General features: G+C 33.3%; 5 protein-coding genes, 4 long non-coding RNA genes and 1 other non-coding gene across 14 annotated transcripts; 5 read left to right on the top strand and 5 right to left on the bottom strand.

The window, feature by feature from the left end:
• Positions 1–1,058: 1,058 nt before the first annotated feature.
• On the top strand, positions 1,059–36,428 carry LOC135129973 (uncharacterized). The gene is made up of 3 exons (XR_010280656.1): positions 1,059–1,227; positions 1,285–3,218; positions 36,322–36,428. It is a non-coding gene; the product is annotated as an uncharacterized LOC135129973 (long non-coding RNA).
• Positions 36,429–44,399: 7,971 nt separating this feature from the next.
• LOC135121852 (uncharacterized) lies at positions 44,400–51,269 on the bottom strand. Its single transcript, XR_010279146.1, has 2 exons — positions 51,132–51,269; positions 44,400–44,705 (listed from the first exon to the last, which is right to left on the bottom strand). It is a non-coding gene; the product is annotated as an uncharacterized LOC135121852 (long non-coding RNA).
• A 394-nt stretch (positions 51,270–51,663) lies between these two features.
• On the top strand, positions 51,664–138,376 carry LOC135129933 (paired box protein Pax-6). 2 transcript variants are annotated; one of them, XM_064057211.1, is made up of 12 exons: positions 51,664–51,796; positions 67,465–67,607; positions 68,371–68,555; positions 75,706–75,777; positions 78,626–78,854; positions 82,420–82,600; positions 106,297–106,516; positions 114,058–114,207; positions 114,835–114,905; positions 131,350–131,537; positions 134,196–134,410; positions 137,626–138,376. In XM_064057211.1, the coding sequence occupies exons 3-12, from the start codon at positions 68,492–68,494 to the stop codon at positions 137,724–137,726; spliced, it is 1,491 nt and encodes a 496-aa protein (XP_063913281.1). In that variant the 5' UTR covers positions 51,664–51,796; positions 67,465–67,607; positions 68,371–68,491; the 3' UTR covers positions 137,727–138,376. The 2 variants fall into 2 exon arrangements, with proteins under 2 accessions (XP_063913281.1, XP_063913275.1); XM_064057205.1 differs by having other exon boundaries at positions 82,408–82,600; positions 114,835–114,917.
• LOC135128952 (uncharacterized) lies at positions 63,380–68,087 on the bottom strand. The gene is made up of 5 exons (XM_064056066.1): positions 68,081–68,087; positions 67,722–67,854; positions 67,484–67,678; positions 64,370–66,512; positions 63,380–63,502 (listed from the first exon to the last, which is right to left on the bottom strand). The coding sequence occupies exons 1-5, from the start codon at positions 68,085–68,087 to the stop codon at positions 63,380–63,382; spliced, it is 2,601 nt and encodes an 866-aa protein (XP_063912136.1).
• Positions 138,377–138,406: 30 nt separating the features above from the next.
• LOC135129925 (transmembrane 7 superfamily member 3-like) lies at positions 138,407–140,821 on the bottom strand. Its single transcript, XM_064057196.1, has 6 exons — positions 140,666–140,821; positions 140,292–140,615; positions 139,324–139,920; positions 139,023–139,175; positions 138,711–138,971; positions 138,407–138,661 (listed from the first exon to the last, which is right to left on the bottom strand). The coding sequence occupies exons 1-6, from the start codon at positions 140,709–140,711 to the stop codon at positions 138,483–138,485; spliced, it is 1,560 nt and encodes a 519-aa protein (XP_063913266.1). The 5' UTR covers positions 140,712–140,821; the 3' UTR covers positions 138,407–138,482.
• A 25-nt stretch (positions 140,822–140,846) lies between these two features.
• Positions 140,847–190,143, top strand: LOC135129906 (ankyrin repeat and sterile alpha motif domain-containing protein 1B). 4 transcript variants are annotated; one of them, XM_064057187.1, is made up of 15 exons: positions 140,847–141,084; positions 154,977–155,057; positions 155,108–155,261; positions 166,823–167,091; positions 173,039–173,268; positions 177,506–177,758; positions 178,098–178,338; positions 178,418–179,056; positions 179,314–179,473; positions 181,605–182,050; positions 187,858–188,238; positions 188,293–188,523; positions 188,571–188,723; positions 188,895–189,026; positions 189,077–190,143. In XM_064057187.1, exons 1-15 carry the CDS (start codon positions 140,981–140,983, stop codon positions 189,353–189,355), a joined length of 3,753 nt encoding a protein of 1,250 aa, XP_063913257.1. In that variant the 5' UTR covers positions 140,847–140,980; the 3' UTR covers positions 189,356–190,143. The 4 variants fall into 4 exon arrangements, with proteins under 4 accessions (XP_063913257.1, XP_063913251.1, XP_063913245.1 ...); XM_064057181.1 differs by having other exon boundaries at positions 177,891–178,338; positions 179,317–179,473; XM_064057175.1 differs by having other exon boundaries at positions 177,891–178,338.
• On the top strand, positions 146,466–147,573 carry LOC135121788 (uncharacterized). Its single transcript, XR_010279133.1, has 2 exons — positions 146,466–146,799; positions 146,852–147,573. It is a non-coding gene; the product is annotated as an uncharacterized LOC135121788 (long non-coding RNA).
• Positions 147,125–147,739, bottom strand: LOC135121735 (uncharacterized). The gene is made up of 2 exons (XR_010279112.1): positions 147,403–147,739; positions 147,125–147,350 (listed from the first exon to the last, which is right to left on the bottom strand). It is a non-coding gene; the product is annotated as an uncharacterized LOC135121735 (long non-coding RNA).
• Trnas-aga (transfer RNA serine (anticodon AGA)) lies at positions 155,328–155,409 on the top strand. The gene has a single exon. It is a non-coding gene; the product is annotated as a tRNA-Ser (tRNA).
• Positions 190,144–284,802: 94,659 nt separating the features above from the next.
• LOC135128861 (uncharacterized) lies at positions 284,803–285,852 on the bottom strand. Its single transcript, XM_064055969.1, has 2 exons — positions 285,612–285,852; positions 284,803–284,894 (listed from the first exon to the last, which is right to left on the bottom strand). The coding sequence occupies exons 1-2, from the start codon at positions 285,850–285,852 to the stop codon at positions 284,803–284,805; spliced, it is 333 nt and encodes a 110-aa protein (XP_063912039.1).
• Positions 285,853–287,515: the final 1,663 nt, after the last annotated feature.

Here is a 287,515-nt window from a genome sequence, read left to right as displayed (position 1 = left end):
TTGCAATTCTATATTTACGAACAGGTGTATTATGTAGGATTTACGATTCATTTTTCCTCGAGAATGATTGGTAATTAAAAAAAAGACAACGAACATTTTTTTAAGGAGCAGGTAATTAAAATTAGTAACAAACATAAAATTATTATTAAAGTCGATTTATTATTTTTATTACTAAAGTTTAATGATTTATTGGGAAAATAGTTCAAAATCAGTTATGAGTAATTTTTAATTAACAAAGTAACGTGTTTTATTGTATCCGGTTAGTTGTGAATGACTCTAGATTGTAGTGGCATTACGTAATATAACAAAAGACTTTTCTAGTGTGATTAACTTCAATGAAATAGTTGTGATTATTGTAGGTGTTAGTTGGTGTAAATTATCCCACACAGATCGTTAACATTAAGTGAATTTTATAACCACTTTGTCCAAAAATGTTTGCGGTTCATTTTCTGCTGTCGTTGCCACAGTTTCAAAACCATCATAATCGACATTTCATCTTTCTTTACTACTACTAAAAGTTCCGGTTTTGAAACAGTGAATGTTAAAATTATAAGTGGGTTTAATCGTTAAATTAACATAAACTGATCTAACGGGAATTTGGATAGCGCTGGTACCAAATTGACTAAAGAAATGCCAAAATTTCTGAAATGTCTGTAGGTACCTTTTTCAAGGCTACAAATTATGGTGAAACTTGGCATTTCGTTGGCAAATTTAGTGCTTACTCGGTCTAAATTTCCTTTAATAAAATTTATTATAGATGGATTTATGTGGGTGGTGAAGATTATAACAACAAGATTTATTAAATTGGATGAGACACGTACATATTTATGACCAGTCTTGCTTATATAAAGTAAAGATTCTGTGAAGAGATTTATGACGAGTTAGCTACATATTTCGTGATTGCAGTTGACTGTGCTTCAGAGAACGTATGTCAGTCCCTATTTCTCTTTGTCAAAAATTTAAATGTAAACGTTAACACCTTGACAACTTAATGACTTTTTACACAATCGTATCGATCAAGTATAAAAATAGTGGACAGGGACTTTTTTTTTAAGTTTTTTATTTCTGAAAGGCCCCAATAAGCTGCTGAGGATTATAATAGTTAAAATTTAAGACGTTTGCCTGCTTTTGGTTTGCTTGTTCGAAAAGGTTAAGGGTTTTGGGAATCGGGTGTCGTTGACCATTGTAATGTAACCTAAATGGAGTGTTGGTCACTTACATGCCACGGTTAGTTTGCTCCATGTAACAGGTATAAAGGATTATAAGGGTTTTCATTGTCTACAGATACCCAGAATAGGGTACCGCACGCCGAATTAGAGAACAAGCCGACCAGATTGCAGCCATACTGAAGCTAACCGCCTCCAATGGGAAGTCCGAAAAGCACTGTTGGATCTCAGGAACTAACAGTGGGAACAAAAACTCTAGTCCCTTAACACAGAGGACCAATTGACGTGGAAAATGGCCAAAGCCCTGAGAAGCGACAGAGCCCACTACCATTGATTCATAGCACGAACAACGGGATCGTCTTAACCGAAGAGGACAAAGCCGCCGCCTTCACTCACAGTCTGGAGATCCAGGGCCAGATGAACATCGGTCCTGATGCAGACGACGAACACATGGACCTCATCGAAGAAACCGTCGAAGATCTCCGTGAGGAAGAACCCTGACGACACGAAGTGATCAGACCAATTCCGACCAAGGCCGAGCAATCATCCAAAACCTTAAGCCGAGGATTCCGAAAAAAGCACTGAAAAACCTCTCCGACGAGGTCATCATCGCCTTGGTAGGTATTATAAATGTTATGTTCAAATTTCGTTTTTTTTTCCAGGTAGATGGAAACAGGCCAATGTCATCTTCAATCCGAAACCCGGAAAAAATCAATCCTTTCCCCAAAGTCATCGTTCCATCCGTGTTCTATCGTCGCTGGGGAAAATCGCTGGAAGGGTCATAGGGAGACGGCTTGCCGAGATCGTGACCGAAATAGGCATTCTTCCCGACAAGTAAGTAGTTCTCGGCTTTGGACACCACCATTTCACCCCCGACCAACTTCTTCGGGTAGTAGAATTCGCAGCAAAGTCATTTAAATGGAAGCAATTCACAGGCGCAGTGTTTCTTGATGTAGCCAAACCTTTCGACAGTGTCTGGCATGAAGGACTTCTTTACAAGCTCCACCTTGCCCTCACGTTTCGTGCCCACATAGGCCACGCTCTATCAGCAGAAAATCCAATAAGCGCTGGAGTCTGTCAGGGATCAGCACACTCTTTCCTGCTGTATGCGATTTTCACCCCCCGAACTAGTCTCGCGAGCTATACAGACCACACCGCCATCCTTGTGCGCACCAGATCGGCGCACAATGTGACCAACTACTTACAGGTTGTTCTGTTGGCTCATCACAATCAATTCCGATAAAAGCTGTTCAGATAGATCATTTCCTGGGAGGACAAAACAAAATATCTAGATGTCTTCATTCACACAAAGCTCAGCTATATTCCTCAGATTGACTTCATTGTAGCCAAGAGGAACGGAATCAAAGGCGTTCTGGCGCCATTAATCGGCAAAATGTAGATTAAGAACAAAGTGCTTCTCTATCAAATATTCATTGGCCCCACCATGTCTTATGCCTCAGTAGCCTGGAGCTACTAGCCTTCCAAAATTCATTTTCGTCCTCCTGACAAAAATTCTCCAACAAGCTCTCAGGGCTCTCTGGTTAGTTAGGAACAAGCAGATTCTTCTGGAGGCCAACATTCCGAAGTTAAAACAATTTCTGCACGAAACTGCACTTCGCACCTTCAAGAAAGCTGAAGAACACCCCAATCCCTTGGTCTGAGAAGCCGTTGACTACGAGTTCGTCGAGGAAGCCTCCGAAGACGCAAGCGCTACTTGACGACAAAATCGGTGTGTGATCCACCCACTGCTCCCACCAACCGGCCATCCCCGGCTACACCTTAAAGGCAGGTAAGTATATCTAATGTCAGCGCATAGCGCACATTTTTTCAGTTTGAGATCTTTGCACCGACCATCAGAGAAAGATCGTAAGATTATTACCTATGATGGGGGGAAACTTCCTAGGCGAATCAATAGCTCAACTGAACTGCAGTGGCACAGCAGTTCTGTGATCACTCAGAAGTCAGGACCCAGGTGAAGAGGACAACAAAGTTCTGGTACCTGCGCACAAGATGGATACCGAGCTCTTGCATTACAGTTCCATGAGTTTCAGAGTAAGTCTACAGGGATAAAAAAATCAGCAGCTCTATTTTTGTAAAAAGTGTTTATCGCAGATTTTGAAAAAAATAAAACATTTTTCAACAAATTGTTTAGTTTTTAGTAGATGAACCTATTGGTGAAAAATTTAAAAACAGTAAAAATATTTGTCAAGATGTATAGGAGAACCTTAACTCCGGTCCAGGTCAGGTGTTCACTAATTCGACACTTTTGGATTAGGAAGCGATATACCTTAATAGTATATTAAGTATTAAGAACGGTAAGGGGTGTTTACTGATCGAAGACAAAAGTTTGGAGACGGAGCGAAGCGACGTCTCATAAAAAAAATCTTGAATGCGTGATTACTTACCGTTCAGCTGAACAGTAAGTAATTTGCTTACCGTTCTCCTCTTGGTTGTTAGTCGTAGCAACCCGTAAACTGAACTTACTGCTATGGAAACCTGTACGGTAAATGATCGAAAAATCAATGGTCGTACAAAAAATTTATTTTATCTACAACTGCTTTATAAAGGCCTTATTACACAACTCATTCGGAACTGTTTGAGTTGAGTAATAAACCCTCTTATTCCACTAGTGGTGTAATAGAAAGATTACACCACTAGTGGTGTAATGAAGGTCTCCACTTCTTAGTTGAATTTTATTAACATGTAAATTACAACAAATTACATTGATTAATTCTTAACTTATTTGTTATACACGTCGATAATACATTCCTTACGATTACTGATATTAATACCAGATGAAATGAAATTATTTGTATCTTTGTCCATAAAGCTTAGGTTTTGTTAACAAAATGTTTGTTACAGCTCCAGTATTTAAGATTTCTCTTCTAACAATGCTTGAATCTCGGTTGTAGCTACTGGCCGTACTTGTTCTGGCTCCAGGATCACCTCCAAGAATATCAGAAGCGGTCTTTTTCTTGTTTTCAATCGAAGTGTCGATATAACCTTCAGTACCTTCACATACAGCCCAAAGGCTGCTGCATTTATAACTTTTCGACAAATCTTCAAAAAATGGCAACAGCACCTTCTATCTTGCTTCATGATTTATTTTCTTGGATGCACACCAGTCAGTGAACCGTTTTTCGTATTTAGTTTTTGATTTATCAGGGAACAATGAAGACACTAGGTTTGTAGCAGCTTCTTCTGTTTCGAAAGGCAAGCTTTCTGCTTCAGAATCACTCATTTCTCGATTGAACAACATTTTTTTTCTAAAAACTGACGCGTTGTTTACAACAAATTTGAGCGGTTGTCATAACACTGCAAAAATTCTCATGATTCTTGATTTTTAATTAATAAAAAAATTTAATCGGCTTGTTTTCTTTTTCATTTTTGGGCAGTTGTAGATAAAGTTTTGTATTTCATACGTGGGCTAGAGCATATTACAGCAACTCGTGTGATTACAGATGACTCGGTCTAACGACCTCGTCTTCTGCAATCTTCACACTCGTAGTGCTGTAATAATGGCTCTATCCCACTAATAAGATAAATAACTATTAATAGTTGTTTATTTAAACAATATTAAGATTCATGGAGCTAAAAATGCGTTTTTTTTTAATATTGCAACATTTTTTGCTATACAAAATTCTACCGTTGCGTAACTTGTTTATTTACCTACTTATTACATGTATACCCTCTGACTTATTTAGTTTCACGTTTGTTTCTATTTACATGGATTTTAAAACTGAACTTTAAAAAGGCACAGCTAAAATTTATACAAAGTTTACAATAGGTGGTTTCATCAGTTTGGACCGGAGTTAAGGTGAGGGATCAAGGTACTCCAGGTACAGTATAACCAAAGCTCTTGTGCGGAGTCTGCCTCAGGCGTCTATTGACTTTCACAAATTTTTACGACGGCTTAACCACCCACCGTTGTAAACTTGTTTATAGTAAACCAAGAGCTATAAGGTTATATGGCCATCATAAAATCATTCAATTTTATCGAAGTTAAGTTGTTTACAATAGAAAAGGTTTTAGAGTCGTAAATAACGTGTCCACTGCAGCTCGACCGGCTCTTGTGGTTTCGTTCAGGGGCGGCTTTCACTAAATATCAAAATCCACCACACCACTATTTCTTTACTACCTGCAGCCGCTGAGGGTTCCGAAATAACCACTCGTTTTGAAAGCCGGCCCTGTTAAATATGAGCAAGAAATGTTTAGAAGATGATTTATTGCCAACCGGTAAGCTTAGTGCGAACCACACAAAGGGGGTATTTATTTGCGGTCAACTACTTTTATGATGGCCATATAACCTTATAGCTCTTGGTTCACTATACTTACCCCGACTTCTTTTTTGAGTGATACAGGACCGTACTTGAATTTAACAGAAGTGTTAACGTGCAGTGCAATCATTACCCAAACATAAAAAACACACACTTATCATTCAGTCATCTGGACTGCGGCAAGTTTACAAGGGTCTTTAGTTAAGTCCTCATAAAAATGAGTGGAAGTCAATACACGCCTGAGGCAGACCCCGCACAAGAGTGTTGGTTCACCTATACCACTGTAACGAGATACTTGGACTGGAGTTGATGATCGACTGCAAATATGTCAATAACCACTTGCCGACATTACATTTGTTAATTCACGATGTACTTTAATCAAAGTAAAATTGAGATAAAAACTTAGTGTTAGGTATTTCAATAACAAAATGTTCGTAATTATCCGGCGTTTAAAAGAATCCGCACAGGATTCGACAATTATCCGTCAGTTGGCAACTCTGACTAGGACGGGCAACAACTATTTATGGTATTAACCCTTCAAATTATATGCAAGTCTTTCCGACCGCTGCGCCCAATTTTCCTTACCTCTCAGGTAGTTTGAACGCAACGGTCCGGTGGGATTAGGACCATCTGCAAATTTTTCCAATAGGGGGTGCACCTGACCCATCGCAAGTAATCAGGCCTGTAAATTATCATTACCATAATCCAAAGCGGTTTATTGGTGCCTTCCAATAAAACAGAAAGGCAATGTTCACTATTTGGGCGAACCGACTATAAATTATTAGCGCCATAATCTTAAAGGATTAACGGAAGGGTTCGATGAAGATAATTTAATTATCGTGTATGAAACTAACAATGTCCAGAAAGTGTTTCGTCTCCTTCTTAAGTCAATAAAATATGCCAAAATAAGACAAAACGGCGTGTCTAATTTCATCCTTACGCTAACACTTACTATAACGTATTTTGCCGTCTAAAAAAGTGACAATGTAGAGAATATTGTTGCTTTTCCGGGAATAATTATTCTTTTTTAGTTATTGTGGACTAAAACAAAATTAACTAGCGCATTTTTCTAAGTATAGGCAACCCAACATACTCTTTCGTCAATGATCCCCTTGATTTATGAGGGGGAGGTCCACTATTGAGAAATTAATGTATTTTAAAATCGCTGCCCAGAATGTATGCAAATGAGGTGGCCCTTGCTATCGATGTATTATAGTGTTTGTACACATACCGTGGTGGAAAGTGTTTCGTGCCTTCTTTTTCCACGAGGTTTCTATACTATTTTATACACAATTGTTTAACTAGCGAAAATGAAACAAAAATGTCCTAATTTAAAACGTAATACGAGTACTAACTCAGTTTACATTGAAATTAAAGGTTGGAAAGTGAACACGGTTAAAAAATTAATTCGCGAAAAATTGCTCATCGTTGGCCGATTGTGAATAAATAAGCTTTTCTGCGAACGCAAACTGGTTTTTCCTCTTTTGTTTTTGTTATGCAGTGTATTACTTAACACTGTTTATCACTTTAAAGTATTATTATCGTCTTTTTTTTCAATTTTGTATTGTTGCATTGTTGTCTTAGGTAATTGTTGAAGTACACGTTGCCTTTATACGTAATTTTTACTGGAAAAATATAGTCTAGAAGCATGCGATAATAATGCGACAGGACATTACTGTGCATACAATGCACCATAATGTGTGTAATTATTCACCTTTATCAACGTTTGTTGTGCATGTAAGCCATGACAATAAATAAACATTTTAAAGATGCTTACAAACAACTGTTTATATGTACTTTCTGAATAAATATTACATATTTATTATGGTTGGGTCGACGGGCACATAGCTAAAACAGATTTCTGAAAATAAAAGTAGTTTTCTTGGACAGCTAGACAGACTTTCAGTAAGACGATTCTTCCTGATTATGTGTTTATTGAAAACATATTTATCTTATTTTAAAACTCCAACATTTTCTTAGGAGAGGTTAGGAATCTAATAGCTGATTAATTTATTATTATTGTAGTTGAAAATGTTTCTAGGAAGACTGGCACTTTACTTTTATACAGTTGTCACAATTTCTTGTTTTGCTGAATTCTGTTTTCACTTTTTATCTTTTTCGCCCTTTTTTTTAAAAAGTGTATTGCTCTATACCCTTTGCAATGCCAAAGAATTATAATAAAAGCATCTGATACTAGACTTCGTCTTTAAAGATACATTCTAAAACGAACCCTAAAATATTTAAATTTAATAGAAAAGATAAGGGTAGCTTTTACTAATAATAATAATAATATGATATATAATAATGCTAAATAAAAATAATTGTCTCATAAGTACTGCTGGTAATATTAGTTAGCAAAAGTATAAAAATAAAATTAACAATATACTCGTATGTGTTAGAACATGTTCAAGATCTCGTGGTCTCCGAGTTTATGGTGCACGTAAGACCAAACTCTGTCCTGACACAGTTGACACTTTTCATTAGCGACTTTTAACCCGTACTTTGTCCAGTTTTTTCGTGTTATTTTATTTCACCTGCACTTTCTTTCGTTGCTGAATAAAATCTGTTTTTTTGAAGACAACTCTATTCGAAATTATGCTTTAGTAAGTAATTAGAAGCGTTATTAAATTTTTTCTAACTCAGATTTTTGTGGACGTGTTGTGGACGAAAAGTAAAATGAGTAAGAAAATCATTTGTAAAGTAATGTATAAATTTAAAAACATTCAAAAACGAAAACCATCGATGACAACAGTTTTTAAACCTGTGAAGCAAGATAGGTACATTCGACGGAAAAAATGTCACCATGTTGCCGCATTGTGAGAAAAAGGGGGTTTTACTGGCGAAAGAGAAAATACAAAAGGTCCATTTTGATGAAAGAACAGATGTTAGAGCCAAACGAACTTGTTTTTTGCGGCATAATAACAAGTAATCATATCTTCACACTTAACGCAGCAGTCCCTATGAATGATATGATCGATGTCATAATTGTCTAAGGCACCAATAGGAAAAGGACAACGCCTAATCGTGCACTGTGGTGGTGAAAAAGGATTTGTGTCCAATGCGCTGCTTATGTTTAAATTTGGATGCAAATCAGGAAATTATTATGACGACATGAACCACCACAACTACATGAAGTGGGTTGAAGATAAATTACTGTCAAATTCTGTTGTTGTGATCGACAATAATGCATCTGATCACAACGTAGAAATCGATCACGCTCCGAATTCTGCAAGAAGAAAGCAGATATAGGTACAGTGATTGAACCAACGTGGAATATTTTTTGGAGGAGAGCAAACAAAGCCCAAGCTGTATGAGAACAGCAGGCATTCGGATCTTCGTTTACCTCCATACAAGAGTCTTACAATATTTTTAATATCATTTCTTTTGTAAAAAGAAATTTGTTTGAAGGTTGTTTTGACATAACTTGTTCCGCTCCAGAAAAACAAGGAAACATATACACTAGTTTCAAAAAATTATTCGAGTACCAGTTATGTTAATGAAACACTTAAACAATAGCACATGCTTACCAAGTATATCATACAATATGCTATAAAAATGCTCAAAAGCTTGGTTAGATGATGTCATCAATTGTTTGGGGGGACAAACAAATATATTTTTAAAACTTTACCATGCATTTATAGTGCTCCAACTGCTGGTTCGTTTTTATGACCTTATCCTATTGTAAAGAAGTTAAGTGTTCCACAATAGCCCTCTGCCGTAAGTAATCCAGCGGTCATAAACCGTCAAGGGACCAACTGTCTACGGGTACAGGTGAACTCGGCACCAAGCCTAATCCGTCATAAAATAAACACGCCAATTCGGCACCAGGAATTTCAGGTAATTTTAAAAACTACCCTTTGACGATAGGCCAACTCGACACCAACCACCCACTACAGGTAGTTCATGAATGAACCGGTAGTAGCAGCTTATGTATATATATATAGTGAACCAAGAGTTATAAGGTTATATGGCCATCATAAAATCATCCCATTGTGTCGAAGTTAAGTTGTTTGCAATAGAAAAGGCTTTAGGGTCGTAAATAACGTGTCCACTGCAGCTCGACCGGCTCTTGTGTTTCGTTCAGGGGCGGCTTTCACTAAATATGAAAATCCACCACTCCACTATTTCTTTACTACCTGCAGCCGCTGAGGGTTCCGAAATAACCACTCGCTTTGAAAGCCGGCCCTGTTAAATATGAGCAAGAAATGTTTAGAAGATGATTTATTGCCAACCGGTAAGCTTAGTGCGAACCACACAAAGGGGGTATTTATTTGCGGTCAACTACTTTTATGATGGCCATATAACCTTATAGGTCTTGGTTCACTATATATATATATATATATATATATAATTCAATCTATACACATCCCAGCAGTGATAAAAACACGTAGGGTTCGACAAGCCGAATTGTTTTTAGAAGAAAAACTGCATCTTAACAGACTACGAATTCGTCAAACTCGTATCGCATAGATACAAAATTTGTAATTATTAATAATAAAATAAATCATTGTATCTAAGTATTTTGCATTTAATAAAAAGTATTTCCTCTAGTTTTCAATTATTGCACAGGCCTACAACAAAAAACGTGTCTTAACTTTGACAGGCTGTTGGTCTACATTGATAACGGAAAAAAAATTGCAAACAATTCTAGCACGTTTAGATCCCCCCCCCCCCTCCACAAAAAAAGAATAAGTTCAATAAAATTCTAACTCTAAAAAAAGAGATATTGTTTAAATAACATAAAAATATGTTTTTTAACAGGAAATATTAGTACAATTCATTAAATTAAAACAATAGTTCCAAAATATCTTTTATTACTTAAAATCATATATAGGTAAATGAATTTACCTACATATACATAAATATAACAGTGTTTTTTTTTTTTTCAAAAAACTTTACGGAAATGAAACTAGACAATGGTATCACATTATAGAGTTTCAACAAAACAATGTTTATTAACAAGAATCCTCGAGTCATCGCGTAGATTTTTAAACGCTAATCACGAGAATAAGCTATTTAAAACATTTTATCACCTACAAATTTTAAAAAACCAAAAAATTAAGGAAACAAAGTTAAAAATAAAATCGGTCCTGTTAACAGAAAAATCACCTCATCCAATAAATTTTTGTATGCAGATTATGAAAAAAATCTATTACAGTATTTCTATAATATTCTTATACTACTTAAACATTTCAGTTTTAATCTTGTGTTACAAATAAACCTTACGTGAAAGCGACAAACAGATATCATAGACGTAATCAACGCTAAAAGAACTACCCAAGACAGCCATCAGAACAAAAGCAAATTTTTAAAAGTTAAATTTGCAGACTCGTGTTATTTATTTGCGATTTGACTAGAGGGAAGGTCACCCTTGTTATTTATCATACCTGCTGCTGTAGTGCCCAGTTAACCGATCTTTATTTGGGGCTCGGTGCCGAGTTGGCCTATCGTAACTACCCGCAAAATTTACCTGCGATTAGTTGGTGCCCAGTTGGCGTCCGCCCCTGTGTACACTACACAGGGCCGTATGCGCCCGTAAACCTTTAAGATGATTTATGGCACGGCTATTTACATTTTCAATAGAGTTCCTAATACTTGCGGTAATTGAGATTGCAGTGCCATAAAAACGAAGTCAGAGTTGGACCACTATACCACATCTGCAAGATTTCAAAGCATTCGGTTTTGCAAAATGTTGTTGTATAATTTAGATTTTTTTTTTCAAAAATCTGTAAGTTTCGTTTCATAAACTACACGTGCAGGACTATGTTATTTTGTACAATTATTTACAACCCATTCACTATGTGCAATTTTAAGGTGACATCATACTATTGTTGGCGGAGATGATTAGGCGCAGTTTCGTTAGTGTTTTAGCCTCTACATGTTATTCGTACTTAATACACATTCCTACATATAAAATTTGACAACAATCGGTCTGGTAGTTTAGGAGATTATCTGTCTAACAAAACTCCACACAGATGGCGGATAGATAGAAGAACAGACATACAGATAGACGGAAATGGGGACCCATTCTTTCGTACTCTTGGGGCCATTGAAGAAATTTAAAAGCAATTAGTCCCCCGACTGGACTCCCCCAAAAATAAAATTCGCAAAATCAAATCTTATACAATGTCTCGCAAAATCTGTTTGTATTGCATTCTAAGATCACTTTAAATGTGTACTAATAATATTTTATGACATCATTAGGATTATTTGATTAATACTACCGTATCGGATTTTCGCTTTAGGATCTTTGTAAACTTGTAAGCCATGTCGCGTGCCTACAGAATTTCCTGTGTTGCCCCAAGCAGACTGTCTCTGGCTGTCGTCCCTGTATAATTTATTGTTTTAGAATTTTGCGGGTTCCGTTCTTTGACTAAAGTTGTAAAATTTTATTAGTATAGATTTAAAGTGTTCTTACAATAGTGTACTTCATAAAGTTGTAAAATTTTATTAGTATAGATTGAAAGTGTTCTTACAATAGTGTACTTCAGGTGCAAGGGAAGTTCTATCGAAATAACCTCTAACTATTTTTTTTTGACGCCCACAGTGCCACTTCGTGTTAAAAAATATCAGAACTGTATCAGTTGCTAAATTTACACACATATCATTACATTATAATTTTTTTTAATGTTCGGTTTTATATATATTTAAATAATTTTACCATAATTTATTACAGTTAAATTAGGTCCAACATAACATAAGATAGCGACTTTTATCGCCAAATCTACTATATTCAACGCACACAAATGTTGGTTTCGTTGGCCTAGAACATACAGAATATTTTAAGCTGTCACGAAATAGACCTTTAAAATATGAGAATACCTATAGGGAACTGGTTTTTGGGGGAACGACCAAAAATGGAGATGTGCAATAATATATATTTACATCGGTGTCTTTTAAATATTTGGTAACTTTTGGACAGAAGAGGGTTTTGACCTATTTTACTGTATGCGTAATTACTGTTACACGATAAAAGCAGAATTTGGTGGTGTCATTTTTACTTTGTCTGATATATTAGTTACGTTCCTTTCTCTTATTAGAGCAAATGAAGAATTTGCCACACACTGAAAAGTAATATAAATATTACATTAACTAACCTTATCAGAATATCTAGGACAATAACACATGGTGAGACATTTGGTATACTTGTCATTATGTCATTAAATAAATGTTACAGTGAAATTAATAGTTTGAAAAATTATGGGCTAATACAACTTCTTAACAGTTGTCAACTGTATGGATAATCGAGATTTGTAATGTAATTATCAGTGTATGCATCGAAGTTCTCTAAGGCATACAACAGTGTCAAGTCGGTGGTATATATGGGGCAACTACGTTCTAATAAATGAATTGTCAGATTGTCCACTAAAGTCAGTAACGGTAAAAATGGTCCTTTGGAGAAAATTCTTATAGGAAAGTTCTAAATACTAATGTTGTCCTTATTAACCGATGACTGATGTCAGAATATTTAGATACATAGTGGATAAATGGTAGAGAAACATTTTTATACCAATTATAACGTAGTCGAAACTTCCGTGAATGTTAAAGTCCAAGGTTCAAATTTAATAAAAAACACCAATCAGTTTAAAAAAATGTTTGCCTTATTTCGTTTCACTGGGTCGAAAAAAGACAGCCTTTCACGGTGATTTAAAAAGTAACATAGTGTGTTACTGAACATAACAGATCTGTAAGTTAATATAAAAATCATAAAAAATCTTCATTATAAAAGCATTTGAAATTTTGACGTCGCGGAACATTTTTATATTTATACTTGAGGTTAATGTGACTCGAATTAACTATTATACTATAAATTAACTTTATTAGAAAGGTCACGTTTCTTACTGTAATTAAATGCTAAAATGCCTGCGTAGTAAAACTGACGACGCTTTTTATTTATTACGATTATCAGAAAATTAAGGTACTTATAAATTTTTACCAACTTACATCTAGTGTTAGCTACAGCTCACACGTTTGGTTTTTTATTTTCACTAATAAGAGTCAGCCACTTGGTGAAATTATGTGCCATCATAAACACAAAAATGTTTTTATTTACTCTTAAATATCATACGTGCTCTTAAAAAGGGCCACAAGAGACAATGTAGTAAGTACATGTAGCATGGCATATCTGCTCGAAACACATAGACAAATTCCTTGCGACAAAAAAGGAACTTGCGATCATGAAAACAGCAAAAAAATGGACGTCATTCACTAATGACACTTTAATTTATATAATTTCCATAAATAGGTAAAAAACGATGACGGAATTTCTGAAGTATGGCTAAATTGCTAGTGCACTCATTTTTTGATTACACGGTATTCGAGCAAAGGTTAACTACCACCACGTAAAGGTTTGTAGGTTTAGCAAAATAACACAGAGCTATTTAAGCTAGAATTGCTAGATTTGAATTTTTTAAAGCGCAATGTACCATTTTCACACACTTTCTTTAAGCTTTTACAAGCTACTATAAATTTTTTATCTTTTTAATCTTAGGAAGTATTCTGACATATAAAAGTTAAATAAGAATGAGTGGTATGTTTAAAAAAGGTGTGCAATTACATTAAAATAGGAACACCCCAGTGGGGAGGTCTGACAACCCTGTGATAGTTATTTATTATCATTGCTTTGCACGTATTTTTTCACTTGAAGTTTATTTTGAAAGGAAAACATTACTAGGATATGGTTTGCATCAGATGCTTTTTCATCTTCGGGAACTGAACTTAGATGGAGTGATACTAATCAATACTTTGTTCATTAATATTGTATGAAATTATTTTTATCTGGAAGCGCCTGGTATTTCTTTTAAAATTAGCTTGTAAATCTGTAGTAGCATAAAATGCTTCTTGAAAATTTAAACTACCGCTCAGCTTGTTGGTTTACTTGAAAAAAGTAGCCAAAAACAAAAATAAAAATATTGCAAAATTGAAAACAGAGTTTTTTAAAGACATTATCTTTTTTATATTTATTAGTTATTTCAGTATGTTTTTTAGATTTTAAATAAACTGAACATCTACAATAGTTTTGTATTTTTGATATTTTTTATTTGGACATCTGTATTGTAATAGCGTAAGTAATATATAATTTTTTTATAAAGATTCCTGTATATGTTAATTACCTGTTTCACGACCTTCTCTAGAGAAGGTCGTGCCTGTTTACAGAGAAGAAGTTTTATCGGGTTTCAACTGTATGCACTCCTTTTACTATTGGTCCATAGATGGCGCTGCATGTCTCCCACCAGTCCCACTAGCTTGAACACCCAATATTTAGTCATTAACGCATTTTGTTTTATCATAGGTAGAAAATATCATTCTATAATTTCTGTAATGGAAAAAAAAATCTGTATTTCTAACTAGGAGTATGTTTTTAAAAATGTCCGACTAATTTTGAACACATCAATGGGTGGACTTTTTATTATGTGTTTGTAACCTGTGTCGCAATTTTTCCCGTAGAAATTAGCAGCGACTGAATAATTAAATTACTCCGGTTGGTTAGGCATGTCGGTAGCACAATCGAAATTTCCAAATTTATTATCCTGAAAAGCCATGCATTTTTTGTGATTTAACAAGAGCACAGTTATAGTCGGACGCTTTGAAGCTCAACGCCTATGATTTAATCGTGACTAACTAATCAACCCATTGAAGAACAATCGTCATGGTTTTCATTCATCGCCCAACAACAGGTGATGGAGTCATCGAGATTAACTGTTACAATTCCGGGACTGTCGTCTTTGTCCCTGTTTGTTTGTTAATTCGGGTACGTGTGCAGTGATTAAATTCGCCGTCTCTTCTACCATAAAATTACTTTTTCAGTTTGTCCAAATGTAATTCGTTAAAATCGCTTCGTTAGTCTGCATAATTGAAGTTTAGTGTTGCTGTATTTGTTTTTCAAATTGCGATTAATAATTCACTGACAAACAGGAACAAATGACGGTTTCGTTAAATAATACAATTAGTTGGTTGTTATGTTTGCGAAAAATTACACGAACTGTTTTGGTAGACCGCTTCTTTTGCTAATTATGTTGCCTGCGTTAATTAGAGACTTCAGGTTTATGTTAAAAACTGTTCGTACAGCATCAAACTTGTTTATGTTGATTTTCTTTGGTTTTACTTGTTAGTCACATGATAGAGGTCTTTCTTTACACTACATTTAACTTCATCATTCCTTACATGAAGTTATTAAAACGATACGAGGTTTGACATCAGGGCCGCACTCAATTAAAATAAATTCCTTAATGTATTCCTGACTAGATATTACTAGAGATTATGAACTATTTAATAGATACATTACATGATTTGTATTAATTTTGTTTAAAACATAATTGCACATTATATTGCAGCATTGTGGTATCATTTTATTTACAATTTAATTACAGCTTTTTGCAAAACTGTCATAAATGGTGAATAAAAAAATATTACTAAAAAATAATAAGGTTTATTGACAATTTTACTATAAGCCAAAACTAGTGACATACCTAAGTCTTAAAGATCTACAATTTTTATTATTTTAATTAAATAGATGTAAAAACATTATTGCCATTGTTTTTAGATTAAAGGGGAAAGCTTTATTATTTGTTTATTTTTCAAAGCAGATTGGTCCAGATTTTCATTTTCGTAATGTTTTTTATCGAAAAGAGTTTTTCTGTATTTCATTATACTATACTTTTAAATTAAAAAAAAATATACGATTTTAACAATATTAAAAATTAAAATTAAAACTTGTTAATTATTTTTTTTAATTCGTCCACATTCGTCAGCGTTGTTGTGTTACGTTTTAATCTTAAAATACATAGAATAACATGGACAAAGCAAATTCCAAATAGTTTTATGGGTACTCTTAGGCCTTACTTATTAAATTATTGTCACTGCGTCTTTTTAAAATGTCAAGTTAAAATTCGTTATTATTACTAAATAGCTCCTAAACTGCTGGATCCGCCCCTGTCACGTCTGCCAAGAACACGGCATGTCGGCACATCTTAACTTGCTCACACATCCCATTAATTAAGTAATCGAAAAGTATCGGTTAATTTGCGATTTCATCGCATTCCACAGCCGACGTCATTATCATTAAACACGTTTCAAAATTTACCGTCCAAATTCCATCCTAGTTGTCATGGGGCGGTCCCAGGTTTGTGGCTTTTAGGGCTTAAAGACGGATAAATTTCTCTTTTCAGTTGTTATGCTTAAGCACACCCTCTTCACACAACAATTATCGTAGACCTCCTGGCGTTAGGAATATGCACAGCTACCTGTTTGGCCCCCCGGTGAAGGTTTCTAATCAACCATGAGATTGCAGAAGTAAATAACGTCTTGGAAGAAGCTTCTGTTTTAAATGATTTCGACAACATCTGGTTGCAGAAGACGATGCATGAAATCGTTGAGGATATTTATGAAAGTGTCACGGAATTCCTTTACTGTTCTCAACGTGATTTGTAACATGAAAAACTGCAACTGTTTTTTATGTTTTTTTCTTTGATGAGAAGTGTATGTTACGCTACTGGCGGACAGTCAGTTGTCAGATTTTGATGACTGACCATGTTGAACTTATAGTGGATGAGCACTAATAGTGAGCAATTCGACGAATTGCTACTTTCATGTTTTCTCCAGGTTTCTGTCTAACTGTCGTCTGTCGTCTGTGTCGATTTTTGTTAGATAAGATAATCTCCGAAATTTTTGGACCGATTGTCGCAAATTTTATACGTATTTTAGATGTATCGTGTAGATGGTCCAATGTCTAATCATTTCCACCAGCTGTTTAACGACGTCCGCTCATAATATTGTTTAATTAAAGTTATTTAAATTCTATGAAATAATATACTACTCTTGTATTTGGCGTTTATGAATCTACCTTGATTCTGTTTATTATTATTATTATATTTTTTACTGTTTAATCTGTCTTGTTCCTTAGATACATAATACGATCTTCCATTACCACTGTGGTATAATCAACTTCACAGACGGGAATTTTTTGCATCAAAGACCCTATTTTCCACAAAATTTAAGAATTGTTGTGAGTGAGACCTTATTTAGAATTGATTTTTATCCAGAATGACTCAAAAAAATTATGAACGAAGCAATTTATTTTATTGATTAAATAGAGAATGGCTTACCAAACTTTGCAGAAAATTTGAGAATAATTGTAGTACTGTTCATATTTACATTCAACCTGTCCAAACTGATGTGTTTTGATCTTACCAAAATTTACGACCTGTTACACGTTGCTGAACCTCTGCCGCATCGTTTGAACACAAACCACACCTAAGTTGTTATTACCTAATGATTTTTTTTCTGTAAGGGTGCCCAAATAGGGAAAACTGACTTTCTAATCAGGATTATCGTAGTGATGATTTACAGCACTTGCCTGCTTTTGGGTATCTTGTCGGAAAAGATGAAAGATTTTAGGAATCCGGCGTCGTTAACCATTCAGCCTAAAATGTGTTTGTTGGAATTATATTCAATTTCAATGTTTTTCCAAATTCTGTAGTTATCACTTGGTTGTCAGTTAAATCTTAAAGTTTACCCAACTACATTTTTATCTGTCTACAGTATTTTTGATTTTAATAAATAAATCAGTGCACTTGAATTCGTGTTGAGTTTTTACCTTGGACATTCAGATTTTTGGAAAAAAAAGTCAAAATTGTGTAACAACATTTTACAATTTAACTTGTAAAACCGTTAAATTGTAAAACTGAATACTTTGAATTATTGCGTTTTAAAGTTATCGTAAGATTGGTAAATCGTTAATCAAAATGTATCCTTTTACTCCTCTGAAAAAACTGATGATGTGATCTCAAAATTTTGCCTGTTAAATCGTGTCTAAAATATGGAAAATATTATGATTTATCAATGTTTATATTTTTTAGAATTGCTTATACAGGGTGACTCAAAAAATGAGACAGTCAAGTACAGTCCCAAAATACAGGTTTTTACTAAAATATGAATATTTTTTAAACCTTATACGAGTACATTATACCTACTCAATTTTGCCGATGTCACAAAACGCATACTTTTATTTATCTATCCAAAGGATGTTGTCCCACAGATATTAAACATAATCCCACTGTGATTTAATTGTCCAGAATGGCAATGAAGTATACTGAAATAAATCCAGTTTAAAAAAAGTATATAGATAATGCCAATCACAGTGTAAGAAAAAAAGTCCAGCAAAGGGTCGAACACGCTTAATTATCTGAACTAGAAGTGGTTGTTGAATGCCACTCTTATATTACTATTAAACGTTGCTATAGAATTTAAATTTGTTGTGCAAAATCTGGATGCGTTGGGTAAAATCTCAAGGCGAATTCATAAACCATAAATACAAGAGTATGTTATATTACAAAATTTAAATAACATTTAGGTACTACGCAAAATTTTAAGATGACGTTATGAAATTTTACGATTTAGCCTTTACATGGTATTCCCACCATTAAAATAAAATTTGATAATAATCGGTACTGTAGTTCCCGAGATTATCTGTCCAATAAAAATCGGCATAGACGACAGACGACAGGCGATAGACAGAGACGAAAACGGAGACCTCCTTTTTCGTACTCTAGGGATCATGAAACGTCGAGAAAAGACGAAAGTAGCTATTCGTCGGATGAAATCTGTTGTACAATACTTCCTTAGCTTACGCTCGGGAAGTAAAAATATAAAGTAGAACAACTTGGCGATATTGCAACGAAATTTTAAAGTTACAATGTGTTTGTAATTCCCAAGAAAAAAAAAATTTGATTGTAAAAATGAAACCGTATATAAAATATGTAGTTGTGTATCAACGCCATAAAGAAGAACTTTTTCGGCCGATCTGAAGAGGCCGAAAGAGTTCTCTTTGGCTGTGCTACAGACGTTTTTTAGGCGACCATACGAAAAAAAAGCGATAAGTGTGTTAAAAAAAAGTAATTTTGACTTTTCAGTAAGAAAAAGTGATACTTCAGCGACGTGGTTGGAGATGTAAAACTACTAGATTTGTAATGGTTGCTTAAAAACATCTTTTCTTACAGACGAGAAAATACTTTAATTAAAAAAAAAAAAAAAACAATAAAAATATCCAACAAGTGCTAAACGTATGAATCATTTCTAGACATTCTGTAGAGTTATTTATTTTAGAACATTCTCTCAACAACTGTAAAAATAAGAGTCTATTACTAAAACACAAGCAAAGTTTCATCTCAAAGCAGATTTTTAATAAACGATTATTATATAATATTTTTTGAGAAAATCAAATTACATTTTTGAAGAGGATGAATAAAGAAAATTTCGTTAATTTTTGGCAGTCATGGTTAATTAGTGTTCTACCAAGATTTAAAAAGGTGCATTATAAAATGTGATCCCGCAAACGTATTTTTAGGCAGCCGTTACAAATCTAGTCGATTTAGGTCCCAAATCACGTTTATGAAGCGTCACTTTTTTGTACTGAAATGACAGAATTACTGTTTTGGACTGACTTATCAATTTTTTGTACTCACATGTCGAAAATTTACTCTTGCGTCCTTGACTTTGTTTTTATGTCCAATATTTTTTTAAATGAAAAAAAAAAACTCCACATTTACTGAATATCGTTATGAAACACGGCGGGCACCCCAAAATTACAACGTGTACAAACACACTGGACATAGCAAAATAGTAATTTTCAATATTTAAAAAATGATCCGGGAATTTGTGTCATAATTATCAAAACTAACTTTTTTATCTCGTTCCGTTTGTATAAAATGTATCAAAACTTGCATCTAAAGATGTGTCTTGGATATTTGATACGTTGCTGAAGTGCTGATAAAAGCGGAGACCAAATCGTGCCTCATTTAGACGTTTTGTTTACACCGTTGCCATGGAAGCCGTGTGTCTAGTCGCTGTATTCAGCTGGATTCGGTTCTGCTAGAACAGTGACCATTAGCAGTAACTCAGGATTTCATATTCATTCTGCGCGAATGAAATTGTTTGATTTTAAATAAAAACAATTTATTCAGTTGAGTATTTAATAAAAAATCGTCCTCTGTCTTACGACGGTAAAATTTTAGTGAAAAATTTAGGGAGAGCCACCACCGATTTATTAATAAGAAAAAATGTTTATGACAAAACGAGAAACTTTCATAGATATTTTAATAGACGTGACAAGCATGGTAATTTCTTCTGGATGTGGGGTTGTGAAAAAAATAATGAATTGTTTTGTGTGTCTCCTCAGTAATAATTTAAAACCAAAGGTATGTGGACAAGTACTTTTTAACTTTTCTTGAATGCATTTTTGTATTTATTTCCGTCACACAATTTCGTCTATTAATTGGTAATAACAGCCTTTTTTATATCTTCATATTTAACTCATCAATCAAATTGTGCCCCCCCCCCCATTTCAAAAGGTCACGAGCCGCCACTGCAATGTAGCACTTTGACTTTTATCAAAACTTAGGCATTTTTCCTCCAACAATGGAAAACGATTTTTCAATCTTAAAACCACTTACATTACCTTGGCCTGATCTGATGTGTCGGCCGAGGCGTAGCGGAGTCTTCAAACTTATGATCGGCCCAGAAAGTTCTTCTTTATGGCCTTGATAAGTACACAAATAACAATTTTTTTAAGACAACCCCGACGTAAAAATAACATTTAAAATAGCATACCTATTAGGCTGTATATTTTAAATGATATTTACTTAACTGAATTTGTGATGAAGTTATTAGTTATATATTATTAAAACTTTAATTTTGATACGTAATGCTCATTAAAACATTACCGTGTTGCCAGAATTCTCTGAAAATTTAATTTCTAAATCTAATACAGAGTAGGGAAGTCTCACATAACCAATATGAACATGTGCGAAGCGTATGATAACTTCCAACCGCTGATAGAGAGATTTATCAATAGAGACAGAGATGGCAAGCTTTTTTTTTCCTCTACAAAACGTATTCTATATCTTCTTAAACTCCTTATACCTTCGGCAGTCAAAATTAGCGAGGGGGCGTCATTCGAGAAGGGTTCAACTTACTGACATTTCAGCATCCCGACCTGATTTCTAACACAGATAGCGCGACGTATGGAATTACCTGATCCCGTCGCTATAAAAAAGCTTCGGTTTCACCTGTCTTTTGTCGTGGACGTTTGAAGGGTCGCTTTCTGGGCCAACAATGCTGCGTGTACCGTTATCCTAGTTATGTCAGCTAATTAATCGATTTGTCGATAAGCCGAGTTCGCGGTCGAAATGGCAAATACCTGATGCGGATTAATTATTGTGCACTGCTTCCTGGAGCACAAAAGCGGGGCCATAAAAGCGAAATATACAGAGCGGGCTGTTTATACTTTGTCTAATTGAATTTTACATCCGACTGTATCCGTATGAAAGACGGCGGTGTTTTATAATGCTACGAAGAATTCCAACAGTCACTCCGCTTTCTTAAACGATGACCGCCTTTGATGTGGATGGATTCAGCTACTGGCTTCGGAGCTTCTTTTTATTCCTAGTGCATATCTCATTATGGATTATCGTGTGGTGGCCACGATCTGGGATTGCGCCTATTGAAAATTACGCTCTATTCACCATCATCGACGTTTGGGACGATTTTTATTAATTTCACCAGTTCAAAGAATGCCGGCTCAAATTAGATGGTTAATTTTTCAGTAATTTACTTTTGGTGTTGGTACTAAAGCTTCAGATTTATGAGCTCAGAAAACGAAGCCATTCTAAATCTATTGCTTTAGAAAGTCAAATGTTCGTAAATCCTACTACGAATTAGGCAATAAGTGGGTTATTTACCATGCGATTGCAAAAAAACGAGTGGTATCAAATTTGTAGTTAACAATTCTACTTTGTGTATGCCTCATCATGAGGTCTAAATATTTTGACTTTAACGCACGCGTCGCAGACTATATTTGACAACAAATCTTAAGTCCTCTACATACATTTAGGGCAATACACTTGTAAAAGTCAGTCTGTGTAATTAAACTTAAAATATGTAAGAAAACTCTATAAATTTGTTCGTACTTTTCATACACTACCAGCATAGTTCAAAATAAGGGTGGTCGTTCTTCGAAGGTACGTTGACAACTTGATATGTTCAAAGAGAATGGAACTGTTAGCTTTGATCCTTTTTTTCTGTCCCGCAACAATTTCTTCTCTTCTTCTAGTTCCTGCTACTGAATATTGTTATAATGAGACGACTGTTGGAATATAACGACCAAATTCCACACCATGTCATGTAGCGCACCAGCAAGGTCAACTTGCCATTAAGGTCAGGCTGTTGACTTTATGATTCAGTAATGTAATTTCCTACAAGGCAAAACAAATATTCAAGTAGTATAAAAAGGATTAGATATAAATGAAACTAAAATGTTTGCGTGTGTTACTACATCCCTCCACAAATTTCACTTGGAAGTAAAAAAAGATTTTACCACTTTGATATATATTTTTTTTGATGTAGTGACAGGTAAATACCATATGATCGAAAAAAAAGTCGTCTAGACGGCTGTGGAATTAATTAAAACAACCGTGTTGGGAAAATCTGCACTGTCATAGCTGTTCGTTTTTGAAGTTAGATATATGTATATGAAATTAATCTACCGATAACCGGACGTACAACTGTTACAGTGGACGTAAACATTTTGTGCGTTTATGGCTTCACACCAATTTAAATCCCATTATAATTCAATAGGCCGTCACAGCCCGATGTCTTACCGATAACTTACCTGAAAAGAGCTTTTCTGATATATAAAAGCACAGGACAGTACTGTCTCGGCGGTCCCTGACACGTGCCATGGTTTGCATTTGCTAAGTTTTATTAAGGGTCCGCTGAAAAGTACTTTAAACCTCAAAGCCATAGACGCACAATATGTTTACGTGCAGTGTAACAATTTAATTAATGAAAAACGACGTAACATTAAAATAAAAACTCAGTTTATGTTGTTGAAGGCGTTTATTAAGTCTTGAGGAGTGATTCGGTTAGACACATTCTGAATCGCCTCTGTAAGTTTATTTATTGTGTGGGGAAGATAAAAATCGTCAGATAAAGAAAAACAACATACTCGAGAACCGCCAGATTTGGGGATCTTGGAGGAAAATCTTTCAAACGTTCAGTAAAAATTCATGCAATAGGTTCATTGTCTTACGAGTTTTGTGGGCGGTGGCATTATCTTGCTGAAAATAATCCCTGAATTCGTCATCATACCGTCAATGAAGGGTTGTAAACATTGTTTTGGTACTTTTGTGAGTTCACTCTCTCGTTGAAAAATGTTGGAATTTCCCTTCTCGAAACTGGAATCCATAGATCTATCTTTGGGGAATGTACGAGTTGTTCAACCAACGCATGGGCATTCTTAATTTATGGGGGCTGACCGTAGACAGCCGGCACTTAGGCCTCGCCTTTGGGCCCATTGCCCATTCTATAGTGGTCCAACTCTGACTTCGTTTTTATGGCATTGCAATCTCAATTACCGCAAGTATTAGGAACTCTATTGAAAATGTAAATAGCCGTGCCATAAATCTTAAAGGTTTACGGGCGCATACGGTCCTGTGTAGTGTAGACAGTTGGTCCCTTGACGGTTTATGACCGCTGGATTACTTACGGCAGAGGGCTATTGTGGAACACTTAACTCCTTCACAATAGGATAAGGTCATAAAAACGAACCAGCAGTTGGAGCACTATACAACAGTACTACAACAACAGTTTAAAAAAACCTTCTAGTTACTAGTTAATTGTCTTTTCTTTGGGACTGTAGATCCACGAGGACCACCAAATATGCGCAGATTCATTGTGATCTGTCACATCTGTCGTCTGAATTTTCGCTTAGTTCAGTTGTTTGTGTATGTTGTTTTGCTTTTGTTTTGTTAAACTCGGGTAAGTCAAATATATTGCACATTAAAATGTGTATTTTTTCTTGGATTCTATCTCTTTATTTGTTTCTCTTATTACATTTTCGTTCTTTATTTGTTAAATTTTTGTTTACCAAGTTAAGTCTGGAACGAAAAATAGGCAATTTTTACAAGAAATATTCACGTTTACAAAACGTGAATAATTGTCTGTTTATTTTAGTTAAAATACGTAAATTTTTTGTTGAACATATATGTAGGTAGAATAAACTATGTGAAGTTTAATACATTTTTTTGCTGGATATTTTCGAACAATTTTAACAAAAACAAAGTGAATCAATTTTTGTGCTTTTATTACATTACACGTTGTTTTGTTTCACGGTTTTTAAGAAATACTTGTCTCTTTTTTCCTTAATTATAAAAGACTTTGCTCCACTATACTGGAACAACAAATAGTTATATGATCTCGTTTTTTGGTAGAGGAAAATGTATATATCTTAAAATTGTTGTGGTTATGAGTTTACAATATTTCACAAGGAAGTTCTTCAAAATACTGCAAGTTATAGACCCACTTGATTCCATGTAATTTTGAATCAATTATTTAAAAAAAAATATGTAAGTATTTCAATATTATTGTTATATTAGGTATATCCTGTTATTTAAATAGATGAAAGAATACTTTACTTTTTATAGTAATTATGCTCCTCATTAGATGTTTCCTAAATCGGGAGTATCCCAAGATCTAAACTTAGGACCTCCAGTTGTTCTATTATTATCAACGATGTTGTAAAGAATTTACCATGTCAAAAACTACTTTAAAATCATCGCTAAAATATGCTGTTTTAATTTATTTATGTTATCTATACATATATCCAATATTCTGAATCAATCTAGAGACATTTCTTCATTGTAGTATTTTTTTTCAATTTGAAAGTCTGCCACTTACCAAAAAATATTTCAGTTCTGTTCCCTAGAAGAAATGCTAAATACACTTATTGTTTTAATCTCATTCTTTTAAATTCACGTCTCATTCTTGTCAGGTATTATAAAATTCAATTAGATGTCTCTGGGATGAAGAGGACTTTAGAATAATTTTGATTATATTAGACTTGGATGGTAGAATATTTTTTTAAATTTTAGTTGCATATTGTCTACGTATGAGACATTTTTTTAAAATTATTGTTACTATTACTATTATAATATTGAACGGCACGTTTACCGCTTGCCGGGCGGGTTACCACTAGACTACGGAGGAGCTTATCTTTCCTCGCTTACTACTACGTATTATTGTGCCGCCACAGAACAAAAAAACGGTAAAAACACAACTCGGAAGCAGTTTTTAGGCGACCATTATAAATCAAGTCGTTTTACATCCCAATCACGTCTATGAAGTGTCACTTTTTTGGACTCACTTGTCACTTTCTTGGACAGACTTATCACTTTTTTGTATTCATATGGCAAAACTAGATCTTTTACAGCATTGCTTTTTTAACAGTTTTGATATAGGTACTTAGTTTTGTCCAAAATTCTCGTAAAATTTAACATTTTTGATTTAAAACTGTTAACAATTAGTTAGTTAATTAGAAAGGTAAAAATAACCTAAATTGTTCAGAAGTCTTTATGAAATATTTTTTCCCAAATCACTTCAGAATATTATATTTAGGTAGGTACTATAAATACATATTTTTGTATTAATATATGACATCATAAAATGCTTTTTTGCGTTTTCGGTGACGTATTTTAATTCAATTCCAGCATTAACATAGAGATTTTTTTCTCTTTTGTAACTGGTTTAACATCGTATTGCAGTAAGTTATGAAAAGATCAGTGTAAGTTTAAATGCATATGGTTGTTTTTTTATTTTTATAATGTTTTTATTATTGAGAAGAAATTTTAAACAAAAACAAAGAAATATTGTTAAATGGACGAAAAAGTTTAAGAGCCTTCTACTAAAAAAATTTTGTAATTCGGTTGAAACGTTTTGATATTTTTGTCTGTAATGTAGGTACCCTAAGTTTTGACTGACGCTATTCGAAGTATTGTAAGTGGAGCTATAGTGGCTGTTTTGTGACCTAATATCTAACTTTAGCGAATGGACAAAGATTAACAGCCCATTGGAGGTAAGGCATACATTAACAAAAATGCCAAGATTTGAAATCACCCAAAAAGGAGTAACTCTAGGAGAAATTGCTTTGTTTAAATTCTTAAATAATATATTAGGTAATCGTTTCCACAAAAAAAAATCTAATACAATTAGTACTTTCGATATTTGTCCGAACGTAGGCTTTACCTAACTTTTAAAAACGTTATTTTGTTTTTATTCTTTTTATATACGTGTTAAACTTTATTTTTGTAACGGTTATTATTCAATTATTTACGCCACGAATGCAATTATGGTATATACCTAACAACACCAATTTATTTGTTTCCAATGGAAACTAACCACAATTTCGCACGTTAAGCTTAAAAATTGTGTCAACAATGACAAAAAAGTCATGATACAAGACAATCTTTTACCTACTTGAACAAGCCGAAAAATGTTCCTGCTCCGTGAAAACTTTTTGTTCGAATAAGTTGTCAAGTCATGGCTTCATCTATTGTCCCAGTAATTCCACGTCCTTTGTTTTAATGAGACCTTTTAACAAAGTATTTAACTTTCTCTTGGCAAAAATTTCTTCTAAGAATATTCAAGTTGTAACTATTCGACCCGTTCCAACCGCGGACCACCAGCACAAGCCTTGATGTTTGCTCCGGAGCGATATTGCGATAACAACTTGTCATCCATCATAGTTGTGGACGAGGACACTTCTTTAATGAAGCGACAGCCGCCTGGTACTCCAGTCATGTTCAGATAATGAGAGAAATAATATCGAATGCAACATAATTAGCCCATGCCCCGATAAAAAATTCTATTTAATAGATACGTCGGGATGTTATAATAACAATCACTGAAATAATTGACACTGACGAGGGCCTTTGTTGCCCATTTTTTCGGCCGATTTTTACCACGACGAAAGTATATTTTATGCATCGACAACTTGTCCGATTCGGTTGTGTGGATCAAATGTTTCAGGACAGCATCTAAAGGCCCCACACGCTATACATGTTATCTAACATAACCGTCGGCTTCAAAGGAAGAATGCCGTGATGATATTCGAGAACAAATCTCATATTGGTTAGACTGTAATGATGTGTATCTATCCCCACATGTGAATACTATTTTACGAGATTTATAGATATTAGCAGAGCGACGATTGTCCAGATTATCGATTTTCTACTCAATAAGCTCTAGCAAAAGGAAACATAAATTCATTACATATTAATGTCTATCGGTATCGATATAATAAAATCAACATAGCTCTATTAGTTAAGTCGAATCAATCAAAGCGACAGTGACACGATAAATAAACTACCTAGTAATGTACGACCGTAATATAAATAGTTAGTCCGTAATATCGAGCAATCAACATAATTTGTAATCGAGTCATCCTTGGAATTAAATCCGTATGTTTTCACTGAAATTATATTTTTAACGCTGCGTTTAAAGTTACGTTATACAAGTTTTTAATAAAATTAATTTTAATTGTCCATAATTTTGTAAATCTAATTTCAAAAGGACAAAAACTGAAATCTTTACCAACTTTTTAACTTCTTTGTGCTGTGGCTTCGGAATTTTTTGTAAATTAATTTTAATGCAATTTTCTTTTTATCATAGTAGTTAAACATTATGAACTTTTGTATAAGGAAATAATTAATAATTTTCAATTAATCATAGTAGTTATCATCATCCAAGTTTTGTAACACTCTTTATCAGTTGCTCCTTTGTCTTTTATCTAATTTGTAACCCTCATAGAATATGGGCAAAATGTTTTGAAATTCCATCACGACTTCATTAGCCAACCATTTAATCCCTTCTAAACAAGCACAACACTTGTAACCGAAGCAAATTTCAATTTCAAACAATTAATCAAATAAACGTCTATAATGAGCAAAACGAATCCTCGTGAATAGGCATTCAACAAGCTAAAATGATTTACGGTGTGAATGTAGTACCTTACACCTATATCACCTCCTGAAAAGCTACCATTCTTTCGCAACCCAACTACTGCTGTCCTTCTCCCACACGTTCAATAGAACTGTGCGACAGAGATAACTACAGTTTTTTACCACCACGTCTTCAGTAGCTCTGTCTTTTATTAAAGAATTGAGGCCAAAATACGCTGAAGAAAGAACACCACAACAAGGTTACCATCAAACAGTAGCCGGTCATTACAAACCATGAGGCAATAACAACTAAGTAAATACAATGAGAAGCCGACTCAATAGAAGCAGATTTGTAGACACGTTACTCGTTACAAGCGAATAAAAGACTTTTCTTGGCTTTTTTCCTTTCATGAAGCCGACACCTACAGACTTTTTTCTATGAGAACCGTCTTATGAAGATAAAACTAGAAACAGAGAAGAAGATGATGACCAGCGGATTTTTGAAATGTTGTCTACATTTTGATACTGTTAAAGCTATCAATTATTATGATCATTATTAATATTAACATTAGTGTACAGAATTATAAGTAAATAGCATTAAACCTACTGATTTTTGTAGCAATTAAATATACCAACGTCATTCTCTAGATTTATGGAGTTGGAATGCATTTGCATTAATCGAGAATCAACACCGGTAATGTACGTACCGTAGATAAATAAAATGTGTTTTTACTACGTTTGCTGTATATTGTGCAAGATCACAGGATATTCTTGTAATTCTCTCAAGATTTTAAATAACAGTATAATTTAATGTTTTATCCTCCTATTTAATAAGGATATTGTCTTAGAAAGCCCTTATTTCATAAATTTGATAGCGGCATTCGTTTTATTTCCGTTGCGTAAGTTCGTCGTCCTCTTTTCCGAAGTCAGCATCATCATTATTATTTTTATAGTAAAAAAAATCTGTTTATAATTATTGTAGTGGCACTATCAGTATTAGATGCATTTTTTTTTCCATTTGTATACATTTCTTTATACTTTCCGACTATAAACTATTTGTAATATGGTTTGAAAATTTGTTTTAGAAAATACAAAACCCAGCGTATTCAGACATTGCAAACGTTTTATCTCCTTTAAAAACTTAATGACGTCATCTGACAATTTAGATAGATAAATCCTATCTAAAATATGGTAAATGTTATGCAACTACACTTGTGCATTATAAATGTAATATTTTTAACAATGCTTATGCAAATTTTTTGCAATTCATTTAAAATTCTTTGTGAAAAACATTTACAAATGGCTTGAAATTTAGTACATGTTTTGATGTCATCCTCAGATTGATAGCTTGCTAACAAAATTTGTTGCATCAACTTTGTTGTTTAGCCAACGATAATTTCACAATAATTGTTATATAAAGGCTTTTTGCTTTGAGGAAAATGCAACGAATTAATTGTTATTAGGCTAAGAAGACCACAGAGTCTTTGAATGTCCGTAACAGTTGTTAATTTATTTAAATAAACAGATATTATAGATAGTTATGTTAAAACATCCTTTTTTCTTTATATAGATACATGATCGTAATAATTTAAATATTTAATAACATTAAAGTTATTCATTCTGCTAAATATTTTGGACTTGAGTCTTTAATCCATGTTACTAACAACTCTAGATTTTTCCCCATTTGTCACTTTTATTTTGGATTTTAAAAAACTCACAAAAAAATGGGCCATTTTTTCGAATTAAGATATGTAGTGCACTGCAACATGTTTTTTTAGGTATTTAACCAACTAAAACAATATTTTATACATAAACAGAATTTAAATGAAAAATTACAACCAGTTGCAAAGTTCATTAATCTTTTATTAAATTTATTGCTGGTTAAATGTTAAATGTTTATTTGGGATAATACATGTCAAATATATAAAGAAGATTAAAAAATACGTTAATAAAAGATTGCCATAGAACAAGCAATATCTATTTGTAACTATGTATACAGAAAAGAACAAAATATGAAGACAACTGTCACTCATAGTCACTCTTTGTTTTCAGAACGTAAAAAAAGGAAGTGCTGTAATCGAGTCCATCGAGCGACTTGCTACCTCCATGTTTTCTCGACATTTCATGATCCCTAGAGTACGAAAAAACGGGTCTCCGGTTTTCGTCGGTCTGTCGTCTGTATCAATTTTTATACTACAAGAAATAAAATTTCCCGGCTCACCCACCCATCTTTTAACCCGATGTGTACAACAAAGAGGAAAACTCTTTTTCACGAAATTTTTCTAAACAAAAACCCTTTATTTAGCAAAAAAAAATGTAACAATCATTGATTTTTTGTAAAGGTCATCAAATTTTTGAGTTTATCAGATCATACAAAAATTGTTGATAAAAGAGAAAACTAATCTTTTCATTACAAAAAAAAACGATGTATTTTCTTGTTTGTTGAGTTCTTGAGGTTGTCAAAGCTAAAAATAACGCTTCTGGACTTTCTAAACAAGACCAGTGTAAAAAATATGACACAATTAGTTGTTACTTTTTATTTAATTTTTTGAAAAATTCGTCAAAATTTTGTTAATCTTAAAAACTGTTTGTTGTTACGAACAGTAAATGCCATAACGTATTTACCTAAACACTAAAAAATGAAAGTCCTGCTTTGAAATTTGATCTTGATTATCTCAAAAATCGTGAAAATTTTGAGTTGAAGTTCAAGAACTAAAAAAATTCTACATCGTCTCTATCTTCGGAGCAAGCACATTATTTCCAGATCAGTCATTTATAAAACTCAACTTCCATGAAGATATTTCATTATAATAAAAATAAAACTTCCCCGCCCACCCACCCATCTTTTAATCCGATGTCTACAACAAACAGAAAAACTCCTTTCCATGAAATATTTCTAAACAAAAGCTCTTTATTTTTTATGTAACATAATAATTGATTTCTTGTAAAGGTAATCAAATTTCTGACTTCATTAGACATTAAAAACTTGTTGATAAATGGGAAAACTAATCTTCTCATTAAAAAAAAGGAATGTTGTATTTTTTTGTATGTTGAGATCTTGAGGTTGTCAAAGCTAAAAATAACGCTTCTGGATTTTCTAAACAAGATCAGTGTGAAAAAAATGTTCTACAGTTCGGCGTCATTTTTATTTAATTTTTCATAAATTGGCCAAAATTTTGTAAATCTTGAAAACTGTTTTTGTTATGGATCATAAATGACAATGTATTAACCTAAACACTGTTGACACTAAAAAATGAAAGACCTGCTTTGAAATTTGACATTGATTATTTCAAAAATCGTTAACATTTTCAGTTGGAGATCAAGTACAAAAAAAAAATTCTACATCGTCTCTACCTTCGTCGCAAGCAAATTATTTCCAGATCAGTCAAACTCAATTTCTATAAAGATATCTCATTGTAATAAAAATAAAATTTCCCCGCCCACCCACCCATCTTTTAACTCGATGTCCACAACAAAAAGAAAAACTCCTCTCCACGAAAATTTTCTAAACAAATGGCTTTTATTTAGGAAAAAAAAGTAACATTATCATTGATTTCTTGTATAAATAATCGAATTTTTGAATTCATTAGACATTAAAAATTGTTTTGATAAAAGGAAAAACTATTGTTCTCATTACAAGAAAAAGAAATGATGTATTTTCTTGTATATTGAGATCTTGAGGTTGTCAAAGCTAAAAAATAATACTTCTGGACTTTCTAAACCAGATCAATGTGAAAAAATCTGACACAATTAGTTGTCAAGTTTTTATTTAATTATTAAAAAACTAGTCAAAATGTTATTAATCTTAAAAACTGTTTGTTGCTACGAGCCGTAAATGCCATAACGTATTTACCTAAACACTCTTGACACTCAAAAATGAAAGACCTGCTTTGAAATTTGATATTGATTGTCTCAAAAATCGTTAAAATTTTGAAATGGAGATCAAGTACTAAAAAAAATTCTACATCGTCTCTATCTTCGTCGCAAGCAAATTATTTCCAGATCAGTCATTGATAAAACTCAACTTCGAAGAAGATATTTCATTATAATAAAAATAAAAGTTTCTCCTTTCCATGAAATTTTTCTAAAAAAAAGCCCTTTATTATTTATGTAACATAATCATTGATTCCTTGTAAAGGTAATCCAATTTTTGAGTTCATTAGACATTAAAAAAATTTGGTAAAAGAGAAAACTAATCTTCTCATTACAAAAAAAGAAGTGATGTATTTTCTTGTATGTTGAGATCTTGAGGTAGTCAAGGCTAAAAAATAACACTTCTGGACTTTTTAAACCATATCAGTGTGAAAAATGTGAAACATTTAGGCGCCATTTTTATTAAATTTTTCAAAAATTCGCCAAAATTCTGTAAATCTTGAAAACTGTTTTTGTTATGGATCACATATGCCATAATGTATTTACCTAAACACTACTGACACTAAAAAAATTAAAGACCTGCTTTAAAATTTGATCTTGATTATCTCAAAAATCGTCAAAATTTTCAGTTGGAGATAGGTAAAAAAAAAAATTATACATCGTCTCTATCTTCTTCGCAAACAAATTATTTCCAGATCAATTAAAAACATGTTTTTAATTTCTTGTAAAGAAATAAGTATTTTGTAGTTAAGCTCCGCCCCCTTGGCGCACATTGAATAAAAAAATCATCACAATTGAGACAAGGCGGGTGGGCGGGGCTACATTTTGCCTTTTCTTCTTAACAAGTGTAGACTTATTTCGTCAGCAAGAAACTTAAAACATGTCTAAAAAGGTAAATTTTGGTAGTAATCTACTCAAATCCTCCACTTTTCTTCTACAACCTCCAAATGCGGCAAAAGTGGAACATCAATGTTACTAACTACATATAAACAGTAACTTGGCTAAAGAGTTTATAAATGACAATTTTCAGCTGTAAAAGCAACGTCAAATTTTGTGTGTAGGTACGTATATTAGAAATATCATGCTGATGGTAGAACGCTGACCAAAATTTGGCTTTAACGTCTTAACAAAAAATTCTACAATGAAACGTAAATGTAGTGCAATAATATACTCCTGTACTGGTATGTATAAACAGCAGTCTAATTACGTCTTCGTAGCATTGTCCGCCTTCTAACCCTTTTTTTTTAATCTTAGACTTTGACACTTATTATCTATATTTTTATAAGTTAAATCAGGAATGGTTCACTTTGTTCTTTTATTGATCAAATATCAGGAATAATACACCCCAGTGTTTTACTATTGGTTATTACATTGCACATGTCGGAACTGACATACGTGTCCTTTCTGCTATAATCTTGAATGGAATATTTTCAAATGGAAAAATTGCTATAAATACAGGCTTAATGTTGCTGCATTCATATTTTTGAAGCAATTATCTGTTTCCAGGGGCGGCTTGTCGAACTAGGCAGGTTAGGCAATGTTTTAGCAATGAATTTGCGCGGCATAACTGTTTATATTATTTCTGACCGATACATATTTGGCTAATAAATTGTTTTTTTTTCTAATATTTTAAAAATAAATGTGAAAAATGACGTTATTCTTATCTTGTTGGACGGGTATTCGCTTTTCTCATAATTAAACAGTGCGCTTCAATACACCACATAGAGGCAGACCCCATTCTTGTCTCTGTAGTGTAAGTAAAACTGATGCCGTTTAATATGTAGGCTATCCTTAATGCACCCATAAGCGGTATGTATTGAAAAAAGTTAAATAGAGGCTAACCTTATTTTTCCTGCTTGCAACAGCGCGCAGCACGTGTGATTACGGTGGACTTTTAAAAAGTGGAATATTCAAAATTAGGTCGTTTATTATTTTGTGCATCATTTATTCAAAATTTCATAAAAAAGTGTATTAAACGTTTCTACATTGTCAAGTCTATGCTTTGGTAGCCGTCATAATTTGATTTCGGCAATCAGGAATACGAGTTAATTTAAACAAATTAATTTTTGTCTATTTAAGCTTGAGTGAGTATAATGACAAAGTGTATTTTTTCTAGAAACTTTGGCATTAATTTTTCAACAAAGCCTTTTATGTTTTGCAATGTAACTTCCTTCACAGATATTCTAAGAGCTACGAATTTATTGTAAACAACTTTAGGTAAATTACGCAAATTTGAAGACAGTGACTATTTTTTAACAAAATTTATAGAAAACTTGATATTGATCTTTTACTGTCGAAACGTTGTAAACAAAATGAAATGTGAAATGTGAATTCCATGTGAACTGCTGAAAACGCAAACGCGGTATTATGCATTTTTTCGATATTTAGATATTGGAGCAATTTATGATTTGCCTCTTCTAATTCTCAACTCATGAGTGCTCCTATCCTTTTCCTAAAACTAAGTGCACTTTAGACCAAATATATTCTAGTATGTGCGGCGATGATGGGTGACTCATCGTCGGTGACGGCGGCAAGGTCAGGAACGATTATTCAGTCAACAAATCGAGTTGAGCGAAGACAGAGTTCAGTCAAGTTGCGCTGGAATTATTTTGTACATAATCACTGTGTAATCGGTTGTGTAAATTTGAGTTATTGACAAATAAATTGTTGAGTGTTACCCATGCCGATTTTAAATCACCGTTCAACGTAATAATACTTTCACGTGCCCCCAAAAATCTTCAAAATTTTTAGAAAAAAAAATTAAAACAAAACCTATTTATCACAAAAGAACCAAAAAAATTTACAAAAAAATATAACTACTAAAACTACTTACCTAGCTTATGTCGCCGTGGGCGACCACACACACTCTAGGCCTTCCGAAGCTCCGGCACAAGCCCAGTAAAAGACTCTCTCGTGCTGAGCTTGCAAAATCACAGTCCATCAATCTGTGGCAAGCTCAGCACTACGGCCTCCCCGGTCCCGATTTCCCGAAAAGAGGAATGTCGAAATTTTAAAACCCCAAAAAGTCTAATGTGACAATACGTTAATGAATTCAGAAAATCAAGTTCTACAGGAATTCTAAAAAATATATGTATATTTATTACCATAAAAAAAAAGTTCGATGGCGTAGATGAAAGTTAAAAAAAGTTAAAAGTTGCCAAAACACATTTAGCTTCTTACGCTGTTACTGGTATTTCTTATCTAAGTATATTTATTTTAGTGTATAGAGATGATCACAAATAACATTTCGCAAAACAAATTTTTTAATTTTTCAAAAAAACGCGATTTGTTTAAAGGGGTTAGGGAAGTCCTGTCGACCAATTTTTTTCTTACAAATTCCATGTAACATCCGTTCTACTCGTAAGGGAAATAAAGTGTCGAAAACTTGATGATTCGAAGTTGGTTCAGTATTTTTAAGTTAGAGATTGAAAAGAGTGTTAACATCCTTAGAGAAATCAAAGTTTGAAGGAGATGTAAGATTTTCTTGGTGTTTAAACGACTTGAAAAATTTTATTTTTAAATTTTGAAAAAAAAAGTTTGAGCAAAATTTACTAAAAATTAAACAAAAACTGACTGATAATCTTTTTCCGTTTGAACTTGGTTGAACGCTGTCTGTCTGTGTTTAGGTATACGTTAAAATCAAATTATCAATGGATCCTCAAACTAATTTGATGTGGAAAGTGAACTAATATTACTGCAGCTATTTGTTTACCTTATCGATATTATAGGTTTAATATGTCTCCGAAATGTACCTACATCTGTATTATTAATAATAAAGTATGGATTTATGATTATTTTTGTACATGTAAATATTTAGGGCATGTTTACAAAAATTAAACTACTTAAACCTAAATCATATAAGTTAGACCTCTACTCATCATTATGATTACCCGAAATAAATAATTGGAAAGGTATTTGTTTTTTTTAGTGGAAATGAACCTCTATATTATTTATTAAGTAAAATTTTGATTGATGACACACTCCTATATTCCTAAAATAGTGGAAGAAGGAGCAAAAAATATTGAAAAAAAAGAGTCGGTTGTAACTGTCAAAATTTTCAATAGCAAAACTTAATACAACACGAACTTTTACAAAGATCAGTAATGATGAGGTGGACTTACAAAAATTAGCAAAAAATGGCAAATGTCACAATCAAGCCACTGGTTTAAACACATTTGATTGCATGCCTCAGATGATTGCTCACTTATTTTTTTTATAATCCTAATTTATTTTCAGACCATTGTTTCCACGGGACTACGGCGACAATGTTCGCTGACACCGGTACGGATTCGCTTCAAATAAAGACAATGGCCGAAAGTTATATTGATTACTCCATTGACAAGATAGACACAGACTCTACTAATTTCAGAAATACTGGTTTGCTCAGCTTGGTCTTGGTCAGCAAGGACTAACAATCAAAAAATTTTACTACAAATATGTATATACAGGGTGATTTCGAAATATATGCAATTAGAAGTCGAAAGAGGCACAACCCCCATGAACCACCCCCAGATGCGAAGCCACTGATTTACCTTTCAAATAACAACAAAAGTGAGAAAACGTTCGAATAAAACGTAAAAAAGTAAAACCGATTTTTTGTTGGTTATCATTCGTTCATTCATGCATTCATTCATCGTTAAAGGTCAATGCGAAAGATATTATTAGCGCTTCCATTCGTTGTTGAAGCTCTTTGATAATTTCTGGACACTGTTGATTTCAATAAACTAACAGTTTCATTCAACCCCACAGAGAAAAATTACGCGGATTGAGATCGGGTGAACGCGGAGGCCAAGCTACTGGGCCGTTTCTACCGACCCATGGTTAGGAAAATGATGATTTAACCAATCAGTTAATTGCCTAGCAAAATGTGATGGTGCTCCAACATGCAAGTACTACATGAAAAAAGTCGTTCACTTAGACGCACTTCCACATCCATCTGCTTCTCCAATACATTGTTAAAAACTCGAGGTACTGTGCCGCGTTTAGTCTGTTCGGTAAAATAAAAGGTCCAACTAAGCGATCATTTACGATCCCGGCCTACACATTTATGGAAAATCGTCGCTGAAATCGTACTTCTTGACGAGAGTGTGGATTTTGATCGGACCAAATGTGACTGTTGTAGCTGTGAAAACAGCATTGCGTGTGAATGCTGCTTCATTCATAAACAGAATGCAATTTAAAAAGCTAGGGCGTTTATGACATTGCTGTAACAACTATTGCAATAAATTACACAAGGTGGCAAATGAGCAGTCTCCAAAGCTTGCACTTTTTGGGCGTGGTATCGATGTAGGCCTTGTTCTTTTAATGTACGATGCACTACAAATTGTGAAACTCCAACTTCATGGGGAAGTCGGCGAGTGTGTATATTGGGCTCTTCTTCGACGCTTTCCAAATTTGTTCTTCACCTTGCAGTATTCTTTCGGTCCTATCACGGCCACGATTGTGAGTTTGAGGCTTGAAGGTGCCATAATCTCGGAGATGATGTACCACTGATGTAAATGTTCGCACACGCGAAACATCGCGATTTAAAAAGCATTCGACCCACAATTCGAGGGTCAACGTGGCGTTTCCATCAGCCACACCATAAACCATTACCATGTCGACACGCTTCGATTTGGAAGAATTCACCATTGTCAAAGACGTGAACCGAACACACGACGGCAACCAACTGATATATGACTGGCCCTTATCGTGTTTTTGCACATTTCATATCAGTGTGCCGCTTTTATTATTCTCAATCCTAGTCGTTCTGTGCCATTCATTTAATAGTAGTTATGGTAGGTCAAGAAACACTACCGGTGGCCTATTTGTATAACAATTTATTTAATTTCAAATTATTTTTTCTAGATATTGCTACCACTTAGGAACGTGAACTTTACACAGTGCAGTAAATCTTATTCTGAGGTATTCCCCATTTTTATTATTGCAGACATTTTGAAATCACACTGTATAGAAAAATTTCTTAACTCCTTCGTTCGAATTTTTTTCGAAGCTCAGCTTCGCTAATGTTTCATTTTTCAGTGATGTAGTTATCAACTCCGATTATGTTAGCAATGTACAATACTGACTGCAACTGGATAGTTTTTAAAAAATCTTCAAAATTTTAATTGTGACTGTAGTTACGGAGGATTTAATTTTAAAAATCGTACTGAATTGTTCTTATGTGGAAAATGCGCTAGATACATTACATTTCATATTTTACAAGTGTATACCGTTTATCAACGAAACAATAGGTATTTTGTAAGATTTTAGTAGAAAACAGTGTACAAACATGAAAATAAATAAAGACTTAACATCATAATTGGACTGTTTCCGTCATTCCTCATCCTTCCGGACGACATTCAATGGCCATTCAAATATCAAAACATCAGTTGGCAGACGGCAGCAAATTAGGGTAAGCAAAAGACTCAAGTATCTCCGCTGACCGGCGAATTATCAACCCGCAAACAGGAAACAGACACTTGTGGGGAAAATTTGCGTGTCCTTGGGGATGAAAGAAGACGCAGGGGTGGCGACCGAGTTATACCCATTTTCATTAATTGAGGTGGCGATTGTGGGAGAGATTCCCATGCGGTATTGTGCGTACAGAAAATAACAAACAAGCCCGACAACTATCTGAGCTAGAGGGATATAAGTGCTCCTATAAGTCCCAGATAAGCTTCGGCAATCTTTTTAAATCCTGAAGCCGCAATATTGGCGCGGCTCGATACCTGTGTTCCATGTAATCCTTATAATGTAAAATCCTCGTCCTTTCTTTAGCTCAGTAAAGTTTCATCCTTCTACACGATATTTCTAAGGCTCAAAGAGACCGACGATTATTGAGTTCATAAGCCATCGGTCCCGTTTTTTCGATGTTTATCTTGGATATAATTTTTTATGAAGACCAGGGCGGTGGTGACGGTTCACTGATATAATAGGGAATTCAGGATAGGAGCAGTTCAACAACATTTTGTGGTTATTAACAGAAAAACAATTTGTTATTTGTTTCATTAAAATTGTACATATGAATTAGTACACCCCGACTGCAATAATTATACCTAGTAGGTTAATTTATCTTTACAGAAAATTGTACCTAAACTTTGTTTTGAAAAAATAAATAAAATATTTACGTACTTCCTTTAAACTTGTGCTTACTTTTGTATACATATGTTTATGACCAACAGACAAAAAATCTACGAAAGTGTATTATTATTATTCTTTTTTACATACATGTTACTATTGTAAGTTTAAGCGTTGTTGGAAAAAAAATCCATTTGTATAAATGAAATTGAAGTTGAAAGTTTTAGAAAATTTAAAATTGCAAAACATTTTTACTAAAATGTCAGTAAAGTAAGCATTATTTTTCCTGTTTTGGACAAAATCAGTCTATTTTACGCTATATCTTTATTTGACGGTGAATCAAAACTAAATGAGTGTATTTTGGCCTAGAAGCAGAATTTTTATCTCTAGAAAAATGTTCTCTGAAGATCATAATTAATTCATGCTTGAATATCACTTGCGGCCAGTAACTAAATGGTGAATGATATATGAAGCTCGACCCTGTTTTCAGAAATTTCGTGAAAAATTCCCCGGTGTTGCTGTTCTTGAAGCTAATTTTTTAAGAACACTTAGTTTTGCTAAACAGGTATTTCACGAGAGTGGTACCACTAAGAGGAAATCAGGAAGTCGCATATTAACAAAACGAACTCCCATGCCTCTTTAAGAAAGCTTTCGTGGCAATGACTTGTTATATTCAACTTATCAGAAAATTGTTAAAAATGATCTGACAAAATGCAGGTGTTTCAAAAACTTAAATCACCTGATTATGAAAACAAAATGATTTATTCTGACTGGTTTAATCAAAAAATGAACAATGAAGCCTCGTTTCATCGTTCAGGGTATGTAAACGCTATTACACCCACAACAAATAGAGTTTGGTGTACCTACCTATCATTTCTTGAAAACGACTATTTGGGTCCGTTTTCTTTGAGAATTCAGAGATATCAGAACATACTGGGGGAATGTTTGTATCAGCTTGATCTTGAAGAATTATTGCAGAATGAATATTTTCAGCATGATGGTGCAACGGCGCAAACAAGTTTGAATTTTCTAAGGGAGTTTTATGATGAGCGTTTAATTAGCTTCCGCGCAAACCATATCTACCCACCTCAATCACCTCTAATTTGACACTTTTACATTATTTCATGTTTCCGACTTTGAAAAATACTGTTTTTAAACAATCAGTGGATACAAATGAAGTTCTAAAAGGAAGAATCATACAAGAATGTGAAAGAGTTTCGCGGTAAGGTCTTATTCGAGTATTTAAGAATATAAATTGTTGAGTCAAATTGTGTACGAAGCTGGGGACTAACACTTCTATCAATTATTGTAGATTGGATTAAATATATATGTTACTTTTCATAGATAAATCATTTTAACGAGGGTTTAATTCTTGTTGATATAACATAATCTAGCTCCCTAAGTGCTTAAACTTACAGACAATCCATATTCAAGTTTGATATGTGAAATGGCGAATTCATCACAATAGTGCACATTTGTAAGAAAGAATTACGTGAATTTTTAAATTTTACACTACCTATATTTTTTAAAATTTGTCGAATTAATAAACTACGTGTCAAAAGTTAAGGATATTGATGAAAGACATGTTTATTATTAGTTTTTTATAATTTTCCAAACAATTGAGTAGGTTTAAATTAAATTAAATTATGATATCTCTAACTTTTGACGCGCAGTTTATATATTTTTCGGCGGAATTTGTTCTGTCAACAAATTCATGGGTCACTAGATCACAAATACAATATAAGAAATCCAGCTTTTTCGAAAAATTATAAAATTTAATTATACGAATTTTATTTTTTTTTATGACAACCCCGATAAAGTTAAAATAAGGATATGTATGTAGCGCTAAAGTAAATGTAAAGAAGCATGCTGCACGTACGTTTCAAATGAGTTTTTCCTTAATAAAATTTTGTGACGACGTCACTAATATTTTTGCAATGACAAGTATATCACTTTAGATAGGTGCAGTATAGTACTAATAACAGTATTGCATTCTTAAATTTTCGGGAAAAGTGAGTGAGCCCTTCCCGATTTAATCAATAAAATAAATTGACTCATTCATTAATTTTTATGAATCACCCTGTATTAGAAATTTAAAAACTTATAATGCAGTGATAAATCACAAATATGAACTCATCATAATTTTCACATTTTGGATAGGATTTATTTGGCAAAATTTTGCGATGATGTCATCAGTTTTTTGAGGGACTTAAACATATATAATCTGATTAAAAATTTACCATGCTTACGACAAGTTTAAAACATCTACAAGATTTCAAAGCATTCGGTTGTGTAGTTCCTGATTTAATCTATAAAATATATAAATTGACTCTTTCAACGAATAAATTTTGCTTAACGATTTACCATGATTATGATAACCTTAAAATATTTACAAGATTTCAGAGCACTCGGTGTTGCAGTTTCAAAGTTAAACTGTAAAATATTGTTATGCAGTTTTGAAAATTTTTGAAAAATTTTGAATGTTTAGTGTTACAATTCGACACGATAAAATTTAAAAAACTTACTACTATAAATTTTGGAGCTGAAGTTATTCCATTCGCGGTGGGGATGATTAACCAAATTTTAGTTAGTGTTTAACCATCTGCATGATATTCTTAATATACCTAGATACAAAATTTGGCAACAAATGGGGCCTGTAGTTTTAGAGATTACGTGTCTAATAAAAATGGATACAGACACAGACAGATAGACAGACAGATGGAAACTGGAGACCATTTTTTTCGTACTCCAGAGGTGACCCATCGAGAAAATATGAAGGTGCAAATTCGGAAAGTAAAAATCACCCGGTCCGATAATAATTTTTTAGTCAACTTTTATAATGCAGATATTGGACTTGAAATTTAGAGAAAATTTTATGGATAAAATTAATTTGAAGACTTTTTTGTGATGCGGAAAGTCTGCCCTATATTAATATGTAACAGTCGGAAAATCTTTGGGAATCAATAAAATAAATATGTGGGTAGATAATAATTTAAGAAAAAAAATGTTAGCACGATATATCTGTCAACTGTATTTTGGAAGAACTGAAAGGAAAATTTTAGCTTTGGTAAAAGGACATAATCAGCAAAAAAAGAAGTAATTCAACATAATTACAAAAGTGTGTAATCGTAACCTTTGTACTTCTGTATTAAAATTTTATCGTCCTGTGAAGTTACACATGGAAATAACATACCCTAAACGACACTGTATCAGTAACAGGAAGATTTTCTACTTTGAAAATTTCAGTTTGATATTCAATATTTAAAACTCTTACGTCTTTGCAAAAAAAAAAATCAGGAACAAACTGACAACTTAATATGAAGTCTGGGCTTTAAAATTACTTTATAAAGGTGTTGCAAAAATGAGTGTAGTCGACGAAGTTGTTGGGAAATTCTTCTTGGAATTCATTTCAAGCCGCTTGAATCGAGTATTCCCACACACCGTCTACCTTTTGTGCATTTCGAAAATATTACTTATTCATGAACGTTTTGTGTTTAGTGCATGCACTAATACGCAAATAAAGTTCTGAAAAGAACTGTTTTTAATGTAAAGATCATTTCTCCAAGAATTAACAACAAGGAAGAAGACAAAAAAAAGTAAAGTTAGAAGGGACGTTAGAGATTGATTCACTGACGTAAAATTTAAAAATCTGTTTATAATTATCTTAGTTTTTACCTTTTGTGGTCTTTATTTCAAATTTTAGGTTTATAAGATTAATTTCAATCAAAACTAATTTTGTTGAAAACTTTTCTATGACGTAGCTTTAGACGTAGCGTTAAACATAGAGAAAACATACGGATTCAATTCCAAATTCAACCTGAATAGTTTTCTTACCAACGAATCGACTCAAAAAGGTTAAGTTAACAAAAAGCCCTTACCAAGTTATGATTTCGGTAGACAGCGTAAAACAATACATACAATATATTTAAATTTATTCATGAAAACTATGAAAGCAATCCATGCTAGGAAAATTTTATTCGTTCCTTTTCAAAATTACTGTTTGCTACTAATACTTCAAGGATTCGTCAGATAAATCTTAATTTTTAGACGAAAAAATCAGTCTAGAGCAATTTGTTTTTCTGATGGTACCTAATTGGTTAAAAAATTTTACTCTTAATTAAAACTATCTACTTACCTTTTAGTGGTGCTTTATGTCAAATGAAATATTTCACTAGACACTGTTTTAATTATAGTAAGAAAACAATTTTTATCTTATACTATTAACTTTTGTTTATTTTTTAATATTAAAAATTTACTTCTCTAACATTTTTTTATAGAACGATGACGTAAAACATACACTAAATTAAAATGTATTTGGATAAGATTTCAAATAGTGACATTTCCACAATGCTCCAGTCACGTAATAATTTTCACGATTTGTCTTTTGCTAAAGTAAATTTAATAAAATGTTGACGTTTAGTGGATTTTATTGCCATATGTCGATGATAGTGAAAAGTCATATGCAAAACTTTGTGACATGACTTTTGTCTTTATTTTTCATTAAAAGCCTATTTTTACGAAACAAACTACAAAAAGTAGTAAATATTTGTCATTCTTTAACGAAATACTTTATATAGGTATTATATATTTATTCAAATTTACTTTTTTCTGTTTGAGGATTAGGTTTCGCTTCAACTTTATGTATGTATGTAGTTCCGTCAGTTGTTTAAAATACGATGCATCCTCATACCTCGGAAAACACAATACGAAACATTCTCTTCTTTTGTTCCTTGTATAAACAAAATTTTTATTCTGCTATTGAATTTCTCAAACTTCAAAGGCACCGCGTATTATTTTTTTGGTATTTTATATAGGGTATGATATATCCGTGAGCAGAATTTCTCGCAGTAATAAATTAATACAATTATTATAACTGTATTTAGATCCCTCAACAGCCTACAACCAGGATAAAAACACCCTCATTCATCAAAGCAATAGAAATTGAATCGTTACAAATAATGTAAATAGTAGGGAGCCTTACGTAGGGGTGTCGCCCTTCGTACGAGCCTAATTCTTGATTACGCAACTAATAACACGATAAACTTTAGCCCACACTCAACGTCGATTATTATAACTACAAATAAACGTATCAATAACCTCGCCGCAGTCCAATAATAGACCAGACTTATTAATCAGACCGTTCACCTGATCTGCATCCACTCAATATGAGACAAGGTGGACGGACGATAATAACGTATCTTGAGATTGATCGGGTTAATTAATTGGGATAATTGAAACCATCATAAGCGGCTTAGTACGGTCAACTGGATCTTGTTTCACATGTCTACTTGAAATTTGTTGTACACAGAAATATAAAAGGTGGTTTGTTGCAGTTTCGAGAAAAAAGACGTTTCATGACTGGGGTGGTCTCTTGTCTCGTGTCTACTTTTGGACAGTTGGGATGTCGTCGGATTTGGCCCACGGCGGGGACAGGAAAAAAGGAATGGCAAATACTGTAACAAGAAAGTGCTTTGATATGTATTTAATGATGATGATGGGGACAGAGACATGAAGAGGCTTTTGTGTCGTGTAGAAGCTCCATCTGGAAATTTACGATAATCCTGGAACGAAAGAAAAATAGAATTACATATGTGCATATAGCAATAGGGCTATTTTAAGATAACATACATATGAGTAAATTAATACATACATACTAAAGTATGTTTAACTCAAAGTCAATACAGGGAAAATCAAACCCAAAATTAATTAAACATCTAACTTCAATAATAATTAAGTTGACATATCTACTTTATCGGATATTTTATTTGCCAGTGGATGCCTTTTTTAACATATAGCTGCCCAATTTACTCTTTGTATTGAATTTTTTGAGATGAATTAACCATATAATGAAACATTGAATGATATCGACTGAAAAAAGGTCACCACAGGTGTGAAACAACCGGGCGTGAATATTTACGGCGAATAAGTAATTAATTTAAACCACAAAACATCATAATATCAAAAAGCAATATTGTCAGCTGCAGTTTTGTAACCATAACTAAATTTAATTCTTTTTTTCTAGCGTAGTGTAACAAAGACAAATATTTGTATAAAATTTTATGTATAGGTAAATCTAATAAATAAAAAAATTATATTCTTCAATTCTCACTGTTACCATTTATATTAGTATAGTATTAAATATCTCTATTCTTTTTGTGCAACAAAAGTTTGTATTAACTATATATTATCTGAGAATATCGTAAATGACGACCTACAAAAGAACAAAAATTTAAACATTATTCCTACTGACATTTTATCATTTTTTTTATTTACGGATTTTTTTTTCAAAAAAAATATGTTGTATTTTTCAGCTGTTTTCTGAATCATTTTCATTTATTATAATATTCTTCAAAATTTTGCACATATAATGACTACATACATTCTTACAGCTTGTAACAATCATATTAGCTTTAACATTTTTAAACGAATTAGCTTTAGAATAATTTCAAATTTTGTGATTCTGAAGTACGAAATAATCATTGTGGTTGGAGGTTTATATTAAAAATGTTGTGAAATATTTTTTATTTAATTATACATTCATTTTAATAACTTTTTGACTAGGTACACTTAGCATAACGCTCACAAAATTAGTTGCAAGCCTTAAAAATATACAATCATCTGATGAACTAAATTTCGCAAACATTTGTTTGGACAATCAATTCAAAACCTATTTTATCAATTTTCTGTAAGGTAACCAAAAATAAGATTTGTGAAAGGAAGCATTGTCCTGCGAATAAAGCACATTTTTGAAAATTTTTCTATGGAGTTTCTGTGTTTTTTCTTAAAATATAGTCAATAATGTAGAATAAGATTTTCGCATCAGCACCCTATTCTCAGCAGTACAGTATAATTATTTCGTTCTTGTTGCAAAAAAAGTGCGCGAAGACTTTTCCTGTCCATTTTTGGATACGGAATTCATGGTCTTTTAATACTTTTGGTCATTTTTTTGTTTCCAATGACAGATCCTTGTTTCATTTGAGTCGTTTTTGATTAGCATTTCATTAGTCATAAGAAACCATTGGGCAAATAATTTGTTCAAACCCAAACATGATGTTCATTTAAAATATTAGCTACATTAGCACGTTTCAGCCCAATTCGTCAAATTTCCAAAAACATGTCATGTCCAATATAATTTTTTTCAATAGTTAAAGCAAAAAAAGTCTTTTAAGACGGTGCTCATTTCTGATGTTGATTTTTCTTTCTCAAATTCGACAATCCGGATAGATTTTTTTGTCGGGCAACCCTTTTAAAAACAAGAATCTACCTAATCACTGTTCGATACCCAGTTTTATCCAAACTGAGATTTTTATCAAACATGTTTCCTTTAAAAATTCATTGTGTAACATTCTGATCTTTTTATCACAAAACAACTCTTTATTATTGTGTATGGTAAACCTCATTTGTCGGTTATTTATCAATATCCCCTCGTAGATCAGTTATTATCTTCAAAAATCAATTTTGGCCACAGATGGGTGCTTTTAAGAAAAAAAAAACAAAAACAAAAATTTTCCACACAACGAAATATCTCACAATTCAATTTTTTTAATGTGTTTATTATTTAACGTTAAATGTAAATTTGAATTATAAACAGAATGTCACATGTCAGAATGTCATTCGAAGTTACCTATATATCATGCCGATAGTTCGATATGTTCTTCACACCGATAATAAATAACAAGAAAGGAAAAAGTTTAAAAATAAGTGTCAACAATGCTTCAGGCATTTCTTTTATGTAATTGGGGCTCTCTTTGTTCTAAATACTTATAATAACAGGTTTCTCGAAACGGTGGAAGTCCGGGCCACTCGGAAGTTCACACCGCTTACAGGCTCTGGGGGCTCCTTAATTCGGCCCTGCACGCGAGTAATTCAGGAGTAGGAAATGAATTTCCAAATTAGCCTCTAGCGAAGGAACTGTTTAACGTTTTTTGGGTTTCCTCGTTGGTCATCAAAGAAAGACAATTTGTTGTAGACATTTTAAATTTTGCATTCGTTTGTTAGGTATTTCAGACACAATATACCTAATATCATTAGGTTTAAAATTTATACAAATATTCAATAGGTATATAAAATTTATAGAGTTTTTCTCCCGTAGATAATGATCACAATAATGTTGTAAACAATTTGTCAACAGCAAATTATGTAATCTTAAACGAATACCTATAGAGTTTTATATTAAACATGTTAAGGCTAAGAGCGCTGTTGTAATTTATGTTTATAATTTAGGTATTATTTATTATTTATATATATGTAACTGTAGAAGCAATAAAAGTTATGAAGGTGTTCTATTATTATTATTATATTTTATAAAATTCTTCTGAACGCAAAATCTTTTATAAATTTTAATATCAACAAACAAAATTGTTATTTTTGTACAGCGATAAAAAAAATAACATTTTTATGTCAATATGTGTTTTCGCAATAAAACTTTTTATGATAATTTTTTTTTTACCTAAACTTACCTGTCGTTAGTAACTCAATATAATGAATTTTGCACACGTACTTTATTGTTAAATTACAGTTATTATGTAAGTCATTTTCAAAAGTTTTTTGATCTTTCGAATCGTATTTTCGGATATGTTGGTTAAAGTATCATTCCGGGTATGAAACGTAGCGATTTAAATGTAATTTTTCGTTTAAAAACTGGATTAGATGTATATAAAGTAGTACGTATAGAAACATACCCTGTTCGCATATACCTATAGAACTTCACAATGGAACTTTTAGAAGTTTTCTTTTTGTAACAAAAAAATAACAAATCTAGAAGAATGCTTGAATAATTTCAAAAACTTGTTTGTACACAAAAATGTTTTTGGCAAAAATAAAAATTACACACGTGCTTATATGCTTAAATATTTCATTTCGGAACTATACTTTCACATTTTTTTTTATATACCGTACTATGTAAGTATTTCTCGAAAAAATAAAGTTGGTGAAGCCCTTTGCTATGTTAATAAATAGTGTTTGCAATAATGTTGAACAGATTTTAATGACACTGAAGATATTTTTTTTACAAAAAATCACTTAAATCACTTAGATACATAAAAATGCAAAAAAAATAGTTTCTGGCATGACTACCTAGGTATATCTCAACCGAAAAAAAAAAAGTTTTTTTAGGGGAGCATTAAAATCTAGATGTTTTACGTCTTGTTTATGTATTCTTTTTGGATCCACTTGTCACTTTTTTGTACTCAACAAATGTCAAAAACTTACTTTTGCGTCCTTGGATAGGTAGGTATGTGTTTTATCCAACATTTTTGTAAATAAAAAAGCCGAAAGGGCTGGCAAACAGAGTCTTTCTGATATTTGAAGTCCACCTTTAGGGAATATCGTTCTGAAATATGACGGTATCAATTTTTTTAACCTCAAAACTATTTAAATAACCAAGTATCTTTCTGTATAGTCGCCTAAAAAAGTGTGGGGACCTCTGTCAAAAAGATTTTTTTTGGCCTCATCTGATTTGTAAACTTCAGATCGGCCGAAATAGTTATTTATGTACCAAGTCTGTAAAGAGAAATTTTTCGGCCGATCTTAAGTTTGAGGGCGAGGCGTAGCCGAGGCCTACAAATCAGATGAAGCCGAAAAATAATTATGAAACATTATTTTATTGAAAAACAACATACAATTTAAAAATGTAACGATATTGAACAATAATTTAATATTAATACTTAATAAACTTTGTTTTGTAGTTTTGTACATATGCAGATAGTATTTTACCATAGACTTTTGAAATAGGTGCTGTTATTTATGTTTTTTGAAAATTTCCAGTTTTATTATTAGATATAGGTACTGCCGCTGTACATTTCGTAAATTAATATGTAGTTTAACAATTGTATCGACAAACCGGCAAGTTGTCTCAATGCAGGCAATAACATGTAATATCGCAGTTTATTTTATTCATAGTATCTTTATTGCAGATGTATGTGGAGACGCATGTAGCATTTGTTGTGTTTCAAAGGCGGGGGAAGTTCTGTGAAAATAACTAAAAGAATACGAAGAAAAGTATTTTAAAAAGCACTTTCAGTTTTACCAAATATTATTTTAATGAAGCAAAGTTTCGTTATAACGTTTTGCTCAATTAAGGATCTCAAAAGTCAAAGAAATCTTTAACGATTTTTTGCAATATAATATCTTTTGTTCTACAAGATATAGATTGAGCGATTGTGACAAAATTTTGATTTTAATCGGTAAAATTAACATGGAAATGTTACTTTTTTAGTACAGTTATTACATATACCTAAGACAGTTATTAATTATGTAAAAAAATCTGTCTATAAAGGTTATTAACGCTTCAGAATATATGTTTTATTATACAAACACTGTTCATTGCGGACGGCAGCTGTCTTGAAAAATAAACCAACGTTTAAAATATAATACTTAATAATGTCCAGTAATTCTTATTAATAACCATAAAAAAAGATTCACGAATTTGTTACTTAGTTTGATTATTATGATTTTTATAACGGAATGTGGCTGCTATATTTTTGTTTAAAAAAATATCAGTCGATAGTACAGGTATTTTCGGTAAACAATGTTTACCGTATCATGTGGATCCACAGTGAAAAATTTTGAGGAGCAACAACAAATGCTTGCAAATCGTTCCACGCGAAATATAGTTAATAACTCATTTAGTTCTTGTCATCTTAATAGGTTTACCTTTTCGAAATATTAAAGAAATTTGTCTTTATATAAAAATTTGGTTTTCTTTAATGAAGAAAAACGCCATAGGTACTTAGAGATTATGAAAAAAACCTCCCACGAAATTTTACCTAATTCATGGAGAATAAAACGGGGTAGGTGTGATAATATTTCCAGGTAGCGGGCGCAACTCGGAACATTCACCTACAGTAAAATGTGGGCAATTCGGACTTTTTGAACTCGAAAACTCAGGTAGCGGGCGCAACTTGGATACGTTCAGTAAGTTGCGCCTTTGACGAGGCGTTTAGAGATATCTGATTGGCGAAGAATAGGTCACGTGGTAGTTTAATACTACGTTAAAAATTTAACAGTACCTAATCAAATATGTAATTGCATTTTGTTTAATCGGTTCTAAGTTTTGAAATAGGTACTTTAATTTTTTAGCACAACATGCACAGTGAGTGATCACTGATCACTTTCAGGCTAGAGAGAACAAAAACAACAAATTAATGTAAGCACTGTGTATACCTAATTTGTTTATAGTCGTTAGTCTGGTGTTACAATTGCCACTTTTAAGGCAAATATTAGGTACTTTATAAGAAAAAAATCAAAATTAAACATTTCGATTTGCTTTTTGGAAATACTTACCACTGTCTTCTGAGTAGGTACAATAAATAAATAATTAAAAATTTTGTTCCAGGATCAAAAAAAAGAACAAAGTTGATGGGGTAATGTGAACGAACACATGTTATAACTTCCTTCAACAATAATAATTAGTTTAGAGATATAATATTCTTAATGATAGCTACGTATATATACAGTGTGTTTCACTATATTTAGGAAGCTACTGTTTTATTTTTAGTTTATTTAAAAATGAGCATTGTTTGATAAGTTTTATTTAAATATATTTTTTAGTTTCCAAGATTGGACGTGTACCTACATAAAAATGAAAAACCATCTGATGTACTTGTCAAAAGCGGAAGTTAAATTTAATCAACATACCAACATAATGAGATGATTCTTTTGTTTCACTTAAAATACACCATAAATAGAATATAAATCAGGACGTAACACAAATCGCTTAAGTTAACATCAAGGGACACATAAAAAAAACATCACATTAATACATATTAAATTAAGATAAACGCATTACCCTCAACAATAATGTAGTAGGTAGTCGTTGAATAAAAAAATTAGCATCCTATCATCTTAAGTCTAAAATTATCTCACTCAAAACAAACATGTACCCCACCACAAATACATTCAAGCTCAATTAAAGCCATGCACGTGGTCCCTTCATGTAAACCAAATCTAATTAACTAAAAGCTTTGAAATCTTGGAACAAATCTCACCTGTCGGCATCTCAGCCTTGTCGCACACACCCGGGGCCAAAAACTTAATGAACAACAGAACTTGTTCTTTGCAGAATCGCTCGAAGCGTCGTCAAGTTGTCGACGTCGAGACGCTAATGTTCCTCCGACGCCGCTGCGGGCGAGCGTCGCTTTGAAATGCGCCGCCGCGCCCCAATCCGGAAACAATGGCGCCTGTTCTTCCGCCAATCAAAAGGCGCGATCAGCGGGCCACTCGAGCGCACCGAATCGCTGATAACGCCTCTTTCCTCGAAGCAACACCTCGATAACGGCGCTAACCTGACTTAACCTCACTTCGGCCTCATCGCCACGCCGAAACAATCGCGATTTCCGATCGATAGCGATCGTTTCCGGGCGATATCGAAGAAATCGCGGAAGAATCGTGAAGATCTGCCGCGGTCCCCACTCCGCGGGGCGGGGCCAGCGCCGCCACGCCCCGTACGCAGATCAAGTCATCCTTGAACGAGTGACGTGATGCTGAAGCCAGTCTTTTGCTTCGCTCCGCATGGTAAAGCACAGTGGATCTCATCGTATGCAGTTTGAGCACGTGACCAAATTAGACGAAGCAAATCGAGCGCGAGTTGGTGTGGGCTTAGCTTTAGTTCGCGAGTGTTTTTTTGTGACATGTTCAGTAATTTGCCGAAAAGGTAAGGGTCACATGTCGCAATTATGTTGAGGGGTGAGGGCAGATCGAGGGTTGAGAGTGGCATTGAGGCGGCTCGCAATTAAAAATACATTTTTATATTTAACGAAGGCTGAGATGAAAGACTTGCCAGATCAAAGCAAGAGGTTCTGTTAATGCGCCGGTTAAACGTACAAAGATGCTTTCACCGGGAAGGCTTTGATATACGCGGGTTATGCGAAATTGTTGCGATTCAAAGGGGCTAGCAACGTTTGCATTTCTGTAGATTTCGAGGTGAAAAGGTGCACTTGTGCAGGCATTGTGAAAGGCTATGAAAGAACCGACGGATTTCAAGTGATGACTTTGTGTGTCTCAGACTTTATATTAACTTCCTGTGGAAAACGAACAAGAAAACTAGAATAATGTGAACGATTTTTTGGTAAAAAAGTGTCTGTAAAGTTTTTAAGCTATATTGTTTTAACAAAACATAATCTTTAACAATGAAAAACTTCTGTTGTGTTAAAAAAAGATGAAACTGGCGCAGTACAATTAATATCACTTTTGTTTACTCTCATAATAGCATGTGTTTTTTTGCTTGAAAACGAGGATGTTATCTTCTGTATGTGCCAAGTTTTTTGAGTCGTAGATAAAAATGAATACCGGAAAAATAAGAACGTTAATATTTATTTGTCACCACAATATTGTTTCATTTATTGCGACGGACGATCTTATTTTTCATAATAGGACATCTGAAATATTTAATTATAAAAAAATGGTTTGAAGAAATATAAGTTACCATTTGTTTTAAGCCAAACTGTAGGTACTCATTTTAATGTAAGTAGATAAACATCTTATAAAATATATTACCTGTAGCTTTAGCGCATATTTAAAAATAATTTTTTCTTAAAAATGTGTTAAAAAAAATAAAAAAATAACGGAGTTGTCAAAATATTACAATTAACAACTAGCGAAAACACATTTTTTTCTGTAACAGAAAAGAGCCAAATTAACAGCACAATCAATTATAAACAATAAAAGTATGCGATCAGAAAATTACAAAATTAATAACTTATTTTTAAATAAATTTTAAATATAAGTTTATCTACTGAGTTTTGGAGTTACATATTTCACTCCATGGTGCAAATTTTGACTTTTTTTTCTTCAAAATAGATTTGTTTCAGATTCGATTAAAAAAATTGCAAGATGTTGTGAAGAACGTCAACATAATGCTGACATAAATACAGCAAAATTATGTAAACTAATCAAGTTAAATAACTGACATTTAAATTAACAGTGACTAGATTAATCAATTAAGTTACGTCTTTTAAACAAGCTGTCTTTAACGTGGATGTGATTTTTTTTAATATAATATGAAACGAGCACTTAGTGGTTTTGAAATGTTCTTTCCTCTAATAATAGATACATCAGATTTTATTAGTAAAAAAAGAAATACTTACTGTTGATTTCAGTTTCGTTATGGTAAGGAAACTGGGCGGCGGAAGTGATGCGCTCTACTCAATATTCGAACGACCAGACAAAGATTATCTGCTTATAATATTTCTGTCTCTAAAAAAAAAATACTACCTAGAAATTATTTTTTTTTTATCTAATTCTGTAGGGTATTTTTGACGACCAAGTGCATAAAAGTGCGTACACTAGTCTATAAAAGTCATCTCAAAAAAAATAATAAAACTTCTTTGACTTAAAAAAATTTGTGCCGTGCGTGTGAAGGCAGTTAAGTTTATCACACTTTGACTACATTTTCGCATGTCCTTTAACTTAGTTGTTATCGTAAATTACTATCTTAACTAATAAACGAAACAATGTGTGATGTTAAACAAAATCTGAAACGGATAATACCTAATATTTGGAACGTTGCTGCTATTTTTTAACTTTTTAAGTTGAATTTTAAAAACCGTTGAATTTCTTTAGTCTCGGTAATGCCATCTCTAATTAATGTGTTTCAAGTTTAAAAATGACATTTAGGTCGTTTTAAATAACACAAGTGACACATTTTTAAAAAAGTATAATCAATTTAGTGGTTTTAATGTATTAAGGATGATGAATATTAATGTGCAAAATGTGCCCATCTAATACATATACGCTATAGTAAAATAAATGAACATTCCTACTATAAAAAACTACGTTTACAGTAATAAAAAATGCTTTGCATTTAAATAATGTTATTCAGCTTTATATAATTTAGCTACGGGCATTTTAGAGTTGGATGACTGCTTGTTTATTACACGTTTTCTAGAACAATTGTAACAATTTTTGAGGTGTTTTCTACAGTAAAATGTAGTTTGTGTCGTCTTGCAAAAATCCGAATTTAATTTTAATCATGTTGTGATTTTTTTGAACGTTATTGGAAAATTCTAGATTAATCGTCTTACTTCTTTAATACTCCTTGCAGAATTCTTGCCAAATCAGTTTAAAATAAAAATATATCTGCTATATCAACCAGAGTTATTATATTAGATTGTCAATTTTAAGTTTAGTAAGAAAATAAATTCTGTTTTTCAGATTTGCCACTGAGCTAATAATAATAATAATCAATACTCAGAGCGACAAAACTGATGCACATATCTGACTTTTTTGTATAAAGAATATCGAAATGAGTACCTATTTAATACGCAGATGGTCGATCTATTTGTTTTACACTAGAAAATAAGAAAAAAAAAAAAACAACAACAAATAATAACATAAGAATAATTTCAATCGAAGAACCCGAAATTACAGAAATATGTACGAGAATAAGGGCCACTTTATAGAATATTTTAATTGAGATTAAGTTAATCACGCATTTGATGAGGCGTTTAGAGACATCTGATTGGCATAGCATAGGTCACATGGTTTAATGCTGCATTCAAAATTTAATCCCAATCAAATATTTAATTGACCTTTCCTAAATCGGCTCTAAATGAATATAATACAATCTGAAAATGTATGTAAATGTCAGGAGACATATGCCATTAAAAATATTAAATATCAGGTAAAATGATTAAGCTGTTGGAATTATTATTTTAATTTCTAATTGGAATGTTTTTGGTTCTAAAATGTAGCAGAAAAACCATTAACAGAACTTAAAGTTTACACCATGTAGATCTCGATAAGTAAATCTCTGTATAATAACATATGTATTATCATCTTAACATAATGCAAATTATAAACGAGAAAATTATTTATACCTGATGGTTTCAATTTTTTTATTCAGGGTAATAAAAAAAATACCGCCAATTTTTTCGGTCAGAAAATTTGGACGTATACCTATGTGTAATTATACTAATTAGGTTTATATACTGAAAACTTCAAACGTCAGTGGTCGGTATAGATGTTGGTTCATATTTTAAAACATTTTTTACAACGGCTTCTAAATCAATTTCGTTTTTTTGCAAAAATATCTTAGAATTTAATTTGAAGAAACAAAAATAACAATCAGCGTTGGCAAAATTCCTTAGACATTGAAAATACCTAAAAATTTATTAAAAAATTCCTACAAGTTTCAAGCACTACGTGTATTTCTTTGGTAATGATAAATGTATTCTCTGCAAACTGGAACTACGCGCTTGTGCAAATTGCACAAGTACGGACATGTAAAATATATTTAAAATAGATAAACAAAAGAAAAAATGGCCTCTCAGCAATAATAACAAAGTTTAACTTCAAGTATTTGGTCATACATCGGAAGAACGTCACGTCAAAATTTGTTTGATTTGAATGAGCTTGTTGCCTCAAAACAGAGAACTAAAATTATTAAGCCACAGATGAACAGAATGTTGTGAATATTATTATTACAAAAACTTACGCATTTTCACCTTTTTGATAAAATGGGGTGACTCGTTCTTAATTTGGCCAACAAAAAAAGAGAGAAAAACAGAAAAAAAACGGCCAAGTTTGCCATCGAACGTGCGACCGCCGGTCCGCATACTGACGCCTTAACTGTATGGTCACGGCCGGTTATATCCTGAGTTAGTGGTAAAATGTTATTATATTGCGTTAATTTTTAGTTAACATTTGGCTGTTTAGAGAAAAATCTCAAAGCAGAGTCATAGACCACAAGTATAGGAGCTATTACTGTATAACGTCATCAAATTGTTGGTGGGGATGCTTAATCAAATTTTGTTTAGCGTTTTACCATCTACATTCCTAATATACCTACCTACCTATGTACATACCTACATACAAAATTCGACAACAATCGGTCCAGTAGTTACGAAGATTATGTCTGATGGACTCGATTCTTTCTTATAGCTTAAAAATTCTATTAGAAACAAACGATTCATTTTAGAATGAATTTTTCATCAGCATTTATTAAAAAAAAAGTGTGAACACGACGACGGAGAATTTTGAGTAAGCAGGGAGTTGATCGCTGATGTACTGAGTGATTCAGTTGAACTTTAATCAAGTAGATCTTAGATTAACGAGGTGTCATATAGTTTGTGTTATCTACTAGATTAAAGTTTATCTGAATCACTTAGTACATATGCTACACAATAATGCCAGACTAATTTATTATCACAATTAAAAAAAAAATGAAATTTTAGTACAAAAAAAGTTTTATCAGTTCCTTCCTTCGGTTTCCGCGACGTTCTGCTAATTACAAAATAATTTAGCTTCCACACTTTTGCCGCTTGAAGAAAATTTTATGAGTTGTAAAAACTTTTTTCTTAATATTTTTCTCATTTATACTGGATCAATACAATCAAAAAAAGTTAATATTTTAAAACGCTCGTTACCGTTATCCTACGTGTTTTTGGAACGAAAGACGTAAAACTGCTGAAACCGGGTGACGAAAAAGTGATTTTTCGCTCCAATATGTATATCGATGCAAAAATGAAAAAGGCAGCTTTCAGCAATCGCTTCGTCACGTTTGTCTCGTCGCGCAATCAGCGGTCGCGTTCAAAGCTCGAACCAAACCGGGCTTGAATTTGTCTTCATTTAACTGCGGTGGTTACCGACCACCCGTCGCGAACAATGGTCGAAGCTTGTCATAGATCTTTGCTACTCATGTTCATATATCACCCCACTAGCGGCTAAAACATAACCGCGTTTTCTAAACAAACAATGCATGTGATCGCTGAGCAAGATGTTAACCTTTTCAAACTTTGACAACTGAATAATTCGACTCCTGATGGTACCGGTGTCGATGATTTATATTAATGGAGTGTGTGCATATATGATGTGTTGTCGTCGTTGTCTATAACTCGATGAGATAATATGAGAAACTCTCCTAAACAATTTTAGTAGTCGTAGTAGAATCGACGGTTCACTATGTGGCAAGCAAGCATGAACAAAGATATTTTTCATATACATAGATATACATATTTTAATAATTTTTATAATTACCTAGTTTGAAAAATAATATGAGTAGGTTGTAGATCTATGCGTTTAATTTAGATTAAACAGATTAGTGTGTTAATTAACACACACGAACATTGTCTATTCAACATCGTTATTTATCGTAAATAAAGATTTTTTAGTGATTTCAAAAAATTTTCCATACAGTTAAAATTGTGGTGCAGTTATGGTCTAAACTGGAGCAAATGTTTATAATGATTAACAGCATTACTATTATGTAGCAAGTTCTATAACCGTTTTTTTAGTCACGAGTTTTGACGGAAATGAGAACCCTATGTTTTCGTATTCTAGGAGTCATGAAACGCCGAAAAACATGGTTATAAAAAATTAAACACATTAACACAATTTAGCCTTAAGAAACTCTGGTGCTGTACCACCCCCGATGTCAATTAAGGACAGTAATATCAGTCCCGCAATCTATCAAAATTACTTGGATTTGGTCGGCAATAAGTTACTCGTTCTGTTTTAAAGAAAATTCAACTCAGGTCAATACGTTAAAATTTACGAACTGTCAATTTGAGAAGACTCAACTTTAGGCTGTGACTAAAAACAGCGCGTCTAATTTTAACTTAGGTATCTGTTTAGTCACGGCTCATGTTTAGACACGGGAGTAGAAAACTCTTAATAACTCATTACAGTTTTTATTTGTATTTTGTAAATACTATGAGTCGCTTAAAAAGTTACTAGTGGAGTGGAAATACTATGAGAAATACATGTAAACCTTCAAAATTTGTCGCTTAGGTTTTGACCAGTGAACATTGATTTTAATGCTTGTTGGAAGCCCCCAATAAACTGCTCAGGATTGTAATAATAATAATAATAATAATTTACAACGCTTCCCCTGCTTTTGAGTTGCTTGTCCGAAAGGATCTGCGAATTGGACGCCGTCGACCATTTTAATTTGAAATTTTATTGATATACTAGACTCACTTGACATACACCTTGTAACACTTTTATGACTTAAGCGGCTTAAGCTAAAGCACCCTTTAGTCAAACTGGCTGTTGTATAACTTAATTCAGCTCACATATACCTAGTAAAACTTTACAGCTCCATTATGGCAACAATGAACACTAATAATGCTTGCGGTTCACGTTCCTAAAGCTTACAAGAGCCAGTTTGACTTATAAGGGTGGTTTGACTTAAGCCGCTTAAGTCATAAAAATTTTACAAGGTGTCAAGTGAGTTTAGTATACACATCTGATTCATAGAACCTTTGGTTCTTTCTTGGGCATAAATTATCATTACCATAATCTTAAGGGATTTATTGGGGCGAGGAGGATGGAGTAAGAACGGAGGGATAATACGGTGAAATTTGTGGTACCGATCTGTTTGAATCTAAACACCTTTTACGACTAGGGTAAATGTGTACAAGAGTGCGCATATGTATAAGAGTACGCACTGATGATTTCTGCTTATTAGTGCCATCTGGGTAAGATGAAGTTATACCATTCAGAATTTAATGTTAAACCTGAGATAAAGGTGCAAAAGTGACCTGAATATAGTTTATAGTTTGGTCGTACTGACGATTTTATGTTCACACGTTGTGTGGATGTAATTTTTACCGCTCATAGTTTTAGTTTTTTGTAAGGTACGTACCAGTTCTTTTATTTTACAGTAATAATTTTCATTAGTTGTAACTTTTAAGGTGTCGTTATACACTAACAGTTTTACACTTTCTGTCCATCAAAAGCTTTTAACTTTGAAAACATTAGGTTATGTACAAATGTACAAGAGTGCGCAGCGAGGTATTGTATAAGCGTGCGTATTGCTTGCAATATGTAGTCTAATAGTCTTGGAGATACATATCATACGGTAATGAATTATTTAACTCTACTACTTTGTACTGCTTCTCGAGTTGTGGGGTGGTGGTTATGGTGATTTTTTTTTATTTTTACTTCCTGAGCGTGTTGTAATCGAGTCCGTCGACCGACTTTCTATTTTTACGTTTTCTCGTCTTTTCAAGACCCCTAGAGTACGAAGAAATAGGTCTCCCGTTTTATGTGTAGTCTGTAGTCACTTATTCCCATTTATTTTCACCTTAGAAACAAATATTTTTTCATAAAATGTAATGCGTACTCATAAGCGTTCAAATGCGCACTCTTGTGCAATGAACTGTCTAACAGTGCGCATTTACACATCTTGACAAAAATTGAAATTACTCTTAAAATATAGTGGTGTTGAGGCGTACAATTAAATATATCTGATCTCTAAACATGTATATAACGAACCCATATCATAAAATTTGTCTATCCAAAAAAATTAAAAAGTTGTTGACAGTTTTACACTAAGTGCGTACTCTTGTACACATTTACCCTATGTACTCGAGCTAACCACGCGTGGTTAACTTGAAATATTTTTAACTTAAAAGTGCTTGCACCTCTGATTTTTTTGCGCAGTATAGTCTCGTTAAATTGTGTAAACATTTTAGATCCAAAAAGAAAAAAATCGTTAGGACCGTTTTTGAAATATTTCCAAAATATTGTTTTTTTATATCAAAGGTCCAATTTTGAGAATAAATATGTGAATTCGAATGTGATTTAAACGTGTAAATAAAACACAAATTTAAACATGAAACCTATTGTATTCGCAAAGGGCACGTAATAATTTTGTAGGATAATTCGAGTTATTTTTGGGTACTTTATATTTTGTCTACGTCGCATTAAAGTCAAGATAAAACTGATTTTGCCTCTATTAATCTTGTAGAAACTTGTGAAATTTAAGGGTGTTAAAATGCAAAAGTAAAAACTCAACTCAAAAATGCTGAATATGTTTGACTGTAGTTTAGGTGCGAGGGCAGTTCTGTCGAAGCAGCTTTCAATCATTTTTTTTATTATTATTAATTTAGTGTCATAAAATGATTTACGAGTAAACGGTCATTAAATCTACTTAAGTTGTAATTATGATCATTTTCGAGATTTCTGTATGGAGATAAATTATTCTAAAACAAATCAACTTCTAAAAGACGAGCGTAGCGAGCACTTTCAGAATGTTTCAGTTCCACAGATCAGAACAATCTTTGAACAACAACATTTTTCTTAATAATTTAACTTCTCGGACACAGAAAGAAACATTTTTTTAAGTTACACCTAAACGTGCTCGCTACGCTCGCATTCTAGACGTTCTTTTTTTTACATTTTAGTATCATAGAACTTATTAAGAAAGGATCTGATCGAAATTGGTTAGGTGTACTTGAAATAATAAATCTAGAGACTCATTATTTTGAAAAAAGAAAAACCTTTAGAATGCAAACGCAGCGAGCACGTTCAGGTTGCTGGGTTTTCCGGACTTACATAATTTTGAATAATACCTAAATGTGCTCGCTGCACTCGTTTTCTGAATCTTCTTTTATTGGATCAAACTTTTTTTCTATTTTTTTCATGGTCTGTTTGAAACATTTTTGTGTGTGCACCAATGACACTAAACTGTAACAAAGTTTGACATATTTTTGACACACAACAAAACGATTCAAAGCCCAGCCAACTCAACTAAACAGATCTGATTCTGTAGAATTCATTAAAACATGTTTTTTTAAAAAACGGCTCTAGCGATTTTTTTCATTTTTTGTTTAAAAGGTTCACAAAACTTAAAGAAACTATGCTACAAAAAAAAATTAGAAGTGCAAGCACTTTTCAGTTAAAAGTATTTCAAGCTAACCGTGGCACGCCCCTGGGTTCGAAAGAATCGCTAAGTAGTGGCGGAGCAATTTGGTTTATTGTTCGTCATGGGGTTCAAACAAACTGAAACTTATGAAAACCAAGTGTCTTTCCAAGATTGTAAAACGATAGGGTTTTCTCCCCTGATCGCACGTGTGCACAAGATGCAAACCCATCGTAAACGGTGTTTGTTATGTTTGATTTTGTCCCAAAACCGTACCATTGGAAGCATACGACATGTTCCCTTCGTTCTTACGCTAAGCTGTTCGATTAGGGGCTTCCAATAAACATAAAGTTCAGTTTTTCACGGACTATACTACATGCTTGTTTAACAGCATGAACAATGAAACTACAAAAATATGAATACGATAGTTCTCTCCGTCTCTCCCCGATATTCTTTTTTAAACTCTGAAAATTCAACATCATTATTTATTTACTGAATTTCCATTTTAACTTTGCCGTACAGCTGTAAGCTGTGTTATTAATTCTGCATTGTTCTCTTAAAAACTTGAAAAACAGAAAGTCTTATCTGGCGTTTCTATTTTGAATTCCATATGAAGCAATTTTCCTAACGGTAGACTGTAGAATTTTCATCATCCGACATGCTTTTGCGATGTTTCCACATTTTATTTCTCCATTTTTAATAAATAAATAACAAATATCGGGTGACTACTAATGAATCAGCAGATTTTTGAGTTAGCAATTCTGACTTACTGGCCGCAATGTTAGCGTGTCAGTCCATAGTTTTCAATTCTGACATATAGGTAAGCGTATTCCATCATACAATTTTAAATATATTGCCAACCTGTCAAGAAATCACAAACATTAATAGTCACTCCGTATTTAAATTGGTTGTTTCAATTAATTAGATTTTTGTCAAGTTCTTCTGTATTTTGGATTTTCTGGTTCAAAAAGTTGCACTTGCCTGCAGATTTATACGTTTTTTCCTTGTTCATGGAAATGTTGTCCTTTTTTTTTATGTAACATCTTTCACAATAAACGTTTTCCTTGATTAAATTGGCCCCGATTTAATGGTACCAACCATCAAGTGAAAAAAATTGTAACATTTGTCCACACTTAAAGGTTGGCAAAAATGAATTTTTTAAATCAAACACTACGATATCCAACAATCAAATGTGGTTAATTTAGAAGATCCATTGTTTCCAACTTAAATTTGAGTGCGGACAAATATTACCATTTTTTCACTTGATTGGTGCCATTGAATCGGTTATTATCTTAGTCGTGCGAAAGGTCTATTCTTTCGGCTTTTTCGTTATTCTTGTATGTTACTAGGGTTTTAAAACTCTGAAAATTTCTGTGTTTATTACCGCACTTTAATTTGGTAAATGACAGTTCCATGTGTAAAAATTAAAATACCATGGCTATCTACGATACGTAAATGTCAGTTTTACAGTTGTCGAGGCCAAAAATAAATTTGAAATTAATTGTTGATATGATTGTCAAATATCAATGCCTTTAAATAACTTAATAAGTCGATAACATTTTTAGTATTTATTAAAAAACATTCTTGTGTTTACCTATTTGTTTAATAAATATACTGATGTACGAACAAAGTTAAATAAACTAAGCCAAAACGCATGATCGTTATGAGCCGAAATAGGAAGAGCAAACCATCTTTTCAACTAGCAGGTAAATCTAGAGAAGGTATTTAGTACAGAAAAGATGGAGGGTTAAGAATTTCCCCCAACATCATAGAAGCCGACCAGAACCCTCAAACAAATGTTTTAACGGAATATGCTGCTTCATACAATGAGAAAAATTTATGGCTGTAAATATCCATTTTCAATCAGCTAAAAAAAAGTAATTTCAAACGACCGAATATTTTATAACTCTTATTAATGTTTTTCGCGCTACACTTTAAGAATCAATGTGTTCATATTTCTTTTGGTCTAGGTGTATTAAAAAAATAAATAATAAGAGTATTGAACTATTGATGCAAAACCAGAATTATTTTTATTTAAAAATCAAAACCATCCGAAAATGTTACCAGAAAAGAATATATTAAGGAAAAACACAAAAGGAAAATAAAACGCTAGAATCATTTTATTTAAAAGTTAAGTGTTTCTCGTTTTCTTTTTGAAATCAGCGTAAAATTTTGAATTAAGAAAGCTCTCCTGTTATGGCAGTTTTCAAAAACTTTTTTAGAAGTGCTCTATTTTTGATGTTGAAAACATGTGAATGATTTGTGTAAATTCTTTAGAAATTTTAAATGCAAAATTCATATGATTTTGTTTCGGATAAATCATACAAAAAAATAATAAAAAAAAATATATATAGAAATCCAGTAGGTACATTAAACGCAACCATAAAACGTTAAATTTAGTTCACTGATATGTCGTATTATATCTTGAAATAGTATGTTATGTATTTATAGGTAACAAGTTTTATGAACGCCTCTTTAGACACGTGTTCAATTACTCAAGACTAAAGCGATTGTTTAAAAAATAAGTGTCTATAGAAGTTTATAAACCTATTACCTAGGTACCAAGGAAAAACCATTATTATCCAAGCTTCGAAAGTAAGCGAACAAAACGTCTTCTGAGAATAAATAGTTTACCTTACTTACAGGTGCACCTTATGCTGCCTGTTTGATTTCAGGTAGACTGTCTTTGAAAATGTCTTCATTTTCAGTCATTTTTGCATCCACCTGCGTTGACACGTACAAAATAATGCATTTACTTTGAGTGATGCCCGATACCTATTTGAATAAGAATAAATGTGTATCAACCTACAATTCAAAACTAGCTCGATTTCAGACTGTTTTTAACCAAACCGTGGTTAATGAACACAACAGCTACCGAACGCATTCCAGTCGTGACTGATAAACCCGAACGGATCTTCGGCCCGTGTTTAATGAGTCCAAAGCCGAGGCTTAAAACATCATTTAACGATGTGCATTTATGTTCGTTGAACAAGGTTTTATAGACGACGGTAGAGCAAATTATTTTAGGTGTAAAGTTCTGCGAGGATAAAGAAAAATTATTTTTATTGAATTGTTTTCAGCATTTTGTAATTTACCTAATCCTTCATTTGTATTTCTTATATTGTGAGATATTTCTTTTAAAATTTTTTGCTGGGTACGCTGAATCATAGAACTTGTGTTCATTTCAGGCAAACAATGGGGGCTGTAAATTATCAATATCATAACTTCCAATAAAACAAGAAGTGAATGTTCATTATTTAGATGAGGGTTATTATTGCACACACTTAAAGTTTGAACCGTACGTGTTACTGATATTTTACTTTATAATACATCGTGCACATAACGTCGGCTAAAGTAAATAAATAAATAAATAAATAAATAAATAAATAACTTTATTAGTACGTAGTTACAAAATATGTTTCGTACAAGTCATATCATTACCTATAGCTATGAACAACTCAGTCTGTTTATATCTTTATCTGTAAGAAAATCTTCTATGTTAAAATATGCTTTTTTACCTAAATATTCTTTGATTTTTGTTTTAAAGTTTGGCATATTAAGTTCTTTAATAGACATCGGCAATTTATTAAATAGTTTCACACAAAAATAATTTACACTATTTTGATTTTTTTTTAATCTAACCTTACTTAAACATAGCGCACTATTGTTTCTAGTGTCATGACTATGTATTTCGTTGTGTCGTTTATAGTCTGCAGTGTGAGATTTAACATAAATAAGGCAATTGAGAATATAAATACTAGGTAGAGTAAGAATATTTAGTTCGATAAAGTGCTTTTTGCAGTGTTCCCTAAATTTAGCTCCTGCCAAAATGCGTATTGCTCTTCGTTGTAGTTTGAACAACCGCTCGAGAATGCACGAATGACCCCATACAAGAATTCCGTATGTTAAATGAGACTGGCATAGTGCAAAATAGGCCATTCTCATCATACGATCTGAAACCTGTCCCTTCAAATTTCTTAACAAAAAAATACTTTTACAGACTTTCTTGGCGGTTTCTTCACCATGAGCATGCCACTGAAGTTTATTGTCTACATGAATTCCCAAGAATTTTACTGAATGAGCAAAATGGATGGGGTTCTCGAACCTTTTTAATGTAAAAATCATATGTTCCGACTTATCTTGATTAATTTGAAGCCTATTGCTTTTGAACCACTCAAAAGCTTCCGACTGCGCATCCTCGCCCATTGCTATGGCTTCGATAACTGATGTCGCCTTGTTTAACAAAGTCGTGTCGTCAGCATAAAGTACTGCCCTTGTAGAGAGAGAAGAGGGGAGATCATTTATGAATATTAAGAATAAGAGCGGGCCTAGAATCGATCCCTGAGGTACCCCTTTATGAATAATTAAACTTCTTGACAATTTTTCATTTTGTTTAACCACCTGAGATCTATTGTTTAGATAAGAAGAAACCATATTGATACTAGACGGTTTTAAATTATAAATGGCTAATTTTTTCAATAAAATATTATGGGAAACGCAGTCGAACGCCTTCGAAAGGTCCAAAAAAGCTGAAACGCCCACTTGTTTCTCTTCTAAACATGTGGACATAAAATGAACAAGTTCTTGCACAGCATCAATTGTGGAAGACTGTTTCCTACACCCGTACTGGCTCCTTGAGAAAAGGTTATTTGTTTCAAAAAAGCTGTTTAGTTGATTGAACAGTATTTTTTCAAGTACTTTGCCAAATATTGGCAATAACGCTATAGGCCGATAGTTTGACGGGTTATTCGGATCTCCTCGCTTATATATTGGTACAACTACAGCTTTTTTTAAACAGTCCGGAAACGTGGAACCCGCTATGCAAAGATTTATCAGCTTAGTAAGTGGCGATATGATGATATTCTTAATGGACTTTATAATTTTTACATTGATGTTGTATACATCATTAGAGTTCTTACTTTTTATATTCTCAATTGCCTCTCTAACTATTACACAAGATACTGGTTTAAACTCAAAACTGACATGTAAGGCACGACACACATTTAAAAAAGACTTATTAGATAGTGGTAAATCAGGTACATCAATATCACAGACGGAGTTTACATTTTGATCACAGTTAAAATCACAGCTAGTGCCTTTGTCTTCATTATCGTTACATGTGATATTTGATGCAGCATTTACAAAAAAATTATTAAATACATCACATGGGATACTGCACTTATTTGATTCACTATTTGGGACTGCGTATTTACTACGGTGTTGATTAACTATTGCCCACATTGCCTTGATTTTGTTACTTGCTGTAGCAATCGTTTTTTCATTGTATATAAATTTCTTATATTTAATTTTTTCACGATACAGTAATTTAAATTTGTTTTTGGCTTCTTTTGTTTTATCAGTTGGGCATATTTTGTCGATTTCTGTTAAAGCACGCAGTGTACTGCGCATGTCAATTAACTCCTTGTCAAACCATTTAATTGTGTTCATATTGCTAGAGCTGGATACCTTAATTGATTTTGTTGGTAATGCCAAATTTACATTATGTATTACTATGTCTATAAACTTAAGGAATTTGGTATTCAGTTCTAGGTCTTCTGAAAGAATAAAACTCCAGTCAGCTACAGATAGAAAATGAAAAAGATTGTTTTGACCAGACACTGTTATCGGTCGTACTATTTTATATATAGGATTGTTTGTCACATCTGCCGCTAACTGGAGCTCTAGTGCAATTGCCAAATGATCAGATATGCCTGTGTCTACGGGTCTAGTTTTACAATATACTGGATCTAAATTACTGAATATATTGTCTAGACAATTTTGTTTTCTTGTGGGAAAGTTAACCATATGATACAATCCATAGCTGTGCATAAAATCTAATAATTTGTCTTTCTCTGGATTTTTACAATTAAATTTTACTTAAGTAAAGTAGAGTCCGTCAAATAGTGAACGACGCGTAGAACCCATGCACTGTGATGATGTAAATTTTGTCGACAAGAAAGGTTAATCAAAACACAAAGAAAGAACTGCAAAATTCTAATTAATTTAGATCTGCATTGTGGTAATTCTGTAAAAATTTTGTTCGTTAGTAGGTATTTTATAAAAATTAAAAACTATTATACCACCTAACATGATATTTTTGTAACTATTCTGTTATATCCTGACCATTCTTTTAGTCATCGGATAATAAATGGTGTTATTGTTAATTGGTTAAGATTTGCTAAGTATTGTATCTTCACGGCAATAAGAAAAGTTGACCAAAGTTATAAATCATAATAACTCTTTAAAGGGATGGGGTGGATTATTGTCATCGCATGTGTCGTATGTTTGGCCAAAGTTACTTATTGTCGCAAATTACTTAAATCCCACAGTTTTTTATAACGTGAAGATATCATGAAATTAAAATCACAAAAATAATAACTTTGTGAGACACGCATAACTCTTCACGGAAATGAAAAAATGCAGACAGAATAAATATATATTAAATTTTTAATAAGTAGGTACTTACAATATTTCAACAGGTCATTTTGATTCAATATTTCACTGTTAGAATTAGGATATTTATAGTTCTGCAAGTTGTTAATGAGGTGGATAATCGGTGTTTGAGCAAACCACCAACTGTAGTTTTAGTGTCAAACTTATTTGAAAAGTCAACAAATACACCGAAGCGCCTTTTGTTAAGATTTATTTAAGACCCTCTCAAAGCCTTAAACTAAGCCTCTTTTCTCGAAACCATCCAAAGCAAAACGATCTGAGTATCCTAACTATTTGTTCTTCAGGTGCTTCTAAGAGGACAACCTGGGAGCGACGTCCGGACCCGTCCCGACTCCGGGCGGGTTTTCTCCAGTGATCTCAGCGGCAAAGACGCTTTCGCTGAGGGAATCGTCGTGTGCTGAGGCTTTGTGGAAGATGCCCCATAAAGGTGGGTCGATTTTTGCAATTACCCCAGCGCGTGTGTGCGCACCCCTCTTATAATCGCGCCCTCGCTGCGGTCTTTAATCAAGCTGCAATTAACTCGAGTTTTTTTCTCGTTCACCCCGCTTGTAATGATCGAGTTAATATACAGACCGCGTCATCGACTTGCAAATCTCGTGCGGTTTTCGAGTGGACTTTGAATCGATAGCATTTGGTGATCGGATTCGACCCTCGCCTAATCTTTAGGGCTGAATCTTTTATGCACAAATTAAGCAATTAACCCAAACGAACTATTTGAGGATTTGATCTTAGAGTGGGTCTTTCCATTTTCGCGAAACTTTTGTATAACAACAGCAGGTAGGAAACGCAGGGCTAAACATTGGTTTGTACAAGAGAAAAAAGAAAAAAGCCTATCAAATTTAATTTAAAAAAAATTAAGAGAGGTTTTTTATATTCGTACACTGAATTTATTCTTCTCACATTCCATCTCAATTCTGACGTAAGACTGATTTTTGCTCTTGATTTATATTTGTTTGACAACCACGAAATTGTGTAAACGTACACCACACTTATAATTTGATGATTTCATAGTACACTCTTCAAAATTTTCATAATATATTGGTAAAGATTTTTTGACAGACTTCATGATTGCTGAACTAATATTAAATAATATTAAAGGAAAGTGGAGCAGTAGAGCTTTAATGTAAAATTAAACAGAGCATTTAAGGACATTAGTAATAATAGTAATACTCTTTATTTCTGTTTTACAGAAAGAAATGTCTGGAATACGTCACCAGGAAGAAATAATAACAAATTAAAACAAAATGTAACGAAATATATGGCACAACTAACTAATCATGGTGTTCTTGAACAGAATACAGACTTTTCTCGATGATGTACTGTTTTAATTTAAATTTAAATAATATGAGATTTGAAACGGATTTCAGAATTTCAGGTAATTTGTTATATATTTGTAATCATAGTGAACCAATCGACAATAAAATAGAATTCCAATTTAGTCTTTAGGGTAAATGTGTACAAGAGTACGCACTTAGTGTAAAACTGTCAATAACTTTTTAATTTTTTTTAATAGACAAATTTTATGATATGGGTTCGTCATATACATGTTTAGAGATCAGATATATTTAATTGTACGTCCCAAGACCACTATATTTTAAGAGTAATTTCAATTTTTGTCAAGATGTGTAAATGCGCACTCTTAGACAGTCCACTGCACAAGAGTGCGCATTTGAACGCTTATGAGTGCGCATTACATTTTATGAAAAAAATCTTTATTTCTAAGGTGAAAATAAATAGGGACAAGTGACTACAGACTACACATACAACGAGATCCATATTTCTTCGTACTTTAGGGGTCTTGAAATTCGAGAAAACGTAAAAGTAGAGAGTCGGTCGACGGACTCGATTACAATACTTCATTCGCTTACGCTCAGGAAGTAAAAATTAAAAAACAAACATTACCATAACCACCACCACACAACTTGAGAAGCAGTACAAAGTAGTAGAGTTTAAATAATTCATTATAGTATCATATGTATCTACCTTATAAGACTACGTATCGCAAGTATTGCGCACTCTTGTGCATTTGTACATAACCTAATGTTTTCAAAGTTAAAAGCTTTTGATGTATAGAAAGTATAAAACTGCTAGTGTATAACGACACCTTAAAAGTTACAGCTAATGAACATTATTACTGTAAAATAAAAAAACTGCTACGTACCTTACAAAAAACTAAAACTATGAGCGGTAAAAATTACATCCACACAACGCGTAAACATAAAATCGTCAGTACGATCAAACTATAAACTATATACAGGTCACTGTTGCACCTTTATCTCAGGTTTAGCATTGGATTGTGAATGGTATAACTTCATCTTACCCAGATGGCACTAATAAGCAGAAATCATCAGTGCGTACTCTTATACATATGCGCACTCTTGTACACATTTACCCTACATTACGAATTTCGTTGTTTACACGAGATCATTATTTATTTTTTAAAATGTATACACACGTCTCGTATACACATATCTATAGATTTTTAAAAATATGTTTATACGACTCTCGTTGAAAATATTCACACACGAATTATTCTTTTCTGTGCAATAAATAGATCCTGTCCAAACGAAGAGGAACCCAAAAGCAAATTCCGTAGAGCAGTTGTGGCTCAACTTGTCCATAATAAATCATCAACGAATGTTCTGGAGTGATTAAGTGTGTAATATTTTGGAGTAAAACCAAGTTTTCTATAAATTAGAAACAAATTTTTCCTGATACAAACTCCAATTCAGTCGATCGTCCAAAACTAAATTTATATGTAGTTTTTTCCTTATTTAAATAGAGAGCATTTTGACTAAATCAATTGGAGTTCGAGTAACATGAGCATGCTTGTTAAATATTGGGACATAAATCCCTCATATACAATATAAATAATTCGGCGACTTAAATGATCACTGAGTAAATTTGTAATTCCTAAAAACTTGAGTCCATGTTTGAAGCTGACATATTTTGTTCTTTGAGGCAGAAAACATATGAATACAATAAATCCAAAACATAATAAAGTTTATACTCAAAACCCGGAACAGTTGGACTAATCACGTGCCATTCATGTGCCTAGAAAATGAGCGACCAAGTTTACACGATAACATGAAAAGTGCAAAGAAACCCGGCATACTTTTCAAATATTCAAAATGTTTCTTATAAGGAGAGGGCATGGAAAATAAATTCTTCTCTCTTACACGAAAATTGAGACAAACTAAAAACAAGCATGACCACACGAAGGTACATACAAGTAGGGTAAATGTGTACAAGAGTGCGAATATGTATAAGAGTACGCACTGATGATTTCTGCTTATTAGTGCCATCTGGGTAAGATGAAGTTATACCATTCAGAATTTAATGCTAAACCTGAGATAAAGGTGCAAAAGTGACCTGAATATAGTTTATAGTTTGGTCGTACTGACGATTTTATGTTCACACGTTGTGTGGATGTAATTTTTACCGCTCATAGTTTTAGTTTTTTGTAAGGTACGTACCAGTTCTTTTATTTTACAGTAATAATTTTCATTAGTTGTAACTTTTAAGGTGTCGTTATACACTAACAGTTTTACACTTTCTGTCAATCAAAAGCTTTTAACTTTGAAAACATTAGGTTATGTACAAATGTACATGAGTGCGCAGCGAGGTATTGTATAAGAGTGTGCATTGCTTGCAATACGTAGTCTAATAGTCTTGGAGATACATATCATACGATAATGAATTATTTAACTCTACTACTTTGTACTGCCTCTCAAGTTGTGTGGTGGTGGTTATGGTGATTTTTTTTTTATTTTTACTTCCTGAGCGTGTTGTAATCGAGTCCGTCGACCGACTCTCTATTTTTACGTTTTCTCGTCTTTTCAAGACCCCTAGAGTACGAAGAAATAGGTCTCCCGTTTTATGTGTAGTCTGTAGTCACTTATTCCCATTTATTTTCACCTTAGAAACAAATATTTTTTCATAAAATGTAATGCGTACTCATAAGCGTTCAAATGCGCACTCTTGTGCAATGAACTGTCTAAGAGTGCGCATTTACACATCTTGACAAAAATTGAAATTACTCTTAAAATATAGTGGTGTTGGGACGTACAATTAAATATATCTGATCTCTAAACATGTATATAACGAACCTATATTATAAAATTTGTCTATCCAAAAAAATTAAAAAGTTGTTGACAGTTTTCCACTAAGTGCGTACTCTTGTACACATTTACCCTAAGAGTGAAAACTCTAGTTGATCGAAGCAGAAAGGACAGGTACAATTTATTAAGCTGTGTGAAAACGGTTGTGCCCAACATCTCTAGACCAATAACACTAGGATTTTAAATGGTCACGTGAAGATCAAAGTAATCATTATTAACCTATCACAACACAAATTGTATGTTCTAAGAGATGTCCTACGTTATTTGGAAACGCAATATATGGCGAAAACTAGATCACAAATTTAAAAAATCGCCCGGTATCACGTATTAGAAATCCTAGCATAAGTAACAATTCATGGATAAATAATCACCATAGGTTTTCCCAAATTTTGTTAGTCACAACAAACTTGAAGACAGAAAACACCAACACAGTAGAAAGTCAAATTGCCTCCCAGTCGGCAACCCCTAATAAATTCTTCAGTCTATTCGAACACTAGAAATGTCAAATTATGGGTACTGAGCTAATGTCCTAAACCCTCACTGACAGAAGAGACGAGAGTCCTTTAATGCCACCTGCTAAATCTTAACTGTTTAACTTGACGAAAAATTCTCCGTAGACCTTTGTTCTAGAAACAACAGATCAGCCGACAGACGAAGTGAAAGTTTTGCATTTTTGCTGCAGAAACATATTTTCTCTTGATATGTCCGGCATTTGAAATAGTTAATTTGAGGTTAAATGAAAACATAGTACAGCCGGAATTTTTGTCGAAACAACTCATTTCAACCAAGAATCGTTCAATTTAGTCCGATTAAGTACAAGGCAGGAATTAAATTACAATTTTCAAATGTTTGCTTCTATTTTGGGAGTTTACATATTCATGTTAAATGTATTTTTGTGTGGGTTTCGCAGTTTACATTGTCGTTTAGATATTATTCGCTATCAAAGTTTACTGTTGTTTTATTTTCTGTTGACGTTGATTCATTGTTCAATATCTGTGTTAACTGAGTTATTGTGGCTGAATTATTGTCTTCAATAATTCTAAGCTGATTACCTACTTACACACTACGGCAAAGGAGCTTTGTGTACAGCATAAAACTGTTGAAACGTGTTAAAACTGACTTTTAAGAAATCCTCTAAAAGAGTTTTCACTTCCATGGTATTTTCCTTATACCGAATTTTTAATTTTAGCCAAAAGACGTCAGTCAGTTTCTGTGTAATATTAGCGTCTCATTTTATAAAATGTAAATTTCTAGACGATCTTAGAGTATTTTCTATGTTGCTTCTTATGCCACAAATGAATAATACATGTAAAACACGTTGAATAAAAAGTTTAATTCTACGTCGGGAATATCACTTTAATATGTCATAAATCTGTCGACATTTCGTTAGTTGATTCCTTAATTCCTTGTGAATACAATAATGTTTAATATTAAAAGTTATTAAATAAAATATTAAACTCTAAGAGGAATTTTTTTATTTTATAATTATTATACGAGATAAAACGATATCCTAATCTAAACTTTCGAGCTCATACCTAACACATTATTTTGTTTAGATATTTACTTGAATAATTGTTAATTGTAAATTTAAGCTCACGTTTTACATTATATTAGATTCCTATAAGAAATAAAGTGACCATGACGTCATAAGTTAGACAGCTTCGATTAGAAAATATCAAATAAATGTTTAGTCAGCTCCAGTGTTTTTCTGTTTTCCAACCGTTTTGCCAGTTTTTCTTGCTGAATTTTTTATCGTGTTTGTTATCCGTATTTTGTTAACATTCTTTTAGGTATAAATTATTCTTTTGTGAAAAAAAATAATTTTGAAGCTTAGGGCTGGTTTATAGAAATCGAATTAAATACTCCTATTTAATCCTCGATTTATTGAAAAGAGAAATAAAATATGAGCTCGTGATTGATTAAAACATGCACGTTGCCTAGCAACGGATCTCAATTAAAAGTTAAACGCGAACTTGCCATGAAAGCATGGTGTTACAATTGCTATAAAATTATCCTAATATTGAAATTGATCTTTCTTTGAAATAAATATTTCATGCTCCATATTATTTTACACATCTGACTTTGTTCACATGTTGATTAAAACATATACCTGTACTTAGTACCTACGTGAAATTTAAAACAGCAACTATCTTATGATAACTTTTCTTTTGATAATACGTGTACAAAATAACAAACTAAAACAGTGACTTGCTTGTAAAGTTTGTGAAACAGATAGGTATCTGTTATATATCTTGAGATGGCACCTTGAAATTTTACTGACTCGTAAAACACTGAAAGCAGTTTCAAATCTTAATTAAGTTCTAGAAGATAACATTGTTACTAATTTACATTTTTTTGGGGCAAAACTTAATTAATCACATACATAGAAAGTCGTAAAACATTAACCCTAACTATCCAGTGTGCCCGTCGGCGTTGACTTTACAATAAAATTCAGTCTCTTAGAACTTTAAAATAATGCCTTACTTTATGTACATATAAGTATAAGTACAGGTATCGTTTTTTCATTATATTAGTTGTTATTATGTCATAATAATAAAAGAAATATTGTCAAGTAGGTAGCTACCTAGACAACAATAGATTTTAATCTTCTGTAAAAAGATGTGTTTCGTGATAAAACCATTAACACTGGCCGAGTCTTTTACAAATTCACACAAATAATATTGTTCGTGAGAACTCACCAATAACCTTTATTATGTATTTTGTGCTGCATACTTCCGCGCAACGCCATTCGATAAACTGAAATTTCACTAGAACTTTCTATTTGCAAAATAGCACATTTATCCTCCGAAGCCTTCAGTTCCTTAAAGGTTTTCATTTTTTATTTATCGGAAATGCGTAGATCCGCTCCAAACGGCGAAAACAGTTTCCGCAAGACCGGTTAAAATTAGAATAATTCGATCATAAGTTTCTCATGAAGAATATATTTTGTTGATCGTTTTCCCTTTCTGCAAATCGTGGCAGTTTTCGCCTTTTTGCTTTTGAATTATGCAAGGGTCGTGAATTAGTTTTCAGTCATTTCCATTCCTCCATTAATTTATGTCTGGTCGACTTTGCCAGGCTGTCACCATCTTGCCGACTAAAGAGTTTTCCCCACTCTGGAGTTTCACGTCTCGGTACATCCTCAATTCGCCATGTAATGTTAAGGCTAATGCAATTTGAACGCGAGTGTCGCGAACTTCGGGTTACCGAGTCAACAAAGAGACGCCATTTTCACGAGTCCGGGAAGAAGGGGGCGGGCGCCGGAATCCTCCGGGACGGAGCTAAGTGCATGTTGCGAAGGCCGGGTTTTCACCAGCGGCGTAACAATTTGTGGGTGTCGATAAATAAGTTTATTGAGGAAAAACGGAATGATGGTGGATAAAATAATCTACTCCTAAAAACAGAATAATCCGGAAAGGGGAAACACAATTTTGGAAGTCGTTGAATATAAAAAAAAAACCGGGACACTAAAAGTTAAAATTTTAGCGAACTGACAAGAAACCACCATAATTGGGAATTAAACAAATTGTACAAGTTTTTTATTCGTTTTGTTTGTGTCATATGTGTTGTACGAAAAAATTTAATACTATTTGGTCATTTAAACTAATTATATAAGAAATAAATTAGTCGTTTGTAGCAGCGTTACTTGAAGTCTAAACGTTACTGAGAGTGGAAATGTGATTAATTTAACATTTCCAGTTTTGCTGAAAACTAACACCTTGAGTTTTCAAATTAATTAATTCCTTTTAAAAAATTGAAGTGTGCTTGATAGTACGTTCTAAATGACAAACCACTATCCAAATTTTACCAAGGGATTGGTTTATTAACATTCTTTTTCTTGATGTAAACGGTTTTGCTTAAAAAAGAATATAAATTGTAGCAACATTTCACATTTCAAATAAGAAAAAATGGACTTTTTTGAAATTCTGGTAAAACATTAACACAGAGCATCAACACTTTTTTTGTGATCTCCCCACAAGATTGATGACGTCATTAAAAACATTATTTCGTATTTTTTGTATTTGCGTAATATGCCATTAATTTTTAGAACTCATTGTAAAGGTTAACAAAGATTATATTTGCCATTTTACAATCAATACCATGGCTTAAAATTCGCATTTATAAAATATGTGCAATTCTGTTGCCATTTAAATGGTTATATCTAGATGTTTCTATCTAAGCACAATTTTTTCGGTCACTGTTTAAAAACAATTTTCAATTTAAATTTATTTTACTTTGTGATCTGTTTTTCTTGTTATTTGTGGAAGAATTAATGCTTAAAAATGTAGTCTCAATTGAAAACAGTTAAACCGGAACCGAAAATCTTACGTTGTTCTTAAATAGACTTTACGCTTATTTTTTTTTTCCATTGGGTAATATTTTCTATTTGATATTCTTCCACAGAGCACCTTAGCTTACCTTATCACCTCACAGAAGCAAGCAGTGCAAACAGGATGAAGGACGTATGTTGCAGAGGCAAGTGTATTCTTTTATGACTCAAGGTGTGATTCTAGTGTGCTCATAATAGCTCTTTATTCCACGTTTAAGTACTTTTTGTACTCAAGTTATTAATTGTTCTCTAAGCACTGCATAAATTTGTGTAGGTACTAAAGTTAAGGCCAGTCCCCACGTTTTCTCAGCGGAATTTTCGCTCTATTTTCAAAATGTAATATCTCCGTTATTAACAGATCTATAGTTTTCAAATTTTAAATATATGTTGTCCATAACTTTCTTTATATAACGCAAGGGCAATTTTGTTAAAAACAGCTTGTGATCATATTATTTTTTTAATTTTAGTGAAATTTTTGCATAACGTATTTTTAAAAATCAATATCTCAATTATTAAATAAAATTTCAGAACACGGTTTTCAACACTGTTTTCAGCTTACAAAACTCCAGAAATCATACGAGACATATCGTCGATTTTATTTTTTAGAAACGATACACAGTTAAAAAAAGCGTATATCATGGAAATTGCTAACTTTTATTTTCACTATATCTCAGTCCCAACAAATAAAGTCAAAAATCGACCTCATAGAATTTCTCAAGTTTTGCAAGCTGAAAACAGTGGTGACAACCCCGTTCCAAAATTTCCATAAATAACTGAAATATTGATTTTTAAAAATACGTTATGCAAAAATTTCACTAAATTTAAAAAAATAATATGATCACAAGCTGTTTTTAACAAAATTGCCCTTGCGTTATATAAAGAAAGTTATGGACAACATATATTTAAAATTTGAAAACTATAGATCTGTTAATAACGGAGATATTACATTTTGAAAATAGAGCGAAAATTCCGCTGAGAAAACGTGGGGACTGGCCTTAAAATATGACATTTATCTTAACATTAAAGCAGACAAATCTTCTCAAATTTTCCATAAATTTTGCTAGTTTTATCAGTTATTCTTTGCTTACATAAAAAATTAGACATTAATGTGTTCATCACGTCTTACGGTTTGGACATACAAGAATGTCAGTCTTCCGTTTGTTTGTCTGTCGGCGATTTTATCAAAGACATAATCACCAAAACTACTGTATAGGCCATCCACGAAAATTGTGGTTTGACAAGTTTAACTTCTGTCAAGTCATAAATTTAGGACATCACGCCAAACGTAGGTGGCGGCTCTTTGTTTTATTTAGCCGTCATACTTTTAGTAAACAGAACCGGCTTATGTATTTGCAAACAAGAGGTTTGGAAATGTCAGAGTCATAAAACAACTATTTTCTTGGATGGCCTATACCTACCGATTGCTATGAAATTTTGGCTGAGCTTTAAGACCATCATATAGCTAGTTAACCAAAATTTGTTTGCTCATGTTCATTAACAAATCAAATGTTGATAAGTAAAGTCTTTTTAAATTTAAATGTGGAGAAATTAAGTCGACGCCAGGTTTTTATTAAAAAAAGTTGGTTGACAAGTTTCAGTAGTCACTTAGATTACAAAAAGATCGAAAAAGATAAACTCACTCTAGGGAAAACGAAAAACGTTAAAACATTTACATAATTATAAAGATTTGGAGCAGTGAGTTGCTGCTAACAGCAAACACCAACGAGTAATGAGAAAATGGAATGAACTAAACATGTGATCAAACTACTAATGTAAATTAACGCCCTCTATTGGGTACTTGTAGAAATGCGAATTGGAAAACTCTGTGGAATTATTATATTTAAGATTTACTTTATAAAATAATATGCTTATACAATCGTGGTTTGTTAATTTGCGTTATTTTTTTAACTTACATCAGGTTTTTGGAAAAAAAGTCAAAACTTCTTGTGCTTAGGAAATTGTTCTTTATTTGACACCAGAGTTTAGTCAATAATTTTAACTAAGAGACAACATAAAAAACTGCTGCAAAATTTCAGGAAGCAATAAAAATATTAAAAAATTGCCTAATTTAGCGAGGGAACCGTTTACATTTTTGTGTCATTTATGATATTTTATACTTTTATAAGTATGTGGGGAAATTGTGGTGGAAAAATACGTAGGTATCATACAACCTTCTTGTAAGAGTCTAAAAATTGTTCATTGTGCTAAATTTGGAGGAATCGGGTGGTTAATTTTTTCCTCAATAATTTTTTTTTTTTACTAATACTTGCATAATAAGTAATAAACTAATAACATAATGGCTATCACTGTGTCTGTGATTAACGGCAATAGCGGCTGCAGTTTCAAATGAATTTATAAAGGGATAGGAAACAATATTGTTATTAAAGAATAAAATAAAATAATCTTTCCATAACAGTGTTATTTACGGTTGTTGTGAAAATATTTGTTCCGCCACTGGTTTTCACCGCTCTATAAACGACTCTATATCAATCGGCATGTTTTCGGCAGCTCCGGGCAAAGTAGTTAATGGACAAGCAGATGAGCGCATAGATAAAAGGGGTTTAAGTGCGTTATAATCTGGCGTACATTAGTGAATAGAGCTGACTGGAGGTAATTCTGCACAGAGCATAAAGCGGGGGCGGATTGAGAAGTTGCTAAGTTCCTCGACTATTCAATTCACTTATGTGGCCCGGGGCCCGATGCCACATACTCGGGATTAACTCCAGATTTATCCCGAAAAAATCCGAAGCCGCCTCTTGATTACGGGATATTTATTAGTGGGGTTCCAAGGCGAAACAGTTATTTGTCGTGAATACCCAAGAATTTTCCTTGTAATTCAACATTAATCTGCACTCGGCGAATTCAAAGCGAGGAAGGGCATGCTCGAGCGAGCATAAAATAGGACATAGATTAAATCCTATCCTTCACTCGCATTGCGCTCACGCACTCCTTGCGTTATTATCACGAAAACATTCTAAAGATCGATTTTTCCAGAAGAGGACCTCATGCATCACGCTTCCATGGGCCAGAACACGATTTTCAGCTGCTCTACAGCCGGACACAGTGGCATCAATCAGTTGGGAGGCGTTTACGTGAACGGAAGACCTCTGCCCGATTCTACCAGGCAAAAGATCGTCGAATTAGCCCATTCGGGAGCCAGACCGTGCGACATCTCCAGAATTCTCCAGGTCTCGAATGGATGCGTGTCTAAGATTTTGGGGAGGTAATAAAGTTTAAGTTTAAATTATCCACGCAAACCCACACATAAAAAACATCGATAAATCTAGTACCTGCAATACATGTACAGTGTACACCATATGTTTTCAAAAATAACTCAAGACACAGCGAAATTAAAACTTTTTTCTAGTTTACTAAAAAAAAAAATCCTTTTTTATTGCACAACATCTACATTAATGTATAAAATAAATTACATTTTTAGCAATAAGACGAGTAACTATACCTACTAAAGAATGGTTAATGTAATGATGTAGGTATAACTGGAGAAAAATTTTGAAATTCACTACACAAGTAGGTATGATCTTTCATCTGCGCGGTATTAATCATTTTGTTTTCTCTGAGTTTAGCAAAATTTATATTTATAATTATAACTTTACAATGAAGAAAAAATTTATATTACCAAAACACGATTTACCCCTACAAAAAATTAGGTCTAAATTTAGCACGGTTTTTCGTTTAAAATTATGTCTTAACTGATAACGATAATTTATATTAAAATTTCGGAATGAAACAAACCGCTCTTTATTTTTGAATGATTGTTTACGAAGAAAGATTTCTGGTTTTCATAAGGATGTTAGATCTTATCAAAAATAATTTCGAAAAATGATCGAAAATGAAGACTACGAGTAGGACCGTTCGATAACCAAAATTACTTCAATTTATTAAATCTAATTCAACACTAAATACTACCTGTATTAAATAAGACGATTTGGTAGGTACTTATATAAAATTTATCTGAGTAGATACTTCTAAAATAATCTTAGTTTTTTAGAGTCCTTCTAAATTTTTTAAAAAGATTATTGTTTCATTAATACAGAAATGTAACAATAAATTCAGACCAAGTAATATTTTCCAAAAATGTGTGAAATAATCATTATTCCAGAGATATAGTTGAAATTACCGTTTTTTCGTTTAATAATTGTCAACCGATATGGCATAAGAATTTCGAACAAAGTAAATGTCAAATAATTAGTATTTAGTTGAAAATTTGTTATTCTGTTTTTCTCAACTTTGTATTTTTTTTACATTGACGAAACAATAATTTTTCCAAAATCTTTATTTCTGGTGGAACTGAAAGTGTGTCCATAAATATAATCTTTTCGATTCTTGAATTGAATTTGTGTCTTAGTTTGGAAATAATTTTAGGAATGAGTAAATAGTACCCTGTAGATAATGATGATAAACTGTTTTAGTTAAAATTGGTATTTTAAAAAATAGTTACAACAAAAAATTATTAAGTTCAACTAAATTATAGCAAAAATATTAGTTACTGTCCATATAAAAATATTAAAATTGATTTTGATTTTGTTGTGTCTTGTGTTTCGTTAAATACTAATATTATACAAAGTGAGTGAAATTAGTGTATTAACTATAAAGAGAATACTTATTTAGTAATTTTACAAGCTTAAATTAATTTTGTCAATAAAAAAAATTGAATAAAGAATTTTCATCTATTTCGTTGTTTTGATAAAATTTTATTAAAACTGATTTGAAAATTTCGTTTCTCTGCTGCAACAAAATTTTTCTCAGGTTTTTATTCCCTGCGGGTAAGCTAGGGAAGTATTGTAAGTGAATCCATAGGGCGACAGGCCACTTTCATGTGTTCAATGTTTCATGACCCCTAGAGTGCTAAAAAATTGGTTCCCTATTTCCTGCCTGTTTGTCTGCCTGTCCGGATTTTTATTAGACAGATAATCTCAAAACTACCGGACCGATTTTTCTTAAATTTTAGATGTTTACTAGGTATATCGTACAGATGGAATGTTAACCAAAATTTGACTAATCATCTGCACCAACAATAAGATGGCATCATCCCTAAAATTTAAATTGGTAAATGTTAAAATTTTATAAAATACCATATTCGAGCGTGTGCGATTTATGAATTCGTGTTGAGTTTTGATCCTAGAAATCCAAATTTTTGGGAAAAAATTCAAATTTTATAAGTAACATTTTACGATTTAACTTTGAAATTGCAAAACCGAGTGCTGTGAAATTTTGCAAACGTTTTAAGGAAGCAATTTTCATCAAAATTTATCCGTTTATGGCCCCAAAAAACAATGCCGTCATCTTATAAAATGTCCGAATAAATGAATGTTCCCCAAATTCACGAGTGTTTACGCTAAACATCCAGTTTTTTGGGGGAAAAAAACTGAGCGTGCTTAATGAATTAATTAGTCTTATTAATAGATACAAATGCCGCTGCTGATCATGCTAATAGTTCAATTCTTTCAAAGTGCAAACATAAACAGTCGAAGTTAAGCATGAATTGAGAAATTGAAAATGTTGTCCGGTAAAGTCGAAAATATATCTGTACGATTTTTAAAGTTTTGTAAGCTGAAAACAGCAGTGAACCGCGTTCCAAAATTTCCATACATAACTGAAATATTGTTTTTTTTTAAATACGTGATGCAAAAATTTCAACAAAATTTAAAAAATATATGATAATAAGACAAGTTAGATTTAAAATTTCATAACAGTAAGTGCGTTAATAATAGACATATTAAATTCTGAAAATATATTGACAACACCATTTGAGCCCAAACGTGGCGACTCCTCTCAAGTAAAACTTATTTGAAGTTTGTAGTATAATATATTTTTTTATTTGGTGAAATAATAATGTATGATTCCTATAGGAGTTTTAGTACAAAAAAATGTAAAACGAATTTTTGAAATTGTGGTAAAATATAAATATTGATTCAATATTTTAGTTCTAAATACGTAATGATATTATCGCAAAATTTATGAAATAAATGTTTGCTTAAAATGTGCCTCCAAAAGCCACACTGTTTGCGCGTTAGTAATATATTTTTATTTTTTAGAATTATTTATAGAGCACTTTTGAAAAATTAATAAAATAAATTAATTTTATTGATTGAATAAAAATGGTTTATCTAATTTTGTCAAAATTATTGGAACACAGAATTGTTTTTTAATTTAACAGAAAAAATTGAAGAATTAACTTTTATAATTTATCAGAAAAAAAAAACGGACCTGATTATTATGTTTCCAGGATGAGAGAACTTTTGCCTAAATAACTTGAGATCAATTTTGTAAAACAGCATGACAGGAATTACACCATTATTTAAATCTGATTTAGCAATTAATTCAATGATGGGACTATAGGTAGCATCTATTTGTAGAAATTTTTGTCAATAAGAGTCACCTTGCTAAAGTAAGAGTAATACAGAATTAGAGAAAATTAAAAAATATTGTCAAGGATTTGAACCATATTAACTTTATACAGGGTTTCATCAAAATGTTCGTATACTTAGGAAATAAAAACTATATTTACAAGTAATTTTTGTATTACTTTTTGCCTTCCAGCCTAAGAAATCCGTAAATGAAGAATCTTTAATTATCGAACAAATGCTTTCACCGTTTTCCCTCTTTTTACTCTTTGCTGGTTTTTACATTATTTGTGCCAGAAATAAAAAGAAAATGCCTATGCTCTACACATTCCACAATGACTGTAAAACACCCCCTTCATAGCTTTTGCATGACCTTTCCTCTTGCATTAACCAAAGAAGATGACGTTGAAGTATTGCCCCCAGATACTACGAGACCGGCTCCATCAAGCCCCGCGCCATCGGCGGCTCCAAGCCTCGGGTAGCTACCCAGCCCGTGGTCAACAAAATCGCCGAGTTCAAAAGAGAATGCCCTTCGATATTCGCTTGGGAAATCCGGGACCGACTGCTTTCAGAAGGAGTGTGTAACAACGACAACATTCCTAGCGTGAGTAGCTTGCCGATGACTAGTTAATAAGTCGTTAAACACACGGTTCGCCCTGGAGGCAAACACTCGTTGGCTGTATCGCGCTGCCCCGCGCTGTGTACTATGTCGTATGTCAATGCTGTGCAAACTCTATTAGTGACAAGATCTCGCTTTATTTACCCAACGTTGACTGAATCTCAGGTAGAGCTCACTGACAATAGTCACAATATCATCGATCGTATTCTTGCTTGCCTCGTGTACAACACTACTGAACAGGTCTGATTACTTATGTGAAAAAAATGTCTGCAAAGTTATTTGCACTTGTATTCCTTGCTGCAATCGAGATTACTACATATGTTTACACCTAAAAGTCATTCTTCCTCTGTGACTTTTTTTTGTGACTATTTGTGATAAATTGAGAACACCTGTAAGTAGGTAAAATATTGAAAGACGAATTTATACTATTATTAATATATTAATGCAAAAATAAAGCTAAACTCAGAACTGCAACATTCAGTTCGTACATACTTCCTTTAAGGTATTATCTGAGAATTAAGTACAAGTACCTACAATTGTCAGATAAAATGTAGAAAAAATGAGCTTAGCTTAGTTTTTTGAAATATGTACGATGCTTTGACCATAAGAAAACCAATTTTACTTAAAAATTAAGTTATTTCTGAGCTTTATTAAGTTATGTTTATAAATAAAAGGAAATAAGAAAATTCTTAGGTGACACTTTCTGTACATTTGAATTCTAATATTTTGTCTAAATTTCCCATAATTCTATTATTATTTATTATTTCTAGATTTTATGTGTAGGGTACGCAACCAATAATACAATAACATCGGATTCTTTAATAGTTATTATCACTAATATCACTATTTTTTTAAGCAAAACATAAACAACTCAGTGAAAAGCTCAGACTGCGTTTCGACATCCTTAAGCTCTCTTCAGTACAGCAGTGGTTGTCTAATATTCCAAAGTGTTTACTATAATATTTACTACAGTAAATATCTACCTACTAGGTGTATCTCTTCATTCAACTAATTTAATTATTTACATATTTATAAATATTATGTAATTTAGTGATCTATCAAAATCCGTTTAAAAAAATATACGTTACACTTTAAAAATATTTACAGATGATGCTGAGAAATGGCGCACCAATTCAATGCTACATTATTTAGTTCGCAAGTCTAAGTTCAGAAAAAAATCATTAAAACATTCCTTACGTCAATTTGTGGTTCACTTCCAGAAATAAAATATCGATTTAGACCGATAAATAAAAAACTCTAAAAATTAGCCTCCCTTGTCAAATTCATCCTGAACAATTTTTAAGTTGGATACTACGTCCAAACTTATTTTGCATAATGGAAATCTATTTGATTTCATGTATCCAAAACTAAGTGGTGATTTAAAATATGGTGAAATATTGAAAATAAAAGTTAAACTTTCAAGGGCTATATTTTCTACGTTTGGGCCCAAGAATTTTTTAAATTATTTTTTCTCTGTTTTATAAATAGTCCTTAACCACGTGTCATAGAGCTGGTATGCCATTTTTCAGCACCCTGTATATAGTTTTGAGCCGCGTCGCCGAAACCATACGTGCGTTATATTTCCAATGTATTAAATTAAGCTTCCCGTTCAAGCTAAAAATAATGGCGTTAACAAAATTTCAATGTTATCCGTTCTCAAGATGTAAATCCCTAGAAATTTACTCTGTGCACAGACTAATTCAAAACTAGAGCACTAAGTTACCAGTTATTATTAACTTGATTTTAATTTGAAGCTGACTAACGGAAATAAAATATCGATTGGGGTAGATAAATTAAAAGTGGCGAAAAATTACCAACTGTTCATCATGAACAATTTTTATTTTTTTTTTATGTTATAAAATAGAGAAAACTATGAATAGAGATAATACTTCCAAAATTATTTTTATATTGAAAGTTCTACAGTTTCTACATTTGTATACAAGGTTTTTTAAAATTGTTTTTCCTTGCTCAATAGTCAGTCCTTAATAACGTGCCATAGGGTGGGTGCATCATTCTTGAATCACCCTGTATTATTCATATTTCTCTATTAATTTACAGTTACAAATGTTACATTTTCGATCACCAAAATCTAATGACATTAAATAAAACAGAATTTGTTTTTTTAAAGACCGTTTCATTACATTTGGTCGTCATTTACTATCTCAAAGTATGACTGCATGAGAAAAAAAATGTCTACGGTTATTTGGAAAGAACTTCCCTCACCCATAAAGTATAGTCCGACAAATTCTGCTTCTTTAAAAAATTATATATTTTTTTTCTGCAAGGTAAAAACCAGTGCCAGTGGTGTAATTAACACCTCCCTAGCTTCCATAAGTGTGGACAATGTGAAATATATTTAAAACAGATAACTAACGAAAAAAAAAAGTTAATATTTCCAATTTATCAGTGCCTGCTTAACTTCGACTGTTTATGTTTGTTTATGCTTCTAAAGAATGCGACTATTAGCACGTTCAACTCACAAATGTCAGCGGTTAAAAGAAAATGAAATTTGATTGATTTTGTCTCCTCAAGGCAGACGAGAGGATTGATTAATTAATTAACCGGACTCAGCTCTCGTCCCATAAACACTCATAACTTTGAACAAAACTGTAAGATAGCACATTTTGTTTAAGAATTACCACGCTTCCTATAACCCTAAAATATTTACAAGGTTTCACAGCATTTGGTTTTTGCAGTTGAAAGTTGAGTTGTAAAATATTGTTATATATTTTAACTTGTTTCTTAGAAATCTGAATAAGTACCAAGGGTAAAACTCAGCACGGATGCATAAATCACACATGCAGGAGCATATTATTTTATAAAATTAAAAAATATTATTCCACAGAATTGACGTCATCATTTCTTGGAGAGGCCATAATTAAATAAATTTTGATTAACCATTTATCATGTTTCCTATAAACTTTAAGCATTTGCAAAATTTCAGATAATTCGGTTTTGCAATTTCAAAGTTGAATCATAAAATACAATTTTGAATTTTTCCCCAAAAATCTGGATGTATAGGGTAGAAAATAGGGATTCTTAAATCACACATGCAGATATGCGGGAGTATCTTATTTTATAAAATATAAATACTGTTTATTAAATTTTGGAGACGATGTTATCCTATTATTGGTGGGGATGATTAGATTGTATGTAATCTTTTTACCATCTACACGATATTCCTAACACATATACAAAATTTGACAACAATCCGTCCAGTAATTTCGGAGATTATCTGACTCATAAGAAATTCGGACTGACGGCAGGCAAACAAATAGTCAGACAGACGGAAACGGGACCTATTTTGTCGTACTCTAAGGATCATGAAACGTCGACAAAACAAAAATAGCCAGTCGTCCAATGGACTCGATTACAATAATTGTTTAACTTACGCTCAGGAAGTAAAAATAAGTCCAAATTTATGTAGACAGAACTTCCCTCGTCTCTGAAGAACAATCAAAACAAATCTGGTGTCTTAGGTGGCCATAAAACTTTTTTTTTGTGAATTTTAGTTTCTGTTGGCCTCTATAAGTTATTCATTAATTCTTGAGACAACATATATATTTCTAAAAAACATGAACGTATGAAAAACTACATGTACAGAAAAGCAAGCCATTTGATTATTTCAAGTGAAACTGACTTCGCAAAATTTTGAGATGACTTCATCAATTTTTTGGAAGGGACGAACTGATAAATTCTGATTAACGATTCAAAATAAACTTAAAGTTGTGTGGTATCTAATAAGAGACCTAGATCACTAAACCTAGACGTAGAAGTATATCATTGTCTACATTTTGGGTGGGATTATTTTGCAAAATTTTGAAATAACATTATCGCATTTTTGGTGGGGATTAACATAATAGTTCAGGAGATTACTTGCACAGTGAAACTGCCAACAGACAGACCGATGACAGACAGACGACAGAAGGACAAAACTGGGAGACCTACTTTTTCATACTTCAGGAGCTGTGAAACGGCGGACATTTTAAAGACCGTTTAGGAATATGCGAATCATGCCACTGTGGGAGATTCCTAAGGTTCATGCACTTTTTGATATTTAAAAACTCGTTAAATAACTTTTTAATAACTCTTAATCATACCTGAAAGCCAGTTATCCATTATTGTAATAAAACAAACTGATATTAAGTTTATTTTTAAAACACGTGAGCCTTCAAAACTCTGTCCTGTCGACCATTCTCAGGTCGGGATAATTAGTTTGATGATGATCCCTTGCCGAAACTAGCCACTGTTTAAAAAAATAAGGAGTATGGGTTTACAGCAGTTTATTTAAGGTTAATAATAATTTTGTAAATGAAAAATTTTTACTTGTTTAAACGCTTAACACTCTTATAACATAACTTCTCTTGAGCTTCCTAAAACTTAACACTCTTTGAACATACGCACAGTTGGGTTAATGCTTAAAAATTTAAACATACCGCTCGTGTAAAAGAGTTTGACTTTGGTGTGTTTTTTGTCAGATTGCCATTCCATTGTCACACGTCAATACTCTGCAAACTCTATTAGTGACAAGATCTCGCTCTATTTACCCAACGTTGACAGAATCTCAGGTAGAGTTCACTCACAATACCGTGGACCCTATTCATACTCGCATACAAATTCATCAAAACGATACTCGAAACAGTAATAGGTTGGTTTCATGCACGCATTGTACTGCGACAAATGTCCTTGTCGTCACTTTAAGGAGATTTATGTTGTGTACAGAAAGGCACTTTTGTCGCGAAAATTGCGTTCCGCACTCTCAAAGGGACCGATTCGAGGAGAGAATAAAGGCTAAAGGAACGATTCGGTCGGCTCTTGAACGGACCAAACGAATGAAAAAATACACGGTCAATAAAATTGCTACAAACGTGGAACATAGAAGCGATTTTTCCTAAGACTTGACAGATACAAAATATGTGGGTTTGTTTTTTGTTTTTGACGTGACAGGTGTTGAATTTAATCGGAATTGTGCGTTTTATCTATTATTAAATGTGTCTGAATGTGGCCTGTGGGAGGTTATTAGTGCTTGGATTGTAATTGCGAGGGAGTGTTGGGCTTTAATGTGTATAAAGTAATTAACAAAATTCAGTCTCAATCGACTAAAGTTAAGCTGATCACATTATTACCGGACATTTACGGTTTATCTCTGTCGTAGCATTGATTATTGTTTAATATAGCAGGACATGTTTTTTTGACTTGCTTAATTAATGTGTAGGCGCAAAATAAGACATTAACTCTCTTGTCTAAGATGTTAAAATAAGGTACATTCAACCAACAAAAAGTGTCGTCAAGTTGGTATTAGAGACGCAAGCAGTCTTTGTTGTTGTTTTGCTACAGGTAATAGGAAACACGACTCCAACATAAGAACTTTTTGGATCATAGAAGAAGTCAAATACTAAATAATTATGTATTGTTAAAATTTGATGAAACTGTGATTACCTATAGTTAAATTTTGTTATGACATTTAAGGTCAATCAACATAATTTCTTTTATGATTTAATAAGTGTGGTATGTAATACACCATTGAATTAAACAAAATTTTGCTGACTATAAAAAAAAACCTGCTAGCGTTTTCAAATCCCTAGAAATTTAGTAACACTGAATAATAAAATATCGTATGGAGAGTATTGAAAACGAGCACGTATCTAATAAATTATTATTGCTCCCCTTGGTTTCCTCGCTGGTGTGTACTTATTAATGAAGATCTTGATATGTAATGCAACAACGTGTTAAATAACTTCCTTATTAATTTTTATATTGGAAATGCATAATTTTTAACTGCGCGTTGACTTTTGCTAAAGTAATCATCTGATCTAGCAATAAGACAATATAATTTAAAACTGTAAAATCTGCCTCAAAATTAAAATTTTTCTGATATCCGAGCGATGGGCGCTCAGTAAGTTTCATGTTTACAGTTGGCGGTGGATCACTGACGTATGTCGTGGTTCGTGGTCGACCTTCGTTGTCAAATCAATTTGATATTCATTAGTTTAAAATTAACTTGAATGTCAGATTAATTTGAAATCGACCGTGGAATACGATATACCGTCAACGACGCCGAGCTAACTGCTCACCTTTTTGAACACGCGTTACATCATATCGTAAATATAGCAACTTTGCAAACATATGGGTGTAATAATCAAAAAATAACTAGGGTACTAAATGTTGATAATGACCTAAACTGTCCAAAAAACAAAAAATATTAAAAAATATATTACATATATACTTACAAATAGCATTTCAGAGGTAAGTACTTAGGTTAAAATTTCTAACTGATTGATTGAATCGATTTACAATTTTTTTCCTTATTAATAGGGAGAAAATACTTGTAAATAAATTGGGTGCCAAGTTTAAAAGATATCTAAATATTTTCCAATTGCTTATTTTTTTCATTTCTTCATTTTTTTCAGAATGATCCATATAAAGAAAATTATGGTTAAAGGCTATATTTCGTTTACCAAGAACTAAATTTCCCTTCGCTGTTTGCTATGTCCAAAGGTGTCAATAACCCTCTCAGCATAGAATGAAAACTCGGCCAATTACTTTAATTTCCCAGAGCACATCACTAATCTGCAATTACAACAATTTCATTTAAAGGATTAATGTTAGCCTTGCGTTTCATCCACACATTTTGACACCTTGGAGGAATGTTAACATCGGTCTCTAGAGCCCATCCGCTTAATTATAATCACGTTAAACAATTTTCCGTCGTCCTGCTACGCCTCTTTTGGTGTCCTCCAGAACCCAGAGCGAAGCACCTGAACACTTCATCGCTGGTCTATTATCATAAAAACAAACGAGTCCATCTGCCCAATGGCAGACCGGAAATTCCGCCATTTTCTATCCCCCTGTCCGAGCGCATCCCTCTTTTTAATCTATATAAGGCGCTGACAGCAATTCCGACTGGTCCCTTTTGATGCTTTCACGCAATGCGTATCATAGTTACTATCGATGAGCCGACCTACGCACGCGCCAAATTACCACACTTTAACAGATTTATCATCATCTTAAACACGCCTGCACACACTGAAGGTATAGTCATCGAGTATAGGGGTGGTTTGATATTTTCGGGTTAATAAAGGGCTGGGAGTTCTATGTCGCCAAGAAAGGAATGAAAGTCTCATTAATGCTGAGATGGGGGAAAATTATTCTGACACACCTTTGCTTGATATCTAGTATATCTGAGGGGTAGACTTTGTACGTTCAATATCAGTAATAATCTTGAAAGTGGAAAAAAATTGCAATTCCACAACTTAATTAAGTTTTTTTACATTTCATCTACTTCTCTAAAACTAATAAAAGTGACAAAGGGCAACTCCTTTTCATTATTACTTAGATTACTTGAGAGAGGCGCTGATATTTTAATGGTGTCATCAAGAAAGTTTCTAATTGAAGCATTTTTGGATTTGAGTTTGCTCAAAATTGGAACAATACCTGAAAACTATTAATCAACGTAATAAATATATTTTCCGCTAATTAAAGACTTACATATTTTTTGTAAATAAGAAGAAAGATCTACACCTTCTTACATCTAGATAAAAAAGTATACCAAAATTATGTATACTGTAATTCAAACAACGAACAACAGAAGTAGACAAAATTTTGAATTTTATGTTACCGTATGACATGGTTGTACATTATACCAAATAAATGTTTTTTCTAATATCTAAATGTTAAAAATCGTCCTGAATTGTTATAATTATTCTTGAATGAAGTGAGAACCTACACATTTTAAGATACAATATTACAGATATGCGCTTATAAATGAATATGAATTTTGATTATCGAGTTTCCGTATTGGTGAGCCTTAAAGTGTGTGCAAAATTTCAGTAATTCAAAATCATACTGTAAAATTATCTATATTCAACATACGCAGAATTCTTAAAATGCTTTTAAAATTTTATTGCAATCAATTCAGTAGTTTCTGAGGATATCGATCTATCAGATAGACGGAAACGGAGATCAACTTTATCATAATCTAGGAGCTATGAAACGTCAAATTAACATGAAATTGCCAATTTCTTAAATAGACTATTACGAGATAAAGGAAAACTTTATGAACAATTACAATTCAAATTTTATTATAACAATTAAACGAGAAAAAATGAATTTAGCATATAATATTACAGAAGAGAAGATATATTGTTGTCATCATTAGAGCACAATAACGTTATTAATACTTATGTCCACAGAAGTACTGAACTTTTTCGAAAATTGATAAAATTTTATTTTGAGAACTTTGTGTTAAAATAAAGATGTGTGGCTAGTAAAATAAAGATAAAGAAGCATGCTGTTCACATATTTCAAGTGAATTTTTCCATTATAAGATTTTGGCAATGATGTCATCAACATTCTAGCAAGGACACGCATATCAGTTTGGATAAGTGGAGTGTAATACTAACAATAACAGCATTACAAACCGAAAAAATTTGGAAAATCGGATGAGCATTCTTGATAAAATAATAAAATAAATTGCTTCATTAATAAATTTTTGTGGCACTCTGCATAAGTAATCCTAAATAAAGTGTCAACATCGAAATAGGTATGAATGAAAACAATGGATTGTTAACGACTCCCCACCTCTCGAGGTCTCGATTTTGAATTGATACAAACGCATTAGTCCAAGAAACCATAAACTCATAGCAGGAAGAGGAGACGGCCCACCGTTACAATTTAAGATTGTTTTTGTTTTATTTATAACTTGCGTAATTTTTTAAATGCAAACAAAAATAATTTTACCATTTTGTAATTAAAAGAAAAATGAGATTTTCTCATTACAAAAGTACAGCTTCTGAAGTATAATTCAACAAAATCAGTTTCCTCGCAAAATCATAAAATTAAAAAAACTGTTATAATTTAAAGTGGAGATATGAATGGAGTGCTAAAGTACAGGTAAAACCGTTAGATTGCCAGTGTAAGGAAAAAAAATGGACATACCGAGGGTCGAACCCTGGATCGCTCGAGATCCAAAGCCATGGTTGTAGAGTAGATAGCTTAGTACACTAGCGGCCTCAGATGGCCACGTTGTACTACGCAACACATTCTAATTAATTTAGAGATTTTCGTTTACCAGCACTTTGCAAATGATATTAACAAAACTAAACTTTTAGAAGACATTTGATTGCAGTCGAAAGCACAATTTCTTTTATCAGTTATTGTATGGGTTACGAACAGATGTCGATAGAGTCAGCGTTCCCAAAATCAGTCAATGCGTTAACTAACGCGCTTGACACTGACCCATGACCTATGCTATGTACGGTTTGTACTATGCATTTAAAGACCAGTTTTACTTCGAGAAATTTTGAAGTATAGGAGTATGTTATTGCATAAAATTTATATGGCATGTATTAAGCAAAATATTGAGATGACGTTATCAAATTGTTGGTGCGAATGATTATACAAATTTTGCTTAGCGCTTTACCGTCTACACTGTCTTCCTAACATACATCTAAAATTTAACAACAATCGATCTGGTAGTTTTGGAGATTATCTTTCTAATAAGAATCGATACAGACGACAGACAGACGGAAATGCTTGATCTAATTTTTCATATTTTACCGGTCATCAAACGCTAAGAAAATATGAAAGTATCAACTTGTCAGATGGACCCTGTTACAATACCTCCTTAGCTTATGCTCGGAAACTAAAAAGAGAAGTTTAATTAGTTCTTTTTATTAAATTTGTATAAGTACAAAAAATAGCAATTTAACGTCACCAAAAATTAATAGTTGATGAATTTGGTGAGTACTTTATTCATGAAAACTTGTTGCTTTTCCTCAATAATTGTAACTATTAATTTTCGAAGTATTTCGTCAAATATATTGTACCTCCAAAATGTAAGAAACCCTTGTTCGTTACAAATTTGGAACTTTGGACTTACCTTGTCTCCATTTCGAAAATTTTTCAGAAACTGAAATATTATTAAACGGACTGTCCATGTTACTGATTCACGACAACTGTAAATTTGAACAGTAGATTGGTAATTTATCTGTATTATATAGTAATCGAGAATTTTATTCATTTTTGGTACACTGTTAAGTAGGCAGTTCAAGAAAAACCACTTTTACAATAAATAACATAAAAATATCCTCCAAACGAACAAATTACAAATTTTAAATTCATCGTGAATTGCGAATCTGTTTTAAAATTTGACACATTTGTTTAGCTGAGAGTAAAATGTATCTATAAATTATATTTTAGACGGTTTTTAGTACTGATTATTATATGACACGGGCTAATCGATAAGAGAACTATATAAGATCCACAACAGTTTCTCTTAAGTTATTGTTACGATGGTCGGTGAATAAAATCGGCGTGGGTTAAACTCAACAATTTTTAATTCTTAATAACTCCATTTTACACGAGTAACTATACAGCGATTATGTACAGAATAATTCCGACTCGACTGGAATGGATTTGACTAGACTTCTCCCATTGTCTGGAATACACTCCCTCTTCCCGACGGTAGTTCCCATTTAACCAGCCTTCTCGAAGGTCTGTGTGACTACTTCTAGGCTTGTTCTCGAATACCCGTCGAAACATCCGCTTCCAGGCCCTTCTCCGACCGCTGTCCCCGACAATGAGTCATCAAAACCGTGCATACTAGAACCCATAGGCGTTGTACCGGGGCGGCGTATAGGTTTATTTCGTAATAGAATTAAATGATTTTTTTCGAAAAATTATATGTGTCCTGTTCTTTAACGGGCAGTTCAACCATTTACGATTTTTGTATAAAATTGTTTTTCCTTAAAAGTATGGAGTTTTGAAGATATTTCATCTTGTTTCAATAAATTATGGTTGTACATGAACTACTTATATCTATTTTTCGATGTAGTTAAAAATCGTAAATGAAATGCCTAAAAGAAACATCGTCAATTTCGAGTCGTTTTTCGTAAAGATATTTTGTTGCAGACAAATTTTGTCCAGATCATTAACGAAGCATTTTACTACATTTCCCTGGTAACAATTATAGAGAAAAACAGAGCTTTTTGACTAATCAGAAGATTTCCGTTACCTGAGTTTTTTTTCAATTCCCGAACTTCCAAAATTAAATAAGAAAAATCAATCCTCCGTTTTCGCATACCTTTACAAAGCAGGGCGTGCAGCCGAGTGACTGCAGTCAGTATTCAACCTGAGTTAATATTTTAAAGAAAAACTCGATCAGCCCTCGAAGACAAAAATAATTAGGATACCCGAATAAAAGTTGTCTCGTAAAGCAAGTTCGGTAGTAATTCCATCTCCAGCGCTTCGGTGCGCGTCGAAACGGCCCTATTTACAGACATTTTCCTCCTTACAGTGGCGTTTCCTGTTCACGTTCGATTGCCCCCGAATTGTTTGACCTATCATGGCAGTCTCGCCCCCAAAGCTATTTATGTCAATGATGAAACTGCCCTTCAATTCCGGCGGTCGTCCCCACGCATTGATAACCTTCAAGTGTTACACGGAACGGTGGCTAATTCCGAATTCCGTTACATTCACCCCCTGCCCTGCCACCACCGTGTTACAAAATGCGTCGTCCTTGTGGTGCTTCGCAGGGATTCAGCTACGAAGGCAAAATGCAGGTACACAAATCCTGGCAAACACAAAAATAAGTTGAAAAATGGTGGGTCAACAACTAGCTGTAAAACGAACTGGAGGTTCTCAAAAATTAAATTAAACACAAAAAGAAATTATTTTTTAAAATTCACATGACAAAAATACTCTTTGAGTTTTTTTTTTTTCTAAACAAAGCGGTGATAAAACATTTTTCTACATCAGAGTGTAGACACTTGTCTTAAAATTCATTGCTTAAAGATGTGGTTAGCAGCAAAATTTACGTTAACAGCAAACAACATAAAGTTAAAATCAGCATTGTTAATGATAAATTAGGAATTACTGAAAAAATACAGTTGCAACTATTGAAAAACAGTTCAAAAGGTTTATTGGTAGCTAATGCTCTAGATTGATTTTTTAACTCCACTAGCGCCTCGTGATAATCTTCGTGCTCTTTATTAACACTTTAAGCACTAGCTATTCAACTACATAATTATCTTACAACACTAGTTTCTTTGCATACTGTAAACTGTTATTTTATGCCTTCATACACTTTTCCCTTCGCAGGATTAGAAACCGGTGCGCTAAAAAATTTTCACTCCGCCAACATCTCATCCCAGACAGGACCTCCATTTTCTGTAATCTCTATCTATTTTTATAATCCCCGCGTTCCAGCACTCTCCCGCCCTTGTTGCCGTTACCTTGGTTACACCAACCCCAAAATACCGACACACTCCGATTTCCCTCTTTCTTATTTACTTTGATTTTATTTTCGGTAAGCATTTTCGAATACGGATGGCAATTAGTATTGATGCAAACTGAAGTTGGGAAAGCTTTCATCACACGTGATTAATGATAAATGTTAATTAATTACTATGGAAGGAGAAAAATTATTGCGGTTCGTCTTGCTGAAATTGATTGCAGATTACTTTGGGGATGTTTTTAATGGCGGAAGGAGTATTGGTACGTACTGGTGTTTTCATGTCAACTTGATAAATATTTTGATTACATACACGGATGAAAAAATGTGGAACAATAATGGTGATTGGTGCTTTCGCGATGAGCTTATAAACAATTTTAATTAATAATGATTCAGCGGATGCTTAAAGTACCAACAAAATTATATAAATATAAATTGCAGAGAGTCGAAATGAAAATTTTGCATTCAAAGTGTGTCATCACATATGGTATTGATTGCTGACATTCATAATTAGTGATAAATTAATAATGAGTATTTGTATATATAGCAGTTGTATTTTAAAATGTCATGTCATTGCTGATTTTATGTAGGCATACTGAAACGCTACATCGTACATGAAAGTAAACCTGAAAAATATTTCAACGAGTTGATGATTTCTTCTAAATTTTTTCCCAACATTTTTTTTTACAGTTGGGTCGAATTTGACCCAAGGACCCAGAATCTTTAAGACATTAATTTTAATATAATGCTATTTTCAATAGTTTACTACTTTATGTCTTAACGATTTCTCCCAAAGTAACAAGTATCTACTAATAAAAACACGTTATTGTTCCCACAACACCCTTTTTGACTATATAAATTGGGTTTTTAAGGGTAACTACTTATATATTTTTATAATACCTAAGTAAGATAATATACCATCTGTTAATTGCCGCATAACTAGTTGCTGTAATACATAACAGTTTTAAATAAAAATTTATTGTAAGAAAAATCATGAATTTTCGCACCCAGTTATTTATACGATACTTAAGATGACGAATTTTTAGTGATTATCTCAATCTAACAAATAATGTAAATTTAAGTAAAACACTATAGCAAAATGAATAAATTTGTGGTTATTGTCATTTTTATAAGCTATTCATATATTCTTGTGGATCACTGCGCTGACGAAGTTCAAAATCTCCGTTGAAGTTAATATGATGTCTAAGTAAGCAAGTATTAGGCAAGTTAATGAGACTAACTAAGTTAGTCCAGATGATGCAAACTTTCTTGGCGAAACTGTTGGGCCTTCTTATAACGTGTCTTGAACTTTTAGCCACAGGCTACTAAATGACTTTTTGAAACAAAAATGTATTACGTTGTTTGTCCCGGATTTATTGTAACCAATAATAAGAACTTTACAAACTATTGCTATTAAAATATTGTTACGTTTTACTAGGGCGAATAAAAATTGGCGTGGGTAAAACTCAACAATTTATTTCTTAATAACTCGTGTTTACACGACTAACCATTGCAACGATTATGTACAGAAATTATTCCGGCGAATTTCACTGGATACTCTTGACTTAACTAGTTGAATAATCCGTTCCCCAAAGGTGGACTTTATTGAAACAGTACGCGGTCCTTCTCGAAACCCTACGTCACTGCTTCTCGAGTTCTCCGGAACCCCCATTCGCGACTTCGTTTTCAGGCGTTTCTTTAGCGCTCCGTCGTTCAGTCGCATTGAGGATTGATGAATCATCACCATCATAAGACTATATGCGTTTAAAAATCATGTTAAGTTTGAAATCAAAAAATTGATGGTGCTTAATTTTTTAAACAATAAATTCTAAACTTCATAATGAAGAAAGAACATTTTTATGACCTCACGTAGTCTCTGAACAACGAACACAAAGTATGTAATTAGCGGAAAATAAAAGTCCTGATATGGGTGACAGGAACGTTTATCCTTTTCGTCGTTATCATCACACATGGGGATTTTATATTTTTGATTTGTTACTTAACCTACTATGGTTCCATATATTTATTTTTAAATTTGTTGTATTTCCATTTTTTATTTTTTTTTGATATATTTAGTATTTCACAGTCATATAATCTACTGAGTGACTAATGGTTGTGATTTTTTTTTGTCAGGTTGGCACCTATTTAGAATTTTATGATGGCATACCTGATTGCCAAAGTGACATTTATGACAGCTGCCATCGTGTCAAACAATCAACAAGTTATTAGGCGTATTTATGTCAAAGTTGACAACTGTGAACTAACGTACTAGCACGGGTGCCAATAATTCAGAATTGCCAACACAAAAATTTAAAAACAGATTGTGATGATACTTTTTTTTATTTTAGTGACATTTTTGCATAACGTATTTTTCAAAATCAATATCTCCATTATTTAACGAAATTTCTGGAGACGGTTTTCAACACCGTTTTCAGCTTACAAAACTCCAGAAATCGTACCAGATATATCGTCGACTTTTTTTGTTAGAAACGAGATACAGCAAAAAAACTTGTGTCGTAGAAGCTGTTAAAGATTCATTTTTACTATATTTCATTTCCAACAAATCAAGTCGAAAATATATTTGGCATAAATAACTGAAATATTGATTTTTTAAAATGCGTGCTGCAAAAATTTCAACATAATTTAAAAAGTATATGATAATAAACAGTCCCCGCAATTATATGGTGAAAGTTGGGGATAAGTTACATTTAAAATTTCATAACAATAAAATGTGTTAGTAATGGAGATATTATTGACAACACCATAAGAGCCAAACGTAGCGATTCCTTGTAACTACAATATGAGCAATATACTTGCATTTTAATTTTGCATGCTAATTTTAACTTTATATATTCCGGTTCTCTGAAGTATTAAGTTTAGCTCGAATATTATACAACTTTCCAGGCTACAGAAGAATAAATAAAATTAATTCAATTATTTATCCTCTCCAGAAAGTTGATGACGTCGTTTCAGAAAATTACTTAACTATAAATAGGTCCTGAAGACTGATGACATCATATCAAAATATTAAACGAAGTAATTGTAACATCAATATTTCTCTAAAGAATTTTACCCTTTTAAAAGCATATTTCATATGGTAATTTCTTGTCGAGAAATGATGATTTTGCAACTAAACTCTCCCCTTTAACTCACGATGAATAAAGCATTCATCACAATTGAGAAGGGGTGGGTGGGCGGGGTTTATATTTTGACCATTTTTTTCTTAATGTACGAAGTCTTCTTTTGCCAACACGAAACTGAAAATATGTTTGACTATCCTGTTGTTGAAAGAAAATTCTATATATTAAAAAAAAAATTAAGATTAGGCCCCACCCACCCGCCCCAATCTCAATTGTGATGAGTTTTTCATTCCTAATCAGACCGAAGGGCGGAGTTTAATTGTAACATCAATATTTCTCTAAAAAAATTTACCCTTGTAAAAGCATATTTCATATAATTACTTAAAAAAAAATGAGGATTTTGCAACTAAACTTCGCCCTTCAGATCACGATGAATAAACCATTCATCTGTTGTGAGTTTTGTTCTGTTTGGTGAGTTCTATATTACCAACATTGTAAATTTTTTCAGTAAATTTATTTCTTAGGTACATTTTTTCTTTTGGAAAAATTTTACCACTCCAGACAAGATTCAGACATCGGCAAACTTCTATATTTGTATAAGCGGAATTCCTACAAGGTTGTTCGTTAGCCTACCGCCTTCCGACCTTCGCTTGAATGTGGCATGGAATTTTTTTGTTTTTTATATTGTTACTGCTATTATCTATATTTTGTATTCATCCAATCTCAAGAACGTACGTTTTCGGATTTTATTATTAGGATTACACTGCACGTGTCGGAATTGACATACGTGCCCTTGTTGAACTAATGTTAACATTTTCAAACGGAAAAATCCACTAGAAATCCATGCCTTTATCAATGCATTCATATTTTTGAAGAAAATGTTAATCCGTTTTCCATTTTGAGTGGAACAGAAGTATTGTCTACATTTGTTTAAATGTATAGAGGTTACTATAAATAAAAATGGCAAAAATATATTTTTTAATTATTCGAAGTAGCGGGATTTGTTGGACAGTAATTCAGGGGCGACGAAAGTCTTGTCGAAGTAACCTTCGACCATTTTTTTTTAATTAAAGTGAGGACGAAGGGTTGGTATCTTCACCTAGCATTAAATTCATTCTTTGTACATTTATACAGTTGTTCCATCTAAATAAATAATTTCTTCATTCCTATACCGAAGTAATGTTTCCCATAATTTCAATACACTTTTAGGTCTAAATAGTGGATACTAAGCATATAATTTTTATTAAATTTATTTCTAACTCCCTATGATTAAAAAAAAATAATAATAATTTCTGCATGCAACTCATCTAAATGTCAGAAATCGGTTGGTCGACATTCATGATTTCAGAATTGGAACCATGGATATGGAAAAATTTGGCCTTTTTAGCACATAGAAGACGTTCTTGACTTCATGATTTGAAGCACACAACCTAGTAATTTTTTTTTTATTTTCTTAGGTCATAATTTTTTGCTAATTCATTATAGTCATCTACTATCAACTCCCTAAATTAATGTTTCTCTATATTATTTTTTCTCAAGATTCCTACGTTCTAACACCCAAAATTAGGTTTCAGATTTAAAAATGCTGGACTTAAAATTCTATCGACTTAGGTAGACCATAAAAATGTCCAAAACTAGCTCTAGAAAAAAAAAATTGCCAGACTCTGAAGTCACTACTTCTTAATTTTTTTAATTTTTCAAAAAATAACAAGAATTAAGAAATGCTAACTTTTGTTGTCGTATTTTGAGCATTAGAAATTCACGGAACAATTTTTTTCTGGGAAGAAGCAACATTAATGATGGATTTTTATTTTCTTAGGTCATAATTTTTTGCTAATTCATTATAGTCATCTACTATCAACTCCCTAAATTAATGTTTCTCTATATTATTTTTTCTCAAGATTCCTACGTTCTAACACCCAAAATTAGGTTTCAGATTTAAAAATGCTGGACTTAAAATTCTATCGACTTAGGTAGACCATAAAAATGTCCAAAACTAGCTCTAGAAAAAAAAAATTGCCAGACTCTGAAGTCACTACTTCTTAATTTTTTTAATTTTTCAAAAAATAACAAGAATTAAGAAATGCTAACTTTTGTTGTCGTATTTTGAGCATTAGAAATTCACGGAACAATTTTTTTCTGGGAAGAAGCAACATTAATGATGGATTCACCAGTTTTTTCACTATTTTTCGAAAAATTCCAGACACGTTTAGCTCTTGCTGTTGTATTCTTTTGACAATCGCAACATTTTTTTAGAAACTCATCGATATAACTTTCTGTAACACATCTCCATCCACCAACAAAGTAGTGGAGATACGTCATAAATAGGGAATTGTCTACAACTCAGGTTGAGGTAGATCAAAATATGAAGTAATTTTTACTTGGCACTTTTCCCAAAGTGTGAAGTCCAGTGTGTTGAGTTGCACGTTTTTATTTCTTAAGGCTATTTCCTCCTTCTAGTACAACAAACTTTCTTGGTTTATACGTTTTGGTCTGTGTGAGATTTATTACCAAAATTTAATAGCGGTCATCACTCGTCACATTGGCAACCACCGCCTAAGCCAAAATAAGCACTACCTAAAAATAATTTTCAAAATAAGTAGGTAAACAGATATAATCTCAATGGAAATTTACTTTCATTAAAAAACTTCTTTATTTGAGACCTCTTGTAAGAATTTCTCATCACCATTTCTTGTAAATTTTTTTGACTTCTTAAAGTTATTCTTTTTTAGAAAAGCACTTAGTTTAAAGAAATTGCCAATATTTATTATTATCTATTTCTATCAAAAAGGTTGCCTTGAGCATTGAAAAAATACTCCAATCATTGCACTTTTTTAGATTTTTTACCACTCGAAGTAGCTTTTAAACTCTTGATGTGTTTTTTCGCAGTGCCCAAGGGATTTTGTGGTAGCAAGTTTACCACTACAGACGTACTCGCTACTTTGAAGTAAATAACTATTCGACGCAACTGGTTTTTGTTGCTTGATCTCATTTTTCCTGGCTGTTACATTTTATGTCAATGGTAAATATGTTAATTTCGTCCCTGTGTTTTATCGCTAGAATTGACGTAGAAGAACAAAATTGTAGTGTAGATAGGAAAAATCTGTTCGTCTCGTCTGATTTGTATGTTTTGGGCCGCTTGCAGTCGTCGTCGTGTACAAACCTTTTTTAATCATCGCCTCTCTTTGATAGTGGCCCTGCATCTGGCGTGATCAGTCAAGTGTCCGGGCGTCGGGTTCCGGTGCCGTCTGATAAAATCATCAATTAGTCCGTTCCTGCGCAAACACAATGGCTCGTTGCCGCCGCGGCCGATTTCAGTTTTAAATCGGCGGGCTGCCAATTAGGGTAATGAAATTAATGTAAATGTATGTAGACCGCGCATTGTGAAGCCACATGTCATCGAGTGGTCCCCTGTTTTTGACAGAACAGATCGAGAAACCGATATCCGGTGGATTTGCGAAAACCGCTTCATATCATCCGGTTTGCATCGCACGTCATTATGCCGTCCACTATCAAGAAAGGAAAAAAAGGGAAAACGGAGGGCTGAGCAGGGGCGCGAGAGAGGGAAGAATTTTTTTGAATAGGATCAGCTAAGCGTGTTGTACAATTCGTGTTCGGTCATATGTGAAATAGCCCGGCTCGTGGATGAGGGACGGCCACTGCCGGGATGTCTCCTCCCGGTAATAATGCGAATTTCAAAATGAACTTGAAAGAAATTTATCGTAAAATGTAATTGAATTGCGCCGTATTAAATTGTTCAATTTATGAAACCACAGTGATTTCCCTTTCGACAAGCCGCTCCATTCTGCTCCAGGCACTCCCTCGGGACAATGCCTCCTTGATGGTAATAACCGCCTAACTCGGAACGCTTTAAATTATAAAACACACCCGATTGCGGTTGGAGACTACGAGCTTTTATGAGGTGTGCAACCGTTGGATTCGCTCAAAGGGAAAACTTTGACAATTTTTCGTAGGATCGTTAAAAGATGGAAAATCGTGCACAGATTCGGACTGAATCATCCACCAAATAAAACATTAAGTTAAATAGGGGTTACTTGGTTATTTCACCAATACACATCTAATTCTACTACTAAAAACAAATTTGATAAAAAAACCTTGACAAGCAATTTATTTCTCACACGATTTCATCGCTAAAGCAAATTCAGAATTTTTCAGTGGATACAAAAATAACTTTCTGAACATAAATAATAAACATGTCTAACTTCACTTGTTATAGAGTTTAGTACAGGTCTACTAGAGACAATTTGCTCCATTACATTTTCATTTTGAAATAATTTAAAATACATTTTTTTTCTGCAATTTCTGCCCAATTTCAAAATATTTATGTCAACTGTGCTAACTCAAGCTTGTCACCTGAAAACCGAAATCCTATTACGTCGTCATCACATCTGGATTTTAGGATCTGAGGACCTAATTGAGTCGCTTTTCACTGATTTAAAAAAATAGTGAACATATAGTTTTGTATTATGATGTAAATTATGACGGAAATTAATTTAGTAATTTTTATGCATATTTTGCAGCTTTGTCAGAACAAATTTTAAATGTGACTTATACACAGTATTCTATTCAGTTTTTATGTTTATAAGAAATGTTAGTTTCTCACTAGTAACACATAAATATTCGTGATGCTAACAGACGCATTTAATATGTTTTTATCGAAACTTGTTAGTGACTTCGTAACTAATATAACTTTTGTAAAGTCTGACAGAGAAGTTTTCATATAGTTTGAGTTTTCATGTTTGTCGTTTCATTAATAGATACAAAAAATATTTCAAGTAATTACTTTTAAATAATCAAAAACTATATTTCGTTGTAAGTAAATTATTGATAATACTGATTTTTTGCTACTAAGGCTCCCTACAAAAATTTGAATAATATTCATAAGGCACAATTTTTGAAGATTTTCACTGATTTCACCATGTAGAATTATTATTATATCTGTTTTTTATTATATTTTAGAGCCTGATTAAAAACATAGGTAGATTTGTACTTTAAAAATTGGTCGAAGCTTATTACTCCTACGACACAACTTCCCTCGCTCCTGAAGTACCGTATAATAAATCCAGCTTTTTCGAAAAATGGTTTGATTTTGGGAATTTTATTTTCTATTATAATTCTTGTAAAAGTTAAAATCATATAAATGTTTGTTTCAAGTGGTTTTCCTATTATAAAATTTTGTGGTGACGTCATCAACACTTTTGCAAAGACACTGAAATCAATTTGGATAGATGCAGTGTAATACTAATAACCACAGTACTGTATTCCCAAATTTCCTTGATTTAATTAATAAAGTTAGTAAATAGCCCCATTCATTAATTTTTTGAATCACCTGTATAAATAATTCTAAAAACTATATACACAAGTATAGATTTATAGTATTTTGCATATTTCAGAGAGGATTTACTAAGCAAAATTCTGAGATGACGTCATTAATTATTTGAGAGGGGTTGAACAAATACATTTTGATTAACGATTTACCATGATTACTTAAAAACGTTTACAAGATTTCAGAGCAATTGGTTTTGCAGTTTCAAAGTTAAATTGCAAAATATTGTTATACAATTTAATTTTTTTTTTCCAAAAATTTGGATGTCGGGCTATTGTATAACTTAACTCAGTTGACACATACCTAGTAAAATTTCACAACTCCAGTATGACGACAATGGACAGTAATAATCCTTGCGGTTCGGGTCCATAAAGGTTACAATAGCCAATTCGACTACTAAGGGTGGTTTGGCTTAAACCGTTTAAGTAATAAAAGTTCTATTAGGTAGAAGTCAAGTGAGTTAAAAGTAGCCGAAGTCAATTTTATCAGTTTGAGGTTATGATTTTAAAAAACCTCGTGATAACAACGGCGACGGCAAGGTTCCCTTTCATTTACAAACGACATTGATTTTATTATAAAAATTTCTAAAATTTGCAAATTCAAAATGTCGAAGATTGAACCATGTGCTGACACGTGTTTCTACAAAGGCGATGTCAAAAAAATATTTCATAATTTTAAAATTGCTATACTCTTGTACTTATTTAGAGTTTTTTAGAGAGAAAAAAAACTTGTCAAGTGTACTTTGGAATTTATAAAAAAAATATGTTAACAGTATTATTTTTTTGAATGACGTTATTTAAATCTATCAATTTGATTTATGATTTACTTAGAATGCATAACCTCCAAATATAAACGCGACGCTTCTCATGTCAAAGTGACAGAAATCATTAATGCTGTCAATCCAGTTAAAAAAAATACAAAGTACACTTGACAAGTTTTTTTTTCGATCATATATGTATGTATATAAACCAAGCAAAATGCGTGTATCTCAGAAAACTGCAATAAACACGAATTCAAAATTTTAAATATTTCTAAATTTTATTTTTGTCCAACGTATGTACAAAACTAGATCACATAACTTTAAAACTTTAGTATTTAAACATCAGAAGAATATAATTTAAAATTATGTTATTTATTCATGGCCATATCACTGTTCATAAAATTTAAAAGTCGTTAAAGCAAGAAAAGTAAAATACATTTTTGGCCTTTTTACTTCCCGATCGTAAGCTAAGGAAACATTATAGTAGGGTCCATCGGACGATGACTCCTTTCATGTTTTCTCGAAAAATAGGTTTGCCGTTTCAGTCTGTATATTTGTCATAATGAATACCATTTAAATTTTATAAAATAACAAACTCCTGTACTTGTGGTTTATGAATCCGGCTTGAGCGTTTCCCCTAGGTATCCAGATTTTTATAAAAAAATACAAATTCAATAACAATTTTTATACTATCTAATAATGTAAGCAACGCATGGGTCGTGGGGTCGATTACGTTATGTGGCTTTTTTGCTTACACTATGACTGGTATCATCTATATTTTTGAACTTTTAAGTTGTCATAAAAAAATTAAATTTCCCAAAATCAAATTTTATTATTTTCCGAATAAACGGGATTTGTTGGATTGTATTTCAGGGGCGAGGGAAGTTCAGTTTAAATAAACTTAGACCAATTATTAAAGTTTTTTAAAGATACGACTTATTTTATACGGTGTGAAACAAAGGTCGTATGCATGAAGTATATAATCGAACAAAGTAATACAACATATAGACTGCACCCGCGTAAATTACAAGAATGAGCAGAATGTATTATGGAAATGTTTTTAACTGGAATCACAAAAGTAGTCTTACATTCCGGTTTTCTGAAAAAAAAATGAAAAATACATTTAATCGAACCAGTACTTCGTATTCATCAGGAGGTATAAAAAATTCTCAAACTTGAGCTCTTGCAGCTATACCTTACTGAAAGCAGTTGTAGTTATTATTGAACCACTCGCAAAAAACATCGAATCGTAATATTCGTACATACATCTCTTATGGTATACTTAGGTTTTAATATTGTTAACCTGTTTTTATTGACTTTTAATTCAGTACCATCACAGGTCCAATTGAAATGTATTAATTATAACGTTAATTAAAACAGTTTAGGAGAGTTTTTTCACTACAAAAATTCTCCCAGCCTCATGTTTGAGACATCAGTTCGTGGCAACACACGGGACATCATTTTAATATTCTTTCATTGTAAAACGCCAGTTTATAGCACTGTTTGTAAAAATTCAATGGAAATTAATATCTGCTTTATGTCTGCTGAAAATTGTTTGCAATATAAACCCAATCTAAATAATAATTTATGCTTAAGTGTTTCAATCTTCTTGAACTTTTATTTCCATAATTTTCAGATTTTTTAGGAATAATGTTTTCCATTTTTGATAACAAGCTTGTAACAATATTAGGTGTCTAAGAAAACTAGTCAGAAATAATATAAATAATAGAGAAATACATATATGGTTTTTTTCGAGTCAAAATTTAGTACATTTATGCAATTTTTAGGCCTATTGACCGTGGTAACACATAAGGAAGTGAAAAAATTAGTAACAAGTGTAATGTAGCTACAAATATTTTTTTACTAACAAATAAATAACAAGCACAAATCTCAACTTTTTGTTTATCTCTTCCACCCGCCTCAAAACTTTGACTTCGATTTGGTTTGCGTAATGCAATTATCAAGTTTGATAACCTTGCCTTCGTTTCCACAAAAGTGTATTAAACGATTAAACAATTAAATAAACCGGTGGAAAGCCGGCACCGAAGAAAGTCCGCCTGTTGGTGACGTACAGTGACGAGGTGTTGTGCTTCCACTTGGTTAGCCGCGAAGAATGGGCCATAATAACATCCATCCAGGGATAGGGATAAGCCAGTTAGGGTGTTTGTAGTGCCTGAGTTGCACAGTATTGCATCTGGCATCGGCATTGTTTGCATGCGTGCTTTTCCCACAAAATCTACATCGTCCGTACAATGCTTTCAGGTCTCCTCGATCAACCGCGTCCTGCGAAATCTGGCGTCCCAGAAGGAGCAGCAAGCCTCAGCCCAGAACGAGAGCGTCTACGACAAGCTGCGGATGTTCAACGGCCAGACTCCAGGGTGGGCCTGGTACCCGGGCACCCCCACGGCACCCCACCTGGGCCTGCCGCCTGCCCCCGCCGCCCTCACCACCCAGATATCCAGGGACGATCTGCAAAAGCGAGGTGAATTTTTCAGCAAAAACAAACCCTAGTATCAAGAATTTAATAATAATAATAATGATAATGGGTAGAAAAATTTAAATGTTAAAAGTTAACAAAACTCCACAAAGTTACCTCAAATAATTAGCTGAAAATTAAACATTTTTAATGAACCAATGATTATTTTAAGTTTTTTGAGCGATTTGGTGATGTTGGTCAAACGTTCCACATTTAACCACTCAAAAATCTGTAAAGACATATCTAGTGTCTAACTAATTTCAAGAGTACGATTATAAAAAAAACCAAAGCACATAATATTCGGTTGAGTGACCAATCTTAAAATCAAAATTTGGTTCTTCTTCTAAAAATAAGCTGATTTTCACGTAGAAACTAATCTAAAGTAAATGACAAGCACACAAGTTTCTAAAGTTTAGTATTTAACTTCAAATTGAATAACTTAACATCATTTATTGACTTTTGATGTTGTGGTAACCAGTCAAATAATAGACTAATTTCAAAAATTCGTTGTTAATTTGTGCGCTCTGCAATAACTCGTTTTAGTAAATATGTACTCCATCAAGCACCAGTTGATTTTTAAATTTTAATTATCAAGCAATAAAAATTCCAGTTCTGAATGGTAATTATGACATGCTAACAATGCACTGACAATTTCTCGTAAACAAAGTTTAATTATTTCATTTGTAACCTTTCATGTTTAATTTCCTGTAACATCCAAAGTTTTTAAATTTAGTAGCTGTTCCGAACCTGCATGAGGTTAATATGTTTCAAATTTCTCATTTTATTTCACATTTGTTTGAAGACGTCCCAGCAAATTCTGATACAATGATTTTTCATAGTTTTTTTAACCACAATTATAGGAACAGTTTTGTAAAAATCGCCAAATTTTGAGTAAAAATTTCGTAACCTGAGATGAACTTACCCTTAAAAATAAAACTCGGCGTCATACATTGCTAAGTTAACTGTCCAACCCTACCAGCGATGATCTACAAAAGCGAGGTGAATTTTTGAGAAATGTTTAATTAAATTGGCTGCGCTCATATTTGTATAAAACCGTAATTTCAACTGGTGTTTATTTTCGCCGGCCATAAAAGTGAATTCAGTGGAAAACATAGACGGTCCAATTAAAATAAACCGAATTTAATTAATCAAAAACCGTTTCGTTTCATTCATAAATTATCTCAATGTGCAAACAACATGCATTTTGTGTTTACACGGTAACATTTCGAATTAAATTCAATGCGCATTGCAAATTACACGGCACGAACTCTCATTAATATCCTAAATTATTATAACCGGATATTACATCTGAATGCTGGAAAGGGCTGAATCCCTACAGGGTGTTTCGCCTCTGTGAAATGATAGAATATTATATAATGGTGAGTATTTTATTATGCATTCAACGTGTAGGTATGTGGGTTGCGTATGGAAAATTTAACGATAGCATCGGGTTTATTTCAAAGGGACAAATTTTGCTAAATTAATTATTGGAAGTTTACCATCATGTAGGTGTGTAATTTTCACGGGGAAAAGAGTAAAACGGAATACTAAAAATGTTACATTTAAATTAACGATCATTTGTTTAAGAGCAGAATAAACGCATCTGGAAAGTTTTTTAAACTAACCACAATGGCCAGAGGTTACGTTCTAATTTCGTACATTATTTAAAAGTTTTTACATAGTATATTTCCTCGTTACATTTGATACTCTTGAAACAATATATAATAGTATTTGATAAATCAAAAACTTTTTCCTTAACAGCGGTAAGAAAGCTTTTAGTGAAAATATTGGAATATTGGAATATATTGGAATGGATTTATAAGTACTTTTCGACGCATTTTTGAACTTAAGTTTTGGTATGATTACAAATATTGAAAAACGGGAAATTAAATTTTAAGATAAATAGTTTGTCTCAAATGATATTTCACCTTGTAAAACACCATACAAAATCTTCAAAATAAAATGGAACCTTAAAAATTGAAATCGCTCTCATAATATAACTTACTCCACTTGTGGTTTAACGCAATATCACACACATGTGGTTAGATACTTCCGCTAATTCCCCCTAAAGTAACTTCATACTTGGATTACAAAAAAAGTTGTATCCTATTTGTAACTCAGAAACAGTTTTGGTATTTCAGCTTTCATAATATTTTCATAAAACATTTTTTTTATGTAAGTATTTAAAGATTATAAACGCTCAACAAGTTCTCATAGAAAAAATTAATTTTAATTGAAAATTTGGTGGAAATCTTTGAAACGTTTCGAAGTTAATTTTGTACATCAAAGTTAAGTTTAAAAAAAGTTTAACTAAAAAAAAGTAATGCGGGGGGATCAAATTTTAATTTTTATAATTTCTTGCATAATTTCACGGTTTTCTGTAAAAAAACCCTTTGAAGAAATTTTATGTTAAAATATTAAGTTTTAGATCGTTAAGATAATTGGCGTTATTTACAAATGAATAAAAAACTTGTCTAACGGTATTTTTGATCGCCACTGCAAGTAAAGCACCTGTTTTACGATTTAAAATTTGATAAACTGAGATATATTTTCTGATACATTAAAAGTCAGTTATATTTACATTTTATACAGAATCCGAAACATGTGCAAAATGATCAACATCAAGAGACGGTCCCGTTTGTCCCATTTGTTTGCGGAGGACTAGAAAATGTAAGCAAATGTACTAGAAACACATCGGAATTCACTTTCCGTATTACCTGTCATGTTCAATATATCAGTTTGTACCTAATTGTTTCTACATTTTCTTCAATACAAATTTGCTGTTAGCAACTGTCGATTCAGCTTCTTACAAGCTTTGTTTAGCCTTTGCTTGATGCTATATTTCCGAATCAGCACTGCCATCTCGCAAGACCATTAATCTCGAAACGACCAGAATTTTGTAATTGTGGAAATTTTCTCCAGCCTCGCCATAAAATCGTATTTTGTTTGAGGTGAGCGGTCTTTATGGCGATCCCGCGGAGGTCGAGGGAGGCAGGAAAGATAAAATAATTTAGTTTGCAAGGGGCGGTCGTTTCAAAATGAACATAACTTCCGTGCGAGTGAACTTTTGCTGCCCAATCTAAACCGGTAATTGTGTTAGCGGTAAATTTCATCGTAACACTCGACAAGCCAGGGCCGGCTCCATTAAAATTCGCAAAAAACACCCTCTTATACCGAAAGCAAGCCGGCCGGAAAACAATTCCCGACAAGAACCTGATTAAAACCGAAATTTCGCTCCGTCTGTTGACACCCGGTCGCATCCGAATCCATAGCTCAAAAAAGGAACTAATTGTTAACTGGCTCTTGGCCGGGGAGATAATGCCGAAAGATAAAATTATGCTAATTCAGTAGGTCGTCTAGGATTGTTTATAAATCAACATATTCTAGTCCCAAAAAAATTAAATACCCTTAGGTTTAAGCATTTTATTACCTGATATGTATGTGATTTTTTTACAATGAACATTTTCCTTCATGTTCCAGTTTTTTAAATTTTATAATATAAATACATATTACCAGATTATGGATTACTTCAGAGGAGGCTGAAACGCGTTTCTTGTTTCTTTGCGTTCGTGTAATTTCATAACTGGCGTGGGTTGATTTTCCGAAAAAAATAACTCAAATCATTGATAATAACATTTTCCGTTATTGCGGATCTCATCTCCTGTAATTAAATTTCGTTTTCCCATTAATAGAGAAAAAAATAATTTTTCAATACTGATAATGCACAAGCGATCCATGTGCAAAATATCCATCGGTCAAAAACGAAACTAATCGTTAACTCGCTCTCAGGCGGGGAAAAAACGCCGAAATCTAAAATTATGCAAATTCGGCTCGTTGCGAGATTCGTCAGTGGAAAACATAAACAGGAGGGAGAGGGAACAGGATCAGAAGATGAAATAAAACAAGGAGAATGAAATGGCGAGGGTGGATATGAAATGGGGTGGAGTTTACAGAAGCGGAAGTAAATAGGGACGCGCACACAGGGTGGGAAATGCACGGAGAGACGTTAACTTCCCTGGTGCCGGCGCTCCTCGACAGCACACGCGTTCTGTTTTTGGCCAATTTCTCGAATCGCAGCCATGTTTTTAATGAAAACACCGCAACAATAACAACAAACCGACAAAAAATAGAGGGTTTTTATTCTCAGAGCGATAGCTTAGGGAAGTAGTGTAAGGGCATTTTGACGAATGTGTAATTTCATGTTTTTAGGGGGGGTTTAAAGATTGTGGGGTATGAATTTTTCTGGATGTTCTTTGTCTATCTACTGCAGGTTGTTTCCGGAACTGCGTAACCGATTATGATTACTTCGGAATTTAAAGAGTGATTTAGGCCGTGGCTAAGTCGTGAATCTACAAAATCTTAAGTAGAAATGTAAATTATGACGAGAATAGTCGCAAAAATCTCACTTTTAAAGGTCTTAAGCAACGAAATTAATTTCTAAATAAACTTAAAAAGTTAGGGCTGGGACGAATCTTAGTTGCTTCATTACGCAATTAGGAGAGATTTGCTAGGTACATATAACTAATAATATCTGCTGGAATACTTCCATAATTCCAGAACATAATTAATTAATAACCCATAAACTCGGAAGATTTTGATAGGAAAAATTTAAATTGTGGACATACGACATCCCTCTCTAAATTCCTTTTAGTTTTTAAACATTTTTCTACGATAAGTAGTTTATAAGTTCACACGTCAGATTTTTTAAAATTGAAATCTCCAAAAATGGAATATATACAGAGTGAAGTTATTAAGTGCGCATATCTCATTAATTATTATTAGAAATAGAAAAGAAAGTCTAAGATCAACGGTGCACTGTTCTTCGAGGACTACATCGATGATTTTTAACTACACAAAGTGTTCTGTTTTTAAGGCGTAACACACAAGTTAGTTTTTTTTTAATGAAACACCCTATATATTTTAACATATTTTAATTGACCTCTTATTAATTCAAATTTTCTTGAAATTTTTTAGCAATGGAAGGGTTCACAACAAAAGTCACAGTAGAGTTATTTTTAAGACCTGTGTTACAACATTTTGTGGAGAAATAAAGAAAAGTACGGTTTGTTGTAGTGTAAATTCTCATATACTGAGTGTTTATAAAAATGTTTTAATTGTTACAGTTTTCAATTATCGATATATACGCGTTTTTTGACAGAACACCAGTTTTTTATTACTACATCTTATACTATTTTTTGTTCTCTTTCATTCTTGCTATATATTTAAAGTTGATAAAACGGAACAGTTTGTATAGTTAAAAAAAAAAATTAGACTATGGTCTTCAAAGAACCGTACAACTTTGGTCTTCGACTTTTTTCTAATTTTATCAATGAAATCACGAGGATCGCGCGCTTAGATTTTTTTTGATGTCATGATTTTTCGGTTTTTTAATTTTTCAATTTCTAAACTTCAGATTTTCCAATTTTTCATTTTTTCGGTTTTTCAATTTTTCGTTATCACGACTTTTCATTTTTCGGTTTTTCAGTTTCTTAATTTTTAATATTTCGTTTTTTCAATTTTTCGTTTCCTAAATTTTTTAACTTCTTGATTTTTAGTTTTCTTTTCCCGGATTTTTTTTACTTTCATTTTCTCAATTTTATTTCACAATTTTTCGTTTATTTTTCCGATGTTTCTTTCCATTTTATAATTGAATTCAATTCTTCAAATTTTCAATGTTTAATTTTTCAATTCATAGATTTTCCAACTTTCGTATTCCTCAATTTTGAAATTTTTAGATTTCTCAATTACTCGATTTTTCTTTTCTTTAATTTTCAATATTTCGATTTTGCAATTTTTCTATTTTAAAGTTTCACAATTTTTAATTTTTTGATTTCTAAATTTTTTTGAAGTTTTCATTTTATACTTTTTCGTGTTTCCATTTTTTATTTTTCAATTTTACAATTTTGCAATTTTTCCATTTTTTTGATTCGAAAAGTTGAAAAATGGAAATATTGAAAAATCCAAACGTTTAAAATGGAAAAAAACGGAAAAAACGAAAAATTGTAAAATCGAAGAAGTGGAAATTTGAAAAATTGCAAATCAAAGAACTGAAGAAACACTCTACATTAATAATTTGATTTAGTTGTTAAAGCGTGTTATCTTTATTTATTCTTTCACATAATATTGTCAGGCTTTAAAAGTAACTCTACTGCGATTTTTGTTGTGTTGGTCTTTGATTTTTTTCTATTTTTAATTATCAATGAAAGATCGAGGATCGCGCGCTTAGATTTTACAATTTTTTGATAACATGATTTTTCGTGTTTGAAACTTTAATTTTTTTAATTTTTCCAATTTCCAAACTTCCAAATTTTATTCAAATTTTTATTTCTCCCATTTCTCGTTATTGCAATTTTTCGATATTACAACTTATCATTTTTCGGTTTTTCAGTTTCTCAATTTATAATATTTCGATTTTTCAATTTTTCGTTTCCTCAATTTTTCAAATTCTTGATTTTTATTTTCATTTTCCGGAATTTTTTTATTTTTGTTTTCTCGATTTTATTTCACAATTTTTCGTTTTTTCATTTCTTTTGTTTTTTCGATGTTTCTTTCGATTTTATAATTGTATTCAATTCTTCAAATTTTCAATCTTTAAAATTTTCAATTCATCGATTTTCCAATTTTTAAATTCCTCAATTTTGCAATTTTTAGATTTCTCAATTACCGGTTTTTCCGATTTCTTTAATTTTCAATATTTCGATTTTGCAATTTTTCTGTTTTAAAGTGCCTCAATTTTTAGTTTTTTGATTTTTAAATTTTTCAAAATTTTTATTTTATACTTTTTCGTTTTTTCATTTTTGATTTTTCATTTTATAATGGAAACATTAAAATTCGAAAAACTGAGAAAACGAAAAATTGTAAAATCCGAAAAAGTGGATATTTAAAAAATTGCAAATCGAAAGATTGGAAAGAAGAAAAAATGAATCGAATCGAAAAATTGGAAAACCCAAAAATAGTGAAATCGAAAAATTATAGAATCGTCAAAATAGTAAAGTCGAAAAACTGTAACATTGAAATGGAGAAATTGAAAAATTAAAAATCGAAAAATTGAAAAATCGAGTAAATGAAAAAGTTTTAAAAACCAATAATTGCAAAATGGAAGAATTCTAGAATCGTAAATCGTTTAAGTCTTAAAAAGATGTCTAAAATTTCCTTTACATCCCCTGTAAAACTGTGGCGTCATATTCACAAAACAAACACAAGATTTTTTTTTGATATATAAATTACAGGACTTAACCAGGAATTATATACCATATCTCTATTTAGAAATTTTGTAAAAAATTATCATTGATTTGAACAAAAATTAAAAACAATTAAATCAATTTTATTGAAAAAGGTACTTATACATAGGTACTTTAAAATATACCGTAATACGAATTGATTTATTAGTTAGTGTTACATTATAAAAGAAATATATTTACCCTCACCAAAAAAATGATACGTGTTTTGAAAAATGTATTTAGCGGAAAACCGATTGTAAAGGCGAGGTAGTTTTGCATATAAATATCTTTAGATTTTTTTATAAAGGGATTTTTTCCTTATTCTAGCCGACGCAATGCACGAAAACACGTCCGATGGAAATTCAGAACACAACTCTTCGGGCGATGAGGACTCGCAGCTTAGGCTCAGGTTGAAGAGGAAGCTACAGAGAAACAGGACGTCTTTCACCAACGAGCAGATCGATAGTCTGGAGAAAGGTAATGAATAATATTAACTTTTTTTCTGTATTCATTTTGTGTATCAAGGAATTACTACCTTCGTATCTGAAGCAAAGAAATATTTAAAGCCAGACCGACAATTTTACTAATTCTGCAGCTACTTCGTTCCTTTATTTAGTATTCTGTGAAAAAATCGACAAAAAAGCATGGGTTTCAAAATTGATAACGAGCAAATATAAATATCTACTTCTTGAATTAATATTTTCAACTGCACTATGTATTTGTCGAACTTACAGTTTTTATGACAATATTTCTCAATTTTATGCGTTTTTACGGGCAAATACAGCAGGTAGAAAAAATAAAATTGTGAAGCTTAATTTTCAAGTCAAATATCACTTAAAACTCAAATTCTAACATAACTGAATTCTAAATAAAAAACTGTAATTTTGCTTTAGTTCCGTATTTAAACAGCAGAGTTTACTTGCAGTAGTCAAATACAAACAAGTAAAAGTTTCCGTGCGCTTCATCCCTCTAAAATATCTTGCCACGTCCCCTCGGTTTCATTAAAAAAAAATCGGCAGATTATTCCCAAATACCTAATGATAAACAGTAACGAACAATTTCGACGAATTTTTCTCTTCGATCTGAACCCCTTTTTTGTTTCAGAATTCGAGCGCACGCACTACCCCGATGTGTTTGCCAGGGAGCGTCTTGCCGAGAAAATTGGATTACCTGAGGCACGTATCCAGGTAACAATTTTTTTTGCAAAAATCAGTAGGAACTTAGTTTAGGTAAGAGTGCGTTAATTAAATATATCTCCGGAACGAATCAAAGTTCCTGCTGGAGCGGGTCTTTTATAAGTAGAAGAGCGGTGCAATTTGGATAAGTAACGTGGATGCTGAATGAAAAGCGCCACGTAAAATGGCGCAACTCGCATGGATACTTTATCTAAATTACAGGCAGGGTTTTCATCAACTGAAAGCTGTAAAACGTGCCTTTTATGTGAATATAAACACAGCGAGTTTAGAAACATGAAATGATTACGTACTTTTGTGGAGTATCTTTTGATTTCTGACGCAAAATTTCTTATTTGCACACTGTCCTTATTTGGTTGATGCTTTGGAGGGCTGTAGGAAGATTTGCGATTAGGTCAAAAACAGTACAACTGTAGGATTAAGAATAATAAATTAAAATAATAATATAGGTAGGTAAACATTCATGTTAGAATAATTATTTGCTGTTCTGTTGGTATTACATTATTAGATAGGGTAATACAAACATGTTTTCTTTCTCAAAACGACTCAAAAATTAGTACAAAATGTACTAAAAGTCATAGAAAGTGTGCATACAAAAAAATATACAAGCTGATGAACGTCATTTTGGTATTTAACAAAATTATATTGTCTATCGTTTCTTGTGAAGTGAAAGTATACTAGTATACGCTTATCATTTTATTTAAAAACTTTACAAGCAAGATGAGCAGTAGCTCAGTTGACACCAAGCTGAGTATTTATTGATTGTGAACTTTAATAGGCAATTGGCGTTTCTTTGGTTTCCATGTTTACTCTTCACTTTATTAGACTTTCATATCCCTCGATATGTTTTATTTAAACCAACGTACCTTTGTAAGAGCTCAGAAACTTTATCGCTTAAAAAATTGGTTATATAGTGAAAGGTTAACCACAGTAAAAACATAAAGCAAATACATTAGCTGTAATCTAAATAAATTGAATTATTTAATCATCTTCTTAGGGTTTATTTAGGGAGTGAATAATTTCAGATTTTATAGAAGTTTCACAATTATTCCTTTTACGTTTGTCTTGTTGTGGCGGTTTTATCGGACAGACGGTCTTCAAACTAATAGACAATAGTGATATTTTAGGCATATTTTGAGAGTATTGTGTAAATAGTTAAAATGCTCATGAGGTCATTTCAAAATCTTGCTAAGTAAATGCTATTCAAAATGTAGAAAGATTTACTAATCCACCTTTTTTTAATCTTGGAAATGTAGATTTACAAAACCATTTTATGATTTAACTCAGAAAAACAAAACTGATTCCTTCTAAATTTTACATATGTTCTAAAGTTCTCGTGAACGCTGTAAATCGCTGTCAGTACTAATGTGTTCTCTTGCAAAAACTTAATGACGTCATCTTAAAATTTTGTTAAGTAAATCTTGCTTGCAATTTATAGTGTGATTGCTCCATTATTTGTAGTTTAATGAACTATACACATTTTTCATAACAATAATAAAAAATAATTTTCGTCCAACTCATTATAATAAACACAACACATTTTTTTTTAGAATAATAACTATAACAATTAGTAGTCATTAATTCTTCTACATTATTATTAATAAAACAAGCTGTTATTTTTCATTAATAAATAAACCAAAAAAAACATTTATTAAGACATTTATAAATTATAAACAAAAACAAAACCAACAAAAGAAAAATCCATCAAAGCATAACCAACTAAACACTAGAGAAGATGTTCAAAATTCCTGCCTTCCAAACTTTGATCATTTTTTGTAAAAGTTACTTATCAGTACTTGCTAAGATAAAACTGATTTTGGAAAATGAGATACCCTCCAAGAAAAGACAGGGTGGGTGGGCGGGGCAAGTAACTACCAAGATAAAACTGATTTTGGCAAATGAGATACCCTCTAAGAAAAGAAAGGGTGGATGGGCGGGGCTAGTACCTGCCAAATTGAGACCGATTTTGGTAAATGAAATAGCCTCTAAAAAAAGAGAGGGTGGGTGGGCGGGGCTAGTACCTGCTAAGCTAAGACTGATTTTGGCAAATGAGGTCCCTCTAAGAAAAAGAGGGCGGGTGGGCGGGGTTAGTACCTGCTAAAATGAAATCGATTTTGAAAAATGACATACCCTCTAAGAAAAGAGAGGGTAAGTGGGCGGGACTAGTACGTGCCAAAAAAATACTGATTTTGGCAAATGAGATCCCTCTAAGAAAATAGAGGGCGGGTGGGCGGGGCTAGTACCTGCTAAAATAAGAACGATTTTGGCAAATGCACTATAAGAAAAGAGAGGGTAGGTGGGTGGGGCTAGTACCTGTTAAGACTGATTTTGGCAAATTCAATAAAATAAAATAAAAAAAAAACGTATCCTGTAAGAAATGTAATTACATTATTATAAGAAAAGACACTGGAGGCTCCAAAGCACTTTCAAATTCTTTCCAAACGGGAATACCCAGAACCTCAAGATTGTTTTAAATTAAAAAAAAAGCGGAGTCTCAAAATTAACTGAAAAACAGGTCAGGGCAAAATTTTCCAAAAACAGAACACTAAAGTCCCCCAAAATTGTTTTAAATAATTTGCAAAAAAAATCTCCATGGGCTCTCAAAATAATACACCATGAGTACCCAAGAGTCTCCCGAATTAAAAAAAAAGCACTGCGGCACTCAAGACTTTTTCAAATTCATAAAAATATTTTTTTTTACTATTTTTCCCAGACTCAGCAGTTGATTGTTAAGAGCGCAGCGGAGAGTTAATCCGGAATTTTCCAGATACCCGGTATAGCAAAAGTTTTAAAAGGTACAAACAAACAAACAAATCTCAGAAAAAATCGTAAGACTTTTTTTTAAATGGAAAATTATTCTATCGAAATTTTCTTAATTAACTGGTAGACTTCCAAGTTCACAGGATCTAACAACTTTCTGGTCAAACTTTGGTCTCAATAATGTGAATTTAATAAATCTGCCCAATGGATTTCTCACATCCAATAAACTATCTACAGTTACACCAATAAACGATAATCAAATAACACTTGACAAACTGATACATGCCATCAATAGAACACAAAACTGGAAATCATCAGTACAAGACAAGATACATAATTTTTGTGTCAAAAACTTTAATAGTGTGTTATGTGTGTCCATCCACATTTACAGCATTTTTATCTCATGGTGAAACGTATCTAAAACCTAGAGATGATGAAACAATAAGTTCATCAAAATACAGGGCTAAAACATGTTTACATACAATTTAGAAAATACTAACCTCATTCATAACACAAAAAATCTATCAACACTGTTTTAAATCCGACATAATCAACGAAGATCAGAAAGGGTGCATTAAAGGACCCTTGGGTTGCAAAGAGCAATTGATCATAGATTCCATCATCTGTGAACTAACTAAGAAAGAAAACAGAAACAAATGTACTGCTTTTATGGACTATAAGAAAGCTAATGATTCAGTGCCGCGTTCATGGCTTGATCTTAAAATACGTACTTTTCTCAAATATTCAGTGAAATTTTGGAAAACCACGCTTCAAATAATCTTAAATGATCAAATACTTCAAGACAATCCAATAATAATAATAATCAGAAGAGGAGTGTTTCAAGGCTATCCCTATGGTTCTGTTTGGTAATAAATCCTCTTTCCGACCTCTTGAACAGGTGCAATTATGGTTTCGATATAAGAATTGACACCAAAACAGAAAATAGGTTAAGTCACTTGCTATACATGGATGATATAAAAATACTCACATGCAAGTGCGAAAAATCAATTGACAAATTTAATTAACTTAACAGAACAGTTTTTGGGTGACATTGGGACGAGCTTCGGTGTTGACAAATGTAAGACTCAAGCTATCAGAAAAGGCGTTCAACAACAAATACCATATATAATCCAGAATAACGAAGTAATCGAAGCCCAAGAACGAAACGAAACATACAAATATCTTTTCATATAGATAATACCAACACTAATACAAAACTCAAAGAAGCATATCTGGCAAGATTAAAATTAATTTTAAAGACACAGTTAAATGGAAAGAATGGAAAAACTGATTTGGAAAATTTAAATATCACAACAAGAAAATGATTCACACAATGTAGAACACACCACTGAAGACATCAATTGAGAGACTTTCATGACCAAAACAAAACGGGGGAAGGGGATTCCAGAACTTGAAAAATTTATACAAGAGACAAATTTCGGAATTGAAGAAATATTTATTTTCTGAGACGCGCAGAAAGAAACGAATTATTTCGCGCCATATCAAGGGCAGACTTGAACCACACACCCTTAAATCTATCCGAAAAATCCCCACACCGCACAATCTAGACAACATAATAAGTGGGCTGAAACAAAAACAACTACATGGAAAATTCTTCAAAGATCTACACAAAACTCATAAGAAAATGCCATTGACTTGGCTCAAAACATTAAGTTTATGTGCCTAAACAGAAGCGTTTTTATTTGCTATTCAAGACCAAGTAATTAATATCAAGAATTACAGAAAATATATAATCAAAAGATCCAAATATAAGAGACGATTGTTGTCGACTTGGCAAAGAAAAACCCGAAACGATTCAGCACATAACTTCACCTTGTAGCACCCTGGCACAAACTGATTACAAAGCTAGACACAACAACGCAAAATCCTTCACAAAGACTTAGCAACAAATCTAAACTTACTCCAAGATAGTACACACTATTACACTTACATTCCATCTCCATTCCTTGAAAACGCCGAATACAAGCTGTAATACTTCAGACAGAGACAGTACAGCCAAGAGACCAAATATTGTACCTATAAAGAAACATACCAATGAAGCCATTCTCATTCTTCCTAATACACACAACATAATACAAACATACCACACCAAAATTTCAAAATATCTACAGTTATCAATAGAAATGCAGGCAATGCTAAACATTGAGAAAATTTCAATTCTGCGTTTAATTATCTCCAATGTAGGTGTAGTACCAAATAGGTTAGTTGAAAATTTGAAATATTTACGCTTAAATGATTCAGTAATTGTCAAAATGCAAAAAGCTGTTTGGTTAGGAACATGTCATAGTGATCATAAGTTTCTCGAACAGTCTGATCATGTTAGTCAGAATACGTTAACACCAGTAGGTCAGAGAGTAGGTTAGGTCACTTTTCAAGACGAATTTGTATGCTTAATTGTAGGATCTCAAAAGTTTTGATAGGAGTCTTACTTGAATGCCGGTCATTTCCAGGTCAGTGGTGGGTCCTAACATAAAATTTATGGAAGCAAATTTTACACTTTGTCGTAGAATTTACGAAACGATTTTTTTCCTAAATTTTGGCACGATATTATCATTGAGTTAATAATTAAAGAGTAACCCTTAAAATTCATTTATCCATCCCCTGGAAAGTTCATGTGATCCCAAAAATATTTATCAAAAATGTGCTTCCAAACTTGCAACGTTTTAGTAATATTTTTATTTTTCATAAGTATTAAGCAGACTTGATTGTGCTTCAGGTGCTAGGGAATATGTGTACGCCTTTTTGTTTTAATGCTTACTCTACGGCTCCATAATTGAGAATTAGTACAGAACATGGGTGGAATGGGAAAAAACGGGATATGTAATTTATATTTCGTGCGTTAAATTTTTTCCCCTCGAGAAATATTTGCGGTCCTGCTCACTTTGGCGTAACGACATCCTTAATCAGAAATTTTTAACTCAAGTCTATTCTTTTTTGTGTGTAATAACGGTAGATTAAAGGAAGTGCAATTTATTTCTTAAACAATGTTGCAAATTTATTAGCATTATTTTTTATACAACTAACGTAAATACGTAATGTTGAATGAAAAGCGCGCCGTGAAATGGCGCAGCTCGCATGGATACTTTATCTAAATTACAGGCAGGGTTTTCATCAACTGAGAGCTGTAAAACGTGCCTTTTATGTGAATATAAACACAGCGAGTTTAGAAACATGAAATGATTACGTACTTTTGTGGAGTATCTTTTGATTCCTGACGCAAAATTCGTTATTTGCACATTGCCCTTATTTGGTTTCTTTTGAGGGGTTCCAATAAGACTGTCGGCAAATAGGAGCGCACATATACCATTTAATAATGTGCTTCGCTTTCAATATGACGTTTAAGTGCCGCTTCGAGGGCGCTCTTCTAATCTTTTACATCATAATATTTATCATTGCATGTAAATAGTGTGTACCCAGCGGGATGATGGGTTTGGGTTCTCTCTCCCCGGCAAATAGACGTGGCTGCTCTGCCGAATTCGGTGTTGACGCATGTTTTCAAGCTTCGTTGGTTGCTGGTATTGATCACGCTGAGTGCCAAACCTGAATCGGATGTGTTTACGCTCGTATTTTTGCACAACGTTACGCCAAATCCGCACCGATCGCTCTCTGCTCATTTTCATCACATATTTTCGCGTTTCACTCGAAACCGAACTGCACAAAACACACACGACGAATCAGCCAAAAAAAAAAAAAAAAACAACCGCGAAATTGCGATCAAACCAATTCCGATATCGCTACAACGAGAGTTCTGGAATGGTTTATTCAAGATCACAAAAATGCAATGAAAAGTTAGGAAGTTAGATTCGGTATTGTAGTTCAGGTCACTAACTTGCGACTTTCAAAAAGATTAAGATTAATTATATAAGTAATGAAGACACGTTGGCCCTACACTTGAGTAGGTATTATTTAAGTATTATTATTAGGGTAGTGAAAGGACGTTTAGCTTATTTCTCAATTACTTATCGTATTATAAGGAAATAAACACGTTTGAAGAAAGAAAATTAAGATCAACTTTTCCAATAATAATCAAAAAGTTTCCAAACTGTTTTGTAAACCGCAGAAGTATTGGAATCAAATGTGGGAAATCCAGTTCGGGGAATAAAAACACTTACAACTACACTTTACTCATTTACTAGAGGGTTGTTAAAACTTGTTTTTGCAAACTTTTAAATTCATTGTAACACCGATGAATGATCTACGACTATCTGGATAACATTTATGACATTTGTGGATTTTTTCTATCCTTTAATGTACATTTTGATTATATTTATGTATCCAGGAACAATATAAGTTGGCGGGCTACAACTTTTTGATAATTGATATAAACCTTTCTAAAACAAAGTTAGAAGTAAAAAATACCACAATGAACTTTTAATTTACTGTTTATTAGATTTGAAATTATATAGACATAAAAAAATCTGTTTTTGTCTTACATCAGTAAAATTATCTGCACTTTGTTTTAAATATCCATTTTTAGAAAACTGTTCAAAATTTTATCCTAGCGTGTATGAATGATAGGTATACTCTTCAAAATAAATGGCAACACGATTTTTATTTCAAAAATTCTGTTAGATACGTTTTTTTTTGTGTGAATATTGGCCGCTTTTTCTGAACATTTAGACGAAGGATCATATTTATTTGTAATTCTGGAGTCTTACCCAATTTCATGCGAATCAGATTACTCAAATCCAAATTGATCCGAATTTTTTGAAAATTAATAATTGGGTTCCAAATCTACATTCAGATCTTTGGAGTAAAAAGTCTAGGACCGGATATGAATCAGAATCTTAACCCGATTGTAAATTATTTACAGTTTACAAAAGTTTTAAAATTCACATTTTATGCGGAAATTGTTTGAAAAACCACAAAATCACATGAGTTTCTTGAAGTCGCCGATTTTTAAATAAATTTGGAAAATAGTAATAAAATTAGGTCTCATTCGGATACATATTTCTAGTAAAGTGAAGTCTCTATTTTTGGGCATAGGTTAATTATTTGTGGAAATTTCGGAATGCGGTTTTCACCACTATTTTCAGCGTACAAAACTCTATAAGTTACCTAGAAAACACTGTCGAATTTTTTGTCAGAAATAAGATACAAGAAAATTAAACTTGTGCCAAAGAAACCTATTTTACTGTATTTCATTTTCGATAAAAAATCGACAATGTTTCCCAGGTAACTCACAGACTCGCCTTACGATTTGCGTGTATGATCGACATAAACAGAACAAATTGCATACCTGGTACTTATAAGTAAAAATGTAAAGTCGTTGAATTTACAAAGTTTGGAAGATTTTTAGGGCATGGATGTGCCGTGAATTTTGTTATACATATCAAAAATACTTATGATATAGAAAAAAATTGGTCGAAGGTTATTTCGATAGAAAAAAATATGAAATTTTACTTTTGCGATATTTTATTTATAAAATTATATATAAAATATTAAAACAATTTTGAAGGGACCTCATAAATTAATGCTGGAAAGGATTAGTCGAATTTTTGTTAGTGTTTTACCATCTACACGATATTCTTAATATACTTATAAAATTTGACAACAATCGGTCCAGTAGTTTCAAAGATTATCTATCTAATAAATATCGACACAGACGACAGACAGACAGACGGAAACGGAAGATTTATTTTTTGGTACTCTAGCGCCATGAGACCTCAAGGAAACATAAAAATAGCCAGTCGCCCGATGGACCCTATTACAATACTTTCTTAACTTATGCTCGGGAAGTAATAAACCTAAACTTTTACTAAAGTATGGTAAAGCAGTTATATCATAATATCTCCACTATCTTGCATCGACCAATCTGCTATTAAACTTCAATTTTACAGTATTTTTCAGTCATAATAGAGTTATAGTATTTATTTTGAATATGGAAGAGTAAGTCTCTGTTTACAACAGACTCTGATAGGTCTTCTTTTGAAAAATGATAAAATTTGATTTTGAAAATTTTTTTGTGATAACCTCTGTACATTAAAAAATATGTAGCCAATACCAATAACAGTGTACCTACGATATTAAATAACACCCTATATATTTTTTAACACCTGATAAATGTGTTTGGATACCCTATAAATTATTTTTTGTTTGTTTGTGTTTATCTGAATTTATTCATGTACCACCCTTTAATCATTCGTACTCCGCTATTGCCTTTGATTCGAACGTGTTATGTTACTAAAACACACGGTGTCAACTTGTTTATATCTGGTGTGGCGCAAAGTGCATTTCGCACCTATAGTAGGAAAAGGAAACTAGATTAACAAATGTTCCAAAAATACGGTGACATTAATAAAGCGCAAGGCTATGCCTGTGTTTTTAGTGAGTTTTCTCTGTGAAAATGTTCCTATCAAGATTCAGTAAAGACACGACTGTCAATTTCGACACGTGCAGTATAATACTAATAATAAAATAATGAGGTGTAATGTTCCTGATCTGATTGATAAAAATTATATAGATAATTTCCATCACATGGTAAAAAAACAAAAAAGCCCCATAAGTGGTTCGAACGCGTATAAAAGGTTTTATACATTTTTAGACTTATTTTTGCGAAAGTTTGGATGCGTAGGTTAAAATCTCAAAGTGGACTCATAAACCACAAATACCAGAGTAGATATGTTATTTTATACAATTTAAATGGCGTTTACTACAAACTTTTTTAGGGGACGTTATGAAATTGTTGGTGGGGATGATTAACCAAATTTTGGTTAACGTTTTATACACGACATATACTCGTATACATGTAAAATTTGACACCAATAAGTCAGGAAGTTTCGAATATTATTGTTTAATAAAAAGCGACACAGACAGACGGCAGACAAATGGTGAACCTATTTCTTCGTACTCTAGGCGTCATGAAACGTTGAGAAAACATGAAAGTGATCATTCGTCCGATGAACCATATTACAAAATTCTGGAAGTAAAAAGTAAAATAATGAGATTCTATACCTGTAGTTTATTAATGCAGTCTTCTTTTTCATTAAAGAAAAAATAATAAAATCTGCATAAATCATAAATCTTACAAATTACAAAATCGATTGCTTTGAAGCTTATAAGTTTAAAAATGTTATCGTGAACATGATCAACCGCTAATCATAATTTATCTGTTGACGCTGCTTTATAAACACTTGAATGTACTATTGTAAAAATTTCATAGCTTGTTAGATCACTTTTTTTCTGTCATACTTAAAATTTTCACTGTAGTTATCCAAACTGATGATTTTTCTCTATTAAAAATTATCACAAAATTTGATTACAAAAATCTCAGTTGAAATCTATGCACAACATGCTCCTTTACCTGTAATTTAATTATTCATCTTCATTTTAATAATTTATAAGTTATATAGCAAGCTAGACTGGTTTAATTGGTTGTTCTTTAGGAGCAAGGAAGGTTGTGTCTAAGCAACTTCAGACTAATTCTTAGTAATAAATTGTGTTTCATCTAAACTAAAAACCGGTTATAACCAGGGCCTGTATATAAATAAATTATATAGATAAGTTGTCCAATAAGAAAAATCTGTTAGATAATGTCATACTGATTGTGTGATCCGTCCAAAAACAGAAAAAACGTCCAACTCCATTTAAAATCAAAATGTTTTCATTAATCAAACAAACATAATATCATTAGCTTCTAATTCTTTATTATAATACTTACTGTCAAAATTAGGTGATCATTTATAACTATGTAGACTCAGTTTCAACTGTGAGTAATATCTTATTGTTACACTATTTTTGTATTTTACGAAGCCTCTCTTATCTAGATTAATTATTTGATTTTAATGTGACATTTTAAGTAAGATAAATGATTAGCTCTGAACTCAATTTTTTGAAGAACTCAGTTTTTAATCTAAACCATGAATAAATTTGGATAAAAGAAACAATTTCATAATATCCAAGAAATTACCTTGTTGACTTGACTTGATTTTTTGTGTTTATGCCGTCAAATTTTTGATTTTTATAAAATTTTAGTCCTTTAGGAGTGAAACACTTTTTTCACGTTTCGGAAACGTCCAGAGAACAAATATTTATCTACAAAAGATAAATTTTAATGTAAGAAGCCTTTCAATAAGTATTGTCAGTAATACTTGAGAATAATAGTATAATATAATATAATCTAATCAATGCATATCATTACTTGGTCTTAGTGCCCGTAATGATAGAAGTCTTGCCTGAATGCCGCTCATTTCCGGGTCAGTGGTGGGTCTTAATAGAAAAAACAGTGTGCAAAACTTGTGCAGAAATGTCTTTTGTGTACTCGTGGGATTTTCGCACTCGGCAAGCCACGTGCGAGAAATCCCTGCTTATGTCAACTATACGATTTTCAGTCCTAATATACCATTATATAAGAAGGATCAACTTGTAAATACGCATATGCATAACGTGTTCCCTTTCTCACTAACTTACGTTTAACTCTATTTCCGCATTCAAACAGTCCACAAAAATAAGTGCTCATTCACTGAAGTATACGCGACAGCTAACTAGATACTCATTTAAATTATTTCAAACTACAACCGCCACACACTAATTTTATTCTTTTTAGTCCATTCAAAAGTTTCAAGTCAAATTTTAATAGTTAACAAGGAAACTTTCCCGGAGCAGCCGTACCATCTGCTTTTTCACAAATTAATGATCTTAATTCCGTCGAAATTTATCTTCGAACCAATTATCGCGTCGCGATATTAGTCCTCGTCGTAACGCTGTGCACGTACTGACAAAAAAGGCAATTAGTCAGCTCGTTTGAAAACAACAATCGCGAACAGAGAATTAGAAAAAACATGGGTTTCGTGTCCATCAGCCGTAGCTAACGCAAACGACCATCATAGCCACGCAATATTGGCCATGTCATCGCCCTGCTACATAAATAAAAGAAATGCCCACTGTACATACATCACATCTCGCAAGGGAGGCAAGTTGAATTGTCATTTTTCACCCAGCCACAACAAATAAACGTCCACCGAATTGCCCTGAGATTAATCGCCTCTGTAGATACAGAAGACCTGAAAAATAAAAAGTTATTGCCGGTCTTTGTGTCTTCCTGGGTGTTATTTATAAATATAAAAAAAATATTGCAATATTTTAAAGCACAGTACCCTGGATTTTTTGTTTCATCATTACTCAAATTCTAGAGGTTTTTTTCACGTTTTCTAAGATTTAAGGGGCTTCCGTAGAAAGTATGTCGCTGGACATGAAAAATGTGATTGCAAATATTTGAAAAAAATATTGTTTCTGGGTTTTGCAATTATGAAAAATTATTTGATTATTTTGCGAATTTAATTGTTTTATAAGAAGCCCATATAAATAAAATAAAGATATGTACTTAATGTTAAAGTATTCTAAAACTGCTATATTTAATTTTGGCAATTCCTGAAACATTGTAGAAATTTTCGAATAAATGAAACATCTAAAAAACTCTATTAGATAATTTTCGACGGTGCTCGAAATTTGTCAAAAATTACATAACATTTCATATTGAAAAATTGAGTTTTTGGAAAAATTCGCTAAGAATCCACCAAAAATTCTGGAATATAGATACATCTCGAGGACGTAGTTCCTAAAACATAGAGCGTAAATTAATGATCGTGGACTAATATTTTCGAGGGATTAGTTTTTAAGTTCATATTTTTAAAACATTGAAAAAAATTGCCATATTTCATTTGGTAATTCCTGAAAAGTGGTACAAATGTTCTTAGAAATCAACCCAAAAATAAATTATAGAGCTCGAAATCTGTGAACAATCTTTTTAGATAATATTTGATGGTGCTCGTAAAAACAAACAATTTGCATTTTGAAAAATTGAGCTTTTGCAGAAGTTGCCTAAAAATTCACCAAAAATTGTGGAATATAGATTTTGACAAGATAATTTGAAAAAACATATCGTGTTGACGGTCTTCGAGATATCCGTTTTCAAGTCAAATTTAAAAAAATCTAATAGTTGCCATATTTAATTTTGGCGATTCCTGAAAAATTAGTAAAAAAGTAGTATATAGGAATTTTCGAAGAAATGAAGCTGAAAATAATTCTGAAACTTGACATCTGCAAAAACTCCTTTAGATAATTTTCGCCGGTGCTCGAAAATAGTCAAAAATTACATACTTCAATCTCACATTGAAAAATTGAGCTTTTGGAAAAATTGCTTACAAATCCACCAAAAATTCGAAAAATATAGCGGGTTAATGAACCTGGACTAAGATTTTCGAGGTTTTAAGTTCATATTTTTAAAATATTTCATTTAGCAACTTCTGAAAAGTGGTACGAACTTTTTTAGAAATGAACCCAAAAATAAATTCTAAAGCTCGAAATCTGTGAAAAATCTGTTCAGATTAATATTCGACTGTGCTCGAAAAAACACACGATTTGCATAAAATTTCATTCTGAAAAATTGAGCTTTTAGAAAAGCTGCCTTGAAATTCACCAAAAATTGTGGAACGCAGATTTTGACAAGATAATTTGAAAAACATAGCGCGTTGACGGTCTCGGACGAAGATATTCGAGGCATTCGTTTTCAAAGTCGAGTTTAAAAAAAATCTAAAAATTGCCATATTTAGTTTTGGTGATTCGCGAAAAATAGTATACATAATGTTTCGAAGAAATGAAGCCAAAAGTAAATTTTGGGGTTTGATATCTCTAAAAACTTCTTTAGACAATTTTCGACGGTGCGCGAAAAAACACACTGAAAAATTGAGCTTTTACAAAAGTTGCCTAAAAATTCACCAAAAATTTGACAAGATAATTCGAAAAACATAACGTGCTGACGGTCTTGGACCAAGATCTTTAGAGGTATTCATGTTCAAAATAAAAGTTTTAAATTCTGGTAAAAATTGTCATAGGATATTTTGGCGATTCTAGAAAAATGGTAGAAATTTTCAAAAAGATGCAACCGAAAATAAATCCTGGAGTTCGAAATCTGTAAAAAATCCTTTTACATAATTTTCGACAGTGCTCGAAAGTAGTTAAAAATTACATAAAATTTCATACTGAAAAATTGAGCGTTTGCAAAAATTGCTTAAAATTTCACCAAAAATTCAGATCTCGACGAGGTAATACGAAAAACATCGCGTTAACGATCCCGGGCTAAGATTTTCGAGGTTTTTAAGTTCATATTTTTAAAGCATTCAAAAAATCATTTGGCAATTCCTGAAAAATGGTACGAACTTTCTTAGAAATAAATTCTAGAGCTCGAAGTGTGTAACGGTACTCGAAAAACCACAGAATTTTCATAAGATTTCATTTTGAAAAATTAAATTGACCTTTAAGAAAAGTTGCCTGAAAATTCACCAAAAATTGTGGGGCAAAGATTTTGAGAAGATAGGTCGAAAACACAGCGTGTTGGTGGTCTTGGATGAAGATCTTCGAGGTATTCATGTTCAAACTCAAAATAGTGGCTATAAATTTTCGAAGAAATGAAGCCGCAAGTAAATTTTGGAAGAGACATCTGCAAAAACTTCTTTTGGATCATTTCGGCAGTGCGTGAGAAAAGAAAAAAATTTCATACAAGCTCATATTGAAGATTGGGTTTTTGGCAAGTTGCCTAAAAATCCACCAAAAATTCTAGAAAATAGGATATCAGCAAGCTAATTAAAAAAAAATATGATCCCCAACAACGAATGTTTTGAAAGTAAAATTTTTTATATTTCTAAAAATTAGCATACACTATTTTGGCGATTCTGGAAGAATGGTAGAAATTTTCGAAGAAATGAAACCAAACATAAATCCTAGGGGTCGAAATCTGTAAAAAATCCTTTCAGATAATTTTCGACGATGATTGACCCCTACTCTTCAAATGTGTTTTTTTTTACAAAATTTTGTGATGACTTCATCAATATTTTGCAAGGACACGTAAATATATCAATTTGGATAGGTGCAGTGTTATACTAATAATAACAGTATTGTATTCCCAAATTTTCTGGAAAATGGAATGAGTCGTTTCTGCTTTAATCAATAAAATATATTGACTCATTTTTTTTGAGTCATCGTATGTAAACAATGCAAAAAAATATGAATACATTGATAGATCATAAATATAGACTCATCATAGTTATGATAGCTTTAAAACGTGTACAAGATTCAAAAGCGATCGGTTTTGGATATTTAAAATTAAATTACTATATGTTGTTACATGATTTTTATATTTTTCCAAAAATCTGGATATCTCGGGTAAAAACTCAACATGGATTCATAAACTATACGTCTAGACAATTTAAAATCCATTTTCTATGTACAATTTTAAAGTGACGTCATCACATTGTTCGTGGGGATGATTAGACAAAGTTTGTAGTATTTCATCATCTACATGATATTCGTAATACACATATAAAATTTGACAATCGGTTCAGTAGTTTCAGAGATTATCTGTCTAACAAAAATCGACATAGATGGCGGACAGACAGACAGACAGACAAACAGACGGAAGTGGGAGACTTATGTTTTTGTATTCTAGAGGTCATGACACTTCGACAAAATGTGAAAGTAACCAGTCGCCGATGGACTCAGTTACAATACTTCCTTGTAGCTTACGCTCGGGAAGTAAAAATATAAAAATTTGTCTTCGAAAAAATTCATTCGGAGTATTTTTAACTCATTAAAAGTCAATACTTGTCCTGCCTTATCCTATTAGTTATATATCTGATTAACTCAATAGCCAATTTGCCTTATTTCTGAATAAAAAGGTGTCCTATCGTTTTTAACAATTTTCTAGTAATGATAAAAAATCAGTTTCGCAATAGTGTTCGAAATTTTTCTAACCATAGGTGAGAAGTTGGTAAAATGCGGCACGAATCCCCATTTTTTTGTGATCATTAAAAGTGAAAATACAATGTTGAGTCTCCACCTACAGAATTAAATTTTAAAATAAACACTAGTTACTTTGTATGAAACCATTAGACGAAACATTCGCAAAATTGCCCGCAGATAGCATAATAAATAGTTGGAGCAAGATTCAATCCTGCTCAACGTAGCAGTGTTCCAGACTGTGCATATCGCCGGAATTTACGCTTTCCCTACCCACATTGTAAATCTTATGACCGCGTAGTGCATTCATGCATTGCTCATATCTCCATGCCTCAATTCTGATAATGTTAACCCGTATTTTATTTTTACGAAATTTAGTCTGTATTAGTGCAAATTATTGTTTTGGAGACAATTTGTCTTGTTGTCTTGTAATAGTTAACAAAAACTTCGTTTAAACTAACTTCCACTTAATATAAGATTGTTATTTTTTTATGAATTGCACATCAGTTGCGACAAGATCGTAATACATACTTATATTTATATTCAAAGAAACCGTTAAAATCATAAGAAGCTACTCTAGAATCATTAGAAAATAGCCCAACTTCGTTACTGTTTGTGAGTATCAAAAGGTTTTCGGAATTGTGTATTGTTTTTCTTATTTATAATAACCTTTTTCAAAATTTAAAAGGTTACAATTTCTCACTTGCTCCTTAGATATAATTAACATCGATAATAAATACGTAAAATCTAAAAGGACCCAAATCCGTACCTTCAAGCACTCGTAGTAAGTTTTACCTAGACTACCCTTTACAACTAGTATTTCGATATAGTATACGAAATTTCCATTACCACAGACCCGATTTCTGCTGGGACTGGAGTCATCCTCATCCCCTAAAGAAAATTTTGTCCACAGGTCTGGTTCAGCAACCGACGGGCTAAATGGCGTCGCGAAGAAAAGCTGCGCAATCAGCGAAGGGCTGTTGATCAAGTGGGTGCCGTCAGCCCTCCGGCGTCGACCGGTCGTCTACCCATCAACTCCGGCTTCAACTCCATGTATTCGTCTATTCCGCAGCCCATCGCTACCATGGCGGACACGTACAGGTGAGTGGAATTCGACCGGTAGCTCTGCATGAACTTTTTTTTATCTTGAATACTTGGTCCTGAAAGCACGCGACGTCCCGCTGAGGCTAAGTGGAGGGATTTCTGACTGTCCCGGACGACAGGCTAATCCTCTGGCGGGCCGCTGACATGACGTGACCGCTGCAAGCATGTCACGTCTCTTGGATTCCGACAGACACCTTTGTTTATGCGGGATTCTGATGGTGAATAACTGATAGCAGTCGGGAAGCTCCGACTAGATATTAATATACGCTCGCCAACAGCACCATACACAAATTTAATCCAGAGAGAGGTTTAATCTCCGTTTTTTTTTTGGGAGGTTTTATGCCAAATTGTTTTCTAAACCGTCATCCGGCGATTATTTTTATATAAACAGTGCCTATTTATGAACGTTATATTTCCATGAGGCTCAACAAGCAATTATTTTGTTCTATTTGCAAAAGTATACGCTACACAAAAATTTTAATTATCACAAATCTATAAGAGTTAAAATGAAAATAAACTAAAGCGGAAGTGTGTGTACATACGACATCATAAAACCAGGTAAACTCCTTCAGCTTGGTTTGCCGTCAATAAAAAAATTATAGGTAATATTTTGTTTCAATTTTTGTAACGGTACTCGTGAGTACTGCAATATCGTGATACTGCAGAGAAGCGAATTATCATTTTTTAGCTAAGTTATATCAAAAGTTTCAAAATTAGTAAAGAAATCAGACAACAGTCAGTAAAATAGTCTGAGTTTATGGACTTTATCAAATAGCTAAAGAGAATTTTCATTTCTTTTGACATCCTAAGTGTAAGTTCGTGAAGTGTTGTAGTAGAACCCACTTTCCATTTATGGAACACGAATTTATTAGACATGTAATTTCGGAAACTATGGATCGATTGCTGTGAAATTTTAAATAGATAATATTTCAATACTTGTGGTTTATTAATTCACCCGTACTTTTTATTCAATATCTAGTTAAAAAAAAATGGCCGCTTTGAAATCTCGTTAATGCTTGAAGGTTTTTACATATAAGGTACATACTTTAGCCATATGTCAGGACTAAAAAATTACAGATTCAAAATTAAATTGTAAAATGTTTTATAATTTTGATTTTTTTTCCAAAAATCTGGACGTCTCGGGTAAAACTCAACACGGAATCGTAAACTACATGTGTAGGACTATGTCATTTTATACAATTGAAAACCCATTTGCTATGTACAGTTTTGAAGTGATGTCATCACATCATTGAAGGGGGTGATTACACAAATTTTGGTAAGCATTTTACTATCTACAAGATATTCGTAATATAAATACAAAATTTGACAACAATCGGCCCAGTACTTTTCTCAGATTATCTGTCTAATAAAAATCCGGGGACGGCAGACAGACAGACAGATAGACGGAAATGAAACGCCTATCTCTCCGTATTCTACGAGAAAACGTAAAAGTAGAGAGTCGGCCGACGGACTTGATTACAATATTACCTTCACTTACAAATGAAAATTTCATTATCATTATTATTTTATTATTCAGTAAAACGTAGAAATTGTTTATATCTAAATAGAAAGGCTTTTAATTTAATTTTGAACACATAGCTAATTTGCATATTTCATTCTTATTTAAAGAAAGAACACTTATTGATTAATCTTTTGACGAAATTTTAGGTTTCAGGTCCTAAAACTTTTATTTACCAAAAAATTTTAAACCTTGAGGTGGCAATATTTGGATTCTACTACTTCTGCTAAAAAATGTACCCGTTTATTTCCTCCAAAAATGTGATGACGTCATCTCAAAATTTTGCTAGATAAATCCTATCTAAAATGTGTAAAATATTATGCATCTATGGGTCGGTTTATTAATCCGTCCATATTTTTTGATAAAAGTCTACGAAAAAAAAACATAATATGCATTGTATCACATTTCTGAGGGCGAACTACATGTTTTCTGAAAGCTCTCAATTATTTTTATATAATTGTTGAACCAACTGTACCATAACTATTATGAGCGTCGCCAAAATGGATTTTCAGATTGTTATCTAAATATTTTAATATTTTCAAATGAAAAAAAAGAGTGTCTCGTTTTTTGATTAAATTGTATGTGTAGCGGTGAAGTTCGTAGTTTTTAAGTTTGAAGATTCTCCATTGCATAAATGTTTCCTATGTAATTTGTAGTTTTGAAGTAGTTTGCTCTACGAATTGACCAGAAACACTCAGTGTATTCTGTCCACGACCCCCTTTTTGTTTTAAACGGCACCAAGCTAAAGTCGTGGGCATATTCCCATTTCACTTTTAATTCTGCTCCAACTTAATGTTTTGCGTTGTTAAATTCTTCCTCCACTCAACGGATTAGAACCGCAGGCTTGTCGACTAAAACCATTACGTCTTTTTTGTTTAAAGCATTAAATAGATCCGAAGTCCAGCCACTAGTGGCTTGTTTTCAGGAATTCGCAAAACATTCATGTCAAGTGGCGTAAACGGAAGTTAGGAACTGAAAGCATGTCTCAGATTCCGAAACACAATTACCCCTACGAGTCGTTAACTACAAGCACTTCCTAATCCCAATAACTAGCAAAGTATTCTGATTAATTTTCAAGCAAGCACAGATAGTTTCGTGAAGTCGACTGACCACTGATGAAACACTTTTTTTTTCAGTTCCATGTCAGGGGGCTTAAGCAGCAGTTGTCTCCAGCAGCGCGACGCTACCGGTTATCCTTACATGTTTCACGACCCGTTGCACTCTTTGAGTTCTTCGTACAACTCGAGGGCTACGGCTTGCAATCCTGCAGTAGCTCACGCCCAGCCGACTACTCATCCCTCTTATGCTTCTGGCACAACACCGACTTCAGTACCTGCCTCCACCGGAACCGGTATGTATTTTTAATCCACCAACTTCAATAAGAAAGATGTTTTCTTTATAAACCGAGGTTACGTTTCGTAGTGCCGGCCTCGGGCGACCAATTTAAAATCGACCAATAAACGTTTATACTTTTATGGCGGCGACGAGAGAAGGGAAGATTTAGTTTCCACAAAATGATATCATAACTAAAATTAAAATACTGTTCACTGGGAATTTCTCGTCTACCTGCGGAAGTGGAAACAATTCTTCATCACAACTAGGAAAAAAGTCAACAACTATTGAAACAAAAAGTTAAAAATGAGCAGTGTCGACATTGTCAGAAAAATGGCGATATTCCAGATAACGGTGTTCACTCGATTATTTTAAATCCGGTTTAGACCAAGATGCGATCCGGCTTGTTCGTTTCTATAAGTCCGTAGTTTGGATCCAGATCTATCCCTGGATCTTCGGAGTAGACTCGCATTCTAGGAGCCGATCCGAATCTGGAATCTTTCACGGATCTAAACCTTTTACAGCCTATAAGTGTTTTTAAAATCACTTTCTTATTAGGAATTAGTTTGGGAAACCATCCCATAGCATCCGATGCTTGTGCAGATTTTGAAGGAATACGTAGTTACGGATCCCATTTGGATTTAAATCTTCTGAATAAGAGTCGTGAATATGATCCTAATAAAGACGAAATCGATGGACCGGATTTTTTAAAGTCCCGATTTTTATATACTTAGTATAGATCTGGATCCGCAAAAATTGCAGATTTGAACACGACACATTTGCGGATTTATCTTATCATAGTATAGCTTTCAATCGCATTTTCTTTATTTAGCGCTATAAATCAAACACATTGCATTTATTCGGCTTCTGACAGCATTCACCTGCTAAATCCTAGACTTAAATTCCATGAAACAAAGATTTCACGGTTGAGGAATTTACTGAATTACATAGTAGCGATTAGATTGACATTTTTTCAGTACCTATCGATAGTTTTTCCAAAATGTGGACGATGTCAACGTCAACAAAGTTTCAAAATGCTTTTTAGTTAACACACTTTTTTTAATAAATATATTAAAATTATTAAATTTTTAACTACCTTCGTTCTTTGTCCAATTCAATAACTTGTTCTGCATTTATTTCGTATCTTTAGAAGTTCTTTTAAGCTCAAATCCATAATTCGTTTCGTATTTAGTCTGTTACCTAAGTTCTCACATATTTTAAATAATCTAATGCTTAAATAAATAACTTTTTAAGTAGTCTTGTAGTCCCTTCATGCTACACGGAGTTTCTCCTTGGTCTAATTTTTGCTTAATTTGCACCAAACCGTCATTACGTATTTACTAAAAAGTGTCGAAGAAGTACATTCTTTTCATTTTGTTGAAAACGTTTTTTAAATTTTGTTCCCTACAAACTCATTACGTTTTATACCCGGTTTTAAATTTGGATGTGTTTGTTTTTTGTGACAAATGAATCTTCCCCCTTTGTTTTACTTTTAACAATTTTACTTATTTTGTCTGCTATTGCATCCCTATGTCTTTATACTTCTCTGAAGTTTTTGTGTCTTTTTTCCTATAGTCGTGCATTCAAAAGTAAGAGTTGTTATTTGCTTTGATACTGGACACCGAAAACTGGCGCGGAAAGGGAGAGGATTCGGATCAATGCTCAGAGAACCATAGGACAACAATTTTGTGAAACGCATTACTGATATCTGTAAAATCTTAAGAGAAGAATGAGTCATTTTTGTAGTGGGAATCAGGATTTCGGACTTAATCGAATTAGAACTGCATTGACAAATAGAAATCTGAACACGTGCTGATTACTCCTTTGTTTGATGTTAAGTCGGAATACAAACATTTGTCGCTTATGACAACAACTAGCTTTTTATATTATACTAATTTTATATGCTAACCCTGTTCTTTCCATTTACACCATTCTAAATAATTTCTTTTTAGTCAGCCTGTTACTATAAACTGGGACCTAGAATCCCAGTTTGAAATCCAAATACCTTGTCAGGATCTTTTTCTAGCAGTGTTATTTTTATATTTCTACGTCATACTTTTCTTACTGTGGTTACTTTTTTACAGGTTGTTCTTCTACTTTTACTGTATTTCTGCTACGTTAGATATTTTCTGTATTAAGTTCCTTTTTCATTGTTGATTCGACATTCGATACTTCTTTTTTTGTTATAATTTTTTTATAATAATTTGATCGTTTATAAACGGAACCACCGAAATAATAGTAATAAGAAAAAAAATTCTTCCACCACTTTAACTATTTATCTCCTTAATTGTTTTTTATTACTCTGCTCCAACTTCCTTTTTCTTTTCACACAGACTTTTGTATTGTCGTCTTTTACTTTTTCTATTTCTTATGCGAACAGAAATAATGAATAACCAAACTTGTGTATTGTTTTTGATAATTTTATGTTCCGTTTTACACATTTTCAACTGTCATTGTTTTTTTCTGGTCCAGGTTAATTTTCTTTTTACCTCCTTCATTGCATGTCCGCCATATTTTTTTCCATAATTTTAGTTACGTTCACGAAGTTCTGTTCTGGAGAATTTTTTTTAGAAGTTACGTTTCTTTGATTTGCTTTCTGTTGTTATCTATAAGTATAGCTATTTTTTGTTTTTGTTTTCTTACTAACTACTGTTTCTTTATTGTTATCAATATTGTCATTGCCTTCTAGCATTAAGACCGCTTTGTTATTTGAGATATTTATTGTTTAAGGACAAATTTCATTTAGTACGATTTCTGAAAAGGTAGATGTTTAAAGTTACATATATTCTTAAAAAAAAACTTGTGATTCAGATTAGCAGGGCTTCTGTCCCCTGTCCTGTATAGACTTCTCTGCCGCAGAATTAAATTCTTTTTTGCGTCGAGACACCATGTTCTGGCGCGCGTCTTCGGTCCCTAATGACGCCGGAGACGTGCCTGGTCGTTATGTATACGTCTAGTAAATCTCATGTATGGGGTCCGCATCGGTTATCTGATAGAAAGGAGCGAGTTTAGCAGTTTTCCCGGTTCGCCGCCGTAAATTTCATTGTCCGTGATCAGTTTAAAGTGGCGGAGGGTGGTTTCCAATTCTCGGCTCGGCGAACGCTCAATAATGTGCGAACTAAAGCGAGGGTGGGGACACCGTTGTTCTGGTTGCAAGCTTCGTTTGGTACCTTCTCTCTCGAGACCCCGCTTAAACCTCAGCCGGTACCTTTTGTTCATTCTATCTTTTCGCAGGCGTGATATCGGCAGGGGTTTCCGTGCCCGTGCAGATACCCAGCCAGACGCCGGATCTCTCCTCCAACATCACGTCGAACTACTGGCCCAGGATTCAGTGATCTCAACTTTTCGGGTTTCCGCCGCCGAGCATCCTCGTGCACCAGGACAACCCGACTCTGCAAACCTCGATGACTCCTCCGGTGATTCCGGCGACGGCGGCCGATCAGGAGTCGTCTTAATGGACGAAAGCGCCACCTGAACGGTATTGGAAGAAGCAGTGGCCCCACGGACTGCAGGGTACTTGTGAATAGTGTACATAGCGCGGGACTCAGTGTATAGAGGGACTGTTTTTGACTCGGAACGCACATCTTCAGGGTGATGTTTCAATCAGTTGCAATAATTGGGTTGCGCGGACTTGGGGAACCCAAACACATTTCTTTCTCTGGTACGATAATTTTTGTTTGCAATAGTCACGGGAATACTTGTCTTTGAAATAATTGCATAGCAATAATTATATGTCTTACTTTAAGCCATGTTTGTAATATTAAATAGATGTTATGGACTGTGTTAACACAATCAAATTTTAGGCAGTTTTTAGTTCCTAAAATGCAATGCTTATTAATCGGATCTTTTTTATGATAGTGTATAGTGATATATTTCAACAAGTATTATTCAATGTCGTGTAAATTATTGTTGCTGTGATTAACTTTAAATTATACATTGAAGTTTTATGTAGTTTAGAATTTGCTGTTTAGATGTGTATAAATTATAGTGCATTCGTGGAATAATAAACAAGTAATCCACTACAAAACTTTTTTATTCAATATCATCACATGATTCTGCTTACTGGATAGAGAGCGTAAAATTCTGACTAACTATATATCTGAGTATATGACCCCAGTAGTATCTCTGATTAATGGTGTGGTCTCACTCACACCCTCTTCAAGAGTCGTGTAACGGTGAGGGGGGAACGGAGGCTTACTCCTCTGTTCTTTCATTTGATAATAAAAGCCAAAAGTGGTCATAGCCACCAAGAGGATACTCTGCGTGATATCTGCAAAAAGTTAAAGTAAGTAAAAACTCCACACAGTCCTAACTCATACCCAAAATTTGAAACGGCGGATCAATCGTTGCCATATTAAAATTATTCACGACCATCCTCCTAAAAGAATTAATCACGATGTATTGCAAATTTCCCCCAGTATAGTAGTTCAATGCGGCTACACAAGCGTACGCCCCTAGAAAACTACATCCAAAAACGTGCCATTCCAGCGTCCACATGGTGAACATTGTATGAAAAGCAATAACAATAGCCAAAAAAGTCAACCAAAAATTAATATCGTTGTGAAAAATCTTCAAATCGGCTAAAGAAAAATATCATTACTCTCAGTAGTGTACTATACAAATCACCTTACCTACGCCTGCGTAGAACACGATCGATGCTAACAAAAATCCAGATAGGAAAAAAGTGAGACTCACTGAGAGAATCGGAATACCGAACTTCCACCACATCAGAAGCCAGAGTGACCCATAAATTAGCCCAATTAGAACAGCTGTAGTTGTTTTTTCTGCAACATGCACGTGTTACGTCGCGTTTCGACACTAGGGAGTATTCACACGACCCATGCAAGCAATACGGTGCGCTAAATCAAGCATAGTGTACCAATATTCCCCACATTTGTCACTCGGAAACTCCCTATACAGCTTTCCTTGTACCTGCTACCGTTAGATTATTGCTGCTCAAAGACAAAATAACGTATGTTATAAAAACACCTATTACAAAACCTATCAAATACAGTGTGATTCTAAAAAATTTGTGCCCAAAAAAGTTAACAAATAGACCGAATATTAAAAGAAAAGCGCAGATAACCTTCCAGTGAGGGGTCACAGGACCATAACAGCTCTCATCTTGGTTATCCAAATCGCATCCATATGATACAGCGGGGACGTAAGCTGAGCTTCTATTGTGGTAAGTAGCTACAATAGCAAACACCTGTCCCACACCTCTGTAGGCGCTGTAGAGCTTTCTGTATTTAAAATAACCATCAACAGTTGATACTTTGTATCCATGAGATTTTATTAAATCCACGGTTAACATATTTTCAATGCCGTTAAAATAATATTTTTCGGCGTAGTTATTCTCGTGTAAGTATAGATGATACAAATCTACTTGTATGTTGTTTTTGTCGCAAGTCGTGTCAAAGGCTGATGGAGCCTGACTTTGTACTATTATTAAGTCTTCTGTGTATGATACCAGTTGGTATGGTGCATACTCTGTGTTAAAAGTTAAGTTGCACCCACCAGGGATTGGATCTGTAAAAAAAATAGTATTCACGGAGGCTGCTTTTCAATGTTTGATCAAGCTACTGCAAAAACTATGACAATTTTTAATCTTTGCCGCTTACTAATATTGTGACATTTACTAAAAATCTAATCTAATGCTTATTGCATTATTTCGGTAAGGCGGCAAAACTCAGGGCTTACTTTGATCCAGTAATTGTTTGTTGGCTCTTGTGCATAGCATATCCACAAATAGTTCTCTCATCGCAGTAAGAATTTGTTTTGCCGCCTTGATAAAGCAGGTGTGACAACTAAACACAAAATCGAAATTGAAAATCTGTAATTTACAACAGCAGCTCGAACAACCATTTGTAGACATTGTACACATTTAACAATTAATTTACCTTTTTTGTTGTAGATCACTACAACAATTAAAGCTTTGGTTTGGTTTTTTGATTTAACATAGAATCTTGTGTCATTGTCATTAAAAGAGACTAGCCCTACGTTAACGCCCTCAACTGAGTCCTTACTCCTGAATTTTCTTGTCGAAGATAGAGTAACATTGTAAGGAAACGAGTGAACTTGCACAACATAAAAGCCCACACTTTCGGGTACATTATTTACCCAAATCTCTGAAACCCCGGCAGTTAGGTTAATAAACATCTTCTGCACATGTGTCGTCGCATTCTGCGGGTTATAATCGGACAAATCAAAGGTTACCACTTGACCTGAAAAAATAGGTTAGGTCATCAACCCGCACAAATTGATAATTAAATACCTTCGCACACCGCCAGAGACAATAAACACATCAGAACCAGCCTCATTTTGCATAATATCGATCTTGTTGCCGAAATCAGCTGTGATAATCAAAATAAAAACACCACGCTATCAAGCGCACACGATCGCGCATGCGAATCGGCGTGAAATGTGCGATCACGTCTTGTTGTTATCTGTTGTTTTCGCACAGGCCGCTAGAGGCGCGGCGGTTGTGTCATGGTTGACAGGCGATCAATGAATTTGTACTACGGTAGTGAGTAAATTAGTGTTGTGCCATGAATTTATTTTAAATGTTTGATTGCGGTGGCGGCGGATAATGGGGAAAGATCAAGAGCTGCTGGAGGCGGCCCGGAAGGGCAATGTGGCCGTCGTGGAGAAAATCCTAGGGCAAAGGGCCAAAAGGAGTGGCCCTCTCGCAAGGTGGGTTGTTGCGATCAGCTGGTACTTGTGGGGTTATTTTGCTGGGGTTTTGTATTAAAAGGGTTGTGCCAACGCCGGTGAGGGTTGGAGGAAGTCATGCACGGTCAATAGGATGTGTAGATAGCTGAATAAGTTTATTTTTTTGCGAGAACTAACTGTTTTATGGTCGTGTTACCTTGTCATGTTTTGAAGACGTCTCCAAGAAAGCGAGTGATTCATAGCTCTGTGGCCTTTTGTTCATTTTTTTTATGATGTTAAATCACAATAACAAATGGCTCGTGGGCGGACTTGTCGATATTTGGTAATGGATCTTTAAAATTCTCGTAAACTGTGGCGCTTGTAATATGCTCAATTAGCAGAATTGTGCTACTAATGGTCCGTGGAATCGTGTGTTTCCTGAGGCAGTTTTTTTCCGAATTACTCATTAAGGTCGTTTCACTTGGTTAGTCCAAGAACTTCCTTTTGAGTAGTGGAAGGTTATTGGATTTGTTTCCAATGTTTTTGTGACAAGTGTGGCAACTTTCTCCTTGGATTCGGATAACGATAACCTGTTACACCGTCTTTCTTGGTCAAGGTTCATAACTGGGTTATTTACAGTTTAAAAATTAGCGTTTGTTTACTTTTTGATTCATCTAATCATCGGTAAGTGTTTAAAAGGCATGAGTGGTTGTTGCGCCCAACTCATGAACTTACTCATCCACCGTTACATAATGAGCTATTTCCAAACACTTTCTATTTCAGAGTTGGTTATTTATGTTTATTTATTAGTTTATAACTGCTGCTACAACGATTATTGCAATAATTATTTACAAAATCAACATGTGACGCGATAAGGATCAGTAAATACAACAAAATAGCGGTTTTACTCACTTTAATGTTTGTTTAAAATGTCGCAGTTACATGATGTTTATTTTAACAGATAATTTTACGACGACATTGAAATTGCAAAAAAAAACATAGAATTTTATCCAACAGCTTAAGACGAAATTGTCTTAAAAATGAGGCTAATCATTTTTCTTTTTTTAGATACGACAAATCGGTTTGGAAGAACAAGAATATATGTCAGTCACACTTTGTCGTTTTTAGTAGTATTAGATGCTGAGGTGAAATTCAAGAAGTCAAAGTCTGGTCATTTGTAAAAAAAAATAACTGAAAGTATCATTTTGTCTCCAAAATGATCAGAAACATGAGGAATCTTCTAAATTGAGCTTAATGTTTGCATAAACCAAAACGTTATATGTTACACAGTATTTGTTCAATGTAGACACAAATAGTTATTTTTAAGCCAAGGGTTGAAAACGTAGTTTTGTGTTAATTGAATATGGATTTTGGGGTTTGAGCAGCAGTGAGAGCTTCAACTATGCTGGATAAATATGTGTTGATTTTAGCGGTTGCTTAAGCTCTAAAATGAATGAATTCTGTAACTATTAAGTATAGTCTTTTACTATATATTTGTTATATTGTCTATAGTTCCGCTGCCAACAACCGAACCCGGTTAACGCGACATTCTTTTGAAATAACTACAAAGAAAATCTTTCGAAAATTGAGTACTGACTGATTACCTAGTTCATTAGCCAAAAGACTAAAGTTGCAATCTTGAAATAACTTTTGAAACCCGTTGTTAATTTTTTTTTCTATTCTCAGTCACGATTCTATATACATTTCTGCGTTCTAACATGAAATTTAACTTTCTTTATTTACAATAAATCATTCGAGAAAAAGTAAACACACTGGCAGATCGAAGTCGTTAATCCATTTAAGATAAGATATAAAATTTCGAACTTGATAATTTATGTTAAAATTTTATTTCTGTAATAAAAATGTATTGCAAGAAATTTAAATTATGGTTCCTTACATTCAATCGCGAAAAATAAATTTAGTTAAAACATATTTTGTAATAGCTAAATAAGTAGTTGCGTGTGTTTAGGGGAGGTCGGGGCTAGTTGAAATCCTACTTTCAATTTTCTTCGCGGTAGATCTGTACAACCGCTAAAGGTATTAGAATATCGTCATAAAATGTGTTCATTGCATTTAGTTTGTTCATTTATTTTATTCGGCGTAAAATATTTCAAATAGGAAGTAGCTTTTTTTTCACGTTGCATTTCAATATTCTGGAGTAAATTTATAATTTCTAAATTTGTGTGCGAAACTTTTGTTGACTTTCAGTTAGAACTAACATCGTGTCTTGGTTAAGGAAGCAAATTACTTAAAGTAGAGTAGTAGAGCATAAGTATGAAATTGTCCACAATTAACTGTAATGCTCTGAAAATGTACCTATGAAAAGAAAATTACTTTAGATTTTACAGGAGTTCGTTTAAAAACTAAAAACCTGTCAAATTATCTTGTATGTGGGACAGGTTACCATATTTTTGACTTAGTTGAATTTAAAAGTTTTATTACGTCATGTTTACGTGTGAAATGGGTTAAGCAGAAAAAATGCGAAACGCCGTAAAGTGTCAAGCTATGTCACTAACCCCAGTTTCCCTTATCATTTCTAGAAAATGTAATACGTAGCCGTGATTTGTTGCATGGAATAAACTGGGATAGAAACAAAAACATTTTTTTATTCTTATCATAAACAAATATTAAATGTTTCCTATTGTTTCAAGTTGCTACATCCTAGATAAAGAGCATAATACTGCATAAATTTTGCCGAAATAAAATATGTGCATTAAGATTGTTAAAATTTCTTTCTTGCTTTAGTTTTGTACAATACATTTTTTTTATTTGTAGTGTAAAATGTTGAATCAAAACATTAAGAACTAACGTGATTAAAACGGTTATAATCTATTAATAGTAGATTATAATCGATTACAATGAAGTAAAGAAACTATAGATTAATGTTACAACATTCTAGTTTAGATATTATCGTTAAAATTTATTGAGAAGTTGTGTATAGAAAATGTCATACATTTTGTCAAGGGCCAAGCAAAAATATATTTCAAAAAAATTCCACTAAGTTTGATATTTGTTTTACAAATAATAATAACATTTTTATTAGCTTAATAAATTATTGTATTTCAAAAGTTTCCAAGAAAAACGTTTTTTTATTTGCAATTACCCAAAGGATTGCATATTTTAATTTTAATTAATTCTTAAATTAAAGACCTTATTGCTAAATTAATTAAGAAAATTAATATTTGCATATAAAAATTTTAGATTGCCTGTAGTTACTTATTATGTACGACTGCATTACTAAGAGAATACGGGGAATAAATAATTTATGCATATGTTTGGTAATTCGGATAAATATAATTATACATTTTCTAGAAATGCCGCACACATGTTGAGTGAATTGTTTCCATGTAGATTTTTTAAATAATTTTTTGAAAAATGTTATATTTTTGGTAAGAATAAATATACCGTGTGATTTTTTTAACTTTATCCCAAGAATATGTTGACAGCACGAACTCTGCTGAAAACTAGAGCGTAACTTGACACAGTTTTCTCGATTAATTTTAAAAGTTATACAATTTTAATGAATTTGGCACGTAATTCACTTTGTTCTTAAAATGTGCATTATTATGATGAACTGGCACCATATAACCTGAGTATAGGTTGTCTGTGGCTGAACTTACAAAGCTAGGTTATTTTATGTCAACAAGAATCAAGCTCTTGGGATTTAAAATGGTTTATGTATGATAAATAACATGTTTAGTAGAATTTTTAACAATACTTGGTAAGGTTGCCACCGCTTCGTTACATAAATTGACTCCGCGTTTTATATTCTGAAATACTCGAGAAAATCTTCCAGGTAAACAGTTTCAAATTGTTGAATGATTATCACTTTTAGGTCTTCAATTGTTTGAAAATAGTGTATTTCAAAGTCGGGACCAAGAAGTAATCTAAAGCTGTCAGACCAGGTGATCCAGGTGGGTAAATCTGGTCTGTGTGGGATCTAATTAAACGGTCGTGATAAAATTTCCTTACAAAATTCAAACTTGTTTAAGCTGTATGAGCTGTTGCGCTGTTATGCTGAAATATCTGTTCTGCAATTCTTCGAGATCAACCTAGTCAATAAATTCCTGTAGCATGTTCTGATATGTCGCAGTTGTAACTGACTCCTTGAAGAAAATGGGTTCAAATAGTCGTCTTCGAAAAATGGCACACCAAATTCCAATTTTTTTTGTAGCTGCAATGAATAATGATCATTTTAAGCACTCCACATTCTCATATTTTCCGAGTTACATACCCTGATAGATGAAATCAGGCCAAAGAAAATCATTGTTCATTGTTTAATTAAATCGGTTACAATAAATTATTAGGTCCTTTGTAACAATTTTTTGACAAGTTGAATATGACAAGTCGCGTTGCCGCGAAAGCCTTCTTAAAGATATATGGAGGTTATCATCCATAATCTGTCGGACATTTTCAACAGTCTTCGTTAATGTTCGACTTCCTGATTTCCTCTTAATGCAACTAGTTCCACGAACTAATTTCATCACATAACTGAGTATCCTTAAAAAATTAGCTTCAAGAACAGCAACACTGGGGAATTTTTCACAAAATTCCTGAAAACAGGGTCGGGTTTCAGACACCCATTCAACATTCATTTGTTGGCTGTAAGCATGAAACTCTTGTTCTTCCTGCTTCTGCGTCAAAACACACCTGGATAGTTTTTGTTCACTTTCAAATAGATATTTAGCCTTAAAACGTCTGATTTTTGTCGAAAATTGGAAAAACAATAAGCGATACGAATTTACGAAAATGAAATAAAGCACAATGTACGAGATTATGGGCAAGCAACCACAATACAAGTTGTATGTTCTAAGAAACGACCTACATAATTTGGTGATATAATGGATAGCGAAAAGTACATCACAAATTAAAAAAATTACACAGTATTTTTATTCACTGCTGAAATATGAATAAAACCATATTTTAGATAGGAGAAGAGACAAATTTTAGTAAGTATTTTGTTATGCACGTCGTGTGTTAGATGTTATCTATTTGCGAAAATTTTTGTGTTATATGACCTATAAATCCTCAAGGAAGTAAGAAGTTAGACACTATTCAAAAAAAAAAAAAAATCGTTAAATATTTGTCTTATCTATGCCCGAGGGACATAAAATTGAATTAACTAATAAAGACACCCGTGTAGGAAAGTAAAATTATGAATTTGAATATTTGATACAGATGTTTTTTTCAAAAACTAACGTTTTGTAAATCAGAACATGATAAGTAAGTAGACTTAAACATAGTTATAATTCTGGGTTTCTGCCAAAAACATTTAGCAACCTTAATCAATATGCAGTGTTAAACGTTACACACAATTAAATCTTTACACCGCGAATTTAAGGTTTACAAGCGTCAGCTTATCGAACTAAATGAGGTTTGAACTGCAACAGCCAACTTACGAACAATGTGTGGGTAATACAGGGTCATTATAAAATATTGTAGTCGAAGAAGGCCATGATTTTGGTGACATTTTGTGCCGCCTTTTTCAGTTTTGTGGAAAGGATTACACTAATATTGGAATTTTTATTTTTTACGCCACATTAGTTGACATTAGCGGCTGCACTGTTTCAACGCTTCATCAAATTCTGTCAGATGTCAATAATTTTTTCGTTTGTACTGGTACGTTTTCCCTCACTTTGTGCGTTAATTGACTTGTCTTGTTTTCATTTTTGCTGTCTTCCCCTTTGTTAGAACTTTAATAAGTGTCTCAAAAAACAGTTTTTATCAAAACTACAGATCATTGTGGAATAATCTCAGGTAATGAACACAGAGGAATAACTATGGTCAGTGTTACAAATGATTTTTTTAGTTCTTTGGCGCAATCATCATGCCTATTACCGTAATGGGGTGTTAAATGAGGATGGGGATGGAGTGTACTCTGTGGAGGCGTCTAAAAACGAGTATCTAGTGAAATGTTCTGTTGTCATTGATGAAGAATCTTTGAAGACGCTATACGGCGAATTATGGCCAGATTTAACGACACTGGTAGCATTTCTAAGTGAAAACCGACGGGGAGACCTCAAGTTAGTGAAGACGTTGTTGAAGATTTAAGGATGAGAATGGAACAAAGTCCGAATAAAGCTTTGTCAAAAATCTTTACTGTCCGGAGTACCATACAGCCCATGTCAGAAAATCGTAAAAGAGAAGTTACATATGCATCCATACAAGATTTTGTTGGTTCAGGAGCTGCAACCAGCTGATTTTCCTTGCCGCGTTGGGTATTGTAGTTGGTTTCAAGCTGATATGGACGATAACGGGATTCTCGATTTGTCGTTCTTTTCTGATGAAGCCTGGTTTCATCTGTTAGGCTATTATGTCAACTGACAGAACTTCAGAATTTGGTGTATAGAAAATACTCACGCTTTTGAAGAAACACCATCACACGCAATGAAGGTTGGTGTGTGGTTAGCTGTTTCCAGACGACGATTCATAGGCCTGATACTTTTTCAAGTAAATGAATGTGATCAATAAACAAAATTAGATGTAGAAAGTGTATGTAGGTACTGCAATAAAGTTTTTTATTTTCAGTAACTTTCATTTTTCTTTCGGTGTTAGTTGCATTCTCTTAATTTAAAACTTACTTCAACTTACTGTTTAGTAATAATTGTAATTTTACTATTAGGAAAGTTAAAAATCTTTATTAAACATTCTGTTGTTTCAAGAGATCTCATAATCATCTACAGAACTCTTAACACTATGCTCCTGAAATTTTCTTGGTTTTTTCATCTTTTTTGTTATAGAAATTTTGAAAAATCTTGATATTAGGATGGCCATGTGGGCGTGTTTTGGGTAGAACCTCTTTGACATTCCTGTTATGCAGATCTGGCATGTTTCAGATATCTAGAAACTGCAAAGCTGAAGGTAATGTTTGGACATAGCAGTTTTCACCTATTGTAGGGATGAAGATCAAGGCTTTCAGTTGTGTTTTTTCAAGAGAAAAGCACCGGTCACAAACCATGTCTGCACCAATATTTTGACGATTCCTTACAATTTACAAACAGAACTTTCGCGGGATCACAACTTTGGCAAAATTATTTACTGCAAAAACTCATTAGGTATTCATAGTGTTCGTTAACTGTGATAAGACTTGCTCTGCCATTGTCCATTACGTGATTTTTCACAATTTTTACCTTCAGGGTACCTATAAAAATGTAATTTTTTAAATAATTACCGTGTTCATTGGTTTCGACAAACTTAACCTCACTTTTTGGATTTCATTATTTGAAAAATTATTGCTTCTTTGCAAAACAGACCAGATGATTTATTCTGTTCAACTCCAATCGACTTTCCAAGGTGTAATTCATGACAAAGCCCTTAAACGTTTTTCTGACAATTTACAATTTTTGAAACTGAAATGTATTGCAGTGGCGTTCACAAATGCTCGATAACACTGCAACCCTTAATGCTCTGGCCTGGCCTCTTTTCGTGTCTATTTAAAATGAAATTAAACCGCGAACCGGGCATTTCAATTTTTGACACATCTGACAGATTTGTTTGGACGTTCGTGACATTTCAAAACAGTTCAAATCATTTTGGTGATTAGCGGCACGAGAAAAATTTCATTTGTTTTTCATAGGTGAGTTGACTACAATATTTTATAATGACCCTGTATAACTCACACTACGATTAGAACATTATTTAATACTATTTAATACTACTAACTATAATGTTGGACGCAATGTTTAATGGTAGCAGCATGTAAATATGAAGATATAAATCGACATTAATTAATACCCGTAGAGCTTTATGATTAGACAGAGCAAAAATCCTTTTCCATTTCTCTCCCTGCCTCCGAAAAAACTTAGCTTCTGTAACTTCAACAGCACACTCGTCGCCAATTACATTTGCAGATAACACGTTTCGGTATTTGCTGCGAATATTTTCTTGGAGATAAGCTGCTATCTAAATTAGCGGCTTAATCCCGAGGCGAATGCTTTTGTTGATTACCGGCTGGCAATTTTCGTTGTCCGTAATGTGTTGTCTGGGGCGAATATGGGTCGGGTGGGTCCATAAAATTAATTGGGCCAGACACGCAAATGTCCGTGGACAAAATTACGTCATAACAGCCCATGAGGAGAATTTGCAGCCGGGTCAATTCATGCACGTAGGTTAAGTAAATGCTGAAAAGGAAGTCGATCGATATAAATGCCGCCGGCAGTGCAAAGTTATTTTGCCACACCCTCACCTTGGTGTCCTCTTCCCTCTACCCTTTCATCATGATATTAAGCACCTTACGAGTAATGGAAAAATCGCCAGATGGGGATACGAGTGTTAATAATGATCGCGTTATTGCCACTCGCGTTCTCTTGTGGTTCGTAGGAATGTCTCTAAATGTCTCAGACCGACCGTCTTGGAATTGGAAAACTGAACGATATTCGATACAGGACATTACTACTGAATTTTTACTTTCAGTTGATATTCTACTTTGCGGTTTGTACTCGTGTAATAATTTTTGGGCAGAAGAAAGCTCGGTAATGTGGGAAGGAGAGCAGTTTAATAGCACAATTATTTTTAAATTTCTAGTGTCTACACGTCATGTTCAAGCTTTTTAATGTTACTCCATGTAACATGTGAAAACTCTCGAGATTATAGCTGTAAAACGATTTTAGTGTGTCACGTATAAACAGGAAATTTCAAGTTGGAAGTATAAACGATACTCCAATTAAATTAACTCTGGGGAAATCAATAGATGAAATGTTATTGTACTCTTTCTTCTGCTTATAACGACGGTTAAATTAATTGTATTTCATGGTGACATGCAATACACACAATTGGAAAGTATCGCTAAGGAAATAAAAATTGTGATTATCTTACGATGTAATAAACATTTATTTTTATTATAAATGAAACATTTGAAAGAAAATAGATTTTCGAAGATACATTTATGATATTTAATATTTATAGATTTTATCGATTGTTGGAATAGGCACATTGTCAGAGGTCGTACGAAACACTAATAAATTTATGTTGAGCGTAAACGATGTCATAATTTTTAGAAAATTCAACTTTGGGAAAATAATTCTATGCGGGCTGTATCGTAATTACTATCAAAATTTTACCAGCTGTACTTCAAACTTCAAAAGTTACGTCCTGTTTTGTTCAATAAATAATGAATCGGGTAAGTAATTGTTTATAAACAATTTAAGATTTTGTCCTGAAATTGTGTAGGTAGGTCTGGCGAGCAGTGTGAGAGAATGTGTTTTGAGGAATTTTGATAGAAAGAACAGAATATTTTTGTAAAATTTTTTGATTTTATTCAAAAAGCACATCGCGATTTAAAATTAAAATCGAAAAATTACGGTTTTCAGTTAAATGCATTTGTTTCTTGCATCCTTTTGAAAGTGAGTGTCTTGTTACGGTTCGGTTGATAACCAGTGTTCAAATAATAGCTTATTAAAAATTAATTAGAAGATATGGTTTAGTGTGGGAATAGTAATGTTTTGTCGAGAAAATGGAAGGTACATGGACGATTAACTTTTAATCAATTTAGGTATTAGTTAACGAGATGTGTCGTCGACTTATTTCCTCGCAAATCGTAACTTCAATTAAAATGCATAATTGAGTGAAGAATTATGACTAAAGATTCTATTAAACCAAGTTTTTCCGATAACGAATTACACTAAATTTGAATTTTATAGCTCAAGTTGTTTTAAGGCCATTAGAAAAAAATAATAGATTTTCTCAAGGTACAATACATTTTGTATGGTAATTTTAACATTTTGTTAAACAACTTTTTTTGGGTTATTTTTAGCAAACATTATTGTGTAGACTAACGTTGTAAAAACTGCACTCGCCCTATTTTTGATATCCTTACAGGAAGTGTTGCGAAAGCCAAAACACTGAGTAATTCATGCCACAGCTAAAGTGTAATCAATCAGTTGTTATTAAAAGTTATCTTCCATATGTTTCCGCTATTAAGATAGCATTTCCTTATTTTTCTTTTTTTTTTGTTTAGAAAAGAATGGGCTTTATGGAGATAATAGGGATATATTAACTTTCAGAATAAAACAGAAAAGTGTTATTTTAACGAATATAATTATTACCAGTTATAAAAATCGAAAGTAAAATAAACTTAGCTAGAAAAAGTTATTTTTATTTCCTGAGCGTAAACTAAGAAGTATTATAATCGAATTCATTGGACGAATGGCTACTTTCATATTTTTTTCATTTTGTATTAGTGGAACAAGATGTAATGTGGTCGTTGGTCTATATGTGTCTTAAGGTTAGACATTATTTTCTTCAAGATTGAATTTTTCTGTCATTAATCTGAAGTATGAAAATCTCTTCACAGCAAAGCAGTGTCCTGTTTGCTCTTTAAATCAACTAAAATGATATTCGAATTATCAAATTTAATTTTTTGCAAAAAACTTTCTGAAAAGAAGGATAGTCTTGGAATAAATAAGTAACTTTAAAAACTGCTGTTTGTTTTTTACTTTAAAAATTATAATTTATTATAGTACGATACATAAAATAGTTCTTGGCATGACTACTAATTTGCTGTTTAGTCACGTTACGCACGTAATAAATGATAAAAACAAATATATATGTTAAAAGTGTGTTTTTGGCTTTTGCGTGCCGTAAAATATTTATACCCAAAATTTCTGCTCTAAAGCTTGTCGGTATTTACATAGTTTAAATAAAAAAAAAGATGTGGGGCGTCATGGACATCCGTATGGAACGAAGTTGCGCTTGTATATAATTTATGAAATAGTACAATAAAATAAATGAAGGAACGGTAATAACATTGTCATTATAAAAGGAAATAAACATTTTAGTATTAATTAGTATTATAAAAATTAATAACTGTAATTATAAACTCAATCTGTACATTCAATCATAGAAATTAGTACTTTATAATAACTGAAGTATGATAATGTATTTAAAATCTAGGTGGGTAAAACTCAACAATTTATTTCATACTGACTCAAATGTGCACGACTAACTTATGTACAAAATAACTCCGGCGCAACTTGGCTGGACTCTGTCTTGACTCAACTTCTCCCATTGTCTGGACTACACTGGCTCTTCCCGACGGTGGTTTCCATTTAACCAGCCGCGCGCCGTCCTTCTCGAAACGCATCCGTCACCGCTTCTAGACTTGTCTGGAGCACCTATTCGCGACTTCCGCTTCCAGGCTTTTCTCCAGCCGCCCTCACCGACAATGAGTCATCATCGCCATACATAGTAGAACCCATAGGAGTCGTACCGGGGCGGCGTATGGGTTTATTTGGTAACAATACATTTGTCTGAGATTACATTTTGTTCAAATATCTCGAGAAGAATGCATCGATAGTTCTATTGTATCTTGTTGTGTAATGCTTGAGTTTATCATCGTTATCCTCAACTTCTAGTGGATCATTTTCATAAGAGCTTGTAAACATACAAAACAGCTAGAGAGAAAGAGTAGAGTATTCGGGGGCAGTGCAACATACTACGGCAATTATGTCGATGTCGGGCGTCGAGGCCATCTTACGTTTTTTTCGGACTAGCTCTACTCCGCCAAGTAGCGAAAAGGAACCTTGTTCCAATAATTACAAAATATCTATATGTTGTTCTATTTTCAGTAAGCGAAGAATTCTTGTGTTGTTTTAGCTTGTGACGTAATTGTAATAATAATTGAAGTAAGCTAGTGAGATGTACCTTGCCCAGAAAAATTCCTTTAAAACTAACAAAAAATCCAAGTGTTAAGATACCTAAGAAAGTTCGGAATTCACATCAATTCGTGGGTGTCTTCTATGAATAACAAAATGTATGCAACACTAGTATGTATCAGAATGGAGTAATGAACGACAGCACTGTACGATGAACGGCGCCATAAGAAGAAGTAGTCAAGAAAGATCAAATCGGCCTACAAATTAGTCTTGGCTTCGTCTTTAAAAATAAGTTGGTAATTTAGATATATGAGAGACAATGTGATTGACGCAACTGGTAATAAAATTAAAAGAAAATTATCAGTAAATATTGAGCAGGATGTGTATTTACTTCTAAAAAGAGAAAGAGTAAATGCACTTACAGAAGATTTTAACCTCACTAATGCATTCTAGGTGTACTTTGAAAGAATTTAAAGCACAAACTTTCGAAAAAATAAAACCACCTCAACTGATAAAAACGTATAACAGCTACGAGACGACGTTAGACTTTCCTTATGCATCGTGCTTCGACACGTAGAAAGGGTTAAATAGCGCCGGGTTAATAATAGAGAGCTTAAATTTGATTATAAAATTATTAATAATCGACTGAAAAAAACTGTAAATCGGTTTTAATTGTGATATTGGGCATCACTCAGGTTATTTCAGGAAAACAATGTTCTTTAAGATATAAAGACAAATCATCAGAAGACTAAAGTTACAATAATCCCCAGTTAACAATGAATTATTCTTGCAACAACTGATGGTGGTGTTTACACGAAATTGTATACCTTGTTTTATATTCAAATACATATTTTGTTTATTGTTCAGAAACGAGAGTCATTAACTAGTGAGTCAAGATAACCATTGATAAACTGAAACTATTGTAACGTCCAGCTAATGAACGAGATATAATAAAAAAATTCTTGAAAACGATTAGTTATAATGTGATTCATGGAACTATTAGTCACACAAACAAACTAAAATCTTTCAACTTATCAGTTGGTGTGGGCATTTTTTTTATCTCGAGCGACTTCAGGGACTTTTCGCGTTTCCATACTTTAGAAGGTCCAGGTGTCTGTCCGACCAAACATAACCATCCGAAGAAGTGTCGATGGAAAATGAAAAAAAAAAAAACAAATTTTAAATGTTGAGATTCACCCCAGAAGAAGTGTGACGGCGCAGAAAAATTACTTTTCGTTGCAGAAACTTATTTTAAAATCATGATCGCAGTCAGATGATTCAAGATATGCAACCAAGGGAATTTTCACAATAATTAGCTGATATTGGCTTTTCAGTAATTCGTACTCAAATTCAACGAATGTTTGGAGGAACATTTTCAAAATCGTCCGAAGAGGAATCAATCCAGTACGTATAATTTGGCTCCATCAAACATTAAAAAACCCTACTATAATACTCTCGAGTCCATTAACGGATGTAGAGCCGAGTATGGAGTAGTTTCAGCTCCCACATTGGCACAATAAAGGCTGATTCAAAATCCGACCCTTCGAACTGGACAAACTTGCTTGGAAAGTTTTGAGCTAACATAATCCACATAGCACTTCAACCCTAGGAGACGAAAGAGTAGGGTGATCTTTGTGACATAGTTTTATGGGGTGATTGACGTGAATGCATAGCCTCGCACACCTAGTACGTTATATTTTTTGCCTAAATTACGAACCACGATTTCAAAAAGTTCCACAAGGAAGCCTCGAGGCTATCAGGACTCATCGGATAGATATGTTTCGTTCTCCCACTTTAAAGATGAGACTCTTAAAGGAGTAAAAATTTTAGATTTTACGCTGGGTACTTGTTTCTTAGGAATCATTACTACGTCGACCAAGGTTCAAACTTAGCTGTGATGCGACGTCGAATACAAGCAAAGAGTATATAGCAGAGGTTTACAAATTCCAGTGTGGGTTCCTCTAGACTGATCTAAATCGTACGATGTATTCACCCGTGGTGGCTTCATGCGTGAGGGAATGAAAGCTTCTTTTGATCGTAATTTTTCCTGCCTCACTATAAATAGTAGCAGTCCCAATGCAGAGTTGAGTTTGCTAAAAGTCAAGAATTTAATTTACCAAAAAATTATGACCGATTTTTACATACTGAAAATTTTGTGTTAAATTGTTTTCATATTATTAAAATATAAATCGACGATTGAGCTTTAATTAAATTTAATAACACTTTCATTAAACAAAGTAGAAATCTGATGTTGATGGAAGTTTCGTAGTGCTTCATTTTAATAAATAATATATTGGTACAGTGACCAAAAATAAAAAAAATGTGTAATATCGTTTGTTCCAGTTTGCGAAGAGGGCCTGGGGCGAACGTGCAAGACAGCAGCGGGTATTCTGCATTGCATCACGCCGCTCTGAATGGCCACAGGTAGTCAATGAAGTTTAAAAGGAGCCACTTTCATAATTCTAGTTTTTTAGAGAAATCGTCAGACTCTTGCTCGAACACGATGCATCGGCGAACATCGTTGATGTCAAGGGGTCGTCGCCGTTGCATCTAGCAGCTTGGTCTGGAAATGTCGATATCGTTAGGTTACTGCTGAGCGGGCCATCGATTTGTAATGTGAACTTGACGGTAAGTAGTTTTAAAAGTAGAACGGCTGTTTTGAGGTGGATGATGCAGTGGAAAAGCACAGCAAGAGCAGTCGTGGCCGAGCGGTTAAGGCGTCTGACTAGAAATCAGATTCCCTCTGGGAGCGTAGGTTCGAATCCTACCGACTGCGAAGTGACTTTTTTTAGATAATAATTACAATTTTGTCTCGGTTATATTTTTAGAAGTATGTATACAAAAAATACTTATAAAACGATACCTAATTACTTTCAGATTTTTTGGAGGGATTTAAATAGTTTATAGATTTAGAAATATGTATTTTTAAATATCATCAATCAATGTTTGTGTGTAGAACATTTATGAGCTCAGTTAGTAGTCACAGTCGGCACCAAAATGACAACTTTGATTTTTTTTTTATACAACTGACAAAACAAAGTCCACATTTCTTCGTTTAAGACAAACATGCAAAATGCGATTTTTGCTTAAAAAAAAATACTTGAACATGAAAATGCAGTTGTTAAAAAACGTGTAACACGAATGATTTTTTGTCTAGGCAAACACCTGGTGAAAGAAACTACATTATTATGCACCAAAGTATAATTTTGCACATTATAGTGCCACAAACAATTATGTAGGGTTGCGAGATGCATTTTTTCATGTTACAGTTTTTTTTTTGTTGTATAACGAAAACAAAATTATTCTTTACAAATTGTTCTGTCGCCCATTTTGTGTATTTACATAATTAAAAATAATAAGCTTTAAACGAGTTAAAATTATCGTCGTAATTATGGGCTATTAATGTATTATTATGGCTATTATGCAATTACGGCTCATGGTAATGATATGGATGAAGAAAAACGTTAATTTAGGCAGCGTGAATAGCAGAGAACCATCTGAAAAATTGTTATTTTTAGCGGTAATCCCGAAAATTTTAGATTGGAATCAAAGAAAAAAGATCATGCATCTCACGTCAGCGTGAAGTGGTGATATAACCAGCCCCAAGTGTGGAAGGTAAAATGATTTTTTACGAGTCAATACACCAGCAAAGGAAGATGATTGCAAATTTATGCAAGAAATTTCCGGTGAATTTCACGGGTACCAGAGCAGTGTCGAGTAAAAAGTAAAAGTTCAGTGTATAATAAATATTGGAATCACACGTTTGGTCAAGTTCTTGCAGCGAAATCGAAGCCACACCACGTTAAACAAAAACAACATTATGACAAGTTTGGAAAAAGTTGATCTTTAATTATCTTAGATTATTTAATGATCGTTCTTTTTTTGATATCTCCGAATTCTTTAGCAGTTTCTGAGATTATAGGAATAACGAAAAGTGATTTGTTAATTTAGAAAAACTAGTGTTATTAAAGTATTAAGGAAAAATGCTAATTCTAATTTCCGCATGTACCTACTACATTTTTACGTGAACTTTTTTTGAATTTGATTCAATAAACATAAACTAAAAAATTAAGACTTTCAAAAGTTATGTACCATCGAAAATTGTTTTAAGTGAAATACCCTACATACTATAAAAATCAAACGCATTGGCCTTATATAATTATTAATGAAAATATTAATTTTGCACGTTAAACTATGCAGAAAGAGTTTGCAGCTTTCATATGGAAAACAACTGCAAGTAGTAGACTTACAAAATTTTCTTAATTAGTTTTTCGATCGCACTGTTATTGTGCAATTAACAAAATTTAATTTATTAAAATAACCAAGCTTTGCTCTTTGTTTCTTAATGCGTCAGCTCTCTCAACGAATTATTAATGCCCACAAGGAGGCGCAACTTTATTCAAATTGAAAGGCGTCCTATCTTTTAAGGTTTCTATTTCGAATAACATTAAAATGCGTTTAATAAAAGCTTTGTTAACTCAATCGTACGATTAATGGATTACGTTATCAAATAGTCCATCAAATATTTAAAAATTTATTAATTTTAATTTGCTTACTAAACGTGAGCCTACGTATTTAAAAGAAAATTAAAACCAGTAGACTGAATCGAAACTGAAAAATAATTGGATTAAAAAATCATTTTTATTTCATGAGCGTAAGCTAAGAAAGTATTGTAATAGGGCCTATCGGACGAATTGCTGTTTTCAGGTTTCCTCGGCGTTTCATGACCCCTAGAGTCCGAAAAAGTCTGTCTGTCTGTGTCAATTTTTATTAGACAGATAATTTGCGGAACTACCGCACCAATTGTTATCAAATTTTATATGTATGTTAGAAATATCGTGTAGAAAGTGTAGATGATAAAACACTAACCAAAAATTGACGAATAATCCCCACCGGCAATGGGATGACGTCATCTCTAAAATTTACAGTAGTAAATATTATTTAAATTTTATAAAATAAGATACGGCTTATGAATCCGTGTTGAGTTTTTACCCTAAACATCCATAATTTAGGAAAAAAATCAAAAATATTTTGCAATTTAACTTTGAAATTGCAGAACTGAATTCTATGAAATCTTGCAAATATTTTAAGGTGATCTTAGGCATAGTAAATAGTTATTCAAAATTTATACGCCTCCACACCTCCCGAATGATGATGTCATCTTACAATTTTTTCAGTTTATGAATCCGTGTTAAGGTGTTACCCTAGACATGCAGATCTTAAAAAAAAAATCACATTTGTATAACAACATTTTACAACTTAATTTGAAATTACAAAACCGAATGCTCTGAAATCTTGCAACCATGTTGTGGTTGTCGTAAGTATGGTGAATCCATAGTCAAAATGTATCCATTTACTCTCCCAAAGAAACTGATAACGTCATCTCAAAATTTTGTTACAGAAAAACTCACTTGAAATTCACATGGCATGCTCCTGTGCCTGTATTTTAACAGCGCATGCATATTTTTATTTTAACTTTTAAGGTTTATTTTTAAAAAATAAAATTTGCAAAGTTCAATTTTATAATTTTTCGAAAAAGCCGTGTTTGAAGATGTGGTACCACTTTGACTTTCGATTTATTTATATCCTAACTGCATTTCTAGTTAGTTAAATAACACTCATAAGTCCATACGTAAAACTGTATGACGTGTTAAAGTTAAATAGGAATTTGGATTATCGCTTTTCTCTTTTCGTCAATCCATAACCAGAACGAATATTCTTCATTAATATACTGAACTCTTTAAAACAGGTAAATGAAAAACAATCTTCAGGTGAACTTAATTAATTAATTAATTCATGCATTCATTAAGATGTCTCAAATCTTAAAAGTAATGATTTTCTCCATTTTCAACCGTAGTTTGTGAAGCAAACAACCTCAGAAATGCAAAGATTAGCATTATTTCGAACGCTCACCTGATAAAAACCAGCTAGTTTTAGCATTAGAGCAAAAATATTTTTAACCATAATAGAAAGGTAACATCTATGGATTTAGAGAGAAACCCCGTGAATAGTTTTCTTTAACATGTAGTAAAAAAAGTTTCACTTTTTTTTATAAAACAAAAAAAGTAAAAGAAGTTTGACCAACTTTGATGTGAGACTCAGAAACCGGTAAAGAAATTGTCGTGCTTAATATTTATGGAACTAAAAACTGTTGTATGCTATTGTATCTGATACAGTTTTTTACTGTGTTATAAAGCCATTATGAGTTGGAAACAACCCTTAAATCGCAACTTTACTCATACATCATCTTGTTGACTACGCTAAAAATTTTCCTTGTTATCTTCGGCATACTCCACACGTGCTAAACCAACTTTAATTCTTTTACCACTGTAGTCTAGAAATGAAAAGATTCCTGCTAAGTTCATAATTATGTGGCATACGACATCCGTTTTAATTTAAACTGAAAACATTCCTTAAAAATTACATGCTATCAATTGAACATTTTTTTTTTTTTTTTGAAAATTTTCCCTAGATCATTAATAATAGTACCATCTAAAAGATATAAATATCTAGGCTATACTAATGCGGAAATCATAACTTCCTCTTAATGATCTAATGTGTTTACAGTGTAAGTGTTTGCAACGAAAATTTTTATTATCATCAGGTAAAATTGTTTCGATGTTTTGAGAATGAGTCGTTTCCTTGATAACTTTTCCCTCACATATTTGAACAGATAGGAACAACTATATGTAGTTGCATATCTCGTAATTGAAGTAAAGTTTAACGAAAGATATACTCAACTTGTCATAATTTTTACAGTAGGGACAGTAAATCCGTTTCCCTGACAAGACCTTCTCCTGTTGGTAGCATGCCATTGCTTGCGTTTATTTAATTTTATGAGGGACCTAATCTAAAATGCCTACGAAATAAAAGTCATAAACACACTATATATCTTTTGTCAAACTTTACCCCATTTTTTTTAACAATCAATCTGCGTGAACGATTAATAAACATTTTAACTCGATGGTAATAATCGTAATACTCCTGAAGTGATTTCAATGAAAATATTAACCGTTTGGATTTTTTGTTGTTTAAAATTGGGATATCTTGTATCAATTAAAGCAAAATCTTGCAGTGTATACAGTTGTACATAAGCAAAAGTTGTTTGTTGAGTGTTGGTTCTATTCGTGAAACCGCAAACTTGCTCTATTTTTGCCCACGTCTAAATAGCACATTTTTATTGCATTAATTAACAGCAGCCAACACAAAAAAGGAAACGGGCTGCCGGCTTTTCCAGCAGCATTCTCACTAACATTGCATTGATGAATATTAATCATCAGTCGTCGATCGGCTGTACCGAAACTGTCGCTTTTCCCTTGTAAGCGGGAAATCGTCGTAATAAGTTTCATGTCGTGAGCGTAAATCAAGTGAATTGCCGGAGCAAGTCAAACAAGCAATCGACGTGATTGGCAGCGCAAGGGTCCGTTTGTGCAGATTAATCACCATCGGGCCGTATAATGGTCCGGTGATCCCTTTCACGTTGGCCACTTGAACGACCTTTCGACTGTCAATGTCGCGTCATCCACTATCTTAATTACCGTCCGAATTGCCGGCACAAGTGCCCATCCAGACATTATTCGATTCCAGACCAAAGCTGCCGCATGAAAGGATTAGTTGGGGAAGTGACAAAGCTCGCGGATTTGACGCCGTCACAACGAAATACTAGCGACTTTGTTTCAAGATAAATATTTTAAATTGAGACTGAATCTGCTTTGTGAAACGCTGCCTTTTAAAAGGTTTTGTTAGGAGATTAGCTGCACCGGCGGAGTCTACGATGTAATCGTCAAAATATATCAATTTTAATTCGTCTTTTATACGTGATCTTTGATTGTCAATTAAGGAAATGAATATTTACTTGGCTTTCAGGAATAGAATTTTGTAAAAATTTGACTGCAACTTGTGTTATTTACTTTGGTTTTCCGGTTATGCGTGTCAAAAATGTGAAAAACACCAAAAATTATATAAAGATTCGTGAAAAATGTTGAAATATTATTTCCATTATGTCTTTAAGACAATAATTCTTGTATGTGCACTATTTATTGTAGTTCCTTTTTAATTTGCGAACGTAAGAAAAGAAACTATTGTCCATCCTTTCAGGGTTTCTCTACTTTGCCCGTCAACATTTTACTTAGTAAATACTATTTAAATTTTATAAAATAAAATAGTCCTATACTTACAGTTTATGAATCGGCCTTGATTTTTAATCACAATTACTTTATAAAAATGGCCATGCAATATTTGCCACGTGTTTCACGTAACCAATATCCCGCACACGAGCTAAAACGTTTGTTAAACTTATTTAAAGTGATTATTTTTTCCCGTCATAATATAAACGAGGTGTTCAAAAAGTTCCAGAATGGACATTTATTTTCGTAATTTGACAAACGATTTTTTTTTAATTTCGCCTGGGTTAAGGTTAGAATGAAAGAGTTTACTGACACTAATTGCACTTTTTTTACTCTTCCAGTTTAGTGGTATACAAAACTCACTTAGCATACACCTTATAAAACTTTTATGACTTAAACGGCTTAAACCAAAGCAATCTTATAAGCCAAACTGGCTATTGTATAACTTAACTCAGTTCACATATACCTAGTAAAACTTTACAGGTCCATTATGGCCAGGCGCGGATACAGGATTTCGTTCAGGGGGGGGGCAATTTTTGTGCGATTTTACCTATCTACCAGAAATTCGTTCTAAACAAAAAAAATTATAAAATTTTAGCTAGTATACTCTTTTTCACATAACATGGGTGACATTTGGTTCTTTTCATTACACGGATAGCGTACAGTAAAACCTCGATAATCCTAATTAATTCGGAAAAAGGTGTGTTCGGATTAATGATTTGTTCGGATTAGCAATTTTCCCAAAAATCTGAAAGGGAATTGAATAACAACTTCACACACAACTGAAAACAAACTTCAAGAATTAAACCTAAATTTTATTAAACAAAAATTAAAGAACTGAAAACAATGGATAATAAATACATTCTAAAAAAATATTACTCCGTGACCATAAACACGCTATCTTTTTGGAATAAACACCCCGGTATCTATACCCTGAAATTTTTCAGAATTTTTAGATGAATTTTTCAAAAATGAAATTTTTCATTATGTATTCGTATTACCTCCATTATGCAAATTTCGACCCATTCTTGACGATTTTCAAAATTTAACTAAATATATTTTCTTGTAGATTTTGAACCGCAAAAGTCACTTCTGGCTTCATTTCTTCGATAACTTAAACCATTTTTCCAGAATCGTCCAGTTGAAATTTCGCAATTTTTAAAAATTTCGAAAAACTCAAATTTCACAGCGAATTTTCCGAAGATATTGCTCCGTTACCATGAAAATGGTATATTTTTGGAATCAGCACGTCGGGATATATATCCCTGAATTTTTTCAGAATTTTTAGGAATTTTTTTCAAAAATGAAATATTTCTCATGCAAATTTCAACCCATTTTCGACGATTTTCGAAGTTTAACCAAATACTTTCTCTTTGTAGATTTTGGGTTTCCGATAACTTCATCCGTTTTTCCAGAATTAGTTAATTAATTCAGTGCTTTGAAATATCGCAATTTTTAAAAATTTCAAAATATTCCATACAACATAAATATGCGAAAAGATCTTGCGTCGTTTTTGGAAGTAGATGCATGTTTTCAAGTTCAGTTCAGATTGCAGAGTTTTTGTTCGGATTAAAGAGGCATCGACTTCAAATAGTTTCTGTTCGGATTACTGGATGTTGAAATAATCGTGAGTTTGGATTATAGAGGTTGTACTGTATTTACAAAATCAAACATAATTTCAAAATTTTGAAATTGTTCAAAATAAAGTACCTCGGTCGTGTGTCAGGGGGGGGGGGGGCAATTGCACCCATTGCCCCCCCCCCTGGATCCGCGCCTGATTATAGCAACAATGGACAATAATCCATAAAACTTACAATAGCCAGTTTGACTTATGGGTTGTTTTGGCTTCAGCCGCTTAAGTCATAAAAGTTTTATTATTATTATTATTATTAATATTATTATTATTTTAGTTTTACAAGATGTATGTCAAGTGAGTTTTGTATAAATGTAGGTACCCAAGTTGTTATTTCTTAATCAAACGCTTTATATATGTTTTCATTTTGCTCTATTAATTATCTGTTCCTGTACGACTTTTCGTGTAGTTTTGCCATTTTGGCTAACCTGATCAAGTGATCATTTGTCACAAAAAAAGATTCCATTTTGCTTATACCGTTATGTACTGTTTTCAATGCAGTACAGCTGCTTCTGTTCAAAACTTTTTTGACATATTTAATAATGATAATAAAGCATCGATGGTACCTTTTTGGAAGTCATATTGTTGTGGAATGGGGATATTATGTTTTTCCAATAATTTAATTATTTAGTTGTTTAGCAAAACCATTTCAAAATTTTTTTCAAAATCTTGGAAGGATGAATGTTTGTCTACAATTCCTAGACCCATTGGTATCCCCTTTTTTTACTGTTTTTTTACTTTGATCAAAAATAACCCTGTTATAAACATCAATTAATAATTTCTGTTAATGCTTTATTAACACACCCAATGAATTTTTTATGCTTGAACACTGAAATTAAATATATGCTCGCTTATTTTATTTTTACTTCGCGTGCGTAAGCTAAGGAAGTATTGTAATAGAATCTGTCGTGCAATTGGCTACTTTCATGTTTTCTCGACGTTCCTTAACCCGTGTTCTACGAAAAAATAGGTCTCCCATTTCCATTTTTATTAGACAGAGACTACTGGAGCGATTGTTGTCAAATTTTGTATACATATTTGGAATAAAATGCCAACCAAAATTTGGCTAACTATCTCCACAAACAATTTGTTGACGTCCGCTCAATTTCTTTTCAAAATTTCTCGAGCGTAAGCTAAGAAAGTATAGTAATGGACTCCATCGGTCGAATTGCCATTTTCTCGACGTGTCATGACCTCTAGACTACGAAAAAAGTAATCTCCCGTTTCCGCCTGTCTGTCTGTCTGTCAGGTATCTGTTTCCCTTTTTATTAGACAAGTAATCTCCGAAACTACCGAACCGATTGTTGTCAAATTTTATATGTATATTAGGAATACTATGTAGATGGTTAAATGCTAACTAAAATTTGGCTAATCATCTCCACCACCATGATGACGTTATCCCCAAAATTTTTTTAGTCGACGTCACATAAATTTTATAAAATGACATATTCCTATACTTGCGGTTTGTGAATCCACTCTAGATATCCAGATTTTCCCAAAAAATCCATATTGTATAATAACCTTTTAGACACCATTCCCGACAGTCACGCAGTCGATACGCCCATGGCCCTTTTTTGTTTCTTAAACTGTGACTCTTAAATTAATATTAGTAGAGGGAAGTTCTATCTTAATAACTTTAGACTAGTTTTTTGGATTATTGTTTATTATACTATATTATAATATAATATACAGTAGCGCTCAAGCAAAATCGGACATGCCATCTTTTTTCAATATCACACGATTGAGACTATGTCCTGTACTCAAAATTAAAAAGAAACACTGCAACGTTACGAATTACAAAACCATTTGTGCTAAAACTTTTATTAACATTTTTGATGTTTTCTATTGTTAGTTATGCTAAAAAAAAATCTGAATTTTTAAGCTCTACTATATTCAGCTTGTGTGAAAAAAGATCTGTCGAATCTTATTTTTGAGTTTTTGACTAATTTGTTTTATTCTCTTGGATAATACATATATCTTATCGAAGTATTTTGTAAAGATGAAATAATTTTTACATGAAATACTGAGACAATCTAATTTTTGGGTGGGCTGTCAGAACTATGAGATAATTAAATACTTATATACTATTTGGTATTAAATAGTGTCGATAGATAACATCACAATTATAATCGATAAATCTAGATTTTGTTATTTTTACAATAGTTTCAATAAAATAAAAATCTTTGTTTAACAAGCGGTTAAGTGGTTTTTAAACATACGGTCCTTCCGCTCAAATGGTCTTTATTCTGTTTTTTTTTTCTGAAGCTTTCAGAACTTAGTGTAAAAAGTGTTCTGTTTTTTCGGTATTAGGCTCATTAATTTTTTCCTTAGAAAAATGAAATGAAGAAGGTATCAAAAAAGAACAATAACACAATTAGAAGATAAAAAACGGACTAAGCAGATCTTAGAAAAGCTTTAGGTTCGAGTCTAAGACATGAGAAAACACAGTGGGGAACACTATGTTTTAATGACGAAAATAAAGCAAGCTTTAAGACTGAAAATGATAATTTAATCTTAATGAAGTTACGTAGATGCTTTGCGATCTTAGGCGTCTACCATAGATAACACATATACAAGATTTCAGAATATTTGAGAATTATTATCTCAGTTATTAAAATGAAAATACCAAGGGAATTTATTACAGAAGTTAAACTATTTATGTGTTAAAATTATTGCGCACTTTGGCAAAGTTCGACAAGCGAGTCTCGTGGAATTTGTAATTGAGCGCCCGCTTTACAAAGGAATTTTTTATTGATCAAATTAAAAATAGTTTACACAATTTTCTCGAAAGTGTAAGAATATATTTAATAGTAATAAAATAATTATTATAAAAACACCTAGTCACTCAACATATTTTTCGAACCCTTTGGTACATTTTAGCTTAATTAATTAACTAGTCCTCTTCTCTATTTTGAGGAGACAAAATTAATCAAGTTTCTTTCTCTTTTAACAAAAATGCAGACTTTGATCTGCCGCCGCTGATGCTTGGTTGTCCGCACGTACTTAATAGTCGAATTTTTTCGTATAAACATAAACAGTCGAAGTAAAGCATATAATGAGAGTACATTTTTCCCGTTGGTTGTCTGCTCACACTTCCTTTGGAATTTGCGCCTCCGCGGCGGGGGATTGCGGGGCCTGTTATTTACGTCACACTTATATGTAGGTAGCGGTTATTTAAAAAAAATCGCAAATTAAAATTTGTTTTTTTGAAAAAGTTGCATTTGTTCGACATTAAGTGCGAGGGACGTTCTGTCCAAGTAACCAATTTTTTATAGGGAATTTCTGATTCAAGGAGGAGCGATTTTTTTTATTTCATAGACAACTAAAAAAGTAGGTCAAGTTTAGAACTTTTTTTGATCATTAAATTTGACTAAGTACTAATGAACACGGTAATAGAAATCCCCGTTGTTGTTTCTACGTTTTTAACAGACAGAAACCTGTAGAATCGCCGACTTTAAGTGCTAAATTACATCTCGGTTCCGTCGCTACGCTAAAGTCGACAAGAAATAGCAAGAATTGTTTCTCTATGACACGCACGCAGGACGAAGGCAAAAAACTAATTCCTGTTTTATGTTAACGTATTTTGCAAATGTGTACAATGACCTTGAATGAATAAGGAACAGGCTATATTTATGTAATATTATTTTGATAATAGCAGTGATATAAATTATTTATAACTAAATTTCAATTTTTTTTATGTACATATATTACTTGGGATGTTACTGCAAGTTATCATTTTACTGTAGATCCTTTTGGATTTTAGCCTAGGAACACTTGAACTTTGTCAACACGTTACAGAACTTTGCAGATTATTTTCAATCTAGATAGATCAACGACTGACTATAGAATTCGGAAAACTCTAGGATTCTAGGAAAGACTAAAACTTGACTTTCCCAATCACAACAGTGTCTATATTTGGTTCAGAATACTGTAATCAATCTAATTATAAGTGTGGTGACGAACACGCATAAATTCTAAAAAAAGTAATAGTCGTTAATTGTTCGGCGCTTCCTATTAAATTTATTGCCAGTATTACGACTTACAAGAATCTCCAAATATCGACTACCGCTCTCTTGATCTTCCAACGATACATATTTTAAAGCTACTGTATAATTCCGTCGGACGTCCTTTTTTGTATTTCGGTGACGAGACGGAATCGTGTTTGTCACTCTGTTATTGTAAAACTCCTCGCGAATGCCAACTCACCCTGATCTTTTCAATTCCACGCCGTGTTCGTTGGACCGACGCTTAATTTGGATGCCACCGGCTCGAGGCGTAGCTGCCGTCGACAGACAGCTTTGCCTATTTAAAATTTAAAACTAAACTCGACCGGAGAACGCTCTTTTCTTTTCCCCAAACTTTGCTCGTTATATTCAATTAACTGACTTGCCGATAGTTGAGGTTTTCTTATTTTGATTTATTCTTTGCAGACCAAAGACGACGAAACGGCGCTACATTGCGCCGCACAATACGGTCATACTGCCGTCGTCTCTTTGCTCCTGGAGCACGCCTGCGATGCGGGAATCCGGAACTGCAGGGGTGAGACGGCCCTGGATTTGGCCGCGCAATACGGAAGACTGGACACCGTGGAGCTTCTGGTGAGGACCGACCCGAGCCTGATACAGTGTCTGAGGAGGGCAGCGCCAGATACGGTCTACCCTCACACGCCCTTGCACCTGGCCAGCAGGAATGGCCACAAGTGAGTTGATTTTTTGAACATGTGGAGCGGTCTTAGCAGTGGGGGCGGCGGAAGAATTTTTTTTCAAACTTCCACCATTTTTACGTGAATATTGTATTGACGATCAAAAAATTCATTTAATAACATCAAGTCAAGCGAAAATATGGAAAATCAGTGTCCACAGAAAAAGGTGAATAACATCATACATAATATCAAGTTAAACAAAAATATGGAAGATCTGTTTCAACAGAAAAAGGTGATTAACAGCATGCGAAGAACGAATCATAGGTCATCAGTTATACAAAGATTTTTTTATTTAAAATTCCATTTTACAGTTTTCCATCATCAAGTGGAACGTATTATTAAAAATAATGAAATTAAAGACATAACTTAAAAATCGAATGATTTTAATAACAAACTGTAGAAAACAATTCATAATGGGTAACAATGTTTAAAATGTTTTTTTTTATTTTTCAGAACAAAACTTAATAAACATGCATGCAATTCTAAAAAGGATGGGTAAACGTCTAGTTTAGACGTTTTTTTTCTTGCAGCTATTATAACAAGTGTTAATGACTAAAAAACCGCCGACATAAAAGCAATGAACCCTTGAAAATTTGAGATTGGTTGAGATTCGCTGCGACGGTCGACGCTCTATCCCCACTTTCACGCGGGTCGAGTTGATTCTTACACCAACTGTGTTATGATCTGATGATCTTCAATTGGCTGAAGTGATTATCATGAAACATAACTACAAACCGTCTCGATTAAAGCAGTTTTCTTTTTACGTCGGGGTTTAAAAATACCACTTTACCCACAAGTTGCACAAGTAATTCATTCTAGTTCAATTTGCACGAAAAATAATTAATTGTTATAAAATTTGTAATTTTTTATTTTACGAGCTGTAATCTGAGGAAACATTGCAAAAGAATCCATCCGGCGAGTAGCTGTTTTCATGTTTTATCGACGGTTCATGGCCCGTAGTATATGAAAAAGTGAGTCTCCCTTTTCCGTCTGTCGTGCTTGTGTCTATGTCGGCTTTATCAGACAGATGATCTCCGAAACTAGTCAAATTTTTTGTGCATTTTAAGAATACCGTGTAGATGGTAAAAGGCTAACCAAAATGTATCTAATCATCTCCACTAACAATTTGATGACGTCCGCTTATCTTTTTGCGTAGTAAAGGTTACCTATATTTTATAAAATGATTGCACTCCTATACTCGTGTTTCATGAATCTGCTTTGATTTAATTTTTACTTAATGAGTGTAAGCTTAGGAAGGATCGTAATCGACGTTTCATGACCCCAAGAATACGAAAAAATAGGTCTCCCGTTTTCATATGTCTGTCGATTTTTATTGGACAGATAATCTCCCAAACTACTGGATCGATTGTTGTTAGATTTTGTATGCACATTAGAAATATCATGTAGATGGTAAAAGATACAAAAAAAAAAATACAGAATACGGTAATAAGAGATATCAATACAACATAATAATATAATAAATAAAGCATAAATTACACAGTATAATAGATCAGAATACTCATATCACTTTTGTGTTTTACAGAAAGCAAAGCTTTGCAATTCTGGATGGAATAAAAATTTTTATCTAGAAGGAAATTCTGTCTGGTATTATCTATATTTTTTTTTACTTATAGGAATAAAGAATAATAGAGGTAATAATAAAATTTTGCAAAATTAGTTTTTGTAATTTTTCGAATTATTTATTCCAGCAGACAAAAATAATCTATAGTTTGATCACACAGTTTACACAAAGTTCAAATATATACCTAAATATAGGGAAAAAGGAAATGACTTAATAATAATTCTCGTTGTGTGTCATTTAGTCACAATATTTTATATTAACTTTACTTATAATTTTGGTCATAAAAATGAACGTAAAACTACAAATAAAACTAAGCAATTTTGGTACCAAATATAACATCGTGTCAAACGGTTCTTACTGAAATGTTGGAAAATATGTCAATATCTACAATTTTGTTGGAAATCTATTTGTTTAGTCTACAACATTTTAAAACCAAGCTATTTAGTAATGATATGAAATATGACTGCAGACATTTTTTATTATTAAATTAAATTTTAGAAGTTAACACGTATCAGGGATTTAAAATTATTTCATTTGATGTCCGTTTTTTAAATCTTCGATTTAATTTTCTTTAATTGGTTTTGTTTTCTTTTTGTTATTTCACTTCCTTTAGAATTTAATTCTGTTTTTACTTCTCCGTAGGCTAGGGAAGCATTATAATAGGGTCCAACTGACGAATGGCTCTTTCTAAGTTTTCTCAATGTTTTATGACCCCTAGAGAACGAAAAAGTAGGTCGCCCGTTTTCGTCTGTCGTCTATGTAGATTTTTATTAGACAGAACTATTGGATCGATTGTCGTAAAATTTGGTATATATTGTATATTTTAGGAGTATCGTGCTCCTACCTAGATGGCAAAAGATGTACATGGTTTGTAGTGGGTTCATTGAAAATTGACAAATATTTGGCATTCGTATAACCAAAAACTTGTTTCATTCATAACCAACTCATATTATGTCCTTGTTCATTTTAGCACAATAGAAGCTTTAAGCAAAGTTTTTTATGTACAAAACGTTATGTACGTAACGAATTGATTACTTACTTTTAAGGGAGCTGATAAAATTCTCTTGCATGAAATATACATCCTCAAGATTTTTTTTTTAAAGCGGTAATAAGCCCTTACGAACAATTGACCTAATTTGAAAGTAAAGTGATATCTAACAAGGACGACTATAATAAAGATTTATAGCTTGCTTGCCTTTTATCGAATGTTACACTGCTGTTTTATAACGTTCAATTTAATTCTAGAACGCTCTTAAACTACATAAAACCTTTGTTAAATTTTATTTAAATTTGCTAGCTCATTTATCATTAATTAAGAATAAGTAAATATAAATCTTGACTAATAATTTGTCTGCGTATGTTAAAAGTAACGAGGCGGGAAAATAGAAAAACGAGAACGGATTTCGAGTTACTACAATGCACTATATAGTACACTGTAGGCATCCGATTGTTTGAACCCTCCTAGAATTTTATCTTAACTTTTTTTTCGAAATTTCGTCCGAACCGTTGTAAAGTGCAAAGTTGTCTCACATTTGGTTCACTTTTAGAACATCGCTCCAAAATGACCCCGCAGAAAGCTTTCCGTAATTTCAGAATGATTTCGAAAGCCCTTCTCACTTGACTTCTTTATTTCTAAGTATGTGTTTTAAATGATTAATCCAATATGGATGGGATCTCTGTTAGTGAGGAAATTTGTGCAATGGTTGCTACGCTTAAGCACATAAGCGAAACACAATGAATGCTAGACAACTCGATGGGATGGGCTGTACTGATGAGATCCAACAAGATCGAAACTGCAGTCTGCAGCCTCCCAACGAGTTGTCTAGCCTTCACTTTTTTGAAAAAAGAATAGCCATTTTTTCCTTTAAGATGGAAAGATCCACGAAACTAGCTCAAGAACAGAACGATAAACTCGGAAAATTATATAATTTGGTGGAAAAGTTAATTCTTGGATTCATAAAAAAAAAGTAATTAATGTCAGAGACCACAAAACGACGGAGAATTTTTCTTTTTGTTTTTTAAATGCGTCATTAAAACCAGATCTTTGTGGACAAATTGGAACAGTAAACTTCAACATTATTTATCTGATAGGATCATATATCTACTTCTTATCACCGGAAACCAAAAGCCACTATGTAAATGAGAAATCAGCCGATAAATTAGACACGCCTTATTTAGTATCAGAAAAGTTCTAATCGGTATCCTGAGCCTCAATAGTCGCGTTAAAGATTTTAATGTAAAGAGAAGCCAGTTGTGTACACATTACGAAATTTAATTCTATAATGTTTTCATTTTTGTTTCATATTACAGTCTTTTTCAGAAAAGAGGAATGACACATTTTATGATAGCAACAGCTCGATCTGGATGGGATACGTTGAGTGTTTACGAGTCTCTCCCATGTGTTACAGCCATAAACATTATTTTTGCAAATTAATAACAAACACAGTGAAGTCAAAGGAGACGTCAATGTGCTAGAGATTGTGGAACCGAGATTATTACGTTATTATATCAGAATTAATTGTTACCCTAATTAATGTATCATTAACTGTTGCTTGGTGCCCACCATACATTCATATTTAATCAGCAAAGCCTGCCGTTAAAAGCTCTCAATAGTGGCGCAGTAGACGTGGAAGTCAGCTGAGGGCCTCGTAGACAATTTGCATTAAGTGAACAACGACTCCCCTGATCGGTCGTTCCCTTAATTACCGTCGATGCATGAACCACCACTGATCATCATTCTAGCGAACGTGATTCACAGTCATTGTCAGCTTGATATGTGCTCATAGGTGTGTATCATAAACAAGCTGTTGCACAGAAACACCCTAACCTATGCATGAGTGCAGGTGCATTAATTCCAACAACGTAATTGCGCGTTTTTTCCCTCTGCGGACTTGATCGACTGACCTGTAATTATTAAAACGCAACTTCACTGCATTGAACAGCTGATCCTTCCAGTTCAGCAGTGCTTACTGCGAAAAATAAAAATGAAGTTTTTTCATTTCTGCACACTTCGTTGATAATATTTTAACATTTTCTGAACCAATATTATTATTATATTAATTATTTCATGACGATACGCTTGATTTGATTGTTATAAAGTTATTTCAAATGGAAACAGCACTTTGGGACATATAAAATCTGACGACAATCGGTCCAGTAGTTTCGGAGTTTATCTGTCTAATAAAAACAGACGGAACCGGGGGACCAATTTTTTCGTACCGTAGGTGTCATGAAACTTCGAGAAAACGTGAAAATAGCCAGCCGCCCGGTGGACCTTGTTCGCTTACGCTCGAGAAGTAAAAAATACAGTTGATTATGATAAATAAAAATACAATTTGAACAGCATTACTTGCGAAACGACAAAGACTTCATGAATAAGTGTATAAGGTTCGTGTATAATACCCATTTCTTCAGAAATTCGATGCATTTTTACCTGGCAATACGGCGTCGAAGGTGGAATAAACTATAATAGCCATTATTTTCCATGGATTTGAGGTATCATAGGTTAAATATGAATTGGATGCCAATTTTCACAACAATATACTTTACAATATAAAGGAATAGTATACTTCGTAGAATAAATTGTTTTTGGATGCCACTTTTGCAGTAATTTTGAAATTTATTCTTAATAAGCGTAGATCTGTATCTATATAGTGTACTAATAGAAGAGGTATCGTTCCAGCTTAGCGACGATAGCATAGCACCACTTAATGTTAATATTTCCTCTTTTAACAAATCAGCGGTAAACGATACATGAGCAACCGCATAATGTATCAAAAGTTAATCTTTCATGGATATCCGCAAAACATTCAATGTATAATGTTCATCGTCTGATGTTATCGACCGTTAAAACCAACAATATGGACATAATATTTGCATTTGTTAAGCAAATTCAATCTTTTTGTTTAAAAAACGCAACGATCAGCTAAACAGGCGATCCTTACGTCCAGCAAAATGCTTACCTCGTTAAAAACGAGCCCGCAGTTTTTTATTCCTGACACCCTTCCACTCGACTTTTTTAACGATTCCGTGACCCGTTGTTTTGTTTCGAAATCTGCGAAATAAATTTTAATGCGCGTTCGACACACGAACTTAAATTCCGGCAGATCCTCTCCAAAATCCCGCAATAACCCGCCGGCTTTGCCATTGTACCAGCTCACAGGGCCTCTCCTTGCCTCTTGCCGCCCCCTCGCTGTGTTATGTACGCAATATGCGTGTGCTGCCATGCGAATGCGAAACCAGATTGCATACACATGCCATCGCTCCACATATTGCAGCTCATCCACCGTTCTCTAATGCGTTGCCATTCGCAAGCATCACCACAGGTGTATGCCGTTTAGTCGATTAATCCGTCGATTTCAGGGCCGTAGTGGAGGTTCTGTTGAGGGCTGGCTTCAACGTCAACATGCGGACCAAGTCGGGGACGGCTCTACACGAAGCCGCTCTTTGCGGCAAGGTCGAGGTGGTGAGGACGCTGCTGGAACACGGCGTCAACACCGCGATCAGGGATTCGCACAATTATACGGTCATGGATTTGCTGAGTCAGTTCAATACGGCGCAGGCTTCGCAAGAAATTATGGGAATCTTAAAAAGTAAGTACTGGAGACATAGATCTTAAAAGGAGTAGTGGTTTGCTAGAGTCAGGTCAGACGTACTTAAGTCGTTGAAATAAGCCAATTAGTGGAAATACTAAAAACGAAAATAATTGATGACATTTCTTCAATTGCGTGAAGAAGAGCTATAAAATATAGCATACGAGAAATATTTGTTGATATATTTTACTTCAAGTGAAAAATCGCCATTTCTATCACCAAGAAAAAAACAATGACTTCATACAGGGTTCCCACCGACCTGGGAATCCGGGTAAACCTGGAAATGTCCTGGAAAACCTCGGTTGTACATAAATTTGATATTTGAATATATATTAGTTAATTTTTTTTCGTGACGAAAGAAATCGACGGAAGCCGAACGAGTACCGAACGGATCCTCCCATGTTTTGCGATGTTCTGCACGCGAATTATCCCCGCGTACACTTGGTTCTCCAACTTGTATTGTTTTTATTCCTAGGCCTAAATTTTCTTTGGTCATCATTTTATCACCATTTTATCTGTCGGAATAAAGTTGACACGACCGCCTAGATTCTTTATATATTCTGAAGCAAGAATTGTCTTTGATACAGTTTCTATATTAAGTATGTATCTTAGATCAGTCTTTATTAAATAAATTTTAGAAACGGTTTGCTCACTGGCGACATTTGCTAAAAGAAGGAGATTGGGTTAATTGGTTGAAAGCTTAGAACAGTAAGGACAAATTTTGATAGATTGACGTACAAATTGGCTCCTGTAAAATTCTGAAGTTCAGACAATTTATACCAAAATAAATCAACCAATATAAGCAACATTCTGAATCACAATGTTGTAAATCCGTATTATTAGTAATTCTATGCAGATTTTTTATATTGGGCCCTTAAAATGAAATCTGCTTATTATTTCATTTCACAAAGTGACTAGAAACTTCCTACATCTAACAAAAAATTATTTCAATTATTCATTACTATAGTCATGTGAATTTACGTATAAATACCTCAATTTATTTCTCAGCAACACAAATTTACAAGGCTATAAAACTACACAACGATTATGTACAAAAATCATTCCGGCGCAACTTGACTGGACTCTCTCGTTGACCTCCATTTAAAACCCATACGTTCTTTTCTAGAAATGTCGCGATCGAGATTTTTCTGGAGTACTCATTGCAGCTTCCGCGTGCAGGCTTTTCTTTAGTCGAACATCGCCCGGCCACCGTCACCGATGATGACTCACTCATCATCGCCGTAAACCCATAGGCGTCGTACCGGGGCGGCATATGGGTTTATTTCGTAACAATATTCTTAATACAAATATAATTTGAGGAGTCATTTCGGCACAGTTCATTGAGCCTAGTCACTTTTGGCAACATAAATTTTAAAAAGAAATACTTAATAAAGATGAACTAAAGGATCTCCCAAAGCTTGAGGGGTAATTTCTGAAGAATGGCACTTATGGTTCATTCAGTTGTGTGTGAAAAATAATTTAATGCTTCTCACTGATTATGAATTCTATCAATGACGCTATTCAAAGATACCCATCTCGTTTGCGAAGGACGCAGAATTTTCAAGATACCAACGTTGCAAAACACCTGGAATTCTTTTTATTGGCCTTGTGTGTTTGAGCTGTTTTTAAAAAAATTGTAATGTTCTCCGCTAAGTCTTCACAAAATCTTGGTAGTGCTTATGTTGTTTGAAAAATGAAAAATGATGAAAAATACAAGTAAAAGTTTTCGTCTTTCTTCCCTTCTCCTCTAGTGGACCCGGGTAACTTAAAATCTCACACGGGACTCCCATAGAAGCTTCCATCCCCTATTTTACCCACTTAGAGGTAAAATTTCCCAAAATCTTTTCTTACCAGTGGAACCTATTGTTCAAATTTAATGTTTCTAGCTTGAGTAGTTTAGCCTCTGCGTTGATCAGTCCATCAGTCACTTTTATATGTATCTATAGATTACAAATAAGCGAATCTAGACCGTCAATTACATAGCCTAAACTACTGAAGCTACAAACATGAACTTTCAACAATAGGTTCCTTTGGTGATATAAACACCTTCTACGAAAAAATTCCGTGAGTTTCAAGTTAGACGGGTTCACTGGGGAGGGGGGAAGAGGAAGTGGAAAGTAATATGTCATAAGTGAGAAATTCACGCAAGCGAAGCTGCGAATAACAGCTATTCTAGTGTTAGAGTTAGAGTGTTGTTAATGTTTGATTTTTTTTTTTGTAAAAGTTCGCTTTTTGACCGCTATACTGCGTTAAATATTAGACTTACAAAAAAAAATGTTTATACAAAAAAATGTGCCAACTTTTGTTGTTCTTAACTTTGTAGACAACACTTTTTTTTCTAGGATGAACCGTTGCTGAATTATTTTGAATTATGTTGAAAAAAATGTCTTTAATTCAAGGTGGCTGCTCGCGCTTTCATCTCCTAAGGTCTCCACCAAAACAACATATGTCAGAATCATTACTATCCCACCTTTTGTAAAGCAAAGGTCCTTTTTTATCCCTACTGACTGGACTATAAGGTCATTAGTTTTTTGAAAAATGTAACTTATAATAGTCTGATTGCTATTTATTATCTTAGTCTCATTTCTGTTGTGTCTTGTAGAATCTGTATGATTCTTTATCACTGCTATTATACTTGGTTGTTTTAAAATTACCACCAATTATAATAACGTATTTCAAAAATGCAAAGCTTCCTATTGGATGGCTGTATAAAAAGCAAACATTAGTGGGAAAATTTCTGACAACTAATATGTACAACCTGGAAATTTCTGGGGAAAGTTACTGGAAAACGCGGGAAAGTAATTTTATTACAGCAAATCGCTGGAAACCCTGTACGAACTATAAAACGATGAATAATTTAGGATATAAGTGGGTTAATTTCTTAAAACTTTCGGAGGTTTTCTTATATTTATCACAACTTGTTTCTAGAATTTTGTAAAAAAAACTGTGAAATACAAACAAATCTTCACAAGTTTCTCTTTCCTACTTACGTACCCCATGTATGTTTTTTCGATGTAAAACTCTGCTCTTCAATGATTTATTTTTCTATATTTTTATCATTTTTTTTATTTTTCAATTTTGTTGTGTATTACATATGCAGGGTTATGATAATGGAATGCACAAAATTCATAAAAAGCGCAACATTTGTTTTTGAAAAAAATGCAAAAACATGTCAAGTTTTAAGCTAATCTTTTGACATATGTCAAAAAAATTTTACGTCAAATTTGTAAGGATTTTTTTTAATAGGCAAGTATAATTTTGATTGCATTATTTGATAAAGCTTATTTTTCTGCATATGAAAACGTAGTTTGATGTAGGAGTTGCAAAACAAAAAAATTGAGAAAATTAATAAACGAAATAAACTTATTTATATAAATATGTATTAAAAAAACAGAACAACACGCTGTTGTAGAAATTGTTCAGACTGTTCCCCATTCACTATCTAACACAAACCCGGACGATGGTAAAGCTAATTGACGGAATTTTCAATACTCTGGGGACTTATACAAGCCATTTCTTGACGAATTCGTGCTTTCAAATCGTCTAAATTATCGGGTCTGTTCATGTAAACACGACTTGTCCCCTTAAAAAATCAAGTGTCAGATCCGGAGACCTAGGTGGCCATTTTATTGGTCCACGCCTTCCAATCCACCTTCCATCAAAGTGATTGTCCAGAAAAACCCTTACATTTACGCCATAATGTGGTAGTGTCCCATCCTGTTGGAACTAAATCCTGCGATCTAAATTTTGTGGGTTATCTGGATCATGAAACGTGGCAATTAGATCCGGAAGCACTGCGGTTCTGAGATGATCTAAATATCGAGATTGGGATTGTGGTTATACTGTCTCATGCAGCTTCCACAGAATTCCACTCATCTGTCAGGATCATCTTCTAATAGTTCATACATGTGTTTGAACTTTATATGCATGCAGTAATAAAATGAAAGGCTTTATTTGTTTTTGCATTTTTTTCAAAAACAAATGCTTCGCTTTTTATGAATTTTGTCCATTACTTTATCATAACTCTGTACATATAATTGCAATTTAAAAAAAAATAACTTTTAGGATTAAAAAAAATCAACATTTTTGTTTTTCTCTCTTTCTTACGGGAGAATTTTCTTTTCATTCAGTTAAATAGGTGTAAAAATTGGGGCAACTCAATGTTTTGCCTACTTTTTTGTTTCACGACTTAATCGAGCGTCTAGTGTTCGAATTAAAATAAAATTATGTATATTAGGGCATAAGAGGGGTATAACGATAGTGGACAGTGACGGTGAAAGCATTAGCCACCCGTTTCCAACTCTGCCTAACACCGACTCGGATATCGGAAGTCCTTACGAAAATGTAAGGCCTTCCTCAAAAAATGCCAGATCAACGACAACGGATCCTTCTCCTGGCACTTCTCCGCAGCGGTGGGATTACCAGCGGCACGCTCGACCTCCAGAAGGATTCGAAGATCGCCGAGTATCCGGAGTTTCGGGCATATCCATGTAAGTTCCATTGTGTCACGTTTGACTATTTGTTTTGGAGTTAACTTTACGCATGTATAATAATTCTCATGATCACAAAACTAAAAGAGTAAACGGGTTTGATTTCGCTTTTTAGTCTTATGCATGTTTTAGGCGTAATTCCAAGTTATACCAAAGCTTGCCGACTAAAAAACGCACGAGTAAAGCTTCTCGATCATCATCTGATATTTCCCCATTGGACGGAATAACGTTTTCGTTTAGCGAACAATTATCATTGCGAAAACACAGTACCACTTCCACTGATTCCTTTTACACAGCATGCGAATGTGTCGGTGATGAGAGACACTCTAATTCTTCCAGGGAGTCCGACAATAGTCTGTATCAGATTCCCTGCGTACCGAAAGCATTTATGGATTCGAGCGTGCATTCGGAGGATCTCAATTATTTGTGCACGAGCAGGGAGTCTGATCAGATTAGTCTGTCTTCGACGGCATCGAGTTCGGGGTATCCACGGCGGCCGGACAGCGGTGGAGTCCCGTTGTATATCCCTATGAACAACGTTAAAGGGGGACATAGTCCCAGTTCTAACAGCAAAGTTTCGGTGAGTGTTGCTCTTTTCGTACTACTCCCAACACGATGTGCTTACGGGTGTTTTCTTTTTATTTTTGTGATCCTAACAGCCGACGCCTCCTAAGAAACCACCACGACGAAACCTGTCAGTTTCCCCAACGCATTTACAGCCTATGTCGATGTCTGTAGACGGCGTCAGCAACAACGCGTACGAGTACTTATTCCTTGCCCATAGTGGTACCAGAAGTCAAGGCAATTTGAGCGACGTCGAACACGAAAATCGGAGAGAACGTCTGATGCATGGACGAAGCATTGATCAATATGTTGAAATGAACGTTTTCAATATAGCGTTAGACGAAGACGAGGAGAGGCCGAAAGAGCTTCATCGAGGGAAGAGCGAAGACTTGGACTGTCGGAAACGGCCTGAGCCGGTGGCTATCACTTCTATGTACGAAAACATGATCATAAAGCAGCAAAATCCGCGAAGAAAATTGCGGAGAAACCCAGAAGTGTACGAGGAGTACGATTTTCGGAAAAAGGAAGAACCGATTGCCAGTTGTTCTGCACCTGAACCCACCTTCGTCAGCAGTGCATTTATAATGGTTTCGGGCGATGACGAAACTAAAAGTAACTGTAATTACCCTATAAGTCCTACCCATTATAAACAACCTCCGACTCCCGACCACCCTCCTCCATCCGCTTTGCAAGCTGAAACTTTAATTTACGAGAAAATTCGACCACTTAGTCAGGTAAGCTTATGATGTAAAAGTAGCATGATCGATGTCAGTCAGTATTACACGTCCATTATTTGCGTATACACTTTATATTACCGTTACGTTACGTTGTTAAATGTATTTATGTATTTGTTATATTATTTAATAAAGCTTATTGCATTTTGTTTGCTTGTTTGTATTTCGTCCGGTTTTCTCTTTTTTTGGCTTACGATAGCGGGCATGTCGCATGATTTCCGCCAGCTTTCTTCTAGAAGTAATTCTGAATGTCTCAGAAGTACAAGAGGCAATCGAAAGATATGGAGACTGAAACCGAAGAAGAATTTCTTCTGGTATGCGACGAATCAAGCGGAAGCTTGTCGAGTAGTGTCTCCCTTTCTGATAGGAGCGTCGACAATATCGTCGAAGAGTATCATTCGGACGCTCCTTTCGCAGGTAGAGTCATTATCTGTAGACGTAGATTAAACGAACGAGTAGATGTGTTTCGTTTAGAGTAGAATTAAGGCAAACTAAATAACGTGAGAATATGTTAATAAAAAAAGTGCCATCAATTTTTTTTTTACCTTCAGACCAAAGTGTCTAGAATTTTTGTGCTTTGTTCTGAATATAAAAAATTGAGACAATGTCTCCAGCGTTCTAAGTTCAAACGTTTCGGACTATTAGTGATACTTTGGACCGTCGAAATCAAAGATAAAGAGTGACTGTACTGAACAGAAGTGTAAAAAATTGCGACTGGTCATTTAATAGTGGATATTTCAAATGCTCAGTGATGGAACATTTCGATACCAAATAAGGTGCGATTAAAAAAAATCATGCTCAAGTTCGCGCTGACCGAGAAAGCTCTTTCTATTACCTCGCTGTACACAGTAGATGAGGAGAAAGACAGCTTGCTCAATCAACATCAACTTAATGACGTTTTTTGTTAGCCGCATGTTATTATAAACTAGCGTTAAATTTTTTACTGGACTAAAAGGTCTAATAAAAAAAACTACAAAATGACCGCCGTTTTTTACCTAAATAAAATTGTAATGTCACTTTTTACTTGAAAAATGCCATGAAAAAAATATAAAGGTTAGGTAAGTAAATTATTGTCCCCAAATATTAAACAAAAAAATTACTAACTAATTAACTATTATGATAGTGTGAAATGCATATTGAATTTCTACAAAGTAGGTACACTCTTTTATCGAACATTCATAACAGTTTACAAACAGATATAGGAAATATGTTTTCGCATAAAATTCTGAATTCATTACAACACAATTCTCAAATATTTGAAAAGGTTCATCACACTCCGATCGGAACGTTGTCACAAGAGTTATTTACCACCACTTCCGAAAATAGATTCTTAAAATTATCAGATTAGAGAATTCAACAGAGACCAAATACAAGATAAGAATTTCTTGTGTTTTGACCACTGTGATTTACTTAAACGAAACATCACTATCCGTCAGTAACAGGACGTCGCACTGGCAAAATTTGTCGTTCAAATGTTCCAAAATATACAATCAACAAAAGATGTTCCAAAATGAAGTGACAGTGAATATTTCTTCTTCCATCTGTCTATTTTAAACACTAGGCGACTTTGAAGCTATCTCAATTATTTAAGGAAATTCCGGAACGCGATTTTCACCACTGTTTTTAACTTACGAAACTCCATAGAAATCAAAAACGGCGATTTTTTTGTGGAAAATGAGAGTGAAAACAGCTTTTTGGACACAACCTCCCTAACTGTTCTAATTCTCCTGTACATGAACATTGTTTTGACATAATAATGATCACACATAAACGTTAGAAAGTAATCATGTTTTTTGTTAGTGCACACGAAACTTCAATTGTGCTGACATCCGACATTTATGACAAGGAAAATAGATAAAAATAATGGAAGGAGAGTTGCAGTTGTGGTATTTGTTAAAATTCGATTTCTTTTGCTTTATCGTAAGCCGCGGTTGAAATAATTGTAGAATCTGGGGCGTCCGGTATATGTGATGGTGTTGCAGTAGTTGGCTGATCACATTGAAAAGAAACACCTGAAAAGAAACACCTATTTTACTAAATGTGGTCTCTCCATGATTTATGTATTTTTGTTATCGTTTGAACCTATTTAGTACACCTCTTTGTGTCCGCCTCTATACCAATAAAATCTTATTATAAGAATTTCAAAAACGAAATCGATTTTAAATACATAATAAAGTTCAAACTTCCTTATTGGCTGCCTCTCAAATTCCTCGCAGTTATCATTAAATTTTTATACACGTCGTAAATTGATATTTATTGCGAAAATTGAAGTTTCGTTAGCAATGAAAATTGGTTATTACCTAGTAATTAGGTTTAAGTAAGTGCTGTTATAAAGTGGATGATCTTTCAACCTCGATCAAAATCCGATTTAAGTCCTAATATGATCACCCGAAAATTGCAAGGGTCTCGTTAATTAAACCGTCTTTCTATCTCGAGTTTGTTTTACACGATATTAAATTTTGTGTTGGTTTTATTTGTTGTTACCGCGTCACCGCATCGGCCTTAATGAAGCCACTCGTCGCGAGTTTAACGTGTTATTAACTTGTAGGTCTCATAAAGGGCTCAACGCGGGTTTTAGAAAACGTCACTTCTAATACCCCAGCCGAACGACCTAAGACACTGAAAAAACTCAAACGTGTATACGACAACACCACTACTGACACACCAAAAAGCGATAATGAGAAATCCTCGAGTTCCGAGAAGGAATCCGAGAATAAGGAGAACAAAGATCGCGTTTCAGCGCTCAGTCCTTTTGACGAGCAAGAGGAGTGGGCAAAAATACAAGAGATAATGGCTTCGTTTGGGACGGGTATCGTTCGGGAATCTGTGTTCGTGGCAGAACTAGAAAAAGAGTTCCAGAGCCGACTAATGACGCTCAGTTGCTCGCAGCATAGCCTCAACGCAGATTCCGTGGAAAAATGGTTGCAGACGTTGGGCATGGCAGATTATGTGGGGCTGTTTATGTCGAACGGGTTCGACGATGTCAACTTTTTGGTAAGTAGAAAGCGGGGCTTTGGAGCTGTGCTTAACGCCAAGTGCTGTTGCTGTGGACGTTTCAACAGTTGCATTCTGCTCTTCTAAAATAGCAACACTAAACACCTCCGAACACGCAAAGGTCGACGCGTTTTGGTTAGCAGCATCAAGACAACTAATAGTAAAGACTGACTAAATTCGAGGCGTCAGCTTACCTAAATAAGAAACTAATTTTCAACTCTTATAATTTGAAAAATACGTGACTTCTCAGGTCAAAACATACCAAATATTACATGAATTTTAAAGCTTGCTTGTTATCTGTAACATTTCAATAAAAATTATAAAATTGCTTGCGCGTGTATTTTAGTTCAAAATATAAAATTTTAACAATGGTAGGTATGTGAGGTCAAGCATATGAAATTATGAAACTGAGTGGCGGAATATGTTTCCAGATTTCGTGTTGCTAAGAGAGTGTAAATTAAAAGAAGCAAATTTCGAAAAAATAGTTTATACAAGTTACAACAAAGGTATGGTAAGTGTGCTACTTAAGTGTGCCAATTAATTTTATTAACCCGTATGTTTAATAAGGTAAACAAATAAATAATAACTTTCTTACGAAAAAATTATAAAAGACGAAAATATTAAACTCAGCGCATTAAAACTAGATAAATTTAGAATAAAAATATGTGTTACCAGCTGCAACTAACTAACTTCAACAAGTATGGACGCGGAACATAAATTATTTTATATTCAGTAATGGGATATTTACTGACCACAGTTGTCCTAGTAAGTTGAAATGATTCGAGTTCTTTTTCATTCTTTTATTTGTTGACAAGTTAATGTGTCGTGTTTTTGAAAAATAAATGAATATTTATTAAATTTTTAAAAGTGTGTCCTTTCTTCTAAAAAAAAAAATGGAAATAATTTACAAAAATAAAAGCATTTATTAAGTTAATAAAATAATAAAATCGGGGGTAAAAAAAATGTAAAAAAGGACAAGATAAAATTCTTAAACTAAATACTATTGAAAACCTACAATACTTTTTCGACACAAACATGGAATGCAATATTCAATAATACCTGACCAAAATAAAAACGAAATCGACAAAAAAATTGCAACAGTCTATATCCGTGGTAGCTCGTTGGTAAAAGTTTTATGCATTCCATCGAGAACGAGAAATAAAAGCAAATACTGATAGAAAACCTATTCTGTTTGAGTATTTCACATTTATTATCAAAGTTAAAAAAAAAACAAATAAATCGGAGACCCGTCTCCCGCTCACGTTCATCACAAAAGCATAATAAAAAAGATATTTGTCCTTTTTCTTCGAATCTTAAATTCGCCATGAGCTGAATACTGGATTTTTTTAAGTAAAAATGATGTTTCGGCAAGCACTACAGACCAGAAACATCTTTTAAAGAGAAAAATGTTTCTTCTCTGAATGAGCTCTTAAGTTTGTATTAAAATTTGAATAAACACATTCAGAAAAACTATTTATCCTGACGTGAATTTAACCTAATTTAATTTAATTATTTCATCCTTCGAAACTGATGAATGATCATTCATTTGACTGTTTTTGTCGCACCGTTATATATTCTCCATAACCGTCCCGGGTAAATTTATTTCATTGCTAATAAACTTGCAGTGTCGCATAAAACTGTTATATTACTTTCTATTTGACAAACTATTTTATGACTTTGTAGTACCAAATTTAAATTACGAGTTTATTGTTCCATTGTACAAACTGTGCGCTGAAAACTGTAAATATTAGATACATTAGTTGTATGATAATAAATCTAAGAACTTTCCTTAATTTTTTTGATTTCTCTTGTTTCTTAAAGGTAGTAGGAAAAAAAAACGTATTTTTACGTAAAATTATAATTAGTCACCCACTTACGTTAAATTCTCGGTGAAGTTACAAAACGAGCAGTTAAAAATTTAACGTTTCTGGTACTGTAGATTCAATGTTTTTTTTCTCATAAAAGTTGACCCAGGCCAGTACTTTTCATGAAGAAGTACCAACAATACTCATATATATTCTCTTTGTTTTGATATATTGATGTTAAAAATTGAAAAATTACGGACACTTTCTATCTTAAGGTATTGAAAATGTTTAATATAAATAAAAGAGAATGAAACACCGTTAGATAAATAAAAAAAATTGGTCCAAGGTTACTTCGACAGAACTTCCCTCGCCCTTGAAGTACAATCCAACAAATTCCGCTTGTTTGAAAATTTATAAAAAATTAGTGTTTTCTGATAATCTTTATATAGTAAAAATCAGTGGTGTAAATGACACCTCGAACCCTGGAGCCATGAGGGTTCAAATGTGATTTTACGATTTTCGGTTTATGATTACCGCTGTACCAGAGGCATAAATAACACCCCCGCAGCCCCTGCGTCGTTGTAAAATACATATATGAAAGCACGTAACTAACGTGATAAAATGTCCTTCAGCACTAGGTAATAGCAATCTGAAACTCAAGTGTTTATTTAGGTTTATGCACGAAAGAATGTCACGTAGAAATTAGTTTTATTTGAATGAGTTTGTCTTCTCAAAACAGAGGACTAAAATTATTAATTAAACCACAATCGTTCTGTTATTTAATCGTTATTTTATCATTATTATACAGGGTGTCCCACGTAATATTTTCGTGCGCAATAACTCAGGTATTTTTGAACGGATTTTTATAAAATTTCAGAAAATGGGGTGACTCGTGACTCGTTCATAATTTGATCAATACAAAATTTGTGATGACGTCATCAACATGGATAAGTCTACTCACAGCATAAAAAAAGTAGTCACAATGTTATACCAATGCAAGAAAAAAAAACTAAACGGCAGTTCTGCATCGAACGCACAATCATAGTACCGGAGGTTGCCGTTCTCTCGAATACACCCACCGCACCACAGAGACGACAACCCGTCTTGGGAATAAAACGGTATTATACCTTGCGAAAATTTAAACGTTTAGCGAAAAAACTGAAAGCGGATTCGTACACTACAAGTATAGAAGTATATTTTTGTGTAACATTCAGATCATTTTAAAATACAATTCCTTGAAACGACGTCATCAAATCATTGGTGGGGATGATCAGCCAAATTTTGGTTAGCAGTTTCGGATTTTACTTGTCTAATAAAAATGGATACAGACACCAGACAGATAGACAGGAACGGGAGACTACAGACTTTTCGTACTGTAGGGGTAATGAATCGTCAAGAAAACATACAAGTGGTCATTCGTCCGATGGACTAGATTACTATACTTCCCGAGTGTAATAAAATGTTCGGTGTGAAAAAACTAATACATGACTATTTGGCAAATAAAATATTTTTGTTTTTTTTTAACACCGTATACTAAGGCTAAATTTGTTGTTACTATAATAAAATGCATACGTTTTGTTTAATTATCCCTAAAATATCGCAAAACACATGTTAAAAATAACTTTATTGCAAAACCTTCCCATTGTGTTTTTTTTTTTAAGAAAATTCGAATAACTTGACTATGTTGCGCGAAAATTAAATATAAGCTTAAAAAGGGACAAGTTAGAGGATGCAAAAATATATAAGAATTTCTGTTTAACGAATTACTAAGTTGTCAGTTGCGTTTAAAAAATACAACGCTCTGCATTATTGAAAATAATTTCAGTTTATGCTGCTTAAACAACCGTAGAACTTTGGTTCTTGACTTTTTCTCTAGCTGTAATAATACTTAATTAATAAATGGTATATCAAAGAGCGCGTCAATATATTTTATATAAAAATAATATATATGTAGAATTGTAGGATGAAGTACTAAGCGCTCGAAAATAAAAAAAAGAGGCCAAGAGCAAAGTTATATGGTTCTTTGAGTACCGTACACTAAAATTATTTTCAAATATACAGGTTGTTCTGTTTTTGAGACATAAGACAACTGTGGGATCAAATTCAAGTTGATTTAGCGACGTCGCAAAACTGCATTGCTATGGTAATTGCGACCTCACCATACCCAATGTAGTGGATTTTTGCGACAGCATTATAGCAAGGCCGTTTTGCAACGTTGTTAAATCAATCGGAAATTGGGTGCTTACTATTTTTTTTAATAGAACACCTATATATTTTAAATTTTAATACATATTCATAGACCTATTCCTAGGCTTTAAAAAACCGTCGTCTACTTCTGACATTTTGCTCCGACGTTGCCACGAAATTCCAATTTTTATGTTTTCCGAGCCTCAGCTAACGATCTATTGTTAGAGTCCGTCAGGCGAGTGACTACTTTCATGTTTTCTCGACTGTTCATGACCCATATGTGTCGCCCGTTCTGCCGTCTGTGTCGATAGATAATCTCCGATTCTACCAACCCTGATCATTCCGACCGGCACCTTGATGACGTCACCTTCAAATTGTGCGTTGTTATGTAACTGTTATCGAAATTTTTTAAAAGAACATAATCATGTATAGCATTCGCAAAGAATTTGTATCCTTGTAAAATTTTAGAAGCCAATTCTACAATTTAAGCAACAATAGTCCAACTATTATAAATGTGGGAGAAATCGTTTGCAATTGTAAAGATAGCGCGTGCCAGCGTTGTCAAACCGTACCTATCTGCAGGTAGCATATCCATCCATGTCTGATGGAATTACAATACCGCGGCTGGGATTTACTTAACGTTAGAATCGTAAAGGTTACGAGGATACAAAATTTTTCCGACTACATGTGTGGTTTATGAATTCAACTTGGGTTCGTCTCCTAGGTACCGAGATTGTCGCAAAAAATCCAAATTGAGTAACAAACTTTTATGTTACTATAACCGGAGCGCTTGCAATTCGTATCCATAACGTATAGAGTAGCATATCATACTCGCAACGCGATGACCTTATGAATGAGGCCTTTTTATTTCACTGTGTCTGATGTTATCAATTTTGTTTACTTTTAGGCTGTACCATAAAATAAATAAAATTTTCCAAAATAAAATTTTAGAATTTTTATTATTTAATAATGTACATCTAAGGCGAGGGAAGTTCTGTCTAAATAAAGTTTCTTCTTCCATTTTTTCTTATACTTAATCATTATTATTTTCGCAATAACAATTGAGCAGGGGCTAGACTAGTAGCTAACAATATGTTGTCCTTTACATTCACCTTGTGTTTCATTTATACTGTCAACAATAATAGCGACGTTTATTGACCTCACACAATAACAAATTTGATAACGATCAATACTATACTGTTATGTTTTAAAGTGGTCAGAATGAGAACTATTCGATATTCGGACCGTATTTCCGTCCAAACACTGAGCGAAAATTATCTCTTTCAGCCCTTCACAACGATCTGCAGATTACCAGATCGATATTTCATATGCGTTTATCTATTTGGATTTGCAAAGCTTCAAATTGTACAAAAAGGGGCCCTTGTTTTATAACTCTGAAAACTTGTATTTTAATTTAATGTCAAATTTTTCAGTATTGCCTTCTGAAAATCTGATCATATTAGTTACGACACGTTTGTCGAAGTCGTTGCAGCTGATCACATATTTAATAATTTTTAAAAGTTAAAACTGGTTTGGTTGTAGGAAATAACCCTGTAGAAAAGTGTACGTGTGTTAACTTCTAACTCTTTATTTTTAATTCAAGTATCCAGAAAACGGCAATTTTTCATTACTCTTTGCCGCCGATACGTTTGTTGTAGTTCTTAAATTTTTCGTAGATCTGATGATGTTAACCACGTTATCCAAAGGCGTCGATCTTCGCACCACGTTTGGTGTTTAGTGACAAATTTGTAAAGTATATCGAGTGCGAAGAAAACATTAAATTCTGTTTTTTAACCAAAACTAATTTTCAATCAGAACGGCGTTATTGAAGATACTGACTTGAGCGAAATGGGAATCACTAGCGAGCTGGAACGCCAAATAATTCTTGATGCTGTCAAGCGACTGCCTCTCAAGATCCACAATCAAACCATTAGTAACAACAACAATAATAACGAACAAAATTCAGTTCAAAGTTGGTTAAATCGAATACATTTGGACCAGTACTACGACACATTCAACAAACATCTCTACCACGACATGGAACGCATTAAGCGAATTTGGGACGTTGAACTTTCAGCTGTCTTAGACATTGACAAGATCGGTCACCGGAAACGCATCTTGGCCAGTGTTAGTAGTGGCGAACATATCATTTCCGGCCCCAAACTGGAAGACATCAATGTTGATCTAAACCTTCTGGTTCGTAAATGTTTCGCTTTGAGTCGTACTGTTGCAAAGTAAAGATTTTTGCAGAGGAGTAGTCAAAATCAGGAGATGAAGTCACCTTCGGCACACTCTACCGGTACTATTAAGCACAGACATAAAAAATCTAGACCGGCGCCTCCACCACCGGTCAAAATCAACAGAGAACCGGAAAAAAAGAAACCAGTCGAAATGTTTGTAGGAGGAGATAACTCGATTAAATCGCAATGGAGACACCAACCTATTATTTTGATAACGCGAGTTGTTATGTATTCTGCAAATGTAAGGTACCGGGGATCCTTTCTATTTTCATAAAACGTTTATTTTAGTATTTGGGTTCCACGAACGTTATAGAGTTCAAGGGAACTGAGTCTACGAAGAAGTCGATTCAGAAAGTAGTGAAGAATAAAGATCGACCCACTGAAGAGATAACCCTTTCCATTTCCTACAAGGGAGTAAAATTCATCAACCCAATAACCAAGGTAATGATATTTTAACATAATTAACTGAAGGGAGGGGAGGGGATATAGAGAGAGGGAGACAGGTAATGTGTGGTAGTTTTGAGCAATATTTCCAATGGCAAATTGTAACTGGTATACAGTTTCGGTGCAAAAAATGTCTTTGTTTCCTCATTGTTGCTTGTATGTTCGTAGAACACCATTTGTGAACACGAGATCCGTAACATCAACTGCGCCTGTCAAGATTCCGATAACCAATGTTACTTCGCGTACATCACGAAAGATGGTGACTGCTTCTACTGTCACGTGTTCGAGTCGACGTCTTCGGTGAGTCCCCGATTTTCTTGTTTTCTAACCGACAGGTTCGCTTCGTGCAGGAACAAGCAACGGAGATAATCCTGACCCTAGGTCAGGCTTTCGAGCTGGCGTACCAGATGGCGGTGCGCGAACAAGTGACCAGCAAGAGCAAATCCAACCGCGAAAGCCACAAACCAGCGGTCAGTCCGGGGGCGGTGTCCTCGCACAGCCGCGATTTCAAGGACATGAAGATGAACGGACACCCGTTGAAGATGAAGCCCTTGACGCTGTCGATCGCTGCGGACCCAGATCAGCAGAAGACGCCCACCAAGAGTAACTTTGACGATGCCGAAGAATAGTCGGGGCCGGTCCTGGACTTGGAATCACTGCCGGCAGGATTTTATTTACGACGCTTACTTATAATTATTTTAGATTCCATTTGTGATAATGAGAGTTTGGATGTTGTTTCGGAATTCGATGTGTATTGCATTTTTGCCAAATTTAAGCGTTTTTACTATTTACATGTTGCTGACATACGTTTTTCGCGGGAACGTCTGCGCCCGTAAAATATTTTAAGTACGTCTGAGTTACGGAGTTGCTCAATATACAATATTTTAAGCATTTTTCAATAGGGAGCAATATTTACAGATATTATTTAATAAACAATAATAATCACTTTTGTAATCGTTTTTCATATTTGAAGAAATACATACACCATAATATATCACACATTTTTCTATTTTTTCTTAAAATAAATAACAATCTTCCATTTTGTAAGTATATACATAAATAATATATTAGAAGTCTCCTACTTAAAATGTGTACATAATATAGGAATAAATTAGAAGCTTTAAAACTGTATTTAGCAGGGTTTTAAATTGTTTTCGCGTGAAAATTTATCAAAGATTTATCTGAAAAAGTATACTTAAAACGTGCATTTTAAATGCTTAGTTATTTGGCTCGAAACGTTTACGTTTAGGTGTCTTAAAAATAGTATTAACTAAAAAATATTGCATGTGGGAGCCAAAAATATATATATTTTAATGTACATAATATACAAATTGTGACAAATTCGATTAAATTGCGCTTTAAATTATTTATATTCTCGTTTGCTTTGTTTTTTTAATATGAAGCAATTGTTTTCACTCATTTCTGTTACTACTTTTATAATTTTTAATTGTTTTTCAATAAATGATATATTATTGGATTTTGTCTTTTTACCCAATCCCTACCAATCCATCGGGAAGTCGTAGTTTTAGTCACGACCGGATATAGGCTGACGGCAGGAAGTGAGCCTCTTGACCATGAAAATGGACCGACTTTGATCTGCTGCTATCCAATTTAAGGCGAATTAGATTCTTATTTTAGCAAGATGCCAGCGTTCAACTAATGTTAGTAAATTGTACAAAATCCACCCAGACATAATAAAAATAAGAATCGTACCAGAAATAAATAAGTTTATCCATTTAAAAATAGAAAACAAACATTCCAAACTTTAAATCATTTTAATTACATACACGGCTAAAACTTGTTTGAGAACCATGCTATAGATGACGTTATCATTAATTAATTTCACGGTAATATATAATCATAAATATGCAAATACGGTAATAGAGACATATCTACTTAAAATATGGATGTCTCTAAAAGCTGGAGATGTGTTTTTGTGACGACTGTGCTAATCAAAAATTGTCTTATGGTTTGAAGATTTTAAAAAATCTTGCATTTTTTAGTAATAAAAGTTCATGGATTAAGAGAGAATAAAGTTATGCCAGTAGGTTTAAAAGAAAATTTAGTGAATGTATACTGATAAATTAAGTTGATTAATCAGCAGTTTCAAAAAAGAATTAAAAAACTTGAATACCTGGTACCTACATAAATTATTACAGGAATGGCATTAATTAAAAATGTTCAATTCTTTTCCAAATCATCATACGGTTTGAAAAATTTGTAATCAAGGGAAATTGTGGTCAGTGTAGGTTGGACGTGGCAGCTGATTTTATTGAAAAAAAATACATATTCCGTATATTAAACACAGTTTTCTAGTGCTAGAAATTTTTTCTTATCTTATTTATTGTACGTAGGGTAAGTAGCTATATTGAAATGCACTATGACGATCAAATTTATTTCAGTTGACGTTTCTAATCTAATAAGGCTGCTCATAAATCAAATTACCTGTTTGATCTCAGAGATTTAAATATAAATCGAAATATGTGTTTGTCACAGTTTCAATTCACTTTTAATTAAAGACAAACTGCGGTGTCCAGTTGTCAATCCTTTTGTGTTTATTGTGCTCCGATGCTGTGGTCATGCGCACCCAGTGCCTCATCTTCAAGTTTATTTTAGAACCGATTATTATATTATGTCAATATCAGAAACTCCAAAGAACCTTTCAAAGAGATAAATACTACAATACTACTACTACCAAGGTTTTAAAGTCACAATTATTTGCATTATCAATCTTACGTGTTAACAATGGACACTAATTACTATAAACTGTCAACCATTTGTTATTTATTAAGATTGTAGTATTTTATAAATATAGGAAAAGTGACATTTGAAAAATATAAAGTTACTAACAGTGGAATTTGAAAACAAATCTAAAAATATCAGACAGAATAGTTCTCGTGACGATTTAAAGTGATTCAGTTCAATATCCGACGTATTTCTAATCATTTTGGGTTGATGTACACATATAACTTTCTTTACTGAGTTAGGTACTGTACTCACGTTATGATAACATTTGTTCCAAAGGAAAACGACTTAATATAATGCAAGCTAGAATAAAATACTAAATTTGGATTCGCCATAAATGTGAATTTTTAAGATTGTTTAACAACTATAGTCAGTTACAAATTTATTCATACAAAGTACAAACAATTTATTTCTGTAAGTTTGTAAATTTGGAATTGTTGTTAGTCTTCAAACTTATATTACATATTAAAAAAATAGTGTTCAGATGATTGGTCCTAAATCTTAAATTCAAATCGTGTTGTTTTTAAGGCCTGTCATCAGATAATAATCAACTTCTTTTGTCCCACTTTTCTGGGGTAGTATATTTGGAAATATCTACCTTAGCATAAGTTTTAGTATGGTATACTGTACAGCCTAAAAAATTTACCTCATTACTGCGTTTATTATTTTGCCAGAAACCGAAACCAAATGTCCTATGTTAACTAAAATAAAAATGCGTCAGCCCAAAACTTGAATATAATAATAGATAATCTTTTAATAGCTTATTGATTTGTAATTATTGAATAGAATAGACTGGATATTGAGGAAGCTAATACTGGAACAGAACTCGGAAGCATAATAAAATTACTGGAAGGCTGCCGTTGAAAGTTATTCATTTTTTAGTAAAAAGATCATTGAATTTCTTCTTGGGTTAACGCGTCTCTATCATTTATATGCAGGGCGACTGTTTTTTTTTTTTGCAAATTCTATTTCTTTTAAATATTGTGGTAGGCGGTTTACCAGCGTTTATAACTCCTTTTTTAGTTTTTTTTTAAGATTCAGGTCTAATTTTATTAAAAAGTAACTTATTTCATTTCAACATTTATGTGATAATTATTGTTAATGTTTTACGTCAATTTATGCCCACAGAACTAAATGTAACACCTAATTTTATGGCGAGTACGGTTTGTTTCCAGAATAAATCTCGTTAAAATCTTTGAGATCGCATTTCTCTGCTTTTATAATACAAGGTGTGTTAGCCTTAAGTCTAATAAATCTTAAGTTTATTAACCTTACCCTTTATGCTTGTTTCAGCTACTGTTCATTTATTTAATTTAACAATTACAAGTCGTTGATCGGATTTACTATTGAAACATACTTGAAAACGCCGGGAAAGATAATTAGTTTTTCATTCTCCAACGTAAGCTTAGGAAGTATTGTGTCGGGTCCATTGGGCGAATGGTTACTTTCATGTTTTTTCGACGACCCGTAGAATGTGAAAGGATAGGTTGTTCCATTTCCTCTGTCTATCTGCCTTCTGCGGTCTGTGCGTCGTCTCGATCGATTTTAATTAGACAGATGATAATCATTGATACTACCGGACCGATTGTTACAAAATTTTATTGGGTAATTAAGAATATCATGTAAATGCTAAAAAGCTAACCAATATTTGGTTAATCGTTCCCGCCAACAATTTGTTGACGTCCCCTCATTTTTTTTTTAGTAAATTCCATTTAAATTTTATAAAATAACATACTCCTGTACTTGTAGTTTATGAATCCGCCCTAATTTTTTAGGCATACAGATTTTCGTGTATCAAAAGAAGCCATTTTAATAAAAATAACACTCAAATTATTGCGCAACAACCTGTCATGGTTTCTTTCATAACCTAACTTTCTCAGATGTCTTATACTCTTGTATCCATATATGTATATATGCACCTTACTAAGCTGTAATAGGATGATCGACGCTACGATCATTGTTTTTAAAGGTATGAAATATAAGCAGAGCAAATGTCGATATTCTGGTATATCCGTCAGTTTTAAAAAATGTTCATACGTGGATGCAATGGACGGGGGGGGGGGGGGGGGGATAATATCTAATAATAAAATAAGAATTATAACATTCAGAACGTTTTGCTCCATTGTACCATTCATAATAAGGCGCCTATTTTTTAAATTAAGGAAATAAACTTATTAAAATCAGGCAATTCATTAGATGTGTAAACCTAAAAAACTGAAGTTAAGTATGTATTGATAATACATTTTTTCCGTTGGATATGTGATTTAAATACATTTCATATTATACTATATATACGACTGGTTTTATTTTATATGTAATTGTTAATACAAAACAAAACTCGCAAATTCAGATTTTATCATTTTTCAAAGAAACGGGATTTGTTAAACTGTATCTTTTTGTGGATATTTACTCTGACTTGTAAAGCTATTTTTAACTACATCATACTTGCTACGCTTGCATTATCTGCAGGGAGGAGGAAAGTTCTGTCAAAATACCTAACTTTCGACCGATTTTTTAATTCATATGTTTGTGATTAACTATTTTTGAAAATTTTTGAAGAAACATTGGACTAATGTTGACTTTTTAACTAAAATTTGGTTTCTTTTAGGTAAATATTTTCTTAATCATTAAAACAAACTGTAAGATGATTGATATATTTGCTTCTACTTTTACACTGCACTGTGTAAATATTTCTGTTTGATTTTATTTATAAGGATTGAGACAAAATGAAGTATCTACTAAATTTTACTTTAAATCGTTTTTTGACGCTACGCTGCTATACATAGTTCGTAGTTTACATATAATTCAGTCGATTGTATACTTTGACATTTGACATCATTATATCCGGAATTAGTAGTGAAGAAAATTTTACACACTTCTGTTACACACAAAAGCAGCACATAGTAGAAGTCAGGGGCGGCGGTGCCAGCGGGCACAAGGGCACGTGCCCCCCCAAAATTACAACGTCTCCAAACACACTAGACATACCAAAATAGTAATTTTCAATATTTAAAAAATTATCCGAAAATTTGTGTCATAATAATCAAAACTAATTTTTTATCACGCTCCATTCGTATAAAATATACTTATCAAAACTTACATCTAAAGATGTTGTGTCGTGGATATATGATACGTTGCTGAAGTGCTGATAAAAGCTCATTTAGACGTTTTGTTTACACCGTTGCCATGGAAACCGTGCGTCTAGTCGCTGTATCCAGCTGGAATCGGGTCGTGCTCGAACAGTGACCACTACATTTTACTTAGAGCCACCTCCGATTTATCAATAAAAAAAGGGTGTTCATGGCAAAATGACAGACTTTCATTGATATTTTAATAGACATAACTAGCATGGTAAATTTTTGAGGACGTGCGGTTGTGAAAAAAATAATAAATTGAATTGTTTTGTTTTGTGTGTCTCCTCAGTAATGATTTAAAACCAAAAGTATGTGGACAAGTACTTTTTTACTTTTCTTGAATGTATTTTGTATGTATTTCCGTCAGACAATTTCGTATATTAATTGGTAACAACAGCCCGTTTTATATCTTCATATTTAACTCATCAATCAAATTGTGTCCCCATTTCAAAAGTCACGGCCGCCACTGGTAGAAATCATCACAAAAATCAGAATTTTTTTTAAATTTACCGTGATATTTTTTTACGGAACTTGCCAGAATCTCCATCATTTGCTTTGATCTTGGGAATTAGAGACCTAACTCTTTTTTAAAAATATCTGTCTACTCTCATTAAAAGAAAATTTATAATTGCCATGAAAATAAGTTGTTTAGCAGAAGAAAATCACTAATCAAAAAGTTAGATATTTGTCTACGAACCAATGATAAAAGTAGTCTGACAAAAGGTATGAACCCATATTACATGATCTCAATAATATGTTATCCTAAAATTTTTTGCCCTAGATTATTTATTATAAATTTTGCCAAAGTTAGTTTACCATGTGGGCGTTAAAACGGTATATTAATATGTATACATCCATAATTAATTTTTTCAGACATCTTGTATAAATAATTCTAAAAGATATAAATATTATTAAATTACAAATAAAGAAACACGTCGCACCCCAAACTTCAAGCGACATTTACTTATCAAAATTATCAGATGACGTCCTTAAATGTATAAAGATCCCCTTCCGGGAATAAAGAAATATATTTTGATTAAAAATTTACCATGCTTATGATAACTGTAAAACTTTTCAAAATTAAATTGCAAAATGTTGTTATATACTTTTGATTTTATTTCCAAAAATCTAGATATCTCAGCTAAAAACTCAACACGGTTTCAAAAACTACACGTATGTTATTTTCTACAATTTAAAAGCCGTTTAAATATATATACTATGTACAATCTTAAGGTGACTTCATGACATTGTTGGTGGGGAGTTTCGGAGATTATCTGTCTAACAAAAATTGAGACTGACGACGGATAGACAGATAGACAAATAGACAGACGGAAACCGGAAATCTAGTTTTTTGTACTCAAAGGGTCATGACCTATCGACAAAATAAATGCAAATGTGGCCGGTCGCCCGATTGACTCTATTATTACAATACTTCCTTAGCTTACGCTCCGGAAGTAAACAGATCCAATAAAATCGAGAACGAACGAGAGACAGACATATTGGAGGAAGTATGAAACTTTGAAAACATATATGAAATAACCATGTTTATGGCTGTAAACTTCAGAGTTGGTAATTAACTTTCCCACATTGTTGCCAACGGGCAACAATTTAAACGTAAACTGTGCTATGTTGTCTGCCTTCCCTTGTTGATGACAAGATGTACCTTTATGGTAAAATTTCATATCTGAAAGAAATTAGATTTTTACTTCTCAAGGTAAGCTAAAGAAGTATTAAAGTAGGATCCATTCGTTGAACGGCTACTTTAATGTTTTCTCGACGTTTAAAAATGTTTCATGATATGTGCTATTTAAATTTTGTAAAATAGCATACACTTGTACTGTGGTTTATGAATTGGCTTTGATTTTGTACCCTAGGCAAAAAAAAACAAATTTTGATAACAACTTAACTTAGACACTGCAAAACCGAATGCTCTGAAATTTTGCAAAGGTCTTAAGGTTATCGCTGGCATGGTAAATTGCTAATCAAAATTTATCTGTTTATTTTAAATTTGCAAAATTAAATCATTTTTCTGTATTTGTTGGATTGTACTCTAGGAGCAAGGGAACTTCTGTCTAATACCTTAGACCAATTTCTATACTTCATAAAAGTAACACAAGCTTCTGCTAGTTTAATTTGTGGACAAGAAGACAGTTTGTGTGAATATTAAAAAAAAATTGAGGTTTAAGCCTTTTTATGTGCAAACTTTCCACATATTTGTACATTTGAAATATTTTATAGTGTGGCAGGTACGGGAGTACATTTGCATTATTTTGTTTTATTTATTTGTAGTAAAAGAATGTAGCGTAGCACACGGCACCGAATTAGCAATTCAACCAAACAGCACCCATCAACTTACACATAGTTGGTGCAATTACGTTAATAGCCTGTTCGTAACAGGCAACAGCTTAATCTCGCAGCATCACATAAACAAAATCGAGCAGATTTTCAAGTACTATCGACCCCAAACAGTTCCATAAGCAGGGCGAAACAAATGTATCCCATAGCATAATTCAACTGAACAAAAGCATCGCCCTAAACGCCACTTTGTCCGGAACGTTCGCAATTAGAACAACATGACTTGCAATCACCATTAACTCGATTTCGCGTCGACAATGCTTGACTTCGCCCCCCAAACAAGACATTTTTTAGCAAAACTGTTTGGACAGCCCTGCGCTTTATTAACGCCCCAACGACCGCCGCCGCTGTTCTCGACGTGTGTCAAGTGCAGCCGAACAGCGGCTCCAATGATCTCTCGTGTTAATTGGATTGGATTTTTAATTAATATGAAAATTTGCACGTTTAATTCTTGTCCGAACAACGGCGTTTGTTTGACGTATCGATGGACGAGAGGTCGCAATTATTCTGCCTGCGCTAATCCACCAAGAGGTGATTTTATTTTTAGGCCACTCATACATCACCGGCATTGAGTGGGCTCACAAATAATTACGCTGTATATCTTGCTTTGCGAGATTAGCGGTAAAAAGCTCCCAATTGACACGACCGTGAGCTATTTTTAAGCAGATGATCGTTCAAAGCGGACAAAGCACGGTTTTAATTAATGAAGAACCGTTTGAACAATAATGGTCGGACTTTAAAAACCAAAAATAAAAAACACAACATATAATTTGCAGCTATAACCTCACTTATAAGAGGCGTATTTATTCTAAAAAACTAAATAGTTTGCAAACTGGATTAATTATGGAGTTATTCTACTGTACACTTATGGTATTATGGTACTGTATTTAATAAGGCATAAACATTTTTAATGGTAGTAGAGAAAACGTCAGGAAAATTAATTCCTTGACGTAGTAAAGACGATGCATAAAAGAAAACTAAAACGGCCAATCGAAAAGGGACTGAAAGTTTTTTCGGGACCATTTTCATTAATACGGTATTAGTACAGGGTGATTTCGAAATGTGTGCAATTAAAAAACCGGGAATAGCTCACAATAAGATTACTGCACTGTGTAAAGTTCACGTTCCTAAGTGGTAGCTATGTCTAGAAAAAATTATTTGAAATGAAATAGAAATTGTTATATTTCATTTCAAACTGGTAGTGTTTCTTGATAACCACTATTCAGTGAATGCACAGAACGACAAGGATTAAGAACCAAAAAAGCGGCGCACTGATAAGCAACGTGCAAAAACACGATAAGGGCTACTCATTTCAGTTGGTTGTCGCGTGTGTTCAGTTGACGTCTTTGACCATGATGAATTTTTAGAGTTCAGAGTGTGTCGACATGGTAATGCTTTATGGTGTGGCTGATGGAAACGCCAGGTTGGCTGCGAATTGTGGATCGATCATGGTACTTTCAAGATTAAAACTCACGATCGAAGCCGTGATAGGATCGAAAGAATACTGCAAACTGAAGAACAAATTTTGGAACACGTCTAAGAAGAGCCCGACATCAGCACCCACCAACTTGCAGCAGAAGTTGGAGTTTCACAATTTGTAGTGCATCGTACATTAAAAGAACAACGCTTACATACATACCACGTTCAAAAACTGCAAGCTGATTTTCCACGTCGTGTAATTTATTGCGGTCGGTTGTTACAGCAATGTCGTGAACGTCCTAACTTTTCCAATTGTATTCTGTTTACGGATGAAGCAGGATTCACTCGCAATGCTGTTTTTAACAGCCACAACATTCACATTTGGTCCGATAAAAATCCACGCGCTCGTCAAGAAGTACGATTTCAACGACGGTTTTTCATAAATGTGTGGGCCGGTACAAACTACAAACAGATTACAGACAGATAGACTTCAAACAGACTAAACGCGACACAGTACCTCGAGTTTTTAAGCAATGTGTTGGAAGAGCAGCTAGTTGTGGAAGTGCCTCTATGTGAACGATTTCGCATATGGTACTCACATGATGCCGCACCACCACATTTTGCTAGGCCAGTCATTGAATGGTTAAATAACCATTTCCCTAGAAACTGCCCAGTAACTTGGCATCCGCGTTCACCCTATCTCAATCCGTGTGATTTTTATCTGTGGGGTTGGATGAAGAGCATCAACAACTGTAAATGATGCCGCGGTTACAATTATTGCATATATTTCGAAATCACCCTGTATAATCGACACCTCTCGTTCGTGGGAACAACTGCGTTGTAGCTGGTGTAGGAGGTGGGGGATGTTATTTACGCCATTGGTTTTCACTTTATAGAGGTTATTACAAAATAAAAAACACAAAATCAAATTTCATAATTCTTCAAAGAGACAGGATTTGTTTCATGGTGAGATCAGTTCCACCGAAATAAACTTTCACCAATTTTTTTATATTCTGGGGGTTACGATTATACTAAACTGACTTGACATACAGCTTGTAAAACTTTTTGACTTAAGCGGCTTAAACCAAAGCACCTATATAAGACACACTGTCTACTGTATAACTTAAGTCAGTTCACATATACCTAGTAAAACTTTACAGGTCCATTATGGCAACAATGGGCAATAATAATCCTTGCGGTTCGGGTCCATAAAACTTATAATAGCCAGTTTGACTTATGGGTTGTTTGGCTTAAGCCGCTTAAGTCAAAAGTTTTACAAGGTGTATGTCAACTGAGTTTAGTATATGAAACGTCGATAAAACAAGAAAGTAGCTAAATGGACCTATTACAATACTTTTTTAACTTACATTCCTAAAGCAAACAAACATACAGCTCTGTTGTATAAGTTAAACGGAACACTCTATATGTTTGAAAATACTTTTAAATTATAGCTCTATTAGATTGCGTTAACGAATTTTTTCTACAGTTTACAGCGAATCTTTAATTTTCCGCCCTTTGACCGTTGGAACGAATGTATGTATGAATGTATTTTACATGAGTATTTTGGCAAAAATGGAGAATAAATTTAATTCTCTGTCATTAACTGTCGAAAAATAAAATATTTTCTAAAGACGTATTTAAATAAAGTTTTGTAATATGTTTTTGGCGAATTGTATGTAAAATTGTTAATTTATTTATGCATCCACACAGCGCGAAAATTATATTTTGCTAATGAATAATGTTGCAGTATTTTAACTAACGTTCATTTAGTGTGCGATGCATCGGTGAATAAAAACTCTGCAAAAAATGTCTGATATTGTGTCGGCGATAATTTTTTGTTCATTTTTCGTGTTACGTGAAGGAGTTCTGTCGGTTTTAACTTTATTGAAGGCGTGTGCGGTGTGTAGATTAGTTAGTTTAAGTGGTTTATTTTTGTTAAAATAATTTGTTTTCGGGCTTAAAGTGAAAGGTGAGTGTTGTGATGTGCCCCTGAGAAAGGAGTCTGCAAAGTACGGCACGGAAGGAAAAGAAATCAGGATTTAAAGGGTAAGTATTCCTATTAGGCTTGTTATATCGGACTATTATTCAATGTATTGTGCCTTATTTCTTCAGTTCTTTTATTCTAAATTGATATAAAAATACAGATATTACGGGAGAAGTAGCTGTGTGTGCAAATCGTTAATTAACGACTTAATTTTTTCGGCTGAAAAAAATTGAAATATCTAATAGGTTTTTATAAATGTTAATTATTTAAAAATTTGATTTTTATCGCATTACGGATAATCTTTACGTTTTATACATCACCGCAATTAATAATATTATTCATTGCAAGTACCTATCGTTATGGTTTTGTGAAACATTTAAATTTCAGAATTGTTTTGAAACCATTTTTGTATTTGGGACATACTTAATTACAATTAAAAGAAGTTCACTAAATCAATAAAACGTGTCAGACGATCATTTTACCTGAAACCAGTGGTTTTCAATGTTTGAGTTTATTGGGAAGTGTTTATTGAAGTTTCGGTTAAATTAACTTTAATTTCCAAACGTAGTGTAGGTACCAGGGTTATTTTTATTAAATTTTCAATTTTTGTTTTATAGACATTCTCCAGTTTATCGACCGAAAATATCAATTTTCCGTTTCCGTCTATCTTTTGTTTCAGGCAAATATTCTCCGAAACTGTTTTTTTTTTGGTGTATTTTGAGTCTAATATAGGTATACATACATAAATTTTGTTCTGTTCATCTTCACCAAGAATCGGTGATGTACCTAAATGTAAAATTTTGCTTAGAATTTATATTGTGATTTCACTTTTTCTGATTGCTATTTTTTAAATCTTATCGACTTATTAAACTTGTGTAATGCTAAGTTGCACATTTTTAAAAATTAGTAAATATGATAAAGTTGATATTAACTTCTATGGTATTTTTTTCGTTTACACAAACATTTCATGTGTTTTTTGTTGCAGTGGGTTCGTAAATGAAGATGAAGGAATTCGCTAAATTGTAGCACAAGAAGAAGCCCAAAGGTTAGAATTTTGTATTAATTTTAAATTGGGTGTTGTTTTTTTTTATTTTTTTTTTTATCTTTTGTGACGGCTATTTTGATCGGTAATTTTGTCTTATTTTTGTCCTGTCTTGTTCATATTTCGTAAGTATTTTATTTTATTTTATGCACTCTTTTGCTTATGTGTGTATGTTGAGACAATTTTCACTTTTCGATTTTTCGTGCAGCAGAAAAAATGATGTTTTGTTCACAATCTAAGTATTTTAAACATTTCATTAGAATATAAGTATGTAAAATAATGTTCGTCGGTTTTCCGGTTTTTTTCATTTTAATCTCTATTTTGAGAATTAGATGAGAAATACGGTTTTTAAAATTTCGGTATTCTAAATAATCAATTTCTTTTCATATATACAAAAATTAATAACTGAGCACTGAATAAGCATTTCTTTCACATTAAATATTATTGAATTCTTTTTATTTTACTTCATCTACTTACTGCTTCTTTGACATACGTTTCTTTATTTAAACGCCAACCTGCTACACTGTGTGAGGATAAACTCGTTTTGGATTTAAATTTTACAGAATTCGTCGATTGTTGATTTATACCATTTTTGTTTACACATTGATACGTGCTCTGATGTCCAGATTTTAACACATTTTTCTGTCTTTAAATAAAATTATTATTTCATAAATGAGGTAAAAAGGTATAATAATAAAAGATAATTCTTTTTTTTAATAAGTTATCTGAAGACATTTTATTATCTATTTTTTTCCTCTCTCTCTTTATTATTTCCTGGCCCCTAAAGTAGGTACAACAAAACATACTTAGCATTTTCAAAAACTTTTTATTTATAAGGATTTATAAGAATTTTTTTTTTCTAGCACATTGAATTTGTTTTAATATTTGTCTTCAGATGCAAGGGAAGCCCTGTCTAAATGCCTATAAACTAATTTTTTTTTACTTCCCGAGCGTAATCTAAGGAAGTATAGTATAATCGAGTCCATTGGCCCGTTTTATATTTTCTCGAGGTTTCATGACCCATTCAGAACGAAAAATTAGTCTCCCATTTCCGTTTGTCTCTCTGGTGTATGAATCCATTTTTATTAATTATTTTATTAGACACGTAAGCTCCGAAACTGCTGGACCGATTATTGTCAAATTTTGTACGTATATTAGAAATATCATGTTGATGGTTAAACGCTAACCAAAATTTTGCTAATCATCCGCACTAACAATTTGATGACGTTATGTCGAAGAATTCTATGTTTACTTGATTTAACTGTTATGCAACAATATATTCCTGTATTGGTATTGTTGCATATACACACGTATCACAATATACGTATGAATCCGCTTTCAGTTTTTGCCCTAACCGTCCAAATTTTCGCAAAAACATGACAGACTTGATTTTTCGTTTTTTTTTCTTTTTTCTGTCGTTTATCTATGTTTATGACGTCATAACAAATTAAGAACGTGGCACCCCACTTTCTAGAAAAGGTGAGAATATGCGCGTCTTTAATAAAATTATAAATTATATAAAAATATAATAAAAACTAGGAGTATAATTTTTTGAGGTGACAAACTCATTCCAATCAAAACAAATTTCTACGTAACATTCTTCCGATGTATAAACAAACAATTTTAAGAGCTTGTTGACCTATACATCGGAAGAAAGCTTGTTATTACTGCTGATAGGCCATTTTTTCCCGTTGATTATCTACTTTAAATGGGTATATTTTAAATTTTCAGTACTTCTGCGATGTGCACAATTCCTTACAATTTGCGCCCCCACGGCGCAGAGTTTGCGAAGGTGTTATTTATCCCGCCAGTTTTTACTTTAGAGGTTATTACAAAACCAACATAGCAAACTTTAATTTTATAATCTTTCAAAGAAGCGAGGGAAATTCTGTCGAAATAAATTTAGACTAACGTTTTATCAACTGAAAATGAAATAAATATCCAAGTGTTGTATATATCATTGTAATCGTAATTTCATGATCTATCAAAAGCCAAAAATATACGTTGCAAATTAAAAAAATATAGGTTTTCCCTTCAATCTAGAAACATTGGCGTTTACAGAATTTCAATATCTCTAGGTATCCCTTCTCAAGACATTGGAGCGCAGAATTTTAACTGGGACCTTGTCTATGAAAACAATTCAATTGATTCGGTTATTTTTGTTTAAAGATTAATTCAATCTCAAAATTCGTAATATACAAAAAACAACACATATAATAGTTCTGCTATAAAACAGTGTGCATTTATTTTTTAAATTTTTACCATATGATCGAAAAAACAGCTATAGTGAGCCACAGAATTAATTTTTTTTAAAACTATGGTAGCAGTACTGAAGTTACCTGTCAGACTGACATTTTTGTACTTTCGGTGTAAGAAGAAAAATGCTTGTAGCAGAAGATACTTTTTTAGTATCGAAATGGATTGGAACAAGAAAACGGTGAATAGTTTTTCTCTTTAATGCGATGCCTTTTTTCAAATTTAACGACAGAACTAACTACAAAACTGCACTGGATTCCTCATTGCGATTAGAAGCATTTGATTCCCTAAAAGATTTTTGTTCTATCAACATTAATATGTCAATTTAAAATGTCGCACTATTGTTTTTTTTTACGTAAAGTCTAGTTTGATGCATTTTTTCTTGGTATTTTTAAATCAAGATGTACCTAAAATTTTCAGTTTATGACAATTTTATCTTAGCCCATATAAATATCAAAAAAGTATTATTATTGCCAAAATATTTGTAATAAATTTTATATCTTATCTAAGAGCACGTGCATTTTTTTTTTACAAAATTCAGATATTTCTGTGAAACCTTACACCCATTTAACGTAAATTACACAAATTCCTCCCTCCGCCCGTACCCAGCGCAGCTTAATTTTTCTAACGGTACCCGCACATCTGTCAGCACATTAAAATTGCTAAAAATGGTCGGCCATTTTAAGTGTTCCCCGAACAATGGCACCTCAAATAAAAACCACCTATGGGTTACCGCACTGGTTTTGCGTGTGGATGACAATGTGAACAAATACTTTGACTCATCTTCCCCTCGTAGGGTAGAGATGAGACCCGTGTTATCTCACCTGCCCCAGGCCACGAATTTCAATCAAATGGGCGTGTCGAAAGACCCTAATAATATAGTCGTGCAAACAAAATCACTGACATAAATATTTATACTGCGGAAAAAGCAATAATAAGGGTAGTAGACTTGTAATGAAGCTGTAAAAAACAGGGAAGGACTGGCTTGAGAAGAGGTGGACTCGAGCCAAATGTGGAAATTTACAGTCACCGGATAAGTTGTATGTTTTTTAGACATTTAGTGCTTAATATTAATAAAAGACGATTTTGTTTATATGAATACAGTTATTATTAAAAAAAAAAACAATCACATTTATTACTAGTTGGCTACAAGCTACAAGATAGCGATAGTTATTAATTATTAAACTGTTAATTCAATTGAAAACCAATAAATTAATACATGGTGAACAAAAAATAATTGGACACTCGAAAATCAAGATAAAAGCCTACTTTTGAAGTTGAACATTAAGGAGTTTGTTCTAGCGAGAAATGGAATCTTTGTGTACTTTTAAGATGGAACCAGGAGAAAGTCGTTGAATATAATTTCACCTTGATTTAAAAAATATTTGTGTTGTTCCTCCCTGGTATAAAATAAACCGTAACATTCTAAATTACCTATCCTTGACATAATCAATCAATCGTTGCTTAGATTAAGCTAAATTACTTTTAATTAAATAATTTCTACTACGTATATTTAGTTTTTTTTTTACTTGCAATTACACTTAATTATCATAACTTAACACTTCTTAAAGTATTATTCGCACGTCATGAAAAGTTACGTCATAATTTTATTGTACTACTTACAATTTTCAATCTTTCTCTCGCTTCCACTAAAAAGTATTTCAACAAATTAAACGAAGAAAACATAAGACTGAAAAGTGATCTTAAAGGAGATTGTGAAGTGATCTTATATTTATTAAAATTAATTAATTAAATGGTAATTAATTTCGTTTGATATCAATAAAAAAGTCTATAATGTATATTACTCCACAACAACGAAAGCAAAAAGTGCGGACGCGTTTCGCCAACTGATCTGAGTGGTCAAAAACATTCCCAATAAATAAATGTTGTTCTTTTTTTGTCAGTAGAACCAACAACCATACATTTAAAATTCGATCTCTTCAACAAACTCAAATGTGAATCAGAAAGTCTTATTGATTAAGGTTTCTAGGAATTTTGTATAAACCGGTAGGCAATTTTAATAAAGTAATAAAAAAATCATTATCAGTTATATGCTCTGCCTGCCTTGTTACACTTTTTTTAGTATTAAGTATTTGTAATCATTTATGTGATGACTGATGAGTCAGTGTCTATTAACTTACTAGTAGATAGCGAATATAGCTGCGATCGTCATTTTCGCCATCAGAATTTGCATGCAAATCGAATTAGTTCCGTATTGACTCAAGATTGAAGGCTGTGTATTACCCGGGTGCTATCCTCTGACACGGCCTTTGTAAAATATGACTGGCTCATGATTTGCTAATGGGTTATATTGACGGAATCGAATTAGTACTTTTTCTGATGAGAGGCGCAGAAGGAAGGGTGCGGATGATCCGTGTTGAATGCAGAAAATTTTTAACAATGGCCCGAGAGAATATTATAGTCTGAATAGAAATGGCAGATAATAGATAGATATCGGTCGAAAACGGAGAAGACCGCAATGCAAGGCTTTGCCAGTTTTCGAGTGCAGTAGCCGGAAATGATCGGGGAACGGAAACGGAGATAAGCAGAATAAGAAGAAGAGGTAGACAATGGAGGTTATAAGCGAGGCAGATGCGCCGGAATGGATTTTCACAATAAAATGATGCACTTCACATCTTGCGGGGGGTTGCCACAAAGCCATTCAGTCAGATCCGATTTTAATAAACCAGACGAGATTATCTCCGTTGTCAGATCGGCCACAGTGTAATCTGAATATTTGTACACGGGGTGGGTTTGATGTGTTTTTGCAATAGCGTAACGCCGCGAATAAATTGATCCAATAAACGGCACTGGCTGGCCCGAAACTTGGAATCTTATAACGACTGTTTCTCTCTCATAAAAATATATAAATAATTCCAGAGGAAAAACAAGTTGGTCGCCACCCACGGCATTTTTTATTCAGTTTTTATCGATTTGCTTAAAATCGCGGTTCAACTGGCAGAGAAACCATTAAGGGATAAAGTGGAGCGTGTGTATTTCGTTAAGGATCGTTTTGCACAGCTCCGGAATAAAAATTCGTTTATATCAATGCCGAAGCGGGGCTACCGAGTTTTTAATCTCACGAAAAATCGACATAATTTGATGACGTTTTCCTGTAAAATTTATCAGTCTGAATTATTTCTAAGGTGCTTCATATGTGGACTCATTTTTTTTTTCTTTGAACTAACATGAATTAGATTATCTTTTAAGGACCATTAACACATACATTGACCCATAACATGATGTCTTAGTTTGTAAAATAAGAAAAAGGAAGTTTACCATTGCTGTCTACTTATCCTTTCCAAAAATTGTTCTGAAAAAGTCAATTTTTAGAACCTATTTAGTTACACAATTTTTTAGAAACTATGTGAATAAAAATTTAATCATAAAGCTACAGGTACAGATAGATTTGGACATGGATTATGGTTAAAGATGTAATATACTTAATTGGTTTTCCCAGAAAGATTATTAAATAAATCTGCACGGAAAGACATGTCGACACCTGAGGTATTTTTTGTTTCAGAGCCAAGAAAATTGTGGAACATTAATATAAATTTCAGAATGAGTAATCATTGTTAAATCTGAGTAAGATCACATACATATAGTGCACCGTCCTTGTGTAAAATATTACGAAAATATTGAAAGTAGTAAGACGTAGGTATCTTTTATAATTACAAATTGAAATTCAAATGATCTTAGGATACTCCTAGGTATCTTGGGACTGCTATTTTTGTTCTGTTAATGTAATCCGATATAGTGCCTAAAATAGGATCGATTTATGATTTTTTCACAGTCTTTGACCACTGATTAATCTTATATTATTATATTAGTATTGTAATAGAGTCCATCCGAGGAATGGATACTTTCATGTTTTCTCAACATTTCATGAGCCTGGAGTACGAAAAACTATGTCTTGCATTTTCGTCTGTCGTTTTTCTGTCGTCTGTCTGCCGTCTTGCCTCTGTCAATTTTTATTAGACAGGTAATTAATCTTCGAAACTAGTGGACCAATTTTATATGTACACTAGGAATGTCGTAGAGGGTAAAGCGCTAATCGAAATTTGTCTAATCATTCCCACCCACAGTTTAATGACGCTCAACGAAACACCATTTAAATTTTATAAAATAACATAGATACTGTGCTTTATGAATACACCTTGAAATTTTACCTTAGATATCCAAATTTTCCCCAAAAAATCCAAATTACCACATCAGTTGCAGTTTATATTCGTATAATTATTATTATCCATTCCAAAAATTGGAGATCTTGGCGGATCTCATCAGTACAGCTAACATCTAACACCTAACACTAACATCTCACTAACATCTATTTGATTTGTTGTAACTTTTATATTCAACGTTGACAACCATTACGATTTATTTTTTATTATTATTAGCATTGCACGTGTCGGAATTGACATACGTCTCCTTGCTGAAATGTTGATCGGAACATTTTCCAGTGGCTAAACTCACTAGAACAGGCACAACCTTGCCCTTTGTCGGTGTATTGATGCTTGACCACTCACCCAACTGGTCCGCACTCCACGCCAGACCAAACATTAAAAAGTTAACATAGTATGTTTTCGTAACATAATGCGTTCGAATCAAAGGCAGTGGCGGAGTATGAGTGATTAGTAGACAGCGGATTTCTGTCGGGCTACGTCACGATATAGGTGGGGACGCGCTGCATCGCCGGGACTCAGTAGCGGGTGATAGGTAATCACTGAATTTAATTGTCACTTGATTCCATAAATACAATTAACGATTTATTAATCAAACGGCCAAGTAAATGAGAACTGGAATTAACAGCAGAGTGCAACGAAGCAGCGTTATTCTAATCTCAAATAAACGAAGTGCAGGCCGTAATTTCAATGAATTCCCATCCCGTACGAGCCGTACCGAGTTTGGCCTTGTCTAGCCCGACAGAAATCCGCTCCCCAGTGATTAGATATGATAGATTAATACATTCAAAAAAACAAAGAACAAGAATTTCCATTAAAATGCAAACAACCATACCTTTACTTCCCAAGTATAAGCTACTTGTTTGCAAAATTAATTTATAATTTTTCAAAAAAGTGGCTTTTGTTAGACTGTACTTCAAGGGCGGGGTAGTGCTGTCGAAATAAACTTCGACCAATTTTTCTGACTTTATGAACTTTTTTGATACATCCCTTGAATTAAAAAATTAGAGATTGCTCTTAGATTTTTGAAAGCAAAGTTTAAGAAGATCATTGTTTTCTAATAGAAATATATCTTCATGATTTTATGCAGAACGTTTAAAATGTAGGAATATTATACCTACTCTAAGACACAACCACGTGCTTTGACTTTATAGTGAGGCGATTGATTCTGGGTCAACAATCTCGATTCACAACAATCCATAATTCATCACAAATCATTACCTTCAATTAGTGTTATTTTATTAATACGAGGTTTCTATAAATGATTGTAGGGTCGCAGTAGCTCATGTAAATGTGCCGCCTCTCAGATTTGAACTTTACTAATTCCCAAGGACGCATTACACACGTATCTGTATAACTGATTGCCTAAATGCTTCATATCTTTTTAAAAAATAAAATTCATTACAATTAAAAGAAAAAAAAATTGCGGTTAAACATCACAGTACTTGTTGAAAATGTTTACCATTTTGTTCAAGGCACATGTTCACTCTCTTTTTAATTTCAAAAATGTTCTGCAATTCTTTCATCAATGCCCATTGTTCAGTTTCATGTTGCAACAGGAACCCCTGATTGCTGAGGAAATTTTGTCAAAGATGTTTGCGGATTCTATTCAAGTCGTCTCATCATCAATAACCTCTTCAGATACTGAAGGTCGTCCACGAGATTTCTCTTTTTGCTGAGATGTTCAATCTTATTTGCATTTTTTTTAACTTTTTCGAATATTCCGTTTCCAGTCGTTTCCATATTCAGAGTCTTCCTGACTGTGCATTGCTTGATTAAAGCATAGTAGACGTCAGGATGGAAGTTGACAGATAATATTAGAGTTATTCGTATTTTGTGTTTCTGTTCTTGGTCATAAGAATGAATTACTATACAGAGTCTTGATAAAGATCCACAAAAAATGTATACTTCAATTAATTGATGTTTTCTTGAAATATTCTCGGTTAGGCGAGTTTTCTTTTTTAGAATGACATTTTTTAATAACTGCGCGCTGTTTAGATTTCGTACATTATGACTGTGTTCCCGCCCTTACAATTATGTTTTCAAACTTCGAAAATGGTAATAAGCCTAAAGACAATATTTGGTTCCAACAAAATGGGGTACTGTATTTTTGTAAGAAGGTGATAGAGCTTTTTGACAACATTTTCGAGGAAAGATACAGGTGGGACGACGTGGACTGTTTTGAATAACCGGCATGTTCGCCAGATTCAACGAGCGGATGCTAATAAGGAAGAATTGTAATCGAGTCCATCGGCCGACTCCGTACTCTTATGTTTTCTCGACTTTTCCAATAGCCAGGACTAACATCATGAAAGCTTCTCCACTGTATCAGGGTATTTGTAATTATATATTGATCCAAGGCAGTATTGATCTATTTTGTACTAATGTATCACATATTCGAACCACTGTAAAACAACGCAATATTTGATTTTTTGTTAACGTTTGCTTTTTTTAATCCGTTTGAGCTTTTATCTTTATGGAAATAGCAGTAAAATAGCTGTTATTAGTTGTGCGGATTAAAAATAAAAAATAAGGCGCCGGTTTTTCGGTTTTATTTTTTTTTCTTTTCCAATTCTTTCTTCTTTTGTTTTTGGTTGAGTAACTCTGTAATTGGGCCTAATAGCTTGTTGAGTTATCATTATTATTACTATTATTATTATTAATATTATTATTTTCATGACATCAAGGATGCGAAGAAATAGGTCTCCTATTTCCGTCTGTCTGTCTGTCTGTCTGTCTGTCTGTCTGCCGTATGTCCAGATTTTTATTAGACAGATAATTTCCGGAACTACAGAACTCATTGTTGTCAAATTTTGTATGTATAATGGTAATATCATGTAGGTGGTAAAACGCTAATCAAAATTTGTGTATTTATCCCCGCCAATAACGTGACGACATCCCCTCCTGCACTTTTTGTTTATGAATCCCTTTTCACATTTTCCCCAAGTTATCCAAATTTTCGCAAAACAAATCGAAACTTTATACCAGTAAATGAGTTCGCACAAAATTGCGGAGGTTCGAACGTTACATGGGGGATTTTCATTTTTTTACGGTGTTACTGTTAATTTTTTTATCGATTAAATCTTTAAAACAGTACAATCCAGTATTTTACGAGTAGTATTACACTACACCTGTCGGAATTGACATACGTGTCCTGTCGGAACATTTTAAATGGGAAAAAATCACCACTACAAACTCTAACTCTAAAGTATGATATATTAATGAATTCAGAAAGCTCTACAAGAATATTTAAAAAAATATAAAGCGTGCCATGAAAAAATAACTGGGATATCGTAGACAACCAAAAAAGTGTATAGGGTGTCAAAACAAATTTAAAGGAAGTCATTGGATTCCTTATACGGTTAGGTACGGGTATTACTTAAGTATCTATAATTATTACTTCCCGAGCGGAATCTAAGGAAGTATTGTAATCGAGTCCACCGGCCGAATTGCCACTCTCATATTTTTAAGGTATAGGGGTTATCACACATAAAAATTCGTAACATCATTTTTTTTTTAATTTTTCGAAGAAGCGGGATTTGTTGGACTGAACTTCAGAGGCGAGGAAAGTCTTCTCGAAATAACTTTCGACTAATTTTTTTGTGGGAGTATCTAAAATTTAAGGTCTATGTTAACAGGTCAAACAGTTTGGACAATGCGATGTCAAGAAAGAAAGTGTTTACACACGTGCTGATATGTACCAAATGGTTGATGGAAGGCAGTTTGAATATTTACTGTAGTTTTATTGTTGTTTTATTGTAGAATTTCGGTTCAATAAATTGGCAAAAAAGATGACACTCAATAAGAAAATAAAGGGCTGGTGGGCGGGGCTAGTACCTACTTACTAAGATAAGACTGATTTTGGCAAATAATATACTCTCTAAGAAAACAGAGGGCGAGTGGGCGGGGCTAGTATATGCTAAGATAAGACTGATTTTGGCAAATGACACACCCTCTAAGAAAATAAAGGGCAAGTGATTGGGGCTAGTACTTCTTAAGATAAGACTGATATTAGGTGGTGGGTGGGCGGCTACGATAAGATCGAGCAGTATTCAAAGTGGTAACTTGAACGAAGAGAGGGGGGGTGAGTGGGACTACTGGTTACTTATAAAACTGTGTATTTAATTCAGGCCTATGATTACAATTATTGCAATATTAATAAATCGAATTTTTGTTTTTCCAACTTTAACAAGATTTTTTACAAAAAAAATGCTGCGGTATGTAAGGTGTCAACTTTTTTCTACGACCATCTAACTACACATTAAACAGTTCTATCAGAATTTAAAAGAAAAAGTTGAGGTTGCTATTTAAAAAAAAATCGTTGATGACGTCACAGTGCAAAAGCGAGTCCGAGAATTTTTACAAGAAAACGTCAATGGGCAGAATTACGGAATTAATAACTTTATCAACACGCTGTCTAATAAAAAACTGTAGTGTAAACAATCTAAGTATGTACATATTTTGCAACTGAATACTAAATACATACATACGTATGACGTGTACATGAGTTACAAAAATATGCATAAAATGTGGAAAACACAAGTTTATTACTCAAAAAAGACTTCACAGGAGAAAATATAGTAAGAAAAATAAACACATTATTATCTTCATTTTTCACCACTATCCAAGAGGTTGATGTAGAATAATAGAAAGCTCTCAATATCAGTGTTTTCAAGATCAACCAGATTGCAATTTGCCAGTACCAGATTCTTCTTTCTTCTCTCACTGTAATTCTATTGTTTGACAGAATTACTTTTGAAATTATATTTAGATTATACTTATTACTAGAGAATTTTTGGAATAACTGGAATATGGGGATAATTATGGGAATTATTGCAAATTATTGCTAATTACTAATGCTCTTAGAAAAAATTTAAAAAATTATTATTATTATTGCCTGCATTGATTGAAATACCAATATTAATTTTACAATTGGTGAATTAGCGGGAATTTGTTGGATTTCAAAGACACTGTTTTTTTTATTGTTGCCTAAATTACAGGTGAGATTAAGTCATGTAAATTCATTAACCGCTTTGCACTCTGAATTAGCTCGGTTCCACTTGCAATCTTTTAATAAATTTTAATTAATTGCCAAAAAAAATGAAATGACACGTCGCAGAAGGTTGTATACTCGTAATTAAGCCTTTCAGGCACCTACACCTACATAACACTAGAAAAAAAGAGAAACAACTCGTTATAACGCGTCGTCGAAAAGAAAAACAAACCCCATCAGTCGCGAGCAAATCGTTTTCACTTTTTATTCAATGATGTGAACCGAGTGCGATCATCTTCGACATAATGTATCTCCTCTTGGTTGGTTTCGTCGTCCCCCTGAGTCCGCCCCGTGGCGTTCGGCCCAGTGGTGCGTCCATGCACGGAACCGCTTAATACCGGTTTCACGGCTTGCTAAGTTGAACCGTGTAATTTTGCATTTGCAGCGAGTTGTGTAAGCGTAAGGTTTTCTAGTTAAGTGGTCCACAAAATTCGGCAAGTCTATATAAGGATGGCGAACGAGAATGGCGAACAGTCGATTTCAGAAATCCTCCACGTCCAGAACGTGGGGGACTTCCCCGTCGCGGTTCCGCTTTCGGTTATTATTATTATTATTATCGGCGTCGCGTCTTGTTTGTTCGAGTGTTATTAAAAATCCGAGGAATTTAATGAGATCCTTCAATTCTCGTTGCTCGGGTTGATCCTGTTATTAATAACGTCGTTGCTGGCAATAAAAGATCCACTCTAAGCCGTCCTCAGCACCGTGTTCCGTGTAATATTTTAATGCCAATTATGGCATGTATCGACTGGAATTTCGAGAAAAATATACGCTGCTGTTTGATGTTTTGTCCCCCAACTGGTCGCTAAGACAACACCCTCGATTTCCAGCTCGAGCGACGTGTAATTAAATACAGAGCCACTTGTCTCCTTATTGTTGTATCATCCGCTTTCGCTTGATCTTCCAATTTATTGCTCATTTCGATTTCGTAATTGTTATCAGGTGCGGTGCTTTTTTCGGAATAATAGCCAGACTTTTTGCTCGAGTTTAAAATAAAATCAATTTGTGATTTGTTGATGTGATTTTTCAATTGTGTTTGATTCAAAAGATTTAAGTAACAAGATACAAAGTTTGAAATGCAATTATTAAACTAGTAATAAAGTAATGCATAAAGTCGAATTTTTTACGCATAAGGAAACGTGAAAGAAAAAGGTCAAACAACGGTAATGAGACAAATTAAAAACTTTGTTTTCCCCTAATTGGACCTCAATATGTTAAATTTTATCGACATATCATCTAGTTGATACGGACTACTAAGTTTCTTCGTTAGGACTGTTTAAGTATGTGTTTTTGATTCGCGCTAGTGATTCCTTTCAAAGGATATCAGACGATTTAGTGGCACAGTGACAGTTCAGCAATGACTGTGATTGTCTGCGCATGTTACTTTTCCGGATTGCCATAAAATGACAGCTCTGATGACATAACCAACAAATGGTCTGTGCTTATTAAATCAGTACTTTGAACTTCAGGTATCGAAGTGTCAAACTAAAAGAAAAAATAATGCATGTGTAGGAGGAAAAGCATTTAGTGGTTGACAGAAAATAAATCTTTTGTAACTTCTTGCAATTAAATTCCTATGAAACCCTAAAATTAATTAAATTAAATGGATTAATTAACAAAATTAAAACATTTTCATTACAAAACACAAAAAAGCAAATGATGGCGATCTTCTTTTCGGATATGGGGGAAATATTAGAAATATCTCTTACGATTAGTTTTTAGACAATCATTTTGCATAATTTTCGTTTTTACAGTTAAAATTGAATTTTATAAAAAGGGAAATGTTTTCTAAATTTTATTTTAAGATAAAGATAAAACCAAGAGAATTGCGAATTAGTCGATCCCAGCATAATAGAAAAGAATAAAAGGAAAATTAAATAAAACACGCCAAAGGATATTTTCATAAACGATATGGGATAAATAAATAATAAACTTAATAGTCCCATTTACCATATAGTTTTTATAAAATTTATATAAGGATAAGTAACAATTTTGAAAGAAATATGTATTTTTTTTTCATAGGTAATGAACAAACATTTTTACATCACTTTTTACGTCCCGAGTGTAAACTAAGGAAGTATAGTAATCGAGTCCATCGGGCGAATTGTCACTTTCATATTTTCTCTACATGTCTCTATCCATTTTTGTTAGACAAGTAATCTCCGAAACTTCTGAACCAATTGTTGTCACATTTTGTGTATAAGTATATATATTAGGAATACCATGTAGATGGTTAAATGAGATGATGGCATTTCCAAAATTTATATTAGTAAGTTTTTTTTAATTTCATAAAATAAGACACTCATGCACTTGTGGTGTGTGAATCCGTGTCGAATTTTCCCCTGGACATACTGAATTTTTGGAAAAAGTTCAAAACTGTATAAGAATATTTTGCAATAGGTATACCTACTTACATATAACTTTGAAACTGCAAAACCGAACGCTCTGAAATCTTGTAAATATTTTAAGGTTATCGTAATCCTGGTAAATAATTAAGTAAAATTTATTCGTTTATCCCTTCCCAAAAAATTGATGACGTCATCTCAAAATTTTGTCCAATAAATCCTCTCGGAAATACGCGAAATATTGTCAAAGCACTCATAGTTTTTGGAATTATTTATACAAGGAGACTAAAAAATGAACGAAAGGGTCAATTTATTTTATTGATTAAGTCAAGAACTGCACAACCAAATGCTTTGAAATCTTGTAGACCTGTTAAACTTATCGTAACCATGGTAAATTTTTAATCAAAATTTGTTTATCTCAAAAAAATGATGACGCTTTCTCAAAATTTTTTCGAATAAATCCTATCCAAAGTGTGCAAAATATGTGTCATGAGTCTATACTTGTGATTAAAAATTGCATTAAAAGTTTTTAAATTTCGTATACCTACAGGGTAACATAAAAATTAATGAATGAGTCAATTTATTTTATTCTTTAACTCGGCAACGGCTCACTCCATTTTCCCGAAAATTTGGGAATACAATACTGTTATCATTAGTAGTACACTGCACCTATCCATAGATATCTTTGCATAAAAATGTCGATGACGTCATCACAAAAGTTTGTTAAGGGAAAACTCATTTACAACGTACGCCCAGCACACTTCCTTACATTCACTTTAACGTAACACACATATCTTTAACGTTGCATACACATTTTTATTTTAAATTATAAGGGTTCTTATAAAAAATAAAATTCGCATAATCAAATTTTACAGTTTTTCGAAAAAGCTGGATTTGTTTCATTGTAGGTACTTTAGGGGCGAGAGAAGTTCTGTCGAAATAATCATACTTTCAACTAATTTCAATCCTAATTAGTATTTCCAATCGAAGAAATAACAAAATTACGATACAACTGAGTTTGTAAATATTTTATTGATTATTATTCTTATTATTATAAAATTATTCGACAGGGCAGGTCCCATTACATATTTACCGAAACAAAGAAAAAAAACAAATTGTGCTAAACCTAGGGATTTAAGAGGATGAGCCTCAATGGAAAAATTACACATGAAGAACGGCGGTGAAAATTTCTGAATATTTATTCTAAGAAGTGATAAATAAAAAATATTATATCTAATGGCGAAATCTACGTCTATCAAGTGACATTAAAACATTAGAGCTGGGAATAAGACAATTAAAACAAACTGATAGGTACCTACTAGTAACCAGTATTTCCTGAAAACTTTCGACATTTTCATTTAAACCAAAACTATGTTCAAACATTATTTTTTTCAGAACAAAATCAAGGAAAAATTAACATAAAAAACAACAAAATGGCGTAAAAAATAGTAATCTGAAAACCTTAGTAGGGTGTCTAGTTACATATTGATTGCACATTAAAATTAACCAAGTAAAAGACAAAAATGCTATACCTATCAATTTCGAACTTTCTGCCAACAGTTAAAATTTTAATGACTATTTTGAGAGCTTGATGAGAAGATAACTGATGAAAAGTATACATTAATTTAATAATAGTTTTTAGTTTATTAGTTTATGTAAAAAAATATAGGAAACATTAATTGTTTAATTTTTCATTTATTAGGCTAGAATTTCAACATTTGCCATTATATTATCTTCTGATAAAAAAAAAATACCTACATACATATTCATGTTACGATTGTTCAGCAAATTTTATAGTACTTATTTATGAGGAAAAAAAAATTAGTTGTAGAGATGAGTATGAATGGGCTCACTTTTTATGGATAAGATGTTACTTTTTTACGATTGAGCATTCTTTGGATATGTATTGTACTCCCAGTTTAAAGTGGTTTTTATGACAAGATAATAAACATTATCACCTCATTATTATCCCACGACGGACAATATGAGTTGAATAACAAAGTACGGCCCTGCAAGAAACCGACCAGTTCCTTAGTTATGGCTAGGGATTTACTCCATCATCATCTTCGACACAATGGACCTATCATAAAAACCACTTTAAACTGGGAAGGCAATAACATGAACTTATGTAATCATAATGTGCATTTATATTTGCCGTAGGAGTATAGGTCAGGACAAAGTATTTTATTAAAATATGAATTTTTTTTAGTGTTAAAAGTTAGAACAATTCAAGAAATAAAGGACCAAAATAAAAAAAGAATACCATCTTAGTTCATTGCAGTTTCCGTACAAAAAGAATCTTACTAAGTTTTTGTAGTTTCAGCTCGTATTCAAAAATTAAATTTATCAAATGTTTAACTATGCCTACCTAATAATTTTTTGCGTGTGGAAAGAAAAATTCAAATTATATATCTGTTTGATGTATGTACCTATACTTAACACTGAAACCACGTTTTCCGTTTTGCGACTGAAACTAGGTATATAAAATAAATAAAATGACCAGTTTTTTTATGTGATGTAACCAAATTGTAAGTAGAAACACTGGATTACATTTGAATCTCTATTTCGTTTTCAAGTTGCGCTATATAAATTTTGTGACTATGGTATATTTGTAGATGTAGGTAATAATATAGGTATCTACATTTAAAATAAAATAGAACATTTCATGAAATGCATGTAGTAAGTATTTATTTAATCGAAAGGATGTATTGCAATAATTTTTAGGAAAACTACACATTTCTCTTTCGATAAATTCGGCGAAGTACACAATTTTATTTATGAAATGTTAAACTTCAAATTTAATTCTTTTACTTTTAAGTAAGGAAAAATTGTAAGTGTTCATTATTGTTTTAAAATTTTTAGGATTTTTAATGAAGAGAATATGTTGTTCGGGAACAAGTAAATCAAGCAAAATGTATACCTACATACTCACATTTTAACACTGCTTACAACGAGTGATGTCTATATTTTCTAATTAAAAATGTTATTTTATCTGTAATGTATACATAATTTATGCAGAAATTAATGTTGGCGTTTCTGTTAATTAGGTACCAACACTATAATCCTCGCTATTAATATTCTAAAATTATTCTGTCCACTTGATTTTTACGTTAGGAAATGTCACCAAGCTCAAAGACATTAATGGAGCACATAAATCATTAAAACTTCTTGGCTCGTCAGAAAAATTGTGAATACATTCATTATCACCACGCATACATTAAATGATTAACACTCTTGCATCCAATTATTTTTAATTAATTTCAGTCAATTAAAAAGGGTAACAGAAATCAGATTCAAAATCGCCCCTTTTTCCTGTTCAGAGTCAATATTTATCAGTCGACCGATCACACTGAATGTACTGAATTAAAATCCGTATGCGTATTAGTGCATTAGTGTAAACGCTATATCGCGTCATACACATGTTCATGCGGGGCGCAGAGTAAGGGGCCTTAAAACACCCTTTATCAGAACAAATTCGATTAGTATAAATGGCATTAAAACAATCCTGTTTAAAACAGCCGGCTTAAAATCACGCACTGAAAGCTCCATCAAGAGCTTTTGGCACAACACATAAAATATTTTCATACTCGTCCCAACCCCAGAAGCGCAGGTTTGCCAGTAATCCGTACTAAATCACACAACAGTAATGCATTCAATTATTATATCAGAAACTGCTTTGCATGCGGATTGCTAATTTTCAAGGTTCGCATTGGCCGCAGACGAAAAATGCAGAAAAATTGCATCAAATCGTTTTAAGCGCTTTGTAAGAAAACACCATCAAATTCTTCCTTTTGGCTTAAGCCCGTTAAGATTATTGGTCCCTCTGGCATCATCGCCGGAGTTCCCGGATTCAACGAAGCTACACCCGTACTAGGATTGGGACATGGAGGCTTGCTCGGCTGAAGGGCACGACGAATATATTTTTCTTGCAAAAATATGATGCATCATTTGTTTGTAAATATCCTGTGGCAATTTTGGAATAAAAATTTAAATTCAGCAGCACGATGTTTTGTTTCATTTCATAGTTATTTAACACTTGATGATTTAGGTGAAGATATAATTATTTGAACACCTGTAACCATAAGGGAAAGTGTATCGTTAATGAGAGGTTAAAGTGGGAGCTTTAGCGAGTTATGAAGCCTAAGCTTATGTATGTTGAAAAAACAGCACTTTCAAGATGATCTCAAAAAGTAAGTTTGTTGTCAAAACTGACACCTATACACATCTTAAAGGTTTGAGATGTCAGTACATCAGTTCCATTAAATGAATACCTAATTAAATTTTACAGTCTTCAAATGTGATAATACTGATAATAATAATAATTGGTCCGTAAATAATTACATCGTCTACGTAGAGTGAATAATGAACGCCTAATAATTCAGTTAGATCATCAATATCAAGAGGGAAAAACAGATCCAACTCTAGATACTTATATGCTTAAAATCCGAAGACATGACATCCATATTTTATCAACAAATTGACTCATTTCATGTATAATAAATAGTACCTAATTAAATTTAGTATCTAATCCTGTTTACAGCTAAAATCATAAGAATTATCTTATGAACTAAAATCTGTTGATTATTCCCACTCAAGGGTGTAGAGAGGTTACGATATCCACCTGAATTTGGCGATAGAGATGTTCATAGAGAAATTATGTAACGGATAGAAGATTTGTTAGAGTTGATCTTTCTGTGGTAAAGCCATCTTGGTAGAAGCAAATTTAACTAATGAGGTGTCTGCGTATTCGGTCGTGGGGTATAATTCGAAGTTATAGTGGTAGAAATACCCAAGGTAAAACTTTTTCTCTTTCTGTTTATGCACTTTGTGTGAGACAAAAAAATTACCAAATTTTGTGTATGTCGTATTGTCGTGGAAATACCCCTAGTCAAAAACAATTGGAATAATGTGACAATTGTTACTAAGTTTTTGTAGGTAAATTCTTATAGGTATGTTACGAATATGTTGGTATGGATAAATCTAAAATTAAAATTCGGAATTATTGAAAGGTACAGGTATTAAAAAAGGAAAGTCAATAAGAGAATTTTTTTGTAAATTGAATTTTTAAGTTGAGAGACTCATTAATTATTAGCTTACGTCCTTTTTTCCAATTGTTATATTTCACACAACAACTTTATTTTGAATGAATACACGTTTCATTCAGAAAAGGAGGTTCATATAATTTTTTTCCTTTGTGTTGGTGGTATTCACGTAAAAATTTTATTCTTTTTAATTTAACTGAAAGCCGTTCCATTAAAATTAATCTGTTGCTATTTTTCTTAAATTTGAAACCAATTTTCCTTAACCAGTTGGTTGAGTCTCTGAAATTCACTCAATAAAAAAAAATCTTTAAATTCGTATACTAAACTAAGATATACACTGTACATGCGAGTTAAATTTAACTACCTTTTTATGTCTAAAGCCCGTAAAATGAAGGGTTCACAAAACCCTCAAGTTATTTCCGTCGTTTCTCGCAACTGCGAACATTTTAAAATAGTTTCTAGGACACTGTGAGTATTTTTTAAGAACTGTTTGAGCTTTAGTACGATGTTACATATTTTTTTAAATTCCGCATAATAAGATTAATAAGCAAAAGTGCTCCGAATTTCAGCTGCTTAACTTTGGAGATCAGATAATTTACAAGAGGGAGTAAATCTGGTGTGAAACACCTATACACAATATGAAGGTGTCAAACGCACCTCGAGCGAGAAAGCCACGTGTTTTATTACTTATCATTTGTGGTAGGTATAATAGGCGGAGCTTCGGTCTCTTCATATTTTTTCTATTTGTTACTAGTGTGCGCTTTTTATGGATAGGATGGTTAATAACAAGATATTGTTGGGACGGTTGTTTCTTTATTTGCGCCCACGTGTGCATGTTCCAACATTGGACATGAACATCTGTGTTGAGCCCCGCCTTCGATGTGCTAGTCGCCAATGTGCATTAGAGCGTGAGTAACAAACCGCCCCCTTGTACCGCCTCCCATCTACCTCGCTCTGACTTCTCTTTGATCCATAAATAAATCATAACAGGAATAATCTGCACAAAACGGCTTTTATATATAACTATTCCGATTCGCTTTCGCCGCATTAGTTAATTATCAACGAGGATGCGGAAGGATGAAAGGGTTGTTATGCTAATTTTCGAGCTATGTGTAACACGGATGTTGACGCATTCATTAGTGAGGTCAAATACAAGAGTTTGTAATATAGAGTGAGAATTATCTGTAGTAATAAACTGGCACAATCGTTTTTGTAAACTTTGTTAAACCAACATCTGTATACCTAACTCCAATTCGGACAGAAAATGTTTTATCCAAAAATAAATGTAATCTAGTATACTTACCACAGATAGATTTAAAGAGTAATAATATCTCATGACGGAAAATATGATGTATCTCATTTTGATTATAAAGTTTTTGTTTTAACTAAATTTATGAGGGATCTTACCAATGAGAGCTATTTGTCGACAAAAACTTGTTAATGTTGCCACGCTCGTTACAAAATTAAATAAATTTAATATTTTTCGGGTGCTGTAATCTAATTATTAACCAAATAACCACTGCAAGTGTATACTGTTAACGGAATTCAATGTAGGGTAAATGTGTACAAGAGTACGCATATGTATAAGAGTACGCACTGATGATTTCTGCTTATTAGTGTCATTTGGGTAAGATGAAGTTATACCATTCACCATCCAATGCTAAACTTGAGATAAAGGTGCAAAAGTGACCTGTATATAGTTTGTAGTTTGATCGTACTGACGATTTTATGTTTACGCGTTGTGTGGATGTAATTTTTACCGCTCATAGTTTTAGTTTTTTGTAAGGTACGTATCAGTTCTTTTATTTTACAGTAATAATTTTCATTAGCTGTAATTTTTAAGGTGTCGTTATACACTAGCAGTTTTATACTTTCTATCCATCAAAAGCTTTTAACTTTGAACATTAGGTTATGTACAAATGTACAAGAGTGCGCAGCGAGGTATTGTATAAGAGTGCGCAATACTTGCGATACGCAGTCTTGTAGATACATATCATACTATAATGAATTATTTAACTCTACTACTTTGTACTGCTTCTCAAGTTGTAGGGTGGTGGTTATGGTGATGTTTGTTTTTTAATTTTTACTTCCTGACCTAAGCGAATGAAGTATTGTAATCGAGTTCGTCGACCGACTCTGTACTTTTACGTTTTCTCGAATTTCAAGACCACTAGAGTACGAAGAAATATGGATCACGTTGTGTGCGTAGTCTGTAGTCACTTGTCTCCATTTATTTTCACCTTAGAAACAAAGATTTTTTCATAAAATGTAATGCGCACTCATAAGCGTTCAAATGCGCACTCTTGTGCAGTGAACTGTCTAAGAGTGCGCATTTACACATCTTGACAAAAATTGAAATTACTCTTAAAATATAGTGGTCTTGGGACGTACAATTAAATATATCTGATCTCTAAACATGTATATGACGAACCCATATCATAAAATTTGTCTATTCAAAAAAATTAAAAAGTTATTGACAGTTTTACACTAAGTGCGTACTCTTGTACACATTTACCCTAAGTACGTAGAAAGTAAAACTAGAGATAGTAAAGATCTTTGCCTGTATACTGTCTTGAAAAATATGGTCAAATAAGTCGCATGGATGAGGGTTGGGTACAGTGTACTTCCTGTAATGGTTGGGCCCATGAAGGTTGTACAGGTTACGATTCCGATGATCTTGATGATTTTTTGTGCACTAAATGTTTGGTGTGAATGTTGGGGCAAAATCGTATATTGTGTACGGTTTTGGACAGTACACGGGGTAAAACCGTAATTAGAAGTGTTTTTGTTTTAATATTTTGATTTCGTAGATAAGTTACATCTTTCGATTTTTGTTCTTACAATTATGTACCTACCTGATAAGACTGGTCAATAAAAATGTTGATTTGACAATTCTATTGTGTATTATTACAGAGATAGGTACCTATATACATTTCCGCTTAGCTATACGGTTTTGGGCAGGTCTCCCGTACTACTTACAGATAATATAATAGTTTATTTATTTGGAACAAAATTCACCTAGGTAAACAGAAATATTGAATGGAACAATTAAGTATTACCTTATTTAAGGTAATCCCACTTGAGAAGCCCACCTAGCTTAGGAAATTGTTTCTTCATCAAGATTCCTTTCTTTTGAAGAACTGCTTGGCTTGTTTACTGGAAGGGTTATTTTCTGTTGAAAAGAGTCTCCCACTGTCGAAGCTTGAGATTTGGAATCAGACCACAAATTGTATGTTGTGCCACTGCAGACACATCATGAGACAGTAAATCATTTTCTTCATTTTCGGACATTGTTTCGATTTTTGTCTCTAGTTTATCAACTTTGCAACACTTCCGAAAACAAAAATTAAACAGACTGTTATTATTACCTTTAGAAAATTTCAGCTAATGGAAATGATAGAATTTTCAAATTTTGGGAAATCCATGGCGACTTCACGAACAATTTTTCCTGCATGAACCAATGAAAAAGGACATTTTTGAAAAACTGAGATTTTCTGACTTGTTTAGCCGCGTAGTGATGGTAATAAAAAAAAGAGGACTGATTGGGCGTTTTAATTTTATTTAAAAATTTTGTTATAGGACTGAAAATTCGACTAAGAGGTAAAAAATTTTCTTCAGGAGATAATCAGCCAAAAGATCCTTCGAACTCGGGGGAAATTGACGATCAGTCCATCGGGCGACTTGCTACTTCCATGTTTTCTCGACGTTTCATGATACCTAGACTAGAAAAAAGTGGTCTCCTGTTTCCGTCTGTCTGTCTGTATCCATTTTTGTTAGACAAATATTCTCCGAAACTTGTAACCTACTTACCGGATTTCAAATAAATGCTACTTTATTGTTACCTCACGAAGTGGGTTTCAACCCGAGCCCAATAAAACTACGTTTACGACAAATGATATTATTAAAGATATTACATACGATAAGCCAATCACTGTTAAAATATGCGGAAGGGCACCTCTTCTCTCCTCAGCGTAGGCGGCGGAGGCTCCTGACTCTTCCTTCGGTTCTCAGGTCCCGTCTCTTCCCGAAAATCTTCCTTGAAAAGCCCCTGAACTTGATTGTCTTCCTCCCGAGCTCCTCACTCGCTCCCGCCCCCTCTATCTCCTCCGTTCTTATCTCTCTTTTTGTCCCCGTTTTTTCCCGTAGCTCACACCAACACTACGCGTGATAGATGCGCCACCACTTCGAATGCAAATCAATTCAAAATTAAATAAAAATCCGTTACAAACTACCAGACCGATTGTTGTCAAATTGTGTATGTAGATTAAGACTATCATGTGAATATTTAAGCGCTAACCAAAATTTGGCTAATCATCCCCATCATCAATGGGATGACCTCATCTCCAAAATTTGCAATAGTAAATTTGTTTTTAATTTTATAAAATAAGTTACTCCTGCACCATCCGTGATGAGTGTGATGACTGTTCACTCCAGATTTTTGAAAAAAAAATCAAATTTGCATAGCAACATTTTGCAATTTGGCTTTAAAACTAGAAAACCGAATGCTTTGAAATCTTGCAAACGTTTTAAGGTTATTGTAATCATGGTAAATAGTTACTCAAAATATATTCATTCATACACTCCTAAAAAAAGTCATCTCAAAATTTTGACAAAAAATAAATCCTCTCTGAAATATGCAAAATATTAGGATTCTATACTCGTGGTTAATGCATTCATAAGGTTTAGAATTACTTACACTGAGTGACTCAAAAAAAAATGATGGATGTGGCAATTTATTGCATTGATTAAATTAAGAACTAAGTAGTTACTTATTCCATTTTCCCGAAAATCTGGAAAATTTTTATTTCAAGATTTTGTGTTTGTAATATTCACCAATTCAACCTCAAAACCTGAATAGCAAGAACTTATTCGGAATTGTGTGTACACAGGGCCCATTGTTATGTACCCGGAAATTAAGTATCAATTAAACGTTTTATACTTATATTATTTGTTAAAAAAAGTGAAAAATTCCAGAAAATAACAACTTTCGGTGTAAATCATAAATATGTACTGACAAAAATGTGGTCGAAGGATATTTCGACAGAACATCCCTCGGCCCTGAAGAACTTACAGATTTTTCTAAAAATTATAAGATTTAATTTTGCGAATTTTATTATGTTTGGATATAAAATTAAATAAAGATATGTATATTCTGTTAAAGTAAAGGCAAAGAAGAGTGCTGTGCGTTAGTGTCAAGTGAGTTCACAAAATTTTATTTATTTGTAAGAACACGTGCATTTGGATAGACAGCGTAATACAGCACTGTATTCCCAAATTTTCGGGAAAAGGAAAGAGGCATTTTTGATTTAATGAATACAATAAATTATCTCATTCCTTAATTTTTTTTGAGTCACTTTGTGCAAGTAATTCTAAATCTTATGAGTGCATGGATAAACCAAAGTTTGAAACTGGATGGGTTTAAAGTTATATTACAAAATATTGTTATACAATTTAAATTTTTTTTTCGAAAAACCTGGATGTCTAGAGTGAACACTCAGCAGGGATTCATGCACCAAGTGCAGGGATATCTTATTTTATAAAATTAAAAACAAATTTACACTTGCAAATTTGCGAAATAACGTCATCTCATTGGTGGCTAATATGCATACAAAATTCAACAATAATGGGTCCGGTAGTTTCGGCGATTATCTGTCTAATAAAAATCGATACAGAGACACAGATAGGAGAAACAGACAGACAGACGGACAGACAGACGATAGATATACCGGCTCTATAGGGATTATGAAAAGTCGAAGAAATATGAAAGTGGCAACTCGTCCAGCAGATTCGATTACAATACTTAGGTTACGCTTAGGAAGTAAAAAGAAAGAGAATAAAAAAACACAAAAAGATTCAGCAATAAAATACAGAATTTTCTAAATGAAATAACTGAGATGTGACTGTCTGAAAATTATAGCAGTTTGGATTTGTTTGTAAATACTGAATAGTAAGACTCAATTTTATTATTATTAGAAGAAAGCATTATCTTTGTTGATTTATTTCTGATATACATACTTATTACTATTTACAGCACATGTGTGCTAATTTGGAATAACTTGGTAATAGAATAAGAATATAATTCTTCTTCAATAAAAAAGCATAATCAACACTTCAACAGAACGGTTAAATAACAATTCAAATGTCAGAATTTTCCAAACGAATATCTTAATTTTAAAATTTTTACACAAGAATTTGTTGATAGTAAAAATGTGGCCAAAAAGTAGTACCTAATGTGACGCAGTTCATAATTTTAAAAAATTATAAAATTTTAATGTTGTGTAGATGTAATGGCGTTTCTTCAAAATATTGAAGATTTGCTGCACTCCACAACCTCAAATTTGACGAGTTTAGATACTGATAGTTAAAAAATAACTATTATATCGAGAAGATCATTGTGCAGTTGCAATAAATCATTCTTTTTCCATAATCAAGTTGTTCAAATATTTGAAACACCTGCATTTTGTAGGGCCACCATATCATGTCCTTTTTCACAATTTTCAGGCAAGTTGATTATGATAAGTTAATTAGGCATCCATAACCTAACATTTTCAACAGCTTTTGGAGTCCGTTTTGTTAATGCGCGACGACTTTCTGATTTTCTCTTAATGCTACCAGTCTCACAAAATAATTTTATCACTTAACTGAGTATACCTAAAAAATTAGCTTCAATAAGAGAGACACCAGGTTTTGTTTACGAAATGCGTGAAAACAGAATCGGGCTTCATACACTCATTCACCCTTAAAATGTTAACTGTTACGGAAGTACGACTGAATCATGAATTTGGTATGATCTCGAGAACAGACGACATACCTACATAATTTGGTGACACAATGAGAAAACGAAAACTAGATCACACATAAGAAAATTCGCACGGTATTTGAAACTAACTACTTAGAAATAAACATGTTCTACGTCTTTCCTCTTATTACATTATTCTTTAAAAAAAATTATAGGTGTATTAAATAAAATAGGTAAAAGTTGGCATCATGAAAATACAAAATATTTCCTGCCAGAAAAGTCACGAAAATTGTGAATGAGACAGATGTTATTTTACTGTACATAACTGTAATTATATCATTTAAGTATATCTATTTCTGTCCTTACCTTGTAGATCAATAATAAGTAAGTATATTTTAACCAAAGTATATTAAGTACTCTGTTGAATAAGGGAAACTCATCTTCCAGAAATCCATGAGTTCTAGATTCGTCATGAGTGTAAATCATCGCATTTACTTACTATTTGAGAATGTTTATTCTATATAAGTAGGTATGTACATACACAAGAGGTGAAAAATGGTATTACTGCATTGAGATCAATGAATAGTTGTAGATGAAACTACATTTTAATATCATTATATACCAGAAGCTAATTTCCGAGACAACTTTCTGAAGATATTTCAAATTTCCATCAATAGGCAAACAATTGACCCAAATTTCACTAAGTTAAGTGTTACAAGTTTTGTTAAAGACCATTCAATTTTCGAAAATATGTTTGCATATTACGATCATTATTGCTGAGAAAAATGAGCACATTTTAACACAACCTTCCCCATTTCCTGTTATAAAAACTCCTATCTATTAAGCATCAGGGCATTTTCCGCATCTATTCAGTCCACTGCTACGATTACGAGCACGCCAAGTCGTAGAATGCAGAAGTTTGTGCCCAATAATGTCCGCAAACAGGAAACCGTCTTACAGCGAACACACTGCAGACCTAATGACGCAAAACTAAACGCAACATTACCACCACAGCGCAGGAATAAACCCCAACCCCCATTTCGGTAATTTTTTTCGGCATAAATCTCCTCCAATTATAAAAACTATTCCCGAAACGATGCTGACAATGAGGCCGGAATTCGTCACGAACCCCTCATCCGACGTATGGATAAATAAAAGATGTACAATTAGAGAATGAATAGAAAGAGATAATGATTAGGGATATATCGGGACACAATGATAGGTCTTCACGCGCGAGCGGCCGCAGACTGCGTGCCCGAATCAATTAAAGTATAATCCGGAACTGTAGGATATCGTGACAGACCCTCTCGACTCCCTTTCGGGGATCAACCCACACTGAAAAAAGTGGTGGAGTTGCTGTAATTTGAATCTTTGCAATTGTGACAATTATTTAGTTACATTTTAACTGCAATGACTATTTTAAAATAAATAAAAACCATGCTTACAATAGTATAATAATATGTACATACTTTTGTTGATTGTTTGCTGTTGCATAAGACTGATTTCTAGAAGCAAAATTCTGTTTTATCATAATAGAAATTATTAAAATATTTATTTACAGTATTTTTAACCCTTATTGTAGGACTCCATTTTGATGTAGCCACATTACGTTCGCTTCAACATTTTAAAAAACCACTTTTTCCTGAATTTTTCTTAATTGCACCCTCGTCAAAGCCTAATCTAATTCGCTGGTCTCACATGAGAGAATTTTTAATAAAATAACCCGAGGAGCGACCACAAAAGTCGCTAAATTAATTTCTCCAGGATTCTTAATTTGCTTTTTCCAGGATACGTGCTCTCTTGCTTGGCTGTTTACTTTATGAGATATCTAATTAAGTCCTTTGGCCGTAATCGAATGACGACATCAAAAAGTGTAATTTTTTTCGGGTGCGTGGATGCAACCCCCGAACTATTAACACCCTCCATATGACGGTTATGATGAATTGGATGACGCGATAATGATTCAACACTATGAAAGTATCGACGCGTTTCCTGTGGGGTGTTCTCGAGAGTTCGAATTAACTGTCATGGATACAGCAGTTTTAAAACTAAGGGCGTAATGTGATCTGAGATTCTATGCAGTAAGAGGGTGCGCCCGCTTTAAACAATATTTAAATTCATATTTAAAATACAGAGCACCGTGGAACCCTCTCGGACATAAAGCCAATGAATATTTATCGAACTTTTGTTAGTTGCGTAAAGTTTTTATTCGGGACGTTAATGCATGCTAAATGAGAAGAAGAGAAAATAGAGCCATGAAATGTTTATTTCCCAAGTAGATGCGTCATTGTTCGGGTTAATTTTACTGAAATTAACGGTCTTTCAACAGTGGATGCGCATGCATCATTGTCATAGGTTTTATATACTTAATTTATTCATGTTCTCCGCAATTGAATAGTGACTGGATAAAAATTTGTATTTTATTAAAAACCGGTTAGACGAAACTGCTTGAAATTTTCTTCATGCTCAAATACCTACTTGTAGTAGTTTTGTAACCGAAGAAAAAATATTACAATTTCCCAACAGTTAAGCTTTGATATCGAAATCTTATCATCCTGAATAGTAATTGACTTAAAACTTTGTAAAGAAAGTTCATTAGAATGAAGCGTAAGATAAAGACAAAATAAAATTGATAAACCAACGAATAAACAAAAAGATAACTGTACATTTACTATGAGAAATTTTATTTCCTATATTTGTGAAAGAAAATAAAAAATAAGTTAACAGCTACCTATAATAAATAGGTACTATTAGTATAAAAGGCTTTCACTGTCAGAGTAAACAACAGAAGGGAATTTATTGAATCTGGACCGTGCTGATCAATTTGAAAATTTCGATGTTTCGCCCATTTTCCTAAGGTATAAGCAATAAACAATAAACACTTCAACACAAAGGAAAACAATGCTAGAGGTGGACAGAAAAGATTTACCTCTACTTAGTGTCTTTTTCTCTCGAAGTTTTCATGCTTCAGTTTCTGAAGGCACTTCCCATCAAAGCAAAGGTCAAACCAGGAAAACGTTTTTTTCTTAGAGGGTAAAGATTTACCCCTTTTGCTAAACAGACACTATTCTTAGATACAGCCAAGTTTGCAACACTCTTGTAAAGATAATGATTTAAAGACTTTTAAAAATTTGGTCATTTCATTTCATTCATTTCGTTAAGATTTAATATAATATTCCACATCAAATTTCTGTGAAATTGCCAACAACTACCTACTTAAACTGTTAGTAGGAGTATTATTTTTTAACTTCGGTCGTGATTGCTGTTGCGTGAAATAACTAAGTTGGTTGTTAAAAATTAAAGGAGTAGACGATAATGAAACAATATTCTACATTATCTTCTACATCTTTTATGTTTCAATACCGAACATAAAGATATCAAGAAATTTGATCACTGTTATGGAAGCACTTTGAAGAACCGCTATTGCAAATCTGGAGGACTTAGAACAAAGAATTGAACAAAATTGCCTGCAGATTAATAACAATCTCATTATGTTAGAAAATGTTTTTTATTTAGAAATTTTGAGAGGATAATTTTACGACGAGTAGTCATCAATCATCATAACGAAGCGGCAAATTCACGAAATTTCAAAGCCAACTTGATGTACGATCTTTTATAATTTTTAAACGTTTGTCTTATTCCTAGGTTGATTTTGAAGCTTTTAATGTTGACTGTGACCAGTGTTGGGCAGTATCTAGATACTTGTATCTAAATAAAGTATCTAGATACATTTTTGGGTATCTAGTATCTGTATCTACATAAAATCGAATTTAAGCACAAAATATCTGTATCTAGATACAAAATTAATGCCGCAGATACAGATACATTTTTTTATTTTACTTTTTTTTCAGAAGTTATTAGTTGAGTTATACTAGTAGTAATTTTTGATACTTCATGTTGGTGATTTTGGTCACATAAACAAAAATAGAGGTAAGAGGTCCACTAATAGTGTTCTGCAACGGAAATTTTCATATTTTAAATACCATCATTTCCTACACTGTAGCCTTCAGTACTTATACATCTTTAAATATAATCCTGAGGGCTAATAAATCTAAGCCATGGTAAGATGGTATTTTAAAAACCATAAACCACAATTCACTATTCACTGCGTTTTACACTTATCGGGACAATGCATTTTATCTGTGTACCTGAGCAACCCGGGTCCGGTAGGCCCGCTGGTTGTATTTGTGTTATTAAATAAGAGTAATTTTAATAGTAAAAATATTTGTTTAAGGTATGTTATTATTTTTAGAAAATAATAATTGCGTGTTACATAATGATTAATTTTTTCAATTAACACAAATTAGTTCTGTAATCGACTAATCGAATGTTCAATACATACATTTCTCTCGCATAAATCGCATATTTGTTACTGTTTTATACTTTTCTTTTTCAGACGAATGTAGCATCTTTTCCTGTTGCCACATGTGTCATTTCTTCACTTTTTCATTGTTGGATCTAACGCGAGGCGGGCTTGGCAGGTCCGTTTTGCCCTAGAATGTGCCGATTATGTTTAAGTGTAAATCTTGAGCAATAAAATTAATATTTTCACAACCCTCGGTAGAAAATTTATCGTGATATATTCTCAGAAATCGTGAAACGAGATTAAAATAAAATGAGTTTCAACAAAAATCTGAAAATTTAAAGTTGCACTCTGGTGATTCCGGCCTGCCAGGCAGCCTTTGATCGTATAAGGGGTTTAAATACCTTTCTAAGAAATTGTACTTATTTTGCCTTAAACGGAACCAGCAATTCTTCCTAAAATGTATATACCTGCCGGACCGTGATAGACGATTACCGGACATGGTCATAAAAACATCGTAAGCCGATATTGAAGAATAATAATTCATGATAGGTTGCCGACAACAGACCTTCAGCACAGAATAATCATTTCCCGTATTCTTTTGAAATATTAATTTTTATGCTAGAGATAATTATTAGATATACATACTCAAACACAATTTGGACACTGTAGTATGGGAATAAAAACAAAAAAAATATTCTTTTTAAGCGTACGTAATAAATATTGCCCAATTTGCGACACATCTAACAGCGAAGCGATGGCCTATTTGCAGGAAAAAAGAAAAGATTTTTCAGTCTTGAATAACTATGCTTCAGTAAAATGTTTATTTTTTAAATTTAATACCACAATCCTGTCTTCTGCACCTGTGGAACGGGTGTTTAGTAGCGGAAACCAAATTCTCACACCAAGAAGAAATATTTTAGGTGACAATACGTTCGAAATGTTGTTAATTTAAAAAAATTCATTAAACAATACATAAAAAAATACATAAACATGTTTTCAGTTATTTTATTCGCCAAAGCTTCAAAAAGTACCTATCTGTTTTCTTGTATCTGTATCTAGATACATTTCGAAAAAATCGAAAACAATCTGTATCTAGATTCTTTTATCTTCGATATATCTATATCTGTATCTAGATATTTTTAAAAGTATCTGTCCCCAACACTGACTGTGACCAGTCAACATTAAAAATCAGAAATTTTGAGAGGATAATTTTACGATACACCTATTGACGCAGAGGGGCAACATTTTCAACATTTGTTGTAAAATCAAATTTGTTTTTAATAAGTATAAATAAACAAAAAATAGTTGATAGTTGTATTTACTCTCCTCATTTACTACATTGGAAAATGTGAGGTTAGATTAGACGATCGATGACAGTTGTCATCGATCATAAATTTGAATTTCAGCCCAAACATATTTCAAGAAAAAAAAGAAAAATGAATGGCAACTTGAATTTTTTAAATGAACACCCTTTACTTAATAAGCATATTTAGACACAGAGAGAGATCTTCTTCAACAACTATGTTGACAAATGTAGGAGAAGGCTAATAAACCGTCCACAATGGGTTTCTACCAAGTACTAAGACTGAGATATCTATGAAGAAAAAGTTCAGTCAAGGAACTACTAGAATATTCTTTGTCTTCGACTTCTTTCCCTCCCTCAAACACATTTTGGTATATCAATAGAAATATCAAATATCCTAAATTAATGAATGCTAGAGGGAATGTTAAAATTGGTGTATGGTGCGCAATGTCTGGCAGACGTATCATTGGACCCAAATTCTTAGAGGAAACTGTAACAGCACAAAGATATCGAAACAATATCCCAACTGCTTTTGTTCAAAAGTTACGGGATGATGAACTCTAGGATGGATTTTTTCAACATGACGGTGCTACGGCACATACAACAACAGATAATTTTAATTTTTTACGTGAATTCTTTGTTGATAGAGCGATAAGTTTACATTCAGTTTTTGAGTATCCCCAAAGATCACCAGATTTAACCTCTCTGATACTTTTGATACACGCTTTGGTACTTTACAATCTAGGCGTGTTAAAGCTTCATTGTTCTTTCTTAAAAAGTTATTCACCATAAGATCGATTGTTCACAACTGCTAAATCAGATATGTTTTGGCATACCTAAATGTGCTTCTCGTTACCATCAACTATTCTATTTGGCAACACCACGTATTGATATTCAAAAATTTTTTCCCGTGTATGAAATGTGCTCTAATTACCATAGAAATCATGATAATTTCGAACTATTTAGATAAATTTGTTTATTCATTTGTTTCTTTATTTTGCTCTAACTCACCTTTCTGAGATATGCAGTAATATAATAGCTGCTTACTGTGTTAGACGATAATTTTTTAATATCTTTTTGTTATAAGCTGGCCTGTAATTGAGTGAAAACCTGTTGGCTGGCATATTTAATAATAATAATAATAATAATAATAAAATCGAAATAATGTTTTTATCATACTTAATTAAATAATAGTGGTATCAGTAGCATAATCATTTTAAAACTCCGGAATATAAATCAACATCTGGTGCTCCACAAGCATCTAACTAACCTGATGTTTTTATTGTATAGTAGTTATACGCACTTACTTTTTTATTAAGTTGTTAGAAGTTCCTGTTTGGAACTTTTGGAAATAAAGAATTATCATTATTATTATTAGTATTATAATGTCATCATTTATCCATGGCTTTCACTTTTTTGCAATAAGACCTCCCTTTTCACCCCTAGTGTTTAAATGAAGACAAAAATATCTTAATTTTTTTTACGTGATTTGATTCATTAATCATTATACCTATACTTGATTCCAGTCTTCTTTAGAAAATACATGTAGAAAATAATCTATATTTGATTGTTTGTAAAATCTTTTTATACCGATTTCTAGATTTATTTGAGATGTTTCACTGCTTATTTTTATGAACTGAAATGAAAAAATTAATGAGTACGTCTCTGGCACAAGATTCTACCTGCTACGGTTACAGTGTCATTTAAGATCTACGTGTTTTTAGAGTGTTTTCTGTAAACCGGCTCTTAGACTTTTAATTTCACAGAACAATACAATTTTAGTGGATATAAAGTAAGCTCTAATAACACAATTGTAGTGCTCAGCATTAATAAAAAAAATAAGGGTATTAGATTTATCGTGTCACGTCTCATTATTTTCAACAAAATATTTCTCGCCGCCCACCGAAACAAAAACTCTATAAAAATCGCGTATTTATGTTCCATAAATACGAGGGTGTTACGTTATCGGTGATCTTTTTTTGCATGGGGCGGCCGATATCGGCGTCCATCTGGAGCGGAGCGGGGGACGGTACGAGAGACAGCTTGGACGAGTGTGACAGGCGATTTGCCCAACGGTGTGTGAATGAGGGACGGCTCATGGTTCGATCGGGTCAATTTCTAGCTTAATCTGGACGAGCTGGACAATCTCAGGACGTGGCACACGGGATAAACCGCCGCCCCCACGCCGCCACCCCCGAGACTCGCACGTTACTTCGACAATATATTGGATGCTTACTCGAGACCGATGGACGGATTTATATCCGAATAAATCTTCCTCCGTAGCCACTCGTCCTACGCTTTTTTTACAATTTGGACCCGGCTCTGCCGACCTAAATCCATATCCAGATCGCTCGACAACTTGTGTAATGCGGACTGAATAGATGTTTCAATCCTACGGTTTTGGTGAATTGTAGGAACTTATAGCTTGTATGCAGTTTAGCACTGCAGTCCTTGCCATCTAAAGGGAGATGTTTTACATATGGGTGACACTTTATTTTAAGTAAATACGATGTTAGAAATTTGGGTGAATTTAATTATTTTTAATTTGAGACATTGTGCCCAGGATAAAAATCTCTTTCGTTGTAGAAATCAATCTGTTCAAAGTGCTTTCGTTATCCTTTTTAGAGTAAGTTAAATATTTAATAGCTAACAACCAACAGTAGGTTCTCAGAGGAGACAAAGCAAACCGAGTCTAGGCATGCTGTTTTAGGTGAAATTTCATAAAAATCTATTGTTTTCCGGTAATTGATTTATTAAATATGTTGTGAAAAATGCTTTTCTGTTCTTTTACGATGGTAACATATCAGTAAGAACATCCTTTGTTACGTATTTAAGGAAAACTTATATTATATTCCTACTTATTATGTAACAATTTTGGGGAATTACAATTACAATTCTAGTTATCTAACACTCCCCTATTATATGTTTTGATCCAACACTTGCCAACAAATATGTAGCGATTACGTTGATTTTAAACATATACACTGATTTATGAAGAAATATCATAATTTAACTCACCGAAATAACTAATTAAAATTAACAATATAAATTAAAGTAATAAAATAAAAATAATTCTTAATCTACCAACTAATAATAATTGAAACTTAATTAATAATATTTCATTTTCACGCTCGTAAAATTGCAGAGGATACAAAAATCGCGTTGTGAATATAATGACTCTCAAAACAGAATTTTTATTGCTTTTTAACAAAAAGAAATAAACAAATAAACAAAAATACTCACAAAGATTATTAACTTATTACAATATAATCAACAAAATTTACCAACATGATGATTTCTATGTTTTACTTCCCAAGCGTAAGCTATAGAAATATTGTATAGGGTTCATCCTTCGAGCAACTGCTTTCATGTTTTCTCGACGTTTCATCACCCCTAGAAAATGAAAAACTAGGTCTCCTGTTTCCGTCTGTCCGTCTCTGTGCCGATTTTTATTAAACAGATAATCTCGAAAACAATTTGACCAATTTTTATTGAATTCTCCACCAACAATTTGATAACATCACCCCAAAATTTTGCATGTTAATGCTATTTAAATTTTATAAAATAATCTACCCCTGTATTTGTGCGTTAATCATCCACTCATTAGCTGATCAGGTTTGAACATCGACGCGACGGTCCTGGTTTGGGCCCCTGTGACTTTCTAAAAAACTGGGTTTGTTTGATTGTACTTCAGGGACAAGGGAAGTTCTCTCTGTTAATATGAGACCAAATGTTTTAACTAGGTAAAAAAAAACAATTTTTTGTTTTTTTTACCTTATCATTTTTTAGACTTTCAATAACGTCACTTTTCTTTAAAAAAACCAATAACGTACAACACAACTAGGTAAAGAAATGACTTTTTTTTTGTGTTTAAACAAAAACAGTATTTCACATCCGGCGAGATCACTCTGGTACTTTTTTTGTTTGTTTTTATATAAGACTGGCTATTCTAAAGATTGTCTGACTAATCGCCAAAAATTGTTAGAACATTTGCTATTTTTCTATCTTTTTCCGCTATTAATTTCTCTCCGTGTGGCGAGTTTTTCTAGTGGTGATGAATCGCGCCGGAGCCAGAGCGAACATAAAGAATTTGCAATTATACAAAGCCATTAATCAAGGGTATTTCCACAGTGTAAATCAATCCGCATTAGTGTATTCACAGTGAGCAGGTTGCCGGAATTCGCAGTCAACCCGGAATTGTCCGGGATGGAATCAGTGGCTATTGTCTTGGCACATAATATATCTACCACTGCGTTATTGTCGCATTTGCGAATTTCAATACACTGTCCGAGTTCATCCGTCCGTGTTTAACAAGACAATACCTCGATCCCGGAGCGCCCGGATCAATTTTTTTCCGCCGTCTCGCTCGCTCCGAGCCAATTTACATAATAATATCGCATTTCACAGATATCATCGCTCCGGATCTGCACGAAGGGCACGCGTTCAAAATATGATTGCGACTTTGATCCGGATCACAAAAGCTGACTTCCGGGCTGTCTCATCGCCAACACGTGGCGTTCTTTTACACTTCCGCCATTCGCATCGGAGAGAGTTGGTGCAGAATCATCGGTGAAATTTACCAAAGCGGCAAGCGGACAATCTGTTGTTTTTAGACAGTGGAAATATATAGAACGGGAACACATAGTTCTGTATGTTTACGGCTGTGGTTACGAAATGAATGAATTATCGTACTGTAAATTACAAACATATGGAAATAATATATTTCCTTTTGAATTGAACGGAATTTCTTGTGTTGAATGCTTATTTCCACTATTATTTTAAGACTTATAATGGACTTTTTCATCATTACTAGTTCTACTAGTGTGTATTAAAGCAATTATTTAACGAAAGAAAAGACTTGTTTATAGTTTTGGTGTTATACCAAATAACTTTTAATAGCTTTATCCGAATTAAAAACGAACTAAAACATTATTCATAACTATGAGACGCAAAATTCACGGTTGTTATCAAAACATTTTTGTTAAGATAAAAAAAAAATGAAGCTGCTGAGTTCGTGAATTATACATACATAATTGTCAAAAAAATCTTGTTTTCTCCTTGTACCGCAGCTCCAATACAAGACATATTTCGTATTCGGTCTATGAGCATTTCGACTCTGACAGTTTCGTGAACTATGGAGCTGTATAGGAATTTAAACCGGAACCGGCTTTTTGCTTGGTTCCGCATGCCTGTTTACTTCCTGCGACGAAACCTCCTTATTTTGCATGTAAGAATTGACAAAAAATTTGCAATTCAAAAGAACTTACGAGAATTTGCATGTATGTTATGCATGAAATTTCCTTCGTGTAATAAGAATGGCGAGCTTTTTAGCGAGCAGACGGCGCGGTTCTCATATCTAAATCTAAATCGGAAAACTCCAACAAGAGAAAGTCGTTCCAATATTATAAAGTTTCAGCTGATGCCGATATTTGTATGGAAATGCGGCTTTGAAAAACAGTAGGGCTTTATGGTAAAGAGAAAATAAGGCAAATTGGGTTGTTATATTGTGCAATTGTAGACTGGTTACCGTGTAGTAAAGTGATTATAGGCACATAGCAAAAAGTAATTGTAATGAAAGTGTGATTTTTATTCTACATTATTCCTTAAGATTTTTAGTAGTATGGACATCATTTAAATAAGTCTTTAAATTATTAGTCTGTTCGATTTTTGTTCTTGTTCTAATATCTAATACACAACGATGCAGTTCTTGCGAAGAAGTGTTAGAAGTCAAATTACTTGGCAAAATAAATATAGTCGTCTTTGGTGATATGTACCTAGTACAAATTTATTGGTACTGAAAACGTAAACGAAAAATCAACTGGAAACTTTCCGTAGCCCCAGCAAGTTGTTAAGAATTTCGAGGGATCTGTGGATAAAGTCCATAAACCGCTTTACAAGGTTATCACAGTAATCAAATGTATCTTTAAGCCATAACATCATTTATAAAATGTTGCGGAATATTTTTGAAAATATGAAAAGGCATGTGGAAAGTGACCAGATAGGATTTATCTGGCAAAACAGGTGCAGGATCATGTTATTTTATAAAACTTGAGGATGATTTTCTTTGTAAAATTTTGAGATGCCGTGGTCATATTGTTGATGGGGTTGATCAAACAAATTTTGGTTATTCTTAAAATACACTAAAAATTTCAATGTAATAATTTCGAAAATGATCCATCTATTAACCATAATCGCCAACAGACGACAAACTGCAGCCAGACGAAACAGGGGACCTAATATTTCATATTGTAGCAATTATGAAACGCCCGAGAAAAAATTAGCCATTCCTGAGATGGATCCTTTTACAATACTTCCATAGCTTAAAATCGTGAAGCAAAATTGAAAATTGTAATTATTTTTGAGGTCATTTGGCACATTAGCTGAGGCAAAACACTTTGCATACTTGGTAATAGCAAACCAATTTCTGCATAATACGTCACTCAAGAATTAAGTGGACCACCAATGACAATCCCATATAAACTTTTCTCGAAAATTGTAGTTCTCGTCATCTATTTTAAAGTTAAACCATCAGCCTACTCCGAGAAATTGTTTCTAGTATGAGGGAGAACATGCCATTCCGTACCAGTTTAAACTTTGGTGGACCGTTATTTCCAATCTTAAATAGATTCGTCATTATTCTAATAAAAATAATATGTTTAAAGGGATTCTTGGATTGCTCGTAGAACAATTTTTAGTTTGTATTGTAGTGATATACAGCACCTCTAATATACAAAATGTTTACTAAACAAGCGGCAATAATTCAGTGAATTATTCTTGGATTATTAAAAAAAAATGTCCTTGGATAATTTTCGGAAAAACGCTTTGAAGATACGGGGCGATAAATGTAAAGTAAAAGTACGATATATTGCACTATAGTACAAGAATTGTCCAGAAAATGCAGTTTCATTGTGACTTATCCCTTTGTCTCTCCAATCGAAGAAATAATCCTGGCATTTTAAAAAAGTTCGGCAGTCAGTGAGGAGAAAACTGTATGCATGCATTCGTTTTTTCGACATTTTTTGTAGATTAAAAATCTGTACAAGTAATATTGTTTTTTTTGGAAAAGCTTTTATTGCCTTGTATCTTCGAAGCAAAGCGTCTTTCCAAATTTCTTCCAAAGCCAAAAAATTGTAAAATAACCCAAGGATTAGCTCTGTGAAATTGGCCGCAACGACAACTGGTCTCAACGACAACTGATCGCAAGTACAACTACTGGTCGCATACGACAATTGATCGCCTTTACAAAGAACTTAAAGTGAAGTACTGATTTCTGAAAAAGTTGATTATTTCTAAAAATGTTTTAATATTGTCACAAAATTAATAGACTACACTGTATATACTTGATCAATTTACGCATAATGGTATCATATCAGCAATAAACAACTTAAAAATAAGTATCTATACTACAAGTCTTGATGCCATCCCAGCAGTTATTTTAAAAGACTGTCATCACACGTTCACTGAATCCTTATTACATATTTTCAATTTAATTCAAAAAAATCTACATTTCCCGGGAATGGAAAAAAGCTAATAAGCTTGTATTGTCTTGAAAAAAGGTGATTCGTCCGATATTATGAATTACAGACCGATTTGAAATTTGTTTAATCTCTCGACAATGTTTGAACCTATTCTCTATAATCTATAAGTAAGTATAATATCTATACATAAGTTAATCATCTTATCTGTCCGCACCAACACGGTTTTATGAAGTTTGACCGAAACTAATTTAGCCACTTTTTCACAGTTTGTCTCTCAACACTTTAAGTACAAGGTCAAGCTGATATAATATACCTATAGGTACGGATATTCGAAAAGCTTTTGATCAAACTGATTTTTACGTTTTCAATTAAGACGTTAGTTTTCTACTCTTTTGTGTAACCTAATAGGTACTCTCATATTTACTTGCTCGGGAACAAATAGTCGTATATCGTCAAAATAGATCTCTACCATATGCTGCAACTTCTGGAGTACCACAAGAGTCCAATCTTGGTCCCTTATTGTTTTTGCCCTTTATGAACGATTTAGAATGAACTATTTGACGATGAATTATTTTGTAGAATTAACACCCTAAAGACTGTTCTTAAAACATAATTTAGATAAAATTTATTTCTGATAATAATGTAAAAATCGCCTATATCTAAATATCTGCAAATGCCTAATCATATAGGTAATGTAGTAGGAAGAAACATATTATAGTTTTTCACCATTACATAGATAATGAACCTCGGGAGGGATGTGAAAAAGTCACTATTCTGAGTGTTTTATTTGATGTAAAGTTTTGTTTTGTTGAGCATGTCACTAATAAAATTTCTCTAGGTTTCATATACAAGAATTGTAAAGTTTTTTGTGATACCACCAACAGTTTAAAAAATCTCTACTTTTGTTTGGTATATTCTAAAGTGGAATACTGTTCTACACTGACCGGCAAAAAAACCGGACACCCTGAAAAACCAAATTTTAAAAATTATTAATATAACTAGTGATCGTTATTTTATTAAAAAACCATCCACTACTGATACATGATGTATAAATTAGCCAAAAAAAGAAGACAAATAAACGCAGAATTAAATTTAATTTAATAAAATAGCTGAAATAGAGCGACAATTTGAGAGACGTCTGTACGAGTTAACGGCATTGTTTTGGCGTGAAAACGTTTATTAACTGCCAAACTTATATACAAATGACGAAAAACACTGTTCGCAACAACATCCTCCTATTTTGTTTTAATTAAGAAAATATCTTACTTGGTGTGCTTCTGTTATTTTGTTAAATTAAATTAAATTCTGCGTTTATTTATCTTCTTTTTTATGCTAATTTGTAGATCATGTGTCAATAGTGAATGGTTCTTTAATAAAAAACGATCACTAGTTAAATTAATAATTTCCAAGTGGTTTTGCAAAATTTTTCAGGGTGGCCGGTTTTTTTGCCGGTTAGTGTATTATCTGATGCCTAAATTACACTTATGTTATTAAAGGGATTAAAATTATTTTTTTCTAAAATTCTTATTTAATCGCCAAGAAACTTCGGTCACTCAATCTTTTAAAAGTTATTTGTAATTGCATCTCTAAAGGATAGGAGATTTGTTATATCTATTTTATTTAACTACAAATTATACAATCACTTCTGATGTATTAAAAATATTATACCACGAAACTGTACTAGAAATCATATAACCTTCCACTGTTCATTTTATAGGACTAAAAATCTTATGCCGTCTCTCAGAACAAGTGGGTGTTGTAATTTTAATTGCATTGCGAATAGGGAATGTAAAATCAATATGAACACTGTAAAAACCATAAATCAATTAATTTCATTTGCAAAACCAATTAATTAGTTGCTTATTTAGTCTATTTAGAACATGTTCTTTTACTCTTTTGTTCATTATACATATTCATATGTATTTGTATGAACAAAATAAACATTATTATTTTATTATTTTGGAGTGTGGGAATATCAGCAATAAAAGTAGTGTAATAAAAATGTAATAAAAAAATAGTTTAATGTTATTGAAACATACCTAATGAAAATTTATAAAAGGTGATTTTAACAATTTTATTTTGTTATGATATATATAGGTGTAGGTATATCTAGGTCTAATATTTTTGCTAATAAGTTTGATGATGAAGTCAAGTTTTCTCTGATCGAAGTATTCCATTATAGTAAATACTTATATGTGCTCTAATATGTAGCTAAATGTGCGACTTTGCATATTTTATAACATAACTAAGACAGTTTTCCTCGTTTGTCGTTACTTTTAAATGAAAGATCCTAGTTTACAAAAGCTCAATGAAATACTTATTTGATTGCGATTTAATTTTTAACACGACTTAACCTCAGTTACAATGTTGTATATAAACTGGCCTTTTAAAAATATCTAATAAATTTTATAAACTACGAAAAAGACCATTTTACCTTATTTCAGGGACGAAAATGAAAATGTTTAGATTTGTTCACGTAATTAGTGTTCCTATTCAAAGAGAATCGGGCCTCCCAGACAAAAAAAAAAGGTTTGAATGTGACGAAAATCATTTTTGCTCTCTTTAACAAATAAATATCCAAGAGTCCAGTAGGTGGTAAATATATTAATAATAATTTAAAAAGAAAAAACCAATTGTGCATAAAAATAACAACAGAACTCAATCAAAACTGAACATACTGAAAAAATTATAAATATAATAGGAGCATATAATATTAATTATAAACATAATCAAATAAAAACAAGTGTAGGCAGAGTCACGAACAAAATGAATGTCGAAACTACATTCATAATTTCACTTTTACACCTTGAACAATAGACGGAAAAAAAAATAGAAAATTTAAGTAGTTTTGTGATTCCAAGTTTTACTCAAACATTTTTTCGACGTTTTGTTGTATAGCTTATAGGATAAAAAAAATTTTGATTTTACCCAATGTTCCGTATGCTTAAGCAATACTATTAAAACGGATTACTGAATTAGTTACAACGAGACTTTTCGTCTGCTTTAGGATTGCCCTAAACCTTTCTTTTCATTTTCTTTAATTTGTTGAGAAACTATCGCTCGAAATATGTACATAAGTTGTTTTATGTAAATTTTTGAAGCTATGAGTAGTCCTGAAAAAATAAGTTTTTAACAGATAAAAATTTTTAATTAAAATTTTGAACAGAAATAATCTTTGAAATGCGATATAATATACATTACAGGGTTGTTCACCTAGGATGACCCATTGATGTTTTTAAAATAGGCTACCCAAAATACCGATTCCACCTGAACGTGAATTACAAAAAATTTTTTAAAATTAAATTGTCGTAAAACATTCGGATGGAATGTTAAATTACACGTTTTTCTCTGATGAAGCTTGTCTTCATGTGTGAACTCGCAAAATATGCGCATATTTAAACTCATACAGATATCATCAAGAAATTTTAACTCCATTTATTAATGAACTTCATTACGACGAATTTAAAAATAACTGCTTTCAACAAGATAGAGCAACAGCCCAACAGCTCACTGCCCATGACAAAATTTGAATATACTTTGAAAATTTTTTGGCGAACGAATTGTAAGTCGGCTTGTCAATTATCCACCTATAGGATCATGTGATTTAACTCCTTGTGATTTCTTTCTGTGGCCTTATTTAAAAAATCAACATTTCGACAACGAATAAAAAATATGGAAGAACTTCAACAGCGAAATAATTGAAAAAATATTGAGATTAATAACGCTCCACTATTGCTTCAAAATGTTTTTAGAGACATTAAAAGCAAGTCACGAAATGTTTAAAAGCCGATTGAATACATTAACAGACGAAATTAATTTTAATTCAAATTTACAATACTTACTTTACTTCTTTTAACCTCATTTTTTTTTAACATATCGTGACGATGCAAATGCCGACATACGTTTTAGTGACAAAAGACAATCAATAAGTTAGTTATTAGAGTTTTTTTTTTTTGACTCGTTACTTTACTTTGTCTTAGGTTATTTTATAAAGGTTGTCAAAACAAAATAAACATACTTATAGCCAATCATCGTCCATTTTCATCAGTTTGTTCCATGAGTCAGTATCATGTTAAACACAATTTTAGCGTACTGAATACTAGACATTTATTGTGCTGGGATACATAGTATTTGCACATGTCATAATTACAAAATTAAAGAAGTAAATTCGTACAACATAAACTGACCATAACTATTACAATCATTGAACATTAACCATTTCTAAAGCACTATTCAAAAATTCATCAAAATTGTAGCAACATTTCGGTAACAAAATAAATACCGTTTAATGGTGTTTAGAAACTGTTTAGTAGGCATTATTTTTATCTGTTCTGGTATTACATTAAAAAATTTAATACAATAATAATAATTTATGCCAGTTTTAGATTTTGTAAGCCGTAAAGGTCTGTACGCTATTAAATCATTTCTAGTGTTGTAATTGTGGTATCAATTTAATTTAGGATACAATTCTGGCCTGTCTTTTATGTATTCTAAACACTTAAAAATAAACATTGACGGTACAGTTAGAATGCCTAAACTACGAAAATATGATGGACAGTCCTCACGATGAGTTAAATTGGCTACTACTCTAACAAATACTAATACTAAATTGGTCACTGATTTTTTTTCTATAAACAATATTTCTTTCTCTATGTATAAACTTCTACGGGAAACTTTGTGGTGCGAAACCAGCAAAACATCAGAAAAATCGTCAATATTACCAATAAAAACCACTGATTTAGACAAGAACTATATTTTCATCGTTAAAGTTTTAAACGAATGTAGCTGATATAATGAACGTTCCAAGTGAGTTTGTAAGTCTAATAGGAAATGCAATTACTGATCCAGAGTCTACACCTTACAAAATGATGTATAAGGCTCTGATTGTATGCTTCAAAATATCGAAGAAATATGTGGATAATATGCACACATTTTTGGTAAAAATCTGCACCAATTTACTTAAAATGTGCAGCTAAATATGGAAAACATTCATATGCAAATCATTGCAAAATTAAGCTACAATTTTTATTAAATCAGTTGATTAACTATTAAATGTTTTTCCGATTCCATTAGAAATGATTCGTGATTGTCACACAACACATGTTTAAACGTTGACAGAGGTTCTTGGTGCAAATTTTAAATTCTCTGATCTGGATCTGTATCCATATGTACCAATTCTCCTACCAAAATTTTACTCACAACCGAAAATGTATAAAACTTAGCTTTTTTTTCTAAAAGAGCCTTAAATTTCTGAAAAACGGAATAGAACCTACCAGTGCCAAATTGTTACACTCAAATTTTAAAATTGTGTCAGCAACTATGGATAAATTATCTGAAATAAATTGATAATTGAGATGGCAGTTCTGTTTTAGCAAAAATGATTTTAGATTCTTTAATAAAGGTAGCATCGTTTGACAGCTCGTAACAAAATTCTTAATTGCATTGTAGTTTTTGCTATAAAATACAATTGAATTTAACCATGTTCCATGTTCCCCACAGGTTGTGGAGGTAACGGTAAACTGGGCAATAAATTTCGATAAAACTGTACTCTGAAAGGTACATTTCTAATTTACTCAGCCAGTCTATTTATACCATGAGGTAAGCGTGTATCGTGTAATATGGATTAAGTGAAGAAAACATATTTTTAGGTTGGATGATTGTATGTAGCAGCATCTGATGACATTAGTATAATTTTTACAACTGGAACTGGTTCCGAAAGAAAAAAGTTCGTTAAACCTTCATCAATAAACCTTGTAATGGTATTATTATTTGTCTTTTCCAAAGCTTTTGTGCTAATCAAATATGAAGTGCCACATTTTTCACTGGTTAAAGTTCCAATCAACAACTTTGCGACATAACGTCCACAAAAAATCGTTGTTTCATCGACATGAAAATAAATCAGATTATCGCCTATAATTTGACGAATAGCCTGCTTTGTTTTTTGAAACACTTTGTCCACGTAGTTTTTTCTTAAGGTAAGTACACTCATCGGAAACTGACGTCATGGTACGCTTTTTAAGAATGATCTTAGCTTGGGGTTACTCAGCTTTGATAAAGAAATATCGGCACTGAGGAATGCTTTACACAATTCGAAACAATATTCTTGTTGATCTGTCATCTTCTGGGTCTTGGAGAAAGAATCTGCAGACTTTGTGACTTCACATTAGTAGAATTTATCAACTTATTTTTGTGAAGGGTTATCCCAATATGCTGAGTTATCGAAAACTTCTTTTCACAAGCGACCTGAACAATAAAATTAATTCATATTGTGAATGCTTCACTGCTCGAGTTTACTTAATTGAAAGCAATAGGAAAATCAATAAATTAAAACAATTGTTTGAGATTTTAACTAATAAAAATAACTGACAAATTCAAAAATAGAGCATTTTCTATCTAGCTATTGCGTCTTGCAGAAACTTTTGAAATTTTGGACTTGACGTTCACTTGTCAGTACCAAAATAAAGACTGACAAAATTAAGAATGAAATCCGTAAATGACAAAATGAGTAATTGCTACAAGAAAGAGTTAAATAAAGGCTAATTAAGATAATTTTCAGTCGGATGCGGCCTATTGAATATAGCAATAAACAGAATGTCTCCAGTTTGAATTATGATGTCTTAATTACTGGTTTTTCCAGTTAAAGGCTATACGAAAATATCTTTGTATTCGCTGAATAAATGTATAATTTCAAAATTGTACGAAAATATACATAAATATCGATTTTTTAAAGCCCATTTTTTTTAAAATAAGTTATATGGCCAGAAAACATCTTTTTTTCAGAATAATAATTAATGTAACAACTTACTACTTTCTTTTGAGACGGTGTCTCAGATAAAGCCCTAAATTGGAATTAGAAATTCCATGATATAAACCCGCGTCGCATTGACAGTTTGTGCCTTATTAAAGCAGTTGCAGATGCAGAGCCGCAAACCTCGTATCTCCAAGCACATCTGGATTAGTCGGGGGCTAATCATTGCCAGGAATCCCTCACACACCGTGGAATAGAAATGCGAGTATATTCATGTTCGTCTGGCATGTAACACGAGTCAAGGAGCATTATGGTTAATTGAAGCTCATCCGTATTCGAGATGAGCGGAAGCAGGTACGTCATCCTAGTTGGCGATGCACAAAGATAAAGCGGGATCAGCAATCAGGTGAATTAGCGCGGAGGTGGATTAGCAAAAGAGCAGCAATGCTGTATGGTGGCGCAATTCAGCGTTGGCGGCGTGTGAGGGGCCGTTCGCTCGTTCGAAGCTCCTAATTGGCATCCATGGGTTTCCCTTTTTCTTGTTTTGTTTGGCATCAAGAGGCGACTTCTTCAAAACAACGATATTGTGCAGACCACCCACAACAATACCTATGGATGCGGTTCCGAGGCAGACCTGACAGAGATCTCATTACAGATAGGCCAGATAAGCCCACAAAGGCAATACCGATTCAATATAAACACTGGGAATGGACCGATATATGCGTCAGGGAAATTACACACAATCCCAAAATCCGCCTACATGTTTATATGCGAGCATTCGTCGCCCCTTATCTGATCAACGCAAATTGATTTTACTTGCTGACCTCAATTTTATTGTACTGGCGAATCAAAAACGAACCCGTAGGCACAAAAAACGCATTAGAGGGACTTTAATCTAGGAAACCGTATCAAAACACAATACACAGCGAATTAGTTTCGAAACTGAATTTCAGTGTCACCAAATATATACACAAATGGAGATGTCGCCGGTGGGTAGTAGGAATGTGGAACAAAATAGAACAGCTTCGCTTGACAGTGCACATGCACAAATGCAATGCATGGTATGAATAAAGTTACTACTTAAGCGTTTAAACTCTAAAACATACAAAACATACAGGGTGGAAGATAGTGAACATCGTTGTTATTAAGAAATTCTGAACGACTCGATATACTCTTGTGCACAGTTCTTTCATAGCCATTCTATTAATCTGCTAGAATATCGAATTATTTGTTTTTGGATAACAGTGATTTGAACAACTTCGAAGAGGTAGTTCTGCTGGTGTTTGGCAGAAACATAACAATGTATTCATAGTCGACAGTTAAAAACATTTAAGTTTTATAGAAGAAAAAATGTTGTGTACAAAGTTTGAGACAGTTTTCAGATGTTCTTTCTAATGTTTGCTTTAATATTTTTGAAGTTGTATCAATTCCAGAAGGATATTGAAGGATATAAAGTAATAAACCTTTCAAAGATCTTCAGAAATGCAAAACTAAATGTCAATTTTAAGCTGTAATACCCACATTTAATGGTGCTTCAGACAAAAGGCGACGTTTATTGATCCACATTCCTCAACTTCTGTATGGAATTTCATCTAATGGATCACTGTATTGTACAATATTTCTCCGAAGATCTAAATTTGGTAACCTAAAATATTCTAAAGTACATGGGTATGTCTTAACAAGTATTTAAAGCATTGAAATTCGTAAATCATGTCATAATTTGTGAAGTTGATGTTGTTTTTATTTTATTTTTCTATTTGTGTTTTTAATTTCATTATTGTATATTATACCGTATAATAGAAAAAACAATTACCACAACGAAAAGATACTTTATTAAACGGCAAATATTTAGCATAGGAACAATTTGACGGATTGTTATTTAATAATTTACAGCTTCAGAAAAGCGCAAAATAAATTTGACCAAATTAAACTGACAATGAATTAAATGTTATTTCGTATGATTACTTGTATTATTATTTGAAAATTATCGGTGTAAAATAACCCCAACTAAAACAAAATTGTTTACTCCAGAGCCTACTAAAAATTAATATATCTTTTTCTTATATATTCAGACCACTATATCACGTGATATACATTTTTAAGAACGTATTTCTCCATTATTATGTAAATTTTTGGGTTTTTTTTCAAAAAATATTCAAAATATTATAACATAGACGCTGTCATATAGTGGACACTGACTTTCTGGTTCCAAAAAGGTTTATTAGAAGCCTCAATGAACTGCTTAGGATTCTTAGAATCTTTGGTCCTTTCTGGTAAGCAATTGAAGTGTAAATTCTTCCAATACTGGCTTCCAATAAACAAAAATCCCATGTTCACTATTTGGCAGACTCTACTTTACATCAGTCCACTTTGATTTTAGCACGTCGTGACAAAATCTGATGATCTAATAATATATGGGATGTCCCAGTTAAAACCCTGCGGCCGTATATCTTGAGAAATTCTGTAAATGCCAGCTTTTGACAAATAAGACAACTTGTTAAACTTCAAAAATTTGCAAATGTGTAAGTAAAAAAGTGGGAGATTTTCTGTTTATTATTGCAAAAAGCAAAATATAATTTTAATGACCAAGTTTCAAACGCTATTAAAAAAAAAGAAATAAAAAATCACCAAAACTTAGTGCAGAAAATATGTGTAAATATAAAAAATTGGTCGAAAATTGCTTCTGAAATACAGTTCAACAAATCCCCCTTCTTTAAAAAATTATAAAATTTGATTTTGTGATAACCTGTGAAAATTGAAAAAAAAATTAATGCATTGATAAAGCGCAAATATAAACTCCTAATGCTGGGAATAAAAGAAATACAAATTTTGAAGCATTCAGTTTACCGCTTCCAAAGTTAAATTGTAAAATGTTGTTTGCAATGTTGATTTTTTTTTTTGCAAAAATCTAGATGTCTAGAGTACAAATAGGAAACTCATAAACCACAACTACAACAGTATACTATTTTATAAAAATTAAATGACGTTTACTTTTGTAAAATTTGGAGATGACTTTACCTTGTAATTGGTGGGGATGGTTAGATACATTTTATTGACATTTTAAAACTACACTAAATTCTTAAGATACCTACAAAATTTGACAACAATCGGGACGTTGAAACGTTGAAACAACATGAAAGTAGCCACTCGCCCGGTGGAACCTACTACAATACTCGTAGCTTACGCTCGGAAAATAAAAATCAATAAATGTATATAACTTAATAACTTTTTTTGTGTAGTCTGATAAATATTGACAAATCGGAAATTTGTAAGTTTTAAAGCAAATAAAAATAGCAATAAAATGTTTTGTTTAAAATCAATAAATCTTATTTAAATAATACTCCTATGACATTTTATACGTTGTAGATCCTTTAAATTCTTGTTTTTAGCTAAACAAATCGTTTTGATGTCCCAGTAGTTTACTTAAAATCTAAAAAACAGTAATTCGTAATTCTTTTTTATTTTTAAGACAAAAAAAAATGTTTACATTAACATAATTAAATTTTAAATAAGTTTATTATTTAACAATAATAAAGTGTTAAATTAGCACAATGGTTCTGTTTTTTAACTATACAAAAAATAGTGCTCCTGGAAATTTTCTTCAATTAATTCATAATTCTATTGTCGTTTTTCAGTTTCTCTAATTTTGTACTCAATTAACGTATTGATTAATAAATAATTTATAACGGTACTCACGGTATCTATAAAATCTATCTAGGAAACAGCAAAGTTTCGTTGTTAATTACTTAAAAGTGCAGAAGTGATTTATAAGATTAAGATAACTGTTAAAATTTTATTTTTACTTCCCGAGCGGAAGCTAGGAAAGAACAGCTGATTTCACAAAAAACGGGACAAGATGAACAAATCAGGTTCTCATAGATCAAATAAAAAGCAATGGGAATATGACGTTCATGTCACTGTCATTTGTCCCGTTTTTTTTTTTGAAACCAGCTGTATTGTAAATATTTCCATGTTTTCTCAATATTTTATGACCCCTAAAGTACGATAAAATATGTTTCCCGTTTTAAAATAGGTTTCCCGTTTCTCTCTGTCTCGGAAACTACTGGATCGATTGTTTTCAAATTTTATATGTATGTTAAGATATGTATGTTAAGAATATCTCTATTAGATACACCATTCTTAGTCCTCATTTATTAAGAATATCATGTAGTTGATAAAACGCTGTCCATAATTTGATAAATCATCTTCACCAACAATTTGATAACGTATCTACTTACTCTCAAATTTTTTAGTAAATGTCATTTAAACTTACTGTTGGCATCAAGATTTTCTCAAAAAAATTCAAAGGTTTTAATAACCGTCTTGTAATTTTAACTGATTGTAACTCTTGTTGTCTATATTTTTAGTTTGTAGATGTTGTCACAAAAAATAAAGTTTTATAATTTGTGATGTAGAGAGATTTGTAGCACTCTACTGAGGACTAAAGGAAATTCTGTCTAAATAATCTTCAAGGATTTTTTCTGTATTTAGGTAATGCATCTTAAACATGTAAATGACACTTAAATTTTAAACATACCTATACCTATTCCGGAGCTATAGAATAGAAGTTATAAGATTTTTTGTTTTATTCAAAACAGGTTTTAAACTCAAGTAGTCATAATGTAAGAGTCCAAATTAAAACAAATCATTATTTATTTTGTGAAACATTTCTTCAAATTCTCAGAACAAACTTTTACTTTTACTTCTCAAACGTAAACTAAAAAAAGTATCGTAATAAACTTTCTTTGATGAATAGCTAATTATATATTTTCTCTCTTTCGTAGCTCTTAGAAAGTGAGGAAACTTAAAAACTCTTGAAAGTCTGAAATTGGTTAAGATTCGTTGCTACGGTCGACATTCTATTCCCCCCTTCGCGCAAACTGTTACCTGTTATGATCCTGATATATCGGAACTGATTATCATCAAACATAGCTAAGAACTGTCCAGATAAATTCAGATTTTAAACAAACAAAAAACTTATTGAAATCGGTTCATTCTTCTGTAACAGACAGACAAAGTCTTCAAAAGTTAAAATGGCTGAAGTAATTAACATCAAACATAGCTAAAATTAATCCCAATTAAACCAGCTTTCAAGCAAAAAAAAACGCATTGCAATCGGTTAATACATTTGGGAGCTACGGTGTCACAGATAGACGCACATACAAACAAAGGCTTCAAATTTAGGATAACATCTCTCTTTTTTGTCGAGCGTTTACAAAAAAAAACAGGTTTTCCGTTTTTACTTCACTGTCGTGTGTTGGTTATCTCAAAATTTTATGAAATGAATCATATCCGAAGTGTAAAAAATAATGTGGTTCTATAACTAAGATTTTTATTAATCTATCCTATTTCTAACAAAGCTCGTGTAGATTTTTGCAAAACAAAATTCAAAATTATACTTACAATAAAATTTTGCGTTTTATATCAGAAAGTACCAAACCGATTATCATGGGATGCTAAATCGCTATCAGAATTTATTCGTTCATTGTTTCTAAAAGCTTGATGGTGTATTGTGTTATCTTAAAATTTAGCAAAATCAATCTCATTTGAAATGTCCAGAAAAACATGATTGTATAATGTAACCTGTAGTTACTTTGTACATTCCTGTTTTTTTAGAATTATTCATACAGGATGTCTTAAAAAAATTAACTAATGAAGTACACATAATTTGCTTTATTTATTAAATTATTAGGTAAATCACAAAACTGCTTATTTTATTTTCCTTAAATTATTTAACATAGTGATATTGTTACTACTATTACATTATATCTAAAAAATCTTAAGTGAAGGATGACATACTTTTTTGTACCTATACCTCCATAAGCTGTCCCTATTTTTTTCTTTTACCGTATAAGGGTTTTTCTGAAAAAAAATGTACTTAGGTGAATATATTAAACATCAGCGTTGACACATACATTTATCTTGACATACACATTCACACCATCTTGCTTGGTTGATGATAATAATAATAATAATAACAATAATGCATGTACCTATATGAACAAATATTTTGTTTTCTGTGAATTTTTGACATTTCTTGTAAAACAAGTGGACAAAAGGGTCCAAGACAGGAGAAATTGTTGGGAGGTTGTTCTACAAATTGATTTGTTTCAGATTTGCTTTTTATTAGGTTCACTCTATAGCTTCGTATTCGAACCCCTGCACGCACGAAATCAAGTTAGCAAACGTATCTCTGAAGTGCACTTGAATATAATTAGCGACGTAACATTATGGCAGTAGCTGATAACTGCCATCACACGTAATCACTTTATAAAACAATTTGTCCGCCCAGTGATGCGTGCATATTGTGTTGAAACTCGATTAATATTTGTAGTTCTGTGGGCCTCTCCATAATATGTTGCCCGATGTAATTACATCAGCGTCGCAAAAGCCGCCATGGGCCCCTTCAAATGCAATTTGGTCCGATTGATATTTCTATTATAATGTACCAGATTTCGCATCGGATGCAAATACGTCCTCCTTTTATTATTTAGATTTTACGATCGACGGAAATGAAACTTCACCGCCGAAATTCGTACTCGCGACATAGTCGCAGATTCAGACGAATAAAATCCAAACCGTGTTCTGTAATCATCAATTCTCGGTGATTTATGGCCCGGACTCGAAGTGCCATAAATCTGGGATACTTTCTTATATGTATTTTGTGCAAGAAGTGGTGGAGGTCCCCTTATTTGTTACTGTACATCGCGGGTCGTGACAGCGGACCAATCTAAATCGCCATTTGCAATCTGTCTGGAAACTAGAAGCGCGGAAGAATTTATTAATTCGCTTTCGATCGCAAGTTTTAAGGCTGATTTTAGGGATTTGTTTTAGCTGATTTCATAAAAGAAAGAAGTCGAAGTTCTGTGAACGTTGCGTAAGTGCTCCACATAAATCTTTTACAAATTATATAAATCTTTATTCACATTTTTTTTTCTTCCATTTTACAATCATTTAGATTATAGCATTCAGAGAGTGTTTGTATTTTATATGCAGTCTCAACAGTGGTGGCTACAATTTTTGTCAATTTTTTTAAACTTTTGCATACAATTATGACGAAAAATAATACATCCATGCTTTAAGGACTCGTATAACTGAGGAAAACCGAGAACAAGTAGTCATTGTTATTAATAATTCCCGAAGTTGTGGGCCACAACTGCAATAGCGCTGGCGATCGGACGGCAATGATCATCACTTCCACAATGCCGAAGTCTGCTAATCCTCATCACCATCAACGATGGAACGACGTCATTTCTAAAATTTACATTGATAATTGTTATTTAACTCTTATAAAATGAGATGCCCACTCCTGCATTTGTGGTTTATGAATTCATGTTGAGCTTTTACCCTAGTCATCCAGATTTTTGGAAAAAAAATTGTAACGTGATTCAAAATAAAACACCCCTAGTTACTACTCAATGCGAAAATATTTTTTGAACGTAGGGCGCAGCTGACATCGTACATTTGTGAGTGTCAAACTCATATTTTTTTTTAGGTAATACATTGTTATAAGTAATTTTTTTCACTAGCAGCCATCAAGCATGCAAATGTCGACTCATTTAGAGGTAGCAAATTCAACTTTTGCGACCACCGGTTCAAAAAGAAAAATTGAGGTTATGTACGCAATGTTTGATGCTATTATTTCTTAAAAAATGAACAAATGTATGCTACAAACATTACTTGAGTATACGCACGGTAGTTGGTAGACGGTAGAAGATAAAATGATTAACTCAGCGACAAGTGTAAACGGTTTTTTTTGTGTTGAAGATTGATTAGAAATCAAAACAAAATCTTGTTGCGTCAGAAAATTGAACGTTTATTTTTTCCATTTATTGTCTTACGGTTTCTACTAGTGAAAAAAATAGTATATTAACCACGGTTGCAAAGCCACTTCTAGACCTCGCGCTTCAGAGCCCTCGACGCTGCGCGTCTCGGGTTCTAATTTGCGCTCGGTCTAGAATGCCTGGCCTTGCAACCTTGGCCAATAATATACTATTCTGAAGCTTATATGTTTCATTTTTTAAGGCAACTTGAATGCAAACAGATACCAACAAGAAATTTTACTAGCTTCCATGAATGAATTTGATGATTTTCAACTTGAAAATGGTTATTTTCAACAGGATGGAGCAACTGTTCATTGTACGCGAGAAAATCTAGATCTCCTTTCGCAATTTTTAGTTGAACGAATTATTAGTCGAAATGGACTCACCAGTTACCCTGCTAGATCATATGACTTAACACCTTGTGATTTCGTTCTGTGGCCTCATCTAAAGAATTCAATATTTCAACGAAGAATTGGCAATTTGGAGGAACTTCAGGAAAGAATAGCTGAACAAATCAATGAAATCGATAACACTGCACATATCCTTAGAAATGTATTCGATAGAATCAAGCAAAGAGTTTGAAGATGCCTAGAACTTTACATTTTCATAATTTGTTGTAATCAAATAAACAATCGAATAATGAAAATGTGTTGTTTATTCCCCAAAATAATTACTTCTGAATGAAATGGATCGCACCTCGCTATCCGAATGATTCGAATTGTAGATCTAACCTCAAAGTATTGTTAGACGTTAGCTACGCCCTACGTTCAAAAAACATTTAAGCATCCAGAAGTAACTAGAGGTGTTTTTTATTTGATCGCTCCATCGCTCGTTATGACAACATTTTACAATTTAACTTTAAAATTGCAATACCGAATGTTCTGAAATCTTGCAAACGTTTTAAGTTTACAAGAACATGGCAAATCGTTAATTAAAATATTCGTTTATGGCCTCCTCAAGAAATCACGAAGTCATCTTAGAATTTTGCCGAATGAAGTTCTTCAAATTTATTAATGTTAATGCTAGAAAAACTGAGTGTGCTTAATTAATTACTTCTCTTCTCTGTGTAGAAGAGACAAAATCAATAAATTTTCATTTTCTTTTAACACAAATACAGCCGCGACTGCTTGTGATCTGAACGTTCTAGTCGTCGAATTTTTTCGAAGAATAAACATAAACTGTCGAAGTTAAGCAATACAACAAAGACTCGCGCTAAAGTTTTCCATTTCTAAAATTTTAAAACAGCGAGAACGATTAAAACTCTTTGGCACCAAAGCAGGAAAAATGGTTAAATATTAATATTTACTTCATCATTTTATTTATTGTCTTAAGGAACCAAAACTGTGACATAGATCGACAAGGGATATTTTACTTGTATTTAGGGTAGTATATTGCAGTCAACTGATTTATTTTGTTTGATGTATACCTACATAATAAAATAGAACGAACGAGTTGTTAACAAAAAACATGTTATTTAATTAGAGATTACATTCAACCAGGAGGACTATACAATCAAGCAAGTAGCTCAAGATGAACCTCTAACGTAATACGACCTCTTTGTGGCACGCTTGGTTGGATAGCTCGTTTCTCTTTCACCCATCCTAATGGGAAACTGCAACAGTACCTATTCATCTCAATGTAAAAGAATACCACCACCAAATAAAAAACTCATACAAGAGCAGGGGCTTTCTTTTTTATCATCACTATTCCCGAAGAAAGGCGGTTGCATATCAAACACGCTTCGCAGCATTTGAGTACAGACAACAAAAGGGCGTTAGAGGCCAGGTATTTTGGCCACCAGCGCGTGCTTCATGCACCATCTTGTCACCAAAGAGTGTCGTCTGGGTCGTTAATGGGTCTCCTCCTTAAGCCCCCGCTATCCATTCCTCACAGAGAGCCGCCACAATGCTGCGGATTAGAGCAGCAAATACGCGAACATGGTAAAGGTAATGTGATTGAACGTCAGATGCAGTCGGCATTTTTCATTTCAGATTATCGGTTTTGTACAACATTCCTACATGTATGCGATTGAATCGAGTCCTAGACGGAGCGGAGCTGCGTCTTCGAAAAAACATTCCAATTTGTTCCACTAGAAAGAGTTCAATGATGGCCGCCTTGTTGCAGCTACTTTTATAGGGAGATACAATCTTACCCCTGCGGCTTCGGCCACTTTACATGCACATCTCCCGGCTTTTATTCGTCTTTATGGAATGAGATGGAAAAGACGGCGATGTCGACGCGGCTTTCGCATCTTCTGCTTGTGCGGGAGGATGCACCAATCAGTAAAACCGAATTTATGACAAACAAATATACGAAACGAGAACGCATCAATTGTCTGCCGACCATAGTTTTATGCAGCTGAGAATGTAAGAGTAAGATTAAAATGTTTATACAAAGAAAATATTTCACCCAGCGTTAGATCAAAACAACTTCTTAGACCTAGAAGAATCACTAACTCTGAAAAACTAACGATATGAAATGAGTTATGTTCCAGTTCAATTTTAACAGTTAAAAACACAAAAAAATATATCAAAGTTAAAAGTTTCTACGTCTATATTTCAGTTCAACAGGGTCAATATCACGCAAAACATGAATATTGAAAAACAAAGATCTGTCAGAAGTGTCAGCAATAAATGTAAAATATAAATTATGCAGTGTGAAATACCGTTTTGAACTCCTTGAAAACTTTATAGTTGTTAATTTCTGTAAGTGGTATTTTAGGGGTATTATTTGTGAAGACTCGTTAAATAAAATTTATTGATATTTTCGAATAACTTAATTTATTAAAGATGTATGTGGATTCAGTTGCAGGAAGTGGAGGTTGTAGAAATTTAGAATAGGAATCAAAGTGTGTGTCCACGTTACTTAAAATTCAATTTTATTTAATAAAGGAGGGACAATAGGACATGTTTCGAGGACTTCACTCCTCAACCATACGAAAGATGTTATCTGTTGCTAGGGCACATGTATCACATGTATCACATGTGGCTAAAGGTGAGGACTGAAGTCCTGGAAACATGTCCCTCCTTTACTAAATAAAATTGAATTTTAAATAACGTGGAGACAGTCTTCGATTCCTATCCTAAGCTTAATTTGTAATCGATCAAGAGCGGATTTTGGGCCAAAAAAAAAAGCCAAAGTAGACCCTAAAATAGGCGATAAAAACGGGGGATTTAGGCCTGAAAATTGCAAAATAGGCGTTTTAGGCAAATTTTAGGAAAAATAAATTTTGCCCAACGTCTGGTTTTCTTTAATATCTTCATTTATTTTTATTATTTTACATAATAAGCTATCCTAATCTTCGTTAAAATTTAGATAAAAAATCAGATATTTTTTTTAAGTTTTGGCAGAAAATTGTTTCCTTTTGTCTGTTAGGACATTTTTATATCCATAGAAGGACCTCTCAGCATCACAAGATCTTAAAGGAGAATATTTAAAATTAGAAATTTCAGTAGGTTTCACTTTTGAATCTTTTTCTACATTATCGCCTTGTAATCCTGTGCTGACAAGTTCAAACTCTTATACAACGACATATTTTATTTATTTATTTTTCAAAAATTGATATTGTTACGTTGGACGGGTATTTAAAATCGGCTTGGGTAAAACTTAACAATTTATTTCTTAATAACACAAATTTACACGACTAATTACACACCGATTATGTACAAAATAATTCCGGCGCAACTTGACTGGCTTCTCTCAACATTCGCTGGACTCGGCTCAACTGAATGATAATTGTTCTCGAAGGTGGCTTCTATTTTAAACCCATACTTCCTTTCAGATGTTCGGCGATCGGGGTCTTTCTGGAATACCCATCGCGAGTTCCGGTTCCAGGATTTTCTTTAGCGAACGCCGCCTGCCGCTGTCACCGACGATGAGTCATCATCACATCAGAAACATCAGTGGTGTCACTGTCGTACTTCGTGAGGCGGCCTAATTGAACAATCTTCATTTTCGTCTTGGGCCCTTGTCGGATCTTGTAAACGACATCATTGATCCTCGTCACGACAGTATATGGGCCTTCCTAGTCTGGTAACAACTTCGGGCAACACTCTTCCTTCTTCGGGGGTTATGAAGCAATACCAAATCTCCTGCCTGGAATCATACTGAGTTATCCCTAAGACTGTAACGTGTCTTGCCACTCTATTCTTGTGGTGTAGCATTTTGTGAACTCTCGGCAGCTTCTCCTATAAGCCATCATGGTAGCCTTTGACAACTTGAAATTCTTCCTGTATTTGTTCCCTTCTTCGGTCACTGGGAGGGGACCCGCTATATCTCCTGCAGTTCTTTCAAAGGGCGAACCGACGTTCTGTGGTTGTATCGGCTCTCTCGCCTTAATCAGATCCTACACTCTTTGCACCAGCTCTCGACGTCTTTCCGGCTACGGACCCAATAGAATCTCTCTCTAACTTTAGCAAGCATCTTGTTGATTCCAAAATGAGCAAGAGAACCTCCGTTGTGCATTTCTCGAAGTATTTCCTTGGTCCTAATGGCCGGAACTACCAACTGCATAGTCACATGCCTTCCATCCGGACTTTTCCAGGCTCGCTTCAGCAATCCGTTCTCGACATTGAGCCCATAATACCTTAAAAGAAGGTGACTCGTCTGATATTTCCGATCAGCTAGGTCTTTTTATTCCATCTACTTTCCATCTGAGGAGCGGCCCAATTTCCTCGTCTTCCTCCTGGTCCTTTCTGCACCGAGCTGTAATCCATTCATCATCTTCTACTACTGCTTTCTTCCTGGGGTTGAATGAACTGTGCTTTGGGCTGTTCAACCTCGCCGTAATGTTTGCAGTTCTGATAAGCGGTCAATCTTGCAGGCTTAGCTTCAATACAACGCTGATTCAGCTTGAATTCTTCATTTCCAAGACGTAGGACTTTCCTCACTGGATCAATTGTCAATCCATGGCGGCTAATCAAATCCATCCCCAAAATGAAGTCGTCTTTCATGCTAGCCACGAGAGTCCCATATGTTTGAAATTCTACCGATGCTTCGCCCACGATTGGAGTCGACTCTCCAGTTACAGTTTTCAATTTGATCATTTCGGGTATAGGTTCTACATCTTCAGCTCTCACGAGTCGTTTATGTACAACTGATACCTCAGCGCTAGTATCGATGGTGAGTGCTGCTGGATTTCCATAAATCTTATCCGGTATAGTTGAACCACTACCTCTGGTAAAACTTCTTATTTTCACTTAGTTGGCGGCCTTATTCTCACCAGCGAACTCATTCCCCAGAGTACTGGCTTCTTCTAGATATCGGTACGGTCTCTGTTGTGTGCTTCTTCTTGGAGCTGGTGATCGAGCACGACAATCACGTTTGAGGAGTCTCTGACGCCCACACCTACCTAAAGCATTCCACGCTTTGCTTACGGGACACATCATTCTCGTGTCTTCCAAAGATGCGATTTGGGGATGAACATTTGAAACAAGTTTTTGCAACCCAAATACAAAAAAGAACCCAGAAAGTTGGAGAATCTCTAGAAGAATTTGCAGCAGATGTCCAAAAAATGATACATGCGCTGGAAGTGGAGGCGGTGTACAGTTCCTCAAGAACGTGCTATAAGGTCAGCGTAGCAGAAACAGAGAAAGAAGAAAACAACAAGATAGAGAAGCTGCTAGAGAAATTATTTCAGCAAATAGATGGCCTTCTAGAGCAGTAGTTAAGACACTATATTTGTTTATATCTTTGTCTGGCAAGGTTTGAAGTATCTCTAGCGCTACGTCTCGCAAACCACAACTACACCAAAGCTGTAGCTTTTTGTTGTTCTTCCCATAGATTTGCCGTCGCTGCTGCTTCGAACTGCTTCTTGTATGATGACTAACACGTCTCGCCATCACAGGTGTGTAGTTAAATTGTTCTGGGGGCTGACGTCACATAACATGAACCAGTGGTTGCTAGATTTTTCATTGACTTTTCGAATTTCATCATTTTAATCTCCATTCTATGTTCTATAGTTTTCATTCGATCTTCCGTTTTGTTCTCCATTCGATCTTCTAAACATTCTACCGATTTTTCTAACTCACTCTTTAGTTGATGTTCGACTTCCTCTTTTACTTTTCGCTCCGTCAAGACCACAACGTAGGTATATGTTTTCGTCCATTCCCTTAACGTGCCCTTTAAAAACAATTTGACATTAGGCATTCTTAAAAATGGTGCATAATACTAAATGTTAAACAATTTTTAAAACACTTTTACAGTTTTGAACTTCACTTTACGAAAACCCATCACGAACTAATTGATACAGGCAGAGAACCAGAAAAAAAAGTTGTAGGAGGGCTTGGTATATTTAAACAAAGTTCTTTTTAGGAAAGCAATAGACAACTTGTGTTAAAATAGGCAGAAACAAGTGAAATAGATAGAAAAAAAGTAAAATAGTTCGAAAAAATAAAAAAAGGCACTCATGATCTAAAATAGGCAAATAGGCAAAAACAAGGATTTTCTCAGGTACACATTTATATACCATTTTCATGAATTTGCTTACAATCAAAATGAAAATGCATTTGCCCTAGAATCCTCTCTTTAGTAATCGAGTCATCACTGGAAAAGATTTAGCATGTCGATGATTAAACTACATTCTGTTTCAAATATTAGGATCACAAAATTATCGGCAATTAAAATTAATTTTGTGCAAAACTTTTCTATGACGTAGCTTTAGACGCTGTGTTAAACATATCATTTAAATCACAGAAGACATACGGATGACTCGAGTATAATTATGTTGCTCATCCAATCTATTTGTAAGTAAATAAACATGTCTGCGCATTTTTTCACTTTCACATCTTGTCAGGACGAAGAATTCGTTTTAGTTCGTATTCAACATTAAAAGAATGGTCTGTTAAGCCTTTTGTTAATTATTAACACACATAAACACACCTGAGGGTGACGGACCGCGAAAGCAATATATCATGTCTTTCCAGTTAAACGAGTGTTCATATTAAAACTGTGTTTATTTTGATCCATTTCCATGAAATTAGACACGATTTTTATGACATCTGTGGCTGTCATTTCAAACAATGGTTGTTCTATCTTTAAAACCTGTTTCTCTATACCGTTTTCTAACTTTTGTAAAAAAATTTAAACTCTTTCTTATTTTGATTTTGTTTTCGTTTATACTTTGTGTGAGACGTCATATTTAGTTCTTGATGTGAAATATCAAACTATACTCCACCAGTTTATGTTTTATTGTAACGAATTGGAATCCATGAATCAAACAATATTGGGTTTTAAAATGTCATTTAACAAACAATCTGTGAAGTAGCATGTTATACTTACTGGATATTTAAAATGCAAATTACGTAATAGTTTTGAGATGACATCATCATTGTCTTAGAACGGATAAACAGACAAGTAAACAGCTTAAAGTACATATACAATTGGTTTCCAAGATTATTATAGAAGATTATTATTTGTATAATGAATTTCCATCAGGCAGGCAACGGACAGAGGGAAACGAGAAGCTTGAGATGCTGAGAAAATCTAAAATTAGACCTTCAATAAAGTGATTACAATTATTCCGTTAATTATCGTGGAGGAAAATAAGGAATGTCACTGGAGTGGAAAAATTTGGTGTCATACCACACTGGGTTGGATTAGATTCATCTTAAATTACATTATAATCAGAAATGAGATACAGTAAAAGGAGGTTTGTCTCGAAAAAGCTACTTTTGTTGTATCTCAGTTCCGGCAAAAAAATCGACAATGTTTCTCCTGCGATTTATACAGTTTTGTAAGTTTTTGAAATCCAGTTTAAACAGTGGTTAAAACTGGGTTTCAAAATTTACATAAATATATACTTGAGATAAAGGTACATAATGAGAAACTTCACCCAAAGTCTGCAAAGATGATAAAGTAATTTTAAAAAAGCTTCTTTTGCGTTATACAGAGAACGTTGGGGAGAATTTATGTTTAAAATTTCATAGCAATAGTAAGTCTGTTAATAAGCAGAATAGGAGATATTACCTTTTTAGAAAAGTTTTGAAAATCCCATGCACCAAATATAGAACCTCCTCTTAAATAAGTCCAATTTCTTAGACAAACTAAAAAAGCATATACATGTTCCGTACATTTTAGATAGGAATTATTTAGCAAAATCTTAAAATAATCTATACGATGTTGATAAAATCCATTTAAAATTATTGTATAATAATAATCTGTCTAGTAATAGTCTACTAAAATGACTAACAAACGACACACTGACTGAAATGGAAAAGCTGCTTATTCGGAGGTTATATAAAATTTCCAAACAACAACGACAAACAGACTAAAGCGGCAAACCATTTTTTTTCAAACTCTAGGAGTCAACGTCGAGAAACATGAAAGTTGTTATTCGCCTAATGAACCCTGTTACGTTCCTTCACTTAGCTTGGGAGCATCCAGAATTATTATTTTGCACCAAAATATCAAAACGTATTTTGGAAAAATATGTGCTATAACAAGCTATAACTTGTAGAAAAGACCCTAGAACACATCATCCAAACGCAATTTTGTTGCACAAAATATTCTACGCGGTACATATATAAGTAATTGCGTAAATTGTAGGTGATTAAGGAATCTGTTTCACATGTAATACTCCTTTTTATAAACAGACGAAGTGTTTAAGGACATTTTTGTAAATATTACAAGTCCCTTTGATTCTGTGACAAAAGTATACACCAGCTTAACTCAAGTATATATAGTTTTTGCTGTTTTGTAAAACTGAAAATTCGTGATTTTTATCATAACTGTAAGACAAACTATGTACATGTATAAAAGACACCGTCTGATGCTACTAACAGCTTAATAACAGTTGACCCTACATTATCTACGATCGATCTTCTCAATTAATTCTCTTGGAACCTTTTGAGCTTTTTAAGAGCCTGTATAAGCCCGAAATTAAAACAGCGCCGATAGTGTCAGATCTGTCAGCGACGCAGCTAAATACAGACGTCAAAGGGCCGAAGAGCCGTTCACGTGTTGGTCGCGTGCCGTAAATATTAACATTGTGACCAGTCATATCTCATACACCCATTTCGGATTTATTGCAATTCGCCTTTAAGACCCGGCAAATTACAATCCTAACATGATTCGTTATAGATAAAAAAAAAGGGGATCCAAATAATGAAGATCGTCCTTCGGCAAAACGCACCCTGATAATTAATTAAGTATATTTAAACACGAATAATAAACAGTACGAAAACAGCACGTATGCAAAAAATAATCACAAAGGAAAATTTTTTAAACGACCTTTATTGTGTAATGTTTTTCTTTTGGCTGCATGCAAATGTAAATTCGTCACGCGGTGAAAAATCCTTCCAATTATTCCTCGAAATGTAAATCCTGCGGCGGTTGGTATGAATCAATGTGTAAGCCACAGCACGTGCTTTAACGAGCGATTTGGTGCAATTTATTGCTAATTCGCGTAAATATAAAAATGGCCGATTGGTGGAGAAATCGGCGCGTGGCCAACACCAAGCGTTTTAGAACGGCGCCGGGACGTATTGCGTCGACACCGCGGGAACATAAAAGAGAACGACACAATAATGACACACGTGTCTGTTTGTCAAGCCACGTGGTTAACGTTTGTAACCAACGAGACGCGAAATAACGTTTTTTAACACCCCCTTTTATGCACACAGAAATCGATATAAGAGCATTTAAATGTGGTGTAAGTAGAGATGAAAAAATCGGAATAAGCAGTGACAGGTCTAACGATTTTACACGTTTTTCTTGTATAACGTTTTCAGGACCGATTACCTGAGTGTATCAAAGGAGACAAAATTACTTTTGAAATGAACATTTGGAAAATTATGTGCATATTTCTACAAGCGAAAAATACTGTTTGTTCACATGAAATAGACCAAAATGAGTGTGATTCGGCCAATAGTTATGAAATCGTAGCAGATGTGTCAAGAAGCAATGAATTCACTCGGATAAATTAGTGCAATTATTAATGACGCAACAGAGAATTGCTAGAGGAAATTAATAAGGAGTTTTCGGAACTCGAACTTATCAGATACCTCTCGCAAAAAGGTGGATTCGCTATATATGATAATGATAAGTGATAAGTGATAATAGTGAAATACCAAAAAAATCGAACATAAAAACGCATACAAAAAAAAACACCAACCCATCAGCTGTTCGTCAACAAGTTTTGGGTAAATAAACTCAGTTATCCTCACAAAATCTACTAATTGACTAAGGAAACCAAGAAATTTCAAGACAAGTTAATCCTGTAAGAGGTAATAATGACAATTTGAGAAAAGTTCAGGCAAAACTATAGTGGAAAACGAGGTTCCGATTGCTGAGGTTCCTAAGGATATTCCTTGGAAAGAAATCTCTTACAAACACGACTTCTTGTAGAAACCACTAAACGTGTGTGGTATGTAGGAAAAATCAGTAATAAAAATACCACAGAGAATACTGTCATCCAACGATGATCATTTTTTTGTTAAAAAACTTCCTACTGTTGATTGAAAACAACTCTGCTTTCAAAACTGGAATCCCTTTCTCACTATGCGCAAATCTCTATTAACTTAATTTTTGGCCTCTAGGTGTTGGTATTACGCGTTTGAATTTTTTAGTGAAAACAAACAACGCGCACTAGAACTATTGACCATCTACGACATCGTTTCAGTTTTATGCATTCTGTGAACACTGGTTGTCAAAGACGTTGTCAAAGCCGAATTGTTAAAAATGGAAGATTTTACGGCTCAGTCGTATTTTTCGAGAAGCCAAAAGAAAGTATGGTGGATCTATTATTCTTACAATCCAAAATCTAAAATGCAGTCGGCTGAGTAATCTTGAAAAACTTTTATTAGAAGAGGTACGTGGAATTTCTGCTGCTAAATTGATTGATACTAGTGTAACAGTCGTCAACATTTATCGTCGACCGGCAGAAGAATTTGATTTATTTATAGATTTTATGAACAAATCAATAAAAATCTTATCACAGATGGTAACTTTAACGTTGTTTTTAATTAACTTAGTTTAAGGGATACTTTACTATCCGACTTATTTTTAAACTATAATCTCAAACCAGCTTTACATTTCACCATTCGTAAGAAAATCAAATCTTATCGACAAATATTAGTTTAGAATTTCAACTAAATAGATCCTGTGTATTTAGTTCTACCTGATCACATAGGTCTGTTGTTACAATCTGCCTGTATTAGTTTTCCTATTATAAACCACTATAAACAAAGACAGCCTATAACCAAGTTTGGAAAATTCTGTTTATATCAATGCTTGTGTAGGGTAGATTGGACCACCGAGCTTCAAAAATTTGATAGTAATCCAAATGCTGGCTATTAGAGATTAATTGAAACCATTTTACATTATTAAGACCCACCACTGACCCGAAAATGACCGGCATTCAGGCAAGACTTCTATCATTACGGGTACTAAGACCAAGTAATGATATGCATTGATTAGATTAACAGAACAACTTTCGAGATTCTAGAATTACAGCATACAAATTAGTCTGCTATTATTCTCTAATCTCACCCCATCCCCAAAAGTCTAGCGTAACTACATTATTATTATTATTATCTTTCGTTTCCTTTAAAAATTATTAAGACGGATAATCCTAAAAAAATTGTTTGGTACAATGATACACTTAGATTAATGAAAGATAAAATAAATTGTCATTTTTACATGAGCTATACTTAATTATTATCAGTAACGAGGATGTAAAAGCAGCGATGATTACCCAAAATAGTTACACCAAAATGATTTCAATTATTTTGGAGATTCATTTAATGAAGTAGGTCAGTGAAATTCTTTCTGACACGATTGGTATGAATCTACGGTTTGCTCCACAAATTTCTGAACATTGACCATAGAGTAGTGCAGATCGGATAGAGATATTTGGTTTGATTTAGTCGTCCGTTCATGAGTGAATTACTTACATCTGCTGTATTAAGTTAGCAAAAATAAAGGCTAATGATGAATTTATAAAGAATTCTGGAAGCCACTTGGGAGGTCATTCAAAATAAAAAAAAAACATTCTAGTATAAACCATGTATCCAAAAAATCAATAATTATTTTAACACCATAGCAGATAGTATAGTTAATAAATTGTCTATTCCAAATTGTGGATCCTGTTTCTTTATTATGTTCAAATAATTATTGTGATAGTAATTATGTAACGACAAAACTAAGGTTTGCTATCCACTGACAAAATTGATAAACAATTGTATAGCATCAGTATCAACCTTACCTGATTGTCTGGAAATAGCCACCATCATTCCGATTTTTAAAAAGAGTGCAAAAAATAAAATTGTAAGGGTAACTACCGTCCAATTTTCCTTTTGCCGGTATCCTCTAAAGTGTTGGAAAAACATTATTTCTTCAATTAAATTCATATTTAGAAAAGAATAATCTGATTTGTCGAAACCGTTTGGTTTTTGAACTGGAAAATGCCATAATTGATTTTGTAGATGAAATAAATAACTGTTTATATCAAGGTAAAGTTCCCTCTGCTATTTTTTTCGATCTGAGGAAAACTTTCGACTGTATATCCCATTCTGTATTGATCCGTAAATTTTATTGCTACAATTTACTTCCTGAGAGTTGTAGATTAATGTCGTTGTTTTTAGGAAATAGACGGTAAAGTAAAGAGTATAACGGACAATGGGGAGTCATCGGAATTTGCAACCGTTAGAAAAGGGGTGCCCCAAGTGTCCGTAATGGGCCCTTAATTTTTTTAACCTACATTAACGATTTACTGCTCCATTTACAAAGATGCGAACGTTTGACCAAGTCAATCACGATGTTCTTTTGTAAAAAATTAGAGAAAATGGATCTACGAGATAAGTTGATTAACTGATTGAATAGCTTTATCTGGAATTTCAGTATGTGAAATTGGTTAACCACATATCCAAATCGATATTAGTATTCTCAGGTGTTTCCCAGGATTACACTGTGGTCCTTTGTTGTTTATATTTTTCTTAAAGGATACTCATCACCTTATTTAGAATTCTACTATGTTGTTGTTTGCGGATGATTTTAAAATATATAAGGATGTAAGAACTATTAAAGACTGCCTTCTGCTTCAAAGCGATATTGAGAGCACTGTTGATGGGTTTCAAAATAACATTATCAATAATAAAAAGTGTTTCATAATAAACTTTTCACTTAGTAAATCATTAATTGGGTTTACACAAATAAAAGATTTAGGTGTAATGTTAGACTAAAAATTAACTTTTAATGATCATATGCGATTCTAAATCTAAATTCTAAATCGTATAAAGTTCTTGCTTTAATTAATAGATGCTTGAAGGAATTCTCCGTTGATAACTTAAAATTAGCTTTTGTTTCCTTTGTTAGATCTACATATTATTATATTGGAGTATAATTCTATCGTTGGCTTATTATTTTGTACCTGTGGAAGCACTAGAAGCAGTTTAGAATAAATTTGTGCGTATATGCTGTTTTAGATTAAATACAGAGCAACATTGTCTCTAACCCAATTACGAAGATATATCAGAAGACTCATGAATTCTTTGGAACACAGAAGAACAAAACATGACTTAATATTTCTTAATTGTTTATTTTTAGGTAATGTAGATTACCCAACTTTACTAGAAAAATTCAAATTACATTGTCCTGCTCGTGCTGGCTTTTTCCTTCCGGTGACTAGACTCTCGAGGTTTGCCAATACATAGAAATACAGATTTTTGGTACCACGGAAAACGACTTCAAGAAAAATATAAAGAAGTTAACCATACTGTGAAATTTTTATTTTTAGTTAAGAACATTGTTTTCATTTAAATTTTTAGGTAATTTTAAATTAATTTTCTGTACTGGGGTTATCTCGTTTAGAGTACGAAAAACTAGGCCTCCCGTTTCCATCTGTCTGTCTCTATGTACGTCTGTCTGTCTGTCTGTCTGTCTGTCTGTCTGTATTGTCTGTCTGTCTGTCTATCTACCTATCTACCGTCTATCGTCTGTCGTATGTGGTCAGTGTCGATAATATTTATTAGACAGATAATGTCCGAAACTGCTGGACTGATTACGAGTGAATATGTAGGTAAAACATTAGGTTTGCTAATAATATACTGACCAGCAAAAAATCGGGCACCCTGAAAAATTTCGCAAAACCACTTTAAAAATTATTAATTTAAGTAGTGATCGTTATTTTATTAAAGAACCATTCACTATTGACACTTGTTGTACAAATGAGCAAAAAAAGAAGACGTATAAACGCAAAGTTAAATTAAATTTAACAAAATAACAGCAACAGACCAAGTACGATATTTTTTTAAGTAAAACGATAAAGGAGGATGTCCTTCTAAACAGTGTTTTTTATCATTTGATTATAAGTTTGGCAGTTAATAAACGTTTTCATGCGAAAACAATGCCGTTAATTCTTACAGACGTCTCTCAAATTGTCACTCTCTTTCTGTTATTTAGTTTATTTATCTTCTTTTTTTGCTAATTTATACATCGTGTGTTAATAGTGAATGATTCTTTAATAAAATAATGATTACTAGTTAAATTAATAATTTTTAAAATTTGGTTTTGCGAAATTTTTCAGGGTGGTCAGTTTATTTTGCCGGCCAATGTATTATTATGACTAGATTAGTATTAGGCTTTACAATCTACGTGTTCAAAATTATGTATTTGTTTCCACGACTATAAATAGTTGATGATAATTTAGTCGTAATTTAATATTTACCATTACTCATGATTGTACCTTTTATGGTATACACTTGAAATATTTATACTCAATTGTTTTACAGAACAGCCATTTAATTTAGAATAATTAAGAGTAATCTGAAATCGGAATATAATTATGCTTTCCAATCAAAAAAGGATATAAAACATAAACAAAATTTAAAGACGAAAATACATTATTTAATGTATTTTAACGTGTTCTGTCAAAAATTAGTCAGTCTACTTTGTAACTATAACCAAATGCCATTTTAATATGGGTATTTTTTGTATTTTCTTTATAATTAATTAGTGTGCCTTATTTTCTTCTTTGTAAAAGAGGAGGAAACAGCAAATTATAATTTTTATTTTGTACCAGCTGTTAAAAGTAGGCTCTTTGGCCTTATTTTTACTAGATAATAGTTATTTTTGATTCTAGACTGAGAAATGCTACATTTGCATTCGAGAATAAGTTTTTATTGCGAGCATCGCGAGCAAAAAACATTCGAAAATGCAAATGAATTTCGCAATCGAGTATCAAACGTTTTTTCGAAATCAAATCAAGTAAATTTTTGAATCAAAACGATTCATAGCAACGTAGCAAAGAATAAAAAGCAGTTCTTTTATGTTCTAGAATGAATTTCGGCTTATTATTTCACACGTCACATTCAAACAATTTTAAAATTTTAGTTAAAATCTGATCCAAAATAAAATATTATACATGACAATAAAAAATCTTGATATAGGTACTCGTGAAAATTCTTGATATACCTACTCGTGAAAAATAGTCTACTCGTAACTGCCACGTCACTCGTGACCGAACATTTTTCAGTCGTAGATAACGAGTCTCTCTATCGTCGTTTACCGTATACTAAATAACTACCTATTAGTTGTTGATTTTTTATTATTTGCTGTTAATTAGTTGTTTGATTTATCTAACGCCCCTGCATAGAGGCAATGCCGAATTATTATCATTTTGAAAATTGGTTGATTTCTAATCATAGGTTATCAATCAATCAATCAAACCCTGACTCGTCTGTGGTGCTGCAATAAGGAATGTTCATTTTATAAAGCGGATACTGAAAAATTGCTACTAATTCGAGTACTTTGGGCTAATTTAATTTTTTTTGTTATAAAAATGTTTAACAATGTTAAATGAAATAATTATTCTTATTCTCTAATCAATTATATTCAGAAACTATAAAATTTTCTAACTATTGCGCGAATACCGTGAATCACTGTTTGCACAGGTTTGTTTGTGATTTTCTTCATAGCAGGAGGCCACATTTTTTTAAATTCTCCAACTCATGATGTTGTTCGGCCATCTTTTCTTAACACTGATTTCATATTTGCCCATTATCGCTCAAGTGGACGAAGCTCAAGACAGTTGGGTGGTTTATCTTCGTTTTTTAAAAACTGTACATTATTGGCATTAAGAAGCTCCTGAGTGGCACCAGCGTAGTGAACCGAAGCCAAATCTGGCCAAAACAATGGAGGGTTATGATGTTTGCAATAAACAGGCGATAATCGCGTTTTTATACATTCTTTCCTGTAATCATCGCCCCGAATTGTTTCAATCGTAAAAAAAAACTAAAACTTTTTAGCCCACAAGAACAAATCGGTTGCCACACTAAGACTTTTTTCCCAAACTTTTCAATTTTTTTTGTTTTCATGTCATCGAGGACATCTTCCCCTACGACTGCATTATAAAACTGGGAGCCGGGTAGTGTATTGCACTCCATGTTAACCTTCGTTTCGTTGTCCATCAAAACACAACGATTTTTGTTCCTGACCAAAATTGTTTATAACTTCCTGCTTTTTTTTTGAAACTTTGTGCGCTGCTTTTCGCTTCTTTTTGGGATTTTTTGCTTTAATACGTTCTAATGTTATTCCGAGTCTTTATATTTTGTACAGTACCTACGGTAACACCTTGCTTCTTCGGTATTTCCCACACAGACATACATTTCGTTAATTTTAGCAGTTTAATGATGTTTTCCTCAATATTTTCGTTAAGCGGGCCTTTTCTCGGTCTGGATTTGAGCAAATCTTCTAAAGTATTAAACTCCCCAAACTTTTTGATTATTTGGAACACTGCTGATTTTGAACATTTAGTTATTTTAGGCAGTCCACCCAACGGAAATTTTTCGTAGCATCACTTTTGCAAAGATAATTTTCTTGCCCCAATGGCGATTCGCTTCATTTTAAAAAGAAATAACGTTATTTTGAAAACAAAAATGGCATTTAATAGATACAACTTAAAGCTTTCATATATAAAAACTAGAATAATTTAGATTAAAAATTAGAAAAGTGGCGTTACTTTAAAAGTGTCCGTTTAATAAAATGAACACTCCTTAGTTGTTCGGAACAAAACTCACCCTCAAGTTGTGTATCGGTCCCATTGCCCAACCATGTCAATATTCGGTAACAAATTATTCGAAACCCATCGAACTATAAAAGACTCACCTTAGGTGTTTACATTTCTTTCACGCTACACGCACACGCAAAATAGATGTCAAGATGGCCATCAGCATGCCTTAACAGAACCAGCTGTATTCACACACGCATATATTTTTCTAAAACGGCACGTGCATCGAAAAAGTGAAACAAAAAAGTGAAAACCCTTGATTAAAACCTTGTAATACAATTCGCATCTGGCATTGATATCAGGCCGATTGTTGGGCGAATTAAGTAAACTATGGGCAGACTTAAACCAGTTAGTATAGAAAACCTCCTGAGCGTAAAGAGGGTGGTTACGCAACTCACCCCGCATGTGTTGGATTACATGCTGGATTGGATTTCAATGCGAAATTCAGACTTTTTGTTATTTCTCGCATGTTGATGATATCTGCGCTAATTTCATTGTACTGAAACTGACCGTTGAGTGATGGTGTGAATACGGAAATCATAACTGAGCTGGTGACACTAACTTTGTTGCGGTCTTTAACTCATACATTCTCGGTCCAGTCAAGTGTGTGATTTCGACTATTCCATAAATACGTTTCTTGATTTCCGGCTCATTTTGCAATAACCATCGCTCGCAGTTGCCCATCTATCAAATTACACGATATTATAATTGATCAGGGCGCAGATGTTCGGACCAGAATTGGTACGATGTAATATATGGTCAAATTGGCTACAAATCAATGCAGTACTTCGTTAAGACTAAATATAATATTATTTTAAATATCGGCAAATATTTGACTGCGCATCGCTGCACATACATGACTATCTAAAACATTGTGTATGTACGTAGCTACATAGGTATGTATATTGCAAGAGTAGTAGTTGATTGAAAATATTACGGCTCACAACATAGGTATTCATTAATCAGCGCATTTATGAATAGTTTTTAGTTTCCAAACAGGAAAATGGAAAATTATGCTTACTAACATAATTTTGACGAATCTCTAATTTCACGTTTTCTTAATGTTTCATAGCACAAAAGGATACAAAAATGGAGCTTGGCCGTCCGTCTGTCTGTTGATGCTTTGATTAAACAGATTGTCTCTGAAATTACCAAACCGATTATTTTAACTACATTTTAAGATAACTTTGAAAAAAGGAAAATTTAGTCATTTAGCTGCACACACTGATTATTTTATTTTTGGAAACAAGTCAATATAAATTTTTATAACGACTCATTTTGATGTCATATTCCGCAAGAAGGATTGATCCTCATATGAAAGGTATTTCTGCAGTGCCTCATGTCATTCTTATGTGCTGCGAATAATCTTCACGCAATAATAGTAACTTATTATTTATTTATTCCGGACTGTACCATATGCCATATAAGTACAAAAGGGGAGGTCTCGAGACAGCTTCGGGCATTGCAAAATATCCATGCGATTTAAGCTATCTTCATTTTTATAATTACAATTAGAATGTAAGGACTTAACCTAGTATATTATATGATAAGCCTAATTTAGATACTATAAGCTAAATAAATACAGATAATAATAAGAATAAACTTAGTTAGTTGTCATTCCATAGTCCTGGAGCCACCATCAGATAACGAACTTGGCCTAGGCGAAAGTCACCAAAAAGATTTCCAAGTTGTGATGAGTAAAGGGCATCCCCGAGTTGGTGGAAGGGATCGGCCAGTCATCAATCGCTTCACTCAGAGAATTTCTTTCGTCCTTGGGTTGTTTCTGTTGGCAGGTCGGGCATAACTCCAAAACAGACTTTCCGATCCTCTGAAGATGAGACTGAAAGTCTCCATGCCCCGTTAAAATTGTGACAGGCTTTCGTGAGGATCTGAAGTGTAGATGGTCTAGCCTTAGATTCCCATGCGGCAAAACTCTATGAGTCTCGTCCCCTTTAGACGAACTACACCATTCATTTTGTCATAAAGCAGCGGAGATCGTCCTTATGAGCTCCGTGTAGTTTTTTCTTGAAATGATATTCGGATCTATATATGTAGTGATCAAAGTAACTAATTAGTCCCAATCTGGGGTTAAGTGACGGTTTAGCTAGAATCCCTTCTAGTCTGAGGTGGATGGGAAGAACTCCTGCAACCACGCTAGCTGCCTCAGCCGAGAGGAATCCGTATGCTTCGACTATAGTTCGAGTAACGGCTCCTGCCAGTGATAGTAGACGCAAATGATTCTTAACATTCATTGCCAAGCTTGCAGCCCCATATTGTGATGCCGTAAGCCATGATAGGAAGAATGGCTTTGTCCCTAGGGAGTCGGGAGGGCCTCTCCAGATTTAGTGCGAGTATTTTCTAAGGGTATAAAAGATAGTCTTCTTAACATGCTTATTAAAATTCCCGGAGTAGTCGAACCAGATTCCTAGGTATTTATGCTGTTGTACCCTAGGTATATTGGAGCCTCCCAGTTGAAAAATCCGATTCCTTTTGACGGACTTTGTTATCAGGATGTATGTGGATTTAACGCCCAACGCTTTAGCTTTGTTTCAGGTAAACCATATGCTCAGTAAGAATCGTCATTTTTGATTTACAACGAGGCAAATTTTTTGCTGTCCAGAGATCTTGAGTTTTGAAGACGAGTCCCGGCCAGACTGCACCGTAAATTCCCTGTGAGGTTCCGCATACCGGTCATTTCGTTCGCCCATCGTACCGGACAAGCTCGTACTGCCGTACCAGTAACTCCCTTTCGGCTTACCGCACCCTTATGATCCTTGTTCCAGCACCACCATTGGGGACAGAAGAAGCTTCGACCGATGAGGAGTCGGAAACCACCAACGTCAACCCTGGCCATACCTTTTTTTTGAGATATAATTTGTTTTCTTACTATTCAGACAGGTGTGGCACGTGGGAAATAAAAACTCGTTATATTTCGTTGTAATCGCTATTTTACTTCTTTCACAGTCGTTGGAGATCCGTTTCTCCGACCAAGTGCATCCTAGGCGATAAAGCAGCTGGCATCCGAGCATCCTTTCTCGAAGACGGCGTCAACCCAGTGCCATGAAAGTATCCTTTTCGCCCAAGCGATACTAGCTGATTCCAAGGCGTGCCACACTCCAAGAGGTATCGTCAAAACACAACTGTATCCGACAGCGACCCCCTGGTTAACTCCAAAAGTGGAAAGAGCTAATTATTCTTATATTCCGGGCACCATTTTTTCTCTAATCCTTAAGCCACTGTTACACCAAGGAAAAATGGAAAAGGAAACTATCAGACTCTGGAAGTGAAATGTCTGGTATTGGAGATAGGTTAGCCACTGTAGGCACAAGTAGTGAATACCATCACTTTGGACAATATGTTGTAACATACGAGTAAACAAGTTGTCTGAGAGACAAACTGATTTAGCTATGGAGGACATAATAATAATAATATTTATTAATATCAAAGACATACAAATGTGTTTGATATTCGTCATTTAGAAGTGGGAATATGACATGTACAATAAGATTAGATAAAATTGATATAATCTAGTTACAAACGGTTATAAAACACAGTAGTAGCTACATAATATACATATAAAAACTGATATTTCATATGAATATGATTCGTGAGAATTGTTTTTATGTACATATATAATTCTGCGTTTACCAATTTATGTTTTACTTGCTTTTTGAAGAGACTTAACTATATTGCGTTATATAATTTGAGTGATTGATAGTAACAGCTTTTTTCAAACAGCGTTGTTCTGTGACATGGTTAACGGTAAATGTCCGGTTTTCTTGTGCAACTTTCGTTGATTAAAGTCTTTTGAAAATAGTTTTTTTGTTGCTGAAGAAAATATTCGTCAAAATATAACCCAGTTTTCGTTAATATATTGTATTTTTTTAATACACCCCTACACGAATCTGTTATTTTTAAACCTGCTATTATTCTCATCGCTCTTTTTTTGCATAATAAGCACTTGATTCATATTAGAATTTCCCCAGAAGATGATACCATACTTAAGGATAGAAAAAAATGACCGCAATAACAACTTAATAGAATTTCGAAGTTGACTAATTTTCGTCAATTTCGACGCCTAGGCAATTTAACTGTTACTTTAGATTTAAACTGGTGCTGCTATCAAGTATGTACTATATTTTTTACATAAATGCTATTGTTATTGATGTAATAGAACACCATTAGTGTGTTTTATTTTCGTTAAGTTTTAGACCATTTGTGTGAAACCAAGATCAAATTTCTGGAAATAGGAAATTTAGTTTCTCAGACACGTCGTTTAAATTTTATCATTGTATTAGTACACTGGTTTCATCTGCATAATTCATTATACGAGTATATCAGTTTTCTTAATATTATACAATCACTACATAGTATAAAACAAAGTCGCTTTCCGCTGTCTGTCCCTTGTATGCTTAGATCTTTAAAACTACGCAACGGATTTTGATGCGTTTTTTTTTAATAGATAGAGTGATTCAAGAGGAAGGTTTATATGTATAATAACATCCATTATATAGTAGAGAAATACTGCTATTTTTGAGGTTTCTAATGTGATGTCGTAAATAATTACATTTTTTCCGTTTACATTGCAAACGCAGGCTGAACTCCACGAGATTTATCAAAATAATGCACTTTAAGTATTGTACACCTTGAAAAGGTCTACAGAAAACTCCCGGGTGGTATATGTCTATCTCTTATGGATAACCCACAATAACATTGTTTTACTCCGAATTTAACGCGTGCGAAGCCGCGGGCAAAAGCTAGTAGATTACATACGAGAAATAATAACAAGCCGACTACACTTCCCTGTGGAAGACCACAAACAATCTTTATTTCATGTGATAAATATTCATGCCCGTTTTTTGCAATATTAATTTCTGTCTCTTAAATATGAATCAAGTAAGTTCTGTACATTACCCCTTGCACCGTAGTTTTCCATTTTTTTTAATAACAATTCATGGTTGACATTATCAAAAACTTGTAAAAAAGTGTAAAAAAACACACAAACCAATATTACTTGTGTCAATAATATCGTATACCTACATTTGTTATAAATTAAAAAATTGCTGTGATCGAAGAAAACTTTGTCCTAAACCCATGCTGACTATTAGACAAAATATTTTTTGCACTAAAGAAGGATATAAGCCTCTCATAGATAATTGTCTCAAAAATTTTCGAAAAAGAACTGATCAAACTAATTGGTCTATAACTTTCCGCTAAAAAATAGCTCCCCTTTTTACAAAGGGGCTCGATCATAGAGATTTTTAATTTGCTTGGAAAAATACTTTGATCAAATGACCTATTTATTATATACTTTAGTGGATCTATGATAAAATGTGCAATTTTCTTAATTGTTATACTTGAAATTTGATCATATGCAGACGAATATTTCAGCTTTAAACTTCGAATTGCTATCTCGACTTTGGCTTCTGTGACAATAAAAAGGATTCAGGTACTCTTCTGATTTTTAATGAATAATAATCGTTTGAAATATACATTTATATTGCTTCCTATTATTATCGATATAAAATACTTATTAAAAATTTCAGCTTCTAGTTGAGGATCTTTTATCGTTTCAACGTTATCTTTATTACATAGGAATGCCTATACTGTTGACAGCCAAAAGAAAGTGTTCTTTCTCTCTCTGTCGCTCTCTCTCTCCTTTCCGTTATTAATTTATTATAATATTTCCACATGGATATGCGCAAATCCTTGTATTTTTCACACAAATAAACTATTCTGTTCTATTCCATGGAAATTTATAATTTAAAATCCTCGAAATTTAATAAGTTTTTACAGAATTGCACCTATTAAATTAGAATTTTTATTGTTTGCAAATTGCGTATATTTTTCCATCGTATACTTCCTGCTGGACCATTCACATAATCTTTCAATGTATACTTGTAAGTACCTGTTCTCTCGAAACGAATTGAGTAGAGTTCCTGGTCACATGGCTCATCAGTGATACTGTGTTATGAATACAGAAGTATTTTTTTGGTCTATCATCGGTGATTCGCATGGTACATACATGAAAGATATCTCGTTATTGTTTTATCATGATGCAAAAGAGGAAGAAACATACGGTGGCTAGAATAAGAATAAAAATAGTATTTTATGTAGTTTATCCTAAACAATGATTTATGAACTTTATTGTCTGCCTAACAATCTCTGTAAATCTAGTGTTTACAAATTGAAAATAAAACTTTTGATTGAACTTGTTTTTGAAAATAGTATTTCGTTTCAAAAGTAACAAAGAATTTTTTATAAAGAGGAATCTTGTTTTAATAAATAAAATCATCTGGGAATGTTTTGCGTTAATAACTAGTTTTCCCTAAAACTTAAAAAAAAAAATGTATGACCAGTGATAACCACTAGAAAACAAACTTTGTTGGGCCCTTGTGGGACCACAGTGGCATGTTCTACTTGATATATTCCCGTAACAGGTTTTAAAAAGACATTAAAACATTGCAAAATATCACCGCCTCAATTACGAATCCAACATTACCAATGATATACAGCCTGTTATTGAAAGGTACGTACAAAATAAAATCGGCAGTTGGTTTCGAAGTATAGGTGCTAAAAGTTAAAAAAAGTTCAGGTAAAAGTGTTCTCCTTTTAGAGATAAAAATTATTAAAATTTATGTCCAAATTCGTTGTACGCCTCTGATAAAAAGATTATCCTTCGTTTCTATAACAACCTTTAGTCTTGACAAAAGTTTTATTGTTACAGTTGCTAGGATTTACTAAAATAAATTAATTTTACCTATTTATCCTTCAGTAGTGTCTAAAAAGGTTGAATAAGGGTTAATTTTCCCCTTATAATTTTGATAACACAAAGTAAGTTTTTCCGACTTCTTAGACTTCGCGAAGTTGTACGTACCTTTCAATAACACCCTGTATGTGGTACAGAGAAGCACATCTTGGAAAACTGGTGTTGGCAGTCAATATGTTAAAATAATTGTCAACGTGAAAAGTTTAGTGAAAATTAATACTTGTTCTTGAATTTTTTCATTTTCTGCGTTACATGAGAAAAATGTAGTTGATTAGTTGTTGAACATCACGTGTGATCACTTGGTTTTACAACTGTCACCATCAAAACAGATCCCTGTGGCTACAGAAATCTGTTTTATTTTTTGTACGTAGAGTTTAGAGTGGCTGGGTAATAAGAATTAATCTTCTGGCTTTTTAAAGTGACTTTAGTTTATAGATTTTTCGTTAAATAATTTATTTCCGCTTCAGCTAGTGGTGTTAAAGTAGGATAAATCAGACGAAGCGTCAGTACAGACAAAACATCATGCCCATGTACATTCATGTTGTGTGACATAATTAGAAGTATGTACTTAGGTGATTACTGTAATTAGATTTCTTTATACTTACTTTGTCTTGCCTATTAAATATTCAATTTTATGGAGCTACCAATTACGTTCTAAGGATCTAGCTCATTACTAGAACAATGCCTCCCTGGGCGAAAGGCTTATTGCCGACACACCACTAACGGGTGCAATTTTTCCCTGGGGTACGTTGAGGGTGTCTCTGTCCGAACAAACGAGGTAAATTAGAAAACATCTCGGCAATAAAACAGTTTTTTGCAACGTGTTCGACCCACCCCTTCGAATAAACTCAGAGGAGGCGATGAAAGGAGTTTTACATATATCCAATGAAAAGGGGGATGAAAACAACATCGTTATACAATGGGGTATAACAAGTTATTTCTCCTGTACGTGATTTATGGATCTTGGTAGCGCTGCCTATGCTAATAGCTACATTTATATATGTCTGGCTGCGCGGTAACTTATAGCTTTCGCAGTTAATTTGTTACTTTGATTTACGAACTTTTTGATTTATATTATTTAGTATTCGAAAGTGTGCTCCGATCGCGGACAGCGCTCTTAAGTCACGCTTGAATGCGCCATCTATCACTGGCGTAACGAGAGGCAATCACCATTTTTGAAAGTTCCAAATTCACTTCAATCAACCTCTGTAAAACATCTAATTTTTTAATATTACGGAATTGTGTTACATCCAGATGACTTGTCTGACATTTGTTGTTTTTTAAAATTAGTTATGTGGTAAAAAATTTAAAGAAATATGTAAAACATAAAGAATGGCATCTGAACTTGAACTGATCTGGATCAGTAATAATAATAATAATAATTTATAAATATCTAAAAACAGTACAATATAACAAAATAGTACCACAAATATGATAAATATACACAAACATAAATTATATTAAGCATTAAATTACTTAAAATATCTATTCATTTCAATAGGAATAGATTATGGCTCGGTATTACGATAATTGCGCAGAAAATGTCAGAGAAAACAAAACAAAACCCATGAGATAATCATCAAATAATTGTGGAAAATGGTCCCGAAGATCACGCCGCCTTTACCGATTGTTTTACACAGGTAGTGCGATTTTCCCGCGCCGGTGATCACCGTGAAAATAACAATACGAGCGCAGTCACGCGAGATAACACCCTGTAGAACTACGATACGTTGTATGTTGCGCAGAACGCGTCTTTTATTGTAGCCCCGACACAGCGTCGTCGACATATCGGAGAAAAATTTTTATATTTTTCGTATAATAATAATCCGCACCGACCGAGATTTACGATTTTTAAATGAAGTTAGCAGAGACGGCGGTCGTAAAAACGGCTGTTTTTCGACCAGCCATAAACCGTTCTATCCCGATATGGCGGATAATAAAGAACGCGAGGGAAATAATTTTTATTGCAGCGAGAAAAGATAAAATTAGACGGAAAATCGCAAGGCTGCAAGAAGACAAAACGTAACTTTCGACTTGAAAGGACACACACGTGCTACACTTTGTGTCAAGGTACTTTTGTGTACGGCAGGAATTCATTTTAGAGGCCGACTTTGATGTTGGCGATGCGTTATCTGTTTTTGGCTTTTTTCTAACAGACTCCTTCCGAAGCTGGCGGGTTTAATCTTGCCGTAGGTCGTATAGCGATATTATCGACACAAAGTGGAGATATTACGACATGGATGTTCTGGTAGGTGCGAATGAAAGCGTAGGTAATTCAAACAATTCAGGTGGTAAAACCATATCGTATTATTGCTACCTAAAGCAAACATTTTAAAATGTGTCATTTTTTAAAATTTATCAGTGTGGTTTCATCAACGACAAGTTAAAAAATCCTTTCCAAACATGACCCGATACACCTAACATGTTATTCCATGAAGTGATGTAACACCGTACGTTTGAGAGTACTAAATCTAAGTATCTACCATTGATATTGGCTACGCTGGTACATTGTTTAAGATCGAGAAAATTTAAAAATGAAGTTAAGATAGTTTGTTATTCTTATTAGCAAAAACGACGTCTACTAACTAAGTTTGTGTGATATTCTGGTGTATATTAAAATCCCCAATAATTAAAATACATATGTTGATCATGTAGGAGAATCCATTAATACTGTTTTTGGTTGAACATACGTTACAAAAATAGAGAAGAAAGAATGGTCATAGAAACATTTAGCACCGATAATGTCAACCGAGTTCAATTTATCAAAACCGTGGGAAGTCTATTTGACTTGTCGAACAATGCAATTAATACTCCACCGCCTCTAGTAAGATTTAGTTTGTGAAATCTCCTGGCAAATCTAAGAATATTGAAATTCAAAGGGCAGAACTCAGAATTGCTAACCGAGTCATTAAGGCACGTTTCCGAAAGACATATAATATCAAAACTACAAGATAGTAAAGAATTATAGAGATCATTTAATTTTGAATTGATACCACTAGTGTTTTGATAATAAATGTAAAAAGAATATGGGATAGAGGTGAAAGAAGGATTATTTGTCGAAAGAGAAGATGCAGCATAAGAAGAATTAATTACATCACCACCAGAATTTAACTGGGATTCATGAGAATCAGAAGGCTCAGGGATCACAAACAAAGGTGGTTGGTATATTGAAATGCCATTGTATGTTAGTATTATGTTGTGTGTGTTATGGCTTCATTGGTGTGTTTCTTTATAAGAATGATCTCTGGTCTGTTGGCTGTATTTTTCCTGCACGTAAGTATTGTGCGATCCCAATATAGCTTGTATTCGGTATTTTCAAGGAATGGAGACGGAATGTAAGTGTAATAGGGTGTAGTATCTTGAATTAAGTTTAGATTAATTTGTTGCTAACTCTTTGGCTGCGTTTTCGTGTTTAGATTTGAAGTCAGTTTGTGCCAGGATGCTACAGAGTTTTTCTTTACAAAATCGATAACAATTGTTTCTTATATTTGGATCTTTGATTATACTTAAATTTTCTGCAATTCTTAGTATTAATTACTTGGTATTGAATAGCAAACAAATACCCTTCAGTTTCGACATATAATAGATATTTATTTTATTAGGAGTTTAAGTGATACTTTATGTGTCGAGTATGAACGATTAAACGCCGAGCGATAGCGAGGCGAATTAAGTCCATACGAGTCACATGAAGTCACTTAAACTCCGAATGAAATACAATATTTTATTTTCAAACGACTAATCTTCTTTTGAAATGATTATTTCCTATCTTCTTGCTTCATTAAGGAATTGCCTTGATTTCACTTACCATGGTTACTATGGTTGACAACCACTATGATTTTCACATATTTATACTCCGGCGGAGTATAAATGTTGTATTTATACGCCGGCGGAGTATAAGTAGTACTTATACGCCGCTCAAACACGGTGTCATAGAAATGACACTTAAACCCCGGTAAGAGCGTCATATAAGCGTCGGTTATATGACGTTTGAAAATAAACTTAATTTTTTGAAATTTTCTTGTTGATGTAAGTCTCGTATAGCTCTTTGAAGATTTTCCATGCAGTTGTTTTTGTTTTAGTCGACTTATTCTGTTGTCTAGTTAGTGGGCTGTGAGGATTTCTTCGGTATTGGATAAATTTAAGGGTGTGTGGTTCAAGTCAGCCCTTGCTATGGCACGAAATAGTTCGTTTCTTTCTGTGCGTTTCAGGAAATATTTCTTTAGTTCCGAAACTCATCTCTTGTATAAATTTTCTAAGTCCTAGAATCCCCTTCCTCCGTTCTGTCTTGGTAATGAAAATCTCTCAGTTGATGACTTCGAATGATGTCTTCTATATTATAGGAATGATTTTCTTGTTGAGATGATTAATTATCACAAAAGAATATTATTATTATTATTATTTTGGTGCGATCGGGCAGAGGCACTGCCTGTTATGCCCGCGCTAATCAAGTGATTGGTGGCTAGAATGATAAAATCTGGAAGAGAAGAAATTTCTTAAACATTGTAGGCGTCATATTTGCGTTTGAAACTGGAAATTGAATCCCACATTACAATGTCGGAGGGTAGAGAATTCCATTATTCGAAAATTCTGTTTACGATAAAGTGTTGTCTAACGGTGGTCTGAAATTTATCTTTGGACAGTTTTAGGCAGTGTCCTCTAGTTCTACTGTTATGTGCTAATGGAAACAGGTGTTTAATAGGAGACAGAGGAGCTTTTAAGGCTTGAAACGTAACAATTAGATCTCCTCTCTTACGACGATCAGAGAGCGTAGGAAGCTGCATCATAGATAATCTGTACTTGTATTTTGGACGAGTATGTGCAAACGGGATTCTTGATGCTTTTCTTTGCACTGACTCGAGCAACAGCACATCCTTTTGGAATATAGGAGCCCAGACACTATTAGCAAACTCGAGGATGGGTCTAATATAGGTCCTATAAAATTCACTGACGACGCTAAAGTGACTTTTTGCAAATACTTTACTTAGGAAAAACACCAGTGAATTTGCCTTTTTTACAACACGCTGAACATGCTCAGACCAAGATAGGCAAGAAGTCATGAACACCCCTAAATCCGATAGTGATTCCGATTTTATTAACTTGGAATTATCAATGGTATACGTATGTTGCGGGTTATTTTTACCAATATATAGAACCAAACATTTAGATACGTTTAGAGGTAGTAACCAGGCAGAGCACCATTCGCCGATAACTGACAAGTCGCTTTTCAGGATAGACTGATTGTTGCTGGTGTTGTATATCTTTATATCATCAGCATACCTGGCGAAAGGTGATTGAATAATAACTTTTAAATCAGCGGTGTATGCTATGAACAATAGTGGACCCAAAATCGATCCTTGAGGTACACCACTCAGGACCGGTCTATGCTCGCTTAGGTCGTCACCAACCCTCACTCTAAACGTACGATCGGACAAAAAGGTGCCAATCCAATGAAGTAGATTCCCCGCTATTCCAAGATTTTCAAGCTTGGCTAAAAGCCGGCGTTTGGGAACCCTATCGAAAGCTTTGGAATAATCCAAGTATACAACATCAACTGGAACTCCAGAATCATAATGCCGGGTCCAGTTTGAGAGACAACAAAGGAGATTCGAAATTGTGGACTTGCCGCGAAGAAAACCGTGCTGTTCTTCCGGAATAAGATGTTAATCCAATAGGAACTTAATAAGAGTTTCGTAGATTATAGACTCCATGGTTTTAACAATGAGGGAGGTCAGACTAATGGGCCGATAATTACAGGGATTGAACTTATCTCCCTTCTTAAAGATAGGTCTCACGATTGCTGTTTTCCAATCAAAAGGCAAGATGCCTGAAGTAAATGATTATTTCATTAAGAGACTCAGAGGTAGAGAAAGACATTCGACACAGTGGGCCACAACGGAAGCAGTAATTGCGTCCCGCCCAGGGGATTTAGAAAGTTTTAGTTTCTTCAACTTACTACAAATGACATCTTCAGGGAACTCAATACTATCGAGGAAGACATTCGGCATGGGTATTATTGCACTTGGCAATGTACTGTCAGTTTCAAGAGTGAAAGTTTTAGAAAATGTGTCTCCGAAAATATTTACAACAGTAGCACAGTCATCGGTGATTTTGTCGTCGTCGTCTCTTAATTGAAGAGTCGACAGGGGCCCAGAAAGTTTATTACGAATATGTCTGTAAAAACGTCTGTTGAGTCGGCAAGTTGCTTCTCGTATGCGATTCGAGCTTCTCTAATTATGACTGAAAGATTATTGGAAAAATTACGATGTGCTTTGTAGTCGTTTTGATTTCCTGATCTCTTAAATGCTCGCCATAGAGCTCGTTTAGTTCTTACCATTTTTAGATTTTCTTTATCAATTCATGGTTTAGTTGAGGATCTTTTGATGCTAATACTAGAGGAGTGTTTACACACGAGGTCGAGCACTGTGGTCTTAAATAATTCCCAGTTATCTGCGATCGAGCAGGTAACGAACAACGACGGCCAGTGAACATCGGTTAAGGCCTTATATTTTATGTTGGCAGTGGAACACATTTACTGCTTTCATTAAATTCGTTCCATTCAACTGTGTCATTAAAATTAATTTTAATCTTGCCAGATATTGTTCTTTGTGTTTTGTCAATATGGAATGACTGATGAAGAGTCCAGATATGTGTTTGTTTCGTTTTGTTCCTGGGTTTCGATTATTTCGTTATTCTGGGTTATATATGGTATTTATTGTTGAACACCTTTTCTGATTACTTGAGTCTTACATTTCTCAACACCGAAGCTCATCTCAATGTCATCCGAAAACTCTTTTAGATTTATTTGATTTCTCAATTGATTTTTCGTAGTTCCATATATTTGTATATCAACCACATATAGCAAGTGACTTAACCTACTCCCTGTTTTGGTGTTAATTCTTATATTGAAACCATAATTGCAACTGTTCAAGAGGCCGGAAAGAGGATTTATTGCCAAACGGAACCAGGGAATCGCCTTGAAAGATTCCTCTTCTGATTATCATTGGATCTGATTGAATTTTTTTGATCATTTAAAGTTAGTTGAGGGATGGTTTTCTAAAATTCCATTGAATATTTGAGAAGAGCATACATTTTAGGATCAACTTTGTATAATTCCACTTGTCTTGTATAAAGAGTTTACCAAATTAGTTAAAATGTTGTCAATACATCCAGTTGATCTCGTAAACTGAGAAATAGTGACCCTAATTCTAAACGAGTCAATAAGACACCTAAAATTAGTTAAGAATTCAGAACTTTTCTCATAAGCTATCTTATAATAATAATCAATAAAAGCAGTATATATGTTTTTGTTTTCTCTCCTAGCTTGTTTATAGATGATGGAATCAATGATCAACTGCTCTTTGCAATCAAGGGATCCGTTAATATATCCTTTTTGTTCTTCGTTCATGATTGAAAACGATGTTGACAAATTTTGTGTGTTATGCATGAGATTACTTAGTATTTTGTAAATAGTAGGCAAAAGATATGTTACACCATGACATAAAAATGTTGGAAATGTGGCTAGGTTAAGAAATAAATGGTGTTTTAGTAAATGAGTGTGTACACAATGCCTTATTTTAATAGGTACTAGCCCCGCCTACTCACCCTCTCTTATTTTAGAGGGTATCTCATTAGCCAAAATCGGTCTTACTTTAGCAGCTAAGCTGCCAAGATAAGACTGATTTTGAGAAATGACATAACCTTCTTTTAATATCAATATTGGACGCATGTAAGCAATGAAAGTGGTGGTCTAACTCCTGTGTGTACGTGTGTACGTTGACCTAGTTGTTTTCTAATGTTATTAATTTTATATTTTAATCTTGTATTACTATTTATTATGTCTTTGCATATATTGATTTGAATATAAACTAAAGCTGCATATTTTCATTTTGGAAATTTATGTAGAATTTAAGGGTGCTATTTACTGTTCTGATCGATGAATTTTTATTGTTAAAACATGTGTTATTATTATTTGTTGCACATAATGAATGAATACCGTGTTATGTGTTGTAATTTACTTGGGGTGTTAATTTGACAGTTGTGAGTGTTTGAATAATAATAATTATTAATATTATTGTTAGTGATACTCCCAGGTGAAACATTCCAAAATTTCTCCTAAATACACTTGTGAAATATCGTTGCAAAATATTTGAATTTATTTTAAATCTAAATTTGGATTTTCGCATCGCTGGCTAACTATCGACAAAACTTTTAGATTTTTTTTTTAATATAGAGCACCATTCTTATGATTTACCCGTGTAAAAGTTTGGGGATCAATTTCATATAGAAATATCAGCAAATTATTTTTCAATGACTTTTTCAAGGAGCCGAACGTCCAGTCAATTCCGACCCACATATTTATAGACGTGAACGTACCTTTGACAAACCCTGCATGATAAACGTCTATTAATAAAACCAGTCCAATCTCTTACATCAAACTTTTGCAATTTTTTATCCATTGTGTCTGCATTGTTCTAGTTTCAGTTAGCGGTAACAATGCTCGCTTTGTGTGCTTTTTACAATGCACAAACGTCTTAATTTTGCATGTCGTACGGTCGGCCGCGTTCGAAAGCCTCCACAGCTCGTATATTTTTTGTTGTGCTGCGAATAATTCCCGTATCTTTCATTGTTCTGGCGATAGAGAGACGAAATATCGAGAGGTGGATGTGTGTGTAGGTGCGGCAGCTTCTTGCTTTTTAGTTTTTGGTGCGGACTTTTGGAGTTCACGATGCGGAAATAACAACGAACGGACCGGGAAAGCAGATGGACGACTCCACCGTTGAATCTACACAATATGAGCACCCTGCGTTCGTCGTTCAACTCCACTCATGAGTAAACGCGAGATCTCTCAAAAGCTTTCTTGTAAACTAGTAGCGCTCTTTCTCGACAATATATAGCGTCCACATCGCTGAATTATTACCAATATCGAAAACGGATTTGCTAACGTTAAAAAAAATCCTTTCCATTTTTTGATGACAACTGAAAGTGATAATCGACTTTCAGCATGAGTATTAGCAGTTCTTAAGGTTCTTATATTTTTGTAATGTCTTGTGTGGTCGCATAATTTTATG

Source organism: Zophobas morio, unplaced genomic scaffold, assembly GCF_036711695.1.
Source record: "Zophobas morio isolate AGI-343-1 ecotype UQ-CSIRO unplaced genomic scaffold, CSIRO_AGI_Zmor_V1 ptg000002l, whole genome shotgun sequence".
Taxonomy (NCBI): Eukaryota; Metazoa; Arthropoda; class Insecta; order Coleoptera; family Tenebrionidae; genus Zophobas; species Zophobas morio.
The sequence above is the reverse complement of the archived record's forward strand: the minus strand, read 5'-3'. Positions and strand labels throughout refer to the sequence as shown.

Bases quoted from the DNA above. Each gene is read 5' to 3' on its own strand.
- LOC135128952 (XM_064056066.1), bottom strand. The intron at 67,679-67,721 runs GTGAACGAGAAA...GCTTGATTAAAG, and splicing joins ACTCGATCATTACAAGCGGG to ACCGCAGCGAGGGCGCGATT. The intron at 63,503-64,369 runs GTTAGATTAAAA...TTATTCAAATAG, and splicing joins GTGCGCTATGTTTAAGTAAG to GTATCGGGCATCACTCAAAG.
- LOC135129933 (XM_064057205.1), top strand. From the start codon at position 68,492: ATGATGTACTGTTTTAATTTAAATTTAAATAATATGAGATTTGAAACG. The intron at 106,517-114,057 runs GTGAATTTTTCA...TCCTTATTCTAG, and splicing joins GGACGATCTGCAAAAGCGAG to CCGACGCAATGCACGAAAAC. The intron at 131,538-134,195 runs GTGAGTGGAATT...TTTTTTTTTCAG, and splicing joins ACCATGGCGGACACGTACAG to TTCCATGTCAGGGGGCTTAA.
- LOC135129925 (XM_064057196.1), bottom strand. From the start codon at position 140,711: ATGAGGCTGGTTCTGATGTGTTTATTGTCTCTGGCGGTGTGCGAAG. The intron at 140,616-140,665 runs GTATTTAATTAT...CTATTTTTTCAG, and splicing joins GTCTCTGGCGGTGTGCGAAG to GTCAAGTGGTAACCTTTGAT. The intron at 138,972-139,022 runs GTAAGGTGATTT...ATTTTTCTTTAG, and splicing joins CGTGTTCTACGCAGGCGTAG to CCGATTTGAAGATTTTTCAC.
- LOC135129906 (XM_064057175.1), top strand. From the start codon at position 140,981: ATGGGGAAAGATCAAGAGCTGCTGGAGGCGGCCCGGAAGGGCAATGTG. The intron at 177,759-177,890 runs GTAAGTTCCATT...TGCATGTTTTAG, and splicing joins GGAGTTTCGGGCATATCCAT to GCGTAATTCCAAGTTATACC. The intron at 188,239-188,292 runs GTTCGTAAATGT...AGATTTTTGCAG, and splicing joins ATGTTGATCTAAACCTTCTG to AGGAGTAGTCAAAATCAGGA.
- LOC135128861 (XM_064055969.1), bottom strand. From the start codon at position 285,852: ATGAACGAAGAACAAAAAGGATATATTAACGGATCCCTTGATTGCAAA. The intron at 284,895-285,611 runs GTATTGACAACA...GCTCGATCGCAG, and splicing joins GTTTACGAGATCAACTGGAT to ATAACTGGGAATTATTTAAG.